This window comes from Pithys albifrons, chromosome 5 (genome assembly GCF_047495875.1).
Source record: "Pithys albifrons albifrons isolate INPA30051 chromosome 5, PitAlb_v1, whole genome shotgun sequence".
In the NCBI taxonomy this organism is placed as follows: Eukaryota; Metazoa; Chordata; class Aves; order Passeriformes; family Thamnophilidae; genus Pithys; species Pithys albifrons.
Genome location: NC_092462.1, coordinates 24,337,331 through 24,563,652, shown reverse-complemented (window position 1 = coordinate 24,563,652; position 226,322 = coordinate 24,337,331). Strand labels below are relative to the sequence as shown.

Sequence of the window (226,322 nt, the reverse complement as noted above, 5' to 3'; positions counted from 1 at the left end):
GTTGTTTTCCACTAACATGTGAAGAGATCAGTAGTAGCCTGGTCTGAATGGACAGTAAGATAATTCAGAACAATCTGTAGGAGTAGTGATAATAACCACACCCTGCCACAGGAGAGAGTTAAGAGCTTTTAGTTCTCTGCTTGAAACATATTTCTTTCACTGACAAGGAGTAGAGAGAGAACTAGACTTACATGGCTTTCTTGGAAAGGAAAACGTTACTTTTAAAAACCTGTTGTAGCTTTTGCTGTGTCTTAGGTGTCTAAGTTTCTTTGTGTCTCTATCAAAAGATAAATGATTTATGGAAGAAAATGAAGCCAGGATTGCTTTTTGAATTCTTATGACACCAAATGAAAGAAAAATAATTTCAGGAGGCTGGATTTTGCTGTTTTGTACTGTACATAAGTCACTCAGAACATTTTATTGCATCAGTTATATCTAAAAACCCTCATGTCTTGCCCTTACTGTAACACTTTGGTTTTTCTGCTGAGTGAAAAGTTGAAAAGAATAGGTCCTACAGAAAGCTTAAATCTCAGTAAGTATATTTTTTCTGAAAAACATCCATTTAAACACTGCTTATTTTTAATGGTATCTTCAGTGATGGAAAGCATCTTTGGTAGCAAGGCAGAGTGTGACTTGTTCCTGTACCTGCCAATGCCACATTGCTTCCATTCCTCTTTAGATCATTAGTGTGTCCTTGAGTGGTGGTAGTACCTGTCAAAATTAACAAATACAGTATAATTTAATGACCTCATATTTTAACATTTGGGAAGTATCAAATAGAGTCAGATTTTTAATATCATGGCATTTTATAGTTTTCATTTGACATGCACTGTAAATGGTTACAAACTGCAAAACACATTTGTGGGTTGATTGGTTGAGTTCTGCTTTCATACAAGATACATCTGTGAATTTAAGGCATGTTTTTTCTGTCCTTTATGATATCAGAAAGATGCACTAAAGGGAAAAAAACTCAGCAGCTGAATATGGTGTACTTGTGATTGGATTCAGAATGCAGCCTTGCCATAAATCTGGGAATAAGAGCCAGTGCATGGTGAGTTTTGCTGAGCGAGTTCTGAGCCTGGCCTGTTGAAACTGTCCCCAGGAACACAGTGTGCTGCTCTGCCTATGAACCTCTTAGGAGGGAAGGAAGGGATATGTGTTTCAGGTAGTACTGGTAAACTTCTGGAAATGGCACCTCCCACAGCTTGCCTGTTATTAACACAGCAAACATTTCACACATAGACTTCATCATGTCTAATTTTAATGTAATGTAATTTTAATGGAGAAAAGGAGGCTCAGGGGAGACCTTATTGCTCTCTACAACTACCTGAAGGGAGGTTGTAATAATGTGGGGGCAATTAGTGATAGGAAAAGAGTACATAGCCTCAAGCTACACCAGGGGAGTTTCAGGCTGGACATAGAAATCTTATCACTGAAAGGGTGGTCAGGCATTGGAATGAGCTGCCCAGGGAGGTGGTGGAATCACTGTCCCTGAGGGTGTTCAAGAAATGACTGGACATGGCACTTAGTGCTATGGTTTAGTTGACAAGGTAGTGATTCATCAAAGGTTGGGCTTCACAGTCTTGAAGGTCTTTTCCAACTTTAATGATTCTCATATTCTGTGATAACAGGTTATGGGATAGTAGCCTTTTACAGAAGAGTAGACACAAATCCCTTCCCCAGGTTTCCATTATGAAGAGCACTTGATCTCACTCCTTCAGCCCAGGTGAACTACTTAGGCAAGAAAGTATGAGGTACTTATGCTCTTTTAGCGTGCTTCAAGAACTGAATTTATTCTACACCAGTGTAGCTGTTATAGCTTCACCATGATTAGTTATGTTGTCTTAGAGCCACTGGGTAAATAACCAGGAGTCTTCTCTCAGTGGCAAAGTTTTCTGCTGACAACCAGGCTAATGAATGATCCTTCATGACTATTTGATGAAAAAATTGGCTGGACTACTTAACCTAGTGCAGGGCTGCAGGCTTACACTGAGGGGTTGCTGGATTTTCTTTGTATTCAGTTTTAGGAGATGAATGACAGAATAAAATTACTATAGGTTTGATAGAACAGGGGCTTTTCACTTTTTTAAGAAACTCCAGAAATGTTGGGCTAAATTTTACTGTATCTTCCAAAATTTTACTGGATCTTCCAAAAGGGCCCTCGCTTTCATTAGGAGACTTTGTGGTAGTCTACACGCTTTTCTTTCTGAGAAAGTTTCTTGTATGTTCAGAAAACATGACAGATAAACTAAATCTTGCCATCTTGGGAGGGTGATTTAAAAAAAAAAAGTCAAACTGAATTTGTTGCTTGAATTGGGGTAAAACCAGACACTTGAGTTATTCACTTATGGTCTGCAGGTTTTCAAAGTACTATGTGTTATCTGAAAGCACTTCAGTAACAACTGTAACCGTTTAGCATTACAATTCCAAGCTGAATACTGGAAAGTGAAGTGATGATACTAAGTTGTTAGTGGTGTTCTCTTCACAAAAGAATGTTAGTGCAGTGCTTGGGAATAGGGATACTCTCTGAACTTAAGTAATCTGAATGTATCCTCACTGAATGGCTGCAAGTGCACATGGTTCTTAGTACTGTGTCTCTAACATACAAAAAAGACCTATTGTAACAGTTCTTGTGGTATTGTAGCACGCTACAGAAGTTGTTGGAAGTTAGATTTTGACATAAATACATTAAACCAAAATTGGTGCTTATTTCTTTTCACAGGCTGTCTGTAAACTGCAGTAGCTCATGTTGCTACTTAGTGAGCAGCTCGGCACCCTGCATGAGAGGGGGCTGTTGGGGGGCAAGATAAAGAAGGGGGCAGGGTACTGCTGCACTTATCTCATCCTGCCTCCGTATCAGCCAGAGCCCTCTGTGCCTGCTCAGGGCTGCTGATGGTCATTCTGAACACTGACAAGACCAGAATCTGGAGTCTGGGTGGGATTACTCGGGCAAGAGCGTGCTCACGTTAGTGCGTATTTTCACTTGGCAAGTGCAGCTACCATCCATGACTCAAATGTGATTTTTGGGGTAGGAACTGACCATGCTCTGAGCAGCCTTTAGAACAATGGGGTTGTAGTCTGGGCTTTATGTATTGCTATCTGAGGATGGTCTGGTAAAGCAGTATTTTGAAGTAAGACAAAGCCAGTTGCACAATAAAAAATAGATTCTGAATCATTAATGATATGGAAAACAGGGCATTTTTAGGAGCAAAGGGACAAGCTGAACTGTTATGATGTGGCCACGTACTGGTCAGTGCTCCCAATCTTGATTATATACTGTACACATAATATCACTGCAGTGAGACTGTGACTTCTGTTATTCTTGCATTGCAAACCTGGTGCAGCCAGACCTGTGTTGAACATACCTATAGGAAAAAACCCAACACGTGCCCTGTGCTGGGGCAGCCCCTGGTATCAATCCAGGCTGGGGGGATGAACAGACCAAGAGCAGCCCTACAGAGAAGGACTTGGCGTGCACGTGGATGAGAGGCTGGACATGACCCAGCAATGTGCACTGGAAGGCCAGAAAGCCAAACGTGTCCTGGGCTGCATCAAAAGCAATGTGGGCAGCAGGTCAAGGAAGGGGATTCTGCCCCTCTACTCTACTTTCATTAGACCCCACCTGGAGTGCTGCATCCAGCTGGGGGATCCCCAGCACAGCAAGAAAAGGCTGAGAGATTTGGGATTGTTCAACCTGGAGAAGAGAAGGCTCCAGGGTGCCCTTATTGTTTCTTTCCAGTACCTGAAGGAGGTCTACAAGAAAGGTGAACAGGGATTTTTACAAGGGGACATAGTGGTAGGAAAAGGAGGAGGAGCACAAAACCTTTCCCTATGACCTCAGGTGTTTGTATCTGTGCTAATTGATTGGGTTGTGGGGGTTCACTGTTCTTGAGGGTCTTGTCCTAAAAACGTTATGTATATTTGTATGTCAGCTGACAAACTATAAATACTTAAGAGATTCTCAATCTGATTGCTATTTCATTTTTTCCCACCTTGGAAGATACTAGTTAGTCCAGTTCTTTGAGAAAAGACTTTGCTGTATACTGTTCAGCTGTTAAAGAAACCAGCTGTGTGCCTCACAGGACATTAGGTGGCTTCATCACTGAATTTTCTGTTCATTTCCAAAACTAGGTGAGGGTAGATGCCCATGAAATGTGAAGAAGTAAATGGCTTGGGGGAGGGCATTGGTGATAGCAGAAAAGGAGATAAACAAGTCAAGACCTCTCATCCTCCTACTTCTACTTCAGTGATGCTGCTTTCTAGGTTTAAGTGCATGCATCTTTTTCCTTCCCCAGGGCAAAGACAATATAAAAGTGGAAAGCCTTCTGGTCCCTTATAGCAGGACTAGAGAAAAACCAGAAATTGAGATCCAGTATTCTAAATCCAGGGCAATGTCTTTAGCAGGCTGATTTAAGGCTCAATCCTTGAACTCTGGGAGATAGATAGTAAAGAGAAGCCAGGTCTCTAAGCTGTCTAGTCATGGTGACCCTCTTAAGTAAAGCATTGAAATTGTTTGGAAAGCCTCGTACCAGTAATTGCAGCTGTTCTATTGACTGTGCAAATGAACTAGTTCATTCTATCTGTCCCCTCATCTTTACTGGTATCTAGCAGTTGATCTGATAATTTTTATTTTGAAGTAGCCATTCTGTAGTTAAGGACAATATTGTGTGCAGTATCTTTATCTTTGGAAGAAGAAAAACAATTAAGTTTCATTGTGTTTGCAAACAAGTCCATTGTGACCCTGTGGTATAAAATCAGAAGCACAGCCTGACCCTTCAGTGTAGGAGGACAGTGCTGAGGTATGGATTGTATGGATTTCTCTCTCTTGCTGTTAATGTAGAGAAAAAGAAAGATCTGAAACCCAACTTGCTCATTTGGCCCCTGCTGCCTACTTGCCCATGTGTTTTGTTGTTAGTTGCCTGCTTTGTCAACAGTATGATATACTGTTGACAGTACTGTTGTATGCTCTGTTTCCTGGAGATAGTGTATGTAACATGTAACCCTAGCATCATCATAATCATATAAAAAAACCTGGAAACACCACCCCCTCAGAATGGTACTGCTCTGCAGCTAAACTTTCACTGAGATTTAATTTGAGTGCAGCTCTGTAGTGACAGAATGGCTGATGACAACATGAGGACTAACTGCTGAATTCTTAAATAAGCCTGCAATGCTGTATACCACAGTGCGTGTCTCTGCTTGAAAATCCAGAAGAAAAATGGCAGGTTCATTTGCCTTAACCTGGAAGGGATGCTTTCTAAAGTTAGGCATTCAGAGAATGTGTCTGAAAATTATGTTTATGCAAGCTTTAAAATATCTCCCAGTGACTGAGACATAATTGTGTCACAGGTAAGGCAGTCATGGCTTGGAGCCCACATTCACAAGTCCTGGCATGTCTTAGGAGGAGCACAGCTTAAGAACACCTGAGAAACTGTAGACTGAGTCAGCCTGGGTTGTCAGTTTGGTCTGTGCCCACAGTAGGACCTGCAGGACTGAAATAGCAGCAGAAGAGAGGAGGTGGTGATGGTATGAACTAGAAGTCCTGTTTGAGTTGGAAAAGGTTGTGGAAGAGGAGCCAGGGAAAGGAGATAGACTGAAGAAAAGGGGAACTAGACCCAAGGAAGCACAGCACACTGCCTAGTTACTCAAGCAGATCCTCACAACAAAACTGAAAAGCCTGTTTTGTAATGTGGAAATAATTTTCTTCTCCCTGAGTTGCTAGTTGTGCAAAGAAGGCCACAACAGGGACAGCCAAGTTTTCAGTTGTGCAAGCAAATAAAAAACTTTCAAATTGTCCTTTTAACAGCATGTTTCTTATAAAACACCTAGCACAGTCAGACTGTATCACTAAAAACAAATATGCAGTCAGGCATAAAGCCAGAGGATTAGTTACAGTTCTGGTTTATCAAGCACAACAGTACTTGTATCAGAGCAGAGGGACCTGAAATACTCTAGCACTTGGATACATGGTAATTAATGGCTCCTTAATAAGTACTTGGTGAAAGGCTGATGTACTGGGTGTTCCCTGTAAGTGACTGAAAGTCACATTGTTGGTGTGGTAGAAACTCAGATCTGGGTTTGTAGCTGAATTTCTTTCATTAGGTCCTTGGTTTCCTGGCAAATGTGGTTGTGTCTGTGCCTCTGCTCTAATGGTAGTACTCATGTACATTCTAAACTGTGTCTAATATGGGGATGAAATGGTAATGCAAAGGCCTTGTCTACCCTACCAGTCCCTGCCCAAGGAGTTTTAGAAGTATGTATCTTTTCACTAACACACTGGTGTGAGTAGTTCTTTAAGTGCCCTACATATGCTTTTAGAGTCTGGGTTGGGATAACTGCTTAAAATCAGTCCTGTAACTGCACTAAAAATAAACTAATGCTCCACTCATATTTGGTGGTTTTCAGATCCTGGATCCTAATCGAACTTTACAGCATGGTTACTGTTTAATTAAGGATATCTTTCTGTGGATTAGAAACTGTGCTATATCTAACCCCAATGTAAATGAGATATATTAGCTCTTTGCCCAGCAAGTGTTGATAACAGTTTTCAGTGTATTAAAAAAAAACCCAAAATACCAAACCCCCTACCATTTGGTGTTTATACTGTAAAAAAAGAACACCTTTGCCAGAATGTACTTGATCTTTCCATTGTAAGGACTGACTTTCTTCATTTATCCCCATACAAAATTGTAAATTTTATGAATGAGTCTATCAGTGTTTGACAAACTCTGACTTGAAGATACATCAAATATTATCTCCATTGATAAAAGGCCTCCATGATTGTCATAAGCTGTGAGTTTAATTTGCATAGCTAAGGACAAATATTTCCAATCCTACAAATTTTTTGGTGTTTACCCTGATTTCTTTTGCAGTTCTGTCCTATATGCAGTTCTCTGGCTCTGAAGTAACTTAAGACGACCATATGATGTCTCAGGTTGTACAAGTCAACACACCTATGTTTATACTGTCCTAAAGTTCATGTAGTTTTAACATTGGTGCAAAGTACATGTACAATTTTGGAAGAAAAGTATCTATACATCTTAGAAGGACAAAATCGTTCTGCTTTGGTGAATCTTCACAGAATTTTCAAGTAGTTGCAAATAATGTAGTGTGGTTCCAACCTGAGAAGCATACAGTGCTTTTCCTGACAACAATGTGCTGCTTCTTTACAGTGCACATTTTCTATGGTAAAAGGCTGCCCAAAAAGACAAAACTGCAACTTGAGAGAGGATGAGAGCATCATGGTATTTTTGAAGGAGGTTTTTAAACAGGCTTTTATGGAGAATCCATCTGTCAGTGGTTTGGTAGACTACATGCATAGGTCTCCTGTAATGTAACTCTTTAGCATAAGGTGAATAAGTAGGAATAGCATCAATCCAGGAGAAGGAGATGTGCTAAAAAGTAGATAAAGTTGGCTGAGAAGACATGAACTGACTTCTCATGACCTCTTTTTCCGGTTATGGTAACCATACGTTGAGCATCACTGCCTAACATTATTAAGCTAAGAAGAAATTTTAATTGATAACTATATTTTCTTTCTCAAGTTTAGTGGGGGCTCACAAATTAAGGACTACTCTTGTGCTGATGTTTTGGAAATGTGTGAGCAGGGAGAAAGAGGGATATGGAAAAGTAACTTGTCTTTCTGCTCTGTGTGCTGCTTACAGTGGAATTCTTGGCATTTAAACACAGTGAATTGAAAGAAAGCTCTATTTTGCAAGTGGAATGTCTTTAGCAGATTCAGGGGAGTCCTACCTGTTGGTGTAGCACTAAATCTATAGGGTCAAAGTTGTTAAACAATGGAAGCAAAACAGCCCTTGCAATTCCAGAAGAAACTGGAGAGATGGTATTTGATGTTGGAGGATGGAGAGACTAGACTTCATTTGGAGGAATAACTGTAGGTATATTGCTTCAAGCCAGATATGATGCTGCAACTGATACAGACAGCATGATTGAGCAGCTCAAATAACTTAGTTGTGAGCTGGAAGATGATGAAGAGCTAAGGGACATCCTCTAAGTTTTCTGGTAAATATTTGGCTATGCTTATTTTCCAAATTATATTTTCTAGTCTCTGTAAATTTGCTTGCAACTACTGGCAGCCAGTGTAGCTTAGAGCAGTCTTTGGCTGTTCAAGGACAGAAGGGCTTTAACACCTTTGCATCCTCTGTGTCTTTTTGTGCTTTCCATGAGCTTGGCTTTCTGACTTGCAGCCAAGTGTTTGTATCCCTGCAACTTCCTGCTGGCTGGGAATGCTGCCAAGCACCAGCACCTGTCAGCGCAGAACAAACTGCCTGGCGCGACCCTCACTGTTGGTCAGCAGCGTGCTGGGATTCCAGGGTGGGCCAAGCCAAGAGGACAGCTGTGAATCTCCTCCTCTTGGCAGGAGCTGATCCATGTGCTCTCCAGTACTGCAGGTTGACTGTAACAGGACTGAAAGGTAATGCCCTAAAGAAGCAAGTACGTGCTTTAATCTTATAGATGAAAATACAAATGCAATATAGTCATGAGCCATTACTGCATGAAATGTGTTTGATTTTGTATGACTTGGCAGGGAGCAAGTAATTATTTAAGGTAGCACCACATTGATTTTCTCAGGATGACTTCAGTTTTCCGCTTGGCAGCACTCTTGGTTATCCCACCTTTTGCTGCTGTACATCTCTGAATTTCCTCACCATCCCTTTGTCTTCTAACAGCCATCTATGACTGCTCAGTTGTCCATATCTGTGCCTACTTGCTGTCTCTGTGCATCTAGCACAAATTATGAAATCAATTTAGGCCTTACACAGCAGCTCTGTTGCTTTGTTATCTAAACAATTTTATTTCTCCTTAGAAATTTAAGAGGAGAGAGTAAGTACTGGAGAAGCCTGGAGAAGAGGAGGCTCAGAGGTGACCTCATCACTCTCTGTAACTACCTGAAGGGAAGTTCTAGCCAGGTGGGGTTGATCTCTTCTCCCAGGCACTCAGCAATAGGACAAGGGGGCACGGGCTCAAGCTCTGCCAGGGGAAATTGAAGTTGGATATCAGAAAAATATTCTTTCCAGAGAGAGTAATCAGGCATTGGAATGGGCTGCCCAGAGAAGTGGTGGATTCACCACCCCTGGAGGTTTTTAAATTGAGATTGGATGTGGCACTGAATGCCATGATCTAGTAAATGGACTGGAGTTGGACCAAGGGTTGGAACTTGATGATCTTGGAGGTCTTTTCCAACCCAACTATTCTATGATACCCTACCCTTGTCCAGTCCTTTCCTTGTAAGATAAGCCACAAAATTCTGGCTCTTCATAAAGTGGGAGTTTTAATTTGGTTTTAGTGAGGCAAAGCCTTATTCTGTTCAGTGTTAAACACAATCATAGTTAGAGGTATTAAATTAAAATAATGTAAATTCTGAAGTGATGGCTGGGCTTCACGAATGCAGATTTGGGCAGGGCTCTCCCCATGTGGGTGTGCCCTTCCAGCCCGCGCAGTGGATTTTTTAGGTGAGGCACAGCGTGCACAGAACTGGCCCCACTGTTTAACTCCTGAGGTTCATCTGCCACGGCCGAGCAAGCTTGGACAGTGACAGTGAAATCCTCAGGACTAGAACCTGCAGCCCCCGGTATTGCCAGTAGGTCTCCCATCCAAGTACTAACCAGGGCTGACCCTGCTGAGCTCCCAAGATCTAATGGGATCAGGCATCAGTCTGGCTTTTAACTGCCTGATGTTTCAATATGAGAATGTGAAATGGCTGACAGAAGTTTATTTTGGCTAAATCATTTGGAAGAGTTTCAGCTGTTTAACAAAATCTTTCTGGAGTGTTAACTTATTTTCACATACTGGCATACGGGAACAGCTTCACGGGTAATATTATTTATTCCTTAAACCTTGTAGTAGGAGATGAAGATATTTCTCCTTCAATTTAGCATTATGATCAACCCCCATCTGCTTCCAGTTTATATAATAGAATCTTATCCTTGTCAGGTATTTCATAAATCAAATTCTGTTGCTTCATTAAAAAGACCAAAAGGGAACTTATGTATATGTGCAACCTTTGCCTGGCAACGTTAAGTCACCATTGAATGTGAGTAATATTAGGGCAGGTGTCAGTCATTACATTTCCCCATTATTTTTAAAAAATAAAAACAAGAAGCCACTTTTAATTTAGAGTGCACTTGCCAGAAAGCTCCATAACAAAGTATGAAGAAGGAGCTGGAGACGTGACCCAGGAATAGCTGCCCTGGAATGGTGCCTTTAGTGTCCTGCCTTTGACTTCTGTCAAAGAGGGTGGCATAAGGCACTGAGAACAACCTACTGCTCCAGCTGGGTCTTCCTCCACCTCTTGTACTCTCAGGACAAAGAGGTTTTGTTCCAGTTTCAAACACTCTCATATTACTTATTACCAAGTCAAGTAAAGGACAGAGAGGGGGAAGTTTTGCTTTATATATAAACACTAAGAAAATAGTGTATCTGAGAAGATGGAAATATCGAGATGTATTTGAGTACATAGTCATAATGTATATTATCTGACGTTGTGACAGAATCTCTTCCCCATAAACAAAGGTATGTATACTTATCACTAAATTATCCTTATTTTTGTTGCTTTCAATCACCTAGGTAGGTATCAGCAAATCCATTTTAAATTTGTATTGTATGTTTAATAACTGAACAATAATTCAACCATTATTTTGCATCATAACAAAAATTTTAAACATCTCAGTAAAAAAAAATCCTTAGAATGCTAAAATGCCAAGGAAATACTTTTACAGGGTGCAGCACATGTGATGTTGCATAAAACTTCGAAGGTTTAGGGTTGGAAATTCCTAAAATGTGACAGAATTGGTAATTTCACTATGCAAAATTTGTAAATGTTGTTGGGTCTTTAGTGCTGTAACATGGGGTACTTTAGCAATACTGTTCATAGTATGAGAAGATATACTAATACAGAGAAATGAATTTGTTCTCAATAATGTTCTCTAGACATCTGAGCAGATTAAAGTAGTACATGATGCTGAACTTACTAGGCCTGAGCTGTAATCACCTGCAATGGGCACTGTCAGCACTTTTGTTTCTGCCAGCTTCTGGTGTTAGCAGTCTTTGTGAGGTTGCTTCAGATTTCTCTAACACTATCTGGTTAAGTGAGGACTTGGTATCATTCTGTTTCTTACTGTCATAAGTATGTTGGCAATGACAAAAGCAGAAAAAAATTAAAGTACAGGACCACATTTGATATGCTTTATTTAATGTTGGATTATTCTGGCAATGTAGTTACAGACTCCTGTGAACTGAGCTGTAAAATAATTGAACACTTCTACAGACAGCTTCCTTAAGTCAATGGTATTGAACTAATTCTCCGATTTTATTTGTGATATATTTCCTATGGGACCTGCAGTTACAAGTCTGTAACCTTTTTTAATCTGTAACTTGTTCAGGAAGTATTCTTTGTCAAATGTTTACTGTGTTATGCCTTAGCCATTTTAACACTTTCCACAGTCCTTCACAACTAGATAGTAAGTATACTTTGGAGGGTTGTGGTGTTTTTTGTTTGTTTGGAGTTTTTTCCTCACTTTGTAGATTACTTTTTGAGCCTTGAGTCACTCACTTCCATGTTTGAGTAATGATAAACAAAGATAATGGTTCTCTGAAGTTTTTTTCAGTATTCTGACCTGATAATAAGTTAACATACACCTTTCAAAACAGTGGGTTGTGGGTTTCTTTGAAAACATTTTTTTAAAATCAGAGATAATTTCTGGTTCTATAAACTCACAACTCCTTTCATATCAGTGCTCTGCAGCCTTGGCCTTCTGTACACCTTGTGCATAAAGGCTCCTCAGCAGAGCTGGTTGTACTCCTGCCTCAGAAAACAAGTCTTAATCTTGCTAGGCCTAAATGAAAGTACAAGGTTTTAAAGCAAAAATAGTTGAATATGAAAACACCCGGCTGTCTCTTACAAATGTTTTTCCTCAACAACCTCCCACCCCCCCCAAAAACTGAGAACACACACACTGTAACATCCAACTCCATCACTAAATAAAACTCTTTAAACAGGCATGCCATGCTAAAGGTACAGGTGGTATTAGAAATTCTTACATAAACAGCAAACTCTCAAATCTGAAAATTGGCTAGCTAGATATACATTAAACACCTGCTTGTCAGAAATAATTGTTCCATTAACATTTTGTCACTTTGAGTACCAGTGATAGAAGGTTCAAACTTACACTTCATACTGCTGTTACTGTTGTAGACAAATTAGTCAAATAATACTGAAATGGCACTGTGCATATACACAAATTTCCTTAACTGGTGAGAATGCCAAGGGAATATGAATTTTGTATTTTTTTTTTCACTTTGCTCAACAGTGTATCATAGGTTGGAAAATAGGGGCACCTTGGAAAGAGCAGATGATGAAATATTCTGCTTGACTAGAAAATTTGCTGAGAACAGAAAGAAAAAAAACAGTGAATGAACATTGATGAACAGCTGCTTGCTACTAGAAGTGTTGCTTCCTTCTGCATGTGGGGACCCCTCACAGAGGGGTGCTTGTCCCCATAAATTATACTGAGCTCTAAAAGATGCTGTTACATTAATTGAATCTATTTAGTGATTTATACATATAACCAAGAAGATACCTGTTCAGTGCTTCAGCTCTAATTGCTGAAGGAAGACCTAGTGTCAGCATTACCCTTTTGGTAGGGCTTATTTCACTCCTCTATTTTTTAGCACAAAAGCATCATCTCCGTTAATGGAGATGCATGCATGGAATCATGGATGCATCCATGACCTTTGTAAAAGTGTACAGAACATCAAAACAATAACAGCTCTCCTACTGAATTGTGTAGATTTTACTTTAAGGGACAAGCATTCTGAAAATCCTTGAAGTACAAAAGTTAATAATAGCTTCAGATTCCTAAGATAACATCTTGAAAACTTGTAAATTCTAATTATAAAACACTGACTATAAAATTCTTTTCTCCTTTCTTTACTTCATACACTATGTTTCCAGTGCTGTGCATAGCCTAGGGGTGTCCTTGTACCTCTGCATATGTTAAAGATTTTCCTATAAATTACTTAGTGGTAGCATATTCTAAACATCTGCCTTATTTCTGTTTATGCACAGTCATATTTTGTAAAATAAGCGTGGAAATTGGTTCCACTGTTGTGTCAGTTAACTCCATAATAATTCATATCTGCAATGCTTCAGATTTGAATAACCTTAGATGGAACAGGAGCTGCCTTTGGTTGATCTAGTGTGCCCCTTCTGTGTATGGTATTAGAAGCTTCATCTTGGTATGTATGAAATCCAGAAGTTGGTAAGATTGTCTGTAGGTTACCTCACACTTAACCATTATACCCATACATAAGGGTTCATACCCTTATTTCATTTTACAAGTCCTGTCTGATGTACCTGAATGTTTTGATTATCAATATGAATATTCAGCCCTGTTTAGTTCTTAACTAGTCTCAAAGGCATCCTGTGGCAATATTCTACAATGTAATTGTGAGGTTTAGAGTTTTAGAAAATGTATTTTCTAGAACTTTTCAACAAAACAAACCCCGTTTTCCTGCTAGGAAGAGTTTGAGTACTCACCTAAGCTACAAGCATTAGTAACAAGTTTGTTAGAGCACAGAGAGTTCAAAAGCTGTCATGAATTGCATACAACTGGTGCCCCATTGTGATGATGTTGCTGATCTTCCAATCTTTGAAATGATGTTAACCTTGATTATTTGCAGATACCTGCAGTTAGCTGCAAAAATACACTCAGGATAGAGTTAAAATGAGTTGTTTTCTGTGTTCAAGTAATATGTCCCAAATGACCAAACTAATATTTCACTGAGAATCATGCCTTAAATTTAAATACTTTGTCATTGGGGAGCTATAATTTTAATGGGTTAAAGCACCACAGTTTAAGTATATCCTGAATTTAAACTTGTCATGGTGACAGCACTTAAGAACTCATCCAGGCTTGGAGTACTGTCTGTTAACTGGAACTTTTTAAATGCCAGTGTTAAGTGTGTAGAAGAGAAGTGACTGAAGGGCCTGATGCTGTCTGCCAACCACTGTATCCAAAATAGGCAAGTGTTAGCTGCAACTGTGGTTTTCATCTGAAGTACGGTATCTTCTACCTTGTAGCACCTTTTGTCCCCTCTCATGTTAGTGTTTATTGAGAAGGTAAGCTGGGTGGAACGCACAGTTGCTGCTCCCAGGGACCAGTACAACACCTATTTTGTAGAAGTGCTAAGCATACTGACATGAACTCAGAACAGAGTGCTCATGTTTTCAGTAAGAATTTGCATATTCAAACATGTTTAGCAGATGCATTTGCTAAAAGCACAGAGAAGGAGTGATGTATTGAAGGCCACTTATCTAGAAAAGTGTCCAGAACAATTGTATTCTTCCTGGATCCTGTAATGGGAGCTGGTAAGGCTATTCTGGCCCCTCCCCAGAAACTCACTCTTTTATCCTACTGGATTATAAGGGAAAAACCTAAAGGACTCCTGCAGCTCGTTTGGCATTGCTGTCTCACAGGGCTCATGTTGATCCTTGCAGAATCCAGCCTGTAAAATACAACACCAGCATGTTATGTCTCAGACATCCTGCTGATACTACTCCTCTTATCTAATCATACTAATATTGACAAATGACTGCTTCTCCTTTATTCTGTGGTAACCCTTGTTCTTTAGATACATACAATTCAGTGCAGATAGGTCAGTAGGATCTGAGCTTGTAGCTTTCAGCCCTGTACTGATCATCCCCTGGGATGCTTTGGTGCATTTAAAGGTCATCACCAGGTAAGAGGTCACTGCCAGGCATGCTCCTACAAAACAGGTATTGTTTCTTCAATGTTTTTTTTGACTTTAAGATTGGTTTTGAACTAATTTTAGAACAATAGAAAATTTAAATTTAAAAGTGTGTTTACGAGACTTGGGGAGAATAGCTGGAATGTTTGACTTTGAATTTGTAAGTGTAAAAATTCTTTCCTGTAATGGTACAATTCAGAATAAGGCTACTTGAAAAAGGACTCGAAATTGCTGAACTTCTATTTTCTTACAAAATGAAGTTTAACTGATGAGAATGTGTAGTGTCTTTTTGCTTAAAAAAAACCCCTGATCAACACCTCTTCCCCCCTTCCTGTTCCCCCCCAAACTGCAGAGGAGCTGTATTTTTTCCAGAAGATGGTCCTTTGGTAAAGATTATTTGAGCAATGTGAGCAGTGTTCATTTTCACAGTGAGTACTGCTCTCTTTTTGAGGCAGTTTATTACTTCCTATCTATCTGCAGCATATATAGAGTACTCAGTCGTGCCCCACAGCTGCCATAGGCTGGCTCAGCTGCCCAGGCACTATCTCACTTCATACCACCTGAAGCTGTAGCCCAACAGTTACTGGATTTCTAAGTTAGAAGCCAGTTTACCAACTGAAAATTAGAGATGGCCCTAGGCTAAAACTTCAGATTCAAACCAACTCTAAGCTGTGACAGTAGCAATAGGATCTAAGTAGTCTGACCCCCAGGTGGGTACAGATAATATTCCTAAAGTGTCAGTGGAATTTTATTAAGCTTAATTTTCTAATGAGCAGCCATGAACTGATGCTAATTCACTTGTATATCTCATTAAAGACAATTCTTATCCTTGTGGTTGAAGGTCCTTTAATATCTCTATAACTGAAAATATAAATACTGAAGATTTTAATACAGTTATTTTATTACAGAGATTTGGGTTTTTAAGATGTTTGTTTAAGCAGTAATTAGTTCTAAGAGGCCAACAGATCCTATTTTTACTAGAAACAGTGTATTCTGCAGTTTCACAGACAGAGCTGATGAACTGGCTAGTGTAGGTTGTAGAACAAGTAATACCTCTTGCTAGTTGAAGTCTTGTCTAATGTTAAACTTCTGCTAGAGCCAAGCTTCTCAGGGTAGTAAACACTGCAAAAATGGTACCCACAGTGCAGCCTAAGGAGAGAAGCAAGTTGTGATTGATTTACTATAGCAATGGCATTATATCTCTTGTACTTCAAGGCCCATATCATGCCTCTAGCTTCTTGTAATTCACTGGTAAACTATTAAAATTACAGAGTCAGAGTATTTTGCAAGACCTGAGATCCCACTTTTTCCTTGGAAAGTTTCCTTTTCTACTGTGATACATAAGGACATATTTTCAGTGTTACTCTATGTCCCAAGCTTTAAAAAAATGAGTCCAGACCTGCAGATTGATGAGATTTTTATATTAGGAATTCAAAGTCAAACAGTATGTTTTTTGCTTGGCTGCTGTGGTTTCAAATCTACTTTGACTATCTTTCTAGATCTATAATACCAGAATTCCTCCTCAGTATTTGCAAGAACACAGAATTGGGAAGAACTTCAAGATTCCTGAGCTGGCAGTATTGAAAACAGAGAATCTCTCTTAGCATGCTGTTGAGCTGGAATTTATTTGACTGTGAAGTCTCCGAAAGTTAAACTATAGTGGTTGTGAGTGTTTGTCTACCTGGCCAAGTTAAAAATGAACAAATGGAACTGCTGAGAATTCAGTGAAGAGAATTACTTAGAAAAAATACGTGCAGAAATGTTTCAATCATATCTCCCTATGTACCTTCCCTAAAATATCCATTGCTATTTCATTCAAGGGCATTTAGTTACAGGATATACTTTTTAAATCCTTTAAAAATAGTTAATCCAACTAAGAGTTGAGAGAAAAAAAAGGTGCAATTGTTAGTATAAGGGATGGGTGTGTCTGTTTTACTTGCCAAATAACAGAATTATATGATTGTTATTTTCAAATAGATTTAGTTCAGTAGTTTGAATGACAATAAACAAAATTTTTTAAGAGAAACTCATCTCGGAGAGGATTTGGCCCTGAAGCTGATTATGTGTCGTCTTGCCCACTGCCAGTCACCATCTGGTGTGCTGGCACTTTGTGGTGGCTTAAATCTAACAGCAACATCACACAGGTGTAAGAAAAGCAGGAATGAAACAATAGTGAATCAGGACCGTGAAGTACTGTTGGGAAACACTTGGTTTACAGTGTACAAACAGATTGTTCTTTCAGTCTGAGAAAGAGAATTTGGCTCTGTTATTATTTGCCTAAGACCTATCAGACTTGACATGAACAAAGATCGGACTTTCTGATTAGGTCTGTACATCACAAGAATATACACAAAATCTGGCATTGTTTTTCAAATGCTATACATACAGTTTGGAAAGTACATGACCTCAGGTCTTATTGTTAGTGTGCCCTTCTAGTTCTTGCAGGCTTTTTCAGTGACAGTGGGTTTATAAACTTTTTATTTCTTTTAAACTAGAGCAGTACGAATGCATCACTCCTTGACGAAAAATTTTGGCTGTATCTCAGAAATAAAGCAGGGTTTTCATTCTGCCAGGGATTGACAATAGAGAATAAATCTTAATGGATTTATCCAGGAACACCTTGAACTTTTCATCATTATACGAATATGGGCCTAAGAATGAATGCAAATAAGAATTTCATTACTGAATTTAAATAATCCCTTATATTTCTGCTACTGATAATAAAATGGAAGGTTAAAAAAAATGAATTTTGAGATTAATCCTTTGGCCCCGCACAACAGATCACCGGCAAATCTTTTTAATGCAACCAACAACCTGTTTTGATTTACCTGTTATAACCAGTTGCTTCCAGTCATAAGGTACTCTACTGGTCATCGGGTGCTTTTCAAATCTAGACTTTAAAATTTCAGAATGCCTTCACTAGTCAACTGTTACTAAAGCTGTGTTTAGAAACAGAAACGCTGAAGAAGAAAGTATAGGAGGTGCCAGTTTTGCTACTGACCTTGCGGCTGCCTGAAGAAGAATGTTGCAATTCCCTTAGCAGCAAGTTGATTTCTCTGGAAGAGAGCCAAAATGCATATGCAAATAAAGAGGTGGATAGGGTGGAGCATCTTCAGCTACAGCTGGTGGTATAAGCAGTATAGATGGGGACATTTTGAACAACATGCAGCTAAATTGTGCCCAGGCTGTTTTAGCTGCCACCAGCCAAGTAAAAGAGAAGTGTGAAAGTGTGTTAGTTATCCAGGCTCTAATTCAGAAAAAGTGACAGATTTTTCAGTATTAGAATTTATATGATTGTAGCTCTCTCTAGATTTTTTCCCCAGTAGTGGGTTATGCTGCTGATATTTTTTTCTTTTTATTGCTAGGTGCTTTATGCATTGTGGTATGGATTTTTTTAATGAAGAATTTATCTAAATGAGTTTTGCTGCTTGTAAAGTATCTTTTTAACCATGCCTCCTTCAAAGTACTGTTGCCCGGACTACTTGGCACAGAGTACAAAATTCTGGTTTCAGAAAATTTGTAATCTGGGATGGTGCCTCAGCTCAAGTAATTCAGCACAGTCCCACAGTGATCTAAATGAGAATCTTAAAAAAACCCCAAAACCCAAACAAAACAATTATTTAAAAACATGCAGTCTCTGCCCACTACATGGATATATAAGAATTTTTGTAAAAGACAGTTACAGAGTAACTTAATAGTACAGATCTCCTGTGAGCTGGAGCTGCTGTCCTTGCAGCATGAGGATTTTTATCTAAGCCACCTGAGTGATAGCCCCCAGGAATATACCTGTGACCAGTCACAAGTTTCTCTGTTTGTTAAAAAGCGTACATGAAATCACATGCTTTTTTTGTGCATTAATCATTCCTAAAAAGGTAGACTAGACTCAAATCCATGTCTCAGACTGTGGGAGGGAGGGGGCCTGAGAGAAGCAGGTTGTCTAAGTGGCAACCTAATGACTCATTCCAAGGTCCAGAAGCCTCGACTGTGGAGATAGTGCTGGTGAGGTGTGTACAGCAGAGCCATATTTGAGTGCCTGTCTGGACCTGGACCTTGGCCTCGACTATCCCTTGTGGCATTCCGTGGGTCAGGGCAGGTGGGTGTGGGCAAGGGTATTGCATGGCAGGCTGGGGAAGGCGGGCAAGCTGGATATATGCCTAGGAACGCACTGGGGGCAGTGGCCCTGATGGTTGTGTGACCCTTGGTACCTGGACTGGGGCTGGTGGCAAGCAGGAGTCTTGCAACCCCGCTCTCTGCCAGCGCATGGGGCCATGTCGGTCAGCCCCATGCCACCTTCTATCGTGATACTCGGTCGCGAGGAGGCCCCCGGCTGCCCGCAGGCCCCCGGCCGGCGGGGCTCAGCACACGATCGGTGAGCAGCCTCACACCGCGGCGGGTGCGGGCAGCGGGACGGCCCCCTCGGGGCGCTCCCCCGCGGAGGAGCAGCGCCCGCCCCGTCCGGAGCCGCGGGGGCTCCGCCGCGGTGCCGCCCGTGCCGTGTCCCCACTACGCCCCCCGGGGAGGGGCCGAGCGGGCGTGGGCAGGGGCGAGGGCGGCGCGGCGGGGCTGCGCCATCCGCGACAGTTGCCGCGTCCCGGCGCGATGGAGATACTGCTCCCACGCGCGGCGGCAGCGACGAGCTTCGCCGACGACGTGCTGAGGGTCTTCGGGGCCAACCACAGCCTGTCGGTGGGGCAGTTGTCGGCGCTGCTGCAGCAGCTGGGCGCCGCGCCCGCCCTGGGCTCCGCACTGCCGCTCCACCACCTGCACCACAACCAGGTACCGCCGGGGCTGCGCCGGCGGCGGCGAGGGCCAGGGTGGGAGTGCACGTCCAGGAATGGGGACGCCGAGCCGGTTGGGCAGCTCCGTAGTTCTTTAAATCTCCTTTGCCGTCGTGTTTCCTCATGTTGAAGCCGGGAAAGAGGGAGGAGGGAAGGAGCAAATGCTTTCTGAGGCGCTGGGTGCGGGATCGGGCACAGGTACCGGTCCGGAGCAGAGAGAAGCTGCCGTCCGTCAGTGGGGCTGCCGCGGCGCGGGCTGCCCTTGGGATTAGCTTTCCCTCTTCGTTGTTCGGCTCTTAAACTGGCACTTTTCCTGGTTGAATAGCAGCTGGACAACAGCAAAAAGTGTATGACGAGAATCAGCTACTATTTCCCTCAAACAGTTGAGGAAGCAAATCTTCACGACTTGTTAAAATACAATTGTCATGAGACAGCACAAACCCAATTACACAGACAAGTCTGCTCGTGTAAAGAAACTTTTTCAGAAATTTTTCACATCTTTTATCGAAGTTGAGTGCAAAGTGTACACACATGGATTAATCTACCAAAAGCTTTTTACACTGATGTTTAATTTACTGACTGAATATCATTGGAATATTACTTTTCATTAAAATATTTTTGCTCTGTTTAATGTCCCATACAAAACTCAGATCTTATTGCCACTTTTAAAGTCTGTAATTTCACATATCTTAGTCACAAAAATGAAAGGAAAGCAGGAATGACTGTTTGCTCTGCTTTGATTCCACTCCTGAATAAACAGAAGAGTAGTGGCTCTAGGACCTTGAGAATTGTTTTTTAACACTTGGAGTAGTAGCTCCTTTTCGTGTTCTGTGAAGGAGGCAAATCGTGGATGATCTCCCTTTGTTTTAGAAAGGTTTAGTTGGGAATTAACACCACTGAAATCAATGTAGTATTCAGTAGAAGCATAGCAATATTTTCAGCAGTCACTGCTTTCAAATCTCACAAATTGAACACTGTTCCAGCACAGTGTGTTACAACATAAACATTCCCAGCCACACACGCTAAATACAAGTTTTCAGTGTTGAATATGGCTATGAAAAGGAGCTTTCTTTAAAGAGCCATAGAAATGGACAGATTCTTCAGTCCTTCAGGTTTTCCCTCTGCAAAGGCATGTACCTCTCGTATACAGGCTTTGGTACAGGCTACAGAGGAAAAAACCCAAGTAATTCTCTTTCTCATTACTAAAAATGCATAGTAAGTAATTTGAAGTTTAACTGAAACATTTTTTATGGGCCTGTTCTATTTGTGTCTGTGTTGAATAATATATGGGTACTGTATCAAAATGTGTATACTTTTTTGCTGAGTTACTTTTATTCTTTCTTAAAATTGACCTTATGGCTGCTCCATTAGCTTGGGCCACTAAAACAAGTGCTTTTTTCTTCCTGTCCTTTGGTCCCTCATAGATATTAGGGATGTCCATGACTTTGGGCAGGTGGGGCATGAAATGCATACTCATATTGAGTAAATCCTGTCTGATTATTTTTAAACACTGTGAGTCTTTGTGCTTACAAGTTGATAATTTACAGTGTCTACTGACACTAATCTGAATTTGGGTGTTGGAAGGTGTCAGAGAGCTAAGCTCTACTGATTCTCTGCAAAGGAAAGTGAATACCTCTGGACACTGAATAGGCTGAATCCATTCAGGCTGCATAAGATATCTGACAGGAACACACAAAGTTTATCTTAAGACTTTAAATTCATAACTTCCATGCCCAGAGCTAGTGGGTTGAATTCTAGGCCTTTGTTTGAATCAAGGTAACACACCCCTGCTCTTCAGAGAGTTCCCTGTCCAAACTTGAGGGAATTTTTAGTGCAGAGCTGATCTGCACTAACGGAGAGGTGATAATAACATGTGGCAGAAAGGAACAGTCTCTCCAAGTTTTATCCCAGTATTAGTTCTTAGTTTTAATGTTTCGTTCATAACAATTTTGGTAAGCATATTAATCTCATGAGATGATCCATGACAAACTGATTAAATTTGTTGATGGTGGTGTTTGAACCTATATTTGTGTATGCATTTATGGTATCTTGTATCCTGTGATGTCTGTGAAGATGCTGCTTTTTTTATGTGGGAGAAAAAGCCATGTTTTTTGATTTCTCATGGAATTTTGGATTGAACTGTCTCTGTTTTGGTCTCTTTTTTTCTTTCATCATGCACTTTTATGGTTCTTTTTATTGTGTGTTTATATTTTTGCTGTTCAATATTTCTGTTACTTCCTTTTCTTAATCTGTAGCTAAGACTTGTCAGAGAAGTGAGTAGTTAACTGAGCAAACTCAAATACTGGTCGCTGCTTCTATTTCACATTTTACTGTGGAATGCTCATGCATTTTAGACCTACTAATAGGAGTAAAAGTAGTGATTGCAGGCTGATAGATGATGGCTTGTTTACTCACTGTATTTTACATTATTAGTAAGATATAAAAACTATAAACCATACTTGATCCTCTGTCGTTGGATTTATTGTAGTATAGTAGCCATACGTAAGTGCCAAGGGATTAAATGACGTACTCAAAATTCTTGGGCAGAAAATACGTAGAAGGTAAGTGGGCATTGGAAAAAAGACTTGTTAACCTCACCTTTATTTTGCGCTCTGATGTAATCAGTAGGTGCTAAAACCATGCTTGTATTTCCTTCTTTGGCTTTCCTAAATCTATATTTATGCCAGTCTAGATGTTATAGCTGAACATTGTGTTTTAACATAATGCATTTTAATTTCAAACAAAACATTTGAACAAAATGAAATTAAAATTTCTATTAATATTCATGATCAGATATAATTAATTTTTTCTCAGGATGGGTCAAAATTCAATAACATTAGTATTTCAGATAGAGTAGAACCAGGCTAGTATCTGCTTTGATTTTGCACTTGTTTGTTTTGTTTTGTTAGTTTGTTTTTGTGTTTTTTTTTTTTGGTAGTGTTTCACTAGTTACAACGCATGTTTTTTTTAAAGAATGGAGGCAGAACGTGATTCAGGGTCTTGATCCAACAACAGGATCTGATGCTGCCTGACCAGTAAGGCTAAATAGGCATAGTTTTTCTAGTCTCTAAGTGTCTTATTTCTACAGTATTTTCAGCAAATTTCAGCATTCCTGGACAGTTTTCAGCTCCCAGCATGAACAGCGGCCTTAAACATGAGGTGTGTGTGAAATCCCTCAAGCACACAAGTGCATTTGAGCAGCCGCATCTGGTTTGACTCTTTCTTGTGGAGTGCTGCTTATTGAAGGAGTGATGGTCTCATAGCATCCAGTGACAAAAGTGCTGAGTGACAAACAGATGTCCCCTCGTCAGCATTAGATGATTTAGTTTGTTCCAAGTAAGGTGAGGAAGACATAATTGTATGTCTGTGTTTTGCCTTATCGAGGCTCAGACTAAGTAAATAAAAGAAAAGTCTGGTCTCATAGGCATTCACTGCATTCTTTCTTTGCTGTTGCTGCTGTGGAACCCATTGCTCAGCCCAGGGCTGGGCTGGTATTTAATCTAGCGACGTCTAGAAACTGCAGACCAGGATGCTCTTGGGTATTTCAGTACTTGTGGAATGCTACAGATAAAACAAGTAGAGCAATGATAAGAACGCAGCAGAAGATCAGAAAAGGTTTAAAAGATGTAAAAGATGGTTGTTACTGTTGCATATCTTCTTAATTTCTTCAGTTAGAGGAATCCTGTATCAGTTGATCATTTTGGGGAGAGCCTTAGCAGGATGAAAGTAAGCATATGCTTGAATAACCTAGTTGATTGTTTAATTTTTTCTAAGTCTGAATATTTTGTAATTGTGTAAATCCTACTGATTTAAGCCCTTGCCAATTTTGATGACAACATTTTTTAAATTAATTTTTTTAAAAGTTCAGGGGCAATCAGTTATATTGTTTTTTGCATTTTTTTACTAAACGCTGGGTGACAGTGTCATTATAGTCAATCCCTTCACCTACTCACTGTGATAAGTCTTACTGAATAGCAGGGGATAGATGTAACAGTAGACTTGGAGAGTCAGGACATCATTTTCAGTCCCCTGTTCCATGAGACTACATTTTCTTTCTGCTGAGATCATCTGTCAGTCTTACAAAATAAATAGTGCATGTTTTTACTGCAGTGTGGCTGTGTTAATGTATTTATTTACCCTCCAAAGATAAATGCAGAGTTTTGTAGTGTGCAAACATGCATTGCTCCCGTCCAAGACGTCTAATAGATTGAGGGTTTTAATTAATCCTTTAATTGTGCTAGGGAACTCATGCAAGCTTGCTTTTTAGCTCTTGGATGTATGTAGGAGTTTACTGAGAGTATGAGGTGACATATAACAATGAGTCATTTATAAGAATCATTATCCTCTGGGTTTGTCCCTGATCAAAACAGTAATAGTAATTAAATAAAATGCTGTTTCTCAATTTCACATCAAAGAGCTCTTGTCCAGTGGTGTTTCTACCTTATGTGTTTGTGTGTAGGCAGAGTTACAAGTATCAAGTTTACTAATTCATGCTGTATCTGATTTATTGTCTCTCCATAACCTGTTTTCCTACTTACAACATTGTTTGGATTTTTGTGAACTATTGGTAATACTAGTGTATTGGTATTTTAAAATACTAATAATCCATTCTGTATTTCTAGGAATGGGAAAGTTAAAGATGATTTATATTTGAGATAGTTATTTTATAAATTCTCAGCGCTTACTGGTTTGTTTTTTTAGGGGCTTTTCACCATAGACTTCAAGGAATGGCTCTATGAGCCAGTGTTAAGCTCATAGAGGAACTATTCCTGTAGACCACAACTATCCCCCCTTTGTTTCACTGTGGGCATATTAGCCATGTATTTTGTATTACTCCATAATGCAGAGTTAACAGTATAATGATTAGGCACATAACAAGTTTAGAAAGCTCCAGAGGTTTGGCCTGTTAAAGGCTGTATCCTCCGTGATCATTTCTTTATGCATTACTTCCATCAAGATTAAAGGGGGTAACATGTTTTAAAGCAAAAAACCCACAACATTTTCTGTTATCAAGCTATATTTATTTTATGTATTTTATACTTCCTTGACATTAGCATTGACATTGAAAGATGAAATTATATGTACTTTACTTCTGTATATTTGAATCTTCAGGGTCTCATGACCTTAACAAAATTTATACTTATGTTTAAGTTCAAGCTTGTATTTGAGTGCTTTGTTAGATTGGGTCATTAAAGAGGAAGGATAGAAATATCCTGGATATAATTTAGCTGCAGTCACTTGAGTTGGCCTGCATGTTCTTTTCTTCCAAGCTGAATCAAAAAGAGTCACATTCAGGTGCTATGTGTGTGCTTTTCATCTTTTGGGCAGTGTTATTAAAATATTTATGAACAGAAGTGGAAGCTGAAGTAAATTACTTGCAGTTGCTTTGGCTGATCTCTGGAAGGAAATGGCTTCATAAATAATAATGTTGAATTATTGGAGAAGTGCTATGGAATCTGAAGGGTAACAAAACTGAATAGTTGAGGAAGTGACCATTTGTTTTTATTTTGCTAAGGCTTCCAGTGCTCTGCTTTTGCAACTGAGATTTGCTACAGAGAGAGTTATGTGGTAATGGATGTCTTCTGTAGAAGGAAAACATTTGACTTTTTTTTTTGTCTCGAGACTTAACCTCGGTGTTTGTTGTGCAGGAATAAGCCAAATCACTTTTGTTTACACCCCAAAAAAGAACACTTTTTCCTTATTATTGTAGGAAATAATGAAATGAACGTGAATGAATAGTAAGTTTTAGGTGAAAGACTTCAATGGTTTGGAACATTTCATATAAAACTACTCAATTTTTCTGTAGATGTGTATTTTATGATATTTCTTGGTTTGTATTTTATCTTTTTGATTGAAAATGAGGAACAGGCAGAGGAACCAGCCCTGCCCCAGCCTAGCTTAGCACTGCCAAGTACATTTATTATTGACCCATCAGACACTGTTATGTCCTGAGCTGAAGGCAAAGTGAAGATTTCAAGTAGTAGTGTATCTCATTGGAGTACAGGAAAGCCTAACAGTTATTGCTATAAGATAAATGAAAAATGCTGGGTGCTGCTAAGCTTTAGACCACTTTTATGCAATTAATTTGGGGAGATAAATAAGAAACACTGTTGTAACGTGGAAGTGGTCACTTATGTGAATAAGATGTCACTGAATTACCAGTCGTTTTCTGACATACTCTGTCATTGAGATTTTGGCTGTATCTAGTCTGCGCTAAAATGTAATTATTTTGTAATAACATGAGATTTTATTTACTTTGAAGCTATTTTTCTAAGTATGTTTTAAGGTTTAACATAGGGTGTAACATTTGAAAATGTCTCTCTAAAATGTGTGGTATTGATTTCTGATTTACTTAAAGTACTTTGAATCACTTCTGCCTCACATTAAGCAATCACAGCATTTTCATGCACAGCGTACATAGACGTCCTGGAAAATGCACTACAGTATTTTCATGTTGTATTTCTTGGGTTTCTCAGTGTATGACTTGTTGGGTTTGCATTAATGTGTTAAGTTGCAAAATCCCTTTTTCTTTCAGTGCTTGACCAGTGAAGAAATTTTTTCTTTGCATGGGATATCAAACAACAGTTACATATCAAATTCCAGCTTCTCTACAATATGTCCTGCTGTTCTGCAACAGCTTTTTTTTCACCCATGTGATCATCAGGAAGACTTTGAGGATACATCTAAACCACATTCTGTACAAGGTTAGTTAATATTAATTAATATTAATACTGCGACTGGAGTGGGGTTTTCTTAGGAGAATAGTAACATTTATCTATACATAACAGGAGTGTTTTGTTTATGAGGATATGTTTGCAAAGTGGGAACATAAAATGCTGTTTCAGCTCAGCAGACAATCTAAGCAGATAAGCTATCTCTTGGCAGTCATCTATTTGAAATGTTTTAGGAAAGGTGAAGGAACTGAGTAGCAAGTAATGAAATAATTTGCCTACTAAAGGAAGGGTCTTTCTGACATGTTTAATTTCAATAATGGTTTGTGCCTTGAAACACAAGGAGTCTTGCTAATAGCTGGTTAATAGGAGGTAAGGTGGGAGTAGAGAAGGGAAGTTTGTGTAGGTCATTTGCATTGACAAATCAGACTTAATGGGATCTGCATGTATCAAGGTGAAATTACTTAAGGGGCTGCATTTGAATGAAGATATTTGCAGGTGGGAGTCATGACATCAGGGGAACCAGTGACCGTTTTAGTGAGGGAAAATATTTCCAAATTCTGACTTCTGCTTTCATGTCATCTTCTGTAATGACCCCTCCATTTAGAAAATCATGACATGGTTAAGTAGCCTTAATCTTCCTTCCTCCTATTTTTCTCACTATTATTTCTGTCTTTATTGTGCACAGAACTCTACAGTGCAGTAAAAAACATAGTACAGGGAAGATTTAGCTGGTTAATGAAGTCACTTGTTGCACTGATAAGGATCAAACATACAATGTCCTATTTATTTGACTCAGTATTACACATAAACTTACTGCTACAAGGGAGTCAGTTGAATTAAAAGTTAAAAGGATATTGGTTGAGCTGGTGCCTTATGTCACTATTTATGAGAAAAGATAGAACAGTGCCTTTCATACCTTGAAATACTGGTGTTAATAACACTCTAGTTAATATAGGTGATCATATTTATTAAAAATTAGAGATCATTCATAAGACTTAGCTGTGTCAGTGTGAGATTAGAATTCTATTTGAGTAATCACTGAAACCATGGCACCAATTTACCATGGCTGTTCTAGATTGCTTGTATCATATGAAGACACGTAGTGGCAAGAAGGCTACAATATCTGGAACAGATCTGTCTTTCCATGGAATCCTTGACCCGCAGTTAACCTCCTAAGCTATTCAGACCATCCCTGCTGTTTTCCTTTTATCCCTCCAGCTCAGAAGCAATGTCCAGTAGTCAGATAAGCAAGGCAGCCTTCTCGCTGCCCCTCCCTCAGCTGCAGCACAAGAAATCCACAAGGCTCATGGTCAGAGTATTTCAGAGCACAAGTGTATGATGTTGTGACATACAGTGGCACCTATTTTGGACAGAGTTTCACAGGAAGGCCCAGTGCCATGTGCAGCTGTTGATTTGTGCACACCTCCACCCCATCACAAAAGAATCTGTATTGTGGCACCATTGACACCAGATGTTTTCAATTACTGCCCATGAAGCAAAATCTTCTAGGCGTGTTTCCAGCTGTGCTCATGTGAATTTTCTCCCCAGAGACTCCCATTCACTTAATGATATACTGGCTTCTGAAATACTAATGGACAAGACATGCAGAAGAAGCAGTACAATAACTTTTATGGAATAGATACTTGAAATAAAAAATAAGTGGTGACAAAGCAGAGTAGAAGTTAGAAGGCAACATATATTAAGTCTTTTTTCTTGGGATTTGTAAAACTCATATCTAACCTAGCTGACCTTAGCTAGGGGCACACTCAAGTCCTTCCTTTGTTTCTGTGAAAGATAATAGGGAGGTTTATAGAGCTGCCTGAAATAGCTGGAAATTCCCAGTGGCACTCCTTCTGTCTAAGGTGAACACTTCCCATGCTCTTTACTTGACTTCTTCAGAAAGGTATTCATGCACTTTTTTCCTCTTCATCCTAGGCCAAGGCTGAGGGAGAACCTGAGTCTGCTTGTTCTTACAGGGAACAATGCTGAGCAATGGTGTTCTAAGGAGGCCATTATATTTGCACTCCTGTAATTCTGTTTTTGGATATTTTGAGGCTGTGGGTATCTTGGCTCTCTCTTTTTTGGGCTGCAGTTCTAGAGACAGAAAGAATAACAGTAGCTGGCAAAAGCTGACTGCACCACCAGTCTCAGGGAGAGTGTGTGTCCTAAGAAGAGTGCCCTGCTCTGGTACGTGAAATCAAACTAATCAGCTTTTTGAGATGTGCGGCCTCATGAAGAGCTTAGTGTGGATGGAGTCCTAATGAATTAAACCATTTTTAAAACAGCAGGACATACATGATATTGTGAAATACAGTCTGTAATGCAGGAACTTTGGCAACATTGGCTGTCTTGGAATTTTGTCCCTTATTTTGTTAACTCAGTTTCAAATGTACATTTTTGCACAGAATATGTGTAGTTGTCCATACACTAAACTGAAAGAGACTCATGCTTCTGTAGTAATCCAGACTGTAAACAGCGGTTTGTGACTCCTGATGACATTACAAGCCCATTTGTCTATTATAAATTGGATTTCAGAAAGATATTTACAAGCTTAATTGTCATTTATTTTAATGGAAATTAATCTCCTGTGTAGCCCACTGAATCTACCCATATCTGGTTGTGTGTTTTCCCCACTCTCTGTGTATCTCTATCAAAACTGGCAAATGAATGTTCTAACTGGCAGTGAGATACCTTCTTTGAATGCTTTAAATGTTTCTAATGCTTTCCATTCTTGAAATAATATAAATTTCTTTTTTTCTTAAAAAAAATTGTACCACTGTACAAACAAAGTAGAGCCATTGCAGTTGCAGGTGAGGAATAGCTGTGTGTGTTTTCCAGTTGTGTTCCAGAAACATTAGGCTGCAGATCATAATCTGCTCTGTTAGTTTCTGCAATGCAGAGAGGAACTTACAGCCACTTCTTACATACATCCAAGCTTACAATGATGCAGTTTTATGGATATACCAAATAGTTCTCATCCAGGCACTATGCTGTGGGCTTGGATTATTATTTGTGGTTGATTTTTACAGACAAACCCTTTGTCTGTGTGGGTAATTTGTGGTTCTGTGGCATCACTTGAGACACCATTGTAGACCTCTTCAGTGCAACTTTTAAAGCTTGTCTCTGTACTCACAGGGACTTGAAATGTCACTGGGAAAAACAATAGTCAGGCATAGAGGCAGAACTTTGTGATGCTTACAAACAATTACAGCAACCACACCACACCTTCCCAACCTATAATTTGGACTCCAGAATAATTATGGTATGGATTTGTGCAAGTCCAGGTGTCTAAACACTAAAATTCTGAGACTGCAGTTATGGTGAAGGAAACAAAGTTATGGTGAACCCTGGTGCATTTACTGCTTCTTAGGAAAGGTTTTCCCATTGTGTACCTAAATCACATGTCCTTCTTTGTGAACCTCTTTTTTGATGCACTTTAATTTCTCGGTTGTAATTGTCTCAACTGTCATGTTTCTGCCACCTCACCTGTTCGATAAGCAGTGACGGACAGCATTTTCAGCCAGCAGAACTTCTTTGAGGAAGAGGAGGAGGGAGGAGTGTTAGGAACAGAGATACCCTCTCAAGGTGATTTGAAGCAGTCATCCTTTATCAGGAAGGATTTTTGCATCTAGTACTGCCAAGACTTTTTGTCTTGGAGTTCCTTAGACATAAATGGCAATTAGATCTGACTCTGCTGACTAGTAAGAAGTTTTGTCTTATCTTTATGCTATAGCTGCTTCAACTATTGGCCTAAGCTTTAATTTTTTCTCTTCATTGACTGTAGAGAGACCTGATTTGTATTAGCAGCAGATAGGCTAGCCCAGGTCTTATACTAGCACAGTTTCGATTTTTGATATGGTAGTCCTGGACAGTGCTTTCAGATATTTCCTTCATGCAGGTGTTTATTTTAACTGCCTATGTATTTTTAGAATTACATATTTGTGAATTTTAATTCAACCAAGGAACCACTGTTTTTCCTACTTACATGCCAATTTAACAATTAGAGAAAACACACGCAGACTGAACTGGCTGTTGCACTAAATTATTTTGTATTTCTTCTTGTTTATCCACAGTTTGGGGATTTGGGTTCCTGGCTGTGACTATCATTAACTTGGCATCACTTCTGGGATTGATTTTAACTCCTCTCTTAAAGAAGTCATATTTCCCCAAGGTGTTAACTTACTTTGTGGGCTTAGCCATTGGTACTCTCTTTTCTAATGCAATTTTCCAGCTCATTCCAGAGGTAAGCAAGGGGAATAATTATTTGGTTTGCATACTAGTTTCTAAAGTGTACTAATTTTGGAAGCATGCTGCGGTGGGGTTCTGTGTGTGGGTTGCAGTCTCCAAAGAGTTTTGTGTGGGCTTAAGTGCTATTAGCTATGATCCCTTTTTGGGATGAGTCAGAGCCATCAAGGTCTGTGTCTTCTTGTGAAAGACCAGGGGCTATTCTGCCTTTAGACAGAAAGAGAAATGCATTGGATAAAATTGCAGTGAACGTTATTGGGCTACACTGTTAACATTTAATCCAAGTTTAAAAAATCTAAAAAGATTGGGATCTCTCACAATGTCAGCTTATGGAACTGTAGGTGGGTATAGAGTCGGTTTTTACAATAAAGGGGTATGTGTTGTGTGGCATTTGTTTGTTTTTCTGAAAATGTGCCAAGATTACAGACTAATTTGCATTGCTTTTTTCTTCACTGTTAGGCATTTGGGTTTGACCCGAAAGTAGATAACTATGTTGAGAAGGCAGTTGCAGTGTTTGGTGGATTCTATATTCTCTTCTTTGTGGAAAGGATTCTTAAAGTGATATTAAAAATCTATGACAAGGTAATGAAACCCATCACTAGCTGAATGAGCCTTGCCTTAAAGTACCTGTCATATTTTATGAGATACTTGCTCGTTGAATAAAATGTGTGGGGTTTTTATTATTTCATCTGAGGAATTCAGCCTTACTGTGTGTTCTGATATATCTGTTTAAAGTCCATATGAGTAGGGGAAGCCATCTCAGTTCTTTGAGGGCATTATAAGGAGGGCTGGGAACAGCATCCAGTTGTGTTGTTTGCTCTCACTGGTATATGCTCCAGTTGCTCTCAACAACCAAGGCACTGCCATGATAGCTAAACACATCAGAAAAACGTGGAAATATGTAAGAGCTGGAGAGAATGGAGCCTGCCTGTGGAGCTCCCCTTTGAACAGAAGAAATCAGTGTGACATATATACCTTCTTAGTCATTTGCAAAGCCTGACTGTGCTGATAGGACCTGAGTTTCACCTTCAGTAACTTCAGCTCTGTGTTTCCCCATGCTCTAGTACACAGACCTGCTTTAGTGAGCACTCAGTTATCTCCTACTGCCCAGTGCTCTACTTGCTGCCCATATGTCAGACTGCTTGTTTGCTGTGTACTCACATGAGTATGGGGCTGAATTTGTCTCAGAGAAGGGTGCCTCAAAATTTTTGGTTTTCTCTGTTCATTATTTGTGAAAGGAAACTGTCCTGTCTTCCTACTCTTACTTCTCTTAAGGTCCCCCCCTCCCAAAGTGTTGCTGATTCTGTCCCTCATTGGTGATTTCTGAAAATAGAAAAACAAATTATTACTCTTTATCTTTATAAGCATTTGACAAAGGCTAGTAAGTTCTATTTGACAAGCAACCATGAATAACTAGCAAACAGTGATCATTTGTGGTTAGGTGTTTGGCTTGGGAGATTCTACAGAAAAGTATAAAAATGAAAAATCCCCTATGTATTGTGATTAGCTAAAAGAGATAAGTTAGAAACTTAGATATGTTTGGATTTCACTTAAAAATTGAAATGTTTACTGCTTCTCATTTCAACAATCACTTGGTGTTTAAAGCAAGGCAGCATGAATATGATGGAACCACCTTTTCCTTTTTGTCTCTGTTTTCTTATGTTTGCTGTTTTGCTTTTGTTTGAATTAGCTCCCACTTATTTATTTGTCACCTAGACTGGCCATAATTACTTTGAAAATGGTGAAGAGAATCATTCTCAGGATAAAACTAACCCCCCCAAACCACCATCCAGCAATGGGGGGGCGTGTTACGCAAATTCAGCGGTCGTAGAGAGCAATGGAAATCTTGGTTTTGACAGCATCAGTATGGTCTCAGCACAGGTATGAAAATTGTGTCTATTCCTTTATTTTATATCTGCCAATTATATAAGCATATCTGAGGGGAGAGTTAATACAAATTTTTATTATTTTTGTCAAATTTTTGTAAACTTATAGATTATAATTTGCTTGAGCCCTTTAAAAAAATGGGGGTTTAGGGCAAGCTTGCAAAATCTGAATGTTACATTCAATTTGCAGCCAACAAAAAGGACTATTTTCTATCAGTGTTTGAATGGGTAGGACAAAGAGATGTATTTAATCAGATAATTTGGTTATTTTTGATTTAGTTGTTTTGCTTTAAGAGTGATAGTGTATTTTAGTGTTGGATGATCTGTATTGTGTTCCTGATTATGTAAAGCTGTTAAGTAGGAGAACCTGATTGCTCTGAATCAATGATTAAGAACTAATACAGTAATTTTCATGCAGTATATTGTGAGCACTGCTTGTGGTAATCCAGTATATTTGGATACTATGGGAATTATGGAGGTTATACATTGAGACAGAAGCCATTCCTCCTGGTCTAAGTGTTACTACCTTTCACATTTTTTCTCTGTATTTCTATGTGTTTGTTTTCATACTGCAAATACAACTTCCTTCTGTTTGAGAAGAAAGTAGAAGTAGGAAAAGAAAGTTTTGTGCTTCTTCAGTCTTTTCACTGTGCAGGGAGGAACAGTACTGTCTCTTATTTATAAAAAATTAAAACCACATAGACAAAAATCTCAAGTGTCTAAGGCAGACTTGTCTCCTGGTAGAGATTTCTGGTTTGCCTCCCATGTTCTTTAGCCAGTGAGTTGGTTGCGGGGAGCAGAAAGGGGTGAGCAGAAGAGCGAGTCAGAGGCAGGCTCTAATAGCCAGGAGAAAATACCAGAGTTCTGCACTGACCCTGCAGGCTCACAGGGCATTGGATGCACATGGTTTAAAGCACCAAAATTGTACTTGTCCTTCCTCTAGAAATGTCATGAAGTGTTGTGAATACTGGAGATTTCAAAAACCAGAACCATACTTAATTATTAAAATCACATGGGCACCAAGAGGGAATTAGTATTATGGGTGTCCCTAAGCTATAGTTGGCAGATTTGTAAAACAAAGAGCAGAACCCTCTGCTCTGCAGAGACAATGTTTTTTTGTCCTGTGTACCAGAAGTTTTATCTGGACCAATTCCAGAATTACTTTTTGGCTAGCCATCTGCTTATGCATAATGTAAACATAACAAAATCATACCACATATTAGAATATTAAAATGCAACTAGGTAGGATTTATGTCTAGCTACTAGTTTAGGTGTGGTTCTTGTCATCATGAAATACTGTTGGTCACCCCAAGATCCTTTGTGGAATATTCACACATCCTCTTTTTTACATGCAGTCTTGACTTTAGGAACTTAAAATTTCACAAAGGTTCTTCTCTGCTGCTTATTTTTCTTATGAAAATTCATGCCCTTCAGTCGTTCTTCCTCTCCATTTCTTCAAATCCAGGAAGAGGATATGTTGTATTAAATCCTCTTGAAAATTACAGACTAAAATTCACTCTGGAGCCAAGACTGGCTGCCAGGAAATTAAGGTGTCAGATAACCCATGGCTGAACTCGAGCCCTGGTGGCCCAGAATGCCATCCTGGTGCCATCAGGAAACAGTGTAGCAAGTGAAACTAGGGAAACCATTGTTCCCTTTATACTCGGCACTGGTGAGGCCACACCTTGAGTTCTGTGTTCAGTTTTTCACTGCAAGAAAGACACTGAGGTGCTGGAGCGTGTCCAGAGAAGGGCACTGAGGCTGGTGAGGGAGCTGGAGCACAAGTCCTGAGAGGGGTGGCTGAGGGATCTGGGATTGTTTAGCCTGGAGTAAAAGAGGCTGAAGGGGACCTCCTCGCTCTCTGCAACTACCTGAAAGAAGATTGTAGCCAGATGAGGCTCAGTTTCTTGTGCCCAGTGACAAGTGATAGGACAAGAGGAAACAGCCTCAAGTTGTGCCAAGGGAGGTTTAGACTGGATATTAGGAAAAAATTCTTTGCAGAAAGGGTTATCAAGCACTGGAACAGGCTTTCCCATGGAAGTGGCTGAATCACCATCTCTGGAGGTATTCAAAAGATGCATATATGTGGTGCTTAGGGGCATGGACTAGTAGTGGCCTTGGTAGTGTTAGGTTAGTGGTTGGACTTGATGATCTTAGAGGTCCAACCTAATGATTCCATGATATCGTAGGTAGCAACAAAAAAGCCAACATCACACTTGCCCTTCTCTAGTACAGTTCAAAGGGACTATGTAGTCTTCAGACTCACTAGGGGGCAGGGGAGGGTCGGTGTGGCCGAGGAGTTCCGGGTAGGTAATGACATGAGTGTAAGTGTGCATTCAGCTTTACAGGCATTAGTATTTAAGAAGAAACACTTTGGCATAAGCCAACACATACCTAGGAGAATTTTAATGTGTTTTAATAATCTACTGCTTTTTAAATAGGGCAAACACAGCATAAATCACCATGAAGGCTTTAAGGAAGGAGTTTGAAGCCTGATTGTGCCGAGGTGTGGTAGCTGGTTTCAGCCATGGGGATCCAGCCATATTCTCTCCTTTAATGCCAGAATGGATAAACTACCAGAGTAAATGTTTAATTAGTCACTTACTTTCCATTTTCACTTACAGCAGTAATTGCAAGCGTGGAAACCTCCTTTGTGCTCCACCCAACGTTTGTATCTACTATGCATTGAAATATGGCTTGACAACAGTAACTTTGAAGAAAAGTTGTTTCAGAGACACATGGTTGAAATGTCTGTATTCTTGTGTGCAGAGTGTTAGAGTTGCATAACAAAATATTACAGTGGCCTTCACTTATTCCCTGGAATCAGTGTCAGGATTCCTTCTTAGTCCTGTGGGCACTTCTAAAGGACACAAAAGGGCATGTCTGGTTCCTATCCGAGGGAATCAGAGGTGCATTAGAAATAGCAGTAATAATCTCAGATATTGAGGATAAAATAAGAGAGTCTCTGTAAAATTTTTTAATTTTGGAAACTAAAGGAGAGACCGTTGCTTTTGAAAAAAATACTGTCTAGAAGAGGAAAAATACCAAGGACGTCTTTGGTTTTCCATGAACTGTAGAAATACATAATACAGAACTGCATTAGTAATTAATAAAAATTAAACCCGACAGTCCAGTTGGGTATTACAGACCTCCTTAGCTGGCATATCTTCTGTGATGTCTGCTAAACTACCATGACAAAGTGGGAATAGTCCAGCAGAAAGAGACATTGTTAATTTTTTGCCTTGAAATCCTATATATTTGTAGAGTAATTTTGTTAGTAGTCTGCCTTATCTTAAACATGAAGAATATGTATTACTCATTCATATTCTTCTATTGGACACATGATTTAGGAAAGTTCAGAATGTAAATCCAGACAACCAATTTAATTGTACTTTATATAATTTAGAGAAGCCGTCAAGACATTATCTAAAATAGATTACATGCAAGAATTATGGTACTTCAGAACTACCCAGTAAATGGCAGTTAGCCATAAATGTTTTGCAGAAGCCTCTCAGAAACTGATTTCTAGTTTTTAAACTGCAGTTGTTTCTGCATTTTGAAAGATTGGATCAAGAAAGTAATATTTAGAAGTGAATCAATACTGGTATGCTAAATTAATTGCAATTACTTTAAAAAATTACATAGGTAAAACAGCCCCAACCTCAGCACTTTTCTAGAGTCAGTTCCATTCTTGGTACACTCAACAGCTAATTCTTAGTAGTATCGTCAATGTTCATTTTTTTATTAGATGCATAAAAAATTCAGCATGTATATTTGTAAACTATTTATTTCACTAAAAAGCCCTTCAGGTCAGATTTTTATATTTGTTGTACATACGCAATGCTTTGGGCTGTCATTGGAATTCTCAGCCATGCAACTGATACCAGGTCCTTTACCTGGTTCTGTGGCTAAGCCACTTGTGCCATGACAGCTCTCAGAAAACCATGTGCACACACATGGTTCCCACATAAAACCAGCTGTGCTTTGGTGGCAACAATCACAAAGAAGTATGTACAAGTGATATTTTTGCACATTTTTATTATTTACTCAGTGTTTTTGTTGCTCTTTCAGGAACTTTCATCCTAATGAACTTTATATTTCATAAAATCATTTATTTTATAGAGTTGCTTGGCCATTGATGTGAGAATTTTTTGGTAATAGAAAGATTTTACAGAACAAAACCCAGCATCTCTTCCTCATGTATAATAGAAGTTGCTCACATGTCTTTTCAAAATACAGTTCTCTGAGATTAGTATTGCTGCTTTATCAGAAAATGCTTACTGTTGTTGTGGTTTGTGTGTATGGGTTTCCAAAAAGAGCAATGTTCTTTTTTAATAGAAAAATTGAGTTAATTGTTCAAAATTAAAATCTGTGCATTGTCTCAAACTCCCTTTCCTCAGTGTAGCTAGAAACATGTGCAAGAAAGATGATGTTGTTTTGGCAGAAATTAGGATGGTCTACAAAACAGTGTCTCTGTTAGTTCAGAGGCAGCTTGAAGGATGGTCACCAGGGAACAGAAAAAAACATAAGTGAGCAGATCTTCAGCTCAGGGAGCTGGGTGAATTGGTTGAAGAGCTTTACTAATTGTGGTTGGATTTTCTTATACTCATGGTATTTTACGTGGCTTTCTTTGTAATATTTCTTTCTTAAAGTGAGGATCAACTTTCCTTTGTGGATTGAGAGGTCTATTACTCATAAATAGTCCTATCTCAAGCAGAGATCACACAGGTACAAATGAATCATCTCAAAAATATGTTTGACATTGCTTGTGTTAGATGAAATATTGAGAGGAAAGCCTTCAAAAACTAAAGGGAAGTACATGGTACAAGTCTAAAACTATGTGTTTGAGTCATCAGGGAAATTCCCAATTTTTTAATACCGTTGCTCATTTTCACACCATAGGAGTATAATTACAGAACTTCCTGTGGACTGAGTAGAAGCTGTAAGTGTCCTTTGTGGCAGTTTTGGCACTACTCAAGCAAGGCTTTATTATCTATGAGTTCCAGGCAGTGCAATAAGAATCTGACTTGGAAATTCACAACCTGAACTTTTGTCCTGTTCCAAGGCAGCTCCTAACAGAAGAACGTAGTCAGATAAGAGTCTGTTGAGTAAATCATGCGACAGCCCTTATTGCTCTGCCATTAGAGATTTTACAAGAATTTATTAATTGTTGTATTTCTTTGTAGTCCAAAATTCAGTTGCCTGGTAGCATTTGCATAAGACAAAACTAAACCAATTGCAGTGTTGTTTTAATAACAAAAGAAAATTTCTTGGAATACTCTGTGGCTTTCTCATAAGGAGAAATAGGTGCTCCTCTACACTCATCTACTACAAGAGTTGGAGATGTGTGTGGTTGAGAGGAGAGCAGTGGACGTTATCTGCCTTAACTTTGGCAACCTTTTCAATACTGGCTCTCACAACACCCTCATGGGGAAACTCAGGAAGTGTGGACTGGATGAACTGACAGTGAGGTGGATTGAGAACTGGCTGAATGGTAGATCCCAGCGGATCGTAATCTGTGGCACAGAATCTAGTTGGAGGCCTGTCCCTTCTGACGTCCCCCAGGGTTCAGTGTCAGGCTCAGTATGGTTTAACCTATTCATCAGTGGCTTGGATGAAGGGGCTGACACCTCCTCAGCAGGTTCACTGGCAATACAAAACTGGGAGGAGTGGCCAATATCCCAAAGGGCTGTGCAGCCCTTCAGGAGGACCCTTACAGGCTGGAGAGCTGGGCAGAGAAAGACCTTCTGAAATTCAACAAAGACAAATGCAGGGTCCTGCAACTGGGGAAGAAAAACACCTGGTACCAGCACGGATGGAGGCCACCTGCTGGAAGGCAGCTCTGTGGAGAAGAACCTGGGAGTGCTGGTGGGCAACAGGCTGTCCATGAGCCAGCTGTGTGCCCTTGTGGCCAAGAAGGCCAACAGAATTGTGGGGTGTATTAGGAAGAGCATTGCCAGCAGGTTGAGGGACGTGATCCTGCCCCTCTACTCAGCCCTAGCGAGGCCACATCTGGAGCCCTGTGTCCAGTTCTGGGCTCCAGAGAGACACAGAGCTCAGGGAGCAGGTCCAGTGGAAGGCAGCAAGGATGATTAGGGGGCTGGAGCATCTCTCTTACAAGGAAAGGCTGAGGGAGCTGGGCTTATTCGGCCTCAAGAAGAGATGACTGAGATGGGACCTCATCTAGGTATGCGGTAACTGAAGGGAGGGCGTCAAGAGGACTGAGCCAGGGTCTTCTTGGAGGTGCCAAGCAATAGAAAAAGGGGCAATGGGCAGAAACTGATGCACAGAAGTTTCTTCTGAATGTGAGGGAGAACTTCTTTACTGTGTGGGTGATCACACATTGTAATAGATTGCTCAGAGGTTGTGGAGTCTCTCTCACTGGAGATACTCAAGAACTGTCTGGAAGCAATCCTGTGCCGTGTGCTCTATGATCACCCTTCTTGGGCAAGGAGGTTGGAACAGATGACCCACTGCGGTCTGTTCCAATCTGACCCATTCTGTGGTAAGTATATCTATAGGCATACAGATGTATGTATGACTGCTTATGTATTCCAGTAAGTACATACTAAGAAATGCCTTATAAGAAAATACTTATTTTTTTAAATGGGGAAATAGTATAATGCTTGCAAATATTGTAAATACACTGTGTGTGTACAGAAATCGATCAGAATGGATCACCAGAAATTTTTAAGGGACATTAGTTTGTACTCACAGCTAAAATGGCAGTTCCTTTTATCTACTCAAGTTTTTCATTATTTCATGGCACCACACGTATAAATTACTTCCACTTCAGGAGGAATTAGCAAGATCCCTGGAGTCTGTTTACATTGCAGTTTTATATTAGCCTGTTGATTTCACACTCTGAGCCTTTAACTTGCACAGTCAGAATTAGCCACTAATGTTTTTATTAAACATCCACTTTGTAGAAACTAATTTGAATAGCGGGACTTGACTCTTGTTGCCCAAAGTTAGAAATAAAGTTTGTGGAATATCTGAATGTGTCTATATTCATGTGTACCTGGCTGTTACTGTAGCAGCTGTGTGTGTCTCTGAGAACAGGATGTACTGGCAGTTGTGTTTTAAAAACAGATGCTGTCAGTCACTGTGATCAGATCCTTCTGACTGTACATGCTTAATAGAGGCGGCTGTGGAGGCTGTGAGGAGCCTTGGGGCTCTGACAGAGGATCCAGAGAGACATTTAGACCACTATGGCTTGAACTAGTTTCTGTCTCAGCTTAAGAGCATTCAGAGGAAGCTTTGGAATCGGAAAGGTGATTGGGCCCTGCATGTTAATATGTTGAAAAGGAAAACATTTTGAGCTGCTACCTGTGCCTTTTGCTTCTTGGATCAAGCAATTTGATCTCTATATGCAATAGTGCTTTAGTTTATGCTTGGCATTCATTTAAAGACAGAAGTGTGATTTGTTGGCTTCTTTATTCAGTGTTTTGTGTAATTACTTTATTGTGTTATTTTTTTTCCCCAGGAAGAAGCCACCCAAAGCAGCTTATGCAAGTGCCTTAAGGGGCGTCCACTATCAAAGATTGGGACCATTGCGTGGATGGTAACCCTGAGTGATGCTGTACATAATTTCATAGATGGTTTGGCCATAGGTGCTTCTTTCACTCTGTCTCTGCTTCAAGGGCTTAGTACCTCCATAGCCATCTTGTGTGAAGAGTTTCCTCATGAGCTGGGTAAGGAACTTCATTGCACATGTTGTTTACTATGCAGATCACTGTTGTAGGAAGTTGTGCGTACATTGAAAGAAAGTTTAGACAAATTAATGGAAAAAACATTCATCAAGAGGTTCCCAAGCACCAAAATACACATCTGGCACAGAAAATTCCCTAGTGCAGGTGGGTGGGAGCTGGGACTGTGTTTTGGAGAGGTGTTAATTATCCTGTTCATATATATTGCATACACTGTTGTATTAATTAATTTTAAAACATAAATCATTGTAAGTAGTTGTGTGTTCATGTGCTCTTAGCTCAATCTTGCATCACCTATTTGTTTAGAATATTTCAGTTTCCTTAGTATTAAAGGGAAATGTTCATCATGTACTTGAATGAATTAAAACAACAGGGGGTTATAATGTATATACAAATCATGTCTTTTCTTCAGACTTTGAAATCAGAAAATAACCACAATATTATTTTCTGAAGATGGTTTTCTTTTTTTTTTTTTTTATTCTTTTAGGGGATTTTGTCATCTTGCTTAATGCAGGAATGAGTACTCGTCAGGCTCTGTTTTTCAATTTTCTGTCTGCATGTTCTTGTTACATTGGGTTGGCTTTTGGTATATTAGTAGGCAACAACTTTGCTCCCAACATCATCTTTGCTATAGCTGGTGGAATGTTCCTGTACATCTCTCTGGCAGATATGGTAAGATAGAATTTTATTTTCAGTTATTTATTTATTTGCAAAAAAAAAAGTCTGGACTAAGTCTCTCCAGTAGAATGCAGTACTTTCTAGCTCTTATTATACCCTTTATGGAGGTGCACAAATAGTTATGTTTATTCATGAAACATGGACACCTTTTACTTCACAAATATAGCTCATCATATTATTGCTGAAAAGGGGTTTTAGACAGGGACAAGCTTTTTAGGGACTTGGATTTGTTTAATGAAAAAGTAAAAAGTGTGTAAATACTTTGTTACAGTATTTTAAAATGTCAGAGTATTTCACCTTATTTTTAAAGGGTTCATTTGTCTATTGACACCATACTGTGAAAGAAAAGCAGAAAAAGAAAGGTAAACAAAATGAAGTTAAGTTTTGAGTTCAATGAAAGGTGTTGTGTAACCACAGTTTTAATGTTGGAGGTGTTTAGCTTAAAAACCTGGTTAAAATTCTATTTGGGTTTAAATTAAACAGTACCAGCACCAGTTTTGTGGTTCAGACTAAAAAAATTTGCTGAGCTCTGTTCAAAATAGGCTGTCTGTGATTTGTTTTTCAAAGTATGTTAGAAGATACGAGACAAAGAAGTTGTGCTAAAGATCCAAATTGGATTTAGACATTGGGAAATAAAATCTGGATTCAAAGGTAGTGAGCAATATTCCATAATTTCCTCTTATGATGATGTTTTATGTCAAAAGGAGAGAGGTTTCAAGTGTTTTAAGTTTTATTACATTTAATTCAGTGTTGTAAGAACAGATGCAGCAGTTGCAAAGGTATTTACACCTGCACTACGAGAATCCATTTGAGTGTAGAGCTGGAAAAGTGAGGCCTGAATTTAAAAAGTTTTGAATCCCCAGATTGTTTCTATGTGTGTAACTGTAACTGTCACTGTCATACAGTTACAGTGACTATTTCATTAAATGCTATTATAGTTTATGTAATAGTACAGAATTTAAGAAGTAAACCTGTTATATAAACAATATAAATAGTTTATTTTATAAGTTTTCAATAGCTTAATTGTTAATACTTTTAATTTAGTTTCACTCTTACAAAATGAATAGTAATGTACTGAACTGTGGTGTGTAAAATTCATGGCCTAAATTTAGAGTGGTTCAACTTAAATTTGTTATTAAATCCATCAAAGTAGGTAACATTCTTTTATTTTTATCTGTTGTTCTGTTCTCTCTGTTCCTCTCTGTCTCTCTCCCTGTCCCCTCCTTCCCCCAGTCTCTCTCTCTTTTTGTAGGTTTTTGGATTTTATCAGTTCTTTATCTGAATTTTTCTTCCCCTGAGAGCTCTGAAATAGGGTATTGAAGTGTTCTGTACAGAGATCTGGCTTTCTGCTTTCTGTTCCGATTTTCATACACTTCTGGCTTGCTTGTCCAGGAGCAGGTAGGATTAACTGGAATGTAATTCCTTCCTCCTTTTCTTTTTGCTATTCTTTTCCCTTCCAGTATTGATGTAGTCCAGCCTCTGTCAGTAAGATCACTGTGAGGGGTGAGGCTGTGGGCAGGTGAGAATGTGTATGCTGAGGTCATGCCCAAATGAGCCTTGCTGTGTGGCATGAAGCTAATCTGGTTCGTTGCCATCACTTCTTGTGCAAGAGTATTACGTAGCTCTGGAACCATTTCTGGGAAGGTTTGGCCACTTCCTGCTAACCTTGGCCTGTTCTTCAAGAATTGCGTTACCTTCAGTGGCTGTTTGTGCTGTGAGATCAAAGAAAGATAGAGTTTCTGAGTCACCTACCCTGAAGGTTTCCAAACCAAGACTGAAATAAACTGTCTTCATTGTATTCTGGTCATACTACTCTCAGCAGAACCAGGGAAGAGAAAGTTTGTTGGAGTGTTTGTCATAATTCACTGTAGTTGACTTTATCTGGAGCAAACACGTACCCTGAATCATCCCAGGCGGGGAGCTTCATGCCTGTGCTCTTCTGCCATCACCTCACAGGAAGGACCTTTGTTTCTGCGGTTAGCAGCAGACCAGTCATCCTTTGCTGTTACGTTCCCATTAAGATGCATGTGACGGAATGAAGAATCCCTTCATTACTGAGTAGTGTAATATTGATGTGTTACCACCACTTTCACACCAGTCTTCTTTCTTCCTTGCTTGGCCTCAGGAGCCCACCAGACCTTCTACATGTAAAAGGTTTCTTATTTCTGAGGCATTGTCTACATTTTCATCTTCACTTCATTTGCCTTTAGATAAAGCAGAAGAATCCTAATCTTCCACTTCCCAAACAGAAATCTGTTTATGCTAGTGAAGGAAGAAAGACAACTTTTAGCAATACAAGGGCAGCTGCTCCTAGCAATGTACAGACTAACAATTGGAACCTAGGAGATTGCTGGAATAAAAAGGGAAAATTTGCATGAGAGACAACCAGGTGAAATCTCAGTATAGAGGAACAAGACACCATTTCATTTTACCATCCTTGCTGGAGCAGTTTTCCAGGGTAATTAGGGTGACCTGTTCCTGTGACTGCATTCACACTCTGCTAGTTCTAATGTTCAGTCCAAAGCAGCAGTATGGTTCAATTCTTAATGCCTTAAATTAAGCACACTACCACGAGATGGCAATACTTACCTAAAAATATCCTTTTTTTTTTTTTTCAGTTCCCAGAGATGAATGATATGCTGCGGGATAAAGTGACAGGAAGAAAGATGGATCTTACATTCTTCCTTATTCAGAATGCTGGTTTACTAACAGGGTTTACAGCTATTCTGATGATTACCTTGTATGCAGAAAATATTGAGCTGTGATAATGCAAGTGAAAATGGAGTCATTATTGAAGACATCAAGTAAATGGCAAATGGAGGACACTTGAAATGCCTAAAGGGACATTCATTAGTGACAAGTCCCATTCTGTCCCTCTTGCTCCAAATACAGGAAATTCTTCTTTAGGACTTGCAGTCAATCCAAATAGTAGGAGCTGTCAGCTCCTGTACGACGCCAAAAAAATGATGCTAATATTTTTAATTCTGCTTAAAATTATCAGACATATCTGAAATGTCATAGAGGAAGGGTGTTACTTGGCCAGTACAGTTATGCAATACATGCAACTCAAAACTGGCTGAAAGCTGAGATGTACAAGGAAGATGTTAATTTAAGAGAAAATAATAGAGTTTCATATCCTTTTTTAACTGTGATGAAGGCAAGCAGTTTCAAAACTGGTTAATCTTCATGACTTTTGTTGCAGAATTTGTCTGTGTAACACTCCCTTTCCCCACCAAAAATGAAAAAAAATCAAACTATGTCAGAGTAAGTACTAATGAAGCTAAGATTTTTAATTACTAATTAACACTGGAAGGAAAGATACCAGTTCCTGCTTTTGATCTTCTCTCTTTATAAGTGCACGAGGGAATTGTTGATTTATTTTGAGAACCACTTTTTAAATTAGAGGGGACCTGTGTTAAATTTATGACTGTTTTATCAACTCCATAATACTTTAGAAATATTAAGTATTTTAAAATGTTCAAGCATTTTGTATTCTATGAAAATAATAAAGTTTTATACTGGTTTCACAAATATCCCCTTTAAAGATCAGTATTTCAGTTTTACAAAGTGAACTTTAGAAGAAAAACCTGATAAAATCAACATTCCAGTAAGCTTTTTTGTAATTTGAATAATTTCCTTATGTGCAGTTGAGTGGAAGTAAGTGATAATAAAATATACAAATTCTTATCACAATCTGTTGCATGTGAACTTTCTAAAATCATGCTTCTGTGTATGAGTTCTTCTGAAATAAACAATTCATCTCCTCTGGTGTTATAAAATGTGTGCAAGGAAATTCATTAAAAAGTGTTGTCCATTTCAATCCCCACTTTGCTTTGAAGGAAGTGTTGTTATTCTGTAGTAAGAGACCTTTTTCATTGATTTTTTTTTTAAGCAAGTTTTACAGCTTCAAAGGAGACACTGTTTCTTGATGTATTTCCTGGCTGTAGAAAGAGACAAATTTTTAATTCTCTATTAAAATATATTTTCTACCAGGTAAAGGGTTTATTTTAGTATTTTCTTTGAATCTCATCTGTAATTACATTAGGAAAAAATGACTAGATGTCTGTTCTTCTGCACAGAAGTTGTAAATGATACTTACTTTAAAGTATAAATGTTAAAATGTAATTATAGTAGCCAATGACATTTGCGGTATGAAAAACAGCATTTATTAGTCACTTTGTGCCCTCCAAGTTTCTATGAAGAAGAATCTACCCACTTGATGTCCTTCCCTTAATTCTTTCTTTATTGATTCCTTGGATACAAGCTGTTTGTAGATGCTACTCTTGCATATGATTAAGAATTTATTATAGTGACTATGAATGTTCTTTGACTTTTAAAAGTGATTTGACCACTTCTAGTTCATCAGATTATTTTGGTAATATACCTGTATGGTAGTTTTCACCTTTAAATCCAAACATTTGCAAAGGAGACTTTGTTTCTGTTAACTCCCTAAGGAGAAAAACCAGACAGACGAGTCATTGAAATAACATACTTTTAGATCACAGAGCAGACTAGAAAGGGAGCAGTCTGATTTTTTCTGTAGTGTTTTAGTCAAAAGCCAAATTGCCTCTTTTGCTAGTTTGACATTTAGTGCATAAGAAAGCTTTTTGATTTCGGTATGGGCAGGTTTGTCTGTAGATCTTTTCTTTTTTTATTTGTTTGTCCAGTATGTATAAAATACATCTATTCCAGTTCTAGAACTCCCAGTGATTTCCCAGACTTTGCCGATGCATCCAGTGAAGAGGAAGCATGAGCAAAAACTCAAAACCCTGTTGTTTTGTGACAAAGTAAGTTGCTCCCTTAAAGTTTGAAAATGGAGGGAAAGACTTTCATATTCTTTTTCATGTTGATGTCATCTGCAACACTATTCAACTTCTATTTGGCCACCTCTTCAGCCTTCTTTTCAACAGTTGTCCACATTCAGTGTGCAAGGTAATTTCAGAGGGCTCTTACATACTTTTGTATATGTTGTTTCCTTAAAGCAAATCATTGGATATCTAATGTTTGAGATTACCTGACATACTTGGGAAGATAGTCTGTGTTGGAAATACTGTTGCAGATGGTGTACGTTGTAAATAGATTACTGTTGTAAAGTTTCCTTTTTTTCATGACATGATTCATGACCCAAGACACACTTGTGAAAATTTCACTAGAGGTGGTGAAAACAACGCCATCACAATGCCCCATCCTGCCCACCCACCTCACCTATAATACAGAAAAGAAAGAGCAAGAACGTGGCCAAAGGGTAAATTCTGGAGTTCTTCTGATCCCATGAAGACAGGATGTGCAGAAAAGTAGAATGGTCTATGGGGGAAGCCTGTTAAATATGCAATACATCACTACCATCTAAGATTTCAGGAAGAATAAACAGAAAAATTAAGTTGGTAAGGCAATGAGCTAAACTAAACATCATCCCCTTTCTAACAGTAGTGTTAAACTCATTGTGGTCTTCTGTATGTTGAAGTATTGGCCCTGCTGCACAATTAGCTTTTACAGCCTGCCTGAAGCTTTGTGTTGCCTGAATAAAAAGAGCTACAAAACAAACTACATAGTTTAAAGATGACTTGAGCATGCATAAATTACTTCAGTTATTAAATTACTTCAGATAGCAGTCTCCTATGTGATGCACATAGAGAATCTATTGTGTGCTATCACAATATATCATGGTCAGACTTTGTGAACGCAAATTTGGGCAGGGCTGTCCCCACGTGGTTGTGCCCTTCCAGCCTGTGCAGTGGATTTTTTAGGTGAGGCACAGCGTGCGCAGAACTGGCCCCACCGTTTAAGTCCTGAGGTCCATCTGCCACGGGCCGAGCGAGCTTGGACAGTGACAGGGAAGTCCTCGGGACTAGAACCTGCAGCTCCCGGTATCCCCTGTAGGTCTCCCATCCAAATACTAACCGGGGCTGACCCTGCTCAGCTCCCGAGATCTGACAGGATCGGTGTCAGGATGGCATGTAACTGCCTTATCACAGTAAGTAACTTTTAAGAAACCGCTGGTTTAACTTATACATAGATGACCAGATTCACATATTACCATGTTGTTTTGTCTTCTTCTGTAGCATCTCTTCTGTGTAAATTTGAAGGTGACTTAAGATCTGGGGAGAAAACAGTTTTAGATGACTCTTTTTCTACTCCATACAATTCCAGTGAAGCCATATATGGAGGCAAATACTGTTGAGCAAAGGTTGGATATCTCTGAACACAGAATCATAGAATGAACTGGGTTGGAAGAGACCTTTGAGAGCAAGTCCAACCCTTAATCCAACTCCACTGTGATCATGGCACTAAGTGCCACATCCAGTGTCATCTTAAAAACTGCCAGGGACAGAGAATCCACCAGCTCTCTGGGCAGGCCATTCCAATGCCTGATTACTCTCTCTGTAAAGAACTTATTTCTAATATCCAACTTAAATCTCCCCTGGCAGAGCTTAAGCCTGTGCCCTCTTGTTGTACTGCTGATTGCCCAAGAGAAAAGACCAACCCCCACGTGGCTACAACATCCTTTCAGGTTGTTGTAGAGAGTGATGAGGTCACCCCTGAGCCTCCTCTTCTCCAGACTAAACAATCCCAACTCCCTCAGCCTCTCCTCATAGGACTTGTGCTCAAGTCCCTTCACCAGCTTTGTCTCTCTTCTCTGGACATGTAACTTGTTAAATTTAGAACATTGATTGAACACACATTTCCTTTAATTTTAGACAATAATGCTACACAGGTAGAATTCAAGAAATCTTTCAGATTCCTTGCAACTTTAAAAAAACAATCCCACAAATAGTTTAAGTCAAGTGAAAACTGCTTAGATCTGATTACAAGAACAGCAACATATAACAAGAGACACAGAGTTCCACTTTCTTATCTACAGCTGTAGGATCTGGTCAGCTGTAGTTGATTCCTTGTGTATGTTGCAACAGCTTCAGGTGTTTGGGCTTCCAGTGTGATAAGTGTAAGAAAGCACAGATGTTGTGAGTTCACTTCCAAAAGGTTCAAAATTGTTCAGAATCCTCAGTGGAAGTTCAACTAAAGAATAAGATTGTAGAAAACAAGTTGTCTCTAGAAATGCTTGTTGTATTTCCCAAATCAGAAACACATATGGAGCAGGACTGGATTTCCTTTGGTGTGCAGTTACTCTGTAGTTGCCACCAAACCATTCCATGTGTGTGTATGCACTGAATGCATATTGTAGCTTTTGGCTTTTTTTACTGTAATATCCCATACTTGCCAGGAATGCTGTAGCTGCCTTACCAGCTCTTAAAAGATTTGATGCACAAGTTATCTCTTTAAGATTTGAGAAGAAACTTATCTCTCTGTCTTGCAGTTCAATTCAAAATGTACAGGTTTGTCAAGCTCACAAAAGTTGCTGAAATGAAGAAAATCTGCTAGCAGTGGATGGAATGCCCCTGACAAAGACAAGGCTCTATTTTTGGGGCTTACTCCCTTCTACATTTATTTTCTACCCAACATATTGTCTCTCTCATTTTTACTTATTACAGTGCTTTTGAAGAATGTGTTTACCTTGTGACAGCTATTATGATCATCTTGCTTTATTCTAATTTAAATGCCTTCCTCAGTTTCTACATTTTCTTCCATTTTAAAATTAGGTGCTGTGGCATTTAGTGTTTGGAGTAAGAACAGGAGATACAGAATGCCATAGGACATGAACTGCAGGGAAGATGTAGCTTGAATTTATGGATAGAATGTAAACTTAGGCAATAGTGTAATTCTCCATAATACAGCTATTAATTGCTGCTCTGGATGGAGGCACTGTTGAAGATTCACAGGGCCCAAATTTGATTCCCTTTAGAGAGATGAAACTTCCTGACTCTAAGGCCAAAAAAATTCAGTGTTCTTTCTTAACTTGACTGTCTCCATGGATAGTTGTTCATTTCCTACTGCTTACTAGCTCCTTTGTTTGGTCTTTTAACTTGCAATCTTAGACTGCGTTAGAGTTTAAAAATGTCTCCTTTTTTTACTTAGTATTGAAAAAACAACTCACCTTCACTATGATGTACTGGCCTTGTTCCTGTGCTGAATTGGATTTTTTGTGAGTTTGGAATACAAAATACTGCAATTGTGATTTGTCACTATAAAATCTAATGCATATTAAGTTATTATGTTGATTTCAGATTGAAGTCTTTAGTTCTCATGTACTCATTTCAAATCTAGATCCTGAATTGTCCCACAAAAGGGGTTTTGTGTAAATAGCAGAGCTTACAGATAAGGAAGGTAAGTCAAATGCATGAAATACCTATCTAGAAGATAAAAAACTGGAGTTAGGATTGAATACGAGCCTTCTGTCTATAATTATTAGCTATCCTTTAGACCATTTGAGAAGATGGGTGACATCCCAAAAACTGATATGAGAAATTCTCCTTGATTCCTTATTGCCCTCTTTTAAAAAATATTAGAATTTTTTGTTGTTTTCTGTAGTTTTTGTGTGTGTACAGTTGTTGATGACACTGGGACCTACACACTCATCAATGTGCTTTAGTTAAAGGAGAAAAAGATGCTATTCTACAGCAATAAGATACAGACCTTGCATACATGGAAAAATATATCATTTATGAATGGCTCTTGCCTGATCATTTTGATCAAAACATTCTGCTGCTTGGGAACTCAAAAATCTTATCACCGCAGTTCTGCTCTCTCTGTTTTATCATGACTTTACCTCATTATTCAGAGCCAATATCTCCTGATGACAGCTGCATGTATCCCATCCCACATTACTGTTTTACCATCCTGGCAAGTGCCGAGGAAGAGCTCATCATGATTTTGTTTGCTACGAAAATATAGTGGGACCCATGAAGTTGCTGAAATTAGTCTTGAGGTGTTTTGTACAGTTGGGCCTTGGCAATGCCTGAGATCTTAAAATGAAAATAATAACTAGTAATCTTGTTCAATAAAAGCATTTAGTTGTTATACCAGATACTTTATTATGTAGAACATCAGTGGTATAGAAAATTCAAAACAAGAATAGAATTTATTTATATCCAGCTAGCCATATTCAGTTGGAGAAACAGCAGCAGCCACCTCTGGTTTGGCTGGTTCTTGGGAACAAGACATGCACAGTGGCATTCCTCTAGTGCTAAAGAGTGAAAACCCCAATCTAATTAGAAGAAAGATGAAACGAGATTAAAAGAGTCAAGCATATTTAGTTAACTAGAGAATACAAAAAGGCTTTGATGGCATTGGCCTAAAGGATACAGAAAAGGCACTGCAATGCATTTTTCCAGTTCATGGGTGAAAGCTAATGAGGTATTTGTCTCACAATAAATACAACAGCAAAAATCTGTTTTAGTAAGACAAAAAAATTATTGCTATGTATTGATTTGCATATTTTTTGTCCTTGAAATGCCTTGCACTAAACCTTTTTTAATAACATTTCTTTTATCTTTGAGAGAGTCATACTTCTGTGTGATGCTGAGAAGACTTTGAAATTATTTCTCAGGTTTTCATATACTGAAATTAGTTAGATCTTGTAAAGTTTGTGACAGAACTTTGAGTGTTTCTCTTCTTCCCTTATTTTGTGTATACTTCTTATATTCTGCAGAAAGCTTTTGACCATTTTAAGTAAGATTATTAGTAAGGTAATACAAATGCCCTTTTGGTTGTAAAATTGTTGGTAATGATTTTCAATAGTTAAGTGCTCATTAGAAGTAAGTTACAATGTGATTAGTTTGAAATCTTTTACGAACAGCAGATCCAAATGCAAAAAAATTCTTAAATTGTGATTAATATTTATATATTAAAAATCGTAGTTCCTTGAGGCAACAGGGGAATTGTCTTCTTTTCAGTAGAGATTTTGTAACTTTTCACTTCATTGGTACATTAGTGAAATCAAAGATACAGCTTCTGATGAATTGGCAAAGAATTAGATGAGGTACAGAATGTTCCCAACCCCTTTTTTGAGGGGGGAAAAAAATCAGTCTATAAAAACTACTTCTCTCTCTCTTCTTCCCTCCCTCTTTTTTTAAAAAATTTTATTGCTCTTCCAGTCATAGCTAAATCTACAGTGGCTTGTCTTACCATAAAAAAATCATTTAGCAGCTTAAATGAATGACTTCCATTGATAGCAACAAAGGGCCTTGTTCACTGACGTAACAAATTTCTTCTACACTTCAGGGAGTTTGGGGTATGAAAGAGGCATAGGACTGATTTTTAAATATGAACACACACATGATATTTCATATTTGAAATGTCATCTGCCAAGATTGTTTTGTGAATTTAGAAGCCAATGTGGTACAGTTGGGCTTGTGCTGTGTGTAACTTCTGGCTCAGCATGCTGAGTCTGTGCTGCACAATGAGGGGCTGTGTTGGGAGAGATCTGTAGGAGCTCGGATAAACACAGCAGTGTGTGTTCGTAAATAGTGTCTGCAGGAAGGAAGGCAGCCATATTGATCAGCCAGTCAGCCCTCCGGAGAAAGCTGTGCTATGTCTTGAATTGACAGTGTCTCTGTGTCAAAGTAATAGTGTATCTCCATGAACTGGTAGTATTATATACTGGCATAGTAAGTATCAGGCACAGGATTTTCTGTCTCCAATGTATATAGTACTGGGTGTTGGTGCACTACAAACTGTTCTGTCATAAGTGTATTCTAACACATGTGGCATAAAAACTGCCTATATACCAACATTCTCACTCCTTAGTTCCATTTGACATATGTATCTTTTCATAATAGAACACATAAAATGCAGTTAGAAGGTAGTATGAAACAATTCTACAAACCAGTAACAAATGTATGACATGAGGAACTTTCGCTTGTTCACTGAGAGTAAAGCTCCTGACTTTTGAAAGGCTAACAACGGTCACAGCAAGCAGAACCTGCATTTTGCACCTTAATCTGAAAAAATCATAACTTTTGGTACTTTGAGTGCCATAATGTAATAGTGGTTCAATGTACTCTCTACAACACTCTATGTCATCAGTTCTTGAAGAATTTTTAATCACTTCTTGGTTGCAGCCTCACTTCTTAGCTGAAGTCCTATTTCCTAGTCTACTTAGTCGTGCTGAGGACAAAGCTTATAGAGTAAAACACAACAAAGGGGTGTCAAAATATTTATCAGGCAGATCTCACCTGTGCAACTTAAGAGTATTTCTTAGCTGACAACTGAGTGGGTGCCCAGGTATGTCCTGATGCTGTATTGAGATGTGACCCAGGTAAGTAACATCCTTTCTCTACCTTCTGATCTTCTACATCCACTCTTACTTCTATTGGAAGGAAAGTAGCTTCCTAGCAAGGGTGAATGTGTAACTGCTTCAGGCAACTGGTGTACCTGGGTTACTCTCTAGAGTGTATTTGCCTTGTGATTTAGACACAAACATAGGTACAAACATAGCTATATAGCAGGAGCTGGAGCTGTAACCACATTTGACTAGTAATTACTTGTCCCGTGTGGGTATGAAATATCTGCAGAGTTTCCAACTTCGAAGGTCCAGAGAATATGCTCTGTTTCAGAAACATTATTCTTTTGTGTTTTCAAAGTGGAACTGCATCCCAGTTGGCAAGAAACTTGAAAATACTGGTATTGGTAGTAAAAATTGATCCATAACTACATAATAGAAGGCACTCTATGAGCCACAAATTCTGCTTTTTCCCCAGCTATGTCTACTCTATTTGTCTCCTGAACAACTAAACCTAACAAGATTAGTATATCCACACTAGCAGGTCAGAACAAGATGGTTTAGTTGAATGATGGTAGGTACGTGATGAAATGCTGTGTGAGAGGGAGGAAATTTCTTGGTCTTTTTCCCTTTGAGGAGGCAGGGGGACAGGAAGTCTATAAAGACATAGCTGATATCAGAAATGCAAGTCAGGGCGATCATAATTTGAGAGGGCCAAATTAGTAATATAATTGCACCACAGTAGCAATAATTATTGTAATTACTTTTATTTACATTAATTTAATTCTGCACTAAATGCTGTAATTAATGTCATGGACACATGATTTGTGGCTTTTGAAGTGAAAGATGGTTCAGAGAGCTTTCCCCTTGCATGTTGAACAGCAACTTCCATTTTGAGGTTACAAAGTGTTGCAGTTTTATACGTTAAATAAGATCAAACTCAGTCAAGGATGGGAGCATATGGAAGGCACTGGCCCCTTTGGGCCCTGTTCAGTATTCACTAAAGCCAAAAGAGAGAGGTCTGCTCAACTAATCATCTGAGGTCTCACTGATCACTGTGTAAACAAGAGTCATAAGGTAGCACCTGGCAATAACAGGCTCAAGCTAGAGTATGAAAGGTGAAGTCCCCAGCACTGGGTACAAGGATGGGAAGAAGACGAACTGTCCTTATGGGAAGGTAATGCCACTGTTTCTCCTGTGAGGGGGAATTGAGAAGGGACATGGTTAAGTGGTGGGCCTAGCAGTGTTAGGGTAATGGTTGAACTCCATCACCTTAGAGGTCTTTTCCAATCTAAATGTTTCTATGATTCTATGACTGAAAAGCGGAAGCTGCCTTTGAGTGAAAACCTAAATAACGAAAAGAAGTAAAAGCTTGGGGTGGCAGTGTGCTTCTGAGAGGATGGAAGTATTCCTGAGGAAGAGTAAGCTGGAGGATTTGGGAGCAGGTATACTGAGAAAGCAGGGCCAGGTAGTGTGGGGAACGGATGATGTCTTAGGAGAAGAAAAATAGCAAGGCCATGGATATTTCATCTAGATTAGAAAAGGGCAAGTAGAATAGGTGGGTGACTATAGCCTGTCATGCCTACCCTCTGATTTCTGGTAACCGTGCATGGATGTAGAGCCTGTGCCACAAAGAGTTGAAATACAGTAGCAAAAAAGATCCCCTATAGTGTGGAGAAAATGCAGGCTTAGGCAGGAGAGACTTACCAAGTTGAAATACATCACTGATATGAGGTAATTAGATACATCTGTGCTGTAGTACGTGTTGCAAATGTGAACAATACGTTGATCAAGAGGCTCCCATTGGTGTGGAAGGCAAGCATATGCCAGGCTGTGCCCCAGCCCAGGTGATGTGCATGAAGCCATTAGCTGCAATAATTAACTTCACAACTTTTCTAGCAGGGCTGACTGAGGCTTTCTGCAGGGCCAGGGAATAACCTTTCTATAAAACTTTAAATATAAAGATTTGATGAAGTGGATTAAAGAAGCACTTCTAAGAATGTTTTTAATAGAACAGATGGTTCCTTCTGGGCCTTACTGCTACTCATACTGCCACTCATATTTCTGTTGGGATTAAGTGTGAGCCAAAGAGAGACTTCGTTACCCAAAGACTTTTGGGGAAACAAAATGCCTGGCTTTGAAAAGGTAGTGGCTGCACTCTGCATCACACTAGGAAACCTTGGAGAGGAGGCTGAACTGCTTTGGACTCCTGTGTAGGTTTGAGCTGAGAAGGAGGTAAGAAGGTGATGCTGGGAAGGTTAAGCTGGAGAAGTTGAAGAGCCTCTACCACTGTGCTTGGCATGGAGCCGCGTTGTGTTTGATTCTCTGAACCTGCACTGAGTGCTGCTACTTTTCTGAAGTGCTGAGGATGCTGGCCAAAGAGCTGTGCTTCAACTGAGTGTGTGGAAAACCTAAGGGAAACATGAGGCACTGTACTGGCAGCTTTGTCCAGGAGCAAATATACTCCAGTAGTAGCTGCAGCATGTAGTGCTTCTAAGGGAATCCTGAAACAAAGCCTTTATATAATATTGTTCTGAATTGTTGCAAAAAGGGCTGGAAGGGATGTGATTGCTGTGGGGTATAATTTGTGAGTGCCATAAAAATTATAGAGGGCAACGTAGCTGCAGATATTTTCCCAGGTCTACATGTTCAGCAATTAATTAGTGTACAGCTGAATACAAGATGAGGTTGGGTACCTGAATCTCAGTGTATTGCCCTGCTTGGTATGGCTGTGCTAGTGCCAGAGAGGGTTGCTCAGCAGAATGAGCAGTGTGTAACACAAGGTGCCTGCCACTTGAGCTGTCTCAGGAATGGGGCAGGTTAAATAGCAGGGTTGCCATGGTGCTCTGTTAGGGGCCAGTTAAAAGCAATTTGTTTACAGCTTCTAATTTCATGTCTTTGTTTTGCTTTCTGGCTTTTCATTTTCATGAGCATGTGAACTGTGATTTCTGAGAACTGTTAATGAGTTCTTTCGGTTGGTTTAATCTGAACATAACAAAGTTTCATGAAGATATCATTCTTTCTCTTTTAAATGGTTCTGTCCTGTTAGGTGTTCAGACTGTTGGGTATTTTTTTATTATTATTTTTCTGTTATTTTGTTTTATTGCTGTAGAGGTATCTGGACAGGCTGGATTGATAGGCCAAGGCCAACAATATGAGGTTCAAGAAGGCCAAGTGCTGAGTCCTGCATTTAGGTCACAATAACTCCAAATTTCCTACCTTCCAGGGGTGGTGTGAGCAAAATTCATAAACGTGTACATGTTGTAGTGGCCATTAAGTAAAAAATCATACATAAAATTTAAATTTAACGGTTTCAAATGCTGTTTTCTCCTTTGGAACATAACACGTCAAGGAGGAGAAAGACCCTGTGACTTGATGACACTGCAGATAAAAAAAAATTCGGATTTGTTTGTAGTAATTCCTTAATGGAATGTGGGGAACATGCAGGGACGCCCAAGTTCCGTGGGTCTGAAATGGCATATGCTTGTAACACGGCTGACTGTAGTTATGTGGTGATGCAGCCAATATCTGGTTAAATGGGGTATGAGTTAATAAAAACTTGGCTGTGCTACTTCCCAAATCACACTGGTAACATGTGGTCTCACTTGCACATTTATTGACTTTTAGACAAAGGAAATAAAAGGTTTGCAAGTTGGGTCTGAGTTCAGCTGCTGTGCATTTGTGTAGAACACTTAAGTCTGTCTTCTCCCTTAATTTTCACTGCCTCCCTGAAACAGCAATAATGGAATAATTGTGTATCAGTTTAGAGCATTGCTAACTGCAAACTATTAATGTTTATAAAACACCTAGAAAATGAATAGCCATCTTGGGTGAGATCAAGTTCCCACTCTGTTATTACCACAGTAATAAAAGCACATCAGTGTCAACTTGCCTCAGGTCTGCTTTTGACCCCAGGCTTGACAACACTGCATCTGGTTCCTGTGGAGGCAATATGTGACTCAGAGTGGCAATAGAGCTCAAACAATTCACAAATCAAGCAAAAGTGCTTCAAACCTTGGAGGTAAAACAGTGCCTTGTTTCTATATTGCTTCTTATCAGGGAAGTTTCTCAAGATATTGAAAAAAAATGAGGACTTTGTGAATAGACTTGGGAATAGCAAAACAATATGCAATATTCTGGAAACCAGGAGAAGAAGGAGGTGGGTGGTCGTAAGAGAAATGTCTATAAAGGATACTGATTGCTCTTGTAGTTTTGCCCTTCCGTGTTTCTACTAGTTGGTACCAAAACCTCTCTGTTGAATTTCATAAATGTGACTTCTTACAGCTCTGCCCAGATAGGAAATGCTCCTCCCTAGATGCGACACAGTTCTGAAAGACAAAACCCAGTGTTAGCTGGGACTGCTCACTGAAGTAGCAAAATGCTGGGTCTTGCCCCCAGGAGTGGGATTCAGCATGGCTGACTGTCACTATTAACATTAATGTGTCTGGCAAACTAACTAGAAGCATCTTCTCTACTGCCAGACATTAAGATCCAAGATGACAAGGTGGCAACTATCTAGTCACGAAAGCTTAGCTTAGGCTGAATTTTTAAACTCTTCATTCTTTTAAAGAAGAAGAAAAGAACATAAACCTCCATATGAATAGACAAATACAGGAGTCCCTAATTGGCTTTGCAAAATTGGAAGGATGTCCTGTCTATCTAGATCCAAGTCTGGATTGATTTGGTTCTTTTGTGGTCAGGGGAAATAATATAATGTTCTTTTTTACTAAGACTATATATTTTATAGCTGAATCCAGTTAAGTTAAAAAAAACCCCAAACCTGCTTTTGTCAAAAATACAGTCTTGAAGGCTGGGATCAATGTAATTCCTATAGGACTTGCAAGATTATATAGGGTATATCCTGTATGGCAATTTCTGTTGGCTTCCTTGAACACTTCCTTTTGATAGAGTAGAGCAGACTTTGCTCATGGTTTTTCTAGTAGGAGAAATTTGGAGGTCCAGTCTTGGTGTGAGTAGCTGTTGATGTCTGCAGAGTGGGATAATGGGGCTAACCAAGCCCTTGGCAACAGAACCTGCCTGTGTGGGCTGCGGGTCAGAGCAGCTTTTAAGTACTGAGCCAAGGTACTAAATGCTGGAGGAATTGCAGGTGTGGGGGAATGATTGCTGAGTCACACAACAGTGGATAGGGGAGGCACGGCTGAGCTCTGGAATAAACCAGAAAGCTCAGAGCCCAGCAAGGATGTGTGCACTGGGATATTTGTGATGCAGGACCTGAAAAGGCAGCCTGGACTGAAATAGAGCAGATGACATCAGACCATACTGCTCCCAGCTGAGAGCTCAAACTTGCTTGAAGTCTATAGCAGGTGATTTCAGGGACAGCAAGTTGGAGAAACAGTTTGGAGTCTGGAGGTTTAAAGCAGAGCTAGATTTGATTGCTAATTTGCTGATGGTTGCTTAGGCTGTTTTCTGGGTAAGAAATGACAACTCCTCTGGTCCTGTCTTAGCAGCTGGGTGTGACTGTGCTTTTCTACAGAAGGAACTGAAGATACGTTCAAGCTCGGCTATATTGCATAAATTTTGTGCTTAAACCTGAAAAAAAAAACATTGCAACCTCCTTTTTTTTTTCCCTATTAAGAAAGCTTCCAGAGCTATACTGAACATTTGTAAAATAAACAGGAGCAGAGGAAAGTGGAATGGGAAATCTCTCACTGGAGTCATATGTACTGTAACTTTACAATTGCAGACTCTTGTTTTGATATCCATGAGCTGCTAATGTAACTTGCCCCCTTTGGTAAATTAAATCAGGGTTTTTTTTGACTGTTTACTAGCTTATTCCCTTTGTGGGAACTGTTGGTGCAAAAAGTCGTGGTGAAGTTACCAGTGCCTCTCTTGCCTTGCTTATTCTTAATTGAATCACATACTTTTTGCTTGAAATTAAGATAAAAAACCTTAATCCACCATGGGAACATTTGTGTCAGGAAACTACTCCAAGTGCTGTGTCCCAGCAGAAGCTCTCAAAGTTCTTGTTTGTAGTATGGGAAGAGAAACAACGTAAGCATCTTAGGGATTTCTTCTATTCAGGGTGTCTTTTCAAAAGTTGTTCATAGATAGGATTGTTCTTCACAAAAATCAAAGCGTGTTTTTTAAGACAATTCCTGTGTTAGTGTTCCCTTTAACCCACTAACAAGAAGGAAAGAAAGGAAATGTAAATTTTGCCTATGATGACAAACTAAAAAATAAAACTCTCAATGTGGTCTCGAAAAATTTGGATGTATTCTGTTAGGGTTAAAATTCGTTGCTCGTGGGCCACCCTGCAGCTCAATAATATAGAAAATAAAGAACAACAAAGGGAATTTATTTTTCCTCCCACAGTTAGCCATTTAGTTGTGGTTTCCAAGGAATGTCAGTTGATAATAGATGTGGGTGAAGCCTTTCTGATCTTGCTGACTGATACAGCAGCTGGAGAAAGTTTCCTAGTCTCAAACTCCATTTTCTTTGAAATTTTCTCATCTTTGTTACTAATGAAGAATAATGCTTGTCTGTGTTACAGATCACTTGCTGCTTTTGTAATAGCTGTAGTGTTTTCATTGCCTTTAGTGCTGCTGGCAACTTAGCTGATGATTTCATGGGAGAATTGCCACTGAAATACTTTGTTCATGTTTGCTCATTTTGGATTTCTGTACGAGGTGTTTTACCAAAAACTAACACTGATTATGCAACTGTGCGTAAGATATGGCTGAGAGGAGAGAGCACCTCATCTGGCTTAAATCTGCCTTGGTCTCAATGCTGCTCTGAGCTTTTGTGCAGACTCCTTCCTATAAATACCGCCTATGTTGGCAGAAGTAACACTTCCCTCTCAACTGCATCACCCCAAGTCTTAGTCATAAGTGTGTGTTTCATAAACTGAGGCTGAGGGATTTTTGTGAAATGAGACCAGTGGTCTTTATCCCTCTTGTTGGATGGCTGTCTCATGGCTATAACATAAAGGTAGCTTTCATTTTTACTTTTTCAAGATTCCACATTCTGTGACTATTTGCCTCCCTTCAAAATGAAGCCACATACAGAAAAAGGCATTCTTTATCTTGAACCATATGATGAGTTCCTGTTAATACTCTATTGAAAAATACCCTTTGGAAATAGCTGGAAATGGATTTGTTGTCATAATTTGTACCACCTTACAGAGTTTTGACCAGGGCATTTGCTAGCAATTAAAGCAGTGGTTACATATGTCATATACATGTTTTGCATGTGGTAGACTGCAGATGTTTAGTGCATAGGTACTGGCTGTTCCTCTTGTTTGGAAACAATGTGCCCTTCTGTTGTGAGACAATTAACAATAGGTAGACAATACTTACAGAACTCAGAGGCAAAACCAAGTTATCAAGTTGTTGGATATTTCTCAGTTGATAATGGCATCACTTCTTATCTCAGCATAGCTACACAAAAACTGTGCATATTTGTAGCTACACATTTGCTTTAAGCTGTGAGGTAGCTTGTGGCCAGCTGCTTTTGTAAGTGGAAAAAGTTATTCCACAGTCCAGGGCAGATATTTGAGGTAGAGAAATAAGCTAGCTGCTTTGGGCCATGCTGGAAAAACTCCGAGGAAGTTTTTGGTTGTGAAGAGTCCACGTTGCTATGGTCATTTCTGGCATATGGAGGCACTTGATACCTCCAAGTCCTCCCCAAAATCAATCATCATATCTATGCCCTCTTTGGATATAAAATTTATTTTTAATTCCTTAGGGCTAGATTGCACTCAGTACACATAGATGTATATCCATGTCCTGCATATTGGAGCCCTTCCTTATTCTCTGTCTGTCTGTCTAGAATGGTCATTTCCAGGCTTTTCATGTGACATAGAAAGTTCTTCAGAAAGATCTCTCTGTTAGAGCAAAAAAGCTTGAGATCTCTTGCAAATCTGAAATGGTTTTCTTCCAGTTACATGAGAGATCACAGTCGGAGGCTGAAACAAAGTCAAATCCCTTTGAAATGCTGAATAAATAGCACCAACCTTCAAAAGAATGAAAACTGACAATGCCTGAATTTTACTGACATGTAAAAGACACACTGTTAGCTACTGGAGAAAAGGTTGAGGTTTGAGGTTTCTTTTTTTGTAATGTGTTTCTGCTCTCATCCTTTTCTCCAAACCCCATCCTGCCATGACCTTTAAGTTTTTCCTATGATAACAAGCATTTTTTTCTTTTTTTGTTTAATTGGACACCAAGTAGCCAAATAATTCCATGCAACACTTCAAAAACTTAGCAGAAATACCTGGTTGGACTTTGATCTCAAGTCTGTTGATAAGTGAAAAAAGGTAGCTCAGATAAGTAAAGGTATCACTACCAGTAACTATTACTGCTGTGAATAATTTTAAGCTTTTGTGCAACTGCATTTATTTCTCCTTTTCTAATCCCTGAAGCATTATGTAGAGCACAGAAATAGAGCTCTTTATATGTCAGGACTCTATAATAAAGCATGCTGAAATCCAGCAGCTAGAAAAAAAACTTCTCTATGTATGTGTGGGCAAACTTTAGTTTTGCCTGAAGAATGTAACTTTCTGCTTTTTAATTTGTGGTGCAGATACAGCAAATGTGAAATTAAGCCTTCTAGCAGGTCTGTAGGAGTGGTTTTGTAATCCTTCCCTGGAACACAATAAAATCAAACAGTAATCAGAGGTTTAATGAGTGCAATCTATCATAAAATACCTAACAAAACACTATGTGCAATATTACCTTCTGGTTCATGCTTCAAATATTCCAGCTGTATTAAAGGAGTGCAGTGATTGCTGAATACCTACCGAGGCAGGAAGGAGAGAAGAGTCTTCTAAATAAGTAAACAGTGTGTATCTGTATGATAAACAAGAAGTATTATTCAAAATTCATTTTGCTCCCATGGAGGTGAGTGGAACATCTTACTGATTGCAGGTGTTTTCCCTGATGTTACACCAAGGCCTGGTTTATCTAAAACCTTTTTGAGAGATCACACAGAACATACAACAGGTTATTTAGAAGAGGTTTCCCAATTATGAACTGGGAGACTCAATATTTGTCTTAACTGCATTTCTGTAGGAATTCTTACCTGTGTCTATGCTCTTCTCTGACTTCCTTCAGATTTCTCATATGTGCATTTACCTTTCAAAAGTTCTAGAATTCTCAGCTTGCATGAAGTCAGAAACTAAAGGGAGAGAAGCTGTACAGCTGATTATATAGGCTCTGGTTCTACTCTGCCCTCACACTTACTCATAAAACACACTGTGGACTGAATTTTGTTTTTAGCTGTGTTCTGAAGACCCAGTTTTCTGTAGGTATCTTGTGATGCCACCAGAGAAAAATGACAGCAATTCGAAATCCATGTGTGGCAACGGCTGCAGACAGTCTCTTTGGCTTTCCTTTGGATCACATTGGCTAAATCCACTATGGAATCAGCTAAAGGAACTGACTATTCAAAAAGCTTACAGGAATTTCTCTTCAGCTGACTTGAAACACAGCGTTGTTTCCAAGAGATCTGCCAGCCTGACATCAGTATTAAATGGAATATCACACTTCATGGACTAACCATCTGAGTCATTGTGACAGTTTTTTCCCCTCTAATGTTTGAAGTTGTAATTAAGGGAGGAACATGTGGGAGACAGAATAAAAATCAAGAGATAAAATAAGAAATTGAACTGCAAAGGCGAGGAAAGAACCTTGTAATTTATTACTCCCAAGAGAAATATAGGAGCAATACTAACTGTGCAAATAGTTGTAGATCCTGATTAAGAAGCCCAAAACAATTTTGACTAATTTTACCTAAATCTGGAGCATTGTAAAAACTTTTTTCATGGACTTAAAGAAATTTGGCCAAGTAAGTAATAAGTGCAAGGAGTAATGCTCTTTATGATTTTAACAGATAAAAACTCCAGTGTGAACTTGTGAGTGTGCATGTGTGACACCAAACTGGAGCTGTAGCAGGGGCTGAGCATGGCAGCACTCTGAGCCTGCACTGATCTGAATATTCTAGTCTGAGCTGGCCTCAGTTAGAATGGCTCTGCAAGTGACATCTGCTGCAAGGAAGCTTGTGTGTTGTAGTGAGAGGGCATTAGTCAGTGCTTGTTACAGACAGATGAATTTTCAGAGTAATTTGGCTCACTGAAGAGCAGTGTCAGTGGATTCAGTTTCATTAGACTGAAAGTTAATTTGACTCTGAAAAATATTACTAATTTAGCTGGAAACAGTGGCATTTTCAGTCACAGGTAATTTTTAAACACCAAAGTGAATCCATTCCCTGTAAAAATGTAATGGAGTTGTTGAAGACTTTGGTTTAATATCAGTTATAGTTTTGCTTCATTTACAGCTATTAAGATGGAGAAATTCTGTTGTAGAGACCAGAGTAAATAAGCTGTGGCAGAGGTGATGGATGACTTCTGGCAGGCAATAGTTTTCCATCTTTTATAGCTTTACATGAAGCCCTTTGAACTAATATGGCTTTTTATGGCAACTGTGGCCTCTGTGTAGTTCATATCAGAGGTTCTTACACATTTTGACCACCATGGCATTGGCTTCACTAGCCACCTTGCTGTGCTTCCCTGGCATGACTGGGACCCTGCAATGATGAGAATCTCTTTAAAACACAATTGCAATACCTATGGGGCCCCTGTCTCCAGTGAAGCCCTTGTTAAGAGCCAGTTTGAACTTGCTGCACCCCATACTTGTACTTGGCTGCATGGGGAGCTCTGGGGTCAGTGTCACCACAGACAGGCCCACAGTCTTTCCTGGAACAGGTGTGGACAGCAGTGAGCAAACCTGCTGAACCTATGCTAGGTGGGGCTGGTTTCTCACAGTATTTGGGCTATCATTCGTCATTTATGTGAGTTTAGTTACTTTTTCAAAGCACTGTCTTCTACTCTATAGCCATACTTCTTGAAAGGAAACTAAATGCTGTGGCTCATGTTGCTTAGAGTAGATTGTGAACTAAGGCTTATTCCTGGAGGATCTTATCAGAGTTGGACACCTTCATCTTTGAGCAGAGCTGTGTGGGTAACAGGCTCCTAGTCTGCAGTCTAGGGGGATAGTTCTAGTTTCAGTAGCCATAGTGCAATAAGCTTGTATAGAAGTGAAGATCCTGGGAAAGAGGACTTGTCTGAGAACTGCCTTTTCTTGTGGCATCCCCTTCCTGATGTGCCTACTATTATTTCTCCCAGCTGTTTCCTACCCTTTTCCAGTGGCTTCTATTATCACTAGTGCAGGCAGGACTGGAAAAGCATAAGGGGAGAAGGGAAAATTTGTTTGCTCAAGAACTCAACATTGTTCTTAGATGCTTGGTAGCTGTTAGGAGTGTGGGATTTAATATGATTTAAGAGCACTCACTCCAGCTTCCTTTTCAGCCAGGGTGCCTAGGGAGAAGGCCTGTTCTTTGAGACCTGTGCTTGTACCATGACGTGGCCTCCTCCAGATCCAGGCTAGTGCAGATCTTTGAAACAAAACCAACAAATCTGCTGCCTCTGAGAGGATGGCTCTGCAACAACTTTTGATTTACAGCACGTTGGCTGTTGCTCAGTAATTATTCTGTGTGGGTTTCACTGCCTGGCAAATGAAAGATCACTTGTTCCTCAGCTACTGCTGGGTAAGAGCTGGCACACAGCAAGTACTGTGGCTTTGGCTGAACGGCTGTGAATCTAAAAGAGAGATGGCCTGCACTCTGGGCTGCAGGCTGCAGTCTCAAACAAGTAGGGCATATTCATACAGGCATTTGCATGTTTTTCCAGACAGGGATTTTCAAATTAAATAAAATTTGCAATCAGTTACTCTCCCAGCATGGAGAGTTTGACATTTCTCCTAATGGGACATCAGGTGTGCTTGGTTTTAAACCTGTTATGGTCTTTCTTCTTACTGTGAGGAAAAAAAAAGGGGTGAAAGAAAGTAAGACAACTAGTAGCAAAATGAAATACATATTGAAAAGTCTTAAGCCTCCAACCAATGAAACATGCAGTGTATTGTGAGAGTTTGCATCTACATTTGCAGAAACAGCCTGTTTTTTGGTAAGTGTAAATAAATGCTGTGTTCTCATGTTACATTTTTCCTGAAGGCACCTGTGTGAAGATAGAGATAACATTTCCTTTCTCCCTTGTAAACTGCTTTAGGCACAGACAGTCATGATCTGGGAGTACAGCTCTGTTTAGTGGAGTCTGATCCCAGTAGAAATGGCTGGGGTTTTATTGATACTTACATCACTTACAGAATGATGCCAAGATTTCAGTCACTTGCTTAGGTAAAAAAGCAACCTCTAAAATAGGTAAATGATATAGGCCCATGGCCTTACAATCTTCGTCCCTATGCCGTAATCCATAATTGCCATTGAAATGACACAAATTTCCCCAACTTGTCATCTTCATTTGAAAAAGGAGACTAATACCTTACTGTTCATATACAAAAGTAAAATGAATAAAAAAGAGACATTTTTATGCCAGTCTGCACAACTACAAATGAATATCCAAATAATAAGATGGCGAGAATTAGTGTTAAGACTCCAGTTAGACACTTTCATGTGTGTACTGGCTAGTGCTTTACAGACCCTTTTATAAGGAGAACCTGCTTGCAATATTGTGTTGCTCTAACATACAAATAAAAAGTGTAACATCAGGGCAAAGGAAAAAGCAGAGATTAGACATATGCTAGGACTAATTCAATTTGGAAAAGCCCGATGCGAAAAACAGAAAATGAAAAATTTGGGGATGGGATAGTTAAACATTTTTACGTGAGAAAATGATACAAATGGAGCTGCACTTTCATATGTATATTGCATAATTTGAAAACCCTATTGTCAAAGGATGCTAAAATGGATATGAATCACATCAACTTTTACTGAAAGCACTTGTAAATAAGCAGTGTAGCTTTTACATTTTTTTTCCTACAAAACCAACCAGATCCTCTGTTATAAAAAGAGTAAGATTTACTAATCTGTTCTAACTTTCTATTGAGAATTTTGTTGGTCTCTTGGCAGAGCAGACATTATTTAGGGATGTAGAGTAAAATAGTGAATTTCTCCAATGCCTCCCCACTACAATAAATTACATACACCTGGTGCTATCCTCTGTATAATGGATTATTTAGAAGGTCAGTCAGCTTCCTGTGTATGTGTATATATCTTCAAGCATGATCGTTAAATACACCAAACCTTAATAAATCTCTAATAGTGGTTGAAGGGAAAAAAAATGACAGTTTCCTCATGTTTGTCATGGGATTTTTCCCATACTATGTTTCCTTTTGCTTTAGTGGAAGAAGAGGGTTCTAGGTGAAGTATGTCAGAACAAATAGAACATCTGTCAACAACAACTACATTTCTTTTACCTACAGCAAACATTCCTTTTCCAAACTTGTGCAATCTAAGGGAGATGTGGCATGAGTACAGCTTCTTGAGGTCATGTATTGCTGGGGAACAGGTAGGGAGGGCTGAGTGCAAGTGCATTGCTTAACAAATGGGTGAAGTCAATTCAGGAGAAACAAAAGCCTTAGTGTTTAACAGGTACTCCTTGTAACTTTTAATTAATTTGCTTCACTGTAATAATTTGCTGATTGTGTTACCTTCTGGGGCATGACCCATAAAATGAAATGGCAAAAAAATTTCAGTGTAGGCATATTCTGATCAATAAAATATTCAGTGTAATGGGCAAGTAGCCTTGTAAATCTGCACTTACTTTGAATGGGATGTGCTTGTGCTGTTCTGCTAAGCCTTTTCTTTGCTTCTTTTGATGTGATTTTTGTTGAGGGGTAGAGTAGCTGATGCATTCTTTCCAAAGCACAGAGGTGGGCATCCTGGAGCCTTTTGTGGTGCACTGCCATAGTTCAGCTAGCTTTGCTAGTTCAGCAGGGACAGGAGGGAGAGCTAAAACTCCTGCTGTTTTAAAAATACCTCACCAGCACTGATACCTGGTAACAAAGCCATGTGTTACTTCTGACCTTCCAATGGATGTCAAAAGAGCATCTGAATGCTTGGATTTGATATTAGGGTTTGTAGTTTTCATTTGTTCTTTCTTTTTTCTTTTGTTCTTTCTTTCTAACTTTACTTTCATTGACAAATGCTGTTTCCCTTATATTTAAAAATTGGACTGAAACATGATGTACATCATAAAAATACTGTGGTTGAATTTAATAAAGATTTGGAATTCCTAACTTACACTTGTCTTCTTGTATACACCTGGTTCCAAACTAAAATGAGAGCAGCCTCTGGTAATGAGATAAGTGGCTTTTCCCTTCTGGTAGCTGTGGTTTAACATGCTGTGAGTTGGGGTGATAACCACAGGCTATCCTCATGCTTGCCCTAAAGAATAGGTAGGAACATAAGAACTGTGATGCAAAGAGGTATAAAACATCCATTCTAGATGATTTTTTTTCCCAAGTCCAGTGGCTGAGACATATCCCAAGGTCTGTTTATGAATGTGTAATTCCTACTACTTATGCATGTCAAATATGCTTTCAAATTGGTGTATTCCTGGCATCAACTGTACTTTGAGCAACATTTACAGTGACTAAATTATACATGCTTTCCTTCCATCAAGGTTGCCTTTTGGGTTTAGTCTTCTGTATTTTGAAGTTACAGGTAACAGGCTTGTCAAGTTAATTCTTTCTGTATCTTTAGACTTATTCTGATGTTATCTTTTCTTACTTGACTTTCTGATTTTAAGTGTAGCAAACCCTTCTCAGCCTTTCACAATTACCCATCATTCAAGGCATTTGCACATGAAAGACATGACAAGGAACAACAGATTTTGAAGACTGTATGTATATGTATGGCCAAACTTCGAGAACGAAGATTTGGGAAGGGCCCTCCCCACGTGGGTGTGCCCTTCGAGCCTGCGCAGTAGACTTTTTTTTTTTGGTGAGGCACAGCGTGCGCAGAACTGGCCCCAAAAGACTGTATGTGGAGGTGGTTTAAACCATATTATCCAAAGAGAAAACCACAGAGGTTGCTTTTTTCCCCCTATAAATAACAATATATTTTCAGCTTTATCCTCCATAATTTTCTTACTTCAGTCTAAGATTTTTGTTGACACTTTAGCAACAATTGCAGATTCAGCAGAATCTCTGACTGATCTACTCAGAGTAATTGCCAAGTATTTCTTCCAAGTTACTCATCCAAGCTCCTGGAGAATGTATGGTTTACTCAAAGTGGAAAGAACAGTATGCCTGATTTCAGAACAGGAATTCAACCTGGCATTTTGTTGCCTTGTCACTTCACTCCTAAAGCTTGGCAAGCTCTCTCTTTTAGGGTCAAGTGACTTAGTTTATCAACACATCACTCCTCAGTACTAGCCAGAAGTTCCCTGAGCTTGTTTGGTCTCTGGAATCAGTACTCCTAGGCTGTCCCACACAGTCTAATCAGCTCTGCCCATGTTTATGGAACGATACATTAAATGTGTGTTAGCCACACAACCTGCAGATGGGACCTGGACAAGCAGATGACTATTTTCCATTCTAGGCAGGCATTGCAAGCACTCTGTAAAAGAGCTGTAACTGAAGGAGCTCTCCATCCCAAGCCTGACAAGAAGCTAAAGCTATGCTGTGATGCCAATTAGGAAGTTGGCTATTAGCAAGAATCCTATTGATCAAAAGCGATTTGCCAAAATTAAAAAAGAATGTTGAGCAGATATATTATCTGGCTGAATACTGAGCCTAACAAAAAGTGTATCAGCTAAAATGTTAATCATAAATTATGCTTTCACATCTAGTGTAGGGACTGGCAAGTGCAGTTATATCTGCTGAGTTAAGGCTTCTCCATTTCTTTATAATTTAAGTATTTTGGTGGCTTTAGTTTACAGACTTTAAGGTCAGGAGAGCTTCTTGCATGATCCATTTTTTGTTCCCACTGCTGAGGCACTCCACTTCCTCATATATCAGTGCTTTAAGAAATACAAACCTTGAAACATCCTCCCTCCTCCTCTCCTCCCAAGCCCCTGCCTGAATCTTGCATACATCTGAATTCTCCTGATACATTCATTACCATGGCCTTCAAAGGCACAGGCTCCTCTGATAAGGCAAGGCTCTGCTGGTTTTACTGTAGTGCAGTTGTGTGACTGTAGGGGAGAGAAAGCAAAGGGTGTCTCTGAAAACATGATTCATTATAAAGCAATTTGCTATCACAGCTACTGATGCTTCTCTGTTAATTCACATTTTGCAGTGAGCACAATGAGAAGCCATTTCATCGAATGCAAGAAACTAATTTAAGGCCCTCTTTTCTTAGGTTGTGGATTTTTGAAATAAAATAATTTAGGTGGAACCTCTAGAGGCTACTGCATCCCAAAGTATTTTATGAAATTTCAGTTTAAAAACTATGAACAAACAGTGTAGGTTAACGTTTCTTTGTCTGCCCATAGAGATTAACACCAGACTGAGTTGTTACAACATGTTAATCACTGGCAACAGTAGTTTCAAAACAAATGACTGTTAAGCCTCATTTATTTAAATATCTTAAACCATCTGAAGAGTGCTGTCTCCATTATTTACTTCCCCTGCTGCTGCTCAGAAATACCTCATATTTGCTAGATGCCTTTCAGAGTGAACAATGAAACTCCAGAGGCTTGCAGGGGATGTGGGTAACATGAATTCACCCATCCTTGCAACACAGCCAGCTGTTAAAGTGCTACATGTTTCAGCAACAAGTAAACAATTTAAGGTAGAATAATCATAATGAGAAGCTTTTAACTTTTGGTTCAAGCTTTCTGGTATTCTCTGTCCTTGGCAAGACATCTGGCATATGCTGTAATGCTCTTAAGTCTTAGCCTTGCAGATACAAGCTTTCTATTTTAGCAGCTTTATGCTTTTTATCAGTTAGGTGAAAATGGCTAATTACTGAGGAGACCTGAGAGGGCTGCATTTCCAGGTGATTGTAGGCCTGATGATGGTCAGCTTCTCAGCACTGAGCTTGTAGGTGCTGCATCCCTAATTCCTTCCAAGTGGGTCTTTAGTCCTTCCTGCAGTACAGGCAGATATCAGTGTCTTACAGTGGGCCTGAACTGCTGCTACGAGGCCAAAGCGCTCCCGTTGGGAGACAGACGTGTCCACTGGGCTGAAAGTGCATTGCTTAGAGATTTGGGGTTGAGTGTCTGGGTTTAGCATTCTCAGCTCATGTGAGAGCATTAACCCTAGGGACAAAGCTTCCAAGGTGTTATGTGCATGTACCTGTAGCGGTGTGGTGGCAGCTTACACTTGTTGTGGACCCTCTGCTAAAAATCCAGTTGGCATCTTGCAATCCCAGTTTGGACTGAAGCTACGCGTAAGAGCTGTGCTCAGATATGGTGCCCTGCTGCCCAAGTCTCAGCTGGGGCTTTAACAGCAAGAGCATCATCCTTCTTTTTTCTCCTCATTTCCTTAAAAATGAGAATGAATTTTGCAATATTATCCTAGCAGGTAGTCACCACATTTGAAATTGGTGTACTTATTTAATGTTCTGTACAATTTAGAAGGTTGGTTTCATTCACTCAGGGTTGAAAGCCTTTGCCTGATCATTATTCTTCCATGCTTTGCATATCATGTTGCTATACAATCTTTTGTGTTCTCTGCTGGTTATCTGGCTGAGTTATCCAGCCCCTCTGCTACACTGAGACATAATGATTCATAAGAAATTCATATCTGCTGAGAAAATCAAATAGAATTAAAATGGCAGTTTCAATCTGTGGCAGCAATGGGGGCTGTTACACTCCGGTTGCTGGAGAATTTAATGTAGTCTGTGTCACTGCAATCAGCTGAGCACATCAGCTGATAAGAGATTGTGGGTTTCATCCTGAAGAGATGGTGAGCTGTCAAATAATGAAGATAAAGTAAGGGAATTATGTCATTCCTGCTATTATGCTCCTTGTCTGTGCCTCATCATGTCTTCCCTTTGCTATTGGATGTATCATGTCGTGCCAGTAATGCCCAAGTTCATCAAGGGAGTTTCTGAGAGCTTGAACTACTTCTGGCAGGACTGTTCTTGCAGCTCACTGCCTCACTTGCTATGTGAGGCAGAACTGTGCTGTCTTGAAGCTTGCCTTGAACCTTGAGGGGGAAGAGGGGATAAATGCTGCTAGAAAAACATTAGGAAATAAAGAATGGTCCCAGATGTTTCTGGGTGTCATAGTTCTAATGGTGTCTCTAGAAGATGATTGCTTTCTCTCCTAAATTTTTGTTGTATTGAATATCTTCACTAATGACCCTTTATTACAAAGTGAAGCGTCACATGACTGAATCATCTGCCTTGTGAGAAAAGGCTGAGGGAGCTGGGCCTGTTCAACCTGGAGAAGAGAAAACAAAGAGGATCTTACTAATGCACACAAGTATCTTAAGTGTGGGTGTCAAGAGGATGGTAGGGCCAGACTCCTTTTAGTAGTGCCCAGTGACAATGCAGGAAGCTCCATCTGAATATGAGGAAAAGCTTTGAGGGTGACTGAGCACTGGAACAAGCTGCCCAGAGAGGTTGTGGAGTCTCCTCTGGAGATATTCAAAACCTACCTGGATGGGATCCTGTGCAACCAGATGAAGGTGAACAGCTTTAGCAATGGAGTTGAACTAGATGTTCTCCAGAGATCCCTTTCAATCCCAACCATTCTGTGAGTCTCCCTTTGCCTGTATTTTCTCATGAGTCTGGGAGGTTGAATAAAATCCACGGAGCTGGGGTGGAAGCACTGTCAGCATGAGTCTGCCCTAGAAAGAACTTCACTGTGGGTCTCTGAGCAGCCTGAGCAGTGCAAGGTTGTGCTCTGTGTGATGCTGGGGAGGCCACGGGCAGTGTTGGCTGCAGCTGAGTACATGGAACCTGGCAGCTGCCTTTGTCTCTGGAAAGGAGGGTGCGTTTTCTCACAGCATTCACATACAGTGGGTCTGCTGGATGTGCAGGGGTATCTCCAACTCAGAGACTGTAACAGGGAGCTGCCTTTGCCCTGGCTGTTAAAGCTGAGCTCTTTAAGTTCAAGATCTTCAATTTCAGCTGCCTTCAGCTTCTCTAAAACCCCACTTTTCATGTTTGCTGATTACTAAAATTAGCAACAGCTTGGATTTGCAAATAGCCCCTGGGGGCTGCTTCAGTGGCTTTGCAGCAGTTAGCTTGAACACTGGCACACTGCATGTGTGTATGCCATAAACCTGTGATGGTCCATCTTGCACAGCCTTTCAGAGCCTTCTCTCCACACTGCTTCTCTTATTCTCTCAGTACCAGAACACAAAAGCAGTTACTCTAGTTCTGAATATGCAAGCTGTGCTGTCAGCAAGGAACATATGTGGGTGAGTGGCTGAGGGAGCATGAATGAATGACTGAACAGAGGTAAATGCAACAAAAGGTGTGGGTGGAAAGGGAAGGTTTGAAATCAGCTCACCCACCACTTTAATATGTTTTTTACAGTAGGGTATACAAGAAAGAAGAGAATGGAGGGGTCTTTACTCCCCCAGCCATTTGAATTTAATGTGGTTTTGTCTTGGACATATTTTTGCTTGTATGCTCCCTTCAGGAATGGGAAAATGCCCTGGCTCCCAGTGTTCTTAAAAGTCTGCTTAAATTTCCTGAATAAATAAGCTACAGCTTCTGTGGTGAGTGCAGGGAGTCTTGCTTAACTTAATGCTCCATGGGAAGTTGCTAGATAAGGAGAGCTTGGCTGTGTGAGACTGAGCAAGCAACTGACTATGGGATTTTCTGATATACTAAACCCCAAAGTGTTTAACAAATAGGTTAGGTTAGTGAAGCAAAACAGACATGCAGTTGTTTCATTAGTCTGTTCAATTTGATGATATCTGTGATCTATGCATGGGGGGGGAAAAAAGTGTTTCCCACCACTGAACTCATTTCTCTCTGGGCCATGCTGTGGTTTGGCAGTAGCTGGCTTGCAGAAGTCTAAGGAAGAGTAAAAAAGGAAATTTCTTTTGTGGCTGAAGAAGGGCTGGCTGGCCGGCCTTTTGGCCTTCTGGGTAGGCAATCAAGCAGGAGGAATAGGCAACCACCAAGACATAAGAAGTGTGGGGGTGGATATTGGCTTTCCAAGCATATCCCATGCTAAGATGGAAGGGAGTCGAGGGAGCAGGGGATGCAAGGCTTAGCTGTTCCTACAGATGCAGTAAGTGCTTGAACAAGATCAAGCAGGAGAGAAATAGAAATTGTTGTGTGGCTTCCTTTGAACTAGAGGACTTACATGCTTTCCTGTAGTGTGTAACTTTTTCTAGCCTTGTCTAATCTCATTAGCCTTGATTTTGTTTATGTTAATTTGTATTCTGTGGAAAATGGTGCCATATCTCAAATGCCTTCTGTCATCTGCCTGTTAAAACAGGTATCTTGTGCTCTTGATTGAGGTTTACTCTGTAACCTTAGAGCTAGTAACCTGGGAAGTGGACTAAAGCAGTCTCCTCCCCATGGTAAAACACTTCCTTTTCACCCTGTTGTTGTTGGCACAGAATATGCACACTTTCTGACACAGGCAATTCAAAGTCACGTGTCTTCTCAGGAGCACCATCACAATTTTTTGCAATTATTTGGCTGAAAGGTAAGGGGGCTGTTTAAATCAGCTTGGAGAAGTGGAGCTTGCTATAATGGTACAAAATCTGGTCAAACTTTGTTTTGACTTCAGTTGGATAATCATCAGATAGGCTATGCCAGTTAAATGTCTACTTTTTCTTCAGTAGTATCATAAACAGTCTATATCATGAGCTTTTTTGATTTTAACTAATAATTGTGTTACTTGGCACAAGCAAGATGTCTTGCATTCAAAGGTGAGTTAGAGAGTGAAGTGAAATTAAGACTCTCAGGGTGATAATGACCATCAGGCCTGGAAAACTGACCAACAGTACTGTGGCTGTGGACATGACCCCGAGATTAGCTCAGTTGGTTAAAACTTGGTTTTAATAATGCCAGGGTCATGGGTTCAATCCCCTGTGTGGGCCAGTGACTTAAGAGTTGGACTTGATGATCCTGTGGGTCCCTTCCAACTCAGAATAGTCTGTGATTCTGTGATTTGGATTGGCGAAATCTCTCCTCAGAAGCATTAGCTGATCTGTGCTGCAAATGGAAAGCTGTTTTTTCCTGACATTTAAACATCAGAAATTTGTCACTGTATTTCAGCCTTTTTGTGGTTAACCCTTGTCTTAAATGGAGGGTGATGACAGCTCAGTCACTGGTCTGGAAAAGGTGGGTGTATGGCCAGACTGTGTGAACGCAGATTTGGGCAGGGCTATCCCCATGTGGGTGTGCCCTTCCAGCCTGCGCAGTGGATTTTTTAGGTGAGGCTCAGCGTGTGCAGAACTGGCCCCACCGTTTAAGTCCTGAGGTCCATCTGCCACAGCCGAGTGAGCTTGGACAGTGGCAGTGAAGTCCTCTGGTCTGTCACAGCACCTGGTACTAACTGGGGCTGACCCTGCTCAGCATCTGAGATGTGACGGGATTGGATGGCTGGGATGGTCCCCACTGAGTCTCGAACTCAGATCCTTGGGATTCAGAGTCCAGAGTGCTCTCCTTTATGCAACGAGACTGCCCTTCTGGAAAAGGCAGACCTGGAGGAAATGCCCCAGCATAAGTGATATTTAAACACCATCTTCCATGCTGGGTTAAGCTACATGGTTCATTTGGGAGGAGGAAGGTAGCCTGAATTGGATTCACAAAGTTATTTGCTTACCTTGTTTTGCGAAATGGTACTGTACCTTGTTCCCACAAGGCAAAATTGTGTTTTACAGCACTGGGGTGGCAGGAGCAGAAGTGTACTTTTCTTGAATTGTTTTGGGAAATCGCCCCACGCTCTAGAGAGCTGATTTTGTTAGTACCCTGATCTCAGCTTAATTTTGCAAACAGTGTATGTTTTCAGTCTGAAATGCCTCTAGTATGTAAAACTGGCAAAAGAAATAGACACCCTGTTCAGATCAACACTAGGAAATAGAATGCAAGATCTGGTCAATGACACTTGGGCAAAACAAACAAACAAATGAAAGCCGTAACAATTGAGGAAATGCATACTGTGTGATGGCAATTGAATTCAGTGTTCAAGCTTACTTAGCAGGAAATGATAACAAAAAGTATCAAGAAAAGAAATAATACTGTGTGAGAAGTTTTATAATATGTCTTTCCCCTGACACTCCTTTTGTAGCATGTTCACATCTTCTAAACTTCTATTTCAGGTGGGCAGGAGAAAATAAGAAATGATGTGACAACACTTAAATGGCATTGAAATTATCAGACCAGAAGAATGCTGTTGCCTCATTCTTTGCCTTCTTTCTGGGGTTACCAGAGGTGCCTAATGCTGAGAAATAAAAATACTTCAGTAATTTTTCCCACAGGAAAAATTAGTATGACTTTAGCCTCCTCTTATTAAACTAAGGCAAGTCAGGTATGATATAAAGGCAACTTAAGACTCATTAGATGGATTAAGGAGAGAAGGATTCTCAGTAGAACTGAGCAGAATTTTCTCACCAGTTTTGGTTTCATCACTTTTTGGTCACTCTTGCTTACCAGAGCACTTGTACCCCTGTCGGGCTTGATACATTAAGTGAGATTGAAACTCTTGAAGGCAGTGGAAGTTGTGCACAATAAAATATGCACTACACTTTGTGGATTGCCCTGTAGTACCTATGTGCCATCTGTGTATTAATGTTAATCCCAAAGTTTTAGTCTGTTAAGACTGGAAAAAAATTAGTGGGTTTTTTGTTTTGTTTTGGCATTTTATGGTGTTGATATTAATGAGGAAGCTTGCTTGGCTCCAAAGGTATTTAATTAATCAGTGGAGACACATCAGGATCTTCATTTAGTGCATCCTGTGGCTGTAGATTCACTGAAACCACCCTAAAATAGACTAAGTAAGTTATCGGCTGTATTGTCTGTGATGGAGTTTTTAACTTAAATGAAGGCTTCCCTCTTGTGGTAATAGTGAAATTTACCCCTTGCCTAATCTTTCCCATTCTCCATCTCCTTTTTGTCTCTCCATACTGCCCTTGTGTGCTGTGAGCCAGAACTGTGACTTGGGAGCATGGCAGCCAATGTGGCTGTTTTGTGGCTGGCAGCTGCTGGTATTCGCTTGTCTGCTTAAGGGGAGGTTGGGGATTGCTAGGCTAAGAGCTGCTCACATTCATGGCATAACCATGGGTACTTTCATGGCTCCTGATTTATTTATTTGTTTTAATTTTTTTACTACACTTGAGTTCCCTGCCATCTGCATTCAAATTCTATTCTCATCAGTTTTGTGTCATAGGGGAACATGATGGATGCCCTGAAACGTTCCTGTATGTGTAAATGGACTTGGAAGGAAAAACAGGGCACGCTGTATGCCAGACTTCCAGGCTGTCACTTCCAACAGTAGCACTCACAAGCTTGTTTGGGTGCCTGCATTCCCTTGATGTCTAGGATTGGAGTCAGATTTGGGTGAAAAGGGGTATATAAACCCACTGACGTGATATTTTGAGAGAAGTGAGGTCCCTTGCTATAATCCTGTTTATTCAGTTATTCACTGGAACCTTATGGTCCTGACACCACCAGTGGTGTGTGCCAGCCCGTGCCTTGCAGGTAGAACTGTGCGTGGTAACCTCAAAAACTACAGCAAAGTCTTAACAAATCTGCTTTGTGATCTCCATTGAAGAAGGGAAAGGATGTTTTCAAAGGGCTTTTTTCCCCCCTTTATCTAGAACTATTGTGTATGAAAAGACTTCTGAAAGCAGTACTTAATCTAGCAAGGTATTGCAAGCACCAGAGAAGGTGGTTGAATTACACAAATCCATGCTAGGAAAAAGTCCTTCAGATAATTGTTAGACCTGTGTGTCTTGCCTTGAAATGCACAGGAACCAAGATTACTTTCTGAAGAGTTGCTGTAACCCAACAAGCTTCATAGGTTCATGCCCTGGGATGAAATGTTCTTGCTTGTCTTCTGCCATGACTGAAACCACAGGTTCATAATGAGGCATCTTAGCCTTACAATTCATGAACTTTAATAGTGGCCAGTTAAAAAATGCTGCTTTTTGTAATTTTTTTTCTTTTATCAGACCAGGTGCATTCTCTGTATAGATGGCAAACAGTAAGCTTTATCTGGTAAACATTTTCCATGTTTGCTTTTATCTACTTTGGACAACTGGTGTGGCTTGTACATCCCATATGAGCAAGTATTGTGTGTCACTTGTGTCTGCAACCAATTGCAGCTTATGAGTGTATTTTTTACTTTTTAATTTTGCTTTGCACTGTGTACCAGACCAACTAGGGAGCATTCCTGCTGGGTGGTCCCAATGGATTCTTCACCTGTGTTGAAGTCCTACTGTCTGCATGTACAGGGGGTCCTTGCAGAAGTAAGCTGAGACCTCAGTGCTTTATTCCTGGATTTTCTCCTCTGTAAGAAAAAGCTCATCCAAACCTTTGAAGTTACTGTTGGGAGCTGGCAATAATGTTGGTATAGGTCTTCTGATTCCTTATCTGACATAAATAGACTGTTGCTTCCCTGGGATAATCTTCTGTCTCCATTAAACTCTTCCCTGCTCTCTTAATACAGTTCTTAATTTCAGCTGCCGCATCCCAGCAGGTCTAAACTCTAGACTGAGTATGTGCCTCCACTTTGCTTGTTGATGGTTTGTCTTGGGGCCTGTTTCTGGAATGATTCACTTCAGCCTTACTGAAATATGACACTGAAGTTTGTGAGGAAGAAAGCTGGTTACAGTAAACGAAGGGGATGAGCAGTCAGTCCTGCCTCCTCTTTGTTATTCATACCCCCTTGAGGACTGTCAGGACAACAACTCTTCTTGTTTTGTTCCTGCTCCCTACTACAGTAGACGTTTCCTAACAAAACTGAATTTTATCTTCAGCACCATATACTTTAATAAAATGAAGGTAGGACTTTAGATTCATTCTCAGCCTGCTGTGTGTTACACTGTTGCTAAAATGCTACAAGTATTGTTTCATAAGGGTGAACAGCCAGCAAGGCCAAACCAGCCCCTCATGGGTAACAGGCTGTATCTGAATGGTAAGTTACCTCAGCAAAGAGTTGACAGTCTTTGAGCACTGATGACCCACTGAAGCCTCTCCTGTAACAATGCTGTTCCTGGTACATCAGGCAAACTTGCTGGGAACTGCAGTCACTGTGGATCTCTGTGTATTGTTTTCTTTCTCTTGGATGTCGCCATATTGAAAGTATTTATTTTTGAGTGAACTGTTGGTTGAATGGCAGCTGGAAGCATAGTGTGGAGTTACTGCTGATGAGTTGATTACTGAATCCCCTACTTTATAAAGAATGTAGTATTTCAGAGCACTTAAAATGGGGATCTTGACTCAGGTGGGCTTTCAAGCTCTTGTGATTTGCATAATCATTTCTGCACTGCTAAACAGGCACTTGCAGATGTTCCCTGTTAGTAAAGCACATTTGATTAGCAAAACTTCAGGACCTCCTTTGTGTTGGAATGTCTGTTCATAAATATGGCTGAGGTGTAGCGGTGCACCTTGAGGACATGTATGGAAATCCTACAGCAGAAAACAGACTGTAAATGCTGAATATTAGAGGGGTGGGAACAGGTGCTTTAATTTTTGTAGAAGTGTAATGATTTTATTTGTAGCTTGAACAGATTCAGAAATTCCCTTTGGAGTAGGAGGAAAAAAAAAAAGGCATTCACCCCTTCTCTCCTTTGGGGCCTTGGCTTGGCTGCCTTAAATGATGGGCGAGTGGGAATTCTGTATGTGTAAACTAAAACCAAAGGAACTAAAGCCCTGCTTTCAACTTGTTCCTTCGCCATTGTGGAATTTAATACCATAGCAATTACTTTGTTATGGATTACATACAATTTTTCAGAAAGATTTTGCAGACTGACAGTAATTGATCTGGGTTTTGGTGGTGTGCTTTTTGTTATTTTGGGGTTTTTTTGTATGGGGTTTTTGTGTTTTTTTTTGTTTGGTTGGTTGTTTTTTGTTTTTGTGGGGTTTTTTGTGTTTTTTTTTTGGGTTGTGATTGTTTTTTCTGGGGGGAAGGGTGTAGTTCTACATGTAAATATTAGGATACAGAGAGCATCAGAGCAAGTAAATTTGTAGTGTAGCAAAAGCACTTCACTATGGTTCCACCATATGCCTTCCCAATTAACAACCTCCATCCTTTTGAGACTGCTCTGCCCTCTGTAGGACAGCTGTACCTCTGTGACAGGCAGCTGCCCCAGCTGCAGCAACTGAAAATACTGTTGCTTTTTGTAAAACAGGTCTGCCCAATCTAAAACACTAATGCCACTGCCGGTGCTTGGGACGCCTAGAGCTGAGTTTAGATGAAGCAGCAAAAGCAGGGAACAGGAGATGCTTTGTTGTGGGTAATCCTAAACTCCCCTGGGCTGGAAGCTGTAGAACATCTCACCATGCATTATAGATGTAAATACCTGCACACACACAGACGGAGCACACTTTTACTTCCTGAGGGGAGCTACCCCTCTGGCTTCTACTTTGTGTGATTGGTACTGTTGCTATATTGTTAAACTCTATTTTTCCCTTGGAAAACCATAGTGTTTCCTTGATGTCATTGTCTGCGCTTTACTTTTGTACATTTTCAGTTTTGTAGTTTCTTACCCTTGATGGCAAATCTCTGCCTTTCCCAGGCATTGCCTTCTCAGTGCAGCAAAGGAGCCACCGGGCCACTGCCTCTCCTTTGGCAGCACACAGGGCACCTGGAGCCTGCTTGGAGCTTTGTGAGGACTGACCCCTCCCAAGAAAGGGCCCTTCATCTGCTCTGCTATGGAAACGGGTATGGACATGAAGAACCTTTTTGTTGTGTTCTTTTTTCCATTTACATGTTGGCTTCTCAGGAATGCTTGCCAGGGGATACACTGACTAATTAGGTTTCTAAAAACTGAAATGTTTTTGAGGGGAGAAATAGGGGGACCACTTAAGGGAAAATAACAGCTTATACTCATTTAGATTTCCAAATATTTCTCCCCACTCCCATTTCCACATGGCCAGGTAAGTCTTATAACATCACAGCTTCACTCCTGGAGGTCTCATGCCCCCCAGTTCACAGGCACTGACTGTATTTCCAGCTCTGGAATACATTTTGAAGCTTTTGCTGTGGTTCAAATAGCACTGTATGGAACACAAAGCTATGTTGCCACACTAATACAGCAGTCACTGAATATTTATGACTTCATAGCAATACATCTGCAGTATTTGTGGGAGTGTTTATAGCAGAAATGTGGGTTTTCCCCTTGAGAACAGCTAATTTCCTGAAAATGTTTAATTGACCCATTTAAAATATAAAATAGATTCTTAATTAGTTTAAGTCTAGATACTTCTAAGATTCTGTCATTATTTTAAAATCCTAGCATTGTCTTTTTTGGCATATTTTTATTTCTAACGGTCCACTTGGCACAATAATTTATTGAAATTGGAAAAATAAGTTAAGCCTCAAGGTCTTAAACATCAAATCCACTCCCCTCTTCCAAATTCGGGTGTCACATTAACATGTAGCTAAGGAGAAAGATTCATTTATATTTAGGAGGCCTTTTTTCTTCTTTCGTTTGTGCATGAAATAGGGCAAGTCATCTTGCATACTGTTATATTGTCACATGCCCACTTAAATTTTGGAGAATAGCACTATGGGAATGCAGATCATTAATACCTAATAACCACATTTATCCTTTGCTTTTTCTGTGTTAATGCAGTGGGAATGTTTTGGTTTTGTTACGGATATTATTTACTTTAGGTAACTTTCTAAACAGAATAAAATTTCCTTGTAAACCAAATTCTTGTAATCACTTTAATGTATATTAGTAGATAATTAGTACTGATTTACATAGTTTGGCTTGAAAAATCGGGTTTTACTGAGAGCAAAATTATTTAAACTAGTGATGGAATACAATTACTCCTAGGAAAGATGAATTTTTATACAAAGGTAATAAAAAATGTTTTAACAAAAAGTAAAAGCTAAATTTTGTTATCACTTCATAGTCTTCATAACTTTTCACAAACTCCGCTTCTGCCCATAAAATCTGCTTTTAAACAACTATCAAGCACGATGGAAAAATTGAAGTGACTTAAAAATTATTAACCAAGGCATGCAATACATATTTTTAGAAATTATCAGCTGTCATCTTGGGGAAAAAAAGGCAGAGAAAAGATGTAAAATTCAGTGCTGACTTTACAAGAAATCTTATTAATTTGCTGTAATAACATGGGTATTCTTCCACAGTTGGCCCAGGTGAGAGATTCCAAGGTTTCGCAAGTGCAGGAAGGGGCTTGAGCCTGAGTTTGTCAGGGCACAGCTGGAAGACGTGTGGATACCAAGCAGAGGAAACTGATGTGCAGCGGCTGAAAGGTTGCACTGCAATAAATAATGAAAAAGGCCTGTTATTCAATAGACTGGGTCATGTTTGCTTAGAACAAGATCAAAGACTGTATTTGTTGAAATGAGTATGAAAGAATCAAAACCAGTCTATTCCTTCAGATCCACCAGTGGGATATCAATTCCATTATTCTCCTCCCACCTTGCATAAGGAAAATATGATCATCGGTAGGTAGGCATGAGCTAAGGCAGCTGAGAACTTTGCACTGGAGCTGGAGATTCGACTGTTTTGGGGGCTCAAAATATTAGCAACAGAAAGGTAGGTCTTGAATGTTTAGTTGCAATTTTCTGTAACAATCAAACACTCAAAAATCTCCCAGCAATGAGAAGTAAAAAAAACCTAAAAAAGCAAAACGGGTCTCTCTGAACAAGTCACAAGACAGAAAACAGCAAGAAAGCTACAGAGAGGCAATACTTTGTAGAAAAGGAGCTTGGAGCTTGATGTGGATAATTCACACACAGAATTGATTGAATGTGCTGGATAAATTGTATTTGCAAGTTCTCCCACATCCAATTCACCTTCTCTCTCCCACATAACAATTTTCTAAAAGTAACAGAAATCACCTATTCTAATCCCAAAGGTAATTCCCCCTCTCCCCTTGCATGATTCATCTCACTTCAGCAATCTGGAATTAATAAGCATCTCTGTTATTACCCCATTGTTTTGGGTTTTTTAACAGTTTTCTCCAGCTTCAAATCTTTTAAAATTCAAAGCTTTTTACTCATTAAGTGTAGGTGACTTCATCTCCACGCAAGGAAACAGTTCCTTTAGGAATGCCCATGTAGGAGTTAAATTGCCCCTTGAAGGAGTGAATTCTCATCCTCAACCCATGTCATAAGACTAATTTTTTGCTTCTTATGAGAACTTTGGAAGATGGAGGCCTGAGCAAGTGATTAGAGGAAAAGCAGCAGAGGTACCTATTGTTCTATGGGGTGGACACTGTACTCCAGTGAGCAGGTGGGCAGCTGGCTCCAGCAATGAGACACAGAAACTCGGTTCTCACAACAAGCAACTGCCCACTCCTTTACATGACAGTAAGGTGGCTGAAGAGATCTTACTGCAGAGTGCCAAAAAAACACCCACTACAACAGTGCAACACTGCATCCCCACTTGGGAAAGCTGGAGAGGCAAATTGAATCAAAATAACTTAGGTAACAAAACCTTTAAAATGACATTGTTCTACAGGAATAAATTGCATAATTTTGCTACTGTGAACAAATAGTACTTAATCCCTTTCGTAACTCTAATAATGGAAAATGACAAATACTCCTTGTATCTACAATGTTAGACTTAAGTTTCAAAAATTTCATACCCTAAGCTCATCTGAAGGAAAGTAAACCAAAGAAGAAAATCAAACTTCAGCACAGACTGTTCTTGCAGAGATGAACAAACCAAAGAATTTTAGTGCCTGAAATAAAGGAATTGAGAATTTGGTAAAGCTCTCAAAGACAAGATTTGCACATGCATTAAGAAAATGCTGACATCCTTGTTCTTAGCCTTGAACTTTAATGGCAGTCATCCTTCCATGCGTAAGATGGTTGCATGACTTTATTTTCAGAGGAGTTAGAAAAGTAAGACTTTAGGCTGGACGCATCCTTGCATCTATAGCTTTCAGCTTTTTCAATATGTCTGATATTGTGTGTGAAATCAGGATGTAGGACTAGACTCTATTACAGCTTTTAGATGCATGAACTGCATTAGTTGCAATAACTAACAGGAACTCTCTTCAACTGCACCCACAAGTCAGCTATGTGCTTAAACTGTCTTCCACTCTGTGATGATTATGATGTATCTTGTGAAATCAGAACCTCTGAGCTGCCCTTCCATTCTATTGTTACACACACAAATGCACTCAGATGGAAAGTACTTCCACAAGTGTTAGTTTCCACATACACGTGCTCTTACCTCTTATTTAGGCACCCATTCCTCATCTGTTTGGCTCCTGGTTGGATACTAAAAAGAAAAAGATGCAATCAATAGTCATTTATATCAGTAAGTTAGGCCAGTGCAGAATGTCTTCAAAGTTGAATAATAATTCAGACAATACATACCTAGGATGAGTCACTTCTTATGTGTTTTACTTCAAATGTGAAGAAAACACAAGTCCCTGGGAGCTGGGGAGCAAGAGACATCCACAAAAACAAGCAGTTGGTGTGTGGGAGAATGACAGGTGGTGGATTTTGTACAAATCTTACACCCAACAGCATGTCTGGCCTTCATGGGTGGCCGTTAAGAAAGGCTGAGGGGTACACAAATATTCATTGCCTTATCAAACTCCTCAGTCAACAGTGTGACCATGGGCCTGTTTCATGACTACCTGACTCACTGACAAATAGGCAGGAAACTGGGTTTTGGTTTTTTTTCTTTGTTTTATTTTTTTTTTATTTTAAGTTTGAGCATCATGTGAAATGACAAAATACTTAAGAAATGGAAGTAAGCCAGGCTAAAGGTGTAGCTTCACAAGTCCAAGGGACACACGTAAGTATTTTCAAGACTAAAGGTCCTGACTGAAATGCATACTGTTGAAGTAATGAAATAAAAATATTCTTTTCTATGACTTCCTCACTCTCCACACATAGAGAAGTTTGTATGTGCTTCAGGAGCCCAAGTTATTTCTTCTTTGCTAACTGGCCTGACTGAAGGAGTTTGGGTACCCATGGATTCAAATGTCAAAATCAGAGTCCATCTTTGTTCATCTTCTACTGTCCTAGCAGAGACAACAGGAACTGGTTACTGTGCCCAAAATTAAGTGCTAGTTTTTTAGTTTTCAAGGAACTCTACTTAGATGCAACCTGCAAGCTGGAGTGGTATCAACTGATGAATAAGCAATCTGTTAGCAGCTTGGACTCAAAACACGGTGCTGATGAGGGCTGAGGAACGAAGCCAGACATTTAGGATAGTGAATGTAATCAATAACCTGCCAGTTTGTGAAAGGTGCACAGTGCTCTTCTGAGTGGTTTTTTGGATGAAGTTAGGAAAGAGATTGGGTCTTTGGCAGCTGGTTGGGCATCTGCAAATTTGGAAATCAAAATCTGGAAGAAGAAATTCTGTGGAGGATGCCTTTACTGCAGTGGATGCTCTGGCTACTTACAGGGCCTTGCAGGAGTGGGCCAGTATTAAATAGTCTACAGCAACAGACAGTAAAGCCATCCTTGGATCTGCAGTCCACTTCAGTCTAAGTACCTGCTGATTTTAACAGCTAAGAAATACATGGTTGCGGTTCAGATCCCTGTGGAAAAAGCTTTTACCTTTCCACAGCAGGCCACTTACCTTGCCAGTCTCACCAAGGATCCCAAACTGAATCGCTCATTTGCCCCAGAGGTGTATTTGTCATGGGAGGGCTACTATGCATCAAGCATCTTTTCTAAGACCTGCCTACATTTAAAACTATTATAAAAGTTGCTGGCATTTAAACAACAACAATAATAACAATAATAAATCAAGTTTAGCATTTGCTTAATGCAGTATTTTTTTATTCTAAAGTCCACCTGAGTTATAGTTTGCCTTTGGTGGCCTCTACCTTGCTCATTATCTAGCAATGAAGCACTGACACCTACTACTCAGTTCTTGCTGCTATAACAAGAATGGAGAAGAAAGTATCAGTCGTTCCCAGTTTTGATGTGGAATCTTATGCTTTCCTATGCATCCCTAAAGACCAAGGTCCCAGTTCAATAGAGATTAGCTATGAGGGGATAGCTAACTACAAGCAATTCAAACCATTGTGCGTAGTTTCTGCAATCCTGCACATATTTTTAGACACTAGATGACTAAATCTGTGGGATGTGGCACATCAGGAGCCACAATGCAACTGTAATAGAAGGCAGATTTTGAAATCTCATTTTCAGAAACAGCAAAATGAGCTTCACATAGGTAATTCAAACAGCCAATGATGTAGATAGGCAGGTTTTTAAATACTCCTACTATAGACATGGAATGCATGTGGAAACTGCATTATTTTCTTCAGACTTTAAAGGAAACTTGCCTAGTAATCCTTACATAAATGATGTTTTGGCTGCTGCCATTCATTTTCTTAGTGGACACACACAAACCCAAGACTCTGAAGCTTTAACTTATGCTTGAGGATACAGACAAGGAGTCATTTACAGCAGTGTAACCATGCATATGTGCTCATGCCTTGTGGGACCTCCTCCAGCAGCAGCACACATCCTCCTTAGTGTGAGAGTACAGCATCTCACTGAGAGCAGAATGTGGTGTCTCAATTTGGGAATGTTTCCTAGAGGGGACCTATGGTTCAAGTCATTGGTTCAACTGCTTCAGTTGTGCTGTCCTCTCCACTCTTCTGTCTCTCCTATCCTCTAGGATTTCAGGGGTGGTAGGGCAGCTTTCCAAACAGCGTATGAGCCTTGCTTATAAATAAAGCTTTCCATGGGCAATAAACTACTTTGGGGGTGTGCCCTAAAAAATTTCGACTATTCAGATTTCAAAATAGCCCTTTTGTCCACAAATCTTTTATGTATTTCCCTTAAATTTTATTAAAGGTATCTTTTTTGTTGTTTTAGTTCTGTTGGCTAACATCTTACTTCCTTTTTTGGAAAAAAAAAAAGAAGGTATTATGAATGTCTATGGGTCAGACCACATGCATATTATACAGCATTGAGATAAACCATTGTCTATGCCTTTGCTTTCTGCACATGAATAGTCTACATGCCTAGACCTTATTTAGTTGTTCTTATAACAGGCTTTTGTAGCTATTTCGCTTCAAGAGTTTCAGAACTTTTTGCTTTGCAGTTGACTTTTTTTGGGGGGTGTTATTCAGTCACATATTAAACTGTTGCAAACTGAGACATGAACATTGTGATAGCATCAAAAGTTATAATGGAAAACTGAACCAAATGTCGCTCTCATTAATAATTTTCATTACAGTGGAAGCAATATCAAACTTATCAAGAAAGTAAAAATCATTTTCCGCACTAATTTATAAGAGATATTTTCTTTTCTCATTAAAATAAAATCAAGTTCCTTTTCTAACAGGCTTTTGATGTGATTTCTTTAAATCCTCAATCAAGACTTCAAAAACCTTCTATGAAAAGACTATCCAAATCCTGATTTCAAACATGGAAACAGGAGAGGAAGGCCCATGTTTTTAAAGGTACAGAATGGAGAGTCTGTATTAAGACATAAACCCTAGAATTATTTAAACAAATCTGAGGACTGCTAACATTCATATATACTGCTTTATTAAATGGCATGTGAAATAAAATGTCTCTCAAATGAATGCTCTCTGGTCTGCTTTCCTTAGGAACTTTGAAGGAGAAAAGAAAGTGATTGTCAGTTTTGTTCCAGGCAATTAGGTCTGGACTTATGTATCATTTTTTTGAGATCTTTCTTTACTCTTGCCCTCAATGTGCCTCCAGCTGTAGAGGAAGTCCTTATTTTCCCAGCACTGAAATATTTGATAGTAAAGTGCAGTGTTGGACAAGACTGTGGCCTCCGTAATGATTCTTCCTACTGTATTTCTGCAGTGCTAAGCTGCTGATTTATATGCATCAGAGGACACATGACAGAGTAACAGAGGGCAGAGAGGTTAGGATCAGAAGGGAACTTAGTGATCGTTATCTGAGTTACTGGATAATTTCACAAAATTTACAATTCTGGTGTTGATACTGCATTTCTGCTGATAGGATTTAATAAATGAACTTGGCGGGGAGGGGCAGAGGCAAAACAGATTTGGCCTTAAGAGAAAACCCTACATACAAATACTTTCCAAGAGTCACCTTCATGTTATCACAAGCTTTGCCTTGCCTATAGGAAAGAGGCTGTAGGTAAAAACGATCCCAAGCCCTCAGGCTCTTTGTGCCTTGTGAAGGCTTTTGCTCAGGATGCTGCACCCCTACCAGCCACAGAGGATATTAACCCTAAAATATCTAAACTGCAAAGCTGCCATTGGGCCAGCAAGAATTTCCCACAGTTAATTACAGTATCTCACAAGTCCACATAAATACAACAATGCCTAAGAGAATAATGAAAGCAGTCCTGTGGATTACTTTCCTCTTTTGAAGTAGGGAAATAACACATTTAGGTGATAATTTTAAATAGCAATATACAAATGCTACTAAGTCCAGTGTGGAACAGAAACACTAATTTTCCTATTAGCATATGTACTGAATTTTACAGAAATCATAGGCCTAAAATCAATACCACCTAATACATTTTTTCATAACAACAAGAAAAAATAATTTCTAGGAAATGCAGATGATTCATACTGTTGCAGATGACATTCAATCACTAATAGAATATCCTAAGTTGGACAGCACTCACAAGGATCATCAGGTCCAGCTCCTGGCCCTGCACAGGACAACTCAAAAAGTCCCATTTTTTCCCTTAAAGCGGAAAGAGGTGTCTTAAATGATAAATGGTACAGTTTTAATTAATGACTCACAATACTCACAAAAACTGCTGTAGCAGTGGATAGTTCATCAAGAATTTGCAAGTGCAAATTGATGGCTGATTTACAAATAAAATATTGAAGTCATCAAGCAAATTGTTCTAAAGAAACCATCTACCCTAATTGTGATGATGCAGTAGGAAATGGGCTACAGAAAAGCTGAGCCACAGACACTTGGTAGATTTTCTGCCCCATTAACTCTCAGTGAGTTTGTCTTTGGAATGAAATCTTGACTCTGCTGAAGGCCTGATTATGCTGTCATAATTTAAATTTGGTCAGTTACAGAAAATTCTCAATACAAATTCAACGCCTGATCCAAAAGGTTTTGGATCAGACCTTTGCAGTATACCTACATTTCAGGGCTTCAGAGTTGTAAAGGCACCAAAAGTGCAACTTCCCATTCAGATTTTCATTTTGTTGCCTGTTTCCAACAGTGGTGTCTCTAAGTTGATGCATTTTTTACTTTAAGTAAGAAACAAGTATAAAACCAGCACTAGAAAACAGTAATGGAAGTTTACTGTACAAACCCCAGAATTCTACAGCGTTTTGAGCACCAACCTTCTCTCCAGAAAAATGATTTTAAAAGACTGAAAAATGTCTATAATGATAATTTTAGCAATTATACCTAAGAGTCTTGTAGAATTTTTCAGTTACATTGATTCTGTCATTGGATTACTGAGACTTGGGGTCATGAGGGTTTTTTTTGTTTTGGAGAAGCAATTTTTCCTCAAAAATCCAAGTGAAGACCAGACAACTGCAGTGACAACATGAAGGAAATTCACCATGTTTATAGAGGGCTAACAACAAAAGACTATTCTGTGGAACAAAACCAAAGAAAAGTCACACAGTGCAGGGTATAAATGACCACTACAAAGTAGCTTTTTCCCTGAAGCAGTAAAAACAGGCCAAGAAAATACTCCTCGAAATACAGACATTCTACAGTTTACCAAGAAAAAACGACTTATAGCTTAGTGCTGCGGTCATGGCACAGATTAGATACCATCTTCCTCCCTAAGAAATTCCCCATACTGATAGAGCAATAGCAGCAATACATCCATGAGCTTGGCTGCACATGGATTTGGAAGGTGCATCCAGCACACCCTCACACTACTGCCCAGCAGCTGGTGCTGTGCCACTGGTGCCCAGCTCAGGAACTGGGCTCCTGAACTGTTCCATCCAGGCCCTTGCACTGCTGCTGCTCGGTGTTCCACTGTGATGACTAAGCTCAGCTTATTTCTTCAGTAGATGCAAACACAAAGAGCATTGAATCTCTCCTTGTTGGCAGCATCTGATAGCTCTCCCACTCTGCAAAGCAGCAGGCTAGCTTTGATTTTCCTCTTTCTACTAAATGACTGAACAGACAACAAGAAATATTTTTGTTAATGCACCACTTCATATGAAATGAGGGCATAACCTCTTCCTCCATGTGTCTTTTTAGAAGTAATTAACAAACCTCCTCTCCCTAGCCTGCAGCTTTGATGCAGTTCTTTCAGTGACTCAGTGTGTGGGCTTTTGTAAAGCCTGTTTTTGTGCACCTCAATTTACTCCGTAAACTGAATACAAAGGAGCTGAAGAGCATTGTTAACAGTTCTGAATTTCATTAAGTATATTCAATGCTTTCAGATATGCATCAAGCTTGATGCAAATTGATACATATTAACTGACTACAGTAAATGTATGCTTGATATACTTATGTTTCTGTTAGTTGACAGTGCTCAGTAGCAATTAGGTTCATTTGGTGACATAAGGTTTGTGGTTTCTTGAAAGACACACAGACCTAAGCATCATCCAGCAGTTTAAAACAGAAGTCTTAGAAGATCTACCTGTTTAACTCAGGATTTTAACCAAATGCAACAGTACCTGAAATCAGGCAAAATAAATTCAGAAAGTCTCTCAAGTAATTAAACAACAGCAAAAATGGATATCTAGTATATTCAGAACCATAATCAACAAGCTTCTTGGGAGGTGATTGGCAGATAAACCATGACTTTCATTTCTGACCTCAGGTGTAGTAGCTATAACACAAGATTTTGTTTCTTGAACTTCGGATCAAGATTCCTGTCAAGAAACAAATTTCAGATTCATACCTGTTGAGTGTACTGCAGTCTCTCTCTTTCATTCTGCCACTGTTTAAATCTGTCCAGGGCTTCATCAACAGAAATTGTCCCCCTTTTCACCTGTTCCTGCAAGTGGATAAGTTCTTTTTGTTCCACAGGGATGTTGTGTTTCACAGTGCTGTAAGTTACTGTGTCGGTGTGGCCCCTGTGCGCTACAAAAAATGTAGAAAGAGAGAAATGAGAAATGCAACAAATCAATGAGGATTCTACCATTCCTCCCTGGCAGCAGAGTAGCATCTTAAACATTTTGTTCATTAGTGCTGCCCTGGTCCATGGATTCTCCGTTAGTGTTGGTTCCTACAAGAATTTCCTTCTAGCACTACATTTCCTTCTATTGCTACAGTTGTAGCACTGACGTTTTAAAGGGAATTGTTGCTATGTTAAGACATAAAATACCCACAGTGCCTTTTTTCTCATTCCAACTTCACTGCAGTTCCCCAGTACAGTAATAAACTAGTGATTATGTGCTGCTCTATATGCTTTAATCCTGACCTGCTACTTGACAATTGAAATGGGAGGAAATATTTTCACTCAGTGTTCATTCATTTTGTGCAAAACATTGTTAATTATTTTAGAGTACCATTAATGGAATTTACAGTAGCAACATTTTGATGTGCTACAACTCAAGTAACAACTGGAGTGCCACAAACAATGAATTTTACATGGATCTTGGGGTACCCAAGAGAGAACTGTTGCTCCTCACACTGTTACCTGTCCATAGCTAGAATAAGTGCACAGCTGAGCCCTCCTGTCTTTCCTTTTCTTGGTTTTAATCATAATGAAAGAAAACAGAAAAACGTCAAGTAACTCTGGCTCAACAAATCTTTCCTACAAGACTATAACTTTTATTCTTCTTTCTTTAGTCTGATCTCTTAATGCTGCAATACCATTAAAGACATAAATCGTAAGTGGCAAAACAGATGCAAAATCAGCAAAAACAAGTCACAACAAATCTGTACTAGTTTTACTGAAAAATATCAAGGCAGTTAAAGAGGTAAATTAAATTCTGTACCAGGCTTCTTGGCGGCGCAATATGTCCTGTTGTTGCCACTGGTCACGTGAGTGGCCCTTTGCTGAAACACTGCAACAAAATTAAGAATATAAGGAAGTTGGAATATGGCAATAAATTTCATCACATATTCTGATCAAAAGAAGTAGACTCATAAAAGCAGGCTGGAATAAATTCTTTGTTCTAGCCAAGGAGCACTTTTCAATGCACTTGTCAGTCTAAAGTTAATTACATGAAAAATTGTTCTGTTGCACAGAATGGCAGGATCACTGATATTACAGATACCATGACAAGAAGCTTTGAAGAAAATAGAGTAGACTTATCACATTAACATGTTACTTGTTTAGAAGAAACAGCTAGATCTTGGAGTTCTTCTGATGATACAGACACTTACTGTACACTGTTTCTTAATTTATGGGGAGAGCTAAGGCAGAAAAAACACCAGTAGTACCAGGAGAGAATAATGACACTGCTGAAGAAAGAGTATGTGTATATTTCTTTTCTTTTATTCAAACACTAGGAACAGCAAAGCACAATCACTCCATTACCGTAGCCAGTCATCCCTGTTCCTGTGAAGCACCCAGAGTACAGTCAGCCTGGATATGCCAGTCAAACTTTTGCTGGCAGCACAGTAAAACCCAGAAGGTGGGAATTCCTCAGTTTCTGACTTAGCTACTGCCACACAAGCTCTCTCTCTCAAGTCTCAATTCTGATTTTAGCTAAACAAACTTACAATTTAGAACAATTCATTCCAATTAAGTAATCCTCTGTCATCACTGCAATGCAGCAAATATGCCAGTTCAGTGGAGCAAATATTTGCTTGGGGAGCATGGCCCAGTACCACGGAGCTGTGCTCAAGCAGCGGAGCAGGCAGGCTCTGGGGGCAGCCTGCAGTCCTGGCTTCTTGCTCCTGCTGACCACAGAAACCCAGTGGAGCTTAGTTTGCTCCTTGTCTGCCTGCTACAGTGCACCTGCTTCTTTCAGGGAAACTTGTAAAATGGATGATCAAGACCACTGTGACTTCTACACTGAGCACATGCTGCATGCAGAGGTGAGGAAGGAGCAATTCCTAAGGGTGTATTTTCTATTCTGCAGAATAAAATTTTTATGCTAACTCCTGAGTAGGCTTATATGGAAGGTGATGATGAATAAAAACAGCTAGGGACTTGATGTTCATTAAAAAAGTGTTCTCAGGCTAAATGGAGAGAGAAAACAAGCTGATGATATTACATCCCTAGCTCATCCTAACGATGATAGATTCTAACTTTTTATAACACTTTCCCCATCATTCTCAAAGTATCCTGCTAGATATGATTGCAGTGTTTTCTTCTATACTTGAAATAACAGTCTCCTTTTAAAAACAAAATTAAAGTAATGAGAACACAGACGTAATGCAGGCTGAATTTTACTGCATAAGGAGGAGAAGGGACATACTCAACAGTGTGCCTGATTAGAAAGCACTTTAACTGATAGACTTTGAAATTTCTGCTGAGTTTTGCAGTGTTGGAGCAATCAGAAATGGAATTACTTTTTCCAGTTAAAAGAAAAACTATTAAAACACTTTATGTGCCACATCTTGTTGAAATGATTTTAGTTGGCAGCAAATATTCAGCGTGGGTGAGGTCAGTGAAAACAAACACCTGCTTCTGGAATGCCTGGAAAGACAGGCACACTCCACAGTACAACTGCCATAGGCTTAGGGAAGACTCTGGCAATCCACCCCTTCATTCCCACATTCTAATTACTTATGAACTCCTGACATATAACAGCGAAATAAAAGAAACAGGTAATCTTGCACAGGGATATATTTCATTATTTTTTAATGGAAGATAAAGTAAATATACCTCCAGTAAAGCAATATTAATATAGCAATTTCTTAAAGTGTAAACCTGCCACAATCTTTCATTGATATAGATATGGATCTAAAAATATTGATTGATTGACTTGTTTGTTTATTTTCTGTGCCTCTCTGCCATAGATAGTCTGATTAAAATGTTTAGTACTTCTATTATATTTTTATACTTAATGTGCACCCTTCAATAACATCTGTATGATCAGAAAGAGAGTCCTTTTGGATTTTTAATCATGTTGTGATCGGCGAAAGTACCCATAGATGCTTATAAGTCAAAATCTCCAAATTAAATGTCCTGGCCTGATATATGCAATATAATTTTTGTCTACAATGTATGTCTTCTTCTCTTGCAGTTTCTCAGAATTAAAGAAGGCTGAGAGAACTAGTAAGTAATTCCATTTATTCCCTCTCCTCTCTTCAGCTGCTACAGGATACAGGTGAAGTTCTTTGCAAGCCCTAAATGCATTTTTATGCCTTAGGCAGTAAGATCACCCTTTAGGAATGTAATGTAACCTCAATATTCCTCCAGCAAAGCAAACTCAGAGAGAATGAAACTACTGCAGTATTTTTAGCAGGGCATGAAACCAGAAAACAACATTTAAGAAGTGGGACAAACCACAAATCTTGTGGCAAACATGCAGAACTCTGGGAAAATCCTTAACGTAAGGCTTGGAAAGTGAGGGGGATTCAAGGCACTCTGAACGGCCTTTTTCATCTCAATCAGACTGGCTACAGACGTTTCAGGCTGTCTGCACATGCAGGCAAATATTGCCATGAGGCTTGAAATGTGGTTACTATTTTCATGGTTGTCACCACAAACAGAAGGGTTAGAAACACTTGAAATCTAAGTCTCATGTATATAATTCCATACTAATAAGAGTATTTTATAGTCACACACTCTGCAAGAAACTGTGCAGGGTATAAAGGGTCTAAAGAGAGAGAGTAATTTTTTTACAATAGATGCAAGTTGACAGAAAGGACAGGAATTTGATTTTCAGAATTAACTCAGATTCCAACACAAAGCTGTAACAATAAGGAATCACAGATACGCTATGACATTTCAAAAATTGCCTAATGATGTAATTAGAAAGAAACAAAGGCAATCAAAACACGAAAGAGTTAGAGCATAAGAGGAGAGTTCATATCAGTTAGGAGGCAATGATCAACCAAGATACGGTTTCTAATTTACATTTTACTTTATCCATCTTAACTATGAGGGATATTGCCTAATCTGCTGTATTGGCAACATTACCTCTAAAAATCACACAACGCTTTACCACTATGCACTAGTGATTCAAACAAAGCTAGACTGATGAATCCACCCCCTCAAAAAGTATGTGAGCTAATCACACCTAATACTTACTCAACACTTTCAGTAGCACTAACACAATGGAGAAAAGACACAGTGAAAAAAATTATCAATCAATAAATATAATTATTCTGAATCCAGCTTGCTTAGGAAATTCAAGATGCATTTATTCATCAGCTTCATTGAGCTGATGTTCCAAACAAAAGTATCTATTGCCATGACTTTTATTTAGTAAGTATTCAAAATTAAAATACAGGGGAACAAAATCTTTATATGAACACAAGACTAAGTGATAATTCAAATTAATTAATACTCTAGGGTTGTACTTACTAACACAACTCAGATGCAAATTACAGTGAATTTGTAAGCTTTCTCCTTGTTTCTTAGTAGATTTTTGCTTCATTCATTTTAGAATTGTCATGCAATTAATTCATGATTAATGAAAGAATGGAGAAGGAAGGGTGAATTGCTTGTTGGGTTATAATACAGTGAGACATTCCTGTCTTTGCCCATTACATTTCCCCCCCATTATTTAAACATTTTAACATCTAAACTGTGTATGCACAGTACCTAGACAAATAAAACTTGCAAGTTCTTTTTTTCTGGTAGGGATTAGGTTGTAAACTAGATGTAGCACAGCAAGGGATGACAAATACACAGAGAATACTAAGGAAGAAATATAGTAGAATGATGCTTATTATTCAGGAGATGAGAACTCTGCAGATGTTTGTTCACATCTTTTTAGATTTCATTTTCCTTTTGTCTGTTTTGTTTGCTAATACACCTCACTCAGCATGAGAACTAGAGAGGTCATCAACAGAATGCTCACCAGAAAGTTTTGTAAGATACGACTAATGACCGCTCCCAAAACTTATACAAAACATTTCACACATTCCAGATTTAAAAAAAAAAAATTCTAGTGACTCATGACATGACACCAGCTAAGGAAATGGAACCCCGTAAACAGACTTCTTTATTTTTGTAAAGCCAGACAGCTGAGCACAGAATGAAAGTTCATCAGCATGCCTCATGAATCTGGTCTAGTTAGATGCAAGCACTGTGGAGAAGGGGTCCTTGCTGTACAGTGCAAGGGAAGAAAGGCTCAGGTCCCAGCAGCTGTCTTGTCACGGCAGCATAGGTGTCTGAATGCACTTACACCATGACAAGGCAAAGGAAAAAATTTGTTTTAAGTAGCCCAGTACAAGAAAATCAGTGACCACATCTAAACTGCCACAGAAAATCTGATCTGGTCTAGATGTGCAGCCTGGCATTTAAGGTATTTCTGAAAACACACACTGGTCATTTCATCAGAATAAAGACTAGGTGATGTCAAACGCACTTGCAGAAGTATCAAACTGCCACATCACTGCATTACTTGCAGTTGGCCCAGTGCACACTGCCTGAGTTTTTCAGTGACAGCATCACATTCACTCATCACAACTTACACAGGCTATTGTCAGCCTCTACTTTGCACAGCTCTTTAATTGGCTGAGAAAGAAAAATCCCATTTCCTCAGATCAAAAGCAGAATGATCTTAAAAAGAATTACAGTGTAATGACAATGTGAAAATATTAATCCAAAAATAAACATATGTTCACCAGCAATTGTCTTCCCAATTTGCAGTGAGCTTCTGAATCTGTCAAGTACAAGCTCAGATCTGTTAGAATCCCAGCAACTTCAGTCATGGAGCAACCTCAGGAGACAACAGAGAAATGACTCCCATACTCTGAGGCAAGATAATAAAAACAATACCAGAATCCCTTTTTACAGAAGGGTTAAAGAATGAGTGAGAACAGGTCCTGCAGAATAGTTTAGGATGCTGTTCAGAAGTGGTGTCAATAAACTTGCTGTACTACACACAATGAAAAGAACTCTCATGCCTTTGCACTTGTCAGAAGTTTAACTTCGTGGATCATGGAAGTTGGAAGGACTTCAGTGTACACTGAAGTATTTGATCCAGCATGTAAAACCTGAATATACTTATTGAGTCCCATTTTTCTTGAGTAGATAAAAACAAAAAGGGGAATATTTTTTACCTGGTTTTACCAGACATGCTATTTGGAACAGCTTGGTTCACAATCAGGCAGCCTCCTATAAATACTTTTCCTCTCTGTGCAGCTTATACAGTACATGTCACAAACTACCAAAGCTAAGGTAACAAAAATCTGGTTGAATGAATACAGTGGATGAAGCTGCTATACCACTCCCCAACCAGGTCTGTAAAAACTGTCTAACCACCCTAAGCCAGCTAAACAGTGCTTCCTAGTATGTAATTCATGGAAAAGCACCCTTAAGTTGGGAACACATAATGAAATTCATCTGCAGTGAAGTACTTTGTACTCACTGTAGGGAACTGCTACAAAATCCCTCCGTGGGACATAAATGTTTTGCAGTTTTGCATGGGCTCTGAGTCTTCACTTTGGAAACCTCTGCTTTAGAGCATTTAAACAATCGGCATAATAAGAATTACTGACTCAGGATGCAATTACTATAGTTCCCAGTGATCAGCCTGGTATGTTTCCAAGACACTAACAGTTCTCTTCTGGATTTTGTTACACATTTCAGTTGGGTTTATGCTGTCTATTCTGTATGTGAGATATTCTGCCTCCCTAAAAATAATCCTCTGGCTTCTACCTTTTCTGCATACCCTGTGATTTTGATGAGCAATGAGAATGTTATTCTCCACTGGAACAGTAACTGGAAAACGTACTTTTCCACTTCTAACTTTTAACCCTAGTGTGAGATCCCACAGAAAGCTATCTTTAAATAGCAAAATGTTTTCAGTGCACAGAGAGGAAACACATTCCTTCAGGGAGTTGGGAAAAGCTTGTAAAGGAACAAAGGCTAGAGCATATGAAATTTTAATACTGGTGTAGGGACAGGTGTCCTTGCTGCAGAGAACCCCTTTCATACTAGTGGTCTGTGATAAGAGGTAAATGATTAAAGCAGGACAGCAATGTAATCCTTAACTCTGAGGCAGTCCTGGTAGGTCAGATTTCAGAAATGGCAGGGTGACATTACAGAAACTCATACACCTGTCAAATACACCAGCAACTTTGGTTTTCAGCTCAATCAAATTTGGTATCAATAGGGAACATTAAAATTCCTCTCTAAACTGAAAACATCTTCATACATTTATTTAACAGTTGTTTTGGCAGGACACAACTAAAAACCCCACTGAAATAATCTACAGAGGAATAATAAGCACCTAAGGAATGTTGAGGGAGTATACTGAGAGTGCACATCATCTGGACAACAAACTATTTGGCACCAATTTGCAGCTCCACTGGTTGACGAGCCTTTCAAGCAGAAGGCAAAATTCTTTGCAGTGGTCTAAATTAAAGAAAAAATGTATTCTCTGATGGTTAAAAATGCAGTATATGTTTACCAGTGCTCAACACAGTAGTTTGAATGATCATTAAAATTTGAAAATGGAATAAATGAAACTGAGTAAAAGCTATTAGAGCACTTATGTTTTAAATCTTTCAACTCCCCCATGTTTCCCAGAATTTATTTGTCAGCAAATTCAAGTCAGATGCTCAAATTGTAAATTGTGGTAGTTCAGTTATGACAACTTTCATCACTGAGTGTTTACTGCCTAGGTTTTGAAGTGTAGATCTAGCTCTGAAAGTGACTCTAAAAATTGGCTTGTCAAGTCCTATGTTTGTTTTCTATAGATCAACAGTTTCCCTATGCCGTTCAGCAGAGCACCAAGGTGGGTAATCTACAGGTAATCTGGGCTTTCTGCCCAGTGTAAACTTGAGATCCCATCTATTTGAAAGCTGCTTATTACAAAGAAAGATATTTGGTTGCTGTCTTTGTTGCTATTCTCATGGAAACACCACTATTTCTGCTTAAAGAAAAAGATACTCTTTTGTAACTTCGTGCCATTCATTCAATTTGTGGTGAAAGCCTTCATGGAAATTCAGCCACTGGATTTGTCCAGATGGATATAAAAATAAATTAAAAAGTAGTCACCAGCAGACAACCCAAGAGGCAAAAGGTATTTCTCTTTCCAACAAAGCCCTAGCACAATGTCAGACAAGTCATTTAAGCCAGCAATTAGATTTCTCAGCCCCTGACGTCAGGGTACTGACTAGACACACTAATGATTTAATTTGAAGTTCTGAGAACTCGCAGTTGCCTCTGAAGAAATCAATGGTATCTCTGCTCTGAATGAAAAAAGTATTAGGTAATGCTGTTCGTCTCAAGAATCTTAGTTGCTTCATATTGAGCATCCAAAAAGTCGATAGATAGAGAACAAATTAAAGGGTTTTTAACAGGAGGGTCTGAAATGTTGGACCTAAGACAAGTAGGAATTATGTTTTAATCAAAATGGGAATAAAAAACAGTGAAGTTGTTCGTGCTTACCCACTTTAAAAACTAGATGAAACAAAATATCTAATAAATAGTAGCATATGAGTACCTACTTATTACTGTACTGCAATGTTTGTGGCAGGGGGAAAGAAGAGCAAAACTACCTCAATTTAACTTTTTGATTATTTGACTTTGCAACTTTTTAATACAATATATGAAAACAAACCCCCAAAGTATCATCAATTTATTTGAGCAATGAAAAAATGTGTGTATATGCACTAACTAGCTAGAGTATTTTACACTGATTAGATTAAATGATAAAGGAATGGCTGCAAACACATGCAGACTTTAATGGGGGACTAGGACAAAATTTTCTGGTTCTTACAGAAGAAACAATCTTCCCCCCCCACTCCCCCCCCCCGAATATAAGCAGTTCTAATATAATTAACTGGAAGCTGGGATGTTGCTGGACTGGATAAAGACTTTTTTAACCATTGTGGGGAAGGACAAAGATTGCCAATTCAAGCAGGAAGAAAAATCTTTCAGCTGAAGATATATCCCACCTGTCTAAAATGTCACTAGCTGTCTCACGAATCCCTGCACAAAACAGAGGTGAGATACTCCAGATCTAGAACCAGCAGGACAGACAGCCAAAACAGAGGCCTGAGTGATCAACTGAAGGTTTCTTGAAACACTTCTGCTTTTCTCATGTTTTGTGTAAGTAAAGGAACTTGAGCCAGGGGGTGATTTCACAGAACTACAAGAAACTAATTTGTCTACCACTACTTGCTCATAAAACTAAAGGTATAAACCTTGTGGGTGTGTGCATATATAAATATATATGTGGTGAACCACAATCTCATCAATCAAAGCAGTTCCTTTCATATTCTCTTCCTTAGCAAACAGAGTAGATAAAGCAGGGACAATCCAGTGCAATATAAGACAGTAAAAGCAATCTCCCAAATAAAGCACCTTCATGTTCAGCGTTTTCAAGTCACTGGCCTGTCTGTAATGATGGTGGACTAAGATTTGAGACAATGCTCTAGCAACCTCAAAAAAGGCAGCCATTTAATGACTTTTGTAGCTGTAAGGGGCCCCCTATACCTTTCCAATTCCTGGATTACACTGTAACTGCTGTAATGATTCATAGTTACACCTCCTGAGGATGCTGAAGAAAGAGCAACTAAATGATGACCACATTAGCTCATGCATTCTGGTCCTAACCTGGAGTTACACAGTCTGAAGAAAGAGCTAGCTAAGGAAAGAAATCACTGACTGAGACAGATATGAAAAAGGAGGGTCTCCTCTGTATTTGGAGGAGTGTTTTGGGTAGTATTAATTCTGATTTAGTGTAAAACATGCACTGCATGCAAGAAGCAGTCTCATCTGTCCTTTGCTATTTTTCTACCATTTATTCTTAAGCATTTCTTATACATTGACAGGTTTTTGTAGAGGAGGCTGAAAACATGGGCAGCGTGGATTTGGGGATTTAACAGAGATCTCTGCAGTAAGTTCGTTGTTACTTTGAAATTTGGCTTCAGTCTGAATTGGACTGCAAAGATACCTGAAATCCCTTCCAGCCTTATATTTTCATGAATAACTTCAAAAAAGTTCCTCAATTTTCATTGAAATGGTAAAAGGGCATAATCCTTCCTGCTGGAAATGTAATGATCCTACTGACAAATGGAGGCATTTTGTGTTGGAGAAAGGATATTTAGAATAGGAATTTTCCCATAGGCATTTCCCCCTACTGTTCTCGTTAGAAAGAAAAAAAAAGCTGAAATCTCTCTCTCAGAATTAAGTAAAATCATTTCAATAAAGAAAATCAATGGAAAGACAATTCGAGTAACACATTCTGTACTACATTGCTAGAATAGTTACACTCACAACTCACCCAGCAATTCTTATTTTTCCATCATATTCTCATAATTTTTTAAAAGCTGAATAAAAACTGATGCTATCCTACATGCAAACTGAAAATTAACATTACTCGGAGATGTTCTCAGCTCATTTGAAAGGTGAGAATAGGTTGATTGCAGCAAACAATGTGTTGATATGAAGGTAACTGAACAAGGATCTTAGCATTTTAAAACATGTTTTTCATCAAACAGAAGAGACAGGTCTATGTTGTATTAGCAAATATTGACAAAGAAGCAGCAGCACTAACCTTGTACTATATAGGGAATATTCTCCTCTCTAACCAGTGAATCTTTGGGACGAGGGGCAGGGGCTGGCGGCCTGTTCATGATAAAGGACCTGGAATGTGTCCTTTTCTCCTCCTCCTCCTCCCCCAGTATGAAATCATACACAGACTCCTCCAGTTTCACAGCAGAGTAGGGGTGCTCCTCTTCGCTGTCTTCCTCGCATGTCTCTTGGTCTTCTCTGCAGCTTGCCATGTTGAGTCCACCACCATGTTCTCTTTTACTCCTGTCCATTACAAAATCCCTCTCTGAAAAAGAAAGGAATTGTGTTGCATGTATAGGGTAAAGAAAGGAGAGCAGGACTTATCTTAAAGCTTTAGAGTTTCCTAAAGCAATTCATAGACATGATTTCACTTCTAAACTAAGGCACTCTGATTTTCAGAGGCTTCTGATCATCTAATTCAGTAGAGAGGATGTCCCAGAGGAATAATTTCAGCTTCGGGGACTCCTCATGATTTCACACCAGGTTATCAAACATAAATGCTTAGTTATTAGCCACAAAATAAATGGTCTTATTAAAAGAAATACAGAGTGCACCTGTTGCTCTTGCAAGAGTTACACAAACATGTTGTCTCACAGCGAAGCCAAGTAAGTGGTACCTGTGGCTCTTGGCATTTGGGAAAATCAAGTTGTTTGTTACCTGTTCCAACAATGACTTAAAAACTGAAACTTACTTTAGAGAATGTTGGATTTTTGTCTTTCCTACATCTTCAATGTCCCAGTTGGTTTTGAGGGCTTTACTAAGATGTACTGTAGGGCAAGGTGAAAAAAAAATCCCCTTATGGTGTTGGTAAAATTTATGACCTCTTATAATCTGTGCTAAGACTACCAAAACACTCACACTCCAACAACTTCCATGTCTCTCTGTACTCCCTGTCTTTCATATATTTCATAGTACAATTACTCTGAACTTGCTTTCCTTTAGCTTTTACCTTTTATAGCATTAAAAGGTATTGCTGAGTTTCCCAATACCTGCGTTTTGTTTGATTTGTCTTTAAAACCCCCACAAACCTCTAAGAGTTACAAGACGCTACTGAGGCTGGTGTTCCCATATGTGTTTATAACTTCCTTGTGGTGATTACCTACCTTTTCTGCAAAAACAGTAGACCTGCCTGGAATTCTTGTACAGAATCAGGTTTTCCTTGTGTTCCAATGTACTGCCTTTACATGTGTGTATCTGCTAAATTAGGCTGTGGTCACTACTGGTGTTCTCAATCCTTTGCCTGCTATTTAAAGAATTATCTGTTTATGGGTCCAGAGGAGCAAAACAACCTTTTAAAGTGGGATAACATTTGCAAATGGGATGCATCATTTATAAATGGGATGTATTAATAATATGTACTATCAACATGTATTCTGGCTAAGATATAAAAATTTTTTAAAACAGGTGGGATCAATACACCTGCCATATTTAATATGAATAATATTTTGTTTCCATGTCATTATGCAAGTTCTGTTACTTTCTCTGTGGGACAGTCTTGCATTTAACTCCCACAGGGGGCACTCTCAGGCCACTGCCAAAACAGACCTGAAGAAGGGGGGACTTGCCTTTGAGGTACTCCACAGCAACTCCTAAAATGAGTGACTGACGAAAATACAGAGCAATGAGTCAGTAGAGCTCCTCTTTGAAAGCAAGCATCACCCTCATTTAGAGGAATTTTGATAGCACATTCCCCAATGACTAAACCATGGTGAAACACAGGAAAATTCAGAGCATGTTTTAAATGAACTATTCACACTTTTAGATTTACTCCGTTTTACCTGCACAGGATGCTGCTTTGTCAGGAAACTTTCTCTGCTGGTACTTACAGACAGACAAGCTGGTGTTTAGCAGAGAGGGTCACATTACTACCTGGTGGAATAGTCACGTAAGAGCTATCCAAGAGAGGCATTTATAGCAAACCTACACTAACAAATCCTGTGTGCCAAAACTGACCCCTCATTCACGCACACATACAGCTTCAGGTGAGTATGTTGTGGGAAGCAAAATGCATCTGTAGCATTAATTTTGTTCTGCCCCTCTATCTCTTAGAACTCACCCATGACTTCCTGCCTGTATCCAGCTTTTTCTTGCACAGCAGAACGCAGAAAAAACCCTACCTACAGCAGGCTATAAGACTAGAGAGCTATTTTGGTCTAATTATGTGAACTTCAGAGTGCTTGGTGATGGTAATTTCAGACTGTAATAGGTTACACTACATTTGAAAATAGAGTTAACCGTAATAAGCAGTGGAGAAACTGAGAAGCAATTTGTGTGCACACTTATCAGTAGTGTCCATGACAAATAAGAAGGTTTTTATTTTTCCCCTATGCAACTATTTAAGACTGGTATTTCAGCTTGAATTCTTTTGCATATTTATTTTTACCAATGAGAAAAATTGATGATCATCCCTTCTGAAACAGATGCAAATAGTATTTTGGGCTTCTCGTCACTTTAATCAAACCCAACACAAAATTTCAGATTTTTAGGGGAAGAAGAATCAGAAAAAAAGATATGAAAAGGCAAAGCATTTCATTAACAGTCAGAATTTTTCCCTTTCTTTTCAATCTGCAACACAATACAGCTTTTTAGTTCTAACTAACTACAACATTGGCTAAAATATAAGAAAATACTATGCTGCTTCTCTCTGCATGGTCACTTTCTGTTAATTCTACCTGTGAAATTCAGAGCTATATAGTAGGATTTAATGTTTTAAAATGGTGAATACTTAAGGCAACTTGACAAAAATACACGCTTGTTTCAAGCCTCTCTTGTACCAGTGCACTCTGGGATAGGCAGCGTGAGGAAAACCTAAACCAGCAGCCCATACCACAGTGTCACCTGACACACCTGGTCACGAATATCTTGATGCAGCAAAGTTCACATACACACGCTTGCTTTGCAGCATTATGGCCATACTGCCTAGTTACTCTGTTAGAAGTGAGCATATGCAATCTCTACAGCAGCACTTAGGCTGCACTTACACCTGTTTGTGTCTGGGGTTATTTTCCTCCCCAAAGTGTACCTTGTGATACATTGTGCAGCTCGCCCTGTCTTAGGGTGCCAGGCAGATTTCGAGGGGGAGGAGGGGGTGGCCTCTTGCAGCAAAAGCAATCTCTTCTGTTCGCTCTGAGATCACCCCGTATGTTGGCATACACGTTGTCAGGACTGTTGTGAAAGCTGTAGAAACCTTCCTCGTCTCGATCTTCATGTTCTGTCTCTTCTCTGCTGTCTTTTACATCTTCTTTCTTTTCCTCATCCACTTCAGCTTCGTGTTGGCATCTTGATAAAATTCCATATTGATCTCTTGGGTTCTGCTTGGCTTTTAATAGGAAAGAATGCATTATTTCATTTAAAATTTGCCATCTGGAAACATTTTCTGTTTCAAGGATTCCCACAGAAAGAACACAATGGCTAATAAAATTTTTATGAACTGATACAGTAGAAAAGCTGTCAAATACATACCATCAGTGAACAGCTTTTTAAATATTTACCAAATGAACAGTGGAAGTTGTCCTTGTACCTTGCTACGCTGATACCTGCCACCTTCATGTGTGCAATGTTAAACATTTCTAGAGCTGCCGTCAGAATGAAATCACACATTTTCCCTGACTCCATAATTTGTATTACTTGATTTTCAGTGCAGCACAGTGCAACATTAACAAAATAAAGCCATAGCTCACACATCTGTGTTACTCATTTTTATACTATGGGGTTTAGATGCTTTCTCCTTAAAATGAAATAAACATTGCCCACGGGAGACATGACTGTACACCTGTGGAAACAGAGCTCTTCTGTGTTTAGAGGCCCATGGACCACAGAACAAGAACATAGTGGAGGTATGTGAAAGTGTACATTTGAATTGCTATGCACAGCACCAAAATTTTAGTAGTCAAGCTCAGTAACATAACAGAGTAAACTACACAAGTCAATCAGCAGAACTTACTGAGCCCTTGAGATAGGTTTCCATCCTGAGTTATCCTTTGGTGATGCCTGCCTTTCCCCACTGATTCAAATCTGAGGTTAGAGCATTTAGCTGGCTAATGGAATTTGTGTTCTTCTTCCACGCACTCACCCTCCATTGTTCACATATAGAGCGTGACAGAGACAGTGAAAACTTATCAAAGCTGACCTGTGTTTATCATCTACCTATAAGTGCTAAAGCAATAAATTTAAACTTAGCAAATAAGAAATATCCTTTTCATATGTATGAGAGAGTTCAAAAGATAAACTTGTCAACAGTATAGAAAGAGGATAAAATTTAGCTTTGTAGATCCATGATACTGTTAAAGACATTTGCAAAATATATGCCATCAGTAAATGCAGAGAAGCAACTTTGTTTGCAGTTCCCAAGGAGAACGCATATGGCCACAGAGATTATCAACAAGCTTGTCACCAATCTATGCTTAGATGTATGAACATGAAGCTGCAAAATGTCACTTATCTGTGCCTCCATATAGGATGTCACTGCACCTGTAGGCAGTGCCTCCCCTTATCTGAAGGCTGTTCTCTGAGAAACTGGAGAATTCACTGTTTTCTAGATTCAGAGTAGAGACCACAGATTTCCAGAATTTACAAAGAGGTCTCTCATACTGAGTAATAACATTGTTATCATAATTGAATCCCTTAACTGCCTTTCCCTTCTCCTAGGACATCTGCCTTGCCTGGAAGTTGAAAGTTTTAGAATCATTTGCCCTCTCTGTCCATAACTTCAGTCACTTAATACAGCACACACCAATACCAATAAAACTGTCTAACATCGTGACTTACCCATGTCTGGTTGAGTTTCTGAACCTAACATAAGCTCATAAGTGTCACTGTCTTCTGCTCCCTCCTTGCCATTGGAGAAACAATTTGCTGAATTAATCTACAAAGAAAGATATAAAGGAGAATACTTATTTTAGTGACATCGAGAATATTTGTTTCAGTGACATAATCTCCTACCTTCACACTTTGCTATTGATATAATATTCAGCATTCAATTAGGAGGAAAGTTGAGACAGAAACATCATGCCCTTGCAACTATGTAATTGTATGTACATATTCTGGCAAAAGGAATGCATATATCTGAATACATATAAAGGACACAAGGTTCTGCCATGAAGAGATACCAAGTTTTCACAGCAAGGACTGTAGCTAATTCATCTTTCCCTACCACTGCACTGGGCTGTCCAGACAGTCCCTAAGTCTGCTCCCAGCTGTGAAGCACTCATAGATAATGAGAAAGGTCAGTAACAGAAAAACACAAAGTGCACAGGACATGACTGAATAGCTCAAGGGTGCACACAGTGCAAAATGTCTGGAGAGCTCATTACAAACAGTTCCTGTATCCCAGTGGTTGGTACCAAATGCCATGTGTGCACTGACAAACCAGAAATGGGACTGCAAACATCTAGCAGTTCAACCTCAGTGACCAAATGTGCCTAAGGAATTTTTACATTCCTCTAGAAAGCTGTTATGTTCACACAGTGCTATTCAAAATTAGCCTCAGGAGGGTCAGAACAATCAGTTTTCTAAAACATTATCAATGCATTTCTTCAAGCAGAAGAGATACGAACCTCTGCTCAATCACAGAAGCTAAACCCAAACCTGTAATACAATTACAGGGAGGTTTTTTTTTTCTTAAAATATAGAACACACATTTGTTCTGATTATCAGAAACAACTGGAATTTCAAAAAGTGACAGATTTTTAAAGAAACCCAGCAGGACCTTGATTGCCCTGTAAATGGGATATGAAACTATTCTCCATAGACACAATGGAGCCCTCAATAATTGAATTTTGAATCACAAAATATCAGCTCTGGGGGTTTGAATACACCAACCCCAAAGCAGGCAGGGGAACAATATGGTCCATATATCACCCAGAATGCAAGATTAATTACAAACAGAATAGTGAACTGTGAAGTCAAGAGGAAGAACTGATAAGCAGTTACACCACTCTACATGGCACAGAAACTGATTCTCAGGAGCTCATGGCAACCTCTCAAGAATTCTGTTCCTAGTGTCCTGCTGCCTCCTAGCACCCACAACCACTGTCTCAGGGACAAAGTTCTCGCTGCGTGAAAGAGGAAAAAAAATTGAGAAATAGAGGCTTTTTCTGGGGAACTGAGAATGTCTTCTTTCCTTTAGCTCTTGTACACAACCATCTCATGAATACCAGTCTGGAGACAGTGCATCCATCACACTGTGCAACAGGTGCCTCCCTGGCCTGCTTTGCTTTGCTGCTCTAACAATACATCTAGATCTCTACAGAGCTACACTTGCCTCCAACAATAAAGTATTCATCTCTGCTTTCTGTGCCCATACAATGTGTCCATCAGTGGAGGAATCCTTTGTTTCTTGAAATTCTCCATCATTTATGCGGTTCCTCTATACTACACAGAAAGAGGATACATATTAAAAGCCTCAAAATTAGAGCTTTTCAGAATATATATTTTTGAAAGACTTAGGCCTGCAGGTGCTAAATGTAGGTATATGCTGTGGGAATAAATAAGGTGTTCTGATATATTTCCTCTGAAGAGAAGACATGTGTAGAAGAAATCAAGCAAGGAGAGATCTAGATGTGTTAAGCTCTCCTGCTGTGACACTGGCATAACATACCAGGGAAAATCTTTCAGTGTCTCCACTTTTACCTTTGCAAACATGAAGTACTCATGGATATGTGGTTCCTAGAACGAAGTCAAAAGGGTAAGTGGAAAAAACAAATGGCATTTTCTGATTTTCTTCAACACAGGTATTTTACAGCTGAAGGAAACCTGGTGACTCTCAGGAAAACAATAGAAGAGATAGGATTAATGTGTTTCAAAAGACTGAAGGTCAGCCATCCTGCTAGCTTATAGTGGCTCTACTGATAATGCTGAATCTTAGGGATGCAATTCAGAAGTTTAGCCCCTGACTACACTTTCTAAAAGTCACCTGGACATGCAAGACACAGAAAAGCTGAACATCTGAAAACAGTGTTTAACTGTGTTTACACTCAAAAAAAATTCTGTATAATGCAAAATATATTGACAAAAGTCTTCTCTGACACTGGGTATGATGACACCGTGCATCTGAAAATGGTGTAGTGCCTCCAAAGGCAGTAGAAAGTGTCCTTATTTAAGAATGCAAGGCAACATAGCTAAATCAGAGTAATGACATGGATCAGGTTGCAAACCTTGCCATGATGCCCTGAAAAAATGCCCATTAATTTTAGGTTTGGAGTATCTTTTCTGTGGGCTGGCTGTCTGGGTTTGAGGGAAAAAAAAACCAAAATGTTTTACCCACAAGCAGGGGAGGGGCCTCCTCCACGATAATCACACCACTCTTTATCAAATTTAAGAAAAGGAATTTTAATACAAGAAGGATAACTGCTATATATATATATGTAAACAGACTAGTGCAACCCACTTCCCCAACACCACAAGAGGGGGGGGGGGAAAAAAAAACAAACCAAAAGAAACAAAACAACAACAAAACCCAGCAGGTTTTTTCTCCGGGAGAAAAGGTTATACTTAAGTGTCCTTGTCACAGCCCGGCTGGCTGCAGAGTGAGTTTCAGTCCCTCTCCAGCGAAACAGACGAGCAGTGGGCTTTCAGATGGACTCAGTCTCTTCCCCCTGTGTTCCCCGTCCAAGAAGCAGAAAGGTACGAGCAACCAGCAGCAAATCCAAGGCAGGTAGCAGCATCAGCACGGCACGAAAAGTAGTCCGAGGTGGGCAGCGGCAAGACAGCCAGGAAAAACCCCAGCAGTAACCAGCAGGGCAGCCTGCCTCCTTCGAGCCCCCCCTCCCCCGTTCCGCCGAGCCAAGACTCCGGAGAAATCCAAAAAAAGAAACCAAAAGAGACAAACCTGCCCCCACCCCAGCGATCAACAGTTAACTGCTTCTTTTGTTAACCGCTGGCCTGGGCAGTTAAGTGGCAAGGGAGAGAATTTACATAATAATCCCAAACTACAACACTGGCTCACGTAACTTAAATGTAATAGCATAGCTAGCATGATGTTTCCACAGTAGAATTTAGGGTGTGGGGTAAAACACATGCAGAGACCTGAACTTCCAGGTCATTTGAGCCTGTTTGGCTGAAAATGGGTCTTTGATTTATACTGAGATTTCTTATGGTTGTCAAGTCATCTTTCAAAGGAAGAACCAGCTTCATTGGCAAATAGCATTACAATAAAAAAGGTATAAAAAAGTTCTTGCTGTCAGCACAGAACTGCTTACAACAGACTATGGGAAAGGGCTCTGAGTATTTGAAACTAGTTTGTGAGTTGTCTTGGTTTGAGATAAGCAACTGCCAACCCCCCCAAGCACAGAGAGAAAAGCCTCCCTCCTAGCACCAGGGAAAGGGAGGAAAAGAGAGAGGAAAGAAAAACTTCATACCACGTTTATACTAAAACTACATATATTTTTCACAGAAAGAAAGAGACAATTAGAAGAGACTACAAATATACACTCACACAAGTCTGCAACAACAAGTTCCCCACCTCAACTTCTTAACGAACACACAAATTCTACTGTCCTAACTACACATTACTTAAGAAAAACCTTATTCCCCAGGGAGACAAACTCAAGCAGAAGGGAGAGACCCAGAACAACACATTTTACTTTCCTGAGGTACCCTGTGAGCCAGTGGTGGGCCTGGTCCTCTCCATCCCCCCTGGGACAGCATCGTGCGTCCTCCCAAGAGGAGGGCTGAGAAGCGACTGCCTTAACCACTCCCACACTGGTTCCTACTTCCCTGGAGATGATGTCATAATGTGGTATGGAATACAAAATTACTGGCTAGAAGACGTCAGCTGTTAGCTCAGCCCAGCTCAAGTCAGCTGACAGCTTCGGCCTAGTCCAGACTTCAGAGCCCAAATCTAGGCCCACCTAGGTGAACCCATAACATTCTCTTACCTTGGGATGCAACAAAAATGTTGGAATGAATTGAAAGTCCTCTGAGAGACTGATGATGTTTCGAGTTCTGAGATTAAATGCCACCTCTTGACATCGTATTTTTCTTTCAGTTATGTATTTTAACTGTCATGATTAACTGTCTTTCAAAAAAGGCCAAGTTTTTGAATATCTTCAAAGCTTCCCTCTTATACAAAGTCTGAATTGATTTATCTCATTTATGCAGGGATCCATTATCAAAATTATTACAACCATTTTGTCAGCATTTTTTACAGTGCTTTTCTGAAAAGTCATCTTTTTAAGGCACGTTTTTAAGAGGTTTTCTCCTTGTTATAGAAAGGATTTTCCTACCCCTCAAAATATTTCCCTCCAATGACTCTTGATTGAGAGAGAATCATCCCCTCTGGCAAGGGTCTACACCATTGAAACCGGGTGCTTTGTACCTTCCTCTATAGTGAGGAGCAAAATGTTAAATAGTTCACAGGACTCTAACCCAAAAGTGATTCTTAGATATGGCAAGAGTGAGAAGTACCTGATTATTGGCATTTCATTTATAAACAGATGCTCACAGGTAAATATATCAATCACAGCTCACATGAGCCTTCATGTATGAGATATAAATATATATATATATATATAAAAATATATCTGTACTTTGTATTCCTAGAAACAAAGTAAGACAAAACTCCTGATAGTACATTGCTCAACAGCTTTCAAGATCAGATCTTCATGCTTAAATTGGGCCTGGGATAATGCTTAGAGTAATAATACATTAATTCATATGATTCTTACGTGCTTGATTCCACTGTTTTCCAATTGTCTTCTTATTAGTTGCCCTTTTCTTTCATTAAATTGGCTCTTAATAAGTTGAAATTCCATTGTCTATATACCTTTCTTAGACTGAATAATTACATGCCTTCCGAGTTTAAATTCAGACTCAAATCTCTATTTCATATTATTGTACTGGTATTTCTTAAAAAAAAAATGTATGTAACAAAGGCCTCTGTGTCTCTACTGTACTTCGGGAACTCCTGCTCTTTGCTACACCTTCAGTTTTTCTGGACTGCAGCAATTAGGAAAATTGATGGAGAAAGTCCTTATGATTGCCTGTAAACTTCTCACTGAACCCTTTGACAAGACACTGTCTTTAGTTAGGGTTGAATTAAAAAAGAATAGCTGAAAGTTAGCTCCCTGGCTTAATACAGGGGAATCATAGATGTGCCCCGGAAGATTTAAATTTTGTATAGACTAAAAAAGAGGTGGTTGTTTCAGCTTAAATATCAAATGCACCATTAAAACGCTGATATGGACTTGACAGTTTTGTGCCTCTGTCTTGACAAATTTGTCATCCCATGAATTAATTACCTTCTTGTTTCTTGCAGACTTGTGCTGTCCAGTGTTCAGTGTCATTGTACCTAATAGTTCACATGTTGTCTTGGCAAACTTCTGAAAACTGAGCAAGACACTGTTCCGGAATCACTTGAAGTGCTAAATCAAATATATATTCTGTGAGGCTCTGCAGTGAATCTTTCCATTAAACACTAAAAATTGGACTATTCCCTTCATCTAAGTGAGGCTCTACCAGAATATACTTCACAGCACTTTCCCCAGAAATCCTCTGCTTCAGGATGAAATGATATTTTTGCATCCTGTGTAAAAGATGTCTGAAGAACATCATGTGTTCCTTTCTCAAGACCAGACTTTGGCTCCTGAAAATTAGTTCATTACTGCCTGAGGTAGGTGATCCTCTTTTCAACACAAATTACCTTTACTTTAGCCAATATTTCAAGCAGGAGAGCACAAAAAAGGCAGCTCCCTGCAGTCAGTCTCAAAAAGCCCATAATTTATAGGACTACTGCAGGCCACTTCTAAATTTTAATTCCAATCTTAAATCTAATTCAATCTTCACACTTCAGTCAGTCCATCTGCTTACCAGTTTTCTTCATCAAGCCTTTTTCTGGGAGAAGCAAGACTTCAAACACTAGATTAAACTGAAGGTGCTGCCTTTAATTTGTTTAGGACAAAGACAATTTGATCTTCTTCTGGACTCCAGGGCATTTCCAGCTGCCTGTTGGATAGCATTCAGGCTTGCTATTAGACATCTCAAAAATACCATCCAGTCACACTAAGGTCTGTTCTTTCAGGGCTGAGACAAATCTGGTTGCCTAACTTGTTTATAACACATCACCACAACATTCCTTCTTAACCCACTTCCAATATTCCAAGCCTACAGTTCTGTCAAGAGAGGTATTTTGCTTGTTCATCTGCTGCTCTGTAGGCCAGCATTTCAGATCAGAGGACAGGCATGGCTACCCTAAAGGCACAGCTTAGGCACCCTCTTGCAATTATTAAGCAACACAGTAACACTGCCAGTCACCTGAAGGTGAACTTCTGTTAAACACCAGTTTCTACCACCTGACTTCCTTGAAATGCACCAATCTGAAAGACTCCAACAGCTGCCCTCTCCCTCTGCTGATCTGGAGCCCTGACTCTCCTGGGACCAAGAAAGAAGTTGTCACATGCTGGTTAAAGCTATCACAGTCTATACAGACTTGCCAGAAAGGCTGCAAGAGCATTTAGAGCCCAGGTGCAAGTACAGCAGCACTTTTAAATTATTTGATGCCAGTTACGGAGGTACATGCATGTCTATGTCATTGGAGTCAGTGCATCCTAAAGAAAATCAGTATTTGCTCTAAATATCATTACGAAATAAACCCAAGAGGTACATGGATGTCTGTGTCACTGGAGTCAGTGCATCCTAAAGAAAAATCAGTATTTGCTCTAAATATCATTACGAAATAAACCCAAGAGGACATGGTCTCCTTTGTCCTTTTCTTTTCAGTGCCTTTGCTGTCCTTTTTCTCTTCAGTGCAGACCTCATTATGGCATACAGCTCTTCCTGAAATGCAAAATCCACAGCTTTGAAAACATAGAAGTAGATGTGAACTGTGACCACTTCCAAACTTTATGTAACTGGATAACAGTATGCCCACCTATAAATCACTACACTGGATGGTGAACTTGGAAGAAATTTTGGAAATTCTTTAAATTACTAATAGGGTACTGAATAGCACAGGAACCAGGATGACAATAATTAATAAGCCTTTCCACTTTGACAATGAATCGCTCAAAACTAACCTTATAAATATATTGTTTCTGATTACTCTTGTTAGCTGCATTTCATTTTGTGCCTTAAGGCTTTCTCATAGTATCTTTAAGTGCCTGTGCTACAATTCTGTTTTTGATCCTAATACCCCAACACAGTTTCTATTTCCTATGGGCTTCATTCTCTTATTTGGGGTTGTTCTCTTACTACTCTTTCAACCTTTCTTCCACAATGAGGTAGGTATGCACTTTGATATGCTTTTTTTTGAAATCTGCTGCTATTATGTTGTTATTTTTCATTCCCATAATAGAAACTGTATATAATAACATATCTTAGATAATTCTCACCAAGGTTACCCTGTCTGGACAACCTCAATGATTTCCTCTTCTTTGTTTACAGAGAAGAGAGTCCTCTAGCTATTTCCTTCACCTTAAATGTCAAAATCTTAACAATGCATTTAAGAACTTGTTGGATAATGTTTCCTGCTGTATTTCTTTCCAGGCACATGCTGGTGATTTGGACCTCAGAGCAAGCCTACATGCTACTACACGACTGTTTCCCCTTTGCTTCCTGGGCAAGCAATTATCTTTCATATAAATCATGCAAATTATTCCACCATCTATCTGTTACACAAATATTGCCAGTCTGTGCACATAAAAGAACTGTATCCTTATCTTAACATACCAAAGTTTTAGAGCACTAGCCTACTTTTATTTCTTTAGGCTAAAAATGCCCACTACCTTCCCATTTTGCAGACAACAAAAATCACTACTGGTCAGCATTCCAGATTCTAGAAAAGGGACAAGTCTCAATTTGAGAACAACCAGCCCTAACACGATCATGAGAATGTGTTTCATCTATTCAATTCAAAGCACTGACATGAACACTAAAAGAAAATATGTTTGCTTCCTTCTCAAAAAGTATGCTGGATTCTTCTAAAAGGGTTAACTTGCAAAAAAACCCAAAACAAAACAAAAAACCCCAAACCAATAGAAACCTTATTGATCTCTTCACAAACTGCACAACCAAAACCCAGGATTGCCTCTGATGAAAAAAAAACACATAGAAAAAGCTCAGCTCATCTTCCCATAAAATCTACTTTCGTGTATGCTGTGAAGATATAGAAACAGACTAAATACAAAGTTCTGCCATAATTTGAATTCTATGCCCTATATTGCTATTTCTGCTATCAGGAGCAGAAAAATATGATTCCATCAGTTCCTGTTACATTACTACATCATTTTTTATTTTTGACCCTAACATGTTCTTTTGGAAACTCAGTTCTCTTTCTTACCTAGCATTAAAGCATCAACATAATATATTCCTTTACCCATACACTCCTTCCAAATGCTTTCCACAGACCCTACTTTGCTTTTTAATATTAGCTGGTTTTGGATGGGCGACACATTCACATTTCTCATAGAAAGTACCTAAATTCTGCAAAAGCAGGACTAGATTCCTAGTTCCTTAAGTCCTACCAGATTTTAAGGCTAGTTTTGTGGAGTACTTCAGGGTAGTTTCTGACAGACAAGCAGTGCCACTTTGGTGACAATGAAGACAGCTTCACCTTCCAGTAAAAACTTCTACTGGGGTGAATGTGGAAAGTCCTTCCCAAAAGAAAGGGCTGTCCTTCTGGCCTACTCTCTTCCATCTGCCCCAGAAGGCAGTAGCAATAATAAAACACCACTTTCCTCTGCTGCTGGATTTCAAATGGCATACATGGCAGGTTATTTATTTCCATGGGAGGTGAACTGTGCTGGCAAAACCAAAAGCCCAAGCAGTATGCTGGGTGCCTCCTTTTTCTTGTTATAGGCATACCTATAGATTTCCTTTCCAGTGCCCTTGCTTTCAGAGAAATAGAATTGAAACACAGTAGTTGGGTCTCTTTTCCAGATCCAGGTGATTTGCTTCTACCATTCCTCAGACCTGCCAGTACTGTCTGCTTAGACTGGAGATGCAACAACTAAAGCAGAAGGGTTGCACTGCCATTTGATATCATCTTCTCAGCTTGTGCTCCTATTGTCTCACCCTCACAGCTGTCCAGCCTATACTATGCCCATTGTCACTGCCCTACTAGAGCTTTCCAGAATGCAAAGGGTAGAACTAGTACACTCTAGGGAATAATTTCCATTTGCACTCTCAGTACTTCATGAAAAGCAAGCAGATGATTTGCAAGCACTTTCCTTGCATTCAGTTCCAGCTGTATCCCTGAGCCTGGTGACCAGCTATTCTGGTTATAAAAATTTTTCTAACTCTCAAGTCAGCATTAATTACTAATATTCACATATTCTACAATGTAAAATATTCATCAAAGTATTAGAAGTGTTTAAATGTTTATTACTCATTTTTCCCAAGGTCCTGTATGAGCACCTGGAGAAATGACTGAAAAATGCAGCTTCATAAAATTGATTGCATGCATGAGGCTACATCCAACATTGCTGTTCATTAGTTTTATTAATGTCAAACACTTTTACTAACCTATTAGCTTGCTTGATAACTCCTGCTTGCAAAAAACATGAGAAAACACAGATTTCTCTAAAGCATGAGCACAAGCAAACTTTCAATACAGTGTTACAATCAAAGACAAAAACCACTTGGGAATCTAACCTGGTTGTAAAGCTTGGTAGGTGGGAGGAAAAGTGGGGGAAAGAAGTTTTCCTGCACACGTTCACTCGTGGAATGCTGAAAGAGACAGCAGCTAAAATAGTGTAAGCTGAGTAGTCCATCCAGTCCTTCAAATACTTGAACTTGGCCTCCTGACCTAATCAAGGCTTGCCTTAGAAAAAGCCAAGAACAGAATGTATTATACTGCCAGCCAAAACTGCTACTTCCTTCTGCCTGCTCCCTATCTGTCAGGACAAAGTGATGTGCTATGCACTCCGCCTTCTCAAAGAGCATGGCTGAGCCATCCCCACTGTACTCCATATGCTGCTGTACAAGTGGGCCCTCAGCTTTTTTCTCTGCTCCACCACAGATGAGAGAGCGCCTGTGCCACAGTGCCTGAGCTCTGCACCACATCTTGGACTCATGCACATCTCAGGCTGTGCCCAGGAGCTGCACATGCAGCACTGCTGAGCCATGGAGATCAGCACATCCAACTCACAGGAATGAGTTAGAAGACTCTTCTCTGCTCTACTTGTTCATAGGAAAAGTGAAAGGGCATTAAAATTTCCTGGGATTTTTCTCACTGATGCTGTTCAGTGCTAGGTTTTCCACGATTTCCCTTCAGTTTACTCTGTGTTATTGAGGCCTTGTGATGTGTAGCCAACCAGCTGAGCAAGAGGTGACCGATATAAAACTGTGTGTGCCACATGAGTCAGACCACAAAAAGAACAGGTATTTAAAAACAGTAACTGTATTTTTTAATAAAGATGCTCATTCTAGGAGCAAAAGGCAATGACTTCTCAGAGTTGCAAGCAATCATTATTTCTTGCCAATCCTTCATGCCTTTCTCATGCAGCTGCTTACACCAGGTGACTTTTTATCAGATGTCTGGGCATATTAAACACAGCAGTGTTGTTGCATCTTAAATATATGAGCCTTCTCCCAATTATACCTTTAACATCCATCCATTATGCCTTTAACTCCAAACAGTTTTAAGTGTTCAGTGTCAGAATGGACAGGGTTTTAAGACCATTTAACATAATCTATCCTGCCCATGGCAAGAAGGGTAAGTTACATGATCTTTAAAATTCCCTTTGGATCCAAACCGTTCTCTGATTCTACCTCAGCAGGACACACAATCTTCTTTCAAAAGCATGTTCCTGTTGTGTAAAGCTTCAGCATTTTCTTTTCCAGAGCACAGTTTCTCTCTTTGGGTAATAAGTGTGTATATAATTACTTTATTTATCTCTACGGATTTCACTTTAACCCAACCCTTTGCACTTTGTTCATGTTAATTCAAATCAGGAGTACCAAATAATCCAATGGACAAGCATACTTATCGGCTCATTAAAATAATCCTAACAAATTAGAACAAAACAAATAAGGTAGAAAACCTAGCAAGGACAGAGAATTACAGTAAAAATAATACTGTGACATTCACAATAATTTGTAAAATTTCCTTTGCATATAATTTGTCAGAAGTCTCAACTGCTACCATACTTTCTGCAGTGTAGAAATGTTAGAATTCTCATTCCAATGTGCTGAAAGTGTATAAATGCCCACAACTGCCAAAGATAGATGATTACATAAAATAAATTAGAAATTAAAAGCTCCACTGCCAAATTGTAATGGTTTTGGGATCAATCTGAAGCAAATGTATGACTGAAACAAATGATTTGTAATATATTAAGAAACTAAATAAATTAAAACATCAATGAATAACGCAACTTTGGGTTCAGATATTTTAATACAAGAAAAAATAATAATTTAATTTGAAAAAATCTATTGCAATCTTAGGTAATTTCCTTCTGGGCTCCCTTATTAAAGCATTTCATTTATGTGTTTTCTTTAGGCTTCATTACAAGCAGATTTCCTGCCCTGCGTATCAGCCAGCATCCCTGAAGTGATCCCTACTTGCAACATTACTCTGTGTAGCTTCACACTTACTTTGTATGCCTGTCTATCAAATCACAAAAACCCTTCTGCAATGTTTTTTTTTTTAACTCCTGCTTTTCAACGAGTTTTGGGAAAAAAGTCCCCCCTTGGTACAAATTCATCACCACTGGGAAACAAACAATTAAAAAACCCAAACTAAGTAAAACCTTGGTGTGTCTGTAAGTGTCCACTTATTATTATATAGCCTTTGTGACTACAGCTTTTAGAGATAATCATTACTTCAAGAGAAACAAAAAGGGATCTCTAACCACAGAATTTAATTTACTGGTATATACAAAAATATCTTTAAAAATCAAATAACTGCAGCCTCCATTTGAAGAATTTGTGCTCGCTTTCCCCCCTCTAAGCATTTATGCTGTTCTCTAATCTAACTACTGAGTATCAAGGGATTTTTCTTCTGAGCATTCAAAAATAAAATTTCTCCTCAGACTCATTTTAGCTCATTTCTTCCTTAATGACAATTCTTGTTACTTCACTTTTCACACACCCACACAACTTTTTTGAAAGACTTTCAAATCTTGCAGAGTACTGATTCTGCTGAATAAAATATTCACTGCTGTTTGACAGGCTGTATAATCATTGCAAACTCCATAAAAGCATTCCCATCTCTCACACAGGTTAATTTTTCAGTCTAGCAGGGTAAGAATTGTTTTCTTGCTTTTCTGATTTTTTTTTCTTTTTCTGGGCAAAGCAACAACCCTTCTCCAGAGAGTTTCTCTTTCACTTGATGACAATTACACTGTTTGAACTTCCAGTGTGGCTACTAAGTTACTGCTTCATTAGCAGATCAAATCATAGCAGAGAGAGAATCACAGAACCATTTAGATAGGAAAAGACCTCCAAGATCATCAAGACCAACCATAAACTCAACATTCCCAAGGCCCCTAAGCTTTGTGCCTAAAAGCTGTGGCAACATTTAGGACCAAAACCCAAACCAATCTCCTCTCACTACAAACTGAAATGGGAATGCTTTGCCAAGCCAGCACCTGATGACCATTCACCTGTTGAATTTTACAGTTATTAATTTTACCTCCTGCTTATTTCTTTAATGTCTGGGAGATTTTGCTTTAAATTTTCTGAGATCGGTTCATTAAAATACTAATCTCAAGTGGTAATTAACTGCTGGTGGAACCAGTGGTAGCACTGATGTGCTCTCAGTGGCAGGAGAGTTCACAGATGCTCAGGTCCCTGGGAAGAGGAAGAGGAGGTGGAAGATTCATTAATTGATATTTAGGCCATGTGTATGCTGTAAGATGAAGGACCCTTTCCATAAGGATTCCTTATGGGAATCTGAACGGGCTTTTTGTAGATGTCCTGGGCCTGTCTGGAATGGAGTTAATTTTCTTCATAGCAGCCCACTTGGTTCTGTGTTGTGAACTCATCACTGAAACAGTGACAATAATGCACCCATATTTTGGTTAGTACTGAAGTGTGCTGGTACAGACTCAGTATTTTCTCTTTTTCCTCCTCTGCCCCCTCCCAGGGAATAGGCTGTGGTGGGCAAGAAGCTGGGAGAGGACACAGGTCAATGGATATTCCATGTCATTTAATGTCATGCTCAGCAACAGAAAATGAGTGGAGGGAGATGAGGGTGGGCTTTTTGGCTTCCAGGTGGCTATTTGGAGACTGGCTGGGCATCGGTCTGCCTGTGGAAGGTGGTGAAAGATTTCCTTTGCTTCACTTGCCTTTCTTCTCCTCTTTCCTTCCCTTCACATACTAATCTGTATATATCTTGCTTTTCCCTTCCTATGCTCTCATTCACAGGAGGTGGGGCAGAGGGGATAAGGGAGCAGTTGTGTGACTGTTTAGCTGGCTATGAACAGCTAAGAAGACTTTTGTCAATAGTTTTTGCATTATACAGAATTCTTTTGAGTGTAAACACATTTAGTTAAACACTGTTTCCAGGTGTTCAGCTTTTCTGTGTCTCACTGGTCCAGGTGATTTAGAAAGTGCAGTCCGGGCTAAACTTCTGAATTGCATCCTGAATTCCCTAAGATTCAGCATTATCAGTGGAGCCACTATGAGCTAGAAGGATGGCTGCCCTTCAGTGTTTTGAAACACATTAGGTAAGTACTAGGTAAGTACAGCCATGTGAAAAGGGACATGTGTGGCATAACATGAATTTCAAAAGCTTTTTGGGCTATGCCAACTTCAGTGTAAGTTACTATTCAGTGAACGTTCCCTCCCATCAGTTGATGACAGTTCTCAAGAAGTTGCTGTTCAGCTCGAAACTGCACTGGCACAGCTTTATCTAGAGCCCTACCACCTCCAAATCTCCCGCTGTAATGGAACAAAAATGCTGTATCTACTATAGAGATTCCTCATCTTAAAAACAAGAGAGCATTTGCAGTACCTGACTGACAGATAGGGAATAATACAGAATTTTAGATCTCATACCTATTTACTTCTGCTTTTATTTCTCCTAGATGGCACACAAAAAAATTTTTCTTTAAATCCAAAACAAGAAAAAGTCATTAGCTCTGAAAAGCTTTTTGATTCTCTTAGCAATAATATGAGCAGGTAAGAATTTTGCCTTTGCAAAGCATAATTATGTTTTAGATGACCATCATATGACCTAGGGGTGTGAAATGTTTGAAATGCCGCAGAGGCACAGCTGCTAAATAAGAGCTAGATAGAAACACACCCGGAAGGGTAACAGAGTGGAAGAGCAACACTTGTGGAAAACTTAAGACTGGCACAAATGAACAGCCAATGCTTAAAAAAGAAGAGCAAAAAAATGGCCTTTAGCAAGATTCTGAGCTCCTAAAATAATCGGTGACTACCTGGAAGGGAAGGAAGAGGCTGGAGAAGGCATTGATTAAATGCATCAACTGTGCCCACAGCCCAGGAGTCTTTCAACCTCTTTCCATGTAATGAGAACAAACATGGTCTGGCTGAGCAAAAGAACATGCAATCTTTCAGCATGGTTTGTTTCAAAGCCCTGTGCCCCAAATTACTGAAAAGTATGTCATGGGCTCCAGTCAAAGGTAGTTGCATTGATGCTACTGGCAGAACCTTTATGATTTATCACTGGACTCTGGGTCTTCAGCATCAATGTTTTATTTCTCATTTTCTACTAGGTATTCTATGTATACACTGCAGAATATTACCGTAACATGATAAACAGATGCTGTATTTTGCATCAGAAGAACTACATTTTAGATGCTGATAGTCATAGTATTGTTTGTCATTTGAACTCAGCAAAGAAACTTCTAAGCTCTCTGGTGACTTCTGCGATTCAACTCTTCTCCCCTGAATCCTGATAAATGCCCAGAAATTTTTCTTCTTTCATATAAACCAGAAGGAGTTTTGTTCTATCTAGCCAGCTTTTTAAATATATTGAATTAAACAGGACTAGGATAAAGTGCCTATATCTGTGAAATACCATGATATTTCTAGAATGTGTTCCACATACTTGTATTAACAATAGTCAGAGTTTTCAGATACAGGTTTTTATATTCAGGTTCTTAAAATCTTTGCATTCCTAAACAATAGCTAAGATAAAGAATGAGAAAAGCAGTTGAAATAGCTATTATTATCTGTACTGCATTCAATTGTGTCAATTAAAAAAATACTATTCTCATGGCTGTGCATACAAACACCGGTAAAAACTGTCTAGTGAAACAGGTCTATGGGAAAACACTGGTACAGCATGCAATATTAGGCACTTTATGATAAAAAAAAAGCAGGAAAAAAGGTAAAACAAAATTTTCCCTCTGAAATATATATCATTACATATACATATGTACATATACATAGATTACACCCCTAGTCAATCAGATAAATAATTGACCTCCACAGAATTTAGTTTTCACAGGCCAAACAAGGTCCTTCTCTTACTCGTGCTTGATTTTAAATGGATGTAAACTTAGCACATGTATTTTCTTTCAGATTCAGCTACTCTGGCCATTCTGCATTCTTTTAGTTCAGGTACTTCTTGTAATGTATGAACTGAAGGATGGTGATTGTTAAAGTAACAGAAAGCAAATGAGAAGATAGGTTCTGCCAGAGACTTATCTCCTATTTTTCTAAAATGGAGATGATAATTTTTTCATTCTGTAAGCAAGTTTCAGGATTGGCAACAGCCTGCAAATTACACTGAGACCTCGGACATCAATTGAAGTGAAAGCTCTTTTCTCTGTCTCACAAAAAGACAATCTATGCACTGGGTCAGTGACCTCTACAGTACTGAGTTCAGACAAATAATTTCCCTTTAAGGTGCTTTTCTGTTTTCATATATTTCAGTGACAGTTGCTCTTATTTGATAGCTGTATATTGACTCCTTTCAAACTGTAATCCAGAAATAAATAATCTCAGAAGTAAATCTTGCCTGTACAGGAAACAGCTAAAAGAGACAAAAAGTTCAGTTTAATTTGGGTCCATTTTGCATTCAGCATGCAAACAACATGAAGTCCATCTTCCTGGCTTCTGCAAGGCCTCTGACAATCTAGACCTTGAAACAGAGGAGAGAAGGTAGCAATTCAGAAAAGCAAGACCAAGCTAACTTTTAAAACATCAGGGTACTTGCAACTCAGCAAAACAAAGTTCTTTTCAATGATCTGTTATGTAATGTAAATTCTTTTCACTTGAATATTTCTACTGTAGAATCAAAGAACAGCCTGAGCTGGAAAGGACCGTAAAGACTCTCCAGTCCCAGCCCCCCTGCCATGATCAGGAACACTTATCACTAGATCAGGTTATTCAAAGCTCCATCCAGCCTGGCCCTGAACACTTCCAGGGATGGGGCCATCCACAACTTCTCTGGGCAAGGGTTCCAGTGCCTCACCACCCTCAAAGGAAAGAATTTGCACCTAATATCTAATCTAAATCTACCCTCTTTGTCTTTGAAGCCACTCCCCCTTGTGCTGTCATTACATGCTCTTTTAAATATGCTCTCTCCATCTTTCTTGTAGGCTCCCTTCAGGTACTGGAAGGTGTTTGGTCACCCCGAAGCCTTCTCTTTTCCAGGCTGAACAGTCTCAATTCCCTCAGCCTTTCCTCACAGGAGAGGTGCTCCATCCCTCTAAACACCTTGGTGAACAGGAAGAGAAATTTCGGATGTTTGCGCAAAAAAATTATACAACACGAAAGGCCAATTAACAGAAGATGCTACCAAAAGAATTAGAGGTTTATTTGACCTAACTGAAATGCTCCCAGCCCTTTTAGCTTTGTTTGCTCTGTGAACAGCAACAAATTGTGTGAGCAGTCACTTGTTCATTCAGCCTTTCCTATAGTAGAGCTACGTGATTTGTACCCGGGATCACATACTTTGACTCTGCGTGACCTGTTGTGAATCCTGATGTGGAATGAGTCCTGTGCCCCCAGACAAGAGCATCCTACCTGACCTATGCATTCATTCCATCTTTACCACAGCCTTTCAACTATAATTGTTTTCCATGTAGCCTAAACAAGAACACACACACATATATATATAAATATATGTTACGTATATATATATATATGTGTTACCTGCAGCACCTCTCAGGATTTTACATGAACCAATATGGGTTGAATAGCATAATGCACTGAATTGTATGCTATATATAATAAAATCTGTCACAACTGAGGAAAGGTTAAACAAATGTTTTGCATAAATCTGAAAGAAGTACAATTCATGACTGATGACTGAAATACAATTAATTGCTGCTTGCAGAAGGAAAACAGGTACCTGCTAAAAGCGATAAAAAATCACTTAAGATGATATGACATGGTGAGATCTGGTTCAGGAGGGCAAGAGAGACATAATGACAAAGAACTGTGTAATCTCCGATCTATGTAATTTTTATTTGAAAAGGTGTATAATACTTTTTCATCTCAATTAAGGGGCTGAGAACCAAACTAACTTGAGTGATCAGCCTGCTTTTATGTTAGTAACATCAGTATTAAAAAATGCTTAGCAAGCACAGCTCACTAAAACTGCATTTGACAGACATTCTAACGGCAGCTGCTACTAGATTAGAACTTGATATGAATATGGATCTCAAATATTACCTTTTCAGTGAGCACTTTCAGTTCTCCAGACAAGAAATAAGGAGAAAATTACAAAAATAAGAGCCACGATAGAAAAAGACTATAAAGTAAGAGAGAAAAAGGGCAAAGCAACCTATATCTGACATTCAGTGTGTGGTTCCCCGTGGCATCATCTTATTTAATACCAGCAATGTTAGCCTACCGCAATTACCTTCTCAATCCCTTTCATTTTTCTAATCCACAGTCAGAATCCAAAAGCTGTTACTGAGGTTTATCATTTAGAGCAGCAGGCCAAGTTTTGCATTAGGCAGACATACCTGCTGCATTAGAGTAAAATAAGATGGTAATGAACCTGAGATGTAACGTGTTAGTTCCTGGTATTTTTTCTGTTCCCATCTCTCTTTCAGATGCCTTGCAGCCACTACTATCAATAATAAAATGCTATGTAACAGAAAAGCAATATAAGCAAACAGAGATATTGGAGTTACTACTAAACAGCTGGATTCTACCTTTTCACTTCAGTTTTTTAAGGGAATTTCTGGTTTTTTTCCTAACATAGAGCAATTTTTAACTAACTCATTCTCCTTCTTCTCCTCTCCCTCCAGCACCACACACAAGGTAGCTATTGAGTGTAAAGACTGGGGAACTTTACAAGAGCTCAGGAGCTGCAAGGACCCCAGCAGCAGATGGGAAAAACAGTAGCAGCCAGTTACAAAAGGAGTCCCATTTCATTCTTTCCCCATGGGCCTCTGCCAGTCATGTCGCACACACTTTGCCGCATGTGTATGCTGGTAACACTCTTGGGGCAGGTCTTCATGTGCAGTAAAATGCGTGCCAGCCTCAAAGGGAATGTAATATTTTACACGAAACTCTACAGCCTATTTTTTTTGTCTAAATATGTGTAATAGTGTAGGAAGGATGTCCCAATATGAAGATCTATAAAATGCACCTACAAAAAGAAGTCCATGGCAGAAAAAAGAAGAACAAATGGATGAACTAGCCATTCAAGATCACTTGTCACAACTGACCTCTTAATAAGTGTAGTTACCCTGGCAAGCAGGAATGAAAAAATAGCCAAGGTAGAGGTGGCATTATATAACCTGTTGCCCATAGCACTCTGGCACTGTTTTTCATTTGAATGCTTAGTGTCCTGCCTGGTCTTTTTGTTTCTCTGTTAAATTCCCTTTTGTGGAAATTTAATAATGCATCTAAACTCTGACATGCAATTGTTATGAGGGGTATATCTTGAATATTTATGTTTCATGGAACAAACTCACAGTATGTGTAGCTTCATACAGCTGCATACGATGCAGAGGAAGTTTAGAAATTGGTTTTATTGTGGATTTATTTGAAAATAATCTCTAATACTGAAGAGAGTTATTGCCACAACAGGCAACTGTGGAACAAGGAGGGATAGAATTCTCCTAGTTGAGGAGAAATGAGTGAATAGTGTGAATAGGAAACCTCTAAATTCAGTATGTTTTGAAATTCAAAAGCTTAGAGACAATGCTATTGCAGGGGAATTACAGTTTAAACCAACAAGTGTATTTCATATTGGTATTTCCTAAAATGCTTGAAAGGTTTGTTTCTTTGTGCACTGGTTGAACTGTTGTGTTGATGAGTGCTGAAGAAACCAAGATTAAAAAAATATATTTTATTTTGCTTTGTTTTTTGACCTAAGGTGCAGGAGGGATGTACAAGACCAAATAACTAACTTTAACGAGTGGGTTAAATATACCTAAAGATTCCTAAAAGGGAAGAAGTCACATCATAGGTTAATATGAAACTTGCAGTTTCCAGCCTGTCTCTACTGCAGCAGCAAGGCAGACATGACAGACTGACAGATGAACAAGGACCTTGGGGCCTTAGTCATGAATTCATTGACTTACTGCAACTGTGGAACACCAGGCTCTAGCTCACTCATACTGAAGTATCAAGCAGCAAAACCCACACAGGAAGAGAAATCATCCATACAGAAAATACATGACTTTGACCCTTGGTCACACCTGCAGGTCAGTGTTCCATGGGTAACTTGTTCACGCTTCCTGCCTTAGAGAGGTTGTAGGCTATGGCACTCATGTTTATTATACTTTAGAAGACCTGAGGTTAATAAATGAAAATGAACTCCCAAGTACTGAGCAGACCCCAGATGATTTCATTATTTCTTTACCATCAATTCAAATGGGATGTTTCCCCTTCAGCATCGCAGACTGTACAGTCATGCAAATGTTTTGTATGATTGGCACAACAGAAATACCAAAAGAATACAAACACTATGTACATTTTCCAGCAAAAAGCTACATTTTGATGCTTCACTAAAAACCATTTCACTAATGATGATCATGGTTTGGCACATCTGAAAGAAAGGGGAAAAGAACTGACATACAAGCGGATTCTTTTGGCTGAGACCTTCTTCCCAAGATCCATACGTAACTCGTAAGCCCCCAGCTTGCTGTCAAAAAGTGAATCACAGAACTGGACTCCATAGTGTAAGGAGCACACACCTTGTGTCATCTTCCCTTCTAAGAGAAGAGAAAGTAGGAAAAAGCAAATCATACCTCTCTCCTGTGCAGGTCAAGCTGCAGAGTTTCGGAAACCATGGGGTCCTCTGTGACCTAGGTTTGCCTTTGAAGTGAGCAAGCAGAAGAGGCAATAAAATGTTTAAGGGAAGGATGAGAGAACAGATGATCACACACTACCAAACTCAGTGTCTAACAGCAAACTATTCAACATAAGAGACTGAATTGAGATCTTTATACATCAGTGTCATCCACTGTAGAAATTCAATAGGATTGTTATTTATTGACACAATTAGAATCTTAAAAGATGAATGACTACCTTGTTTCTATGACAAGGCATTGATGTTTCTAGGGAGAGGAGGTTTTAGTACTTCCTACTACTCTGACATTGTAGCAGACCAAGGAAATTGCCAAAGTTAACACAAAAGACTCATATTTTAGATGGAAATGTTACCTGAAGAGATTATTTTAGGAACTATTATGGTGTTCTTCATCATAACCCATGTCCACATACTAAAATAGCAACTATGACTCTTCAGCCTGATTCAGTGAAATACGCAGTTTAGAAGCTTCAGGGACAGCTTTGAATTACATTTTTATATTTCACTTCATTTTCCTCTACATGTTCAGCTATTTAACCACTCAGGACATTGAGATTTTTCTTTTTTGCCAGTTTAACTTTTTGATTACCTTATATAATAAAACTGCCAAAGCAAATGCCCAGTCAGGAAAAAATGTGCAACTACCATATTGCTTTTGGTAATGTAAAAAAAGAAAATAGTAGGAACCCATGTAAACCAGAGCTCAGCAGAACTCCAAAGTGTTGGCACAGAAAGGGCTTGAGGAGAGGCTCTTTTGCTCCAAACAGCTTGAGAAGCCTAAACAAATAATTGTCCTCACAGTTCTCAGTGCAGGATTGTGTATCCCAAAACTCACACACAAACCAGGCACCCATTGAGTCAAAACACAGGCAAGTAACTAAGAGAAACACATTAGGACCAACAGAAAGACATTTTAGGGAATGTCTTGTCTCATCTTTAATACCTTGAATGTCTCTTATCTAATTAATGTACCAGAATATAATTTACCAGTCCAGCAGATTTTTAGACAATGAAACAGAACAGCAAAACCGGTTAGAGAAATTCTTAGTGTAAACCTTTTGTTTCACAAAGCATCTAGAAAGGTGCCAGTGTCTGACATACATTATGCTCTTCATTGTGGGTTTTTATCAAATTAATCCACATGAATGTAGGTATCACAGCCTAAAGTACCGTGCATACCCCAAAATAAGATACAGAATGTATTAATGCAATAGAATTACAGAAGGTCATCTGCATTAGCACATCTTTTGGAATACCTGAGTCACACAAGCCTCTGTAGGGGGTACATGAATAAGCTTTCACTGAATTATAAGGCAAAAAATTAATCAGTCAGCCTAATCCTCATCTATTTTCAGTAGTATAAGTGTGTCACTTATCAACTGTTGCAATTCTTAAGAATTGATGATCCTTCTGGGCCCCTTCCAACTTGGCATATTCTGTGATTCTGTGAAAAAGGAAATGAAAATGGAGAAGAGAAAGAAGGGAAGAGGGTAGAAGGAAAAGGGGCAAAGGGAGAAAGGAGAGAGAAGAGAGAAAGAAAAAAGGAAAAATAAGGGGGAAAAAAGGAAAAAAAAAGAAAAAAAGGAGAAAAAAAAAAAAGGAAAAAAAAGAAAGCTTCCCAAACCTCTGAAGAATTTACCAGAAAGATATATGGATAGCCACCAAAAACAGAGAAGATGAAACAGAGAGAAAACAATGAAAAAGAAAGAGAAAGGAAGTAATACAGCAAGAAAAAAATAACATTCAAATCAAGCTATGGTTCCAACTTCGCATATTCTGTGATAAGTCAGAATATCATGAATCCTCTTCAGACAGTCTTAAAGAGAAGATAACTCTCATAACTCAAATTTAGCAAATAAGTTAATGTTCCTTATATGAAAGGAGTTTTGTTTGTACAAACCTCATGTGATATTTATGACACCACCTATGACACCTGTGACTGAAAGTAAATAGCTACTATGTTTTAAGCAGTACTTTGAAAAAGTAGCAATTAGTTAAAAACCAGTGGAGCAGCACAGCCATCTCCAGTCTTTCTCTCTTAGCAGGCTAATTTGAAGACAAATTTTTTTGTTCATTTGGCTGGGTTTAGAAAGGAAAGAGAACCTGAGAGGATCAGGAGATAGATGCAGTCAGTGACTCTTGGGAAAGAACTGAAAACACCAGAAATGAGAAGATTCCATGGGAGCTCCAGCAAGAGAGAAGAGCCATCCTCATACACTGACTAAATATGATGCAGAAGAGCAATATTTTGCACACAAAACAAGGGTATCAGCTGACTGTCCTTGGCCAACAAAAAGCACAGTGGTAAATACACAGGGAGGCAACTTCCTATGAACAGAGAACTATACAAGCCATGACCCAATACTCACTGAAGCAAACAAGTTTTGCACAGAGCACTCATGCCATTTTTATCTCTTGTCAACCACAAACATCACCTCTTAAACTTCCTCTTCCAAAACGAACAACTGGCACTTGAAAATTTGTACTGTGATGAAGAAAAGCATGTTATCTTCTACTCAGACTCACAATATAGACACTGTCTTGCAGATCTATAAAAAAAGGTTCTGGAAAATACAGACAGAAAATGGCTTTTTATACTTCTCTCATATTCTAAATGATTTCAAAAAAGCCAAAGCTGAAATGTGTGGTATTAAAACAAACAAGCAGCCAAAATAATTAATCAAATTCTGTTCTTCTTCTGAAAGCTAGAGCTCTTAGCTGTGTGTACAAGGTGCTATATGGTCCTGATTATATCCTACCTGTCAGACAGCCACACCTGTGCTTTGTCCTACAATATTTAGGCTGTTTGGTTTAATTTTTCTTAGATCCCTACAAAACCTCCAGCTTCTTTCTCTGGTGCTGTTGCTTGCTAGAGACCAATTACTACAACTTTCCCAGGACTGCATTGTGAGGGAGGCAGGAGCAGTGCTGGCTTCTGAGATCCCATAATTCCTTAGGCATTAATTTGTCATGAGCTCCAAACTTGTGCATAGGGGGACTTGTTAAAGTTCATAAATTTTTTTAGGGGTCTAGACTCTTTACCTAAAGCAGTAGCATTAAAAATACAGGTATCTGTGAAGCAACAGATGCTCACATGCCTTACCACACCTCAAATTCCTTGCCATATTTCAGTATTCCTTGGGGCTAGGTCAGAGGTTCAACACACAGCCTTTATTGAGAAAAGGGAACCAGTTTCCCCTTTGAAAGGCAATCTGTTCCCTTTTCTTCTCCTCTCCAAATCTCCCTGCTTCAAGCACTTTTTTTTTATAGCCCACATCCTCTTCACCTGGGGACTCTTCCATCAGCCTCCTTAGGTCAGCCAAGTCCCATGAGCTGATCTGTTGCTAAGTTACTACTCCTCTGTGTTTCAGACTCAAAAATGATCTGTCTGGGGCAACAGCCAACTTTTTATAAAATATCACTCTATTTAAATACATGTTCATTGTAGTTAAAATGACCTGTTATTTTTGCTCCCTGCCATTGCAGATACTCTCCCTCTTCTCCCTGGTAGATTTTATAACATTACAGGAACAAAGACTGCCAAGAAAGAAACCAGGCTGCAGTGGGGTTTGCAGCTTGTTGTAGACTCTGCTCCCAACACTGAAGAAAAGTCCCATGATGCACAAAATCCGAACCCAAAAGCCCACTCTCCCCCTCCCATTTTAATAGCATCTGACAAACCTGGAGAACATTCTCAAAACATGTGCTTTTGCTTTACATGAAACTAATTATGCCAGCTGTATTTTAATGTAGTAAATGGATAGACTTGTATGCATGGACTTGTTCTGCTGTTTCCATCAGAACTCAAATTCATTACATTTTGACCTTCTTATACAGCATCTTTCAAATTTCCCAGATCGTACATCTCTTTTCCTCAAAATCTGAAGTTACAGCCTGATTCTTATTTCCCAGGTTGTAAGTCATACTAATTCCCCCTGCCTCAGATGAATTATTCTAGATTCCCTGAGCATCCACGAGTGGAGAAGCCAGAAACTGCGAGAAAACAAGACAGAAGTTTTTATCTTCCTTGATTCCTGCAGGCAAGTAACTGCCTACAACATGAGGTCTGATGAGCACTAGACTCACGTCTCAGTCTGTGTTCTTGGAAAGGCTGTTACTGGTTCTAGACTGTGACAAAACATTTTTCAAGCTCCTCGCTAAGTCTAGTCATGACTTTCAGAGCTGCAATACAGAATGCTGCTCTGCATTACATACACCATCCAATGGGCATTCCTCACAAAGGTGTTACTTCCTTTCCTCCAATGAAGCACATAGAAATCTCTACTTTCTTTTGCTTCAACTAAGCACATAAAATAACTTATGAAAAAAAAAAAAGACAGAAGGCTGCTTGATGAACATCTATGAGCAAAAACCTTGTTTCTGTCCTGTTTGCCAAATAAGTTAATTAAGTTAATAAGTTAATAGGAATACTTCCACTGTCTCCAGCAGGAATTCGATGTCACTCCTACAGCATCAGGAGCTGCATTTTGTAGACAATTTAGGAGAAAATAATACCAGGACTTTAAATAAAAATTCCAGCTTAAACAGGAAAAGAAAATGAATTTAGCATTAGACTGTACCATGATATTAGTGCAGGTTCAAAAATGAGTTTGTTTACAGTAGAAATTATTTCCAACAGCCTTATTTTCAATAGGCAGCATTATATTCTCATATTTTACGGTGCAATTGCTTGTAAGATAAAAGACTACTGACAGTAAATAAAGACATGGAAACTGTGGTCTCAACGGTGTTAAAATTAATCTAGCTGATAAAGATACACTCACAATCAAAGTGCAAAGTTTGCTCTCCTTCTGAAAACAAATTCCTTTTCGCGTTTATATTGAGGCATTTCACATACTGCATTATGTCTCTGTTTACCTGTGCTTCCACCCCTCAAAATCCAACCTCACTTAGCATTATGAAACAATAAAGAAATTGCAACACAATATTTTAACAAAAAAAGAAGCGTCAAGATTTCCATTGAGAAGAGATAAAGGTTCCACAAGGGACCTTACTGTTGCCACCAATTCTTACACTGAAAGATGGAAGTTAATAGAGTAAGCAGTGATACTACATAAACCTAAACCAGAAAGCTCTCTCTAAGCAGCAATTATAGTTTAAAGATGTTGAATATTGGTGACTGAGCACACAACCCTTGACTGTATTATATTCCATGGGGCAGATCCTCAGATAGCAATTTGGAGTCCTGAAATCAATTTCTGTCAGCTGAGGAGCTGTCTTATGAGAGTCTGATGCTTTTATTAAACTGAGAATACCAATGCAGTTATTCACTTCTGTAACTCTTGACTAGAGATCCAATTATTATTCAAGGGATTTACTGCACTGTAACTACTGATACTGTTCAGTGTGTTATTTTAACTGTAATGTAACTTTTACAAGCAGTTGTATGACTCACTGTCCCAACACATCACCATCTTCTCAACTGGTCACATTAATTTCCTTGATGAACACACACACACATACACAGAGACTGCTAATTCTGACACAGCTGAGTAACATTCACATTGCCATTAAAATTTTTTTGTTCCCTTTGAAAAATGCATTTTTATCCTGAATTACCTTTTATGTTAGGGGCAAACAAGGAGAAGAATACTATGACTCCATGAAAGATTGGTATGTGTATCTTCTTGAAGGCAGCTAGTCTCAGAGCTGCAAACACATGCCCTGTTTAGCTTTACGGGTTTTGACCAAGAGAAGTCGCTTCAAAGCTCTGTTCACATTCTTTTCTGATCTCAGATTTTCTTTGCATTCAGCGTGTATATTGAGCTGCATCATCCACTTAGAATCTGTTTTTAGCAAAATATCAATTCAGTCTACTGGGAGCAAAAGTGGCATCCTAGTTAAAACAAGTGAGTAGCAATAGTGTCTTTTTCTCAATATTTAAAATAACTGCAAATATTATCTGCCATGTGATGCAACTCAGTCACTACTATGCTCTCGCTTTGTCTACAGTCAAGGCCACTTCAAACTTTATGATCAATGTGAACTTTTACCATCGCAGACATGCATGGATGGGAGTATCACTCCCGCACAGAAACATCCTGCAAATACAGAAGGAGGTTTGCCTCAATTCCCCAAAATGAAACTGCCACATTTCCAGAGAAACACTACTGAGTAGTAAAAAACCGAAACCAACCAAACCTAAGGAGTAGTAAAATCCAGGTAAGGGTAGATAGACATGAAACACTGAATCCTACAGGGAAGAGTTTGGGGACTGTTAAAGGCAGAAGTGGGAATTAAAAGCCATTCTCCCATTCAAAGGTTGAGAGAGATAAAACTGTAGCTCCCACAGTGCCTTTCTGCAGAATACTCTAGCTATCTCTATCCCTGCTTTGATGTGCAACAAAAGCTACATTTTCCACTTCTTTTGTGGATTGAAGCATTTTCTATTCAGCACACCACAATCCAATTCAGTCTTGCCAAAGCAAACAGTTGAAGAAAACAGTAAAGCTTAAGAGGGGCACAGGTGTGTCAAGCACACATATACCCACAGCACCCTACTCTGCAGCAACAGAAAGTGCAGCCCTGACCTGCACGACTTCACCACCAACTCTTTAAACAAAACCACTCTGGGCTCTGAACCATGCCCCTTTGTGAAACAACAACCCAACAGTTACAGAGCCCCTGTTTCATGCTTTGTCCATTAAAATGCAAATCTCTGCACACAATGAGACTCAAAATGGAATTCTGCACAAGTAATGCAAAAGCACAGAGCTTGCTTTCATGTTTGTAATTTTGTGCACATATTTTCTTCAGGAGGGAATAATTTTTAATATAGATTTCACAAGAAAGACATATACTACAAGATGTGAGCTTAATTAAATTTTCTGATCTAAAACAATAAATTCCATGATAAATTAACAGAAACAATGCAACAAGTAGCAAAAGAAGATTAATAGGTGGATTCTAGCCAAAATAGGCTTTTCTGATCTGAGGATCTGACAGTTCCACAAAAATAGCAGACAAGAAGAAATAATGGTAAAGTTAAAATCACAACAGTGGTAATATAGAATAAACCATGTATTTTGAAAGATCATGCTGTGAGTGAAATTTTGCACCAAAGTTTCTTGAGCAAAAAACTGACTGCCTATTAAAAAATCTTTCACTTCTTGTTCTGGTACATATGGAAATGAGAAAAGCCTCACATCTTAAACTACTCAGCAAATGGGCCCAGTTACAGAATTTACATAGCCACCTGAATAAAGCAGGAAGAAACTTTAACCACGGGAGACCTGTGGTTAAAGATATAGTACTTTATGAAAATCCACAATTAGCACACATTTCTGGATGACTGTCAAAGACCATGGCTGTAAACACTGAAATGGTATCTCACAAAAGGAGACATAATTCTGCTCCAATCTTTGACATTTAAATGCTGTTAAGTGTCTTCTTTTTAGCTTGGGGGTCAAGCAATCACCTTTGTGAAGGTAAAACTACACATGACAATTCTGCTGCTACAGAATGAAAAACGAAGAATATTAGTGGGTCTGAGCCCCCTTTTCTTTTCCATCCAACAAGTCCGTCAAGGGTCAACATCAGAAAGGGTTTGACATAAGCTCCAGTTGCAAGTCCTTTTTATGACAGCCTAATGTGGCCCCCATGCACTGCTTTATTTACTACTTACCATTACACTATTACTATTTACCAATTCATTTGGAATTCCAGGGCTAATTGTCTTACAACATTTAATTCCATTAGAAAATTAAAATTAATATCCTGATTCAGCCCAGTCCCAACAGTTGACATTAACACTTTTGATGCTCTCCATATCAGCTACTTTTAGCTCAAGAGATTTCCTGTTTCCCTCTACTTATTAACCCACCATGATTTTATCTTCCAAGTACTAACCCAATCTCTCACTGACCTAAGGGACACAGTTTTAAACTCTTAGCATTCACAGCACCCTGTGGTAATATTTTCAGAAGTGTAATGCCTGCTCTGTGAAAAACAGTGTCTAACTCAGCTCTTGGCAGTTTCACTCAGTGCTCCCCAGCTCTTGCAACAGAAGAGGTGCTGATGGATGCCCACCTGCCCACTCCCTGCGCCTCAGCACACCTCTATCCCTACCCTCTTATATTCCCCACCTATAGATGCACTGCTGAAAACCACCACTTATGTAAAGCAAGTTCTTCCATCCTGACAGAAGTGCATCAGTCTTGCCTCAAGACTGATAAAGAAATCCTAATTTTACCTATACTCACATTTTTACTGTGATTAAAAATTAATTAAATGATCTGGTTCAGTGCTCATGTTATAGTATCTCCTTTTCCAAAATAAACTATAAGCTCTTTAGCTGACACAAATATTCTGCCCTGAGAGATGCAACGTTCCTAGGTAAATTGCACCAAGGAACAAAAAGATCTGCAAAACTACTATATGCTAAAACCTCTTCTTGGCAGAATCGTCAAATACTTGACAGAACTGTATTTTATTCTTCAGAACTTCAAAAAGAGTGCCATAAAATCCTCCTGGCTGTTTCTGAATTATAAAATACAAAAATGCAAACAACATTATTCAGTTCTATCCACATTAAAACTTCTTATTGAAAAGATTTAATAAAATATTTTCATGGGAATGGGATTATAAAGCAATTTTTTCTAACAGCAATAAAATCATGGAGTAACTTTTGCTGACATGACAGTCTTTGGTCATCAAAATTCACCTAAATGAAAATTTTCTCATTAAATTGATCATGTTTTGTCATGCACTCCTTAGAAAACTCTACTACATATTTTAACAGGGTGATGTGGGGTAATATAACCAAACCCAGAAATATTTTGGTTGCTTTGCCCTCTCAGCCTCTGCTTGGAATCTGTATCTTAGTACTTTTCCATGGTAGTAGTGAATAGGGCAAATCATAATTTCAAATTTCAAATGTTTCTCTACAAATACTGTGTTAGATTGCACTTATATTGTCAAGCAAAACCTGTGGCTTTACCTTGCCTATGTTATTTCAGCCTAACTTTCAGCTGATTAATAGAGAAGCAATTTCACTGCAGATCAAGGAGTTGTAATAAGTCAACAGCAGTCCTTGATGATTCACATCACTGAGCTCTCATGCAGTAGCAGTTTCTGCTTCTTCACCTTCAGGCATTCAGAAAATGTAGCACACTCTTTAGACCTGGCTTTCCCCATAAATTTGAATGAAGTAAACCAGGAATATCACCACTACAATCACCATCATTGTGTGTAAAAGTTAATGGACTTCTCTAAATTACACTTGGAAAAGTTAGGAGTTACTTTTAAGGTAAACATCCAATTAATTCTGATTTCACTTTTATCAGCAGTCTATCAGTTAAGAATATGAAGGTTACAAATCAGCTTTAGGGACAAAACTGGGGAAAGTTTTTAAAAAAACACTCTCATTCAATATGTAAGTCCCATCACAACAGCCTACCAAGTTTGCAAATCCACTGCATGGAGCTAGACAAGATCTCATGAATTTTGCATGCTTAGCTTTCAATTTCAGAGATGAACAGCAATGAACTTGGGAGAGAGACCCTTTGCTGAATCAGGACTCCTCATTTTACAGGAACAAATGCTTTTAGAGTAGCCAATGAGCAAGGTACCACAACTTCCTATAAAGGGACAAAATTTCTCTTGTTTCTAATAACATAGAAAGCTATGAAACATTAACGTGCCCAACTGCTTCCTGCATCAAATACAGGTTTTAAGAACAAGCCATTAAAACACGCCTGACAGTCAAAAGGTTGCAAAAGAGCACAGTGGAAGCTGGCAATCATGTTTTCATTTTCCCATAGCACTGTCCACACCTTGTGATACCAGTCTCATCACACACCTGCCACAGTGAGGCCTGCAGTGACCCCTAGACAATGTCAGAGAGCTCTGTTATTAAAAACACTGTGAGCAGTGCAGCTGTGTTTTGGCGCAACTATGTCCCTGACTCATTTTTTTCCTGAAGTACAGAAAACAGTATTAAGTATCATTTCACCGGAACAGAGCACTGCATTCATTTGGCATTTTGTTGTGAAATCACACCCAGTGAGAATGCATTTACTACATTTTGGCCCTGGAGGGCAGAACAATCAGCAAATGGATTTCATGGCTAGGAGTTCCCTGAATGGAGAAAATCAGAAGCTGGAGTCTTCACCATCCTTAAGTGAAGTCGAGGACTGAGATACACAATGAGCTCAGAAATCTGTATAAAAAGGGAGGCAAGAACAAGTATTGTGAGGAGTAAATGGGCTTTCAGAGCCTCTTCCTGTTCAAAACAGACATGTTGCTATTAGTTTTAATCTCTGACAACTACTTTTGTTCTTGCAACTAAACAAATTAGTGGATGGCTTTCCATTAACTAGGCTGGAGCATTTCTTCAGGAAAAGGGTGTCACAAAAAAAAATCTCTTAACTGCATGGCATTAAAGGGGTGATGATTCTGAATATTAATTCCAAATTATTACTCCTTATGGTTTCTCAACCTTTCCCATTGCACTATTTCTCAGGATAGCAAATCTATAAAGTAACTTGTAAAAATTGGGAGTGGACTATTCAAAGCTTTCCAGTTGTTTCACAATTTTATGATAGACTTAATAGTTTAAGGATAGAAAGACCATTTCAGGGTGACAACATATGCAGTCATCATGGTCACAACACCTGACAGACTTGGCCATCTGAATTAATGTTTGGCCTGGAATTGTCAATATCTGACTCTTCTCTAGTTTTTCTTTTAGTCACATGGGTAACATGGGAGATCACTTCAGAAGCATTACAATTGCAAAGTTGTCCTGACATCATGTTACTCCTTAATCAGGGTAATTTCACCACTTAGATTTTGAAGTTACATCTGTTTTAAGCCACTTTGCTGAAAGCACAGGAGCCAGTAAAACAAGTTTTGGTGAAAATAACTGGGCTAAGTCAGTATTGCTGCAAATACGGATAGGAACTGAGTGGTAAATAGGTGTGAGGTAAACAGTCTTGAGCTGGAGGGAAAGGAGGTAGAAGAGAAGAGGAGCTGCCCCTGTGCATTTTTGGGCCCTCTGTATTTGAGACCAAATTCTGTGTTTTCATCACCCATTCACAGGGAAGGCAGCTCACTTCAGAGCTTGAGTTTGATTCCTCCCCAAGATACTTATTTCACATACACATACTAAAGGCAAAATCATTTCTAGACACACTACCAATCTACTGCATTTCATTTTGACCAACTCAGACCAAATTAACAGCTCAAACTACTATTTGAATAATCACTGAACTGGCTCAACATTCTCTAAGATTTGAACCTAAATTCCTCCACTGAAAACTTTCAAGATACATACTGCTGGAGCTATCCTATGGAGGCACTGTGTAGACCTATTTCACATTTTATGAATCACCTAAAGATCAAAGGACTCAATTTGAAATAAACTTAGACAAGGAACCACATACAAATAAACAAACATCTTATTATTTCTAAGGAAATAGCAGTAGCCATGAATATAAACTGGAATGTAGTTTTATCCATAGGTCACGAAAGAGGGAGAGAAAAAAATCACCTTAGTTACTTTTAATTTACTTTATATTCTGTTTTCTCTATGTTGTATAGTAAAGACATTTGATTTTAGCTGTCTTTAGCTGGAGATTATATTTACTAGGGGGTGAGAAAAGCAGGAAGAACTGCCCTTTTTTTGTGCGTGCATCTTGGTCTCAAAGTAAGGCATGTGTTATGTTTATTGGATATGATTACCTGTGTCATACTAAATGGAAATAGATTTATCTGTGGTCTCTGCTCCTAAAGGTAAGGTTAATCCCACAAATAAGTAAGTCTGCAACATGCACTCCCTCAGAACTGGCCTCATGTCACAGGAAAGAGAGACACCTGGAATGATGAGTGAACTTTCTGTTATGTGGCACAGTCAAACTCCAAGCAAAGCTTTTCCCTTATCTGCACATAACAACTTTTGTGTTCAGTAACAGGGCATGAGCTCACATGGGCTTTCCTCCCTGAAACACAAATCCAAGGGTCGCTGCTCCACACTCAACATTTCTTCTTACAAAATCTGCTGGAAGAAAACATCTTTACAAGGTAACAGTAGTTAAATTCCTTTCCACCAAATGCTAAACCTTTCATCATAATCAATTGGAAATGGACTGACAAACCTAAGACCAGGTTTGCCTTTATAGCTATGGTGAAACTTGCATGGAAAAGATTATGTTTATGCATTTATTTGGGGTTATCGAAACTTCTAAGTAAACTGTTGCAAACTATCAGATTTTGTACTGACATCCTGAAGATCATTTAGAAATATACACAATGCAACAGTGAAAGTGGCTACCATCCATTATGTATTTCCTGTTGAATACAGTGAAAGTGGCTACCATCCATTATATATTTCCAGCTGAATACAGTAAGATTTTGGAAATATATATTCACTGGTAGTACATTAAAATATCATAATTAAAATAAATTTCTTGCACTATATTCTTGCTATGCTATCTTCACAAATACCTGAGCTATTGTCTAGCTCAGTTGTTTGAATTTCTTTCTCTAAACTGATGTCTTAAACACGGTGGTATTAAGTAATAAGAATGTGGGATGTAAGCCTTCTCTGCATGTAAATGTCACAGCCTGCTCTAGAGAGGACTGCACACACCAATGTGATGTAAAGCAAATCCCAAGTTTATTCAAAAACACAGGTATATATGACCTCAAGTGATCCCGCCCCAGGTGCGGTGGTCTGACTCCAATTGGTTGAGGCTGGAAACATGTCCTTTTAAGGTGAAAACGAAACTTGTGGGGTGGTCACTCAGGCCCACCTGAATCGGGCTGCAACATCTCCCCCTTTTGTTTCAAAGAACAAAGCAAAAATGCAAACAACAGAATACACATCATGCATATTGCAACTTGAACAGAAAGGCTGAAAATTTTGAAAATTGAGAAATAACATTTTGAAAATCTTAAATTTTGCTAATTCAAGACTTAACAGGGTATTTGCAGGTTACACATCCCTACCTCCCCCTCTCTTTTCAAAATAGAACTTTTGGAAGGAGGTACAGTAACCTTTGTAAACTCACACAAACTAATACATGACTAAGACATGTATGTTTGGAATTTGCAAACTTACAACTAGTGCAAAACAAGAAACTTTTCTTTCACGCGTGAAATTGTGGTCCTTTCTGTGCAGTCGTCACCGCACAGACCACTGTAAACAAACTACAAATTTTATTAATTTTTGTGCAAAGTGTCCAAGAGTGCAGAGTGACTTAACTTAGCAAAGAAGCAAGTTCAGTCCAGCTGAACTAAATCTCTTTATGTTCAAGGTCCATTCTCAGAACTTCTGTGTGGCCATCACAGAGGTCTGAGAATGAAGCTTTGATTTTTAGTCCTTATACACTCTTGGTAAAGCAGCAAACAAGTGTGAATTCACAGAGGAAATTCACAAAGGCTAAACATAACCAACACTGAAAGGGAGTAAGTACTGATGATCTTACGCTCTCTAGAAAATGTTCAGCAGCTTAGGGGGGCAGGTATCCTTACCCCTGCAGCCTGCTGGGCAACTTGGCAGTGCAATAAGCTCAAAACTGCACTTTAACTGAAAATTTTACAGAATTTCAAAATACAGGCTAAACAACATGCTCTTGAACTAGACTGTTCTTGTTTGATTGGACAGTTAACGACTAGTCTTAGGCTACTGCTGCTTGTGGTTGTGGTTGCCATATGGGGAAGGCAGCCTGGCTCCAGTTTCCATGAGATATTTGACTGGCTGCGCCTCATGGCTTGCAGCCCCTCTGGTTTTTTGGAGGCCCAGCTCCCCACCCCATGTTTGTTAGAGGAGTACCATCCTTTTTATATTTAGAATGACAATCCTGGGCTTTGTGACCAAGTCTGTGACAACGGTTACATTCTCCAGTGAACCTTTGAGTTCTGCTATATTTTGGTTGTGCTGGACAAGATTTTGTTCTTAAATTCCAGGGTCTTTTCCCCCTTTTTTGGGTGGATTGTTTGCTAAGAACTGTGGCTAGAGCAGAAGCATGTAGCTTTGCTTTTTCCTCCTCTTCTACCCAGGGCAATCTGGCACAGGCTTCAATTAACTGTACCAAAGTAGCTGTGGCTGGTAGAGAGGCTATGAGCTGTTTGCATTGAAGATTGGCATTATTAATTACCAGATCTTTCAATAATACTGGTTTAATGTCAGGGGTAATATTTGGAGCAGCTTCCAAAGCTTCTGTTACTTTATCTACAAATTCCATGAATGTCTGTCCAGGTTTCTGCATTATTTGCATATAGGGTAGAGAAGGTTTTCCCTTCTTAGGCAGATTAGAGAATGCAGTCAAAGCAGCATTCTTTGACTGTTCCAAAATATGAAAATGTAATGCAGCTTGTGTTTGTGGGTCTTCATAAGCTCCTGATCCCATTAGCTGGTCTAAAGATGCTAATTTTAAGGGATGTCCAGTTTCTAAGTGTATATTTTTTGCCTGTTCCTCCGTTAACTGCTCTTTCCATTTCTGTAGAAATATCATATAAGCAGTAGGAGGTAGAATAAACTCCATTAAAGCCTTAGTGTCTGCTGGGATTAGGTTATTGTATTTTATGAAGGCTGTGATTTGGTTTTTTACCAAGGCATTGTCATAGCCGTATTGAAAGACTATACTGTGTATTTTTTGTGCAATTTTCCAATCAAGTGGCTCCCATTTTAAGCCTTGTGTAGTGTTAATCACAGGCACAGAAACCAGGGGTTGCACGGAAGGTGAGGATGTACCTACTTCTGCAGCTATGGATACTAACTCTTTGTACCTTTGCTGGGTATTAAATGTGAGGTCGCGAGGTGGCTTTGTGACTCCATCTGCAGAATCTGGTACCTGGGTATCAGAAAGCTTTGAAATTAAGTTAGCAGCATCGCGATTCCCAGCTCCCCCCAGCATGACCCAAACAGAGGCTTCTTTGTCTGTTGCTCTCCATTCTGGGATACAGCTGGTGGGTGTGGCTGTCGGTGATGGAGGCTGCATGTACCAGGTTGCCGGCGCAGGAGGTTCCAGTGCCGGTGCTGGCAGCTGCGGGCAGCGCACGGCTATTGGGGAGAGGGTCCCCGCTGGTGCTGCAGCGCTTGGGTCTTGCGCGACTGGCGCTGTGGGAACTCGCTCTCGGGGCACTTGCTCTGTGGATGGCACGCAGTGAAGGGAACGCTCAGGGGGAGCTCCGGTGGCTCCGCTCCACTGGGGAGGAGTCTCTCCCCTCTCCATGACGCGGTCGATCCACGCAGGAGGTGGTGGGGGTGGCGCGGGAACTGATCCGCCCCCGGCCCCTGCGGGCTGCGGCGGACCCGCGCCTGGCGCATGCGCCGTGATTTGCATGCAGTGGGGAGGGGGGTTGGGCGGTCCTTGCACCTCGTGGTAAGGGCGCGCCGTTCCTTTGTTTGGTTTCGCGGGCTTTGCCAGCACGTGGTCTCTCCGTTTTCCTGGCCACGCGGTTATGCCGGGCGGCTGTAGCCCTGCTGGAATGTCTGCCTCAACAGTCTCCTGCCGCAACGGAGCGACTCCGGCGTACCCGTGGGGCGGCGGGGAGCGCGGCGGCGGGGCGACCCCAGCCCCGAGGTACCCGCAGGGCATTGGCAGCAGCGGCGGTGGAGCCGGCGCCGAAGGTGGATGGACAGGGGCAGAGAAACTCCAAGGGGTTTGTCTCCCCCTCCACATGTCTCTCTCGGCTGAGGGCATTCCCCATCGCGCCTTCTCGGAGTTAGGATTTAAATAAAACTCACTCACGGTTTGGTTTTCTGCGGCGTGTCTCGTGGGGTTCCAAGGTTGCTGCTGAGGTCCGGCCGCTTCTACAGCAGCAGCCGGTGGTCTCATTCGCTGTGAGTTGTAAGGCGGTGCAAAGACGACTTCTTGGCTTTTTGCCGTGACGAACGGCGTGGAAAAGCTTTGATTCCATGGTTGCTGTGATTCTGTCGGGTTTTCCGGAGCGGGAGCGGGCGGTGCCGCGTCTGGGTACCGCGGCGGGTGTCCGACGGACGGCACGGGCGGCAGCGGTGTGGCAGAGGGGTACCGCGGCTGCGTTTCTGCGAGCGGCGGTGCCCACAGCGGTGCAGAAGGATGTTCAGGGGAAAAATCTCCCTGCAGAAACTGACTGTTTTCCGTCCTCTCTGGTAGATCGAGGTTTTTACGGGCTCGTTCTACCTCTAACAGCATTTTCTTTACAGCTGCATATGACGGAATGAGCGGCAGAAATTCTTCGGGTGCAGTTTGCACTAAATTCCACAAATCTGCCCCAATTTTATCACACACTTCTATGGAAAGCGTGGAATTGGCATCTGTTAGGTGCCTTCGAGTGAAACACCAATCCAAAAATTCCTGTAAGGCTTGTCTTTCAATGTTTGTTTTTGTAACACGAGCTAGTTTCTCAAATTTATCAAGCAATAAGTTGGTTTTAGACGAGTTGGAATTTCCCATGTTTCCTTAACTCACCGGTTCGAAGGTCGTGGTTCCTTCAGTCCACGTTCTTTCAGCAGCTCTCAGGGCCACTACACAAAACTCCCAAGTTTACAGGAGACAGAAGCTCTCAGGGGCTTCTCCACAAAGCACCCAAAAAAACTGGGGCATAGTAGCTCTCAGGGGCCACTTCTTAAGGTGTTCTGAGACACGTTGGGGTCCACCATTTGCTGCCGCCATGCGCTAGTGGAGACTGCAGACACCAATGTTCTGAGACACGTCGGGGTCCACCACTTGTCACAGCCTGCTCTAGAGAGGACTGCACACACCAATGTGATGTAAAGCAAATCCCAAGTTTATTCAAAAACACAGGTATATATGACCTCAAGTGATCCCGCCCCAGGTGCGGTGGTCTGACTCCAATTGGTTGAGGCTGGAAACATGTCCTTTTAAGGTGAAAACGAAACTTGTGGGGTGGTCACTCAGGCCCACCTGAATCGGGCTGCAACATGTAAAGGTGGCAGTAGTGGCAGGTCACTTCCCATGTTTCTTCACCTTGGCATTTTATAAAAGGAGAAAGCACTTCTCACACTACCCAGGCAAATGATGCCTGGCACATGAGCTCGCCTCTGTCCCAACTGCTCAGGTGTGCTGCAGCACGTTTCCAGGCAGGTAGGCACGAAGAGGACTCTCAAAACTGGAACTTCTTCAGGCCTGGCCTTTAGGATTTACTTTGACATGAGAAACTATCACTCTATGTCATGAAAGAAGTGAATTCACAACACTTCATAAATATTAAAAGGGTAGATGCAATGGTAATTTTTTGATAGGTTAGCATTTTTTCTGTAATGTATAGCTTCACAACAAAAGACCTAAAATGGTCTTTAGTTTTTAACTTGTTTTTCTGGTGTCAATCCAAGATGGAGTGGCTTTTCTTCTCACTATTGTACAATAGAACTGCTTGTCAAGGAAGTGTAAAACACATAACGTGTAAATGTTTTAAAAAGTCTGGTGGTTTGTTTGTTTTTTGTTTTTTTAATATATATTACATAACACCAGAGAAGCATTAGTCTTTCTACATAAATAATCTCAAGAAACAATTCTGCGAGAATTCACCTATATACACTTGCTATTTTTGTGCAATACGTATAGTCTTTGGAAGGTATCAATAAAAACATTTGTTTGAACCTCTCAAGACAATATTGTCCTGTCTTTCAGACTCCAAGTAGCCACATAGCTACAATCTATGAGCACCTGACAGAGCTCTGTCTCTAGCTCCACTGGACACTAAGCAAGTATTTGGCACTTATGGGAAGAAGGATGTTGAATACCTTAATGTTGTTTACACCTTTTAAATAAGTCTCACCTAAAATGTTTTGGTAGCTTAAGGGATTATAACAATTCAACTAAACTAACACTAGAAGAGATACTGAACACTGAGCAGAGCAAATGGAGGATTGTGTTAATGACCTACACATGGGTTTCACAATAGGCTGTTTCCCACACAGCCTTCAACTACGTACTCCTCAATAACATACAAAGATAAAAACCTAGAGAATGCAGTTTATTTATCAATGGATGAATACCTCAACTTTATCATCACTACTTGTCTTATTAGAGGACAGCGAGAGTGCTTATCAAATATGTTCACCTGACACATCAACACTCAGCAAACACAGCTTTCAAAGGACAACAAATAAAAGTCACAACACAATATTCAAAATATGAGAAAATGTTCTCCTTCCATTCACAAATTACTTACTGGTACCTACAAACATTAGAAAATCCAGCCAAATGGATGTGTGGTCTCTACAATGTTCTTGAAGCAGACCTTGACAAAGATTATGAGAAAAGACTATGTGTTCTATGAATGGTTAAATTCTCAAGTTATGGGTAATGTATTTAATTGTGACTAGAAGCTCTTCATTGTGTATTTTTGAAACAAGGCTCACAGAAGAAATATTAAAAAAAGAACAAATCATCAGACAAACGACAAATGGTGAACTCATATTTTGCATATTCATACGTTTTTTCTGTCTTTTTACAATGCATACCTTGTTCTGACCTAGCATATGGGTAATTATCATCCTAGAAAGAGAAACAGGCTGGAGGGGAGCAAAGGTCCAAGCTCAAAAGGCCAATCTATACTCTTCTGAAAACTGAACTCTGTTGTTATGGATGTATCCTTTTATTAACATTGATCAAAACTTTCTGTTCTTTTTACTTTTTTTTCTTTTCACATGTTGACTTTGAGATAATAGTAAAGTACCAATATGTGGGATCCATTGGGATTGCTAGAAAGTTGTTTACCATCAACCTGATATTTTTACTGTTAGCAGTTTGCCAGTTCAGCTCATGTAAACAATACAGACTAAAGACAGAATGAAAAACTGAAAAAATTAAATTAATGCAATCAAACCCTAACCTGTACACCCAACTATGAAACAGTGAGAATTTGATGGGCCAGTGAACAAGAACTATAGGAATAATCAGTTTCTAGCAGCCAGCTTATTGTTCATAAATTTTGTTTATGCATAAAAATGAATGCCCCAAAGCCTTCCAAATATATGGAAGAGAAAAAGTAAAGTCAAGCCTGACATTTAAAACCCAGCGGTATGTAAGGGAAATGTATCATCCTGAAATCTGACTCATGCCCTTCTGATTGGAAAAACATTACTTTCAGTATGTTAAAACACACCAGCATAACTAATATAAGGTTTGCCAGACAATAAAATGCTGGAATCATCATGTCATTGCCATTTTGTAAAGCAGCCAGTAGTTTTGGGCCATTCTGGAAGAAAAAGGATAACCTGGCAAGCTGCTTTACTCCCTTGGACAAAAGCAACAGTTTTTAAACAAAGTGGTTTTGTTCTCTTACCCAATTTATCAACTGATTATTTAAATTCTTTTAAGTCTACTGCTCTTTGACAGACTGCAGTACAATGTTCTTTTTTCTTACTGTACCAGATGGAGGTAATGTGAGTCTCTTTATTCAACTGCTTTATAACACCAAGCAGACTCTGAACATCAACTGCATCAGTGTTGACTGGAACTAGTTAATCCAGTCACCTCCATCTAGACATGAATGGGAACAGACAAACACACAAGTGCCTTTCAGGTGCAGTACTACACTTGGCACCAGTGGAGTTCTTCAGTGAGGGACCTTTGGAATGAAGTTTTGTACCAAGTCCTTATTGGAATAATTCATAGGGACCATCTGTCCAAACAATATCATAGTCTCTAGTGAAGTAAACTAATTATGGTCTTCAAGGAGTGGCACACTCCTGTAAACATGGTAGCTAGTTCATATTTTGACAGCACTGATTTTTGCTTTTACATCCCTGGCTAATTAGCAATAATGCTGGGTTCAGAGGCATCACAGTTGCGCTCTTCTGGTATGTGTTTAAAATACTGCTTGCATAAAAATCTCCTTCCCAGTTGTCTCCCCCCACCCACAAACTGCATTAAACTTTTGCTTTATGTTTTTGCTTAGTAAACATAAACCCATTAGAGGCTAAGTTCCATGCAGTTGTATTTATTACTACTTCAATAAATCCACAAACATTTGTAAGCAGAAGTGAGTGTGCAACTGTGAACTATCTCTAAGTAAAGACCCCAAAGCCTTTTAGAGTACTGAAGTTTCAGAAAGTACGGAAATTTCTAGTCAAGAAAATCAAAATAGGAGGAAGGTCTTTTTCTGCCTTATATCAGGGACTAAACAGTAAGAAACTCTATGAAATTTGTGGAAAATAAAGCATACTGTTAACAGGTATTACTGCAAATCCCAATAATGGACAAGAACTCTAGTGCCCTTCATGCTGTCAGAGACTAGAAACATTTCTCTGTTCTTGAATTTTTGAGTCCATACAGGGTGATTTCTTCATCTCAGGGCTGCCTCTCACAATTGCCTGCCACAATTCTGCTGTATGACAGCATTTTTTCTTTCAGTCAAGTTACTAAGCAAATAAAGTTCTGAAAAGCTGCTATGTATATTTTGTTATGTTAATAAAAATTAATTAGAGCAATGCAGCATTGCTTGTAATCTGTTCAAGTATTTTCATGGTTTCCTGATGAAAGAGTTGTAGACTTTATTCTTCTCACATTTAAAAAACATCCAGTGCATGTCTCAAGCACAGTAAATTTTCAGTTGAAGGTGGGTTTATTTGTTTGTTTAGCTGGGAGAGAGAAACTGGACAGATTTTCCAACTTGCTCTGCCTCTAAACTGTGGATTAGAAGTCCATCATCCAAAAAAATGTGCTTTGGCCTTTTCACTGAGGTGTTCAACAAATATATCAAGTACCTGCAGTGATGACGGTATTTTGCAAAAGTAGTACAAAGAACAAAAGCTAAATTAAATTTTAACTGCCATCTTTTAGCTGATCTCTGCTGATCTGAATGACTAATCTAGACAGATGGCATTGTGGATAGGAACCATTTAACTTCCATACAACAAATGCAAATTTCTGCATAAATCTACTTAGCACGAAGTAAATCACTGAGGAATTTACTGTTTGCACAGCAGCACTCATTTTCCTTCTAGTTTAATTAGGCAAGGAAATTAAATACCTTGCAACGCAGACGTTACTCTCCTACAATAGTGTAAGAGAATGGCTTGAACACAGAACAGCTTAAACTCTTGGGTAATGGACAGCCAATCTCAATTAAAAGGAAGGAGTTGGTTAGCATCTCAAAAGCTGTAATGGCTCCTGCCTTTGCTGATCTATATCGTTCTGGTGATATACATGTTATTCTAGCAATTATTTATCCACCTCCACCTCTGCTGCTGTCAACACTGATGTGAGTGCCCAGCACTGTGCTATATTGTTTAGCTAGAACAGAGATTTGAGCTGCTGCTGTCCATCATCTGTTCTCTCTCCACCTACAAACTGAAAAGTGAAGGAAAGAAACTCCCTGCCAGTATTCATTTTCAGACTTTAGAGAAGTGAAATCTGAAAATATTCAAAGCAGCTATGATACATTTTTCTGCCCCACCCTTTGTCTTCCATGTCTTCTGACTTCAGAGGATTTTTTCTGCCATAACACAGAGCTACTCAGTCCTCTATGGGACTGAGGACAGAAAAAAGGGAATAAATATACAGTTTCATAAAACCCTGCATGAAGGGTACACTTAGACCTTTAACCAAACCAGCAGTAGTTTGGTAAAGGAGGTAAAGCTCAGGTAAAGGCCTGAGCTGTAGCCAGGCCAAGAACTCCTCTAGTTTCAATCTGTTCTCTGAGTGTGAAAACACAAAGCAGCAGTGACACTGTGAGCATGAATACAGAGGAGTTTGGAACAGCAACTGTGCAAGTAACATGAATAGTGTGTGACTTTTCCAAGACTCATTTATCAAGGAGCAAAGGAAGTTGTGGGTACAAGGTCTCTCATGCACACCTTTCCCCTTGTGTTTGACTACAAACCAACCACTTTATCCAACGTGAGCCTCCCTTGAGCTCTCCCTGCTAGGCAGCGTGGCTGCATGGTGATCATAGAATCATACAATCATAGATCAATTGGGTTGGAAAAGACCTCCGAGATCATCGAGTCCAACCCTTGGTCCAACTCCAGTCCATTTACTAGATCATGGCACTCAGTGCCACATCCAATCTGCGTTTAAAAATCTCCAGGGATGGCGAATCCACCACCTCTCTGGGCAGCCCATTCCACTGCCTGATTACTCTCTCTGTTAAGAATTTTTTTCTGATCTCCAACTTAAATTTCCCCTGGCAGAGCTTGAGCCCGTGCCCCCTTGTCCTATTGCTGAGTGCCTGGGAGAAGAGACCAACCCCCATCTGTCTAGAACTTCCCTTCAGGTAGTTCTAGACAGTGATGAGGTCACCTCTGAGCCTCCCCTTCTCCAGGCTAAACAACCCCAGCTCCCTCAGCCTCTCCCCATAGGACCTATGCTCCAGTCCCTTCACCAGCCTTGTTGCTCTTCTCTGGAGCTACAATGATCTCACCTGGAACTGGGACACCTCTCAAGTTTGCCTCTTGTGACAGAGATCCTTTTACCTATGTCAGATTTACGGTAAGTGACCAATATTGCACTCAACCTTGTAGTACACTAACTTTGATTTCTGCCTTGGTAGTTCTGAATCACTATTCAAATGATTGTAGCACAGTTAAAGTGAACCTACCCTCAAACTTTGTTAAGTTGCACTCTCACAACATCAGATTGAAACCACTTTTCCTCATACCTCTGATAATGGTATTAGCACTTTAATTTATGATTATTAATTTAGCAATTTGAATCACCCATATGCAACACCTTGATCCTCTCCTCCTAACTGCAGGCTTTATGGGAAGCACTGTCTTAGCACAGATATTGCTGTAAGGCACAACTGAATTTGAAGAAAGTACATTGCCTTAACCCTGGGGGTTATATCAGTTCCAGAGCTGAAAGGTCAGCACAGCAGCATTAGTACAAGATGTATAAGCAATGCAGGGTGACTTATATAATGAGCTCTATCTCCTCTGACCTTCAAATGTGAACTCAAGCTGTATAATCACACCAAAAACCCCTCCATGACATAAACCATTAAATTATTGCCTTAACCAGATGTTGTCTGTGATTCATATCCACTGGGGAAGAGGGTAGCCTCCTCCTTTGCATTGGGGGTGCTTTGCATATGTTTCCTAGGAAATCATGTCAGCTTAAACCAGATCACATGCACATTGCTGAAGACACTCAGTGAGTGAACTAGACTGAGTAGCCCACGAGTTCATGGCCAGAGTACACACATAAACCTCTACCTTACAGTCTCCACCTGAAGAAGTCACCATATCTAACCTCCCATTCCTGTAATCTACCCCTGGGCCTAATGCCACCAAAGCAAACTCTTTCTCCAGAAAACAGACTCTTTAGTCTTAAATTTTGGTATTCTTGTAGCGAAAAAGGATGTAAAGTGGAGTACAACTTGGCTCTCTCTAGCCCTACGCATGGCTATACACAGTACTGTAACAACTAGAGACCAAACTTGACACAAGCCTGCCTACTCAGCCATGTACACAGCATATTTGTGATAAAACCATAGGTATATGTACATGAACAGGATCCAGTTAAATGAGACGAGACAAGAATAAATATCTCCACTTCAATACTGTGTTATAAATGTATTAGAATTATGAAAGTTTTCATGCTGCAACTTCTACAGAGGTTACAGGAAATTATTTTATTATTCAGATAACTTCTGACCCAGGTGAGGAGCTTCCTCATCTCCAAATGAAAAATATCTTCAGCTAATGTTGAAAGCCTCTCTGCAAACCTTTTACTTAAAATAATAGGAAATAGAAATGCAATCTTTTTACTTAAAATTATAGGAAATAGAAATGTAATAACTGCGCCTCTTTACTAGAGCAATAAAAAGAAGAATGAAGAAAATGGCACCTTTTAGCCTGGCTGATGGAAGGAAAAGAACTGCATTACCAGCATTAGTCCTGCAATTAGGATCAAATTAGTCAATGCAATCAGTTGCAAAAAGCAGACAATTCTTTTCAACAAGTGATAAAAATAAAAATGGAAAAAATTAGAAAGGGCTTAAACAAAGTTCTGTGAAATCAGCACTATGGCTAAAATGTAAAATGACAACACTATTTGGTCAGAAAAATTTTATTATTACATTCCCCCTATTTTGCTATTATTTAAGAAATATAGGGGTTGGGGAAGTGATAAAAACAACAGATGACAGATGTCTTCTGACACTTGTCAAGTCAAATTAAGTCTATGCTCTAAAATATACTTCAGCCATGAATACTGAGCTGCTGTCATACACCTCTCTTGAACAATCATGCTTGAGACATTCTGACAAATGTACTTCCCACATCCATAAGCCATCTGAACATACTTGCACCAGTTCAGACTGTGTTGCTGGGACAAAGATCAAAGTATTATAAAAACTGTAAACATCTGCCTAGAAAAGTCCTGTTTTCACACAATTCCTTAGCAGTGTTTTGACAGTCAGCACCCAATATTTTTAACTGAAGCCATCTTAAAAATTACAGCTAATAGAGCATTTTAGGCATATGTAAGCACACAGAGAACTGTAAATAGGGAACTAGGCTCTAATCAGCAAGAGTATTTTAAAAAATGCCAAATAACTTTAAAATTAGAACATCTCATATTCTCTGATACCTCATCTATTCCTTAAAAGTTCACTTTGATCTTTGTATTTGTTACACTGAAGACCTGCATTGTTTTACTCACAGTTGAAGACAAATAAATAAATATGAAACACACACACACCTTCCCCCCCCAACCCCCTCCCTGTACAAATATGCAAGGCCTGTGAGTGAAGTTTATCAACCAGCAATTATTAAAATATCCAGAGAAAGGCTATTTTGTCAAATATTGTTATGCAGTAGAGAGGGAAAAGAGGGCTTTATAGAGAAGACGCTCCTTACTAGCCTATTTGCCTTGGTTGTAACCTCTTATACGGGTGGAAATGAGAATCACTACTAAAATCTCCCATGAAGGTTCCGTAACAAATAATGCTGATGATTCCATAATGGGATATTTCACTTTGTGAAGGTCTTACACTACTTGCATCAAAACTCTAGCTATTTCTGATTAAGTATTTTCTGGAATATTTGCAGAGAAGAAAAATGAAAAAAGGAGAAAAGAAAAAAACACTTCATGAAGAACCACAGACAATTTTTTCTCATGAATATTGCTTATTTTTCATGTTTTAAGAAATATATCTGTAGCAAGTTGGTATATCTAACATTCCAGATCCCTTAAAAAGTATCTTCGAAAGAGGAGGTTCTTTACTAATACAGAGTCCTTACTGGAAAAGCAAAACCTGAGTAATCTGTAAAATCTGCTAAAAAATGTTGTGCAGATCGGCATAAAGCAGGCTAAAGACTGACTAACTCCAGGAGTAAGGCAAATGAAATTTAAAAAAATATCCAAGGGATTAATTTGATGAATAATAAATCAGGATAGTACATTATCACCATCACTAATGATAGGGCATATTACCAATTATTTGGCATGATATGGTGCAATATTAGTTAAAATTATTGTGGCTAAACCCCAGTAATTTTTACCATTAGGCTAAAACCCAATAATTTTAATTTTAAAATCACATCTTTCAAACTTCCTTTTCTTTCAGCCTCTTCAATTCTGAACCATTAAGTGCTGTAGCTATTTCCCCATGCAACTCAATTAGCGACAACTACCATACACTTTTCTTATCATAAGACTCTGCAGAACCTCCTGGGTGATTTAGTTCCACTTCTAGTGCCAGGAGTCCTCAGTCTCACAAGAAGAGTATGACTCATCTCTGTGTCTGGAATGAGTAACCCAGAACAGAGTGGGGAATCCCAACCCCCAAATATGGATTAGCAGATCAGATTAGCAAATTCAGACAGGCAGTGGTCTTGAGACTGAATTGAAAATATAGACAGTACCATGCAAAAATGGAGCCAGAAAGAGCCTTCTGTACAAGCCCCAGCAATTCTGATACTAACAAATTCCATGCTATTCTGAAATCCTCAATCAACATGCAGTATAAAAATAAGAAATCCAGTTATGCAATTTATCAGCATCAAAAGAGGGTGGTAAGAATTCTGCTGGCCTACCTGCAGGCACTCTCAAATTTCTTCTGACGTTTAAACACTGGTCTTGTCCTGTGATCCCCAAACACAAAGGATGTTCTAAGCATACACTACAACATAATGGAACCTGGGAAGGACAACTGTACACAGATGGACAGCAACTTGTTTCTCTCCTCACACTCAAGCAGGAAAAGAACAGGGAGACATTCCCTCTATTGCTTCTTGGCAGTTCCACAAAATTAGAATTCAAAAGCATGATGCTCTTTAAAGTCATAAACCCTTCCTTATCTGACAGTGTCACCAGAGAGGCAGGGCTCCTGCATCACTTACAAATCTCGAGATCCTACTGCATGAGTCCCTGCCAAACTTAATTTCAGTTTGATAGAGTGTGGGAACTTGGAAACCATTTTTAAGTTCTCATCAAACATAAGAAACAGAAATGATTATTAATAGACACCCTATACACATGACAACAAAATACTGAATCATTTGTTGTAAAACAATATATGGGGGCAGGAAGAATCAGCAGGAAAACAAAGACTGTGTCTTCTGTGCAGGATCCTCAGGGAGAATTATAAATTGAGACCTTGCAGGGCTGTGTTAAACAGAACTAAGCCTATGCAGGGCAGAAATTATTTTCTTAAGTAGTTTCCATATAATGGGCTTGGTAGCTTTGAGAAATGCCTTTCTCTAATGGTCATTCTGTTGCTGTAGAGCTTTCCTTCACCCTTCCTTATCTCTGACAGTTTCACCACAGGGACAGGTCTACTGCATCAGTTACAAATCTCAAGCTCCTATGCATAAGTCCCTGCCAAACTTAATTTGTCTGTTTAGGATGAAATGTATAAATGATACAGTAGCAGTTACTCAAACAGCTGTGAATGAATCATCAGCTAGAGTAAACAGCATTTAGAAAGCCCCTATCGAAACATCTTGGTAATACTGCAAGATTTGGACCTGCCAGCTCAGAAATAGACTTGTACTGTCTGCTGTTCTCTGGATTCTTTAAAATCATCCAGAGAAGGAAGAAAGGTGGAGCAACACAGATAAAGTGGTAGGGAAAGCAGTTCCTTTCCTTTGCCTGATTTTTTTCCTCTTAGGCAACTCTTTTGTAGCATGGAGGTGGGAGAGTGATAATCTCTCCTTAAACTCCTCATATGCACCCTGTCTTCTCAAAAAAACCCTTGCCACCTCACTGCATACTTGACAACACAACCAGCCACTTCCTCCAGATTTTTGAAGAACACCCTACAGTTTCCTATGAAAATAAGAGGCAAGGTAACATGTGCAAATCAATTTTGGACATGACTCAGAAGCCAAAAAAAGTGCAATCCCTTCTCTACTTGACTGCATTTTATTGGTCATGGCAGCACAAAAAACAAGCAGGAGCCTTGTCAGGCTGTTTTCACAGAGATAAAATATAGCTTGCAGGAATAATTTTCTTCTGAAGAGTTTCCTTCTGATATTTTCTATTTAGATTGCCACTGATTTTCATCACCTATTCTTTGCTTAGATGAAGACATAGCAAATTACAGAGTACACAATGAAACAACTAAGTATAAACATAGCTCAGTTGTCACTGGAGTTACTCTGTTTGCTTAATAAGGTTGTGATTTTTGTGACTGCACACTTAACACATCTATAAAACATTTTCAAACTCTCACTGTAATACACAGTGGTATCTCATTCTACACATCCTTAACCTATTTACATGTCCATGGACTTTGTGGCAGGAAAAAAACACAAAGAGAGCTTGCACCAGGCAAAGCACACCAAACAAACACAAAAGTCTGTCTAGACTTATCTTCAGTTTCAAAATAAATTTTACTTCTGTAAAAACTATTTTTACTTCTTCAGTCCTTCACACTTAAATGTTTTCATGTTTCTGAGCCCACCTGCACATGTATCCTTTTCTAATATATCTGATCTGCAAACAGAGGCTTACATAGGTATTTTCAGCTGTACTAATCTCTCGCTGTCCATCTCCAATCTACTACTACACTTACAGCAGGACCAAGATTTAGAAGTACTTAAAAATACTGATTGTCAAATAATGTCCTCCTGTCTGCCAGCTTTTAATACTTCAGATTTATCTATAATGCTTAAAATTAATTTTATATTCTGCCATAAGACTGCCCAAGTTTACTTAAAGGATGTGCAGAGGGTACACACACAGGAATACACTGCACTTGCAGCTACAACATGCCCAAGATAGCTGAATAAACACAGTATCCTGAAAAAGTTAAGTGAGGATATGAAAATACAGAAGTTGAATGGCAAGGTCTGTATGAGAAACAGCTACTAGAGAATAATGCATTTCACTCAGAAGATCAGTGTGTTAAAAAACGCAAGTCCGTCTACAATAAGGAACAAGCATTTCTGGTACGAAGGCTACTTTTTGCATGAACTCACAAGAAAACAAGTGAGACTCAAATTCTAATTCAGCAGTCGTGTCTCCTTTGCTATGAACTGGTTAATCTTCCTAGTTGTTTTCTTGTAGAACACATTCATTTGCTTGGAGAATGCATTCAGTTGCAAGGCTTTCCACAACACCCACACTGGCATACAAAACTGCAACAGAATGCTCTTACCTTACTATGTCTACCACTATTAACCTCAGAATTCCTGCTTTTTTTTCTAGGCTAGCAGCAATATTTTCCCAGAGTATTGTCTGCCTTTTTCTCTACAGAAAGACAGAAATGAAATGCCATATAGACAGAGTTCTACTCCTCTTCAGAAATAATGCTCGAACCTGCACTACCCTCTAGTTAGGTAACTTCATAGGTCAAATGCCCTGTGTTCAAAAAACTATCAGGTCTCTGTGATCTGAACATTAAAGCCTTAGCTGCCTTAGTAGTCCTCAAAAGTGTGGCAAACAGACAGAAATAAAGCTGTTCTTGTAGCAGATCACTGCAGATTGCTATCACTGAAAATGTCAAGTGAAGCTATGGTCCAACATCTGCTCCAGCTATTTCTTACTTTTGTATGCTGATAAAACAGCACAAGCAGTGTTGGGCAGCACAACCCATTGCTTCAAATGGGAAGATTTGTTGCCTTTTTTCCAGACCTAGAAGCTATTTCAGAGACACTCTCCTAGGGTGTTATCATTCACATGAACTGTAAAACCCACTGAGGGCATTAAGTGGAGTTACAATGAGAGAGAAGGGAGAGGTAAGGGACCCATAACTCAAAAGAAAAGAGACTCTTCTGATGTAAAGGTGTGAAGCATCTCTCTGTGTGGAATAATGATGTAAGGCTGAACAACAGCTCTGTCGTGTTCCAAACCTTCAAAATTCTGAAATTATGTATTTTGGCATATTCCAGAAGCAAGGTGGTTTTTTTTCTTGTTCTGCATGTGCATGATTAACTTAGGCTTGCACCTAGGTCTGTCTTGTTTAACTGCTATGAAGAGAGGAAGAATTCTATTTAAAAATCACTATTTTTTGCAGTTAAAAGTTCATTGATTGTGTTGTCAATGATGACAGGTGTCCCTAGGATGCACTGGACAGAATTGACTGCAGATCTATCTACCAGTACTAGATTTTGTCACCTTTAAACCTCTTTTCCTTACAACACAAGAATTCAATTAATTTGGAAGGCAGCTTGGAGCCATATAAAGTCTCCATGGAAACTTTTGTACAATCCTTTGACCCATTTATTTAAGGCAGTACATGCTATCAAATGGCAGCATTTTTTAAACATACATCTCATTAAAACAGATCTTTGAAGGTTTGATTGAGTGATCCAATTAGAAATCACACATTATATTACTTCCATGCTTGGTGCAGATGCTGATTTCTGTGTTTGCCTCAACAGCACAAAGGGAACTTGCTAGTGGCTTCCCAGCCTATTTTTACTCTTGTGGCTCACAGGAAGTGATGTTTGTTAACAGCAGATGATCTCAGCTGGAATTCAGAAGGCCATAGGTGGCTGGTTGCAGATCTTAAGCAGTTCTCTCATATTTCGAGGATGGCTTCCAGGTGACCTCCCAAGACTCTGCAGGAGCAGAAAAATAACCTGAAATATCAGGAGCCAGTAAAATCAAGCCAATGTGGCTCAGAAGAGTGGCATGATCAGAGTGTGCTAAGAGCCAGTTAAGTGCCTCATACTCACAGTAAGAGCTGTAGAGAACAACAACTGCTCAAGAACAACTCCCAAACCTCTGACATATGTACGCTGCTGTTGGCAGCCACATGAAGATTCTGGCATGGGGCTCATGGGGTCGAGGAAGTCTGCCTATGTCTGCTAGACACAGGACACAATTTCAATGATGGTGATTGTGATGGTAGTTAAACACGAATTACAAAGCAATCTATTAAGAGTTAAATTTGCTTTTTTTCATTAAATGGAACACCTGTATGTCAATCGCTGCATGGTCTTGTGAGTTTGGTAGAGTGTGGGAACTTGGAAACCATTTTTAAGTTCTCATCAAACATAAGAAACAGAAATGATTATTTATAGACACCCTGTACACCTGGCAACAAAATACGGAATCATTTATTTAAAACAATATATGGGGGCAGGAAGAATCAGCAGGAAAACAAAGACCGTGCCTTCTGTACAGGATCCTCAGAGAGTTATAAATTGAGACCTTGCAGGGCTGTGCTAAACAGAACTAACACTATGCAGGGCAGAAATGGATTTTCTTAAGTAGTTTCCATATGATGGGCTTGGTAGCTTTGAGAAATGCCTTTCCCTAATGGTCATTCTATTGATGTAGAGCCCAAAGAAAATTTTTCTAATTAACCAATTAATTACAGCTGTAGCAAAGTCTAGTAAGTCACTATTAGATCTGCGCAGAGCTCTGAAATTTCAGATTGTGAAGGACACAGCCAAGTCTCTTACCTAACTTTACTCATTAATTCTTGCTTCTTCACCTAGTTTTATTTAGGGCTCCAAGATCAAAAAGCTCCCTTCAGACCTCACAATGTCACTCAAAATGTAGGTGGTTTTGGCTTACAGATTATATTTACCACAAAAGTTTTAAACAGCTACTTCTCTTTCCTATTTTTCCTTCATTTACCCCTATGAAGCTCAAAAGCCTTTGTTACCACTTTGATTCATGGTGGTCTATTTTTTATTTTCTTTGAAAATCTGGTTTTTCCCTTCTGAGGGACTGGAGAACAGTGCTGTTGATATGCTGTCTTTCTTTGTGCTCAACAACTTGTAAGATATGACAGACGTTTGATTCCTTCCAGATCACTGGGAGGCAGCCAAAGGCATAATCCAGACAGTCTTGCTGACAGCATTTTCTGTGTAAAGGTAAACCTGCTTTTTGACAGCTATACATATACCTTCAAATGGCTTCAGCTGACAGAGGCAAGACCCAAAATTTGCTTCTGGACTTTCCATTGGAATACCTCAGCAATCCTTCCTTCTGTAGTAAACCCAGAGCTAGCAGATCATTTTAGATAATTTCACTTTCTCCTTTACATTGTAAGGGCTTGTCAGGTAACTGTATTTGAAGAAGAAATAAAAATGCAACTTCTGCACCTAATAATAGTTATTAGAACAGTCAGTGCAGGAGAGTTGATGGAAAAGTGCAAGGAGAAATTGTTTTAATAGAAAACTGTGGGATATTCTCTCTCTGGGAAAATTTCTTGCTTAATCTTATGCAACTGGTTTGTAACTTGGGTAGTGCTCTCATGCCCTCATGATGGAAACAACACTCTCCATAATGACTAAAAGTTCTCAACATCCACAAAAATGTCTAGTCTTTTGAATCCTTTCTATGCTTCCAGCTTCACCAGTTTCTTAACAAGGGGAATAGAAAAATTACGCCTTGTACACAATGGTAATTCATGCCCAATTTGTTTGTCCACTTACCATAAGAGAGGTTAAGCAGAAGCAGCTTATTTACTTTGAAAACAGTCATTATTCTACATATGTTTACCATATACCTTCTAACACCTCCTTAAACTAGTGCAGAGTCTTGATTGACTTGAACTGATTGATTTCCACACTTCTTTATAGATCCAAAGACCAGATTTGACATAGGCAGGTCATTGATTTCTACAACATAACATGGTCACTTATTTTCTCTCACTTCTTTAAAGTATTGCACCGCATCTTTCATTAACATAAACATCTTAACCAAAAGTTTTGCAAATGTTCAAACAAATTCAGAGCTTAATAATGCAGGTGAATGATAAGGATGATTCTTTTCAGCCTACACAGTACTTCTGAAAAACCAGACTCTCCACATCCCACCTTCCCAAACAGTCCCTTAGCCGGGTATCTTTGACGACAACACACTGTCAACAAACAGTCAAGAGGACCTGTGGAAACCCATATTTTAACATTTACAATCCTAAATATATTTAGGAACAGAGGTATCATCACAGAATCCTTTTGCATTTTCTAAACTTCTAATTCACAAGCACTTTGACAGAAATTCCATTAGTATTAAAGTTTCCCTTACAAATTGTAAAAGCTTTTAGAAATGCTGAATTCCGAATAACTGACTTGCTCTGTGTCACTGCTACAGTTACAGAATATCAAACAATGAGACAAAATGCCAGACAATTCTTTGGAAAAACCATTCTTGTTCATTCTAAATTACACTCACATTTCAATAGGTATCTTATGCAAAAGTAAGGTTTCCAAATTTGCAGATCTATTTATCATTCTTTTTGCAAGAAGGTTTCTCTCAATTGCATAGTTATTGACAGGAGATTTAATCACAGTTAAGGTGCAAGGTTCTAGCCTGAATAAAAGTCTACACAGAAACTTGAAAAATGTGTTTAGTGTAATAACTAATTTTTTAAAAAGAAAAATCTAGCCTTTTCTCCTTAGAGCCAAAATTTTTCATGCTCAGTCTGCATCTTATTTCTTCACTAAAGCATAAATTGCCTGACTTCAAAAGGCAGTATATGTCAGCAAGTTATTATTACAGGGAGCATATCCCTCTGAGAACATGTGAAAAGAAAAGAGGGAAACTTTTGTCATTCAGTAAAAATAAAAATAATAAACTCCCAAAACCAAATCTTAAACAGAAGACACCAAACACTGATAATGGGAAGTTTTTTTTTAAACAATTTTGGAAAAGAAAAAACACAGTGAACAAAGGTCTGAGGGAAATCATGGGATAGCATTTGCCTATCAGCTGGAAGTTCACAGGTCTTAGCTCCAATTCTAAGAAGTTTTAAGAATTTGATTTGTGAATACTCATTAACTAGGAAGAATCAGAGAATACAGTCATTCTCTTACTCATTTCTCCCAAGTAATTTGTAGTGTACCACAGAACGCATGTAATCAACATTTCTGAACACTAAAATACTGTGGCAAGATCAAAATCTCAGAAGACTTCACCAAGGACTCATTGGTGATTTAGAATGAATTTCAGAAACCAGGCTAATCCTTTTCCACACACTCACCAGTGCAATACTACAATAGCACTTAAAGTAATTAAACAAATATTGACAGCAATCGCATTCATTTAGTTTAAGATTCTTTAATGTATATCCACTCTATCTACTTGTGGTCCTTCCTCAGCAGAAATGAATAGCTCAGGAAGATGTTGCAATCATGTAAAAATGCTTCTTGCTGAGGAGCTCTGCTACACTACACAGCCTTTCATAGCAGCATAAAGCTAAACATAAATGGAGGAATAATTCTTCTATGCTCAAAAAATGCTGATTCCTGATGAACTTCTAGATCTCCCTAGGAAATCATGAGAACCCTTGTTGAAGGGATTCCTGCTGTCTAAAGATTTACTGTCATTTGGCAATAGTAGCTACAAAGCCAAGTAAGATTCTTTTCACATAAAACAACCGAGACAAAAAGTACCCTCAATTACCACAATACACTGCTTTAGTAGATTCTTTTCTATTTCATCAAGTTGAAGATACTTCAGAAAATTCTGTATTCTGGTTTAACAATGCACCAAGTAAGAGATGAGAGGTATACAATGATGAATTACTTGTCAACCTACATCCCTGCCCATCCTTTAAATTTGCTAAGGTTTACAAAAATATGGCTTGGCATTTCAGAAAGAAAAGTCCTTCCTCTCTCCCCTGCTATCTAAAATAGAAGTCTTCTATAAAACAGGCTCTGAGTGAAAATTGTGACCACCTGTAAGACCGCGTTTCTCTCTGCTACTGAGGGAACTGCCAACCACAGGGAACTCAGCATGAATCTAGACTTTGCAGGATGTATCTCAAAAGAGTTAGAAAGAATACATGTAACTCTCCCTTCTGGAAAGAGAACAAGCTTCCTGGGAAAGCCATCCAGGGCACCATCTCAATCTATGCAATTCTAAAGGAACCTCACCAATATGTACAGAATTATATACATATTACATTTTCAGTAAGTGTCAAAGGGCTGCCTGAAGCAGGCAGGCAGACAGAAAATTGCATTAAACAAGAAATTCAGAATTTTGCTAGTGGCAAAGGAAGATTCTTCTATCACTCTACTGTTCTGCTGCAGATTGTCATAGGCCTGGCTACAAGCTCTCAGGCAGGTTAAAAAAAGTTCAATTAAGAGGCATTTTCTGCCTTAGATTTCAGGCAACCAATACTGAAATTGGTTTTTCAGAAGGTATTTTAAAAATAAATATTAAATTGTGTTGTCTCAACTATGTGGTGGCAAGATTAAATGACTTTCAATTTTTATATTTAAATAGCATTTATGCCACCTCTAGGAATCTACTTTAAAGGCGAAAGCCAACAATCAGAAATTATTTGCATTAAACAACCAATAAAACATTTCCTGAATTGTGTTTTTCTGAGAACCTGTAATGTACACTATAGTGGTACACAGTAATCTTCCTGACTATGACACATTCAGTAAAATAGTTCTTAGTAAAAGAAGGGAGAAATTAGCAACACCAAGTGCTGGAACAAACAATTACGTCCATGCCAAAGCACAAACTCCTCAACTGGCTACCAGTGTGACATCCAGTTTTAAATGGTTAGGCCACAAATTGAACATACTCCCATCATTACTCACTTAATGCTTAGAAATCTTCCCCAATCTATTTTTTGAAGTCTTCCTTTATGTGCTGGATAAGAACTTAAAAGATTTCTTTATAATCTGGAGTTAGAACTTTTATGTAGGTTTAGAAAACCACAGCTGATGGTGAGAACAACAAAGTAGCTTTCAGGGGCAGAGCCTATACAAAAGGCAAACATCTAAAATAGGGTTCTGATATCCCAGAAAACTACTGTGGCTTAACAAGACATCATCCATTGTGGGTACTGTAACAGCTGCCTGCAAATATGTTTTGGGCCTGTGCTTAATGGAAAGCACTCCTTCCTGGCACTTGAGCCACCAGCAGGACCAACTGAGCCTCATAAGGCTTCCCATTTTTCCCCTGTAAGCTGAGACAAGGATTCCTGTCAGAATTCCTGCTGAATACCTTTTACTATTTTTAAATTGACACACTTGATTCAAGCAATTCAGCCTAAAGGCAATTGTGGAAAACATTCAAATACTTGGTTCTATAGAGGAATGAAATCAAAAGACTAACAATTCAGGATGTTATCATACAATGTTGAGCAATATCCCTCTTTTATGCTATAGAAGAGGGAATTACTTTATCTAAACTAGAATGAAAACATGTAGAAATTGGGAATGAATGTCCATTTAGGAGTCTTTGTGTTAAAAAAGCAAGAAAAATACAATTTACTTAATAAACTGCTGGCACATTTGAAACCGTGTTTCATCATAATCCCCATTAAACACATTTCTAGGCACAGTTTCACCAATTCAGCACTGTGAACACAAGTCATTCAAGTACTGCAGTATTCCCTCACCACAGAGAAGATATTTTCAAGGAGCATTTGAAATGTAGGATATCTGACAGAGTGGAAAGACGTTACCACTCATGGAAACACAAATTTATACAGATTGCCAAAGGGTGTGATGTTTTAGCATTTAATGATGTGGCATGTAACACGTACTAAAAGAGGAAAAAGTCTCCTCCCTTCCCATTCATACAGCTGTACCAACAGAAGCATGCCACATGATGCATGATCCTTCCCTTGTGCTTTGCTTTTACACAAATGAAGAGATCACCTGTTGGCAACACCCACCAGGCACTCTGGAACTGTCTTCTGTGGCTGGGACAATCCCCACATTAACACTGTCAGTGTCCAGTTTCAGAAAAGAGGTTTTCCCTTTAAACAAGGACAGGGAACTTGTGCCACAGAGATGCCCCAGTGTGCAGGTCAGCCAGCTCCTATGGCTCACTTTTGCCAGTTGAGTACCTTTCCACCAAGCCTGCTGCATGAGGGAGCTGAGGGACTCTGCCAGCCAAGATGCATCACCTAAAAGCCCTGAGCACAGGTCTGCTCACCAGGCACCAAAAAGGGCTGTACAGCAAAGTCCTGGGCTTGTAGGTAGAAATGGAAGCTGAGGTATTGCTGCTTCATCTTTTGATACTTTTTTTATTGGTCTTTCTCCAGCAAATGAAAGACACTTTCCAGGATTTTGGACAAATTGAATGTATGTTCTAATGCATTCATTTTCCTGAAACCCTACTGCTCTTTAAGATAGAAGTGATGAATTACTGTGTATATTTTGAGGCTATTCCTTAAATGAATGGCCAAAGACAGGTAACACTTCGAAAATAGTGAGAGTTATGCCAAGTACAAAAGTACTATTGTAATAATGAGCAATTTCAATACTGCAGCTGTAACAGGAAGTTCCAGGAACATGGCTAAACTAAATTCTGCTTGGCTCAGAGCCATGCAAATATTTCTTTTCCACATTTCCATCAATTACAGAAGTACAGTAAGTGTTTTCGGGCTTCAGCACACTATTACAGGGGACACAAATCACCCATTTTTCTTCCAGTGGTTGGAGGTAACATTTCCCAAATATCATATCACACATTTGGCAGACGTAAAGCACGCTCAGGTTTTCACTTGTGTTGCATTAGTAAGCCATGCCATTTGAATCAACTGAAAATGGGTAGTACAACTGCACATCCTAACCAGCCTACACATGTTTACAATGGTCATAGAGTTGTTTTTACTTCAGCGCTGGTGTAAGTATTCACACTTGGGAAAGCAGTCATCATGAGCAGAGAACAATTACTGTTAACTGTTTATATGCAAACAATATCATGGTATACCACGTATACCATGAAGAAAGCATTTTAACAAAAAATAACACTGTATTAGTCAGTAACGATTTTAAATCTGTTTTAGATTGACAAACTTATGCTGAGACTTTTTTAGGACAATTAATAGTCCTACTAATAAAGAAAAGGTAACGAGGTATGCAAACAGTTTACATGCTTTTCAGAGTAAAATATATCACCCTCAAAAACACTTCTTTCCATCACTGACAAGATCTATCAAAATGCAAAAGTACTACAGAAGTGCAATGGACACTCCTCCTGTGTTATCAGCTGTAGTCTGCCTGCACCTTGTGTGCTTATGTCTCCCCTTACAGAAGTCCAAGATTATAGCATGGGTGTGTTAGGATAAAAAGGATAAAAACACAATTAAGCATTTTCTGAAGCTTTCAGTTTCACGTGGAGTGAACAACAAAGACACATCAGAAGTGCAGGGGGGCTGGGTTTCTACAATACTAGCATAAAAAATTAAATGTCCTATGGAGTTAATCACTATCATTAAACATGAAAAATTGTCAATACAAACCACAGTTCCATGCTTAACTCTGATTCATACTACAATCTTAGAAAGACCTCAAGATATTTCACCGAGTTAGGTATCACATTCATGTTCTGCCTGTTCTCACCAATCCTTTACACACAGAGTGCACTGAAGTATCTGACCATACAAAAATGGCACCTATCCAGCCACACTGGTAAGGATGTTGAGCAATACAGCTCCATTCTCTGCAAGGCAAGACAAACTCCAAGAACTGAAAGGTCTAACCTTACAAATCAGGCTGCTAATGTCAGGAGGTTTCTGACCAGCCTGAGAATGACTGTGAGATAACTATGGCAGCTAGAAATTGTTAAATGGGAAATTACTAACACGTTGATCCCGCAAGACAGCTTTATGCTGGATGGTAAAGAGGATCCCATTTTCTTCAATTAAATTTAATCTCAACTGCAGTATTAAAAACTGTAGAATGAGCATATATGCATGTATTACAGTTAGTACAATAAAGAGTTAAAGCACTCAAATGTTACTATATTTCTTTTTGTACTGCAATTCTGTTAGGTTTTACCGGTATGGTAGAACTATGCACAGACCCTTATTTTATTATTACTTTCCAGGGGGAAAGGTAACTATTCCCAAAAACTCCTCCTGCACATCCAGCTGAAGAATTACTCCATCTAACAAAGTTATGAAATTTAGCCTTCCTTCACAGTGGCATGGACAACCAAGGCAGGGCAACAACTCTGAACTGAACGTTGAAGAGCAACAATTCTAAGACAGTTCATAGTTACTTGTAAGGTTACCTTTAAAGAAGTCTTTAAAGTATCCTACTCTGGACAGTTGGTCTAGGCTACTTACAATGCAATCATTGTTTGGGCACTGAAAGCACCGATCTGGCCAGGCCACATGAGGCACTTCTGACTTGCTGTTCTCTTTTCCACTACATTCCTAAAATTCAAGCAGTGCAAAAACTCTGATCTCTACTATGATAGTACAGAAAGGAAGTGGCTTTTGACCCCTCTTTCTGAGCCAGAAGTATAATAATATTTTCAGACAGAAGGACTGCAACATATTAGTCTTTACAAGAGCTGATACTATGGGACCGCAGTAGTACAACATCATAGCCATCATGTCATGGTTGTAGATGATATATATGAGAAAGTATACAGACTTACTGACAATTCTGTGATTAATTTTCTGAGTTCCTTGTGCCCATGCTTCTCCGCGATACTTTGTGGATCATCTCCGTATTTATTGGTTATTTTGCAAGCCTGTGTGGCCTCAGGACAGTTCAGTAGAAACGCTGCAAGGTTCTTCAATCCAAATCTGGCTGCACAGTGAAGGAGGGTAGGAAATTCTTCCAAATGGCTATCTGTATACGGAAACAAAGTCTTCATAAAGAACAGTTTTGCTTTTATAGAACATCTTTTACAGTAGTCCTTTGAACATTAGTGCTATGGAATCATAGATATCAAACTGCCAATATAGAACTAGCATCCAAAGAACAATTTTTCCAATGAACAGTTTTAAAATTCTTATCAATAAAAGAGCATTTAGTGTAACTGAGAAATCTCTTTTTTTTTTTCCTGACAGAGGGATTTTAAAGCCCCTTAGTTTTATTGAGAAATAAACTTTCTTATAAAGGCAAGAAAATCCTACAGCCAATACACGCTTTTGCTTAAATGGGATATTTTTAATTTGAGATATTTGAATGGGACATTTTTATAGCTTTATGTGCTATGTTTTGATATTAAAAACTATTTCCGAAAATTCACGTAACTGCCAGAGATTTGCAAGAATTTGTTTATATCTGTAATGGAAAATCAGAGAACTTAAAAATGAATGTATTGGATAAGTTTTTAGGATTCCTCTGAAATAACCCAACATCAATTTCCACCACGGACTACTTTTTATATTGGAGGACTGGTACAGTCACTTTATCATTTTAGCAGTCATGTATTTTAACTCTGTGAGTGACTGCAAGTTAGATACAAGAAAAACCAAATAACACAAAGAGTTCAAACATAAACAATACTTCCTTTTACCTTCATACTCTACTTTCTAATCACTTGTGGTTTGTTGTGTACCAATTTCACTGTGTATCAGCATGGAGTGTATCTCTCCTCCAAGCATGAATCCAGCCTCCCCCAGGCAGCATCAGTTTCATGCACCCTGAGGGTATTTGCTCCCCATCACATGAAGGAGTGCTTTCTCTAGTTTGGAAAATGGCTCCTGCTAGGTTCAATTGGCAACCCCTAATTCATCTTACTCTCCATCCCTGACTGCCCTCTCCACACTTTAAGTGATTTACTTGTTCACAGAATTTGTCTTTTGAAGAGCTCCAGTCTAGTTAATTGGGCCTTATACAGAACCAACTCTCACCCACACTGCTCTCTCCTGAACCTTTTCCAGCTTTAACATAACTATTTTGAGATGACAGGAGAAGAGCTTGCACATGATACTCAACTTGTGGGTGAGCCACGTAATTTATGCATTGCCATAATTATGTCCTGTTTTGTTCTCCTTTCCTTTTCTAATGATTCCTAGTATTTCAGTAGCTTTTTGATCGGCTGCCTAGCAACAAGTTGATGTTATCATGGAACTAGCAGGTCTTGTTCCTCAGCACTAACAGCCTGCTCAAACCTCCTCATTTTGTATGACAACATAGGACTGTTTTTAACGCTGGCATCACTTTGTTTTTATCTACAATTAGTATCACGGTACATTTTACTGCATAAATATTAAATCTTTCACACACACACACCCCCCCCCCCGCCCTTACTACCCTGAATAGTTTGTATCACTAAGGAAAAAAAGATTTTTCCCAGTTGTCTGCCTCCTGGTTTTGCTCAGTTATTCATCCGTTCCAAATCAATTACTGATTTAATAAGGTTTGCCAACTCCTGCAAAAAACTACAAGAAATCTATAAAGCAAGATTTCATAATACAGAACATTTATTTTCTTAAATTTTCTATTTATTAATCTGGCAGAGATAAGACATTAACCTTCTTCTAGTTCTCAATGTCCCCAGAGAAGCTGGGTTTTAGCATGATAGTCACACCTTCTAGTATTACAAAACTGAAAAATTCCACACTACTGTCAGAAACCCAGCTATTTTATTTGAAAATTTCCCCAGTGCTCTTACTGAATGACAGTTAGTCCCAAAACTTCTTTGTGTTCAACCTGCCCATTTTTGCTATAACTTCATGATTCCTTCACCTCCAGACACTCTCCTTCTGTGTGTCTCCAAACCAGGACTACAGCTTGGGAATCTACACAGTTTCTTCTAGCTTTCTTGGGTTTTCTTTTCTATCCCAGTCATAAGCTGTCCTACAAGCTAGCCAGTACATTACCAGCTTGTTGTGTGCTAGAAGAAAGCCTAAGTAGTAATGTCTCCTTTTGGAATTCTCTTTAACAAAAACTCTTCACTTTTACATCCTTCTACATATTACAGTTTGGCTCAGGAGTGGTGAATTTGTGTCTCTCTCTCCCCCTCACCCCTTTTTGCTCCTGCAGAATGGTAATACAGGAGAGAATAAAACCTTGCTCCACCATTAGATATAAAGGTTCAAGGAACAGGAGTAGTTCTTGAGATAATAGGCATAGCTAAGTACTGATTGATGAGAAAAATTTTTAGGACAAGTCCTCTGCATTTTGGGAAAGGAACATTTCACCACTACCACTCCAATGTTATTTTGGCATGAGATATTTGAGTGGGCTATGTTTTTAGTCAAAAGTCAAATTAACAACCCTAACTTTATTTTTAAACAAATTAAGTGTTCCCTGACTTAGTTCCACCAGGCAAAGGGAAATCTAACCAAGAAACCGTAAACACACAATACCTGTGTAACTCAAGTAACTTGTTTTAGGATCCTTGGAAGGCTGAGCTTCCATCAACAAGGGTATGTGTTGTAGCTTATACTCCTTTGTGCTTGCAGTGTGCTTTAAAATGTTTTGAGCTACAATAGCCAATCTTGAAACTGTAGAGAAGCTAAGTTTTATGAGAGAAGTAGGTGCCACACAAATTTCTTTACTCTGTATTATTCAACATTTTAACTGAAGTTCCATGAACTAGGATTAATTCTGACATTTGTAGAACTATAAATTTTACCCCAGAGTATAGACATCTGACTTGTTATTTTTGGCTATACTTTTCTAGCTGTAGAGAAAAATTAACCCCCACCGTAGATTGAGACAAATATATAGCAAATAAAGGAGCTGTCACATGGGCAGTAAAAATGTGTGCAAGTAATTCTAAGGCTGGGATGACAACTACAAAGATACGCGTACTTTTATACACTGAACAGCATTCTCTAAAAAAAAAGTTCCCAAGCCCAAGCTAACACTTCCAGAAATCATCATCAAATTGCTTTTCATAATATTTGTAGGTTTTACTATTCATTTTTTCAGATGCCCAGCAATATAAGAGGTGTTGAACAGTAATTTAAAGAAGAGTAAATTACATAAACTCTAATCAATAGTTTTACCCCTGTTAGCAGATACTAAGTCAAATATAATCAGTAAAAAGGGGCTTGACAAAGTATTATTATGTTCCAAAACCAAACAAAATAATTCCACTCATATTAATGAAACCCAAAACAATTGGTTACAAATATGAAAGGGGAATCAAGTCTATATTATCAATGGGCTGGATGCTATGATTTCACCAATATGAAGAGAAGAAAAGTAGGTGGCATCCATAGGCCTGCTCTGCGCTTAGATCTGTGTTTTTATAGTAACATAAAAGAAAGATATTGCAAAATCCTTTCAGCTCTTTAGCACTTGAGATGCTTTTCCTGGTCACCACTCAACTCCTTCGTAGCTGGGTTTGATATCCAAAGCAGGACTCTTACCCTTATGTTCTTTGAACGTTACAGAGACTACATCATTAGCAAACCAGGCATGGAGGATGACAAAAATCAATAAATCAATTTTGCAAAACAAACATTTTTTTAATGCTGCTCCTTGTAGGAAGCAGAAAAAAATGGCTGTTGTTAGATATGAATACTCTAAAAGCCACGCATGCAATGTAATGAGATCTCTTACATAATATTTTAAAAAGTACATAAGTCGTTTAAATGGACAGTGTTAGTTTCTTGTGCCAATAAAACTAAAGTCTAGTGCCATCAAGTTGTAATACAAAGAAAAAAGTTATTGGGAGTACCATACTGAACTCCCCTAATTTAAGACAGCTTTTAACACTCTGATTTGCAAAGCCTTTTCAGACACACAGTTGACAGCACTCTGCACTTACACAAAGTAGGATACAATCTTCAAGCGCCAAACTTTTCAAGTCTTGCTGATAAAAACATCCCAAACTATTGAACTACACCCTGGTACGATTGCTGTCTTCGTAAATGTTATACTGACAGTAGAGATGGCTGCTGTTTCTTCAGCAACCTCAGGAACACTTCAATGACCATTTCTGTCTGCAGCTGTGGAACCAGCAGTCATTTCTGCCCCCTATAATAGCTTTGGCCTCTATGCAGTGAGGGGAAAAAGATATAGCTGGACTTGACCTCTCAGAAATTTCTCCCCCAAATACATAATTAATTAAGAAATAGAGTAAGGTTAATGACTTCAAAAGAGATGACTGAAGCTTTTACTGGTCTGTCTTTTTCATCCTCATTTTGAAAAGAAACACCTCTGCTTGTACTCCTCAAAGTCACCTAACAAAGCTGTGGAAGTTGTCTTTCCTTCAGGTTCTACAGCAGAAATCAATAATGACTATGGGGACCATTGTAAAAATAATCAGGTAAGGAAAGCCCACTGTGAGACCTATTTGGGTTTGTTTTTTAAATTATAATTGTTCACGTAATTGCCGATTCACAGAATTCATTGAGCACTTAAGACAAATGAGATCTTCTTCTGTAAAAACAATTCTATCACACTGTGTTTAACTGCTTTAACTGAAGTTTTGTATTAGACACAGTGGGAAGATGCTGTAATTATTTGAAAGCCCACATGCTTCAGGCAGAAAATACAATTCTTAAACTTGGAAGTTTGTCACACTGAACTGGTGAAAATTGCTGGAACTTTCATCAGCCATGAAACTGGAACAACTGGTACCTTTCAGCTAACTGTACAGAACTGGTCAAAAGTAGTAGTTAGTAGGATAACTAGAAATGAACAGCTTTTACTCAGTAGCAGTCCTTTAACAAATCATAGAATATGCCGAGTTAGAAGGGACCCACAAAGGATCATCAAGCTCAAGTCATACCCTGCACAGGACCATCCCCCTAGAGTCTCACCACATGCCTCAGAGTACCATCCAAGCTCTTCTTGAACTCTGTCAGGCTTGGTGCTGTGACCACTTTTCTGTTCCAGGTCCCAACCACCCTCTGGGTGAAGAAACTTCTAAAATCCAAACTAAACCTCCCCTGACATAACTAAAGACCGTTCCCGCTGGTTCTGTCACTGGTCACCACAGAGAAGAGCTCAGTGTCTGCCCCTCCTCTTCCCCTCACAAGGAAGTTGTACCTGCAGTAAGGTCTCCTCTCAAGTCTCTTCTTCTCCAGACTGAACAGACTAAGTGCCCTCAGCTGCTCCTTATACGGCTTCCCCTCAAGGCCCTTCACCATCTCCATTGCCCTCCTTTGGACGATCTCTAAGAGCTGAATGTCTTTCTTATATTGTGGTGCCCAAAACTGCATAAAATATTCAAGGTAAGGCCACCCCACTGCAGAGCAGAACTGGACAATCCCCTCCCTTGACCAGCTGGTGATGCTTTGCCTGATGCCCTTGAGATTATGGTTGGCCCTCCTGGCTGCCAGGGCACTGCTGACTCATATTCAAATGGCCATCACCCAGGACCCCCAGGTCCCTTTCCATGGAACTGCATTCCAGCATTTCATTCCCCAGTCGGTACATACATCCAGGGTTGCCCCATCCCAGGTGCAGAATCTGGCACTTTCCCCTGTTGAGTTTCATATGGTTGGTGATTGCCCAGTCCTCTAATTTATCGAGGTCTCTCTGCAGGGCCTCCCAGCTTTTGATGGAGTCAACATTTCTTCCCAGTTTTGGGTCATTTGCAAACTTGCTTAGCATCCCTTCCAGTCCTGCATCCAAGTCATTTATAAAGATTTTGAAGAGCACAGGGCCCAGGATGGAGCCCTGTGGAATCCCGCTTGTGACAGGTCACCAGTCTGATGTCACCTCATTCACTATTAGCCTCTGTGCTCAACCCATGAGCCAATTGGTCACCCACCACATTATGTGTTTATCCAGCTGGGTGCTGGACATTTTGTCCAGAAGAATCCTGTGAGAGACAGTTTCAAAAGCTTTACTGAAATTGAAAAATATGACATTAACTGGCTTCCCTGGATCAACCGCGTGGCTCACCTAATCATAGAAGGAAGTCAGGTCTGATAACCAGGACTTTCCTCTCATGAAGCTGTGCTGGCTGTGACCAATGACTGCATTGTCTTATGGATGTTTTTCAATAACTCCCAGAATAATCTTCACCATCACTTTACCACTGAAGTGAGACTGACAGGCCTGTAATTTCTGGGGTCCCTTCCTGAAAACTGGGATAATGTTCATCAGCTTCCAGTCAGTTGGGACCTCTCTGAATTCCCAAGACCACTCGAAAATCATTGGAAGAGGTTTTCTGATGACATCAGACAGGTCTTTGAAGACTCTGGGATGAATTCCAGCAGGCCCCATAGATTTGTAGAGATCCAGCTGGAGCAGCAGGTCCTGCACAATTTCAGGGTCAACTGGGAATTGATCTTTCTTGCAGTGATGGTCCTCCAGCTCAGGGCACTGAGACCCCCTTGGTCCATTATCCGTGTTAAAGGCAAAGAGCATTAAATACCTCTGCTTTGCCTCTGTCCCTCTTTGTGAGGTGACCATCCTCATCCTGTAATGAGCCAGTTAATTTTTCTCTACTGCCTATTACCATCAATGTATTTGAAAAAACCCTCTTTTTATTGAACCCCTGATTTCTGGCCAGCTTCAACTCCAGCTGAGCTTTGGCCACACAAATTTTCTCTCTACAGGGCTAAGCAGCATCCCCAATTTTTTCCCATGTCACTTGACCTTGCTGCCACTGGACGAAGTGGATAGAGAAAAGCTGTGATTGTTTGGCACCTACACTAAGAACTAGTTCACTGATGATCAGAAGCTACAAGGAAATACTAAAGAGAAAGTGCTCAAGTGGTAAATTTTTAAGTGCTTTAAGGTGATTTCTTCAACTTTCAACTAACACTGAGACCACTGCTTGCTTTTAATTAAGTTTTACTTGACTTACACAAGGTTAAGAAGTAATTGCTGCTTTGTAAGTTTTGTCCTGTCATAAATCCTTCTCTACACTTCTCTGCAGCAAATTCTGAAAAACTTCAGCTATAAAGCAGAGCATAAAATCTAATATTACTGTATTGCAGCACTGTCTTAGCCTGCGGGAATTTTCATGAAATTGCAGTAAGCAAACAGAAGCGCCTACAGTGATATTTCTGTAGATCTTGTAAGACATCCTTCTTTTATTTCCAAAATCATTGAAACAGTATATGATTTTTTTAAGCAATTTAAACAGGCACTTCTATAATACCAAAACCTTCCCACTCCCCCCCAATACTTTGTTAGCAGCTGAAAATCCAGACTCTACTACTTCTTTTGGGATAGATGTTTCAGCTTGAGAGAAATAAATACAGAAATAAGGATAGGATTTGCTATGTTGCTAGAGGTGTTAGGAGACAAAACATAGCATTTTCTACAAAGCAAATTCAGGACTTGTCATAAGCCCTGATGTTTAAGTTTAATCAGAGAAACAGTAACAGATAGCTTTTAAAGAAATGAAAATTAATTAATAGTGGAAAAAGAAACAGTTTTTTTCTCAAGTAGATTGCCATCTCTTGGACAAGAATTAATGCATCAGAAATTCCCAAATTTGAGGATTCCTGGGCAGAATCAGAGCTTCCCAAAAAGAACAGAAATAGTTCTCAGGAAATACTTTGAAATATGAGTTTTGACTTGTTAGCATGTTTTGACTGTATTCTATTAGTAGAATATAAAGTAATAATGTACATACAACATACCCTGAAATCACTTTGGTACAGAATGTACAATATTCCAGACAGTACCTCCAGCTTTAGTTACATTCTTCTGCAAGGGATGACACCACCCCTAAAAATCACAGACATGCCTTGGCTCTGTCTTTCAGTTAACCCTGTTATTAAACACAGTATTTTCCAGTAGTATCTATTCAGTCTCTCATATGAAGTATCTATTGGCGCTCTCATATGATTGGGTTTCCTGCATTTCCCTGCAGAGACTGCAGAATAACCTCTTTAAATATCAATCATTACTAAAACCTTTTTCTCCTCCATTATCTGAATAAAAGTCTTTATCTTTTATCTTCTGGACTGCTAGTAGGTCATATCCATGCATTATCTATGTTTTTACTGGTAGAGATTCCTGATTTACTTTTTGTTTACTACAATAACTATTACAATCTGATATTCAGCAAAAGCCAGCAACTGAAACCCATCTTAGGCATGCAGTCCAACAAGTGAGATCCCACAGAGAATATTACATACATGATGAAGTGTTTGCAAGGCTATCGACCTAGTTTTTCATATTGCAAGGACTTCACAAAGTCTAATGTGTCACTCAAACAATTCTTCTTATTTAGACAGTATGAGATTGAAATTTCCAGAATACATATTTGTGATCCATGGCATCTTTTGAAAAACTTCTCTCATCAGAAATCATTATATCCAGCTATTTACCTATCCTAAGCAGGTTAAACTGTTCTGTTAGATACTCTGGTAACATAGTAACTTCATCAGGACATTTTGCTCTTTTTATTAGTACTTAAAAGAATTAGGAATACTGAAAATATTCAAGTTGAGTCTACCCCAGGGAAATAGCCATGAATGATTTTACCCTAAGCATATCTTATTTATAGGCACTTGCATAGATGTATATTCGTACAGAGACAAATAATCACACACATTTGTGAGAACTGGTTATATATTGATGTAATAGGATGGGTATAAGAGACAAGTCATTCAGAAAAGATAATTTTAAACAAGAAACTACACATAAGGCCTGTCATCAAGTGTCAAAATTCTCCTGCCTAATTTGAATAAATTAAAACCAAAAGACAAGTAGATCACCTCAGCGTTTGCGAGGAAAAAACCCACCAAAACTGTAAGAATGATCATGATGTGTACACAATAGGAAACACAGTGAGAGCTATAGCAATATCACGAACATACTTTCATTCTTATTGCCTAGAATTATGAAACTGCATTTCAAGTGGAGATTCTGCATACAAAATAACAGATTTCCTTGAATTAGGTAATCTGAAATTATGCACTGAAGAGTGAACCAAACAAAGAAGTGCTAGTCAAGAGAATTATTCAGACTTCTGTAATAGATGGATTGAAGTAAAATGGTATCAAGAGTTAACCTTTTGCACTGTTGCCCTCTACCTTGACTTTGATGGCCTAGACACTGAGTGCTCACAAGTACCACCTTATCATGCTAAAAGAAATGTTGAACAGCCATTCTGGGGATAGGAGTGGCTCTTGAAAAATTATGTAAGCAAACATGCCTCTCATGATGTCTTGATGTACACTGCAATACAGGCAAGCATCACATTGCATTTTAATTTGATTACATCACCTGCATTTTACTGTTAGCTCTACACTGCCAAGTTTTTAATGTCACAGTTGCACACTTTGTGAGAAGTCAAGCCACGCAATTCATTAGTTATCAAGTAAAATTAACCACAGGTTCTTTGTTATTCGTTCACTTGGAGCTCATATTGAGAACTTTCACGTACAGCATTTATCAACTGTACTATTTTAACTATAACCTCCCATATTCTGAGTGCTTCCAGCTCTGCGACCACACCTTTCTTTCATGAAGAATGCTGGCATCTAACTTGGTACCTTTTTTTTGTGCATACATCAAACCAGTTCAGTTTAAGAATGTAACTACTTGGCTCAAGCTCATAAGCACTTAACTTGCTCTTGAACTGCGCAGGCTTTTCTGGGGAGGACCTCAGATTCAAAAACATGCCCAGATCTAACTTGTTGCTAGAGAAGCAGAAAATCTTTTGTTCATCAGAATTAACACTTGACATAGCGAATGACTCTTGAATGTGTCCTATACACCCCCATCCTGCAGTCTTGCACAGGAAAATGTCAAGGGCAGGTGCCTCAATTATTTGATTCCACCAACTTTGACATTTAAGTTTATTTTCAGATTACAAGTGGAATCCTTTATTTCTAGTACAGAGGGGTGAATTGCATCAACAAAGAAATGGTACTGAAAAGGAAAGGAAGTATGAAAGTGATCACAGCAGAGATACCTCCAAAACTTGCAGTATTTGGTATGAGAAGTGTTATATTGTACTTGATTGTTGAGTTAATTTTCTCTCAAAACCACAGTCCAGCTACGCAAAATGGGACTCAAGCAACAGCTCAAACACATCTTTCTCAAGTACTGTAGAAGGGAAACACATTTTCTTGAGTGTTGTTTCTCCCTAGAAGTTTTTTGGAAAAGCTGAGGTCTAACATACATTTGAAAGAACCTTAGAGCGATACTTTCAAAACACAAGCTAAATAATCACATCCTGGTTTACTGCAAACCAAATCGAATCCTTAATAAGTTGTTAATGAATTCAACCAGGGCCCTTCATTTGGCACAAAAAGTTGATACATGACTGAAATGTGCATATAGTGTATCTATTTTATAGAGAAACCCTATTTATCTCACTAGGATGCTTTCTTTTTAAAATTAAGAACAATAAAACTATCTTTTTTTGCCACAAGCAATGGAAACTATTAAGTGCATAGGTACTAAAACTTAACGGAGAAGTTCAGTGAAGTCCTAAGTTCAAAAGCCATGTGTTCTCTTCTGATACAGAAATCTTTCAGATTGCCTTCAAACTCTGAAAAGGGAAGTCTAGATTGAATTGCAGAACAGCAATTAGTAAAAACATATAATGCACAGGCATCTCCACATGGCTTCATTTTTTCCATTAGTATGAATGGGGTTAGCTGTAAAGCTGTCAATCTTCAGGTGATCCAAAGCTGATTAAAAATCCAGACAAGCATATAGTACTGAGTCATGAGGCAATAATTTACAGAATTCTTTTCCCCATTTTTCCTGGTTATATTGTCTCTATTGTACATTCCTCCATTTCACTAGTGGCTTTAAATAAAGATTGTCTTAATAACATTTTTATGTAATAACCACAGCATCAGTAATAAAAATCAATAGATAGAAAAAGTAACTCACTAGCTTGTTGATGATGCTCTTCTTCATTTCGGAATGGGCTGAATTCATCAGCAGATATTTTGCTTTTCAATAACAAAGTCAGGACATTGTCCACTTTCTCTACAGAAGAAAACTTCAATGCCTACTTAAAAGAAAAAAAAAATAATGCATTTGTTGCATATGTATTTTTAACTTTATCTTCAGGGTGCTGGTGACTTAAATTACTCAAAACAATACTATTGCAAACTCACCCTTACTAAGAGCAGCACAGTTTTTGAAAACTATAGAAGAGATATTTTAATATAGAAGAATTATGCTAACATGATCCAACTGCAGAAAAACAAGTAAAAAATTTCAGGTAGCTCTTAAAACTTTCTGGATGAAATATAAGGATGGGAAATTCTATGTTTTACTACAGCAGTAACTCAGGATGAGTTTATAGCAAGTCTGTTACCCAAAACTTTTACATTAAGATTGTGGACTCATCTAGGTAGGAAACAGCTTCAGTTCCATCAGCCAAGGCATAAGATTGCAGACAGAACAAGAAACTGGTATCAACCAGATAGATCGGTTTAATATTAAACACACAGTTTTTAGACAAGGGAAATCCTCACTGACTGCCATGAGATCTTTTTTTTGATTGCCTCCTTCTGGACAGAAGGTCATGATCTATTCCTAATGTCTTTCAAGGTAGCCATAATTAAGTATTTCTTTGCTTGGCATGACAAGAGAAGCACAACTACAGAGACTGGAACAGTAAGGATATTTCACACAAAGCACTACAGCTCAAGTCCAGCCTGTGCTGGGCACCAAAATGAGCTCAGCCACAACAGAGAGGCACTCAAAAGGGAGTTGGTTAACTCTGCTCAGATGTCAGCAGCCGGGTGCTAAAGTTTGTCTTCACATAGCTGAACTGTTTCTGGTCAAGACTGTTCTGGGATCACTAAAAGGGCACATCTGCAGATATACTTAGCATATGACGCTAAAGAGAAACTGTGACTGACTTGCCAAGGAGAAAAGGACAGAGGGGTCTACTGATGAAACATGAAGTTTAATTCCCAAGGCTGTTAAAAGGAAATAAGAAAGTAAGTATAATGCGATCCAAAAATGCTGAATGCGTGGGCATTCATCCAACTCCCACTCAGAACTGGAAGAGAAGTTTGTGCAGGTAGGAGGCTAACAATATGATTGTTTATTTTTCTCATAATTAACCTTGTCCCTTCCAATATTATGATATATAAAAAGCATTCTATTTCTTTTCCTAATTCACTCCCTTTCTGTAATGTCACAATACATTCTCTGTATTTCTTATTCAATAATACGAATACAGAAATTAATCTTCAATAACCAAGGAAATAAGCATTAAAAAAAGACTGTGCCTAGGGAAAAAAGATCTTTGAGGCTTGTTCTAGAATAAAGATCTAACCTGAATACCAGACTTACAAGGTGAATTGAGAAAGCATGTGCAAAATCTCCCAAATATCTATAAAATCCCCAAATTCTTAATATGAATAACATTATATTTACCAATTATTAAGAATAATAAGGAAGTTAGCAAACCACACTATTCCCTCTTGTTCCAAGCAGGTCTTCTTACATATGGTATGTTCATCGGTACTACCTTCATGAAGGTCAATCTAGAGTAGGACAAAACCAAGTAACAACGCAGGAACTACCTCAGACAAGTGTAAGTGCAGATATTGTGTCATGAAGAAAGAGGCTCAAAACCCCTGCCATTCACTGAAGAAACTGTATAGCAGAAATTCCACTGTATAGAATATAAGAATTTACGTAGGCTTCTAGTCAAACTAAACCTGAAGTAATATTTTTAGTCTCTATTTAAATTGCCAGGGACACCCCTTACACATTTTGTTACCTATATAACCTTCCCTGTTCAAAAGAAAATGAACATACAAAACAACAAAAAACACCCACCCTAGCAACATCTGCATCTTATCATCTGTTCTGAAATTCCAGAGGAGCAATGTCAGACAGACCCCATTTCAGACTGTCTTGTATATCAAACCTAAATAAACACCTCATAGTCTCTTTTCAGCAAGTGCTCTGGGTCATCTTGCCTACAAAGCTCTTCTGCTTTTTAATGTGCACTGAGCTAAGAACCCTTCCTTATCCCTTGTATTCAGTCAGAAGTCTGGGGGAAGAGTACCTTAAGAATGTATAGCTTTTATTTCACACTCAGGCAACAAAATTTACATGGAATAAAAGTTTTTCACAACCTGAGATGAAACAAGTTCTTGAACTGAGAACAGGACAAAATTTCAGGCCCATCCAGCAAAATGTTAAGGCCATACACAGTTGCATAATTTAATCACATAAGGCTAACTTAACTCTTACAATCTGTTGAGATAGAATTTAGACTGTCTGACCTCCTAAACTAAACAGGTTAAGTTGGAGCTAAATTTCTCATACTTTAACAGGCCTTCCAACCTATTCACTTCTATGACTTCTAAGTCAAGCACAAATACACTTCTTATAGTGTTATCAGAGCAATTTGCTTTTAGTTTTCCACCTCCATTTTTCCATCTTACTCCAGGGATGTAAAATCTGAAGGCTCAAGCAATGATTTAAACAAGCTACATTGTTAACTAAACCATAACAAGTAGCTTTGTTCTTCTGTTCTGCTGTACTCTACAACAAAGACACAAAATGAAAATCTAGATTAGTTATTAAAAAAACAACCAACCAAATGACAAACCAACATCCCTCTGTTACTATCTTCTCTCTCACATACAGGAAAACCTGTTCAGTATTTAGGTGAAGGTAATAGTAGAAACAGAACTAGCACTAGGACCACTCTGAACTACCCAGCTCTGTATCAATGTAAAAATCACCTCCACAAGAAGAAGGAATTCAGTTTAGAGACTTTACTGCCTATTCCTAATCCAGATCACTCACAGACTCAAAGTATGCTGCATTTACATATTTAATGTACCCTACCCAGATCTATATAGGCCAATGAAATCTTCCCAAGAAATCTCACCAATACTACAAACTTAAAGTTCATGTTGAAACTTCACCAAAGCCAATGGAAGCAGAACTGTATTTAAAATTAAGCACATTGCAAGGGAAAACTGAGCCAGTCAGGAGTTTGAGGAAGCCCACAATGTCTCTGAATAAAGATTTACAACATGATAGAAAAGAAGTAAAAGCGCTACTTCCCCATGTCCTCGCAGCCACTCAGAATTCAGCTTGTGAGTTGCTAGGCAATGCTTCCCATGCCCTCTGAAGCACATCCAGCTGTTCTTTGCTCTACTCTTGGCAGTGTGGAAGCTCGGTCCTTCTGCAAGCACTGCTGCTTGCCCCAGAGCTCCTCACCATCAGCTTGTGCCAGCTCAGCAGCACCTCCCCAGGTGTAGGCACTATCTCCCTTCCCTCACCCCTACTTCAGAGCAACAGGACACAGCTGTGAACACAGAAGCCCCAGGTGCTGATCATCACACCTGGGCTTCCAAAAACATCCTTGAAAAAGGAGATCATATTTTGCTACTTTTGTGAATGAGATGATCCACATTTTTTAATAACTGCTCTCCGAGTCCTGAAAAGCTCTGCCACTGAAAACACAGAACACACAGCCTGTAAATTAATGTATTCTGCACTGGCTTTAGCAGTAATAATGAGGTTACATTTACATAAAGATGAACTTCTTCAGTAGTTCTTACATATCAGACACTACTTTATATGCACTTCCATATCTAGATGACTTCTGCCAAAGAGAATGGACTAGGCTTAAAAATCACTCAGGCATTTCTGACAATTTTAGGCAGTGATAGAATATATAGAGCTTTCATACCTAGAGGAAAAGAAAGAAACATTTTAAGATAACAGCTGCTGACGTGGCTAAGAAGATTGAAATTTTAAATACAGTTTCAAAAGAATATCTCTGGGGATCAGGTAAAGGTACACACATAATATAAGTCATATAGCTATTCTCCTAGTTTTCATAGAGAAGGCTGCAGTTTATTTTTATTCTTCTTTTCCAATATGTACTGTAAGTAGAATCCAGCTTGATGACTATGATAAAAACATCCTTTAAGATACAAAGTATCTCAGAATCATAGGAGTCTTATTCAAATAAATTTTGTCATAAAGACTTCCTTAATCTCTCTAGATATTCTAAGTCATTCAAACTAACAGGAGGTTATCAATTTTGGTAATAAGGATATGACTTTGTCTCTCTTCTTTTTTTTTTCCTTTTTTTTTTAAACCTAATAAGTCTGTACCAGGAAACCCCAAACCAAAATAAGTGAACCAAAAATTCCACTTGGTAGAAAATCTGAGAGAAAAATCAATGCAGCATGTAAATCTAACATGCTGAAATGAGAAGTTGATAAGAAATAAGAAAAAAAATAAGAAAAAATTAATTATTAATTTTAAGAACATTAAAATCAATCTGTACGCTGGGTTACTGTGAGAAGATAAACTCTGTAAGAGAGTTTCTTTAATGCAGAATTATATGAAAGTGAGAGAAGCAAAAATCATTGTCTTTAGCCAGCCTTTGACTTCCCATCCCATATTCTGAGAACAAGTTCATTCAGTAATATGATTCAGTTATTATGATCCCAACTTTTCCTACTTTACCGTAAATCTTCATTTCCCCTCCAAACTTATGGAAATAAACTTATTTAATTTTCTTTATTTGTTTTGTTATATTTTAAATATTTATTCAGTTGCTTAAAATGTCTCGCTGATGTTGGTTAGTATTTTTTAAATTCAGATAAATTTCGAACACTGAAAAATACAATCTACCAGATGTAGCAAAGATTTTTATCCAAAGCCATGCTTTTTTAAAATCTTGGATTATGTTTAGGTAAAACTTCAGCTAATGTCAATCTTTACTTGTTCTCTAGGAACAGATTCATAAGTGCAGCAGTACCATATTTCGTTAGTCTCCCACTAAGATAACCTGAGTTATAACTTCGCTATACTCCCACCATCAGTAAAAGGAATGGATAGCTGTAAGTATGTGATGGGTTTTGTCTGTTCAGCTTTATTAGGGGACAAAGTGGAGCATCTCAAAGGAGCTGGAAAGGTTGGCAAGACAATATACAATGAATGAAAGCATTTTAGCAAAGCAATGTCTTTCACATGCACAGCTGTAGCAATTTGTTTTCATCACAGAATGTTAATAAGGAGATGCTTCTCAGATTGTAAGGACCTGTGAAAATCATAAACTTTTCTTCAAACCAGAGTGATATTGCTTTGATCAATAATTGCTGTAAGCTTTTCTATTTTATATCAGTTTTGTTTGCCACTGTGTTTGATTGTTACTTTGCATAGATAAATGACTGCTGCCCCAGGATACTTTTGCAAATAAGCTGATAGTCTCAAAGGTTTTAATTATCCTGGTTAAATAAAAGTTACTACTACTCCTGCTACTTGTTGGGAATTCTAATTAGTATCAAATCTGTTTTTTCTTTTTGTGAACAAATTTTAAAGATTAAGTTAAATTACATTCTGTAAATTGCATTTCTATGATGTATCTTAGTGACATGAAACCAGGTTTACATGAGAGCTTATTTAAAAAGTTTGTAGAAATATTTTAGGTACCTAGCTAGTTAGTGTACCTTACTCTGTGGCTCAGCAGGTACCATTAAATATGACAAATCTTCCAACACACAGGTACACTTATAAAAGAACTAACATTGGTATACTTTGCCACAGAGTAGCCATGATATTGTGTGGACTGTAAAACTTACCCAATTATAAAAATTTTCTTGGCATTAATTTTCAGTTACCAAAACAATAAAAATGAACAACAAATAAGCAGTGCCACCTCATTTAAACCCTTGCTCATTATCCAGAGGAGTAAAGGTGAGGAAATAGTTAAACATAACCGATGGCCATAATACTACAGCTATATTTCCTAGTGTGCACTTCTGCTCTGCATAGAATTATTTTTCCATTTGAATATGATTTGAATTGCATGTGTTTTACTAAATATTAGTCATGCTGGTTAAAAGAAGGGTCAAACACCTGAATAACACAAATAGCTCTCCAGTGGAAATAGCATGTGTGTTGTAGGTATCATCATGTATTATAATTATATCATTATGACACATTTCTTATGCATAAAAGTTTAAATTAAATGTGTTAGAAGCTTATTTTAATACACTTCAAAATACAGGTTAAAGAATGACAGCTACTATAGAAAATTTAAGAACACATTTGTACTTTTAGTTGCACTATTTTTCTTGTGCAACAGTCTGTTTTCTTAGGACAGAAGAAACTTGTACTTGGAAGAAATCTACTCTCATTCTTAACAGAGCACTAATAATGCAATACATCATTTTTTATTAATCCTTTTGTTATGAGTGTAACACCTTAGGTGGTGGATAAGGTAGATTTGTTACAGGAAAATGAGACTGTCTGCACTGGAAACACAGACTGTTATTTTTTTCTGGTTTTCCAATCACAATATAGACATCTTGACAAGTCGGCTTGGGCTACCCACCATTCAACAAATGATACTTGAGATTCCATCCTTTCCTTTCTTTTCTTATTATTTCTTATGTGTCCCTGGCAAAAAACAGGCTGCAGAGCGCTGCAGTCTGCTCTGCTGATTTGAAACCCAGCTCAAAACTTGATTTTTTATAAATATATGCAAAGAATCTGCATGGCAACCAGCAAGCAAATCACATGAATGATATAATTCAGCAGCTGTAAATGGACTCTATATAAATAGCAATCTACAGCCCACCATACAAGCTATGCCAGAAAAATTCCATTTACTGGTAAATTAATAATAACCCTCCAAATACAACAAGGTTTAAGATTACTTGCTTCTATGGGTTTCAGTACATACAAAAAATAACACTAAATGGAGAGGGACCTCACTAATATTTGTTCTTTCTTTCATCCTTCGTAATTCAGCATGTTGTTCATTGGGCATATACAGCACAAAGGACGTTTCTATCACTCTCTATACAAAAACAAGAAAAGAGAAAATTTGTTTTCTCTCGCCTGACTTGCTTTCAACTAGACATGTTAGAGACAGGCCTCCTAATCCTGAGCCTGTTACTGAGCCATTACTAATTACTTTGTAATAAAAAGATTGCATATTATCTCTTAGTTCATATAAGCACTTATATTCTATTTTTCTTTAATTAAAAATTGAGAAATGAACTTACCTGACAAGTGAAAGCTATTGGGTTAGCCACTTTCTTTAAAACGGGCTCAATTTCCTCTAGTGCAGTATAGTACTCAATTTGTGCTGTGGTCTTAATGACTCCCCCACAGTAGACATTTACATATACAGGGCCAGCAGGAAAATCTAACAAAACACAAATCAGAACAGTTGCTGAAAACATTTTACAATCCAAGACCAGAAAGCTCAGGGAATGAGTAAATAACAGGAAAATATCACAGAAAAAGCACAGAGTTGATGAACTGAATTTGCATTCACAGATCATTCAGTGTAGTCAGTATTTTATTCAAGTCTTTCAGTCCAACATTGCAAAGCTGACAAAAGAAAATACATGTCTGTAAATCTGTATAGAGAAAAGCTATTGTATTGGTTCACATTAGGAAGGAGATGAAAACAGAATGCTTAAAATTTCCAACTTCCCTCTCTAGATTGATGACCTATAATCAGCTCCCTTATGCCTACATATTAAGGAAAAGTTCATTTATTACAAACAGTGGAACTGCTATTCATCTTTTGAAAGACTTTTCTTAATTGCAGTCAAGATTCTCAACTCAAAATTGAATTTGAGCTAGGCTGCAGCAATTGCAGTGTAATTAATTCCATTCTGGTTGTTTACCTCATAAAAGCAAAAGGAGAGAGGCATAATCTGTTCGTTAAGTATGACTCGTGTTGTGCAGGCAGCACAAGCCACTTTAGGAGCACGTTTCCCAGTTCATTCGTATGCATCATGCCAGGCATTCTGCTGGGCCACACTAGCACACTTGAAATTCTAACTCTGCCCACAAAAAAAGTGATAAAGGGACAACTCTGAAAACAGAGAAGAGTAACAAGGCCAGAGAAACTAATCTAGCAGAACATTGTGTTAAATCACTTAAATGGAAACTGAGCGATTTAAAAAAGAAACCAAAAAAAACCAAACAACAGAAACAAAGCAACGTTTTTATTATGACATCACATCAGCTTGACCTAAAAATGGATACTTCCAAATTTCCAACTTTTACAGATTTTTAAATAGAGAGGATCATTAAGGACAAATTATATAAAAATTAAACTTGAGCTACAGCTCTCGGAAAAACTTAGGATATTTCATTTACTGTTCATATTTTATTTCTTCATCCACTACAGAAACCTTCTTGCAATCAGCAACGTTCTCTCAGGGAAATTTTGGAAGAATCTTTTAAGATCTGTGAATGAGGATTGCAGCTTTTGTTCTTTGAAATCCAGTTACAGATGAAAGTTTCCTGTTGGTTATGTTCTTCTCAGACAAGTTGCTAAAAACAAACCCTCTGCACCATCGCAGTGATACAGAATTCTCAGGCCATTTGTGGCCATCACCTCAGGACAGTGTTCAGAAAAAAAATCACAGAATCATTTAGGTTAGAAAAGATCTCTAAGGTCATGGGTCCAGCCTTTGACTGAGCCACCACCTCATCAATTAGACTTGCCACATCCAGTTATTTCTTGAACACTTCCAGGGATGGTGACTGTACCACTTCCCTGGGCAGTCCATTTCAATATCTAATCACCCTTTTGGTGAACACATTCCTCCTAATATCCAACTTGAACCTCCCCTGGCACAGCCTGAGGTTATGTCCTCTCATCCTGTCACTAGTTACCTGGGAGAAGTGCTCAATGCCCCATCTGTCTATAACCTCCTTTCAGGTGTTTGTAGAGAGTCCATGAGGTCTCTCCTGAGTCTCCTTTTCTCCAGGCTAAACAACCTCAGGTCCTTCAGCTGCTCCTCATGTGACTCACTTTCCAGACCCTTCCCCAGCTTCATTGCCCTTCTCCAGCACCTCAACGCCTTTCTTGAAGTGAGGGACCCAGAACTGGAAACAACTCCATGCGCAGCCTCCCCAGTGCTGAGTCACAGAAGTCATCAGGTCATAGAAGTACCCAAACATAGCTCCTCTTGTTAAATAACTGAAACTTTTAGCAACTAATTATGGATGGTGCAGTGGAAAAAAACATCATTAGAAACCAGCAAAGCTGAGTCATACAGAGAAATGGCATGAACATGAACAAAGAATAGAAATTATTTCCTGCATCAGTAAGAATTATGGAGTAGGGTATAACCAAATTTACTGCATTAAAAATAAAATGAAGCATTTTAGTCATAGAGTAATAAGAAAAGAATATTAGCTTTGCATTTTATGGCAGTAATTTTGAAGAATGTTAATCTGTAACTAATCAATGGTATTTTAAGACTGCCACCTGCCATTTCACCACAGAAAACCAATCTAATAGAACCTAGTTTCCTATAAATCACAAGGCCTTGCTTCTCTGCATTATTAATAAAAGCTCTGTGTGCATAACCCATTTATAGGGAACATCTACAAAATAGCAGGAAGTGAAACTACTTATCAGAAAAACTGAAGGGAGTTGAAAATTTTGTTTACTTAAAGAATATTTTTCTTACCTAAAGCTTTCACGTACTTGACCTTCTTATTCCAAGAGGCTGGCTGTGTCCTAATTTGTTGATTATCCGATATGAATTCGATTTCTACAGTTTCATCATCTATTTCATCTTTCAACAGAATGAATATTTCACCAGGGTTCTATAAAATTAAAATGTGTTCCCATTAGTCCTTCAGAAAATTATACTGAAAGTGGAAAATTATATTGAAAGTGTATTGAAGGAACTTTCTTTTATTAACAGCCTTATGCAAAAAAATCATACTACCAAAATGTGATGCTATCTTAGTGGTATCCTTTAGTATTTTACTGATAAAAATGACACAATCAATGTAGGATTTTAAATTCAGGTTACCTAACAATATTTTAAAACAGTATTTTAAATGCATATGTAGGCAAATTGTTACATTTTCTAAGGGCACTTTACAGTCTAGAAGAATGACACCCATCCTAAAAGAATGACATCCATCCTAAAATACTTTTGAGTCACTTAAACTTACAGTGAGCTGACAGTAAAGTAAGATAGAAGCAGCAGGTGCTATGACAGAATACCCCTCTACTATCTCCTGGACCCAAGGGAAAGTTACTGTCTTACAACTCCACTGATCTCAACAATAAAATAATGGATGTACGTCATCTTTAAAAAACAGATAGCAAGCAAAATGGGTGACATTCCATGTACGCTGCTGCCTCCATACCTGACCGTGGCCACTTACATAGAGGAATGTAGTGCTTTTGTATTTCCTCTGTTCACACTGTCACATATTTCTTACAGCAACTCATTAAAAACACATATGAACATTTATGTCCATTGAATATGCCTGCAGATACACATATATAAATATTTCTGATTCAATATAAAGTCAAACTAGGTACATGCTCATACAAGCAGTTGTGTATTTCATGGTATGGACAAATATGCATATAACCATACACCCATCATGGATTCTTGCCAAGAGATACTTCATATCTCTCAAGAAGTGCCTGACTACATATTCCCTCTAAACTATAAGGCCCACATCAAGTAATACTTCTACTCAAGCTGCCAAATAAATCTAATAGAGCTAAAATCCCTCAGAGGCTGTCTCCAAACTATTTTATTTGCAAATCTTTTGACTGCAGTGTTGATGTGACACAAAGGCAAAATGAATCCCACTGTATTCTCAATTCCCTCTAATTTTGGCCCCATAAGAGTTCTGAAAACAAATAGCAGATATAGGATGAGTGAGATTGCAGAAGGAAGAGGAGAAGAACACCGACTTATCCCCCAAATTTTAGCATTCAAAAATCTTACCTCACATGATATTCTTCCTGGAAGCACCAATATTGACTGCTCATTAGTTTCCAATCTTTCAGAAAGTACCTCATTTTTAGAACTGAGGTCTGTTTTTTCTGATGCTGCCCTGACATTTGACAAGTTAGTATCAGAGCTAGTCTGGTGATCTGAAATAAACAATGTGGAATGACAGCATTGTTAATAATCCACAATCAACAAAATACAGCAATTATGCGGTTTCCTATGAATTACTCATATGGCATTTCGAGTCACATTAAGGGCACCACATGGAAGCCTGGAAAAATTCCTTTAATGTAAGTGTGATGAGGTGTCCCCTTTGATAAAGAGCTTGCCTCTGAAGTTCTGATCCTGCAGCCTTGATTTACATGAACAGGCTCTGCTCATATGCTTTGTCTTACTAAAACCAAAAGGGACACAGCCTTTAGATAAAAATCATTGTGACCAACAAGGTCACAAACATCAGCCATATTCTCATACACGAGGGTAAAATGTGATTTTTACCACTCTTCTTTTCCCTATCTGAAAACAAGCACATGCTCTGTGTTTACAACATCAATGCACCTGTCTGCAGGAGGGATTTACATGAGGGCAGGTTATTAGGTAGTTATGAGAGTGGGCACAGATTTCCTTGGCACAGACTCCATAGTCTTTGCCTGCCTTAATGGACAAAATGATGGATGGAAGGCACACATTTTTTTTAATTGGATAATCTGGGTTTAGAAATATTATGCCAGTCATAGAGGTAGCTTGCAATCAATTTCTTTCTGTTTCACTGTATCGGAAAAGGCTGAAGAGCCACAGTGAATCCTTTACTGTATCACAGAATTTTAATGATTAAATAGAACAGAAAACAGCATCTGCAGAGCTCTGACTAAGCCTGTGTTTTAGCAAAGGTATTCTTCACACCTGCTACTTCTCAGCTGTATCATTACTACTCCTTTTCAGACACTCTATTACTTTGTACAAAACACCCTTGCCACCCATCTCAAAGGACTGCAGCAGCTCTTCATCATGCAAGATTACTCAGTACACTGCAGTCACCTAGTTAGATTATTGATATCATTCCACACAGCTCAGAGTTAAAAAACATGACTGGCTGATGAGCAAATATCCTGAGAGACATCCACAGTATCTTGTATTACTATAAATTAAGAAACACTCACAGTCAATTACATTCAAGGATACAAAGAACTTTTCAGGCACATTTTTCCTCTGAAATGGATGTAGAATATTAAAACAAATCTGCAATGGGCAGAATACAGAACAGTAGCAATGTGGCTTTGCTCAAACAGCCATTTTGAGTTTTTTGCAAAAGTGCTGAAGTGACTCAGGTACACAAACCACACAATGCTCCTAAGAGGCACAGCAACCTTTCCAGTCAGTGTCAACACTGGCAATTTGCAACCACTTTTCTCACTTCTTATTTGCCTTTATTTTCCCCATATGCACCAGTTTATCTGATACAGAATGTTCTCTTTCCTTACCAATCCTGTCTTGCTTAGATTTTAATAAACTACTATTATAGTAAATGTGCCTGCTAAGTGAAGTTGTGCCAGGGCATGCTATGTCTGATGTAGAATTTTTTCCCCCAGAAATGTGCTTTGACTGTTAGAGAGATCTCAGAAAAAGGGGGAGGAGGGGGGCAGGGGAGAGAGGAACATTTGTCCATGTTTCCTCAAGGAAGCTAAAGCTTCTTTGAATATCCAAGTTAAGCAGGTTTGATAATCACCACTAGCTAGTAAAATCTGCCCAGCCTACTCCTGCTTACATTCTTATGCTTTTAAGGCAAACTGATTCTGAATTTAAGCTATGGATTCAATGTAGATTGGTAAAATTACACTGAACTTAAATGTAGACATACTTTATTGAAGTTGTATAACTCCATTTGCTTTAATTTATTTGAAAAGTTAAATAGGCTACACTGAACAAAGGCTATTTTAATTATGAATCAGAACCAACACTGTCTTCAATGCTGTTTAACTGATGCAGCTCAAAATCATAGAATCATAGAATCATAGAATCATAGAATGGATTGGGTTGGAAAAGACCTCCAAGATCATCAAGTCCAACCCTTGGTCCAACTCTAGTCCATTTACTAGATCATGGCACTCAGCGCCACGTCCAATCTGCGTTTAAAAATCTCTAGGGATGGTGAAGCCACCACCTCTCTGGGCAGCCCATTCCAATGCCTGATTACTCTCTCTGAAAAGAATTTTTTTCTGATCTCCAACTTAAATTTCCCCTGGCAGAGCTTGAGCCCGTGCCCCCTTGTCCTATTGCTGAGTGCCTGGGAGAAGAGACCAGCCCCCACCTGGTTATAACTTCCTTTCAGGTAGTTCTAGACAGTGATGAGGTCACCTCTGAGCCTCCTCTTCTCCAGGCTAAACAACCCCAGCCCCCTCAGCCTCTCCCCATAGGGCTTGTGCTCCATTCCCTTCACCACCCTTGTAGCTCTTCTCTGGACTCGCTCCAGCACCTCAATATCCTTTCTGAAGTGAGGGGTCCAGAACTGAACACAGTACTCAAGGTGTGGCCTCACCAACATAGAGTACAGGGGAAGGATCACTTCCCTGGTCCCGCTGGCCATGCTATTTTTGATACAGGCCAGGATCCCATTGGCCTTCTTGGCCACCTGGGCACACTGTTGGCTCATGTTGAGCTTCCTGTCAATTAGTCCCCCCAGGTCCTTTTCTGCCTGGCTGCTTTCCAGCCACTCTGTGCCCAGCCTGTAGCGCTGCAGGGGGATTGTTGTGGCCAAAGTGCAGGACCCGGCACTTGGCCTTATTGAACTTCATCCCATTGGAAATGTAAGTACATTAATTTCTCAGATTATAATTATGAAGACTAGATTTTATTTGGCCCTGCCCTTCAGAAAAAGGAAGCCCTGAACTCTTGCCGAGGAAGACAGGGTATTTTACAGCAGCCTTACAGTACCCAAATGGAGTCTACTAGAAAGATGGAGAGGGACTTTTTACAAGGACATGTAGGGATAGGACACAGGGAATGGCTTCAGACTCAAAGAGGGTGGGTTTAGATTAGATATTAGGAAGAAATGCTATAGTGAGGGGGGTTCTGAGACACTTGAATAAGTCACCCAGAGAAGCTATGCTAGCTGTACTAGGAAAGCACAGCTATCCCAACAATAGACAAATTATTAAGAGATGTGCCTCCTACATCAAAGACTTGGATATTTAACAGAATTAGGGATTCCCCTGCTGACTCCAAGAGTGGTTAACAATTTATTAGTGAAAAAACATCAAGCAAGACATCTTTCAGTAAATGTCAGGTCTACCTGACAACCAAGGAGCCATGTACAACAGTCCAAGAACCTACTATATATTTAGTAACCAAACTTTAGAGCCACCACCTCCAGCACTCAGATTTCTATCAGCAGTTGCACACTATGTGTCCTGAAATGTGGAACATGAAACAACCACATGAAATGTTGTTTGGCAATGCTGAACAAGTACACCAGAGATTAATCAATGCTTGGCTTGTTGGCATTAAGTGAAATGATGTAGTTCAAAAAGGTATTAATACTATGCAAATGAGACTGTAGTGATGCAGAGCAATGCACAGACAACATTTGTTTCACGTGGGCAGAAGGCAGTGTCAGATGTTCAAGTCTTCTGTACACATTTGGACATTTTCAATATGAATCCTCTTTACATTCTTGCTTTCAACCTGAAAGCAATAGCTAGAGAGCTCCACCAATTGCTGAGGCTTTCATAAAAATGGTCATTTAACAAGAATTTACATTCGAGGGTGAGGATTAGCTTAAAAGAAACAAAAAATGGAACATCATTATCATGCTGGAATACCTAAAAGAGAGGATTTATTAAAGGGTATTTGTTGCTTGGTGAATATGTTCTTCTAATGTTTTATGTAGTGGTGACCTATCTGAGTTTTTTAAAATGTAGCAGTAATTATTAAAATAATGGATGAATAAAACCAGACCCTTTCTTGTAGGATCAAAGTATAAGAAATTATTAACTATATCTAATGATCCTTAGAAAATGCTATGAGCTAGAGGCTAAAAAGAAAGGAAAAAATTTATTATAATCTTCCCTTGAGTAATCAGGGTAGTACTACTGTGCATTATCACCTATTATAGAGGGTAATGCTTCATTTCCATCAGGCTGCTTTTGTTGGCTTACTCTTGACAAATATCTCCTGTTGATGGTCATGTTGAAAGGACTGATTTTAAGTTCATTTTAAATAGTAAAGTATTACACACATTTACTGTAACAGTTACTCATTTAACTGGGAACAGTGTTGATGTTTTCAATTTCACTTCAATATTATCTCCTAATTAATCTAATTTCAATATACCAACTTAGTATATTTTACACAAGACCCTTTGGAATCCATTATTGCTTTCAATTTAACATTTTAAACTAAGTTTATGACATGACTTCAAAATTGCATTCCTTTACATAAATTGAGAAATTTTAATAAAGCCTCTAGTCTCCTGTGTATTCAACAAGTAATGCTTCACCACGGCTTCTAAGCACCTTTTCTGCAACGTCCAACCTTCTCCTCCCCCCCCAAATTCTAACATTTCAAATACACTCTTTAGCTGTCCTTATTGCAGCCTACATGAGAATTGTAAGTATTCTCTGTCTCTGTTTACTTGGTACTTGCTACATGTTTTGAGTCAACAATGTATGTGACAGATTTAGGGCATTAAAAATAGCAGAAAACAAACTTATGAAAGATTTATGTGTTTTCTAAGGCTACCCACAGAATGAATCTCTCAGTCAAAATTAAGCTGGTTTTACAAAAGCAAAATGCCTGCTAGCTTTACAAATTTCAGTGCTTCCTCACGACTTGCTCAAGCAATGCTGGCTGTGTTACAAAAGAGGTCCTCAATTAGCCCTAGATCACATATCGCACGAGAGGATGAGATATATGGGAAAATTAGGTTAGGCAGATGACAAGCAATGCAAGGGTAATTTAGCACATGTGGCCAACTCACCACATGAAAGAAAAGATAAGGTGTTTGAGTGTCAAAGATTAAAATAAAGAGGGTTACAGAAGACCATTTAAGTGCAGGAGCCACCCGTGTTATATGGTAAGTCTGCTCTCCAGCACAACATGAGGGAAAGGCAGAGCTGTCCCACTGGGTTCCATGAGGTATAACTGAAAGGTTCTCATGTGTAAGTGACTTCCTTGCAATGCAAAAGCCTGAAGTCAAACACGTGTGAGTGCTCTGCAGAAATATGGATTAAAGTAGAGCCATGCAGAATAAAACAAAGTAACTTTCTGGAAAAAATCAGGAAAAAAAGGTGTATGTACATCATATTCTTCCTGCAATCCACCATAAGTTTATCATAGATATTTATGAAAGATAATACTCTTCAAGTATGGCTATTTGTAAAGACTGTATGAACTCAGCAGAGAGTGCAGCAGAGTGGAATTGAAAGGGAGCCCTGAACTCCATAAAATACTCTCTAAAAAAACCAAGAAAGGCTGTGAGAAACAGGGAGGGTGAAAATATCCACTGCATTGGGCTTCATTCAATGGGCCTGTTTTCCTCATGTGAATATGGGATTCACTTGTTTTTACCATAAGCACTTTCTAAGACATGATTTCAAAGCAAATACCCTTTCCTGCTCTGCAGAGAGACGACTTAGGAATGGCAAGGCTTCCAGAAATCACAGTAAATTAATATATACACAAACGTGGACATCTGATTTAAGTCTTAATTTCTTTCACTTGTTTTCTATCAAGTAAAAATTCCAGACCAAGATAAATAAATTCATTATTGAACAAGCCCTAAATAATCCTTCTCTCTATGCAGAACCATCTATCTTTTTCAAATACACCAACAGCTATCTCTGTTTTTTCAAAAGCATTCACAGTCCCAGTTTCTTCTGCATGGTTGAGTTCTTCTGTCAAAAACAGTATCTCTCTGTAAGTTGGCCTATTTTGCTCATGTCTCCAAAATACTTCTATTACTTTATTTATGGTCTACAATTTTTCTTGTGAATAACCATCATACTGACAGTTCCTTTAAAAGCTATGAAGAATATTTTTTCCTTTTCTGAATATTTGGAGTTAGTGTTTATGTAATCTTAGCTGCCAATGGTGCTGAAATTTTCATTCACATCTATTTCTCCCCTATAAGAGCAATCCCTGAAATCCCCCACACCTATTCTTTTATGAGTTACTATGTACATGTAGGCAAAGATTGATTTGCTATGAAGGTACATGTCCACCTGTTGTTTTATTATTGGGTATGTTTTTGTCCACAACAATTTAGCACTCTGATATAATTGTAGCCTAAGGGAGTCATCATAAAAGCATTTAAAGAGAATATAAAAGTCTTACTATGTCTACCCTTATTGGATCTGATAGTAAAAACAGAAGATCTTGCCTTCAAATCATCCCCAAAACTGCAAAATGCTATTTATCTTTAAGTTTATTGATAACCTTTAGGAAATAATTTGGATGAAACTGTAGGTGTTTCTTATACATATAGTTTCACATGATTCTGTATATTCATAGGCAATCTAAATTTATAACAATTAACTAGTTCCAACCTGGTCTTTGGTTTGGAAGAAAGATTGGACTTAGTGCTTGACATGTGTCATGGCTATGACATATATATTTGGAGGCTTTTTGAAACTTATTTTATCTTTTACTGTATATCAATCCATGTTATCATTTTGCCTGCACTCAAATCCATGACTTTCAGCTTCAGCAGCAGCACTTAGCAACATGACTGCTCTGGTGATCTTTAGACACAGAGCTAGACTGTCACAATGAGTTTCTAACTATCAGACACACTGATGAGTTTAGAAACAATAACTGCCTGCCCGAGGTCACTCGGGTGCTGAGCAGAACTGCTGATGGAGCCCAAGCCTGTTATTTCCAGTTTCTACGTTCTGCATACTTCTCCAGGGAGAAACAAACTGAAGTATGGCCCTCTGTGTGTACCAGCAGTTCTCAGTTATCAAAGCCTAATGTTTTATTAAAGAGTCCTTCAATCCACTTCACAGTTACTGGAGTTCTACCACAGTAAGAACACTTTAGCATTTTTGTTCCATTTTTCTGTGGTATCAGCACATATATCTCACCTCTGCTTCAGTGAAGGATTATATAGCACTAAATGTTGCCCAAAATCTGAGACATTGCTGCAACTTAGACAGGCTGTCCCCCTGCTGCTGACTCAAAAGCACCACTGAAGACAAACGGACTGAGAGCAGAGGCATCCAGGGTTGTAAGCAGACTTCCAAAATTTGTCAGCTTGATAAAATAGTTCTGCAACTGCCTTATTATTCCAAAGCTGCAGCTGCCTAGTGGCTCTATTATCTCTGAACAATGACTCAAGTCTCTCATAACTGCCCTGGCTCAAACTGCTCACTGTGCTTGGACACAGAAGTGGCATGTGGCTACATTTTGAAACACATACATATACATAACACAGCTAAAGAGGAGCATCTGAGAATCAATTTGTACTTCACAGAGGCATGAGCTCAGATTTCAAGCCAAATAGGCTTTAAGTTTTGCTGGTGTCACCATCAATGAATGAGGAAATTCCTTAAGGAATGAGTAGACAACCTTTCCCCTCCTGTCCATGTTTGAAGCTATTCTTTTAATGAAGAATATTCTTTATAGAGCCAAAAAAGGTCAAAAAAATTACAGAGCTGGAAGGCTGTGAAGTTTAACATAACTGAAAAGTCCTTTAATAACAGCATTGGGAGAGGGAAGAGACAGTGCTATCTGGCATTTTCAGCTTTTGTCCTACTCAGAGTACAGGAAACACACCCCTAATAATATCAGAACATGTGCTGACAGAAGCCTACATACTCCACTTCATAGCATGTCTTAAAGCAATTGGTAAGAGAAGCTAGCCTGGACTGCAGCAGGACATTTACCAAATAGCGTATCAGTCTGAGTATGACAGCAGAGCTTCAATACCTGCACAGGGCTCTTATCAATGGCTGGATTAAATTTATGATGCTGTTCTTGATCTGTACAGCTCTAAATTACATGGGATTTGTCTGTCTAAGAGACCATGTCTCTCTGTGCCATGCTGCCACATATGCTGTCAGCAGAAAAACTCACACTAAACACACTGGGTATTAAAGAAGAAAAAAACCTGAGTTGTCAGCAAGACTGACTCACTAAGGGACAGGCTGCTTGGCCATTTACTCCCACCTTTAGTTTGAAATAGCTAAAACCTACTGACCCTTAAAGCAGGCTAAAAGGTACACTGCATTCTCAGGAACACAATTAAGGGTGATATTTTTAGGCACATCTGAAAACCATGCTTGCTTTCTAACCCCTGACTATTTTCCTCTTGCTAGGAAGTAATCTGAGATCATCTTATAAGACAATGTCCTTTAATCCAACAGCACAGACACATTTTATTAAAACAGGACTTTAGATAGCATTATAGGAAAACAATAGCATTGCAGAAACACCCTCATAGCTCTTTATCTACTGAGGGGATGACACCTATTCTGCTAAAAAAATGCTGGCCTTTCTCCATTTTGGTTTGGTAAAGGATAAGGGTAACACAGCATGCACATACATATTAGTTGGATGACACCTCTGAGCAGGACCAAAATATGTCTGCTGTTAAATTTAATAGACAGACAGCTATTATTATCTTTTAAATCACCTTTTGGGCTCCACTTGCCCATCTCTAATTGCTTCAGTTAATTAGTGCTAGGATACAAGCTTTAATGGCAAACGTTAAAAAAAGACAAAGCTGTTTCACAGAAGGGGAAGAGCCTTTTCTGAAGCTGCATACCACCCAATGCATACCTAAATCTGAGGTTAGCTTTATTTGCCAGGTAAAATAATGAATGCCAGTTCCACAATAATGAATTCATACTTTATCTGCATGGTTACAAGGCTGGATACCCAGATCCTAGTAAGACTGTTTCACTTTTCTACCTTAGTACAAATTATAAACTATGATTATTTGAAAAAAACAGAAATTTCCTGAGGAACTACAAGGAAATTTCTGAAAATGCAGCTCCCTAGTATTAAAAACAAGTCTTTTTTTTCTTATCTAGAAATAAAGTAAACACATAACAATATATGTGACTAGCTAAAGAGTTGGTTTGTTCAGTTATCACCTCCAGTACTGAGTCCTCATATATTAATACCATGGTCATTAGCATTCCACAACTGGATCTTTTCCTTCACTCAGTAGCAAATCAATAGTTTTTGCATCTGCTTGGAGCTCATATTTCCCCAAAGGATCTCAGTGATCATATTGTTTTTCCATTTTCCAATGTAGTGCCTGAACTTTTCCCTCAAAGCCTTGCACAATTCACTTTAGTCAATCACTATATATTGATTGTTAACGCCTGCCCATTCTCCATCTATCTTTGTTTTAATGGATCTAGGGTGTTTTTTTGGTGTTTTTAAATACATTCTGCCATCCACTCACTGCTCTTTCCAACGTTGCTGCTTTAGATTTCTCATTTAGATTTATACTTCTGTTCAACTTCCATTCCAGTTCAAGCTTAAATTCCACCTTCTCTCAGCTTATCCTTTCTTTTGTACAATGACTGTATATACAAAACAAACTGCAGCTTTCGGTGAGCCACTCTCCACTTAAGACCTCATATAAAGCACTGTTCCTTTGTGAGTTTATTATAAGGTTCTAGCAAAACCCTTTCTTGGTTTATAATTTTTCCTGACACTTCTGGTTTGTATCTTTCACATAATTTAACACTGCATACATTTCCCTCTTATTGGGAAAAAGCAGAGAAGACAGACAGTCCCTGGAAACACTTTTTCAGAATTCATCCAGAGTCAAATCCTGTCTGCTCACCCAATGATTCACCTACTTTCTTCAGGGCACAAATGCTGTCTTATTTGCAGCTGCCATCTTGCCTTTCTTGGCTTTGTAAAGACTGACACACTGAATCTTGAAAACTGCAATCCTATCACTTCTGGGGCTACTTTTCCCCTCAAAGTTTTGCAGTGGTATCAGAAAACTGTTGCCTGTTGCACCTCCACAGAAGGAACATTGACCACATATTTCCTTAGACTCATTTGAGAGTCAGTCTTAACCTCACATACAGGGTACAATTATTTTGAATCTCTAAATTTTAGTTGGCTCTTTCACTCATCACAGCATTGGAGAATCATTTTGGTCCTCTTGGCAATAGAGACATCATTAACCAGCAAAGGCTACAGACAATCTGCTCTATCAAGATGACTGCCAAATGCTGTCTGAGAGCTCCTGTCCAGGCAACTTCTGCAAATATTTCAAGTGAAATTTTTGCTTTTAATGCAAGGCTTTTTAAGCTGGAAAATCCTCCAATCACTTTAGTACAATATCTACCTGATGGGAAACTGGGACTTAAAGATGCTCTTCATGCCCCATATTAAAAAAATGTAGTTTGGAGGACCATCTCCTCAGTCCTTTTCTTTTCTTGGGACTCTCTGTTTTCTCTAACCACTTGCTATTTTACTGTTTAATTTTTTGAACATCAGGCTCATGAATAAGAGAAACAGTGGTGTCAGCTTATTCAGCATCTGGATGATGAGCCAAAAAGGCTTCCTTATACCAACAAACATCTTCAATGCACTGACCTGTGGCAATTCAACACAGGATCAAAAGAGAAATCCTTAGAAAACTTGACAATAGGTCTGTGGGAATAAACCAGTGCAGCTTGAGATCACACCAGCACACCCAAGATGCCAAAAGAGTCTCAAACAGACACTATCAGAATATGGAGGGCTGTCTAACAGGAAAAGATTTACTGGTTGGCATTAAACACTTTCTTTGACACGATACACATTTCAAAGGGGCGTATTTCCAACTAGTGCTGATCTGGACCTATAGAATGTACACCTTTAAGCATGTGAAGTGCACCCACTGAGCTCTCTGAGTGCACTTTTCCTTTCAGTTTTATCTGAAAGGAATTCAGTCCCCACACTTCATGGCTGTTCTGCATTGTGAACCAAACCATGGTAAGAAGGAATGACGAGTATTTAAAAGCAAACAGGTTGATGCCAGTGTCTTGAAATTAACTGACGAAGCTAAAATTCTAAACTCCATACATCACTGAGCATTGAAGCATCCTTCTGCCCTTACACATTGCCAGCCACAGAGCCAGTGTCCTCAGAGTCCAGCAGCACAGAACTGCTATGGCAGGAATTTGGACTACCTTGCCCTTTTCCATCCCTAAGCTTGCTGATGCTATTAAGTCAATTACTTTGCAACAGTGTCAATCCAGAAGTAAAGTTCTTTAAGTCGGAACTGGGGAAAGGAAGCTTGCTAAGCAGCTCTTTACTAAAAGGAAGTTAAGATTTCGCCAATCTGTTAACCCAACTAAAACTCTTTATAGGCTTTCACAACTATAAATAAACCAGGATGGCAACTGTCACTGAACTTGTGATGTAGGACTTCTCCCAGCCAGTGGTTGTCAATAAATAATGCTGCAAATGTAATGTGAGTAGGACTGACCTATGTGAAATTTCAGATCAGCTCCTTATTACAAGCAAAACTCCTCATGCTGGGGACAGAAAGGGAAAGCTTTCCATGTCTTCCTCCTTTTCTCTATTCTGAAATCAAAGGGAAAAAAGTCACATCCCTGTTGAATCTTCTCCTTTTTTCACAGCCCTTACAAGAATGTATGTGTATGGACATGTGGGTTGATGTCTGAGAACAAACTCGACTCCTCTGCACAACTGTACGCTATGGTAAGGTTAGTTTGTCTTTCATGTCTGACAAGATGTAAGAAAATAAACTTCATTTTGTGAAGAGTACTGCCTTTATCCTATGAAATGCAAGAGGAATGCAACTCACCATCTGCAAGAACTGCTTCATAGATGTAGGACAAAGAGTATCCAGGATTTTGATCCAGTGGCTTACCTAGGAAAAAAGAGTAAGTCTTTAATGGTATCAAGTTGGAAATATCTTTAATTGGTCATCAACTTTGATGACATTGAACACAGCTATCCTACTTAATTGTTTCACAGAAAGTTTAGTTTGCTCTAAGGAAGATCTTAGCATCAGAAATCAAGCTGGGGGGAAAATTCAGCAAAATAAAACAGAGTTAATGGACAAATAATCTAAACTCTCAGAAATAAGGTGATACCATGACAGTGATTTCCACTTTCTTCTTTAGATGAAAATCTGTATGTATTGTAAATGTAAGATAAAGCCATTTTAAAGCTGTAGTTTTGAAGATAGAAAAAAAATAAAACCTAGAACAAATCCAAGAGCTAGTGAAGAGGAAAAAAGCCTAGAGAGACATTCAGATGGAGCTGTATTTGCCCCATTTTCAGCAAATATCCCTGTGATCGAATTTTTCCATTTACTGTAGCTGGTAAAACATGTGGACTTGAGGAATAAGTTTCCCTGAAAGTCAGTATGGCAAACAATGTGAAAGGAGCTGGGCAAGGGAAAGCAAATAGAATCATGTGCAGTAAAGGGAGAACTGGAAAATAGATACAGACATTGCAGTTTGGAAGACAACTTTTCAGGGCTGTGTTTGGTAATACAATAGATCTGGTTACAAACAGTATCATAGAATCAGGGTGGTATGGAGAGGAAAGGACCTTAAAGACCATGTAGCTCCAACCCCCTGGCCATGGGCAGGCACATCATCCACTAGACCAGGCTGCTCAGGGCCCCATCCAACCTGGCCTTGAATGCTTGCAAGGATGGAGCATCCACAGCTTCTCTGGGCAGCCTGGTCATCAGCAAATTTGCTAAGGGTGCACTCGATCTCACTGGCAATACCTAGAACAAAGATGTTAAACACCACCTGTTCCAAAACAAAATCACTGAATGGGTCAGGTTGGAAGGGAACACAGTGACTCATCTGGTGCAACCTCCCTGCTCAAGCAGGATCATCCCAGAGCACACAGCACAGAATGGTGTCCAGACAGTTCTTGAATATCCCCAATGAGGGAGACTCCACAGCCTCTCAGGGCAATCTGTTCCAGTGTATGGTGACCTGCACGGCACAGAAGTTCTTCCTCATATTCAGGTGGATCTTCCTGTGCATCAGTTTCTGCGCATTGCCTCTTGTCCTGTTGCTGGGCACTGCTGAGCAGAGCCTGGCTCCATCTTCTTGACACTTCAGACGTTAATGAGATCCCCTCTCATTTGTTTCTTCTTGAGGCTGAACCAGTCCAAATCTCTCAGCCTATTCTCCGAAGACACTGTAACAACATTTTCAGAGCCAATTTCTGGATCCACAGCCATTTAACTAAGTATACAGAGACCAAGAGCAAAATATGATTCTATTTTTCTAGTATGAACTTAAATAGGTGTTACACTTAACTTTCTTTTTTTTTCAGGGATATGTGTTACAATTTTGTTAGTCTGGACTGCAAAACAACACTTATTTGATGTTATTTCAAAGAAGCTGGCACTAATTTAACAGGTATACATCATGGTGAAATTACAAATAGTGATTTTGTTATAACACTTATGTGCTAAAAAATATGCAAAGGATCCATTTCCAGAGGTCTTCCCAGGATGCCTTCCAATGATAACTTTTCTGTAACTGTGATTAGTAACTACAGTGCAAAACTCAGTGAGAATCAATAACACATAAGATGAAGGATATGTAAGACTACAGATTGACACAGCCATTTTACAGTTCTACCTGCAGAAATACTTGCTGAAAATCTTAAATTATTGGTCAGCTTTAGAAATAACCTCACAACTGCAACTAAATACTGGCTGATTACTAGGCCATAAGTGAGACATAAATTTGGATGATATCCATTTCAAACCTTGAAAGAGCAGACTAAAAATTATAAATCCATTAATTAATTTAAAAAATAAAAACCTATAAACTAAATAAACAACCACAAAATCACAGTATATTAAATTAGTGGATGTTGTTGCAGTAATGCTTATATTCTAGTCATTTGACTTTTAATATTAACAAAACTTTTCAGAAGTTTGTTCTAAATGCTGTTAAAAACATTTAAGATGTCAGTGCATTTACTTTTCCAGGTGTAAGCAGTTTTCATCCAATTAGTGTCAAAAACAATAGGAAAAAACATCACATACATGAAACACACTTCAGAATCTAACGGTACAGGTTACCATGACTAGCTGCACAGATTGAAACATGAGCTGCTAAGAAATCTCCTAACAAGTAAGTCTTCCCTGGATTTTGCAGAAACAAGGGAGGAAATAACAAAGAGCTCAAATAGTTTAAGCAGCAGGGGATGACAATCTCAGTATCCTCTCTATGGTTGCCATCTCCAGGCATCCACTTCGGTTTCCCTTCTGGTTTGAAATAGCCAGGGTCTTGTGTCAGATGAAAGAAGTTAGTGACTCTAACCAGATTTTGTTGACAGTCATTCCCTTTACCAACCCCCATCACTGCACTAGCATCCCAACAATCATTCTGTTTGGAATGGAGAAACATAATCTCGGGAAGATGTATCAAACTAGCAATTTTAGCAGTCCCTACAAATTAATTCAAAGACTCATTGGCAGGACAAAATGGAAATGAGGGCTATACTGCAGCACATTCCAGCTAACAAATTGTTGCTTCTGCTCTTCTGCTTATGATACAGCCATACAGATTATTTGCATTTTCTTAAAAAATTTTAACGGGCATTTGAGGTGCTCTGCAATAAGCAGATGACCTCACTGCCTTAGAACACCAACAGTGGTAGCTCTGTCTGAATGTAAATACATTGCGGAAGGCTCAGGCAGAGGCACAACCTTGTGGTCTCACCTACTGCAGCCTCCCCCAGCAGTGAACAAGGCCAGGACCACCTACAACTTTCCCATATTTACTCCTTCTTGCATGTCCACAGGAGAAATCTTTACAACCAAGAGTTCAGTTCACACATGCACAAACTCACACCATATTCAGAAACAAACAAAATTGAAAGTTCTACTGATTTTGTTTGTTCTTCAGCTTTGGTTTTCATTAGCACTTTAGCTTCATTTGCTCAGAGACTCCAAGTCAGTGCCAAAATCTAGGTGAAACACTTGGCCATTGAAGCCAATGATAAACTTCCCACTCAAGGAGTTAAAGCCCATCAGCACAAGTCTTGCTGACAACCTAGGAAAATCCACCAGGAGAACAAGCAAAGCAGTGGACTCAAAATGTGGAGCATTACTTCAGTATTCAGTGTCATATCCAAATTCCAATAAAATTGATGCCACTGTACTAGAAATTAAACAGGAAACAGATACCATGGAAGTTATGGTAAAAATAATGACACCTTTCTTCTTCTGTGACCTGCACAATGGAATTTAGCCCCATATTTGAAGTGGTTTGAAGACTTGCATGTGTTAAGCTCTATTTCAAACTCCAAGACTGTTTGTCCCTCATTTAGTTATTAGACAAAAACACCAAAAGCTGGTATCTCATTACTCCACATCTATCCCTTATTAGTAACTGCAAAAGTAGTTTTCTTAACATTACTCTTCTTGGTCATTAAAATTGTGTGCAGGTACATGGAATATTTTTAGGTAAGCAGTCTGAAATTAATGACATATTGTTGTCTCAGGTAGAAGTTACATATTCATTCTGAGAATTTTTCCTGAGCTGTTGAAGACTATGAATACCATTTTCTAGCTGGGTTATGTTACTTTATGTACTTCTCACTTTTCAATACAATAGCAGATAATTAATGGACATGTATAGGTTTGATGAGCACTTGTCAAATATCGAATTTTGTAGAAGTAAATGCTCTTCATATTTTGGAAGAAAAGGGAAAGGGAAAGGGAAAGGGAAAGGGAAAGGGAAAGGGAAAGGGAAAGGAAAGGAAAGGAAAGGAAAGGAAAGGAAAGGAAAGGAAAGGAAAGGAAAGGAAAGGAAAGGAAAGGAAAGGAAAGGAAAGGAAAGGAAAGGAAAGGAAAGGAAAGGAAAGGAAAGGAAAGGAAAGGAAAGGAAAGGAAAGGAAAGGAAAGGAAAAGAAAAGAAAAGAAAAGAAAAGAAAAGAAAAGAAAAGAAAAGAAAAGAAAAGAAAAGAAAAGAAAAGAAAAGAAAAGAAAAGAAAAGAAAAAAGAAAAAAAGAAAAGAAAAGAGAAAGAAAAGAAAAGAGAAAGAGAAAAGAAAGAAAAGGATACCACTGCTTAGAGAAAAGGTAGGTAGTACAAGAGACAAGAGTTGTTTTTTTGGGCTGTAAACAATGAAACCTAGTAAAACAGCAAGAAGACTAATGGGTAGTTACGACTCTTGAGCTGTACCAAGAAGTCCTACCAAAAAGTTTAATAAAAGTGTCAGCACACCTTAGAAACAGTGTCACAGAAAACTATTCATAGTAGATAAAACCTGTTCTCTTTCCACATTATCAATACTGGGGATAATTGCAGGAGAAATTCAGGACATTGAAAGGCCTAAGCTAACTACCTCCAGATGCAATTATCTATCTATCTATATCTACAAATCCCTTGCTTAAACACATGGTTGCCTGAATTTGAAGTGCAAATGCTTCAGGACTAAACAAAAAATCACCAGTTATGCCTAGTACTGCAGAGTTGTGAATTAATAAATTTAAGGTATGTCAATTTAATATAAAAAAGGGGTACAAAATTCAGCAGACCAAGGAGAAGTCACACAAAGGAACAGGAAAAGGAAAACACAGATGCAAACAAAATACATCTCCTGATTCTACTTTCAGCAACCTTAGATAAAGCTGATAAAGACAAGTCAGAATTCTAGAGTTGCACTGGGCCATCGTGGATATTAATGTAGAAAAATAAAACTTCTGAGTGTTCTTCTCTTTCCCTGAGGATTATCTTCTTTTTGGACAAGAGAACCTTACACAAAATTCTAAACCAACTCTGAATCTGAATGTAGTATTTTCAAACAGTGAAATATTTTATGAAGAAGTCCTGCTAAAGGAATCTTTTGACAACAATAAAGTATCTTCTTCATGCATAAGACAACTATGAAAAAGTCTGTCACTGTCTAGGAAATACATGTCAGAAAGGCCAGTTTCCATATCTTAGTTTTCCCTTTGCTCCTCCAAGAACATGTTCAAAGAGGAATTTCAAACCATTCAGATTTTGTCTTTGCATCACATTACAGGGCAAACAAGCTCTTTGCTCAGTATAAAACCCCTTGCATCTCATTCTATTTAGTCTTACTCCCCATTTTAATTTAGTATTGGTTTTTGCCTAGAATTCTACTTTAAAACTAGAATGAATTTTTAACACATAAAGCCCTACTTGCTCCAACAAGATGAAACTGAAACCATCTGGTAGGTGAAATAACTGGGGGGCATGAGACTTACTTTGCACTCTTTCCATCTCAGACTGTAGGGATAGTACAAGGAGAACTGTACCCTGGAGAGAAGAGACAACTGATAACTTACCTTGCCTATGAACTTCCCTGAGTATAGAGAAATCTGTAGTGGAAGGTTGGTGATTACTATCACCTAAGCTATGCATTTACTAACACTCCCCAGGTCTCTGACATAACAACCTAACTTAGCATCCATCTTCTAGTAGTTGTTCTAACTACCTGCAAGCCCCTCCTCAGCCCTGGCATCTATTAGTCCTAGGACCTCAATGGCATGCTGTCCTAAGGCATTAACAGAATTTAGTTGCATTGGGAGACATGTGGTGGGGACATTAAAGCACATTACTAAGTTTTTAAACTGGTAGAGTGACAGCTCTTGCCAGTACTGAGGAGACAAGAGGGTAAAAATGCTTAGGAGAACAAGATAAGAGCAATTAACAGTTTAGGGAGGGAAAAGGGAACTGAAAACCATGAAGAATATACAGAAAAGTGTTTTTATCACTGTCTCCAAAAGCAGAAGTATAAGGGACTAGGGGTGAGCACTGAAAATGAAAAGTGACTGAAGATGATGATCCATATGAAGAGAGATGGGAAATCTTGTGAGTGCATGGTCCTGAAGGAAGGCAAACAAATTTGCTCCAAAGGAAAAATAATCCTTGTATACTACTCAATAACCCCTTAGCAAATAATTTTTATTACAAGGAAAAACTCTTTTTCCCAGATGTGTAGTTGTCAAAATCCCTGTCACAGATATCACAAAGGCTAAGAGCTTAATGGGATTGTTCAAAAGAGCATCATAAATACAGACACCATTATCTTTAAGCAAAGGTAAATAATGATAAGCCATGCACATCTTCATTTCTCAGAACTTAACAGTCAGATGAAAGCAAATCTCACAGCTGGAACACTTTCACTGTGCAACAGAGAGCAGTGCAGCGTCTCCTATCAAATACTGATCTAAGCTGGCCTTGCTGATGGCCAGGGTGCACCAGTACACAAAGAACAGGGCCAGAGCAGTCCTCAGCTCTAGGGGCAGAGGAAGGTTATGCCCTGAAGCACCAGGCATCAACACTACTCCCAGTTCTGGATCCAGTTCAGTCAATTGAACTTGTCTGATTCCAGCCACACTCCTGGTAAATATGCACACACTGAGACTGAGGCCTTCAACTATTCATTAATTCAGCTTTGTACTAATCTGTGAAGTTGCTGATATTGACCACTGCCAAAGCAAAGATCATTTGAACACCTACTAGTTGCTGGCATTACACTGTAAGTAATTTCCAATGGCATGTGTAATAAATATTTTTGTGAACCCAACAAAGAACCATCCTGTGTCTTCTAGGAAACTCTTTATCTTTGCAGAAAAGTTTGCAATTTCCTGTGCATGACTCAACTGTTGGTCTCTGAGCCCAGTTCCTTCCTAGATACACACAAAGTACAGACCCACTGTTTGCATTCCACTGAAAAACTGCCAAGGAGCTTCAACTGAAGCTATGCATCAGACACAGTCATAAATTGCAAACATTACCTTCTGAAAGCAAAACAGACAACTCCAATGAGCCCAAAACTTACACTCTGAAAGAGACACTGAGGAAAAGGTTATTCAGTACTGAAGAGAAGATGGTTGCAAAGGAAGAGTCTAAAATAAGATTTTGAAAACACTGATATGATATAGCCAGACTGTGTGTAGACATTCTGAGCAGGTTTGAAAGCCTTATCGTATACTTAAGCACAAGGCAGCATGTACATCCAGCTAGGTCACTCTGACTCAGCTGGGGTCTCTCTACCCCAGTGTTCAAAATAATATTCTTGGTTGTTCATGTGCATCCAAAACTAGTTTAAGTTCTGAGTAAAAATCCTGAACTGCAGGACGTCTTCTCACGCACAAGCTCCCACGCCAATAAAATGGCACCTTGCAGGTAGCAAAGACCGAAGCACAATATTTTGCTTAGTAGACAAAATATTTACCAAATAGCAAGGGCTGAGAGAAGGTAAGACACCTAAAGACTACAAAGAAGCAGTAGTAAATATGCTCTCAAAAGAAAACACACAGCTGTCTACCTGAAACCAGTGCCCAGCTTATAACACCTTTCCAAATCTGCTCATGCATCTTTCTAAAGCTGTTTCCTGGTTTCATTTGTGCAACCTGGCAAAGTTAAATTTTGGGTTAAACTAAACCATGTACACAGAGTTTGCCATTTCAGTGCCTTTTACCCTCAGGAGAGGCAGCTTTTTTACATTACAGAAGTGCTAATTTTTACATTAATGCTTCTTTGTGGTTTCTATGGATGGGCAAACTCGTTAAACTGAATAGTTTTAGTCCTTCCTGTATAGATTTATTACCTGGGTTGGTAACAGTGGAAGGGAACTTCTGCCCTTACAGCTTTTAAGTGTAAAACAAGGAAAACTTGTCATCAATGAAACTGGGTCTAAGAATTATTTTTAACTCTGTCGTATTTGTCTAAGCAGATACATACACTGTCACTTGAAGGCATTTTGAAAGAGATGAAACATAAACCCATGGTTTTGTACAGTTTCTGAGACTTGCAGACTCAGGAAACAGAGAAACAAGTGTATGTCAGCTCTTCAGTCTGACTATGAGGCAGTGATGGAAGGTTCACTGTTGTCAGTGGCAGCTTTTAGACTTTCCAAGCAGCTTCCCTGAACCAGGACTAAGAGCACAAGAGTTTCATCACAATTCAATGCCATATGCATCATCAAGCCAAAACTGTTGAATCAAGCTGAAGAGAGATCATTTCTCCAGAAAACCTGAATTACCACGTTTTTCTCATTCAAGTGATTAAGAAAACTCTTTTAATATATACATGAAGTTTTCATTTTATATTACCTTGTTGAATAATCCCAGTAACAACAGAGATATATTCCTCAGGTTTCTGATCAGTGGAAATCTCTTTGCTGCCTCCATCTAAGGTCAGTATCTCATAAAGAATCTTGGAATTCTCCACCCCACAAAGCAGAATTACAACATTATCCAGAGGTTTTAGAACTTTTTCCAGAAAACAACATCTCTCTTGATTCAGGCAGTTAAGAAGTCCACATGAGAGGATCAGGAGTTTACATTTATAAGAGGGTAAACAGAATAGCTTCTGGTGCTTGAAAGATGAAGTCTCTAGATTGTAGAGTAAGATTCCTCTTTCATTCACTATGTGTCCAAAAAGAGATTTTAAATACAGAGCCCATTCTTCTGCTTCTTTTTCATATATCACGAGGATATCTGTCATATTTTCTAGAGAGAAGAAAACATTTTTTAAAAAAATGAATTCAAATTAATCCATTCTAAATATCAGAAGACAGATCATTAGTTCCCCCCCTCCTTCCCCACCCCATTAAAAACTTCCACCTTGGGCAGAAGTCACAGGTCATCACCTTGAAATGACAACCATCTTCTTATTTCTAAGCCCAATGCAGAAAAATTGTCTACAGAAATACTGGAAAAATAGCTTAGAATATTGTATGTTTAGAATAGCTTGAACTAGCATTTCAGAACAAATACTGGAATTTCAGTGTAGGAAGCAAAGCACATTCACACATTCTGCTCTCTCCTAGAGTCCTGTCAATAGGTGGTACAAGAAAAATTAAACCCCTAATGTCAGAAGTAAAGAATATTTATTTGAATATTTGAACATGATCTTAATTCGTTAGAAAAAGGATTGGTAGGTTTAGGATATTTTGTTAGCATGGTATTAGGATAGTTATTAATGATATTTCTTTACTGTCCTTATTCTAAGAAAATCATTTATAAACCTGACAAAAGGAAATTTAGAACTATATTTTTTTACTTCTCTTCCCCTTTTAAATGTTAAACATGATGCTAGTAGGACAAATAATACTCTTTCACAGTGTTATGACATTAACAGTAGGTGACAAAGGCAACAGGCACAAGCTGGAACACAGGAGGCTCCCTCTGAACACCAGGAAATGCTTTTTCTAGTGTGAGCACTTGCACAGGCTGCCTGGGAAGGTTGTGGAATCTGCCTCTTCAGAGCTACTCAGAAAGTGCCTAGATAAGGTCCTGGCTCTAGGCAGCCCTGCCGAGCAGGGCAGTTGCACAAGCTTCCAGAGGTCCCATCCCACCTCAATCACTCTGTGATTCTGTGACACCAAAAAATACTGTGATTTGATGAGCAATGCAATAGCAACACACGTCAAAATACCAGGGTGGCTCACTGCCCCTGGAGTAGTTCACAATCACAGCCCTGTGGACCAATAATCAGACTGAGGAATAGTTACAGCTGTTGCACTTTCTCTTCACTGAACTGCACTGGGTCTGCCAGGCTACTGATGGGTCAGTGTTGTAGTTTTGAATGATAACATAAATTCTCTCCCTCACACTACAGAACAAAGGAATAACCCAAACACTTTGAATTCCAAGTTGATGACATGAGTTAACACCTGGGGGTGGGGAGAAGTTTTTCCTTTGTTGTTCTGTGTATACTGGATTGACTTTTTGGGGGGAGGTTTCTTTTGCATAGCGGCAGAAAAGGAGCCACTGCTTGCTGATGAGCTCTCTTTTTTTTTCTCTCCTTGGTCTTTGCTTTTCCCCCTCCACCTCTGGGCACCCTGAGCTTCAGAGAGAGAGAGAGAAATGAAGACGGACACAGCTGCTTCAGGACACTGCAGACCATTTTCCCCTCTTCCTGGGGGCTGATTTGGACTGCAAAGAGATTCCTGGGAATTGTCCCCATTTCCTTCACTCCTGGCTTTTCCTTCTTCATTTGGAAGAGAGGACAAGGGGAGAGAGAGAGAGAGAGAGTCCACATAAGTTCACTCCTTATCTCTGCCTCGCTGGGCAAAGACTGAGAATTCATCTTGCAGCCAGCCTAGGTGTGACACTGACACAGTCCATAAATATAACGGCTCCAAGAGGAACCTGCCATTTTGGGGGTTGCTCTCTTTTTTTTTACTTTTGGTGCTGGGGGAGTAGTTTGCTCTGGTCTGTTTACAGTAATATCTATATCCACATATATCTGTGTATATATATAGTAGTTAAGAACAGTTATCCTTATATCCATTTTCCAATTAAATTTAATAAAGAGTGACGTGATTATTGTGGAGGAATCCTCTCCTCTGCTTTTTGGTAAACATTTCAGTTTTTTTCCCTCAAACTAAGACAGTTGGGCAACCTGACACTGGCCTGCAGTGCACTGGAGCTTCTTTGCAGGTGAGCACCTAAGCTGCTGCTTTGGGAGTGTCAAGAGATACGGAAATAGTGAGCATACACAGAGTTAAAATGTTTCTTGGGCACATAAAGGATGTGAGTAGTGGGATGCACTGCTGGAAACAGTACAGATGCAGCTAAGAAAAATAAAATACTTGTCAAAGATCCCACATAAATCCATGTACAAAAGGAGAAATTGAACTGTATCTCTAGTCTAGGATTACTGCTTTAATTACTTGATTTCCCTTCTTTTCAGAAAAAAATTACTTCTAAATTTTTTTCATTCATTCTTTACTCAGGAGATACTTCAAACAAAGTTTACCCAGCTGAAGACTGAAACTTCTAGAATAGGGAGAATATAGTTTAGTCTTTTAAATTCATTATATGTGCACAAACTGCTTGGAGGATAGTTGCCATCTTTTAAAGACTTGTGAATATTCATCCTTTCACAAACTGTTCTGACGTAGGAAACCATAAAGGGCCATGCTCAACATGGTAGTAGATGATGATATTTCAAGATAACCAACCCTGACCAATATACTAGAGAAGGGCAATATTTGTCAAGAAGTATTTGGAAAGATGACTGCTACATTTTCCATGGCAAAAACAGTCTGAAAAATGCCATTTTCTGATTAATGCTGAAGTTTAGTTTTAAGGAAAACAGCAGTGTGTTTCTCATTTAACTCAGAGAAAAGTTATTTGTTTTATGATGCTAGGATAAGAAACCTACTTGTTGCAATGCTGCAATGTTATTTGTTTTCAGAATCTCATCTGATTTTCCATAACACTCATAGACACACAGAAAAAACCAAACAAACAGTGGAAACAAAAAGCTATGAAGTTTGCTGCACAGTTTCAGAAGAAGAAATTGTGTTAACAGTGCTGCAATGGCAAAAGCTCTTTCAGTCTGACCACACTGTTTTGTATCAAAGAAAATGGAATCACCGAGCATCTTCTATTTTCAGTCTCCAATTACTAAAAGCACTGTAGACTTCCTTTAAAAATATGGGGTTTAAGACAATATTTAAACCATGAAGAAAATTAAAGAATTCATTCTTCTTTATAATTTGTTTAAATTTGCCTAGTTTCAACTTCCAGCCAGGGAATACAATTTTATATATTTCTGCAATATTTAAAAAATATCTGCTCTGAGAAATGTGTCCTCTAAGGTCTTCAGACTGCCATGAGATGACTCTTAGCCTTGTCTTCATTACAGTTTGAAAACTGCGATTAATATTCCTCCCACTAAAAGAGCAGCTTTGTAGAACTCCTACTATTCTTTTCTGCACTTTTGTGAACTCTCCTGCCTTTTCCAAACACTTCTTGAGAAAACAAGAACTGTGTGCAGGGTAGGATTTCCTTCATACAGTATGGGAAGAAAAAAATAACCTAGGACACGTACAGAAAGTTGAAATTCAGTGTTTAAGTTAAAAGGTCTCATTTTAAGCTCAAGCACAGCTTGATGGACTTGGGTAAGGACATAGCTAAGTGGCATTGCAGGGAGGGACAAAAAAAGGCATATTTAAATTGAATGGGAGACACATTATTTTACAGCTTTCAGAATCTTGGTGTCCTGATTGTGCAGAAGAGGGATCTGCTGGTGTTTTCCACAGCACCCAGCTGGCCAAGAGCCCAAGTTTCCTTTCCCTGCAGAAGGAGAGCACTGGTAAGAAACGGTGCACTATTGCACCTCATCCTTGTGCACACTGGAAGGACGCAAAAGGCATTCCCATATCCCAGAGCCGGAAAGAAGTGTTGACCCCAACCATTTGGACACAGCTGAAGAGCAGCCTGTGTGTTGCACATGGAAGAGTAAGTCTTTCCACAGAAATATTCTTAAGAGCTGACATTATATAACAATCATCATAGGGTATAACATTCACCTGTGTGCAAATGGACAGTACAAGGCTTGAGAACTCAAGAAATTCTAAAGATAAAAGTGAGAAACATGCATTGAAATCATAAAAGAAGACATAAAGTAATTCCATTTCCATATGGTATGTCTGCACTTAGGTTCTGTAGCTTTGATCTCAGCTAAGTGGGAAATAGACAAAAGTTTTACAAAGTTTACTCAAGGCCCTACTGCATTTCTTTTTAACTATATTGATTTTTATATATGAGAAAGAAATCATTATTTGTGTAAGATAAGGGAGTGAAATATATCTAACATCACACATTATGGAAGAAAGGCTCTGCAACACACATCTCATAAAGCTTTAATTTAATAGAGTTGCCATATTTAATTTGCCTTTTCCATGTATATACAGAGGGAAGAGTCACACTGCTGAGGAGATTCATGAGCAAGGTTTTTCACACTGCAGTTTGGTGCAGTGTTTATTGTAGCAAGCAGCTAATGCTATCAAGCTACCTGTGGGAAACCAAACGTGGGTTTCTTTTGAATTATAAGCATGCTTTTTTTTTCTGCCATTGATCTGCCTTCTATATTAAGAGTTAACTTCAATATTAAGCAGGAATGTAAAGCCTGTAACTTCCTCCAAATTGTATTAAAAGGTAAAGTATCACTACTTTGAAAAGCTTGCCAGACTTGAAATGTGGAGTCAGTCTAGCCTACGAAAAGATACAAATCTCTATTTATCTGTAGCTTCTTCCTGTTGCACAATGATTCTGCCTTCAGAAATTTCACTAAAATACATATGCTTGAAGGCATCTGACTTGAAAATTAAAGCCCATCAAAACTCTACTTTCAGAACAGAATTATTTTAACCTGAAACAAAAAAAGCCCAAGTCTAGCTTTAATGCAACACTAACCAACACTGAATACACAGTAATTTTTCAACTAGACTTTTTTTTCACCTTCATTATTTTCATCTCTTACTGAAAAATTCTTTGATTTTACTGCACTTGGAATATAATGTAAGTTGAGATTAATTTTGTTCCCTTGAAAGTTAATGTAATAGAAACTATCATATGCTGAAAAAATTAAGCTGTGCTTCAACTTCTTCTTGGAACCTGTCTCAGTGGTAGAAATAAAATGTATTATTAGTCTAGCAATGAGAAACAGTAAGACAATTTATGCAGTCATCCATAACCTGAAAGGGTTCTTCTGACAAGCAAAACTATTTTCTAGTTACTGATATGTGGTTGCCCAAGAAACTACAACTCATGAAGTATGTCATGTGAAAGACTCTGGAAAAACCTGCTGAATCTTACGAGGACCAAATGGGACAGGAACATCTCTGCAGACTACTGTGACCTAGAAGAAATCCAGAATTTGCATATATAAGGCAAAAGAACGTGTCTTTCGTGGCAACAATTATAAGAAATAGTATGGAGAAGAGGGATTTTTTAAAAAAGCAAGTATATAAGAGAGTGAAAAGAAATATCAGGAACACTGCAATGCACCAAACACATCAAGAAAGCACAGGAAACAAATAGAGTATTGGGGACCAGTAGCTCCTCTTAAACAGGCACCTCGGTTTATGAATCTGGCAGTCTTGTAAAAATTAGTTTCTGTGTACTTATAAGTAAGCAAGAAGTACTTCATAACACTCATCTTTGAGAATAACACTGTACAGATGACAACCAATTCCCTGCCTTTTAAAAGCCTTGTAGGTTTGTAGAGGTTTGTCAAGGTTTATAGATGAAATGCTTTACTTGAAGATACCTGCATTTTACTACAGTTGTTTCCAAAAAATCAGCATTAATGTTATTTGTTTGACTTAACAAGGATAATTTCAGTTAGGCAGCGGTTTAAAAATTGGCTCTACAGTCCCACTGCCTTAGGGTGCTTTGGTAAAAACCCCCAAACTGATACTTGAACACCAATGTTTACCCAAGTTTTAACTGAAAGATCGATTACCATATTTTTCAGGGTCATCCAGAGCATTGTCCAGTTAGGGTTCTGGAAGCATAACAGTGTCATTCCCTGTTTTTCTCTCAGCTGCCCAGTGATTTCTGTTACCACATACCAAACTTGCCACAGTCAACCCTAACAAAATAGTAATCCAAGTCTGTTTATAATTCTCACCTCAGTCACATTAGCCTTTGATATTTGTGTGGAGAAAACACCCTTTCAAATTGTTTTCCACCACTATGCTGAGAATGGAGAGGGTCAACTGTTAGATGAAGCATAAAATTCATCCCTTTTATTTCTTCCTGTCACAGATGTGCTCACTTGGAGAAAGGAAAGTTGTTTCATTATTTTAAAATAGCATTCTTAAAAGGAAAGACAGTGGAGAAAGAAGTGTATGAACTCTGTCAGTATGCAATGAGTTACTGTCCATCAGCAAAAACTTGTTAAAAGAAGTACAAAGGAGAAGTGCAAAGGCACAGAATAGAAGTTTTTGCTCACTTTCTCATAATATATTGATAAAAATTTGGGCTACATAAGTGATATGGAATGACATCCATTGCATCTTTAATTCTTTTGTGAATAGCAGACTACACTCTCCAGGATAACCATAAGTATCTTCTCATGCTGAAAACTTAGCACAAAAATTGAAGCAGTATTTTTTTCCAGACAAGGATAGAGCTATTAATAACTTTACAAGTTGACTTCATTTGTCTGATTAGACTTCTCTGCATCTTCAGATTCTAGTTGCATTGTCCAAATCAAATATCACCCAGGGGGAATGCATGACATTCTCCCATGAGTTCCCTTTCCACAGAAACATGTCATCATCACCTTGAGAGTCTTCAGTCTACAGTTTTAAAAACTACTAGGGTTTGGAAAATGTCTGTTTTTCCTCTGAGGCATTTCCTCTGCTCTCCTTTTGCTCCAAACTTCTTTCACCCTGTAGGATAAAACTACAGGTATAATCAGGAGAAACATAAGGAAGCATAAAGTAACTCAGACTCCCATCTTTGCTCAGAGATTTTCAAAACTTTTCTTCCGATCTAAAGAAGATTCATTTCTATTTGGACTGTATGTAGGATGAGAACAGCAACTAGTTCAAATGACACTTCAGAACCTGAAGTCCTTTAGTCTCTTGGCCCCTTTGCAATCTTTCCATAAAGAAAGATTCAGCCATTCATCTCTTCACTTTTCTTGCCCTAATCACTTACAGTGATATAATATGGAACTATAGAAAAAGTTTCACTAGCACTTCAGACAAGCCCTGCAATGTAACACTTGGAAACAAAGTGAGAGCATTTAATTCAGCACTAATCAGTGGCCTCAGCATAATGAGCTGCCCCTCACCCATCCAGAAAGCGTCACTTTTCCCAGGCAGCACATCTCATACACATCCAGTAAATGTGTCTCAAAATGCAACCTGAGCTCTTGGTTGCTGGAATTCTGAAAGGCAAATCCCCCAAAGTAAGCCAAAATGCATTCATTGCAGGAAGGACAACAGAAAGCACTTTAGAACAACTTACAGATAATGGAAAATATTTTCAAGGCAGTCATGTTGCTTCTGTGAGATGTGCCAGTAATGGAAATGAAAATTAGAAAAGCCACTGTTGAACTTTAGAGTGAGATCAAAAAGTAGCAAAATTGCTGCAGAACTGTGACACACCTGTTTCAATTAAAGCAATTATCCTAAAACACAGGATATTCCTGCCATCACTGTGTGAGCCAGCAGAGTGGCTGCACTTCTGTTTTCAAACACCTATTTAACTAGAATGTAATAAGAATATTTTCATCATTTATGTGCCTTCTGTTGCTAATTGCTAAGTTGTATGTGAAAACAAATACTTTTTCTATCTGTCTAAAATCAACCCCCACATCTTCATCCTTCTTACTAAGCTCAGTAAGGTCTGGAGTGAGTAAAATGAGGTTCTACAGAGAGGAACAATTTTTCTACAAAGGGAGTGCGTTTAGGCTTGATCTTACTGGATTTCTCTGTAAAGAAATTCCATTAACTTTCCCTACAGTGACAATGGGAATAGAGCCAAATATGTTCCTGGGGTATCTTTCCACAGCACGGACCAGCACAGGTAGACCAGAAAGACACAGAAAACAACCAGGTAATTAAAAAATGCTTTAGACATGAACAAAACATAAAGAAAAAAATGTACCACAATGGCAGTATAAAGAGCTGAATAATATACTACTTTTAAATGGTTGCTGTGGAATAAGTCTTTAAGGTCATAAGAGAACCTGAGCAAGCTGTATCAAGACTGTATTAACAGATGTTATTGCTACTAGAAACAACAACCAAATGAAGCTTTCCCTTACACTATCATACAACTATAGTTTTATAAACATGAAACATAAAAAAAATAGTTTCAAAATGTATTAGGGTAAACCAAAGCATCTTCTTGGGTTTTTTTGGTTTTTGGGGGGTTTTTGTGTGTTTTTTTTTTAATTAATTGCCAGAGTTTCTCTTATCAGGATCTCTCTAGATGTCCCCATCCTGACTTAGCCCAGGCAATTTTGGATTTATGATCACATTTAAATTCTATTGATTCAAACTCAATTTATTTGATTTTTCTTTTGCCTTCTGTTGCTTTTTTTCTCTGTCCCCTTTGATTCCATTGCTACTTCATTTTTCACTATATATTGCAATTTCTGCTCAGTGATTTCAGTGTTCTCTGCATTTGTAGTGATCAAATACACTGAATTAACAATAGATGACATCCCAACAATTCTTAAGTTACAGACTATCCTTAACACATGAAGTTTGTCTGGCAGAACTCTCTTAGAGCTGTCATAGAATGGTTTGAGTTGGAAGGAACCCTTATCACAGAATCACAGACTATTCTGAGTTGGAAGGGACACAAAAGGATCATCGAGTCCAACTCTTAAGTCAATGGCCCACATAGTGCATTGAACCCATGACCTTGGCATTATTCCAACCAAGTTTTAACCATCTGAGCTAATCTCAGGGTCCATTCGATACTTAAAGACCATCTAATTCCAATACCTTGTCATGGCATGGACGTGTTCCACTAGATCAGATCCATCCAACTTGGCTTTGAACACTTCCAATTAAGAGGGCATCAACAACTTCTCTGGGCAATCTGTTCCAACATCTCACCCACACTTCTTTAGGTTTCTGAAACCACTGTTTCCTTTGCCACAAGTCAGCAGAGTACTAAGGGAGGGCTTCTTGAGATCCCACAAATCAAGCAGCTTTGTCTTCTGCTTTTGCAGATTGATTTGAAATCCATTTTGAATGCATTTCATTTACTTGAGCATTCATCCAGAAATTTAATGGAATGGGAGAAGCAGGTTTTATTTGATGTATAACATGTCAAAGCTATGAGGCTGTAGAAGAGTGTCATCCAGTTTCAGCTCAATTCTTTTATCCCTTTCTGACAAATACATGACAGTCAAAAGACCCCAAACAATTAGAACAAAAAAACCCTCAAGACAAATCTCCCATCAGTGTTGGACAGCCACCTTATATTTTTGCTTCGAACTTTTTAATAGCATTCATACTAATGATGCACACAGAAGGAAGTAAATGAAGTAGAAAGCCATTACATAAATGTGGAGCTTCATGAAATGAGCAATGACAGAGGTAACAGTGAGTTAGAAACCAAGCTAAGTAAAACATTCAGGAACAACCTCAGTGGAAGGCTGACTTCTCTATATTAAACCCACCTCTGCTTCCTCTCTGCTGCCTTAACATGAAGATTCTAGAGACTATTATATAACAAACTACATTTATTTCTGTCCATCAGATAGAGAAAGTTAAATTAATGCCAACCTGTCTTCACACAATTCACCAACAGGACTGCAAAATTGACTGCAATGCCTAAATCCTGCTGCAGCTTGAGCAACATTCAAAAGACATTTTCCAGTAAGTGGATCTCCTCAGTGGATCTTGAACACATGTAATTATGTTTCACCTCCAAAAAATAAATTCTCAAATTGGTGCCAGTCCTAAAGTAAGAATAAATTGGAGAGTTACCTGGGTAACAATTTTTGGTCCTTCTCTGGCAGAGAGCCCTTGCAGAAAGATTCCTTGTAACTAGTACTCTTTGACCACATGGGATGCTTCCAGGAAATAAACCAAGTGGAAGGTCTGTAGGTTCAGTTCTTGCCAAGAGATTTACCACATAATACATGCATACCTACCACACTCTACTATCACTGTGGCATATTCTCCCTGTTGGATAGAAACAGGAAAACTATGTCTACATACTTATGTACACTGAAAGAAAAGTATCTCACCAGGTCTTCTTTCTTTTCAAGCACACTATCCTCCATTTCTGGTTAGAAAGGTACAGAACACAAAGTGAAAACCAATCTTTCCTGGACCATTTTTGAGACCAAATGGTCCAAATGGTGTCAATAGACTGAGAGAACCTGTGTAGTTCAAATACAGGAAAGCTCAGAAGCTTGACCTGGACAAGACAGGACCAAGGACTTATGAAGCATCCTGCTTTTTCTGTTATCAAGCCCCTCATTGTTTGAATACATCTGTCAACCAGATTTTTAATTTCACCTTGAATATCCAGAAAATGAAAAATCTTAAGAGAAAACAGGCTGATACTGTCATAGGTCTATCACCATCTTCATTGTAAATATATTTTATTAGTGTTTAATGTAAGACTCCCCAAAATACCACAGTTTAACATGCTACCAATGCCAGCTGCTCAGCAATAACCGATTGCATGTTTGGTATAGGTATGAAATACAATGTGCAGTTTTAAGTTTCCCCCTCTGAAGTTTATTCTGCCCATGTTCCATTTTCCATTTACTGCAGATTACTATTATAACTGCACAAGCATCTTAAAAACACACACAAAAAGATGTAACTGCTATCAGATGGAGCAGTCCTATACATTGCTACTATACAGTTGCTTATACCCATCCTGGCAACTTATTTTTTTATTTTCCACTTCAACCTGCTCCCCAGAAGGTTTATTCTGGGAGTTGCCTAAACACTTCTGTAGACAAAACAGAAAATGAAACATGGGCTAAATCAAGTCTCTGAAGTTAATAGGAGAGTTAATAAAGTTAATAAAGACTGCTACTTGCAGTAATATGACTACAGGGTCAACATTAATATTTAGTCAAGATCATCCGTATACTTTTTGAAAAAACTCACTTGTTTGCTCTCACCAGGCCTTCCTTCACCTTGCCATGAAGCACATAAGCTACATACCTTTCAGATGAAAGTAATGCAGAAAATATGCTTCAAAATTACACCACCTGCAAAGTCCACAGGACCAAACTAAAGCAAATTCAAAATAAACGCCCTCAAACACACCTTGCTTGGCTCTCAGGACCTTAGCATCAACTGCTGGCTCCTACAAATCCTCTCTTGTAGGCAGCACAGTTTGCCAGTGTTGAAGTAGCCTTACAGCATTAGGAAACGAAGTCCTGAGAGTGCTCACTGACCATGTCCTCTCACACTAAACTGCAGCACTGTGAGTGTGCAGCTGAGCTCCCACTCACTCCTGCAGGTGGGTGCCACAGCAGGCCCTCAAGGGACACTTTCAAACACAGCCACTTTCACTGGGTCCACAGTAGGGACAGACTGCAATGCCATGTGCTCCTCAACAACAGTTGCTTAAACCTCTTTTGAGCCTTTTCATCAATCTGATCTTTCAGTAAAAAGCAAACAACTATAAAAGGAGATGAATTTAACTTTGAAAACACTCCTCAAAAAGCTCCTACTACTTTAAAAAAGGCTTGGATTCTTAACTATCATTTCCCCAGGACTGGATTGAGTTTTTTGCTACACAAGTGTGAAAACGTCAATGCAATGCACTAAGCAAAACATTGTTTAAGGGAGAGCATGTACATTTTGGCAATTTAAATTTTACAATGCTCATCTGTGACATAATTGTGGTGAGAGAAATAAAATGGTATCATTGAGTTTTACAATATTTTATGATGGTTAGTGTTCAACCTTTGATCTCTGATACAAAGGATTAGCTTTTCATAGAAGTCTTTGAAATGCTACATCCAATGAATGAGTTGTCACAGTTTGAAAGGATAGTTGTGCCTTTTTATGATGTTGTTTAAGGCATATTTTAAAAAAGAGGTTGTGTACAAAATGAATACTACTCATTACTACACATGTCATCCAAAATGAAGAGTTTGGACTTAACAGCAGGTGGAAGTACAAAACTTATGGTATACAATATATAATTGCAGCCTAAAATACAGAAACATGGACAGACATTTTAATGAATTCTATAAACATCAGTGTGGAATACAGGCTGTGAGTTTGCCAGTGAAGCACAGCTGTTTTTAAACTCTTAGAAAACCAACTGACAATAGGTTGGCAAGAGCACTACGAGAAAATTAAAACTAAACTGTCCTGAGTGTACTCTGTAGAGCAGAAAATATTTCTGTTCCCAAACTGCTAAATGTAGGATCTGGTCTAAACTTTCCCTGACAATATTTTTTCTCCAATTCAATCATTACTGTTTCATTCAAGGCCAAATTAGATTTGTCCTTCTCTAAAATAGTTAGTCTTGAACGGGGAACAGAATTGATATGGGAGAGAAACACATTTGAAAGTCTTAAAGATGAGATTATTGTGTTGCAAAACCAGAATGCAAGTATGAGAACCTTAAAGTTTTGATTAAAAACACTGGCAAAATTTCCTTTGATAGCGCACAGCAACACTTCATTGATTAAATAGAGCTATTCTGAGCTACACTAACCAGGGAATTAGCTTTCCACGTTTACAGGGGAGTCTACAGCAACTGGAGATGCAGTGAAATATCTAGGAGTAGATCACTTGGAGTGGAAGAAAAAAGGTATATTGAGTTTTGTGCATTTTTATCAGATTTTCTAGATACTGCAGAACATCCTTTCCAAGCAAGACTATTTCTTTTATTTGATTCAATCTTTATTAAATTTTCATATCATATCAGCTTACCTTTCAAATATAAAAGAATTTGAAATGCAAATTACATTTGGATATTAAAAGTGAGATTAAGCTGCTAGAATTTACTTTCTTGGCATAATTAAAATAATTTAGACACTGGTAAAGATGTTGTGGTCTATCTCGTCTACTTAAGGGCCTTACTTTGAAGAAAATGTGAATTGAGACTCATAAATCCCATAGTTTGTTTATTTCAGTTCCCTCAAACAAACAAAAGGCATTTGAAAAATAATGATCAAAATGCTATTTTTTCAGAGGGTTTTTTCTTTCTCTTAAACTGCTCAGCCAAACTGAGTTTATAATGGGAAAAAGTTTTTCTAGGCAGACACATTCTGCTTGTACAACGTCACATACATTGGCCACCTTCTTGGGATTTCTCATCCATCTGCTCAAGCGCAGCTCCTGCCCAGAGCTCTGTGCTTCAGCCATAACTGAATTAGGTGAAAGCTGTTGCAAACACTTCAAAAAACCTTAGGGACATCGCTACTTGATGAAGGAGGTTATACTGAACATCTCTACCAGTTTCCATTGTAGTTCATAATTTTAAAGGGAAGCTAATCAAAGTCAGAAGGTATCTGTGTTTTGGTTTTGATATGGTTTTGGTAAGTTAAAAAATTGATTTCTGTCACTCATACATATAATAATTTTCAAATAATTTTTAATAAATCAGAAGCACACCACACTTGTGGTGTTCTGATAAAAGTACTGCTCGTTTTCCCTTAGTGCCCGCTATTACATTGGCATCAAGCTGCTTTGAAGCCTGGACAGTATTTAGCCTTTCATTTTTACAAAAGACGCCAGCATTACTTAACATGGAGGTTTTATTTTCAGTCCTCCAATGGTTCTAAATTGTCTGTGTTCAATTAATTCCAGGCATCCTATGCCTTTTTCCTTTCAGCTATCTGAACTGTAAATGTTTCATGAACAAACGCAAATTATGAATAACAGAAGGATACACTTTGTGAAAAATATATTTAACATACATTATTTAATTTCTTAAAAGTTTAATTCATAAATACCATTTGATACGTTGTTGTTTTCCCCAAAGCTTATAGAATTTTTCATATTGTTCATTAAAAAATAAATCATGCTTACTATTTCAATTGTACCTCTAACGATACTTTAAAAAAAGAGAAATAAAACCCCCACCACTTTTTGTAACTGCAGTAAAACTTGAATTATTTATTCATTCATGAAATAACATTGACTATGTGAAAAGAACAACTAAAAATGGTTTTCTGGTGGCTTTTTTTTTTAATTTGGAAGCAAGTACAACAATAAATAGTGAGGGAAAATATCATTACTTCATTACATTTTGACAGGAAAATAGCTTGCTTTGTTTGAGACACAGAACACATGCACGTCCCCAACACTGAGAAATCTGGAGGGTAAAGTATGTTAATGCATGAATTGAACTGTATGTGACAGGATCTCAGTCGGGTTTGGGGGTGGAGGGGTGGGATTGCTTATCTTTTAGTCTGACATTATTTCTCCCCAGAAAATTCCTTTATGCATGTCTAGAGCAGGGGATCTAGGATCAGGTGTTAGCTCCTAGATCCAGCTGCACTATTCAGTTGCATCTTAACCTGGTGTGTGGGCATCCAAGAAACCCTTTCTTCTGGTGGTGGTTTCTATAGAAAGAAAATCCAAGGATATGGGCTGGACAGAAGGTGTGGAACACTCCAGCAGAAAGACCAGACACAGACATAAAGGCCACTTGGCTGATGAAAGGGATGTTTTCCTTCTGGTTTTAGGAGGTTTTGCTAAACAGAGAGCTCAAGATGAAGAACCTTGTAAGAATGCAGTCTCCTCATTGCTTTCAAATTCCTCACCCTAACCTCTTGTGCAAAATAAGGCAACAGCTGGAGTGTCACCAGAGCAAAGAGAAGAACAAGAAGTTTGTGCAGGCCTTTCAGTATTTGAAGTGGGCCTATAAAACAGGTAGGAGAAAAATTTAGCAAGGCCTGTTGCAACAGGACAAGGGGTAATGATTTTAAAGTAAAAGATGTTGATTTACATTAGATATAAGGATGAAGTCTTTACAATGAGGATGGTAAGACACTGGAAACATCCCTGGAAACATTCAAGGTCAGGTTGGATGGGGCTCTGAGTAACCTGAACAAATGCAATATGTCCCTGGCCATTGAAGGGGGACTAGATTAGATGGCCATTAAAGGTTCCTTGCAATCCAAACTATTCTACAACTCTCAGATTCTATGAAATTCAGAGATACAGTGTTCTTATAGAAAAAGGAATTAATAAACTAATACATCTACTAAAACTTTATAGTGAAAAAGGTGAAAGGGATTTGCAATTCTTTTTTTCTGCTATGAAAACCTGCAAGATTTAAGTTTACCAGTATGTACAGAGAGAAAACTGTGAAACTTGACAAATGCATTGCATTTCAGTCTCACATTCTTAGATGCATTCTCTGTGTCTTAAACAAAATCAACAGCAGCTACAAAAATTGCCATTTCCTTTCCTGAAGAACATCCTTAGGTATATACATACACACTTTCACAAACACAAGCACATCGTAGCACATGCAAGGGAAATATTGAAAACGCCAAGAGATCAACAATGAAACTTTAACAATTTTTAAAATATTTTCTTTGGCTTGCTTTTTTTCTTTGTTTTCATGATTTTAGTGTTGCATTTATCAATAATAAAAATTAAACACTGCAGAAAGAATCTGTACTTGATGCAAACATAGATCTCAACTGTAGAAATAAAAAACCATGGGGTAGTGCATCAAGACAGGTGGATATGCTAGAGAGTATTTACAAGGAAAACTAACTACTCTTATTATCTGTTTTGAGGAAATCTACTACTGCATTGACCATTGAGAACATGGAACATATGCTTGTAAAACCACTTTCTTTCTCATCTAAGCATCCTCTAAGAACTTCTCTGGAGAGGACAGCTAAGCCCTTCATTGCACATTGCAAACCACCACTACATCCACATTCTACACAAATGACCAAAATGACTGCAAAAAAAGTAGAATAGGTTTTGAAATTATTTTTCTTCCTAGTAAAAAGAAAATAAGAAGGAAGTCTGCTTTCCTTTCCTAACAGCAATATACATTACTGTGTACTTCAGAGCTTCAGTGCTCTGAATCATTGCTCAGATGGTACACTAGTAAAACTAGTAAAACACTGCTCTCTGATGAAAGCAGTAGCTGAGTACCACTGAATACTGATATTCCAAATATGCTGCACTCAGGAAGTTACTGTATTTCCTGTAGATATGTGGAGAGTTCTCATTTATTTATTCATTTGTTCTCATGGAAGTGACTTCAAGATACCACCAAGAGAAATTGTACTTACTGTTGTAAATTTGTTTTTAATAGTACATAATACTTGGCAATAATGAAGGCTCATTAGCTGGCAATTGGTCATATAAAAATGACTGCTCATCACCCCTAAGCTTGCAAGAAGCAATGAACTCCAGCCACGGAGTGAAGCTATTTATAAACATCTGTATAAAGTTTCAAGTTGTTTACAGCTGTTAAGTGTGTGATCTGAATGCAAAAGGGTGCTTTTCAAACTCAGTGATACCTTTGCTTGAACTATCAAACACATGTGAGGCTTTTCTTATTTAACTGTTCACAAAGACTCACAGAAACATTGAAAACAAAGTCATGAAGAGACTGCTAAAACAAGTTTGCTTTAACTGTCAGACCTGCAATAGCATAAATTATACACACACCCTGGCTTAATACAAAGCATTACTTACTCTACAGGGAGCCAATGTACAGTAAATAATCATCAATATCACCACATGAAATATATCCCAGTTTAAAATTTGGATCTTGATATTTGTGACTCCCTTCTTATCTTCACTGCAGTTTCAAAAACTATGTAAAATACCATTCTGAACTTCTTACTTTTGTTTGAATTCAGTAAAACCCAGTTGTTTATCACTGTTCACATAGTAATAATCTGATTTTAATTTATACAAAAGGTCATGACAACTTTATTTTTTTAATGATAGCCAGAAATGCCTGGATCTCCCAGAAGGATATAATTATATCACAAGCTATTGCTGCTGTTCACATTGGGGCACTCAAGCTTGTTAAAGGAGCTAAAACATTCTTTATTACCTACAAGCAAATAAAGGAGTATATAAGAAAAACAAAGGCTCAAAGACAAGCTTCAAGAGCTACACAGACAGGAAAACAGTCACACTGTGGTTTTGACTCCCTGGACACATGTGTTCCTCTTTTCAGAAACGGAGATCACTGCTTGCTTTCACCTTTAACACGACAGTCATGGTACAATTTTTTCAAATGTGGGTGGTCAATTGCTTGTATGCAACCTTCAGTGATTGCTGCTTGCAGAAGGCAGACAGGAGGGTATTAGCATTAGAAAAACATCTTGTTATGATCAACTTGTGAAGACAGACAGCTTTGTGCTAATTATAAGGGTACTTGGGTTCTCCATTCCTTGATACTCAAATTACTAATAGATTTTTATTAGTAATATTAATGTTTATATTATGAAAATTTACTTATTGCTGAGTCTGCTTAAAAACTCCCCCATGGGACCCCTTATATTTTTAATCAAATCATGGCCTCAGACTCTTTTTTTTTCCCCCTAAAAAAAGCTACTAAAAATTCCAACAATCCCTAATTCTTGAGAAAAACAAAAATCCAGTATTACTGGTGTCTGTTCACAGACTAGATTCCCTCCCAGAACAGCTGTCATGTAAACATTGCCCCAGAAGCAGTTGGAGACACAGAAATGTACATTACATAAATAAAGAGGACACAATGAAAGATCTCAATGAAGATATTTGCATTCAAGAGTGTTGAGAGGAATGATAAATCTACCATGGCATAGCAATCAAGTTATCCTGTCAGTGCATCCTGTCTCAAGCAAAGACAGATGTCATCAAGGGACACACATGAGGGATGTTTTCTCTCTACCACCTACAGCAAGTTTAATGGAATTTGCATAAAGAAGTTCATCTAGGCGAGGGTCTCCTACAAAGGTACTGGCAAGTAACGAGCCTGTCTCTCCCATCAAACATTCCAAACAGCTTCCAAGTTTGAGCTAGACTAGGCCTTGGACAATCCATCTAAAGCAACGTCATTACCTCACAGCTAGTGTTCCATCAGAAGAAAACAGACCTCTTTACACTGTGGAAAGAAAGGTTTGGTGCTGTGGTAAAACTGTAGGACAGAGATCTGTGTGTGGATGTTGAAGGTGGGTAAGGCTTATGCAGAGCAATACATGAAAAAGTGACAGAGACAAATGATGACAGAGCAGAAGACCAGCATTTTCTCTGCTGGCTGAGCCTACAGTTACTTGTTCCCCTGCCAATGTGTGAAACTGGCTGTGAGCAGCTGGGAAACCAGCCATCCCTCTTTGGTGTTCTTACATATTTACTCAGCAATCACTCCAGCTACTTCACCTGCATACTCGGGATTTGACCGCCTTTACTCACCAAAACCTTGACTTTAAAGTGGATGTCCCCAGGTCACACACAGTTGTATACTGTCATTGATAAAGAATGATCACTACAGAAACTTCTGTGATTATCAGAATACAACAGACATCTAGAAATATCAATTTGCCTAATAACCGGGATAGAAAATGTATATTTGGAAATGCTGTTAAATCTAGTTCTGCTCATGTATGCCAGCTTTTTCTTCAAAGAATCTTGCAATACTGCAAGTTGAGTCCAGGTAGAAAACCCTATCTATCAAAAGCTAGATACTAGTAAAATAACCACACCCATTTCACAATCAGCCTTGGGTAGAAAGCAAAGCAGTGCTGCATTTTGATACAACTAACTTATTATAAAACAGATGGGAAAGTCACTTTCCCTTTCTTCTCCAGTGTTTTCATCTGTATAATGAAAGTAGTAGGTGAAGATGGCTTGCCATGCTAGTGTCATTAGAATGCTCCACTTGGTAATTAATATCTAATATGGTTACTCTGATGTTATAAAATGATGCAAAACATAAGGTACTCTTTAAAAAATGTCTCTTGACATCTGAAGTACAGATTTAAAATTATGAACCAGAACAGTAAAACAAAACATTGAGTCAACTTTGCAGGCTCAGACCTTTAGACTTCTCTCTCTTAATTCCTCATTCAGAAAATGAGGATAAAATACAGTCTCAACTAAGCAAAGAATCACAAAAATAAAGCTGAGCACCTTGTTGCAAGCAAGTGAAACCTCTGGTGCCTGGATGCACAACTTCCATTCCCTTTTACTGAGTGCCCAGCTTTGCAGTCACTGGTTTGATTTGTGTTGTTGAGCCTTGCAAAGGCACATGAAGAAAATGGGAGTAGGAAATATGCAGTATTTCTGTGAAAAAGGAAATGTGATGGGGAAGAATAAGGACAAGGAATCATGGGTTTCTGATTCAGATTAAGCCCTGCCTCTGATTTACATGAGACCTTTAATAGCAATTTTATCTTTTCATAAAATTTTTTTCATCAGTCAACTGGCTAATGTGTTCCAGTACTACCAAGGGAGTAACAAAATATACACTAACAGTTTTGAGGCACACAGATAATGCAATAAACACCAATGAAAGCATAAACAAGGAAATTAATATTTCTGTGCAAAGTACAGTTTTGCTGTACAGTACACACTGGATCCCATACTGAAAGCAGAAAGACTGAAAAGGATGATCAGTTTTTAATTAATAACGCAACTTGGGATTAGCCAATTAAAACCATCCTAGAATGGATACACATGTAGGACCATATTAACACTGCTCATACAACTTTTATTCTTTCATTTCCCAACTTTTTGGTGCCAGACTTCTCCCTCTTCAGAAGAGTTACATTGGTACTGCAGGACTAATAGACTCATTAGATACCACTTGCACTGGTGAGCTATTTTCAACCCAAAGTTACCTAAAACTGTCCTGAGGTACTAAAACCAGGAATAAACAGTCAATAAAAGCTCTGGCACAATTTGTCATGAAAACACGAAAACAGGTAACATGAGTCGAAACACTCAAGGGTGCAAAAAACTGTTGTGGACCAAGCACACTCACAGGATATGCACCCACTAGGCACCAGGTCTCTCATATCAAAGCACCGAACGCCTCACGCAGCGCTCTCTGCTCTCCGCCACCACAGTCGCACAGCCTCGCCGCCCTTGCACGCTGCGCCCCCCGCACCCACCTGCCGGCCGCATGGTGCGCCGCCGCCGCCGCCGCCCTGCCCGAGGGAGGGGGCTGTCACCCGCAGGGCGCTGTCAACCCGCAGGGCGCTGTCACTTTCACAGGGCGCTGTTCCTCTCGCAGGGCGCTGACACCCCGGAGGGCGCTGTGCTGCCCGGAGGGGCTTGTCACTTCGCAGGGCACTGTCCCCCGCAGGGCGCTGTTCCCCTGCAGGGCGCTGTCACCCCCAGGGCAGTGTGCCGCCCGGAGGGGGTTGTTCCCCCTGCAGGGCGCTGTACCTCTTGCAGGGCAGTCACTCCGCAGGGCGCTGTCACCCCTCACAGGGCGCTGTCCCTCTCGCAGGGCGCTGTCCCCTCACAGAGCGCTGTCGCGCTGTCCCTGCCACCGCGGTCGCCCCTGCCGGGACGGAAGCGCGGACCGGCCCCGGCTGTTGCCGCCCGTGGGGCTCCGCCACCCGCTCGGCCCCACCCATATCCCCGCCGAACACACACACACCCCACGGCATCGCCCCGTCCAGGCCGTGAGAGCCCTGGGCCGCCCAAGTTGTCTCGGCTGTGGGGAGAAAACAAGGAGGAAGTCGAGCCTTCCCATCTGTGCAGTGTTGGGGTTTGGTGCAAGACTGCAGCAGGAGCCCAGCTCATCTTGTGTGGGAAAGCCCATGGAGAACGAAAGGCATCTGGGAGGTACCCCACAGAGGTCACAGTGTGCACACTCCGGGAAGGTGTGCTGGTGTGGCGTGATTAGCACCTCCACAGTATCATGCCATACGTTTGTTTTTTGGCATGGCAGAGAATAGTAAAACCAAAGCTAAAATCCAGCAAGACAAGCAGTCCATGAGAGAGACTGCAAACGCTTCAGCTCACTGCTGCACTGGCCATCAAATTTAGTCGGAAGACATTGATCAAGGTAGCCTCTTTCAAGTTCAAAATAAAGGCCAGACCCACCACAAGGAGCTGGAGTTGCCCCATAAAATGGGATTACCGGAAAACTGAAAGTACCAC

The 226,322-nt window shown here is 39.0% G+C and overlaps 2 protein-coding genes across 4 annotated transcripts; one reads left to right on the top strand and one right to left on the bottom strand.

Annotated features, from left to right (window-relative positions):
* The first annotated feature begins 19,279 nt into the window (after window positions 1-19,279).
* SLC39A8 (solute carrier family 39 member 8) lies at window positions 19,280-44,668 on the top strand. Its single transcript, XM_071555925.1, has 8 exons — window positions 19,280-19,545; window positions 26,083-26,251; window positions 30,295-30,464; window positions 30,926-31,048; window positions 32,183-32,347; window positions 39,839-40,046; window positions 40,549-40,733; window positions 43,358-44,668. The coding sequence occupies exons 1-8, from the start codon at window positions 19,369-19,371 to the stop codon at window positions 43,502-43,504; spliced, it is 1,344 nt and encodes a 447-aa protein (XP_071412026.1). The 5' UTR covers window positions 19,280-19,368; the 3' UTR covers window positions 43,505-44,668.
* A 34,815-nt stretch (window positions 44,669-79,483) lies between these two features.
* Window positions 79,484-225,705, bottom strand: BANK1 (B cell scaffold protein with ankyrin repeats 1). 3 transcript variants are annotated; one of them, XM_071555921.1, is made up of 16 exons: window positions 225,323-225,705; window positions 205,084-205,482; window positions 196,808-196,873; window positions 185,020-185,168; window positions 183,730-183,868; window positions 181,294-181,436; window positions 174,167-174,287; window positions 163,089-163,285; window positions 104,037-104,133; window positions 102,292-102,588; window positions 99,253-99,534; window positions 89,611-89,679; window positions 88,569-88,750; window positions 82,127-82,189; window positions 81,981-82,028; window positions 79,484-80,053 (listed from the first exon to the last, which is right to left on the bottom strand). In XM_071555921.1, exons 1-14 carry the CDS (start codon window positions 225,333-225,335, stop codon window positions 82,127-82,129), a joined length of 2,217 nt encoding a protein of 738 aa, XP_071412022.1. In that variant the 5' UTR covers window positions 225,336-225,705; the 3' UTR covers window positions 79,484-80,053; window positions 81,981-82,028. The 3 variants fall into 3 exon arrangements, with proteins under 3 accessions (XP_071412022.1, XP_071412023.1, XP_071412024.1); XM_071555922.1 differs by lacking the exon at window positions 82,127-82,189; XM_071555923.1 differs by lacking the exon at window positions 205,084-205,482.
* Window positions 225,706-226,322: the final 617 nt, after the last annotated feature.

What these genes read in the sequence shown, in the direction of transcription:
- SLC39A8 (XM_071555925.1), top strand. Translation starts at nt 19,369, where the DNA reads ATGGAGATACTGCTCCCACGCGCGGCGGCAGCGACGAGCTTCGCCGAC. An exon ending in TAAACCACATTCTGTACAAG is followed by an intron (nt 26,252 to 30,294) that starts GTTAGTTAATAT and finishes GTTTATCCACAG; the next exon opens with TTTGGGGATTTGGGTTCCTG. An exon ending in TATTAAAAATCTATGACAAG is followed by an intron (nt 31,049 to 32,182) that starts GTAATGAAACCC and finishes TTTGTCACCTAG; the next exon opens with ACTGGCCATAATTACTTTGA.
- BANK1 (XM_071555921.1), bottom strand. An exon ending in TACTGGGATTATTCAACAAG is followed by an intron (nt 196,874 to 205,083) that starts GTAATATAAAAT and finishes CTTTTTTCCTAG; the next exon opens with GTAAGCCACTGGATCAAAAT. An exon ending in AGAAACTCAACCAGACATGG is followed by an intron (nt 102,589 to 104,036) that starts GTAAGTCACGAT and finishes TCCTATTAAAAG; the next exon opens with CCAAGCAGAACCCAAGAGAT.